Raw genomic sequence first — 288,358 nt, 5'->3', positions numbered from 1 at the left:
GCCAAAGACTTTGAAGTTGCTAAATTCAGTAGTGAGGATGGAATTGATTGTGTGGAGAGACCTACTAGAATTAGGGTGGGTCAATTTGCTCGACCTAGATCTTAGTTGAAGCTAAAGTATAAGATGGAGGTTTCTAATTTCTCAGGCACTTTGAATCCTAAAGATCTGATTGATTGGATTGGATTGGTGAATTGAAAGACTACATTGATCTTGAGGATATTGAGGATCTACTCAGAGTAAGGTTGGCACAAGAAAATTTGAAGTGACATTCTACTCTATGGTGGAAAGAACTATAAAGTGGTAGAGAAGAGGAAGGTGAAATGAAGATCACTAGATGGAGATTGATGGCGACTAAGTTGAAAGCTAAGTTCATTCCTACTAATTATGAACTTGAGTTATTTAAGAAGTTGCAGAATCTAAAATACAGGGATGTGACAATGAAGGACTATACCAAGGAGTTCTACAAGTTGACTATTTGGTCTAGGCATAGAGAATTATCAAAAGAGAAGGTAGCTTGGTATATTAATGGTTTGAGATTCAATATTCAGGATGAGCTTGGTATGCTAAATATTTCTTTAGTTGAGGATGCTTATCAGTATGCTTTGAGAGAAGAGGAGAATCTAAAGAGAAAGAACCAAGGTAGTTCCCGAGGGAAGGAGAAGCAAGATAGTTCAGTACAAGATAAACCAAAAGTAGAAGGTGAAACAAAACCTATTGAATAGAAATGAAGGATAATTGGAGGTGGGTTTAGAGATAATTTTTTTAGCCATGGTCAAGAATGGCATATATCTTTTGAATGTTTGATTGGTAGGACAACTACTATTGTGAATGAGGTTGAATTCCAAGACAACCATCCTAAGCAAGGAGAGAGTTTTCTAGCTTAGCTAGTACTGGTTAGTGATAGGACATTAGATTCTTGTCAAAGGACTAGTTTGTTCAACACTTGTTGAAAGTCTAGTGGCAAAATCTACAAGGTGATTGTGGATGTTGGTAGTACTAATAACCATGTTGCTAAAGGGATAGCTTAGAAAATTTATTTGAAGAGACTAAGACATCCTTATCCTTATCAGATTGGTTAGTAGTAAGGTGAGCATGCTTTGAAAGTGAGGGATAAATGCCTTGTTGATTTTTAGATTAGGTTGTATAGGGATCAAGTGTTGTGTGATATTGTGGACATAAACTATTGTCATGTGTTTCTTGGTAGACCTTGGCAATATGATTGTAGGGTTGTACATGATTGTGTTAGGAATGTGTTTATTGTTGAGAAAGGTGGAAGGAAGTTTTCCCTGATTCCTTTGTAGAACGAAGATCTCAGTAGGAGGAACCTAAGTATTGGTAGCCAAGTTGAGTTGGTAGATTAGCACAGAAAGCAAACCTATGGAACACCTGTGGTGGATGTGATGAAGAAGAAGAAAAATAAGGGAAAGAGTGTGCAAGTTGAAGACTTGGATGACATGTATGTGAAGAACTAGTTAGGGATATATGTGCTAAATCCTAGAAGATGTACTTATAGTTACAATAACATCTTTTTAAACATGGGGTGTCTGATGCAGGAACATCTGATGCTTGCCTGCAATTCTACATGTTTGGAGGGATTTTGGTTAAGTGTTTAGGAGCATCGAGCTTAGATTTTGGTGGAGCTATGCTTTATGGTTATGGATGTGATGGATACACATTGGAAAAAATTTCCTCCTAATTTCATAGAGTTTGGATGGATTGAGTTGAAGTCTGAGCCATATTTACCTTGTTGTTGGAATTGCATTTTCTAGTTTTTGGGTGCCTATTGCAAGACTTATAACAAATTTTCTGAATTTAGTTAGAGGATAAAACATTCAAATATTGTAGAGGACCTAGATTACTATCTTTGGTTAAGGTTTCTAGTCCTAAATCATTATAGGTTGGGAGATCTAGCAATTCTCCTCGAGTATTGATTTCTAGCAATTTTACATGATGGGTTTCTATGATTGACTTCCAAGAATAATCTAAAGTTATCCTTAATGAATAAACCTTAGTGAGCTTAAGGGGTTGTATAGGACCTAAACTAATACCTTTGGTTTGAAGCATGAATTCTGATTTAATTTGAGCTATGAGATATCGCCATTTTTCTCAAATATCAATTTTTGGACATTTAATTTTTGTTGGAGGCCAACTTGTGGCTCCTCAAGTATTTAATGTTATTTTTTGGCATTCTGGGTTCACTTTTGGATTATATTGGTATAATAAGGGGTCTTGTGGAGTCTTTTAGTCATTCATTTGGAGATGGAAGGAAGCATAGATGTGAATTTAAAGAGCTAGAGCTACGACTTAAGAACTAGAGGATCTCTTGGTGGACCTGAGTATACAAGTGTGGATTCTTCATGTTGTTCTTATCTAGCTCTCTATCTAGACTACCTAAGATTGGTTTGTAAGTTGGATCTTGTTGGATCTTTTACAATTGATTTTGTAATTACTATTTGTATTTGGCCCTAGCCTAGAAGGCTTTACAGTCAGGCATATTGCATGTAATTAGTTATATTTTATGAACAAATTATTATAATTTGGTATTAGATCTTGCATTGTTGCTTCTTGTTGTTGTGTTTCTACTATGGGGTTATATTTTTGGTGGCTAGGAAATCTCCTTTGGGGATTCTCCCACCTTGCACTATGTTAGGACTATCGCCATTGGTCCATTCGATGTCAAGTACAAGGAGGATATCATGACTTTTGATTTAGAATGGGATCAGTATCCCTCGGAGGGCTATAACTCCCATTGTCAATATTTTGATAATATTGATAGAGTTCAATACTTGTCAATAAAATGATTTAAACATGAAGGTACCATAGAGGATCATATGATCAATATAGTAGATGACTACAATATCTGGATAAGGCATTATTGTAAGATGCCTCTTTATTGGTTTGGAAGTGCTTGGAAAATGAAGGTCCCATGGAAGGTTGTTCAACAAGACACTATAGAGGTCTTAGATCCCCTACATAATCAAGATAAGATATATAATTGGCTGGTCATGAATGTAGAAATTGGTAGAGAAGAAAATGTGGATATCAATCACAGGGTGAGGCATATCGTCTAGTTGACCAAGAAATGGATTAAGAAGCCATTCAAGTTAGATCTAGTTCCTAAAATAGTAGTCTTCAAGGCAAAAACATGTCAAGTAAGGGGAAGAGGGGAGAAAGTTATAGTAACAACAGTCACGGCCTAATCTCCAATTAGGCCAAAAATGGCACATCAGCATGATAGGGAAGTTGGATACTTCAAAGTATAGAAAGGTAAGAATAAAAGGAAAAGAGTTTCAACTCAACATGTTGAGCTTGAAGTAGAGAGGACTCAAGCCTAGGAGGAAATTTGAGCACCTAAGGTCCAAGAGCCAGGAAATGTAGAAGCTACTCAAACCTAGGATAATTCACAAGTACCACTACTAGAATAGGGACAAGGGCATAAAAGGGGAAGAACAAGAAGTATCCCTACATGTTCAAGAGGAAGAAGTCTCTCCATCAGCTCCTAAGAATGCTCAGATTAAAACTCCTATCAAAAGGACTAGAATACAGAAAGCACAAAGAAAGGTTATTCCTATTCCTTTAGTCCCAAAAACTATTCTTGAAGAAGATGATGAAGAATATGAAGAGGATAACCTTCCCTTGAGTTAGAGGACTCATTTGTCTAGGGACAATGAGGTAGAATAGGGAAGGAATACCATAGTAAGGCTTCCATCTATTTCCACACAACCTATTCAGTTTGCAATTTTGACGGATGAGCAACATCAGTCAATTGATGAAGGAGAGGGTCAAGAGACTGATGTCTTTAAAATGTTAGATTTTGATCTCATTCCTATAGGACTAAACTCAAAGGTCAAAAGATAAGGGATACACCAACCAATTAGCCTTTAAGAGAAGATTAGTGTCAATTTCCACTCTTTCCACAAGGACCTCTAAGTGCTCCACCATCACCAAGTCAAGATTTATCTTTCTTGCATAAAGCTTCAGCCACTTCTCTCACTCTTATTAATGAAGAGAAAGTACAAGCTAGGTAGGAAGAGACACAACAAAGACCCACCAATGAAGTATCAGAAGAAGGGGAAATATATGAAGAACCTTAGCAAACTTCTCAAGATATAAAGGTGAGGATTTTGGACTCAGAAAACATAGGAATGCTTGATGTAGATCTCTCATAGAAAGAGATAACTAAGGAGAGGAGCGATAAGGGAAAGGGTCTAGTAGTAAAAACCCCCTCTTCATCTAAGTATACGTCTTAGGTGAAAAATCATCCAAGAAGGTTGAAAAAAGAGGTGATGGTTAGGCATAAAAGGTAACTATATTGTAGTGTGAATGAGGGAACAAAATAATTAGTTGAGGCCCTCAAGCAACTTGAGCTACCTATAGGTGATGCATGAAAATTGGACTTTATTATGAAGGACCAAAATTAGGACTTGTTTTCTCATATTTCCATTCCTCCTCTACATGCAGATACTAAATATCTAACCCTGACAGATTACCAGATTAAAGAGGTATTGCTAGGAAAGCCCATTGTGGACACTACTAAATTGTTGGTTACTATAGGGATTAAATAAGTGTTTAACCACTTTGAACAAGATGAGTCTTAATTGTTGAGGCTCCCAAAATAATATGAGCTTCTAAGAGGCTATTTTCATGAAGTGGTTGGTCCTTTGGACCCTAAGAATCCTAAGGAAACTCTAGGTATGGTAGTTGATAGGAAGGAGAACATAGGTATACAATTGGATCCACTTTTGAAGGTATGTAAGCTATGGCAAGAAATTTTTGAGGAGAAAGGTGTGTAGATAATACAAGGAAATCTTATATTATTGCACCATATGAAAACTAGTGAAAATCTTATATTATTATTGAACCAATATTTTGGATTAAGGGATGAAGTACATACCTAGGGTAAAGACCTCCAAGCATTAAAATCAATAAAGGGCCAGAGGTATCGTATCCTCATGGATGTATATACAAGGAATGAATTGGATAAGATAGATGATTGGATCGAGAATATTTCTACTAGTAATAAAGTAATGGAGACATTACATGCAGATATTCATAAGCTCAAGGATCAAACCCAAGAGCATATATTAGAAGCTAACACTTGTAGTATAGTGATGCTTGCCTTGACATTTTTGAAGATGAGTCAAGGGATAAAATCATGCATATGCAAGAACATGTTGAATAGTTTCATAAGACCTTTGAAGAAGCTTTGATTAGTGAATACATTATACAAGCATTTAAGATAGAAGAGGAATTGCTAGAGTTGGATGTAAAGCTAGAAGACTTTGTAGAGACTTGGATAGAAGTGGGAAACTACCAAAAAATAGTAAAGGATAAGTATGATGCTTTAGATTTTTTAGATGCATCTCAAGTGATGGAGATCATAGAGAAATTAAAGAGCAAACATCCATACATAGCTCTAGTATAAAGGGAAAGAAAACCTAGAAGCTAGAAATTTAGTTTTGACATTTCGAGAAATTTTGCATTTTTTGGACCTGTCACTAAGGTGCACAAGGTGCACTTCTCCAAAGGTGTGCTTCTCCAAAGGTGCACTAAAATTTTTTGAATAATTCAAAAGTGCACCAATAGTTAACTAGCCATTCCAAATTTAGAGCTTTCCACACACCAGAAATGCATGCTGACAATAGTTTAACTCCAACAAACTTCTAGAGAAGGTTGAGCTTCTATTTTTGGCATCTCTAGAGACTCCTACATCATCTAACAACTTCTTCTTATCTACTTCTTCTTTCATTTTTTTAAAGTCATATAAAGGCTCATGCCCCCATTAATTAATATAGACACAAGTGGAGTCCTACTTAGCACCATTTAGAGAGTCACTTTGTACATAATTAGACTTGTTTTATTAGTTTTAAGCATATATTTCCATGAAGGAATCTCTCACTCTCAACACAAATTGAGGAGATGATTGCCTATAAATTGAGGAATTAAATATGTATTCTAGGTCATTATTTTGATGCAATAATATATGCTATTGGTGCTCTCATTTTGAGTGTAGTTATTCTTGCCAGAGTGAGTTATATTTTATGGATGTATGTTCATGGAGCGTAATGGATCTAGTGGATTTGTTGTGTTATTTTGATTGAGTGATCTTTTAATTTTGGTGGTTTTTGCGTGTTTATGAATTTTGCTGACATACATGATTGGAGAAGAGATCACCTACTATTTATATATAGCATTTTGTCTCGCATGAGCACACTTTTCGTGGCCTTGTGATCTAATGAGAAGTGAAACATCTTATAGTTTCTAAATTTGCATCAACAATTGCATTAGTGGAATTAATGAATTGTTGCTCCTATTTTCATTGGTTACCTACTAATCTTTTCAAAGGCTTAACTTGTAGACATGTTGTTTCTATGGCTTATGTCCATTTAGGATTTATTTTTCAAGTCATTTGCATAAGCTTCTTGTTACCTTATCTTTTTTATTTTCTTTTCCAAAGACTTGGTTAATTTAGGAATTCATATAGTTGCATGGTTAAAACTACATCCATTATATATAGAAAAATACAAAAATATATTTCTTTTTGTGTGGATACTTTTTTTGAGATAGAAAGAAGATTCAACATCTTATCTAAAATTGGTCAAGCCAAAAAAGGCATCCTCATGAACATTCACATTTATCTTCTACTAAGAAAATTCTAGTAGGTCACAAGATCGCCCAGAACCTTGGAGTTGATTGTAGATTATCTTTTCAAGAGAGGAGTTTGAAAGGATTCTTTTCATTAAACATAGTGCAAAATGACAGCTCAACATAGCTCACTCAGAACAAGATATGTCATCAAATGAGATAGATAGAGCTCTTAATTTGGTCTTATGATTGATTGAGGAAATGTCCAATTATGGGTATTGTACACATAAATTGGATCATGCAATAATAGATTCATGCAAAGTTCATCCCTTTGGGTTCCACTTAGAAGTAAGTTATCATAATTTATTATTATCTTGGGAGATTTCCATGGAAGGTAAATATGATTCTAAACATGTTTCCTTCAGATATGAGGGAGAAAACACCTTGATTGATGATATTAATGAATCCTAAAATTCACAAGGAAGGCTTATGATTGATATTTCTAGTTGAAATGAATCTAAATGTGATAATTCATGGCTTAGGGCTAATTATGGATCATGGTGATAATAAAGACCCTAAATGTAACATTCTATCTTTTGGGTCTTCTTTTGATAACTATATTTCATCATTGTTGGATATATTTCCATATGTAGATATAGTTATGTACCATGATGTAAGACCACTAGAAGGACAAACTATAATGTGTGAGTGTACCCCTATTGTTGGGGACTCATTAAATCTGGTGATACAAATCCATTATCCCTCTTAGTTCGATGATTTTTTAGTTTGAATATGGTACAAAAGGAAAGAAAACTTGTTTGTGGATTAGTCATGACATGGAGAGCTACCACAACTTTTGATTTGTGACATTTCTACCAAAAATTTGTACCAATATTGCCCAATTTTTATTTTTTGAGTGCAAAAACAAGTCAACATTTTTTAGAACTCTACAAGGTGGGTTATTACAACTACACATAATTAAAAATCTCCTGATAACCAATATGTGTTCTTATTGTTCAAGTTTTTTGTATATAAGGCTTTTTTCCTTTTATTTTGAATTGAATTAGGTAGGTGTTATTTTTCTTTGAGTCATTTTTGGCTAGGTCTTGATGTTACTATGTTTACACTAGAGACTGAGCTATAGTATGATAAGTAAGATGCAAAAGTGTTTAAATATTTGATTGTTCAATTGGTACTTATGGACCTTGATGTTAGGATAAACCACAGACAGAAATAAAAACTACATGCAAATATGACCAATAACAGAAAAAATAATAGATCACACAGAAATGAACACAAGGTACCAAGATTTAACATGGTTCACCCAATCCCTGGGCTATGTCCACCAAATAGCAAGTCTGATCTTATTACAATCTAGTGATTACAGCCTAATTACAGTCTGTAATCCCTTACAGCTCAATACCACTGCAAGAAGCAATTTCACATCACAACATAATGAAAATACCTAACCATCAACCCTTTTATACAAGTATTTTATCCATTTTAGGGTTACAACATGTCAGCCATATGTCCGCCATAATATGTCAGCAACAACGTCGGCCACAGCCCAAAAAATTTTCCCACTAATTATGAAGTATGTACAGTACTTTCTTGATCAATCACCACAATCTAACAATCTCCCACTTGGGGACTGATCAGGCTGCACACTAAACAACAATCTCCCACTTGGAGACTGATCTTGTAGCAATACCACTACCACATGGGGCTCCCACTAGATCAAACCACACTGGACTCTATTGTTCTTTGATTCATGTTCAGTCTAAAAGACCAACTGAAGTTGAAGAGGAGTTCAGCTTCTCCCTTGCTACAACATTTGTCAACATATCTACTAGATTGGCATTTTTATGGATCTTTTCTAGCTTTAGTTGTCCATCCTCAAAAATAACTGAATGAAATGGTACCACAACTATATGTGTTTGGTTTTAGAATGCAAAGCTGAATTCTTTGCAAGATGAATGGCACTCTGACTATCTATGAACAAATAATTATCCTTCTGAGGATGTCCCAATTCTTCCAAGAAGAACTAAAGCCATAACATCTCTTTGGCTACCTCTATAGTAGCAACATACTATGCCTCTGTAGCAGATAGAGCATTAATCTTCTGTAACCTAGAAACCCAGCTCACGGCTGCCCCACCAACACTAAAGACATTACCTATAGTACTCCACCTGGTATCAATATCCCCTGCCAAATCTGAGTCAACATAGCCCTATAAATTAGTAGTAGAGCCCCCAAAGTGTAAACACTTATTGGATGTGTCTCTCAAATATTTGAGAATCCATTTGACTTCATTCCAATGCTCAAATCTTGGATGACTCATATACCTACTAACGACTCCCACTGCATGTGCAATATCTGGCCTAGTACATACCATAGCATACATCAAGCTTCGTATAGCTAAAGCATAGGATAACTTGGACATATTATCCTCCTCTTGCTGTGTCTTAGGAAACATCTCCTTAGTCAACTTCAAATGACTAGGTAAAGGTGTGCTAACAACTTTAGCATTCTCCATAGATAAATGTTGCAACACCTTCTCAACATAATTAGCCTGAGATAGCGTTAATGTTGTATTCTTCCTATCTCTATAAATCTTCATACCAAGGATTTGTTTTGCTACCCCCAAATCCTTCATAGAAAATGCATGTGCTAATTGAGGTTTTAGCCCCTTAATATGATCCATGTTAGACCTAGCTACAAACATATCATCAACATATAAACATAAAATAATGTAGCTATCATCCTCCAACCTCTTAAAATAAACATAGTAATCTGAATGACACCTATTATATTCATACTCATGCATAAAACTATCAAATTTCAGATACCATTGCCGAGGTGCTTGCTTCAAGCCATATAAACTTTTCTTCAATTTGCACACTAAGTTCTCCTTACCTTGACTTCAAAACCCTGTGGCTGAGCCATATATATTTCTTCATCCAAATCACCATGAAGAAAGGTTGTTTTAACATCCAACTGATCTAAATGAAAATCTTCAATAGCCACAAGACTTAAAATAGTACAAATAGAAGTCATTTTAACAATAGGAGAAAATTCTCATCAAAATCAATTCCCTTTTTCTGTGCAAATCCTTTTACAACTAACCTGGCCTTAAATCTTTTCTGACCTCCTTCCTCTTCTTTCAACTTGTAAACCCACTTATTCTGTAAAGCCTTTTTACCTCCAGGTAACTTGCATAGATCCCATGTCTTATTCTTTAGCAAAGAGTCCATTTCATCTTTCATTGCAGACTCCCACTGAATCTTAGTATCCACCTGCATAGCTTCATCATAACTTTCTGGTTCACCAGCATCAGTAAGTAAAATAGAATACAAAGAGGGAGAAAATCTTTGTGGAGATCTAATTTGCCTCGTTGACCATCTAACATTTTCTGGTGTGTGTGGTATTTGTTGTTGCAATTGTTGAACATCATGAGGAATGGCTGGAACATCACCTTTTGGAGTATCATCCAGCACTACATAATCATCTTCTTTCTTCTCATGTTGTTGCAACAGATCTTTGTACAACACTTTCTCATCGAATACGACATCTCAGCTTCGTATAATTTTATGATTTTCAAATCCCAAAGCCTATAACCAAATTCATTAATGCCATATCCAACAAAGATACATTTCTTTGATTTAGCTTCTAGCTTGGTTCTGTTTTTAGAGTCTATATGAGCAAAAGCTTCACAACCGAAGGTCTTGAGAAAAGAATAACTCACCTTCTTACCAGTCCATACTTCCTCTAGAATACCATAGCCCAAAGGAGTAGAGGGACCTCTATTAATCAAATATACTACAGTATTGACAACCTCCACCCACATGTGTAAGGGCAACCCAGCATGCAACCTCATGCTCCTTGTGTGCTCCATTATAGTCCTGTTCATGCATTCAGCCACTCAATTTTCCTACAGAGTCCTTGGAATAGTTTTCTATCTATGAATACCATTAGTGGAACAATAATCTTCAAATTCATGACTGTAATACTCACCACCATTATCAGATCTAAGACATTTTAATTTCTTACCAGTCTCATTTTCAACCAAGCATTTCCATTTCTTAAAAGTTTGAAATACATCAGATTTATGTCTAAAGAAATAAACCCATACTTTTCTAGTTGTTTCATCAATAAAAGTAACATAATAATGATAGCCACCAAGTGAAGATACCTAAGCTAGTCCCCATACATCTGTATGCACAAGCTCTAATTTCTCCTTTTTATTTTCCTGCCTAGTCTTTACAAAACTCACTCTCTTTTGTTTTCCATACACACAACTTTCATAGAAATCCATATTAATACATTTCAAACCTAGTAAAAATTTCTTTGAATGAATTACTTTCATACCTTTCTCACTCATGTGCCCAAGTCTATTGTGCCATAATGTTGTATCATAATCTACAGTAGTTATCTGTTCTCCTTGCTCAAGTGCAGGAATTGTTCCTGAACATTCATTTTTCTCTGAAACAATCAAAGTAGAAGGAATAATATGACCTATACAAAGATATAAGGTGCCTACTTTCACACCTTTTTCTACTACAAGGGAACCTTTTGAAACCTTCCAATTTTTATCATTAAAAGTAGCTACACAACCCTCATCACCGAGTTGCCCTGCTGAAATTAAATTCCTACTCAGCCTTGGAACATGTCTTACCTCATGTAGTAGCCAATGATTCCCATTCTGCAACTTAATCTTAATTTTTCCCTTTCCAACAATCTTACAGGGTTCATTATCCCCAAATAAACAAGCCCAAAATCCCCTTGGACATAATCAATTAAATAACCTCTATGAGGTGTAGCATGAAATGAAGCACCTAAATCTAAAACCCATGAATCATCAACACTTTTTAAATCCAGAAGAAAAACATCCTCTTCGGATTTGTTACTTACCACATTTGCTTCCTTGTCTCCATCTAAATTATCTCCTTCATTTTTCTTTCGATTCCAACAACCTTTCTTTTTGTGCCCTAGTTTCCCACAGTACCTGCAGTCGTTCGGTCATCTTGATTGAGACCTCTTCCCTTTTGAATTTCCTCTTGATTTCCCATGATTAGATCCACTTCCTCACTCAAAAAAATACTGATCACATCATCATATTTTAGGGTACTAGATCTAGGAACAGAATTACTCACAGCCATTACCAATCCATTCCAACTTTCAGGCAATGAACACAAAATCAAGAGAGCCCTAATTTCTTCATCAAAATTGATACCCACAGAAGATAACTAACTAGTAATTATATTAAACTCATTTAAATGATCTAAAATAGATCCACCTTCTAGCATTTTCATATTAAATAAATGCTTCATGAGAAATACCTTGTTTGAAGCGGAGGGCTTTTCATATAATGTCGCTAGGGTTTTCATCAACTCTTCTATCATCTTTGCTTTTGTAATATTAAATTCCACTGATGGTGCCAAGCATAACTGAATGCTTCTAAGTGCCTTTCTATCCAAAAGATCCCATTCAACATCTGAGATAGTTCCCTGATTCTTGGCTTTTCCTTCCAACGGCTTCCATAAATCCTTCTGATACATATAGTCTTCCATTTGCATCTACCATAACTGGAAGTTCTGCCCATTAAACCTATCAACCCTTAGCTTACCCTCATCTGCCATTGCTCTCACTCAACTGTGAGACTCCCACTCAACCATGAAACTTTTTTGCAGAGGATAACTAAGAAAAAAACAACTAGGCTTTGATACCACTTGTTAGGATAAACCATGGATAGAAATAAAAATTACATGCAATTATAACCAATAACAAAAAAAATAATAGATCACATAGAAATGAACACAAGGCACCAAGATTTAACGTGGTTCACCCAATCCTTGGGCTACGTCCACCAAACAACAAGTCCAATCTTATTACAATCCAATGATTACAACTTGATTATAGTCTGTAATCCCTTACAACTCAATATCACCGCAAGAAGCAATTTCGCATCACAAAATAATGAAAATACCTAACCCTAAACCCTTTTATACAAGTGTTTTATCTATTTTAGGGTTACAACATGTCAGCCATATGTCATCCATAATATGTCAGCTACAACGTCAGCCACGACCCAAAAAAATTTTCCCACTAATTATGAAGTATGTACAGTACTTTCTTGATCAGTCACCATAATCTAACACTTGAGTAACTTATTCACCCCCCTCCCCCCCAGTTATTCTAAATATTATAACAATTAGTATTAGAGAAAAGGTGTTTATAAAGAGAAGTTTGGAGGTACCAAAGCTAAACAAGGAGAACTTATCTCCATGGAAATTATTGATGAGGCTACATATAGCCAATATTGGTGATGCTACAATAAGATTTGTAGACAATAAATATGTAAAGATAAAAAGTATTCATCTAATTGAAAAACAACTGAAAGAAAAACAAGAACACAATTAGGCAATGTTTGAAAATTGCTTCAGCCCTAGGTTATGTCAATTTTGATGATATTTAAAGGAATGTGATTGTGAAAAATAGATGTGGGACAAACTAAAAACCATATATGGAGGAGATGACAATGTCTTAAGAGAAAAATTAGAAATCCCAAGAGAAAAAATTCATGAAATGAGAATGATGGAAGGTGAGAATATTTTTTAGTATTGCACAATAATTAAGGAATTTTTAAATGTTATTTCTGGTGTAAATGGAGATATTAAATATGAAAAACTAATAAACAAGATATTGAGAAATTTTCTTCCTACATATGTCATTATGATTTCTATAATACAATAGCTAAGATGTACTCTAGGTAATGATTTAACTTTGGAAGGTGTAATTGGTAGACTTACTACTTTTGAGATGTCTAATTTTGATAACTACACATCTGCTACTATTGTATATTTGTTTAAGTCACAATTGGTTCTTAGGAAAAGAAAAGGAAAACATGTGAAGAGTGACAGTGACACTTTTGATGATGAGCTTGATGAAATTGAAGCACTTATTGCAAAAATATTTGGAAGAGGTAGAGGTAAATACAAAGGTAAATTACCTATAAATTTGTTTCATGCAAGAAGGTGTTTCATATTAATGTAAGGTATCATGATAGAGAAGACAAGGATGAGAGAAAAGAAAGAAAGTACAAATGAACAAGAGATGACCGAGAGTACAAGAATAGGATGAAAAATGTAAGAAATCTTGTCACATTTCTGAAGAAGAAACATAGACTGAATATGAAAGTAATGATGACAAAGTTGTCTATGTTTCTATGAAAGAAGATTATGATGAAGATAAGAAAACTACTTTAATTTCATATGTGAACAAAAGTGACAGATGGATAATTAATAGTGAATACTCTAATTATATGACTGCTGATAGAAATGAACTTAAGGACATTGGACCATAAAAGGGTGGCTATGTTAAATTTGGTAATGATATTCCATGTGTTGTGAAAGGTAAAGGTACAATTCAATTGACTAACAAAATCAAGTGTGACAATGTTTACCAGGTGGAAGGACTTAACTATAGTTTGTTGAGTGTTTTATAGTTAAAAAAAGGAGGTTATATCATTGAATTCCATAATAGAAAGGCCAAGATATATCATATTGATGGTAAGATGATTGGAAGTGGTTAGTAGACAAGAAGTAACTTTTTCTATGTATATTTATCTAATGAGACATGTTTGTTTATACAACAAGAAAATTTTTGGTTATGGCACAAGAGGTTATGTGATGCAAAATTTGACAATTTGGTGAATAGTAGTAAAATTAAGAAAGTAAGAAGTTTTACAAAACTAAAAAATCCTAACAATGCTATGTGTAAACAATGTCGATTGGGAAAAATGACAATGTCTAGTTTCAAGAGAAAAAATACACATCTATTAATATTTTGGAATTGGTTCATACTAACCTATGTGTACCTATTTATGTTCAAAGTTATTGTAGAGACATTTCAATCTATATGTTAATGATTACTCTAGGATGATGACAGTGACTTTTTTCAAAGCTAAAACTGATGATTTTTAGTAATTTAAGTAGTATTTGGCAAAAGTTGAAAAATAAATAGGGAAGAGTATGAAGTGTTTGATATCTAACAGAGGTGATGAATTACTTTCCAATGAGTTCAACAAATTTTGCAATGATAGAGGAATTAAAAGACAAATTTCAACACCAAGGACCCCTCCTCAGATGGGATAGCTAAAAGGAGAAATAGATCAATAATGGACTATCATGATCATTGACAGTGGAGAAGAATGTATCATAGAAATATTAGAGAGAAGCTATTAGTACTATTATATGTACCTTAAACATAGTACAAGTTAGTAAATGTACAAATGCTACACCTTTTAAACTATGGTATGGATATGCTCCTAATGTGAATATTTCAAAATATTTGGAAGAAAATGGTATATATTTAGAGATAATAGGAATGGAAAAATTGATGCTAAGAGTGGTGAAGTTGTATTCCTAGGATATTCCACAAAGAGTAAATCATGAAAGTATATAAACTCTAACACTAACAAAGTTGTGGAAAGTGCAAATGGGAAAGTTAATACATTTGTAGAAATAAAATAATGTTGACTATAAGGAAGAACCCAAAGGTTATAGTACATTCATATATCTAGATGATGGTGCTCCCAACACTTCCACTGAGAAAGTAAACAATGTTGTAGTTTCCCCATAGATAGGGAATGAAAAGGTGCAATAATGGGTTGCTAAGTAGAAGATAGTGGGTATCAAGAAATAGGTAGAAGATGTTGAGTCTTAGATAGACAATGTTGACCATCGGGTAGATAATGTTGATCATGAAGAACTTGAACAAGAGAGAGTTAATGATCTTGAGATTATTTTTCAAGTTGAAACTATTGAAGAACATAGAAGGAACCCACCTATTCTAGTCAAGTATGTAAGAAGACATTGTAAACCTAAAAAACTCATTAGAGATGTAGAATCTGGTATCCTAATAAGAAATAAACTCAAAAATTATACATGCTTACTTTGAGAATTTGAGCCCAAATCAGTGAAAGGTTCTCTATACAATAAAGATTGGATTCGGTCAATGTATGAAGAAATTGAACCAATGGAGAATAATAATACTTGGACTCTAGTACCTAGACCAAAAGACAAAAATGTAATTAGAAGAAAGTTGGTTTTAAAAAATAAGCTAAACAAAAAATGGTTAAATTACAAGGAACAAGACTAGATTGGTATGCAAAGGATATGCTCAAGGAGAATGAGTTAACTATGTGGAAACTTTTTCTCATGTAGCAAGACTAGAATGAGTTAGTACTCTGCTTGCATATTTAGCCTAGATGGATGCCAAATTTGCATTTTTGAATGGTATACTTGAGGAAGAAGTGTACATAGAATAACCTGAAGGATTTGTGGATCCAAACAAGAAGAATATGGTATGCAAACTAAAAAAAGCTCTATATGGATTGAAAAAAGCTCCAAGAGCATGGTATCAAAGACTACACAATTAGTTGGTGAAGATGGTTTTGAAATTACAAATGATAACAACAATCTATAATTGAAGACTGGTAAGAACAATGAAGTACTACAATCTAAAAATTTTGTTGATGGAATTATATTTGGAGGAAAATGAGTATTATTAAAATCATTTGCCAATGAAATGAAGAAGGAATTTGAAATGTCATTGTTTGGTGAAACCAAATTCTTTGTTGGCTTGCAAGTATGCCAAATGAAGTTTGGTATTTTCATTACTCAGTTCAAATATATCAAGGAGATACTCAAAATTTTCTAAATGGAAGAATCAATACCAGTAAGCACACCTATGTCTATAGAACATAAGTTATCTAAAAGTGATGGGTATATGCAAGATCATGGTGTGCCAAAAAGTGGCGATGTGAAAAAAATAGAGTTTGAAAATTTCTAAAAGTGTTCCAAAATCGACTTTAACTTTTTTCCACCCATCCAAACACCAAACCAAAAAAGTAAGGCCCAACCCTTATTGGGTATTTGATTTGATATCAGATACCTGATATTATCAGATACATGATATTATATTGGATACCTGATATCTATTAGTGTTATTATAAAAAAAAAAGTACAACCTGTAGGTTTTTTCACAATCATATTTTAGGTTTTGTGGCATTGATATTGGGTTTTCAATCGAATACACAATATAAGTTTTTTTAAATTTTTTATTATCAATTTTAGTATAAATTTTTAAAAAAATTATCATAAATTTGTTATTTTTAGTTGAATTTCTTAGAATTTAGGGTTTTTTTTATAGAAATTGCTGAAATTAAAGTTTTTTTAATATAAATTATGTTTTGCAAATTAATAGGAATGGCTGATCAAAATGATGACACTAAGGCAAGGAATACTATTCCTCATAACCCCCCACCAAATGATCCAGTGCCCCCACAAAACCATCCACCAAATGGTCTTTTACCCCCTCAAAACCCTCCTCAAATCAAGGATTTGATAATTGAAAATCTCACTGAATTGAGGGCCTTGTGAAAAACATATAATAATGTACCTGCATTGGCTCCTATGTTATCCATGTTAAACACCATAGTGGATAACATTAAAACCCTTACCAATGAACAAAATGCCTCTCTTCATTGGTGATACCAAATGCATGAGATGGTTGATGCTGGCTTGCACTATGGTGAGGTTGCAGCCCTCAATATAACTAAAGATGATTTGGCTAGCCTTTTTGTGAACCCAAAAACTAGTTTACCAATCGACTGCAAAAAAACCCCAAACTATCAATTAAATGGTGCACAAATGATGCCATACATGCAAACTTTTAAGATCATTGGTGGATGGTTTTTGATATCCCTCCACATAGCAATTTAGAGGTACCATTTTATTTCCTTAAAAAATTATATGTAGAATTTTTGTTGAAACTCAAAGTGGACTATTGGAGTATGAAGCCCAACATGGGTGTACGACTAGGAGTTCCTTAGGATAGACCCTTTTACCAGTAGAAGAAAGCTAGCACTTCCCCCCCGTGCTGATGTCTCCCCTCTCCCTGAGTGTAGAATCCTAATATTATAGTAGAGGCTAGCTCTCAAACCATTAGATCCATTCATAGATTGAGTAGCATGTTGATATCTAAGACTAGGTCAGTCCTGCCTCCTCATGTTGATGATGTTGGCACCAGTTCATCATCGGCTAGCTCATCACATGTTTGTGTGCCTCACACTTACATTATGTGCAAGAATATTTTCTTGGGTCCCATAGGTGATCTTCCTAATTATCATTTTGTATTAGATAGGGATACACCAAACAACCATGCAGAGACTAAAGACCTTGATGCAAGAGAGGAGGGGAATGCAGAGGCATGGACTCCTTCTGTGTTGGTACATGTATACATTTTCATGTTATGAGATATGCGATTTAAAGGTAATTTTTATAATAGAGCAATTTTAAATTTTAAGCCATATTGAATTATACATGTATGTGATCTTCATTCATGTTTAGTTGATGATCGAGGAGGAGCTGAGATAGGTTGATGATGCCACACTCTTGGCCATTTCATTTGGCCTTGAGACATCTATGGTACATTATGTTGTGTTCTAATTTTTTTTTCTATTTGATATTGTATCGTATATGGTTTCTAATCTTTCTTTTATCTTGTAGATACAACCTATCCCTGGGGGACAAAGTATGGGGGATGAGCGAACACCCAGTGACAAAGGAAAGGTAATTAGGTGCTTTCTATTTGATTAAATATCAATGCATTCTTGAAAAATGTTTGTGGTAATGAAATTTAATTACATTCTTTATTCTATATAGGGTGTGGCTACTGGTAATGAACCCATATAGATTTTGCGTCATAGATGCTCAGGCATTTCTATTCGCACTGAGAATCCCATTGTATGTATAAATATCATTTATTTTTCATTTTCCTTATCTTCATAAATAAATTCAAAACTGATTTCTATGATATTAAAAACTACTATTTTGTATCTCATAGGAAACTCCTTGTGCACATGAGGTTCAATGAGAGTTTGGTATCTTTGATGATGCAGACACTATATCTTGAGGAGGAGCCTACACTAGTAAGTTGTAGTTTGAATTCTTGATTAAATATTTATAAATTTAGCATGCTATGAATTATAATGTTATAGTTTAATTTTTAGATTCATCTAACAAATATATTTCAACATAAACAAGCCACAATCAACAAGGTACAAGCATTGCCGAGGGCATACAAGAGGACTCTTGACTAGTGCAGGAGGTAAATGAGAGGTATTTATTATGAAAGATTAATAGTATAAATCTTCTTTAAAAAAAAGATCATTATGCATTTGAGTAATTCAATGTTAGATAAAAAGAATCATATAAATTTAGTAGTCAAACTTTGGGTTTTCCTTTTTTGTTTATGTAGGAGGCATCTGATCCACCTAGTGCAGCATAGAGACTACGTTTTGATCATCCACCAGTACCCTCGGATAGTATAGTTGTCGTCGGATGCATCATGAGACATTTTGAGATGGCATATGCCACATTTTTTATAGAAATATTGATATTATACACATTCCGATGGTATGATCAACCACATTTTGTATATGGATCTATGTATTTTGATATATATTTGTGTACTTTGTCTATGGATGCATGATCTTTGATATATATTTGTGTAATTTTTCTATGGATACATGTATTTTGATATGTATTTTTTTCATTTATGTGCACAATGATATACATATTAATTTAGTATCTAGTATTGTTCAATTTATCGTGGATCATGTGTATCATTCATGTTTATGGAATATCATTAATTTTGATCATGTTTGTTATATTTTATTTAAATGTAATAATTTTTTAATAACATTTTAAAAACTTTTATTATCAAATTTGGATGCAATGTTTAATTTGAAGTGCTATCATGACATAAACACACTTGTTAACCTCCTACACAAGGTTCACATAACCCATACTGATTTACTTAACAAAACTAGCTTCATTAATGCATGCTATCATTTCACACCTTATATAGGTGTTTCCAACCTTGTATGGTTATGCTCAAACCCTTAACTGACTCTTTGCACTCATTTTCACTTTGCAAGAAAAAGTCACAAAAGTTGTGAAAGTTGCAAAATTGCAATTTTGTAACTTTTGCAATTTTGAACATTTTTTGTTATAACTTTAAATTCTTAATTAGAGAAGTTCACCAAACTTGGTAAGGGGTTATCAATAGCCCTCATGAGCTCCAAGTTATGACCCTTGGAAGATCGACCTCGAAACACACTTAGAGCACCTTGGAGACTCCTCTGTATGGGGTGGCCATAGACAATAGATGGTCTCTATGGCTGGAACAAGGGTGTCACTAGGGTTCACCCACCCATCCAAAGCTAATAGAACTAATGGTTCAATGCCAAGATCAGTGGTTTCAAAGTTACGCTGTGGTGCACCTATGAAATGAGGCACACTACAACTGTTGGCATTGAGTGATATTGTTGTGTTGAATCCAAATAGAATGTCAAAAATGAGATAGGTTATTTTAGGCCTCATCATCACTGTCCTATAGAATTCAATGTTTCATCGATAGCCCTCATGATCTCTAAGTTATGACCCTTGAAAGATCAACCTCAAAATGCACTTAGAGCACCTTGGAGACTCCTTGGTATGGGGTGCCCGTGGATGATGGATGGTCTCTATGGCTGAAACAAGGGTGTCACTAGGGTTCAACCACCTATCTTGAGCTAATGGAACCGATGATTCAATGCCAAGATCAGCAATTTCAAAGTTACATTGTGGTGCACCTATGAACTGAGGCACACTGCAAGTTTTGGCATCGAGCGAGATCACTATGTCGAATCCAAATAGAATATGATCTTTTAAAAGTGAGATAGGTTATCTTAGACCTTGGCATCATGGTCTTAGATGATTTGACATTTCATCAATAGCCCTCATGAGCTCTGAGTTATGACCCTCAAAAGATCGACCTCAAAATGCACTTAGAGCACCTTGGAGACTACTTGGTATGGGGTGGTCATGGATGATGGATGGTCTCTGTGGCTAGAACAAGGGTGTCACTATGGTTCACCTACCCATCTAGAGCTAATGGCACTAATGATTCGATGCCAAGATCAGTAGTTTTAGAGTTACATTGTGGTGCACCTATTAACTAAGGCACACTGCAAGTTTTGGCATCGAGCAAGATCTTTGTGCTGAATCCAAATGGAATGTGATCTCTTGAAAATGAGATAGCTTATTTTAGGCCTTAGCATCATCGTTCTATAAAATTTGACATTTCATTGATAGCCCTCACGAGCTGCATGTTATGACCCTCAAAAGATCGACCTCAAAATGCACTTACAACACCTTGGAGACTACTTGGTACGGGGTGACCATAGATGATGGAGGGTATTCATGGCTAGAACAAGTGTGTCACTAGTGTTCACCTACCCATCTGAAGCTAATGGTGCTTACTATTTGATGCCAAGATCAATAGTTTCAAAGTTATGTTTTGGTGCACCTATGAACTAAGGCACATTGTGAGTTTTGGGATCGAGTGAGATCATTGCGCCAAATCCAAATAGAAAGTGATCTCTAAAAAATGAGATAGGTTATTTTAGACCTCAGCATCATCATCATATAAAATTTGATGTTTCATCGATAGACCTGATGAGCTTCAAGTTATGACCCTTAGAAGATCGACCTTGCAACACACTTAGAGCACCTTGGAGACTCCTCGATATGGGGTGGTCGCGGACGATGGATGGTCTCCATGGCTAGAACAAGGGTCTCACTAGGGTTCACCTACCCATCTAGAGCTAATAGCACTGATGATTCTATGCCAAGATTAGTAGTTTCAAAGTTACATTGTGGTGCACTTATGAACTGAGGCACACTATGAGTTTTGACATCGAGCAAGATCATTGTGCTAAATCCAAAAAGAATGTGATCTTTTAAAAATGAGATAACTTATTTTAGGCCTTAGCATCATCATCTTGTAGAATTCAAAATTTCATCGATAGCCCTCACAATCTTCGAGCTACAACCTTCAAAAGATTGACCTTGAAATGCACTTAGAGCACCTTGGAGACTACTTAGTATGAGGTGACCACGGATGATGGATTGTCTCTATGGCTAGAACAAGGTTTTCACTAGGGTTCACCTACCCATCTAGAGGTAAAGGCACTAACAATTTTATTCCAAGATTAGTAGTTTCAAATTTATGTTGTGGCGCACCTATGAACTGAGGCACACTGTGAGTTTTGGCATCGAGCGAGATTGTTGTGCTGAATCCAAATAGAATGTGATCTCTTGAAAATAAGATAGGTTATTTTAGGCCTCAACATCATCTTCCTATAGAATTTGACATTTCACCAATAACCCTCACGAGCTCCGAGTTATGACCCTCAAAAGATTGACCCTGAAATGCACTTAGAGCACCTTGGAGACTACTTGGTACAAAGTGGCCATGGATGATGGAGGGTCTCTATGGCTAGAAAAAGTGTCTCACTAGGGTTCACCCACCCATCTATAGCTAATGGCACTAATGATTCGATGCCAAGATTAGGGGTTTCAAAGTTACATTGTGGTGCACCTATGAATTGAGGCACACTACAAATTTTGGCATTGAGCAAGACCAATGTGCCGAATCCAAATGGAATGTGATCTCTCAAAAATGAGATAGATTATTTTAAGCCTCATCATCACTATTTTATAGAATTTTACGTTTCATCGGTAGCCCTCACGAGCTCCAATTATGACCCTCATAAGATCAACCTTGAAATGCACTTAGAGCACCTTGCAGACTACTTCGTATAGGGTGGCCGCAAATGATTGAGGGCCTCTATGGCTAGAACAAGGGTGTCACTACGGTTCACCCACCCATCTAGAGCTAATGGTGTTGATGATTTGATGCCAGGATCAGTACTTTCAAAGCTACATTGTGTTGCACCTGTGAACTGAGGCACATTATGAGTTTTGGCATCGAGTGAGATTGATGTGTCAAATCTAAATAGAACGTGATCTCTCAAAAATGAGATAGGTCATTTTAGGCCTCAACATCACTGTCCTATTGAATTTGTAATTTCATTGATAGCCCTCACGAGCTCCAAGTTATGACCCTCAGAAGATCAACTTCAAAATGCACTTAGAGAACCTTGGAGACTACTCGGTATGGGGTGGCTATGGATGATGAAGGGCCTCTATGGCTAGAAAAAGGGTGTCACTAGGGTTCACCCACCCATCTAGAGATAATGGAACTAATGATTTGATGCCAAGACCAATGGTTTCCAATTTACACTATGGTGCACCTATGAACTAAGGCACACTACGAGTTTTGACATCGAGCAAGATCATTGTGTTGAATCCAAATAGAATGTGATCTCTCAAAAAAAAGATAGGTTATTTCAGACCTTGGCATCACTATCCTATAGAATTCAACATTTCATCAATAGCCCTCATGAGCTCTGACTTACAACCCTCAGAAGATCAACTTCGAAATGCACTTAGAGCACGTTCGAGACTACTTAGTATGGGGTGGATGCAGATGATGGATGGTATCTGTGGTCAGAACAAGGGTATCACTAGGGTTCACCCACCCATTTAGAGCTAATGGCACTAATGATTCGATGCCAAGATCAACGGTTTCAAAGTTACGCTGTGGTGCACATATGAACTGAGGCACATTACGAGTTTTGGCATCGAGCGAGATCGATGTGCCAAATCTAAATGAAATGTGATCTCTCAAAAATTAGATAGTTTATTTTAGGCCTTAGCATCACCATGCTGTAGAATTTTACATTTCATTGTTAGCCCTCATGAGCTTCGAGTTACGACCCTCGAAAGATCGACGTCAAAATATACTTAGACCACCTTGGAGACTACTCAGTATGGGGTAGCCACAGATGATGGAGGGTCTTCGTAGCTATCAAAAGGGTGTCACTAGGGTTCACCTACCCATTCGAAGCTAATCATGATGACAATTTGATGCCAAGATCAATGGTTTCAAAGTTACACTGTAAATTAGATAAATCTATTTTTAAGCCTCCTTACCAATTCCATCACCAAGCTCCATATGTTTATAACCCATCCATCCCTTCTCAAGCTTTATCTCATCCTACCAATATGTATCAACAACCCCATGAGAGCTAGTTTATTTCCAACTAACATGATGATTTCAAGATCATCCCCAACATGTTGATAACATAAGAGGAGATGAGGAGTATTGATAGAAAACAAGAGTATTACATGCATAATGATGAGTGTTCTTACCAAGATCAACAGAAAATGGATTGGCAACAAAGAAAGTATGATGAATATCTTGCAAGAGAGATAACTATAAAAGAAGAGTAGATGAGATTGCAATTTTCTCAATTTCAAGAGGTAAAGACCCAACCACCTTGTGTTCTTAGTCAATGAACCAACCCATTAAAGTAGAGGCCCTCAAAAATGAATTTCCAAGCTCTAGGCATGTTGATCCTCTACAATATCCAAGTATACCTCCTATTTTTGAGATTCCAAGTTTTAGGGGTCATAGCCTTGCAAAAGAAATAAAACAACCCCTATATGAGTTCCTACATGGTCAAATTATCAAACTGACATGGAGGCCTTCTTGGACCAACTATCCTGATTTTAAAATGCCATACCTTGTGAAAGTTGTCCCATATGAATTGGTACAAGATCAAATAGTTGAAGGAAAAGATGATCTTGTTGGTTCTAAATTGGTAGAACCATTTGAGGAGGCTCATGCAAGATCATAGACATAATCACAATAAAAGGTATGAATGAGATGGTAGCTAACACAAGCTTAGAAGATTAATTTTATAGTATTGTAAAAGTTTTTTGTGAGAACCTTTCTATTGAAAATTCAAAGTATATGCATCTTACAGAAGCTCCAATTTTGGAAAGCATTTTTCCTAATGATTCTAAGAATGAATTCAAAATGGATCCATTTCTCAAGAGCATTTAGTAGGTTGATAGTTGTTATGAACTTTGAGCTACCTTAACAAAAGGAGGGGACTCCTTGAACATGGAGGAAGAGTTGGCATGGTTGTAATAATGTATGGTAACCACAATGAACCAACAAAAATAAGAAACACTATAGGAACCAAAAGATCAAGATTAAAGTTTGTGCTTTCAAGAGGTTGTGCGATTAGGTATTTTTCCTAGCTCAAGTCAAGGGAGGAGTCACCATTCAAACTAGCATTTAAACAGGAAGATGATTATGGAGAGGATCAAATGCAACATGTTGATTCAGTCCTAAATGTTGATACTTTCAATCAACAATGTGAATTAAGTCACACCATTTTCATTCCTCAATAGATGTTGCATCAAATGATTCAATATTGTTCATTTATCCATATTTTGGTATTTTCCTTTAAGCATGTTAATCATGGCACTTTTAAGAATAAAGTCAACTATTTTAGCCAACCAGTGAATGAATTTATTTAGCATTTATCTTGTTGCTGGTTAGGCTAGAGTAGGTTAGTTTTCTAGCTTGCTACAAGTGTTACCTTTGAATAATACTTTTCAATTGAATGTTACAATCAATGACCTTATTTATAATAGATAAAAAACTAAGTCCCATGTTTAGTTCTTGATGAATTGAATTTATCTATTGATTTAGAACAATTATATATTTTCATTCTTTATTGCTTAATCAAAAGTGCTTGGTTTATGACTACTTAGAATGCTTGACATTAATGCATAATTAACCTCATAATCTTACAATATATTAGGTGTTATCTTATCCATTATAATATTCATATAGGAACATTCAATTGTGGAGTGTACATTAAGCCTAAATTTGGCTCATTAATATCTTTCCTTTCTTGTACATAGATTCAATAGGAATTTTGAATTCTAGCTCAACATAAATTCATGAAACCATGAAGAACACATGTATGCTTGCTTTGATTTTTTCCATTGTAGAATTTGAGCAATATAAATTCATGAAACCCTAAAGAACACATGTATGCAAGAACTTGTCATAGAAAGGTAAAGAGAAAAAAAGACAAGGGTTTAACTTTGACAATATAAAAGATCACATTATTTGAATAAAATAATGAGTAAAATATACAATGGATATATATGCACAACAATACTTTGAGTTTATACAAATAGATTAGATAAATGTAGCAAAGCACACAACTGTTTCAATAATTTTATGTGATTGTTGTCACACAATTAGAGCCTATATAATATATAGAGCCCAAAATTTGACTTGAACTATAACAACCAACTTTAATAGTTATCTATATTTTTGGACTTGCATGCCCAAATCTTCACCTTTCACACCTGTGTTTGTGGTCTTCTATGTTAATTCTAATTATTCATCTATATTTTCTAGATTTGTCTTATTTGATTAGTTTGATAAAAATGATTTTATAATCATAATGTCAGCTCTAAGTCAAATAAGAAAAAAGCCAAACTTGTAATAAGATATCCACAAGCAATTATCTTTCATTGTCTCCTTGCTTCAATACTCATATAGCTATAAATGCTCTTAAAATTGTCCTCTTATAATTCCTTACAAAGAACTTACCAAAATACAAATTAGGATATGTAATTAATTTAACCTGTCTTTTTCATTATTACAAAAACCACATATAAAAAAACTTCACATTTTACATCATAATACATCATAAATCTTTGGAATTCTCCCCAACACCCCAACCCCCTACTCTTCATGATGTACCTACATTCCAATATCATAAAAAATATTAGTAACTTATTATATTAAACAAGATAATCATTAGTTCACTAAATCATTATGAAGAAAATAACATAAGAAGTAAATATAAATAGTCAAGTGTTCCAGTAGGGTCCTCTCTATGTTTTAGGGTCTCCAATAGGGCTTCATGATCAGCATTAGTAATAGTAAAAAGTTCTTTTACTTTTGGTCTTCCTTGATGCTTCAACAACTTTACATTTGTTTCTATAATAAGATGCAAATATATGAGAGTTATTGTGTGCTTCTGATAGTCTTCAAATATAGGAATTCAATTCCTTCTAAACATGTATGTCTATAGCCATGTTCTAGTGACAACCACTGAACTAGTAGGATATGTGAATCCATCATCATTTGTGATTGGTTTTGCAAGCTTTTGTTTACCTGTTATACAATGTGCTTACCAATAATCTAATTTTTCATCATTCTCTTGTGGTGCAACCAATGCAAAGACATGTCCTGACTGAAGAAGATCTGATAGATGGTTATGCTCAAGTGAACTTTCAATGTCATCATTTCTGATAAAGGGTATGATAGACAATGGAGTAAGATAATGTGGAGCCCATGTTTCCACCCACTCACTCGAGTCACAGTGATCCCAATCACACTGAAAACAACTAGGACAAAAGCAAGCTAGTTGTTGTGTCCAAATGGTCCATGTACTAGAATCAGAGCTCCGAAATGAATGCATTTTTTATGAGTCTCTCACTATAGCACAATTTGGTCTATCACCTATGGACCCTTCCTCAACCAACCAAAAAAAACCTCCGTACCACTAAATCAAGAGTCTCCCCCTATGATAATGCTAAACTACACCAATCAAAAATGCTATAAGCATCAAGAAGCTTTGCTGCTGAAATCTTTAATTGCTCCTTAACTAGAGCTCTCTTTACACATGCCCCTACTCCATCATATTCCCCTTTCCCATGGCCAGACTCAAAAAAAACTCCAAATATGAGGCACCCCCCTCTCGACGTGCATCCTAAACAACCAATAAAACATGGGAGCATTCTTGATTTGACCTATACAATTATCTGACTAAATGATATGTCTATCCATAGCAATTGCCTGCTCCTGTAAGAAATCAAAATAATTTTTAAAACAATGTTTCACAAACTCATGAGTGTGAGATCTATCACCACTCATATAAAAATGATACTCTATAATAATCTTCTGATTATCTTTCCCACTATCAAGGCATGTCTATATGTTATGTGGATGAAAATAGAAATCTGAATGGAGTTGTAATTTTGAGATTGTGTCTAATTTTGAGGTTGCAATGTGTAGTTTCTAGAAAAATCAACAACTGATATAATAGTGCCAATGGGAAAAGTCTCCTTACACATTCTAAATTTTTGATCCAACCACTAAGACCTGTGACTATGTCTTGCATAATTGTAGAAAATATTTGCCTTAAAATCTGAAATAAAACTAGCCACACTAATTTATTTTGCAATCAATTCACATCTAGAGCCCTCACCCCCACTCTTTAATGTGTATTTCACCATTTCATATACCTTTTTTTTTTACTATTGTCTTTCCAAGATCTTGTTTGCATCCCTCATGGAAACATGTATCAAACTTGGATAAGCCACCACATTCCAAACACTTCTCATTTAAGCAAGCATTTCTATAAAAGAAACAACCATCAACTCTACGACATAAAAATTTATCTAGCAAGTCTCTTGATGATTTTTTAAGCCAACTAGAACCACAATTCTCCAACAATTCTTTACTATGAAAAGTAGAATGGATGGAGAATAATAGTTCATGGTACATAAAAAACTCGACATGATATTTGCAACAACATGTATTTCAAATTTTAAGTGGCACACAATAAAATGGCTTCAAAGATTCAAAAGCCCTTTGTGATATATGAAGACTTGGATAGCTCTCTCTAATTTGTTTGAACAACATAGTTTGCCTTACCTCCAAATAGTATTTAGGATGTGGCATGCGATCTCTGATGCCAATTCTCAACTTTAACACATCTTTAGCATTGGGTGATACTCGTGAGCTAGAGTGCCAAAATTGTGTAATTTCTTCCTTCACATCATCGGATAGCTTCTTATCAAAACATGGAAGTCCCCCACTAGAAGCCAATGTTTTATTTTGAAAAGGAACATCAATTCTCTCTCGTCTACTAAGTGCTCTTCTCAAAGTAGTACAATTTAGGTTCAAGTCAATACAAGTTTGTTTCATATATCTACCCTTTCTCAAATGATGACTTACTAAAGAGGTTGTAATAACCCTTTGAGTAGCTCTCTTATCCTTCTCCTTTCTATTTTTCCCAATGCTATTGAGAGCACTAAAAAGATTCTTCACAATAATGACATTTCTTTCCAATTTTTTATTGACATGAATCTTCAATTTGGAAAGCATAGGTCTCATCTTTTGCATCTTTAATAAGTGCATAAAAAGTTGACATTTCTCCACCACTATCTTGTTACTAAAAAACATCTTATATAGTCTTGAAGCTCATAACCAAATGGTTCTTTCTGATTTTTTCCCTTCCAAATTGGTAATAATCATTTCATCAATTTCAATTATCCATTTTGGTATTCTAGAACCTTCATGTCAATTATAATTAGGAGATATGTAAGGTTCCTGTGCATTCTCATGTTCGGCATGATCAATCATGCAATTTACATTATGACCTAGTAGCATTTCATCCTCCAAATTTTCATTCTCTAAATTTTCAATCCTAGCATTATCATTTTCACTTGGTAGATTTTCATTCCTCAATTGCACATATTCATTATCTGACTCTATTATTTCACCTTTGACTAATTCATCGTCAACTTGACTCACATTTAACATACCTTGTCTTTTCCTTCAATGATTTACTTTGTCCCTTTCCCTATATGCCATAATGTCATCATTAGATACCTTCCTTTTGTGTTTGGCCTTTCGACAACTATTGCTCACCATTCAAATGACAATATCAGACACCTAGGTATATATTATCAAACTTTTTTCAATCGTTTGGGCCCCAAAACGTGACTTTTTCCAAAACACATGAAAATGGCCCACAAAAAGTGATGTTGTCAGGTCTGCAGTCATAGGGAATATTTTGGGAAAATCATGCCAATAAAATTGGGTATCCGATCTGAGATTGGATACGCGATATTAAATCGGGTATCCGATATCAAATTGGATATCCGATATTGAGGTCAAAATATTGGAGGGAAATAACAATTAAGATTAAGATTATAATGTATTACTATATTATATTATTATTAAATATAATAATATAAGTTATTATTATTATAACCTATAAATATATTATATATCAATATATATATGATTATTAAATTATATTATTATTATTACTATATTATTATTAAATATTATTAACGTAATATATTATATATGTTATTAATATATAATGAGTTAAATGTATAATGAGTCATGAGTATATTATATTATATTATGTATAATGAGTTATGAGTTATATATTAGATTATAATGTATTACTATATTATATTATTATTATTATCTATAAATATATAATATATATTAATATATTTATGAAATTATTATATTATATTATTATTAAATTATTAAATATAATAACGTAATATATGTTATTATTATTATAATCTATAAATATAATATATATTAATATATATGATTATTATATTATATTATTATTAAATATAATAATATATGTCATTATTATTAGAATCTATAAACATATAATATATATATATATATATATATATATATATATATAGGTTATAGGTTAATATATATCCAAAATGTGTGGAGAGGGGTCATAGTGTAACGCCCCATCAAGAGATCCAAAAGAATTAACCTAAATTTTCACTAAGTTTTCGAAACATTTTTTTTTTAATCATGAAAGATAAACCATTCATATCAAACACATAGTAGTGGAAGTAATAACATACATACAACTAAAGACATACATAACAGGTTACATTCCTTCAGGATCCCAAGATGTTGAGTCACATTTAATCTAACTAGTACTAAGTCTAACCACTACCACATCCACATGAAAGAATAATTAGAAATTCCAATGTCCATATTATACATTTGTTTCGAATGCCTCTTGGCAATTATATTCAGAATGCTCAAACATCCACTATACATGACACAGCGTATGAAAGGCTTAAAAGGATATACATGTGTCAAAATGAAGTACATCATCCTATTCTAATCCATGATGGAAGTGCAATAAAGTAAATGAAACCAAATTTCATACATTATACATCATCATAGAATATATAAATATTCCTTGTAAAAGATAGGCATAAAACTTAAACACAACATAATTAACTAAGTGCACGGTTCCTCCCAACTGTAAATAAAATCATTAGACCATCGTGGGTCCTAGCCATCCCTCCATACATAACATTCCAAATCACCGAAGAGATCATCAGTATTAACATAATAGGAATGTCACTCCTAAATCTTACTACATCATATACAAAAAGTAATCTAACATGCAAAATAAAGCATAAGATAAGATCATCTAACATATGCAAATCATCAATATAAGGATATGTGTCCACCATCATAATCCATAAACAGAATGAAGATAGCTGCCAGCAAGAGAATGCATTAGCCACAGTGTCTCAGACAGATCTCAAATGGTAAGAGTGAAAAAGCACTACCACCTGATCGCATGGAACATAAATGGCCAACTCCCACCGTGCTGAGGAGATAGTTTCAAGTCCAAAATAGGATATAAAATCACATAACACAAGATAAAAAATCACATAACATAAGTACTCTCTAAGTTTAGGAATCCTAAAAGTATACTAACTCAAAGGTTCTAATCACAAAACAACATCTAATCCCAGAGGCACACAATGACATGTAGGAAACCTACTATGCAAGTAGGAAAGTGTCATCACATGGTTCATGCTAGAGTTACCCTGGTAGTCTCTCAATAGACCCTGGCCCCCTAGTGATCCCTATGTGGCCACTAGTATCCTCTCATACTAACGAGACCTACTATGGAATGCAAGGTCACAACCAAGCGTTCTCTCTACTCTAATCCTAGTCGGTACTAGTAGTTGAGGCATGGGCGAGAACATACAATCATATTATTAGGTTCATTTAATCCCCATTTAGTGTAAATGTTTTCACTTATTTAATAACTTACAATGAGTTACCCTGGTAGCCACTTAGGGCCTCAACCCCCATTGCAAGCCACTTCCTGACACTATGAGTAAATAACCTACCCTAAGCTCATGGAATCATAAATCACAAAAATCACCACAGTCCTATACAAGCGACTAGAAAATATTGAAATATAATCCATAATAAAAGCATCAAATCTCCATGAGCAAAATAAAACCATCCATAGATAATCATGACCACAACAGTTCTCTATTGGCAACTGAAGGTATCCTTGATAATCACATTAGTCATTGGTTCTTAACAAGTAACCAAAAAGTATCTCAAAGTAATACTGATTGAGGACTCCAAAATGGTTGAGTCAAAACATGTCACAACATGACATCATCAAGAAATAAATCAACACTTCAATCCCATCATGGTGACTGGAAAGTAACCCAAAGATAATTGATTGATGACTCAAAAATGGTTAAGTCAAGTGTCTCAGATACATATAACATAGCTTCACTCAAGAAGATTGAAAAGTAATAACAATTAGTAAATGCAAACATGTCATAGAGCATACCATCACATTACCATCGTTGGGTTTATAAAGAATCGAGATCAAAAGACATCATCATGACATCAAAATCATAACCCCCAAGCCCCTGGTAGACGTCCTATAATTGGTCAACACTACTCAACCCAAAAACCCAAAACAAGACACATAGAGAAAATACAAAATGCAAACACATGTTTTGGTTTGCTAAAATTACATAGTTGAATAAAGTGTGGAGGTCTCAGTTTTCATTTTCAAATTTAGATATCGAGTAGAGAAGTTTATACATTATACCTAACCAATGTATTTGTTTGATAGATAAAAGTATTCTCCCCATAACCAATTAAATCAATATTCCAAGATGTTTCTAAGAGTATATAATATTTGAAAAAGACACCCATCGTGTTCCATTAAGACATGTCAAAAATTCAATGTAAACAAATACAGTTCATCCACATTTATCTATTCTTCATTTCAATCCGATTAAATTAGATTTATATTATTAAATAGAAATATTATAAAAAGATTAATTATTAAAAAGGATAATCTATTATTAAATATTATATAATAATTAATATTTTATAATACATAATAAAAAAGATTAATTATTAAAGAAACAATCTATTAATAAAATTATTAACATTTAATAATGTAATATTAAAAGTCAAAATTCATACACATATATTAAAAAAAAAACAAAATATAATTTTTAACACCTTTTCGTGGTACGCAATACCTACAGTCGTAGGCACTGCGCCAATAGCAGGTACAGAGTACTTGTGTCATCGTAGTCCTAGGATGGCAAGCTTCTGCCACCAGCAAGGGTATGGGGTACAATTCATGCCCCCCCCCCCCCATCAATGCAATTTTATTATTATTCCAAATCACATTTTTCTAAAATTATTTCATTTAAGCGCGTTCTTTTTTTTTAACTGCAATTTAACAAATAGCATTTTACTATATATATAAGTGTGTGTGTGTGTGTGTGTGTGTGTGAATGTATGCAAATTTGTAACATCTAAGTGTATATATATATATATATTAAACAAGAAGGGCTTTCCAATTTAAGAATTTCTTTTTTAAAATAATTGTTTTCTAAATTTATCCATTAATCCTTCTAATAGGTTTGTCCATACGCATCTGAAAACCCTAGCCCCATAGTTTCCTCAGATCTACGCATATAAGATTTTCTCATATAGAATTTAACTACCCATAACAAGAATGCATACAACCAAGATATGAAAATCCTTAGAAAGCATTTAGAAGACACAAAGAAGACAAGAAGTGCAAGAAGCGAGATATCATAAGCCAAAATCACAAGTGTCTACCTGGACATTGATGTTAAATCACTTCTCCTCAGAATTTTGCAGAGCAAGCTCCTTCCTTCTCCAACATTCCTGAGTCCTCCAAACATGCTCCAAACGCTCTCCTCAAGCTTCTAGGAGTGCCTAAATATAAAGAACTCTCAGGAAGCACCTAGAATGTCTCTAGAAACAACCAGAAGGTGTTGACAACTAAGCATGAGTCTTTTCCAACCTTCTAGATGAGTCACAAGGTTGTAGACACCATGTGCTTAATTTGTGCACTAACTCCTGTGTTGTTGACATATGTGCAATTAAGAGGTGCGTTTACTCCTAGGCGAGCTTATAAGTTTTATTTTAATTCTTTTATTACTTCTATTATTATTTATTTATTATTTTATTATTATTATAATTATTATTATTAATTTAAATTTATTTTTCTCAATTAATTCCCCATTTAACTAATTAAAATCAAAATATCAAAAGATCATGATACTATATTTTTTTCCCATATAATTAAATTATTAATTAAATCTTTTAAATTTTAGACTTAATTAATAGAGAATTCACCATAGACCTCCAAGATAAAATATGAAAACCCATCACAGAATAATCCACACAAAATCAATCTAAAGGGTTAAAAATCACAAATTATGTCATCCGACACATTTGGAAGGTAGAATATCTTAGATACTTGTCCTACCTCTCTAGGACAAAAGGTTTAAGGGTTTAGGATTTGGACTTGAGAATTTATCTCCCCTCTCTTACCATTGAGACAATGCGATAGGGTATGCTCATCCTAGCAATTTAGGGAAGTCGATACTCGATACCTACAACCTGCATAAAAACTATGCATGTACATACTATATATATATATATATGCTAAGCTAAATAGGCAATGGTGGGACATGGTGCATCATGTAGATCCTGACTAGCAGGTGACTACGACTCTTTTCCTTAACCACATCAGAAACGCCATCCAATAAGAGAACAAACACACACACCATACACATGCAAGTATAGGGTAAGTATCCATAAGAAAACACATGTGATAATAAACCATCTAACTAATCAATAACTTAAAATAATGTAATAATCATCATGCATACATGAAATGTAGAGTCTAAGTAATCACATCATATATTAACTAAGTCTGAAATGATATCTGATAATCTCAAAATAATGTTACCAACTATCATCATCATTAAATTGTCCTAAAAGAGTTTGGCAAAAACAGTAAAATGCGAACTAGGGAAGGCACTACATCCACCCCCCCTAGAATTAGGCTTACTCCTGGAAGCTTGCAAGAATGACAAAACTAAGATACTTACTATGAGGGTCCCATTGAACCCTTTCCCCTTCGTAAGAGGATATGACTCCACTGAAAACACTACAATACACTTAGAGAAATATGATTCTGTTTTAGTAATAAACTGAAAACCACATTGATCCTACATCCATTCTTTTAACAACTATTGAAACAGATTCCCTAAACACTCTAAAAAAGAGCAAAATAATGCTTGCAAAGATGATCAAAGGCATACTACCTTAAATCATAGATGAAAGATACATGTTTTGAAGACAAAATAAGTTTCAATTTTCAGTTTTGCCCATGTTTAGGTTTTAGTATAATTTTAGGTTTGAAACCTAAGTGTTGAAGTATGAAAAATATGCAAGTAACAGTTTAAGTCATGTTTCAACTCACCTAGTTTCAAGTTTTAGTTTGAAAGAGATACACATGATAGTTCAAAGTTTTTGTTTTGTTCAACTAGTTAACACTACTGGTGTTCCAATATACCGAGAGCTCCCAATGTTGAAACTCGGGCTCGTATACTAGATGTAATGCCCTACCAAGGGATCCAAAAGAATTATCTTAAATTTTCACTAATTTTTCCAAACATTTTTTTTTAAATCATGAAAGATAAACCATTCATATCAAACACATAGTAGCAGAAGTAATAACATACATACAACTAAAAACATACATAACAAGTTACATTCCTTAAGGATTCCAAGACATTGAATCACATTTAATCTAACTAGTACTAAGTCTAACCACTACCACATCCACATGAAAGAATAATTAGAAACTCCAATTTCCATATTATACATTTGTTCTGAATGCCTCTTGGCAATTAAATTCGGAATGCTCTATCATCCACTATACATGACACAAAGTATGAAAGGCTTAAAAGAATATACATTTTTGAAAATGAAGTACATCATCCTATTCTAATCCATGATGCAAATGCAATAAAGTAAATGAAACCAAATTTCATACATGATACATCATCATAGAATATATAAACATCTCTTGTAAAAGATAGCCATAAATCTTAAACACAACACAATTAACTAAGTGCATGGTTCCTCCCAACTATAAATAACATCATTAGACCATTGTGGGTCCTAGCCATCCCTCCATGCATAACATTACAAATCACTGAAGAGATCATTGGTATTAACATAGTAGGAATTTCACTCCTAAATCTTACTACATCATATGCAAAAAGTAATTTAACATGGAAAATAAAGCATAAGATAACATAATCTAACAAATGCAAATCATCAATATAAGGATATGTGTCCACCATCATAATCCATGAACCGAATGAACATAGATGCCAACAAGAGAATGCATCATCCATGGTGTCTCAGATAGATCTCAAATGGTAAGAGTGAAAAGGCACTACCACCTAACTGCACGGAACCTAAATGGCCCACTCCCACCATGTTGAGGAGATAGTCTCAAGTCTCAAATAGGATATCAAATCACATAACACAAGTACTCTCTAAGTCTAGGAATCCTAAAAGTATACTAACTCAAAGGTTCCAATAAAAAAATAACATCTAATCCCAGAGGCACACAACGACATGTAGGAAACCTACTATGCAAGCAGGAAAGTGTCATCGAACGGATAATGCTAGAGTTACCCTGGTAGTCTCTCAATAGACCTCAACCCCCTAGTGATCCCTATGTAGCCATTAGTATCCTCTAGTACTGATGAGGCCTACTACAAAATGCAAAGTCGCAACCAAGCATTCTCTCTACTCCCATCCTAGTCTATACTAGCACTCGAGGCATGGGTGAGAACATACAATTATCTTATTAAGTTCATTTAATTCCCATTTAGTGTAAATGTTTGCACTTATTAAATAACTTTAAATGAGTTACCCTAGTAGCCACTTAGGGCCCTGACCCCCATTGCAAGCCACTTCCTGACACTACAAGTAGATAACCTACCCTAAGTCCTATACATCACAAAAATCACCACAGTCCTATACAAGCAACTGGAAAATATTGAAAGATAATCCATAAAAAAAGCACCAAATCTCTATGAGCAAAAGAAAAGAATCCATAGATAATCATGACTACAATAGTTCTCTATTGGAAACTAAAGGTATCCCTGATAATCACAATAGTAATTGGTTCTTAACAATCAACCAAAAAGAATCTCAAAGTAATACTGATCAAAAACTCCAAAATGGTTGAGTCAAAACATGTCACAACATGACATCATCAAGAAATAAATTAACACTTTAGTCCCATCATGACGACTGAAAAGTAACCCAAGGATAACTGATCGATGACTCAAAAATGGTTAAGTCAAGTGTCTCAGATACATATAACTCAGCTTCACTCAAGAAGACTGAAAAGCAATAACAATCAGTAAATGCAAACATCTCATAGAGCATACCATCACATTACCATGGTTGGGTTTATAAAGAATTGAGATCAAAAGACATCATCATGACATCACAATCATAACCCTCAAGTCTCTAGTAGACGTCCTATTACTGGTCAACACTAGTCAACCCAAAAACCCAAAACAAGATGCATAGAAAAAATACAAAATGCAAGCACATGTTTTGGTTTGCTAAAATTACATAGTTGAATAAAGTGTGAAGGTCTCAATTTTCATTTTCAAATTTCGATATCGAGTGGAGAAGTTTATACATTTTACCTAACCCATGTATTTTTTTAATAGATAGAAGTATTATCCCCATAACCCATTAAATAAATATTTCAAGATGTTTCTAAGAGTATATAATATTTGAAAAAGACGCCCATCATGTTCCATTAAGACCTATAGAAAATTCAATGTAAACAAATACAATTCATCCACATTTATCTATTCTTCATTTCAATCCAATTAAATTAGATTTATATTATTAAATAGAAATATTATAAAAAGATTAATTATTAAAAAAGATAATCTATTAATAAAATATTATATAATAATTAATATTTTAAAATACATAATAAAAAAGATTAATTATTAAAGAAACAATCTATTAACAAAATTCTATTTATAATAATAAATAAATTAATATTATATAATAATTAATATTTTATAATATATAATAATTAATCTTTAAAAAAATTTAATATTTAATAATGTAATATTAAAAGTCAAAATTCATACACGTATACATATAAAAAAATAAAATATTAATTTTAACCCCCCTACTGTGGTACGTAGTACCTGCGGTCGCAGGTACTACACTGACAGCTAGTATAGAGTACCCCTATCATCACAGTCCTACGATGGCAAGCCTCTGCCACACCAAGGGATATGGGGTACAATTCATGTCTCCCCTCAATGCAATTTTATTATTATCATTTTATTATAACGCTTTTCAAAACATTATTCCAAATCGTGTTTTTCTAAAATGATTTCATTTAAGTGTGTTCTTTTTTTTTACTGCGATTTAACAAGCAGCATTTTACTATATATATATATATATATATATTTATATATATAAAACAAGAAGGGCTTTCCAATTTAAGAATTTCTTTTTAAAACCCTAGCCCCATAGTTTCCTCAGATCTATGGATATAAGATTTTGACATATAGAATTTAACTACCCATAACAAAAATGCATACAACCAAGATATGAAAATTCTCAGAAAGCATTCAGAAGACACGAAGAAGACATGAAGTGCAAGAAGCGAGATATCATAAGCCAAAATCACAAGCGTCTACCTGGAGACTGATGCTGAATCACTTCTCCTCAGAATTTTGTAGAGCAAGCTCCTTCCTTCTCCAACATTCCCAAGTCCTCCAAACACACTCCAAACATTCTCCCCGAGCTTCTAGGAGTGCCTGAATATAAAGAACTCTCAGAAAGCACCTAGAATGTCTCTAGAAACAACCAAAAGGTGTTGACAACTAAGCATGAGTCTTTTCCAACCTTCTAGACAAGTCACAAGGTTGTAGACACCATGTGCTTAACTTGTGCACTAACTCCTGTGTTGTTGACATATGTGCAATCAAGAGGTGCGTTTACTCCTAGGCAAGCTTATAACTTTTATTTTAATTCTTTTATTACTTATATTATTATTATTTATTTATTATTTTTATTATTATTATTAATTTTAATTTATTTTTCTAAATTAATTCCCCATTTAATTAATTAAAATCAAAATATCAAAAGATCATGATATTATATTAATTTTTTCCAAATAATTAAATTATTAATTAAATATTTTAAATTTTAGACTTAATTAATAGAGAATTCACCATAGACCTCCAAGATAAAATATGAAAACCCATCACAGAACAATCCATACAAAATCAATCTAAAGGGTTAAAAATCACTAATTATGTCATCCAACACATTCAGAAGGTAGAATATCTCATATACTTGTCCTACCTCTATAGGGAAAAAAGTTTAAGGGTTTAGGATTTGGACTTGAGAATTTATCTCCCCTCTCTTACCATTGAGACAATGCGATAGGGTACGCTCATCCTAAAAATTCAGGGAGGTTGATACCCGGTACCTGCAACTTGCATAAAAACTATGCATATATATATATATATATATATATATATATATATATATATATATATATGCTATGCTATGCTATGCTATGCTAAACAATCAATGGTAGGAAGTGGTGAATCATGTAGATCTTGAGTAGCAAGTGACTACGACTCCCTTCCTTAACCACATCAAAAATGCCATCCAATAAGAGAACAAAAACACACACTATACACATGCAAATATGGGGTGAGTATCCATAAGAAAACACATGTGATAATAAACCATCTAACTAATCAATAACTAAAAATAATGTAATAATCATCATGCATACATTAAACGTAGAGTCTAAGTAATCACATCATATATTAATTGAATCTTAAATGATATTTGATAATCTCAAAATAATGTTACCAATAATCATCATCATTAAATTGTCCTAAAAGAGTTTGGCAACAACATCAAAATGCTAACTCGGGTAGGCACTACATCCAACCCCCCTAGAATTAGGCTTACTCCTAGAAGCCTGCAAGAAAGAAAAAACTAAGATACTAACTACGAGGGTCCCATTGAACCCTTTCCCCCCCGTAAGAGGATATAACTCCACTGAGAACACTACAATACACTTAGAGCAATATGATTCTAGTTTAATAATAAATCAAAAACCACATTGATCCTACATCCGTTCTTTTAACAACTACTGAAATAGATTCCCTAAACACTCTAAATAAGAGCAACATAATACTTGCAAAGACGATCAAAGGCATACTACCTTAAAGCATAGATGAAAGATACATGTTTTGAAGACAGAATAAGTTTCAATTTTTAGTTTTTCCCATATTTAGGTTTCAGTATAATTTTAGGTTTGAAACCTAAGTGTTGAAGTATGAAAAATATGAAAGTAACAGTTTAAGTTGTGTTTCAACTCACCTAGTTTCAAGTTTCAGTTTGAAAGAGATACACATGATAGTTCAAAGTTTTTGTTTTGTTCAACTAGTTAACATTAGTGGCATTCCAATATATCCAAAGCTCCCAATGTTGAAACTCAAGCTCTGATACCAGATGTAACGCCCTATGAAGGGATCCAAAAGAATTAACCTAAATTTTCACTAAGTTTTCCAAACTTTTTTTTTAAATCATGAAAGATAAAAAATTTACATCAAACACATAGTAGTGGAAGTAATAACATACATACAACTAAAAACATACATAACAGATTACATTCCTTAAGGATCTCAAGACGTTGAGTCATATTTAGTCTAACCACTACCACATCCACATGAAAGAATAATTAGAAAGTCCAATGTCGATATTATACATTTGTTCTGAATGCCTCTTGGCAATTAAATTCGGAATGCTCAATCATCCACTGTACATGACACAGGGTATGAAAGGCTTAAAAAAATATACATGTGTGAAAATGAAGTACATCATCCTATTCTAATCCATGATGCAAGTGCAATAAAGTAAATGAAACCAAATTCCATACATGATACTTTATCATAGAATATATAAACATCCATTGTAAAAGATAGCCATAAATCTTAAACACAACAAAATTAACTAAGTGCACAGTTCCTTCCAACCATAAATAACATCATTAGAGCATCGTGGGTCCTAGCCATCCCTCTATGCATAACATTCCAAATCACCAAAGAGATCATCAGTATTAACATAGTAGTAATGTCACTACTAAATATTACTACATCATATGCAAAAAGTATTCTAACATGCAAAATAAAGCATAAGATAACATTATCTAACATATGCAAATCATTAATATAAGGATATGTGTCGACCATCAAAATCCATGAACAGAATGAAGATAGATGCCAACAAGAGAATGCATCAGCCATGGTGTCTCAGATGGATCTCAAATGGTAAGAGTGAAAAAACACTACCACCCAACTGCGTGGAACCTAAATGGCCCACTCCCACCATGTTGAGTAGATAGTCTCATATTCCAAATAAGATATCAAATCACATAACACAAGTACTTTGTAAGTCTAGGAATCCTAAAAGTATACTAACTCAAAGTTTTCAATCACAAAACAACATCTAATCCCAGAGGCACACAACAACATGTAGGAAACCTACTATGCAAGTGGGAAAGTGTCATCGCACAAATCATGCTAGAGTTACCCTGGTAGTCTCTCAATAGACCCTAGCCCCCTAGTGATCCCTATGTGGCCCCTTGTATCCTCTCATACTAATGAGGTATACTATGAAATGCAAGGTAACAACCAAGAATTCTCTCTACTCCCATTCTAGTCTATACTAGCACTCGAGGCATGGGCGAGAACATACAATTATCTTATTAGGTTCAATTAATCCCCATTTAGTGTAAATGTTTTCACTTATTAAATAAATTACAATGAGTTACCCTAGTAGCCACTTAGGGCCCTGGCCCCCATTGCAAGCCACTTCTTGACACTACAAGTAGATAAGCTACCCTAAGCTCATAGAATCATAAATCACAAAAATCACCACAAACCTATACAAGCGACTAAGAAATACCAAAAGATAATCCATAATAAAAGCATCAAATCTCCATGAGCAAAATAAAAGCATCCATAGATAATCATGACCACAATAGTTCTCTATTGGCAACTGAAGGTATCCTTGATAATCACAATAGTCATTGGTTCTTAACAAGCAACCAAAAAGCATCTCAAAGTAATACTGATCGAAGACTCCAAAATGGTTGAGTCAAAACATGTCACAACATGACATCATCAAGAAATAAGTCAACACTTTAGTCCCATCATGGCAACTAGAAAGTAACCCAAGGACAACTGATCGATGACTCAAAAATGGTTAAGTCAAGTGTCTCAGAGACATATAACTCAGCTTCACTCAAGAAGACCGAAAAGAAATAACAATCTATAAATGCAAAAATCTCATAGAGCATACCATCACATTACCATGGTTGGGTTTATAAAGAATCGAGTCAAAAGACATCATCAAGACATCACAATCATAACTCCCAAGCCTCTAGTAGACGTCTTATAATTGGTCAACACTGGTCAACCCAAAAACCCAAAACAAGACGCATAGAGAAAACACAAAATGCAAGCACATGTTTTGGTTTGCTAAAATTACATAGTTGAATAAAGTCTGGAGGTCTCAGTTTTCATTTTCAAATTTAGATATCAAGTGGAAAAATTTATACATTTTACCTAACCCATGTATTTTTTTGATAGATAAAAGTATTCTCCCCATACCCATTAAATCAATATTCCAAGATGTTTCTAAGAGTATATAATATTTGAAAAAGATGCCCATCATGTTCCATTAAGACATGTGGAAAATTCAATGTAAACAAATACAATTCATCCACATTTATCTATTCTTCATTTCAATCTGATTAAATTAGATTTATATTATTAAATAGAAATATTATAAAAAGATTAATTATTAAAGAAACAATCTATTAATAAAATTTTATTTATAATAATAAATTAATTAATGTTATATAATAATTAATATTTTATAATATATAATAATTAATCTGTAAAAATTATTAACATTTGATAATGTAATATTAAAAGCCAAAATTCATACACATATATATTAAAAAATATATATATAAATTTTAACTCCTTGTTACGGTACGCAATACCTTCAGTCATAGGCACTGTGCTGACAATGGGTACAGAGTACCCCTGTCGTCGTAGTCCTATGACGGCAGGCCTTTGCCACCCGCAAGGGTATGGGGTACAATTCGTGCCCCCCCCCCCTCAATGCAATTTTATTATTATTATTTTTTTATAACATTTTTCAAAACATAAATTCTCATTGTTCTGTGATGGGTTTTCATATTTTATCTAGGATAAATTCTCTAGGAAAAAAGGTTTAAGGGTATAGGATTTGGACTTGAGAATTTATCTCCCCTCTCTTATCATTGAGACAATGAGATAGGGTATGCTCATCCTAGCAATTCAGGGAAGTTGATGCCCGGTACCTACAACCTACATAAAAATAATACATGTGCATACAATATGTATATATGCTAAGCTAAACAAGCAATGGCAGGAAGTGGTGCATCATGCAGATCCTGAGTAGCAGGTAACTACGCCTCCCTTCCTTAACCACATCAAAAATGTCATCCAATAAAAAAACAAACACACACACCATACAAATGCAAGTATGGGGTAAGTATCCATAAGAAAACACATGTGATAATAAATCATCTAACTAATCAATAACTTAAAATAATGTAATAATCATCATGCATACATTAAATGTAGAGTCTAAGTACTCACATCATATATTAACTGAATCCGAAATGATATCTAATAATCTCAAAATAATTTTACCAACAATCATCATCATTAAACTATCCTAAAAGAGTTTGGCAACAACAACAAAATGCGAACTACGGCAGACACTACAAATAGGTTAACCTATGACCACTCTCGATGCATTTCCTGACAACCTATGTCCCTAGGGGCCTTAGGGCCCCTAGGGACACATTTTCTTGGTTCCAATGCATTGAGAGGGGTCTTAGGTTAACATATGACCCCTCTCAATGGATTTTATGACAACCTATGTCCCTAGGGGCCATAGGACCCCTACGGATGGATGTGGTTAGTTACAATGCATCGAGAGGGGTGATAGGTTAACCTATCACCCCTCTCAACGTATTTCATGACAACATATGTCCCTAGGGGCCCTAGGACCCCTAGGGATGCATGTGATTGGTTCTAATGCATCAAGAGGCATCATAGGTTAACCTATGACCCCTCTCGATGTGTTTCATGACAACCCATGTCCCTAGGGGCCCTAGGATACCTAGGGAGACATTTGATTATTTCCAATGACAACCTATGTGCCTATGGGCCCCAGGACCCCTAGAGATGCATGTGGTTGGTTCTAATGCATCGAAAGGCATCATAGATTAACCTATGACCCCTCTTGACACATTTCATGATAACGTGTCCCTAGGAGCCCTAGGACCCCTAGGGAATCATGTGGTTGGTTCCAATGCATCGAGAGGGGTCATAGGTTAACCTATGACTCCTCTCGATGCATTTCATGACAACATATGTCCCTAAGGGCCCTAGGACACCTAGGGATGCATGTGGTTTGTTCTAATGCATCAAGAGGCATCATAGTTTAACCTATGACCCCTCTTAATGTATTTCATGACAACTTATGTCCCTAGGTGCCCTAGGACCCCTAGGGACACATGTGGTTGGTTCCAACACATCAAGAGGGGTCATAGGTTAACCTATGTTCCCTCTTGATACATTTCATGACAAAATATGTCCCTAGGGGCCCTAAGACCCCTAGGCATGCATGTGGTTGGTTCTAATGCATCAAGAGGCATCATAGGTTAACTTATGACCCCTCTTAATGCATTTCATGACAAGCTATGTCCCTATGCGCCCTAGGACCCCTAGGGATGCATGTGGTTGGTTGCAATACATTGAGAGGGGTCATATGTTAACCTATGACCCTGGCCGATGCATTTCATGACAATGTATGTCCCTAAGGGCCCTAGGACCCCTAGGGATGCTTTTGGTTGGTTCTATTGTGTCGAGAGGTGTCATAAGTTAATCTATGACCCCTCTCGATGCATTTCATGAAAACCTATGTCCCTAGGGGTCCTAGGGCCCCTAGGGATGCATTTGGTTGGTTCCAATGCATGTAGAGGGGTCATAGGTTAACTTATGACCCTGATCGACATATTTCATGACAATGTATGTCACTAGGGCCTCTAGGACCCCTAGGGATTCTTTTGTTTGGTTATAATGCATCAAGAGGTGTCATAGGTTAACCTATGACCCCTCTTGATGTGTCTCATGACAACGTATGTCCCTAGGGGCCCTAGGACCCCTAGGGAGGCATTTGGTTGGTTCTAATGCATGGTTAACCTATGACCCCTCTCGACACATTTCATGACAACCTATGTCCCTAGGGGCCCTAGGACCCATAGGGATACATGTGTTTGGTTCTAATACATCGAGAGGCATCATAGGTTAACCTATGACCCTAAGTTCTAGTGTGATGATGAGAGGATAAGCCTACAAGGGTGTAACACACAAATTTATGTTTTAGACAACTTGTGCTAAAAAGGGAGCATGAATAATTGTGGTCTACATGACAACTCAGTGAATTATGAAAAATCCAGTGTTGTAGACACCATGTGCAAAATTAGAGTTGTGTACTTCTATATTGTCAACATGACAACTCAAAAAGGTACATAAAATCCTAACTATCTCACAAAATAAATAATAAAATAATGCATTAACCAAAGTAAACTTAAGTAAGTTTGAATATTAAATACATATTTATACCAACAATAAGGAGTGCATATGGGGTGATACCCCAAGACCTCAAAGAGGCACTACCCCTTGACCCCATCTTGGGGGTGATGCACACAAATCCTGATAGAAATTATGTGGGGAGAAACCACACCAAATAAGCCTTCCAATTTGATTAGGCTTCACATCACAACACATGTTTCTATCAACTATCCCTACTTGAGAGATCTAGCTCAAGATAAAGAAGTGAAGTTAGAATATGTGCACACCAAAGAACAAATTATTGACATATTCACTAAAGCCTTACCTAAAGATACTCATTAATATATTAGAGGTAAATTAGGGGTGATTCCCCTAACAAAAGAAACTTAAAGAGAAATAATGCATTGCATAAAATTTTCTAATCAGAATATCTTACACATTGATGAAGATGGTTCTACTTTAAGAGGTTCCTAATGTAGTCATGAAGATGAATAATAAATCTATCATAGAGAGATGACAGATAAAAAAATTCAGCAGACATGCAAATATCTAAATAATCAAGATGTATGAAGTATAAACATAGCGTCTTTGTCATTATTGTCAAAGAAGGAGAAGATACATAAGTAGAGAGATACATAATGTAAGAGGGAGAGATTTAAATAAAGATAGAGAGTATGTATACAAGATACAAGAGAAATTTTGATCTCAAAACATAGAGGGAGTTTCTAAGATTGAATGAATGGTCACAATTAGAACAAAACTAAGGATATTGGAACTAAGATCTTTTGGATTGCATGGTAACAAGGAGATTGTGTAAAATATTTGAGGTGTTTCCATCAATGCCAAAGAGGGAGATTATTGGAAACTACAATTAGAACAATTGTTGTATTGTCATTGATGTCAAGTCTATAGATGAGACATGTTGCTATCTAATCTAAATGTCATATCCATTTTATTGATGAAGAGGATTTGAGAAGTTTCTCATAACAAAAGCACATAGAGGAATGGTTGAGTTATGAAAGAGAAGCTACAATGGACATTTGATTAGTTGGACTTTGAAAAAAAAAGTAATTATTAATTCATGTTGATCTTTAAGCCTTAACAATAAAATCCAAGACATATCACTTATGTAAGACTTAACTGAGCAACAAAGTAAAAGACTAAGGAACTCTGAAGTCTATGTCAAGTGATGCTAGTGTCAACCGAGCCAAAGTAAGCGCCGAGAAAATTAAATGTTGATCAAGCATCAATATTGACCAAGAAAATAATGCTGATGATGAACTCCTTAAAAATTGGGGCACTAATTGTGCGTTGACCTAGGAGTACTTCGTGCTCACCCGACTTCAAATCCTATTAACTTTTCTTAATGTTTTCTTAATCTTTTCCATGCATGTTAAATTGAATTATTAAATAACCTTATTTAATTTTCATTTGACTTATGTTTTAATTAATTCATTAATTTTCAATCTGAAGTGCACTTTATGCAATTAAAATATCTTTGTTAAATTCATTTATTTTATCTTTTTAATTCATTTTTTTAAAATTTCTATTAAATTAATCATTAATTTAATCTTTTAATTAGACTTAATTAATAGAAAATTTACCAAAGACTCACAAAACAACATATGAAAACCCATCAAAGAAAAAGACATACAAAATCACACTAAAGGTTTATAATCACGAATTAACATCATTCGATGCATTCGAAGGGTAATCAACTCAGATACTTGTCCTAATTATCTAGGAAAAATGGCTTAAAGGTTTAGGATTTGGACTTAAGAATTTATTTTCCCCCTCTTACCATTGAGATAATCTGATAGGGTATGCTCATCCTGGCAATTTAGGGAAGTCGATACCTGGTACCTACAACCTGCATAAAATCCATGCATGTACAAACACAATATTCTAAGCTAAATAGGCAATGGTAGGAAGTGGTGCATCATGTAGATCCCGACTAGCAGGTGACTATGACTCCCTTCCTTAACCACATCAAAAATACCATACATAAAGAAAAAAAACATGCACACCATACACATGAAATATGGGGTAAGTATCCATAAGAAGACACAATAATCCATCTAACTAATCGTCATCAATAACTAAAATCATTGAATAATCATTATGCATACATAAAGTATAGAGTAACAAGTAATCTCATCATAAATCATCTAAACCTGAGACAATATATGACAATCTCAGAACAATCCTAATAATCATCAAACTTAAAACTAGCCTAAAAGAATTTGGCAATGATAATAGAAATGTGAACTAGGGGCAAACACTACATCCACCCCCCTAGACTTAGGCTTACTCCTAGAAGCCTATAAGAATGTTAAAAACTAAAGAACTCACTTTGTGGATCCCATTGGACCCTTTCCCCCTGTAGGAGGATATGACTCCATTAAAAAAACTACAGCAATAATATTTGAGATAATGAGGTATTATGATAACCATAAAACATACTACTTTCCTTCACTTAGGGCAATATGATTCTAGTTTAATAGTAAACCAAAAACCATATTGATCCAACACTCATTCTTTTAACAAATACTGAGATAGATCCCCTAAACATTCTAAACAAGAACAACATAATGCTCGCAAAGACAAACAAGGGCATACTACCTTAAAGCATAGATAAAAGTTTAAGTTATGTTTTAGTTCAACTAGTTCAAGTTTTAATTTGAAAAGGATATACATAACAGTTTAAAGTTTTTATTTTTGTTCAACTAGTTAACACTAGTGGCATTCTAATATACCCAGAGTTCCCAATGTAGAAACTCAAGCTCGGATACCATATGTAGCACCCCACCAAGGGATCCAAAAGAATTAACCTAAAGTTTTACTAAGTTTTCTAATTTTTTTTTTTGAAAGAAGAAAGATAAATCATTCACATCAAACACATAGTAATGAAAGCAATAACATACAATCAACTAGAAGCATACATAATAGGCTGCATTTCTTAAGGATCCCATGGCATTGAATTAAATTTAAATTTACATTAATGTGAAGTCTAATAAATAACAGATTGACATGAGAGAATAATTAAAAAATTCAAAGTCCATAATATACATTTGTTTTGGGATTGTCTCTTAATATGAGGCATCTCAATTTAGAAGTAAAATACCTATCAAATTTGACAAAACTGGCGTTATTTGCATCCCAAGTCATATCTAGACTCGACAACTAGACTAGTAGTGCTTCCCCATTCTCTTCTCTATTCAATTCCATCTCATTACCAAAATATGTCACCCCCTTGAACAAGAACATATGCATCAATAGAGAATAGTGGCCAAAGGTTTTCTCCACTTTGCCCTTCACAATTCCAACTAAACTAGTATGAATTTCCTCAACCAAAATGGAGGCAAAATCAAAGATAACATCTACACCGAAAGAAGCAATCTGAGCCATCATTTACATAAGGCCAATGGGCATAAAATCCTGCTCATCCTCACCAAAAACACAACATAGGGTTCTGTATATTTCTATAACCTGAGAAGTGAAAAGATTCTTCTTAAAAGGTTCCCTAGAGGTTGTGGTAATTATTGACAGAGTTCCTATTGTACCAATGTGTGCCCTTAGTACACCTCCCCTAATCACATCCTTCTTTGCTTTGTATTCATTTTCTAGTTCTAGCAAATTTATTGGCACATGGTAATCTGACAATGGTTCGAGGTGAAAAACCTCTCTAATTTTTGTAGGACTAACCGAGATCAGAGGTACACCATCATTTCTTCTTACCACCCTAACAGCTTGGTCATAATTCCTAGCAATGGCTTCAAGAAAATCATAATCCATGAAAACACTTGGGACTACTAGCTTTCCCAAATCAAAATTCAAAATGTTAGCATGTGAGGCAAACAAATTCCTTTTTGAAAACCACTTTTTAAACAAAATAAGACCATTTTGCATAGTTTTTGCATCCCTAACCCAGTTCCCCTTGTCATATAGGCCATTAGCAATCTTAAGCCTAGGGTTTAAGGAAATTAACCTTTTGACTTGTGTAGGCTCAGTGGTGGATTCTAGGAGTAATTCTAGCAAATAATCATGGACATTTCTATCCATATAATTAATTTTCCCTGAAAATGCTTTCTTAGGAAGCATATTGATTGTAATAATAGAAACTGGAATGCTATAGAGGTTGTATGTGAATACTTACTTGACTTTCCAAACTTGTTCTTCTCTGAACCTCTATAATTGCTCTCAAACAAATGAGGAATCACTTCATGTCTTTACCAGGTTTAACACAATACAATCAATAGGCTCTTGTGCTCAGGAAACACGAAATCTTTTTTTGAGTGAGACTTGAAGTGATGAAATCTCCTCTATTATACTCTATTTTTCTCACACGCGAAGATTTCATTCATCATAAATGCACAAAATAGAGAAATAGAGTGGCACCATACTTCCTTTTAAATTTGTGCCATCGATCTTCAAAAACTCTTATGATCAAAAAATGAAAACTAGGCTAACTCACATTTCCTCTTAATATGTTGGCAGTAAACCCAATAAAATAACTCCATTTGTTCCTTTCCTCTAATGTTGGCATTTCAAACTAGGCCCAGGATGACTAAGGACACATGTCATCAAATCGCTACTTCGCTATACATAGCTTTGACACATCTTTCCATAGCAAGTTAGCGAGTATTGTCAATTTATGCTTGATCTGAAAATTTAGAATCATTTACATGTTCTATGCATGGGTCCAATATACTATTGTTGTTGAGCTGGCTTAACATGCTGGCACACATATATATTATTTAATTTCTAATGAGATCATTTTTCCTTGACTTTTCCATGTTTGTCATTTTCAGGCATGTCACTACCTCACTACTGGAAAAAAACACAAACTTCCCAGTAGCGACATAACGAGCTCTAGCGGAGTCAAAACTTTCAGCCTATAAATGCTAAGTAGGATGCCACTATGTGATTTAATCTGCACAATTCATTTATGATGAATCACTTTTTTGGAGCCCATATCTTTTAAAATTTCCACTACATCACAACCCTTCGACTAGTCACTACCTCGCTACCAGTGAAACCCCAACTTACTAGCTAGTGAGATAGCAACTTCTGGCAGAGCCAAAACTCTAATGACAAAGAAAAAAAACACATTGATTGAAAATTCGTCAATTAATACTGGTGTCAGAGAAGATGGTCATTCATATTTATGAACTTGCATGGGAATTTCCATGATCACATTAGTTTTTAAAAAAATTGCTGCTTCCTTTAAAATTTGAGCACTCGCTATGTTGCTACCAGTAGGTCACATAGATTTTGTGATAGCGACTTAGTGAGTCACCAGAGAAACTTCAATTCTAGTGACACCATTTGTGAATTCCTCCTCATGCGTCTTTTCTAACACTGACAATCTTGGGAGATAGCATGTGACCATAATGCCTTCATATTAATATAGTTTTATCAGTGCCTGACTTCACTTTCAGCACTAGGACATAGTTCTCTGATGGTCACTACATCGTTATAGGAAACAACCTCACAAATTTTTATAGCAAGTATGTCACATCCTTTGATTCTAATAAGATCCAATGGCAGGATAAGATTTTTCAAAAGGACTCAACAATGACTTCGATGTAGGCAGGAAAGAATATTCAGCTGCTATTAAGACTTTCGCACCAAAATAAGATTTAAAAGGCAAGACCTAGGGTTTTACACAAATTTTAAAAGATATCAAAATATAAGACCAAAACCTAAAACCCTAAGACCTAAAAAAAGAACTCACATCTAATTTTTTCACCATGATTCTAAGAAAAATTAATATGTAAAAAATCAAACCAACACATTTCATGCCTTCATCTATACACAATGTCTTTCTAGTTTCTTTCTACTCACACACCCATTTCATCTCATATGATCATCTAAAAATTGTGTCACTCTAAGCTCTCAACGGTTTCCTCTTTATTGATCATCTCATAACTGTTGAATGAGAGCTTTGGGATAAGCTATAGGCATCCATCAAAGGATAAAGGATTTTTTTAGATAGTGTAGATGAAGTAGTAGCATTTGCCTTGGGAGACATGCTTGCAAAATGGAAGCATAGATAAGTCATGTGAACTGTTTGATAGGATGCCTAAACATAATGTGGTCATCAAAAGCCATGGTTGCTGGATATGCACAAAATAGATATATTGAGAGAATATATGTGTTTAAGTTGCAACTGCCCTGGTAGACATGCATGCAAAATGTGGAATCCTAGATGAATAGTTCGATTGAATCCTCCTCCTAGAGGAAGGCTACAAAAAATACATAGTTCAATTGAATGGTTTATAGATACAATTAGGATAAATGACAACTATGGATAAATCATCATATTAGAGAATCACAACTATGGATAAATCATCATTTAGAACTATTTTCTTTAGTACCTAAGATATCAATTTGCATCATACATGGAAGAAGTTGAAGAGAAGTCAATACACATCAACATCATGAGAAGAAGTGATTTGGTTAATGAACCGATTACTAAATCAATATGGAGTGATACAAAATAAAAAATGAGGAATCTGTAATGGGTATTCTAGTTCCCAAGTGTTGATAAGTATGATAGCTACTATGAAGACCAAAAACCAAGTGATAATTGATCAATGATCATATGTATATCCAATGATGGTCCATGATTACTATGTAACAGGATGATACACAAATCAGGAGAAGTTGTATCAATAAACATAAATAATCAAGAGGACATCAATCAACATATGACTGAGAGATAATAAGCATACAACACTCATAACTGATACTGATATGGAGGAACAACAATATGTTATGATAATGATTAAGTGAAAAAATGAAAAACTTTGAGATTTATTGAACCAATGAACCATATTATTATACTAGCTCATGCACACTGACTAGTGAGATTATTACTTTTGGCATCCAATAAGGAGAATATTATAATCAATAACTAAAAGTTGATTAATTATTGAATGAAAGGATGCAAATCTAACAAGGAAAAGGTGGATCTAGAAATGATCATGAAGGGATACAATCTTCATTATTAAAAAATATTATACTAACTGATCTTATTGTTAGAAAAATTGTAATGGAAAGGTGCGATTAGCAAAGGAAATGAAGGGACACGAGACATGTCCCATACAATGGCACTCCTCACTCAAGGATGCAGATATAAGAAAGCTTTTCCATTGATCATTCAAAAATACAATACAAATTATTCAAAACACAAAACAATTTAACTCAAATGTCTTATATTCATTTAAAGAGGTTCTTCAAAATCTATTTCTTCTTTCAATCATTTTATCTTTATTATTCCTAGCTAAAAGAAATGAATATTTCTAAGATTTGAATCTACATGAATAGTGCACAAATTTTATTCAACAGACATATGAAGAATACTCATGATAGATAGTCATTGTTAGTATGCTCTAGAATACTGTCAACTGGCTTGTTCTCATATGTTTTTATTGTCTCCAAGTAATGAGCACACTCTTCCACACTGCAATCTCCAAACAACAATCCTAATTAAAGACAAAAAAAATTTCCCATTTAAAAGAACAGAAAATAGTTTTTCATGCATGTTTGACCCTGTGTTCTGAGTGTTCCTTGGTGGGGTAGTTCAAAGAATCCGTGGTGTCTTCCTAGGCAAGTCTGCAAGAGGTTGGAACATAGTAAATTAGAAGCAAATCCCAGTAAAAAATGTATAATGTATAGTAATATTAAAACTTGGAAGGATTGCTACCAAAGAGGCAAAACTGATGCTAAAGATAACAATCTAATTTTGGAAGGTTAAGCAAAAGCGATTGCAATAGATGATCTAGTACTCAATTATGAAGTATTTTCCAAGACTTCAAAAATTGTGGCAAAACATTCATGTGAGCCAGTATTTTAAGAAAGAAGCCCCATTTTATACATTTGTGAAGTTGTATATTAAAAGTGTTACTTAGCATTTTGACTTTTACTAGCTTTGAGGATGAGTCTCTTTAAGGAAAAGGGCATGTTGTGTGCCTAGACACAAAATAACATTATACTTTTTTTCTAGCCTATAGCCCTAGTTCCCAAAAATGCATCTCTTCTTTTCAAAATGCAATAGACAGAACCACCATTGATTGAGTACTCTTTCTTTATAGTTAGAAATTTGTAGCTACAGTTTATCTTAGGAGAGCATGTACTTCCCATATTTTGCAAATATGGTTTTGTTTGATATTTTTCTGCAATTCATTCTATGAATTTTTAAGGAACTCCTTAGAATTTGCACTATGAAGGAAAGAAAATAATATTCAAAACTAAAATGAAAACCATTTATTTCATTGGTAAACAGTAGGGAACACAGTCCTCTAATGGTAGAAATGATAGCTCAAGGTGAAAAAGGCTTCTAAGGAGATGCAAGAAAGATGATTAAATAATTTTTTCATTCTTGATAGATAGAATCATACCTCAAAAATCCATCCATAGGTTCAATGAGAGGTTTCCAAAATTCATGCTTTTCATTGTATGACCTTGTCACTAATGAAAGATTTACTATTGAATTTAAGTTATCGAGTCTTCCATGTAAACTAGACATGATGCCAATGAAACAAATGTTCAACAATGGAACCATCTGTATGGACAAATGAAAAGTGAAAACCAATGTCAAACCACTAGTGGATTCCATGATTTAAACATCATCATATAGATCAAAACTATTGAGATATAAGATTTACATAGCCATTTTCATCACTAAATTGTGAGAGTAGATGCAAATGAAGTGTCATATCGCAACATTCCTGCCCATGAAATGCTTACCTAGCCCCCAAAATCATTAAAAAGTGTTGTTGAAATCCTTTGTACTTGGCCATCAATCACTAAGTCATCTAGTTCATGGGAATTGGTCTGATCAGCTAGTCTTAGGGAAAACCTTCTTGGTGGACTTTTTATTCCAATTCTTACAAGCAATCTACCAACCTGTAAATTGCCTCACATGGTTAGATTCCAAAAAAAATTAAAAAAGAATCTCAATTATCCTTCTACAAAAGTGATCAACAGGTTATACCTCACTATCTAGCATCCATATGCTAAAGTATTCTCTTGACTATTTAATTTCAGTTGCATCCCAAATATTGTTATCAAGGAACTGAGCTCCAATTACTAAATCATTGTGATAACATTGCAATGAGTTGAATTCACCTAGTTTTGGGGGATATTTTCTTGCAATTCATCCTAGAGAAACATATCCAAGAGGAGCCTAAGGCAACTAGAAGGAGATACTTTCCATGCCTCTATGTTTATATATTTGTCCCATTTTTATGAAGTATAATGGTGGTTTAAAAAGAAACCCATCATTTCAGTCATGAAGAATCAAACTTTTATTTGGAGGCTCAAATCTACATTCCAGAACATTTTAACAATAGGAGAAATGTTAATAATAGTAGTCGCTTGAAGTACAAAATAAAGAAAAGCATTATAGCAATTGACTTGTACAATGAAGAATTGAACATGTAAGGAAGATAATTAAGAACCAAGATTGATGTACAACGATTAAAAAATATAGATAAAGTGTGCTTTGCATGTTGAGGTATAAGTGGCATATGCTGCTACTACTATTTTTGTTGAATGGGTCTAGCTCCAGACCAACTAACATTAGATCGATGTCCTTGTTGTGGCTGAACTAAAGAAAGATAGAAATTTGGAATAGGTGTATTTCCTAGCCTAATACTAGGGACAAGCTGCTATTGATAACCAAATCCACTAGCCTGTGACAAAATTGGCATCAAATCATAAACTACCAATGAAAACAATGCTAAATGAAGAACTTGCAAAAATTTGGAATGGTTTTCCAAGAATGACATGCTAAAAAGGGAAATTTGTTCTTATATAAGAACATAACAAATAAAAGCTAATGAACATTGAGCTTTTCATTTTAGATCAGTCACCAAACAAAAGTTGACACATCCGTTTCTTCAAGATGAGCATAGAGTCATTTGAAAGGTATCAAAATTAACTTTGAATTGATTAGCATAGATTAACAACATCAGTAGCAAATATATCAAAAAATATGAATATATATCATATTTACTTGAGGTGGCATGAGTGTGGGTTGTCCCTATCCATAGAACATTGGTTGGCTTAGACCTGGACCTCCAAGAGGGTATATAGGAAGACGAGTTGGCATAGCTTGTGCCATGCCAACCAGATTTCACATTAGTGAGAATTAGGCCTACATAAAAAATTCAAGATATGCCAAATTGGTATGGCATTTCCGCTAACAAAATACTAATAATTTCAACCAACCAAATAGACATTGTGAATCAATAATTCCTAGAGTCATACTAGTTATAGCAATATTTTGAGTAAGCAAATACATTCTAGTAATAAACACACATTTAGGAACCCAACAATTCCTAAATTTCTACCTAGACTTAACTATCTAACCTACTGACTATATTATTAATACCCTTCCACCCCCTATAACCTCATGACCATTCTTTCCTACTCTTATTAGAAATAGTTCCATCAAGATAGCTCAAGTCCATACTAAATGTCTTAATGATTGAGTTTCTATATATAGTTATCTTATTTAGACTACTTGACTTTGACTTTCAGTAAATTTGCTAAATCTTAGAGATAAATTGTAAGATAAGCACAAGAATTGAATATGGATCCATCTTGTTGAATTGGTTTCAAAATAAATAGCATGTAATCAAGTTTGTAAATCTACTCCTCAAAATAAGAATGAAAAGAAGTACCTATAACCTTGCTCTTCTCTCTTCTTTACGTTGAGCCAACGCAACATAGAGTGGCTTGCTGACTACTATTTTCCCATTCATTTTTACAAGCTACATATAGAAACTTACAATCTTAAGACAAGAGATATTAGAAAACAAGTTTCAAGAGTTCACAATATTTAATAAACATTTACATCTTCTCAAAACAAGCCATACTTATAGCTCGAGATGTTTCATTAGGAGTTGAGAAGGCCACAAAATTGGAGCCCCAATAACATTCAATGAATACAATCAGATAACATTCATTAATATGATATAAAATTCATTAATACACAATAATCAACATTGGTTTCCATTCATTAATGATTTGGAGGGAAGGTAGTGGTCTTCAAGACACAATGAGAATTTAGAAATTTTAGAGGTTTAGGCACTCTAGCCTATCAACTACTTTAAATGCTTAAGAGATCAAACTTGTCAAAGCATTATACTACACTCCTAAATAATAATTTTGGTGTTATAGGCTATTAATGACTTTCATTCAATGGATTCTAAGGTTGTATATCAATCCCATACTCCACATTTGGTAAAATGCTCACAATATGTCACAAAGACCTACTTTAGCAACCAACTGGCCCTACAACAGAGCAAAAAATGGAAATAACTTTTTTTTACTGAAAACACCTAGCAAGACATTTGCATTTACAAATACCTTTTTGGGAGTACTACAACATATCAAAAACTTCTTGTTGACTATTTTGGACCATTACACCTATTCTTAACAGTTACCCTATTTCAATGCATGAAAATTGTCCAAATTAACAAAGGAAGTATGTGGTAGATTACACCTGGAGCTTCCAACTCTTGGATAGTGACTTATTCTATCCCAATTTCCCAAATCCAAAGGAAATTTGTCTCACGGACCCTGCAACACCCATATCCCCAATTGGTGTCTTCCAACCCTATCAACTAAGGCTTCCTCAACCCACTATCTCCACATGACCTTACAATGAATTGGTGATAGATTCACCATCATTGAACATTGTATAATGTTCCCAAACATAAAATTTACTTGTTTTTTGGCTAGGTTAGCCACTACAATACTTTGTACCCAATTTCAACACTTGTTCTCACTGTTCAACTTGTGATCACAGTGTATCAGAACTACTCTTCCTTTAGGTGAGGCTTAATTTTTCTTGAGATAGTGTACTCCTATTTTCCTTATTTGAAATATGTGTTATCTAAAGCCATTCAAGCATGGGAGATTTTTCCTAGTTGAATCTGGTGTAACTTTTCTAACCCTTCTAAGCCATATATAATCTACCCTTTCTCATTTTATATAGTTTGTTTTCTAGTTCGGACACTGATATTTAAGCAATCATACTTGACAAGATGTGGAACTTTTTTACTATGCTCAAAAGATAGTTCTTCATCCCACAACACCATTATTTGACCAAGAAAATCAATTGCTAAAATCTAGTTGTGTAAGGGCATTGAAGAGAGTGTTCATGATGTGTGATCATGAAAAAGATGGCAATCTTAGTGATGCCGAGCTTAATGAATTTCAAGTATGGCATGGTTTCAGAATATTTTTAAAATATCAAATTCTTTTGGTTTGCTCTTGAGGGATGCATCAATTTTTAAAAGTTATTTTTTGCACTGTAACTTGAAATCGATCCATCTTGTTCATTGGACAAGATGTTAATCTTCAAATATGTTTTGTTAAAAATTTTTTTGCATATACAAACTATTGGACATTGTGTATCATCTAAGAAATTTCCATAATAATGGAGACTCATCACTAGTACATTTGACCCCATTTTTAGACTAAAATTTTTGACCATCTAATAAAATGGGGTCAAATTGGTCGAAATATGGAAGGCAACATATATATATTTTCTAAATACAAGTCCATGTTGGTGAAAATTTTGACCAACATGGGCTCACACTATAAATACAAGCCTATTTTGGTCAAAATTTTGACCAACATGAGCTTACACTATAGATACAAGCCCATGTTGGTCAAAATTTTGACCAACACAGGCTTACACTATGTCAAATAAACTTAAAAGATATTTGGTGCCCTTATTTCATTCTTACATGACTAGAAGACAACTTGTGTGGTTAATTTTTTCCTCATTACATTTTGTGGTGCCATGATTACATGTAGAGGTAGGGTTTGAGGATTACATGCCAACAACGTTCTACAGCTTCAGTGCAAACAGGGGTTTGAGAGCTTCACTGATGTAACCTCTAGAATAGTAAGGGTTCTTACCCTTCTTTTGTTAATTAGAAACACAAACAATTTAGTTTAATCCAATGGCTTTTCTCAATCATTTAATGCTTAATCGTTATATGTTTAATGTCGATCATATGAGCCCTACCCTACTATCTATCATGGCCCTAGTCAAGGCTTTCATCAAAATTTTGCATCACTCACACTATAGTAAAATTTACCCAACCATAGCCTATAGTTCTAGTGGGGGTGACACTGGGGTTAATAATGGTTGGGCCCCATAGAATTTTAGGTGCCCCTAACTTGATCATTATGCAGAGTCGCTGATATAACTCGTGAACTGACCCTGCTAGAAAACTGTTGCTGCTAAATTTCCCTTCCAGAGTTAAAAGAAAAAAGTTTGGCTCATATGAAACAATTTTTTTTAGAAACTGGATGGGATGCTTAGACCAAATTAGTTACTAGGATGAGAGCATGCTCGAACCATTTCTCGAATAGCTATCATTGGTCACATAAACTTCTAGATAGTTGTCTTCCCCCTCTGGGCAATTGAGGTCCCTAATAAGATGCTCAAAATCTAATGTCATAGAATTTTAGGGCCGCTAGCCGGCATCCCCACATTCCATATGAGATCATTTGAACATAGAGAGATCTCCAAAAAATAAATGATTTTAGAGATAACTAAAATAAATGTGAGTACTTCAAACTTATCATAAGAAGGAAATCACTTATTATTTTCTTTTTTACATTATAGATGATTTCAACTTTCAACTTAACCAAAAGACCAAGGATCCACTGAAATATTTCACTATTTTGAATGTAACTGGAGTTAGTATATTCTAGGTTTAAATGTGTCAAATTATAGCAATAAGATTTTTGTAGATACACTACTAGATATTTTTGGTGTAGATATTTTTTATTCAATAGTTTGATTTTTTTGATAAGTTATCCTTGTCTAATTTATTTGGGTAGAATTATGTGTTTTTCATTCAATTTTCATTTGCATTGGAGGTATATTAGAATTATAGAGCACATTCTAAATATCTAATCTACTATTATGTAGACTTCAAACCCCTATATTTTATAGTTGTATGTCCCTAAACTTTTGAAGCACATTGTATTCTATCTCAAAACTTCAATATCGCTACATCTATAGGAAATAATGAAGTCCAACCTTGAAAATAAAACTTCAATTGAAGTCCAAAATATAAAGCTAATGCCAAATTTGGCTATACAACTAGTTATTAGAATCATTATTATTTAGCACAGATTTCTTATCTAGATATTTTGATTTTAGTGTTTCTATGTGTATCAGGTAATATTAGTGGCAGAGGAATCATAATAAATCAATTGCTTAGTAATTAACACACATCTTTACATGGAAGTCAAGATGGATTTATGGTTAGGTCAAACAAATTTTAGTAAGCTGAATTTCATCCATTATATAGATTCCTTATCAAATATTTGCAAATCACATAGCACATCTTGTTAAAATGGCATTTTATGAATCCAAACAAAAAATTCCCTTCAAAATCTATGCTCTCTATTTTATTTTGAGATGAGGAATGTTGATCATTTCCTTAACAAGAGGAGCTTGACTATGAATAATTTTACATACCAATAACTTATTTTCTCTGGGGATCCTTTTATCTCTATGGTAAGTTTACACCTTTGATCCCTGCTTCACTAGATTGAAATTGCAAGCAACACATTCTAGGGTCACTGTATGGAAGCTAATATACTGCAATAAACTCAGTTTCCAAGACTTCTAGCCATTAATGTGGAAGCCTAATTTCTTGTCACTTCTAAGATCAGAATAACAACAAATTTAGTATTGAGCATAGCACTTTACATGTTACAAATTCTTTTTTATCCATTGATACTTGTAACTAGTCTCCTTAGGGGAAGTGGCTATATACACATCATTTAAAACATATAAACCATTGGCATGATAACCATTTGCAATTAGTTTGTATTTAAAAGCTATTTAGTTTTAATAAACTAGGGCAATGCATTAGCAATGAGTAAGAGTTTTGATAGTTATCTTCATTTTACACCATAGGTTTAATGTTCAAGCATGTAGCAATTCACAATTTTTATACTATTTTTTTTTTAAAAACTACTATTAATAGAACTAAAATTGAGTTGTTTATTCATAAATATACATTCTAGAACTATTTAAAATAGTTTATTTTTATTCAGAGGGTTCCCAAGCTACTATGCAATATCATATTTGTAAGCTGCAATAAAGATTTATTTGTCAATATTTTTTGAGTTATTTGTCAATAACAACCAATTGGTTAACTCAATATCATTCTTGAGTTGAAAGCCACCTTCATAGTATAAAAAATAATTTGGATGCATGTTTACCTTTTTCCTCTCTTATAGATCATGAATAATTTGGGTTTTTATTATTTTTTGTTCCTTGGATGGGAATTTATTCTTTCTTTTTCTACCGCAAATAATGAAGAGGATGAGTATTTTACTCTTTTTTCTTCCTTGCAAATAATGACTATGAATACTAGTTTACTCAACTCTAGAAACCTCTATAAAACAAAACTGCAAGAAGACAGATCGGGAGCAAAGCCTAATTTGGTTGATATGCATTGAAGAAGGATTTTGGAGTAAGGGACTATAAAATATTGCTTTCTTAAAGGTGTGGTTTTAGAAATTGTGGTTTGAAATGTGTTTCTTTGGATTCCCTTAAAATGTCTAATAATTTATCATTATAGAAATGAGAATCTTAGAAAAAGAGTTCCAAAGAACTTGAATTGTTTTCTCCTATTAGGGATCTTGAGACTTGAGGTTTGAGGTCACTAACATGAGCTTACCCTTAAAGGGTTGCATGTTTAGTAAAAATTTGATGGGGATTCCTAGCTCAAACCTTGAAATACCAAGAAGCTTTGCTACTTAGCTTTAAGAGGGTATGGGAACATGGGTTTTTTTGATAAAATTTTAAAGTATTCATTTTTTTCCATGTTGTAAATTGGCTGCTACAGGGGACTTTAGGACATCTCTAAGATAGCACATGGATGTTGGGGATGGGCTTGCATCCCCTTGGGATTTCCCAATGAGGAGGATTCCCAAGAGACATCCCCTAGGGGCAGGAAAGAGGATGTCCTATCCTTATCCCTAGAACATCCCCTTTCACTAGACAATACAAAACATTGGAAGGATCAACCTTAAGAAAAATTTCAAAATAGTTCATGGGATACTCAAAGAAAAGTGTATCAGAAGATTCCTAACAATATGGCAACAACACAAAGTGGTTAAAGATTTCTTTCAATATTTGGGTCCAATCTGTCTCTTCACCAATGATTTAGATTAAATCATTCTACAACTTTGTACCAGAGTCCAGATGACTTACCTATAGTTATGAATATATGAATACACCATATCTCCATTGGTCCAGTCAAGGATTAATGTCTTGATTCAGCTAGCATATTGAATGTGGTAGAATTATGAACATGATAGTCAACCAATCAGAACTATTAGCCTAGGGCTATTAGAAAAGGTCAAAATTAAAACACTCTAACTATTGCATCAATACATAATTTGGAATCAATAATGAATGATACCAAACATCTTCCATGAAGTTTCAATAAAGTTGCAGCGTACTTATCACCTAGCTAATTTGATAGTAGTGTGTGCTAAATGCTTCAATAGTGTTTCAAACTTCCTATTTGTACATGCAGCCAAAAGCATGATAGTCTTACATCTCCAGAGGATATATAAATAATAGTTTCAATTGACGACAATATTAACAAGACACTAGACAGTATATAAATGTACCAAATTCCTTCTTGTGAATTGTCCATCAAGATAAACTTCCAAATTTACGATACTCTTGTTATCCAACATACACATTTTTCTTAGAATCAAAACAAATATTATTACAAAAGTCCTAGAACTAGGGTCTAAAAACCAAAAAATTCACTTAATTAGAGGATATAGAGACTTACTGACGTATGTTCTGTACAACCTAGCTTTTCAATAGGGGACCTAGGTCCCTACCTAAACAACTAGTATGATCAGGTTCCCATCACAAGATATTGGCTATATCAACTAGGCTGTAGACTCTTGTTTAGTAGCAATATTGACCAGGTTAGTTTGCAGGCACTCTAACATTATATAGGTTTCTAGAGTTCAGATTCCATTCTTCTGTTATCTTGGCTTTCTTTATGTATGTTTTACAGTTGTAGTGACACCATATATGCACACACATATCACAAACATGGTTGTTACCACAAAGATAAACACTCGTGTTGATGACAAAATGTCATGGGGATCACTTGGATTCATATTGCATGACACATTTAGGCATAACACCATTATTGATTAACCACATTCATGGGTTCCTTGAGAGGGGTATTGTCCATGGGGGCTAACTTGTAGGCTCCATACCTATAAGAAAAAGGTGAAAACATATGGCCCCAACCAGTTGGGCTGAATTTCCTTCTTTGACTAGGTGACACATTTACATTCATTTGGATTTGCAAAGAATGAGATTACCTACCTTAAAGTTATGAGAGTACTTTCTAATAAGCTCAAAGGCATAGAGTGTGTTCATCCAACATTTTTAACTCATGCAAATAATTCAAACTATTAGTGTCATCACTGATCACTCCTTTAAGGGAGATAGATAATGATGGTATCTCTAGTTTAGGGGCATGATAGCATTGGCTCTATATACTAGGCTATAAGGAGTAGATCATGCATCTATAGAGACACTAGTGCAATAAGCCCAAAAAGCATGGGTTAATTGGGTATGCCAATCTCTCCCATTCTTAGTGACAAATGTTTGCAATATTTTCTCAATGGTCTTGTAAGAGGCTTCTGCCTAACTGTTGGATTGAAAATAATAAGGTATAGAGAAGTGATGTAGGACACAAAATATTTCTGTAACTATTTTACCTCATTTTAAAAATATGTCCCATTATTTGAGATAATAGTGGAAGATAAACCAAAATGAAATTAGATATTATCTAGTACAAATTGACAGATAATTTTAGTGATGGTAGACCTTAATGGGCCCCCTTCCACCCACTTACTAAAATACTATGAAGTCATGATGATAAAAATATGGCCTTTGAACAGTGGAGAGATATTTTTCCAATTATATCTAAACCCCATGTCTAGAAGGGCCATGAAGAGTTTTGAGCTTAGTGAGTCTGTCCAAGAGCTTAAATCAAATTTCTATGTTGTTGGCATTGTGAGTACTCTTGATAAATGAAAAGGAGTCTTTCTCCATCATTTTCTAATAGTATTAAACATGAATTACCTTTTGAACTAGGGCCTTACCACCTATATGTCCTCTAGTGGGGCCTGAATGAGCCTATCAAAAAATGAGCGGTATCCCACCCTTGGTTAAGTATCATTGGAGGAGACCATTATAGGATCTCTGATGCAAGACATTTGACAAGACAAGATAGAAACAAAAGAATTTTCTTATCCTAATATAAGAATTTTCATCAACTCTACCAGGGAATTTTTTTCTCTTCAGATACCCATAGATGCAAACAAACCTTTCTTCTGAGTCTACATGTACACAAATGGGATTACCAAGGCTTGGCAATTTCTGATACTACATGAGATCTCAACACTTGTACCACAAATTGATATGCATTGGTGATGATTTCAGGTCAGACCAAAGAGGCTACACTAGCCTTTGCATCTGCATACCAATTTCTCTCTTTGAAATACTATCTATGGTGTAGTAATAGAATTGATTAAGATCAATGGTAATTCTATATACTGAGACAACCTAGATTGGTTCCCCTTAAGTTGTTATTGGATTCACTATCAACATATAATTTCTATGTATATGAAGGATTTTAATCTCTATAGGAATCAAAACATGTACCCACATGATTAGGGCTTTGTACTCAATGATATAATTTGTCTAGTGGAATTCTAGGTAAAAGGAATGAGGAATTAATTTTCCTTCAAGGGATATCAAAATATCAAAATAACTAGATTAAAACAAGTTTATTCATTAAACAATGATATGATTTTTCTATTAGATCATATTTTTGTTCCGGATTGGGCTATTATCTCTATAAAAAGAATCTTGGACCTATTTGAAATTGACAAGCAGTTTTTGCTACATTTTGAATGATCAAATATGAATAGTGTAAAACTTTTAAGAGTTTGTTTTTAATTCATCTGCCACACACAAGAGATGGTTGATGTCAATCAATGGATAATGTTGAAGCAACTTCAAATTTGATTTAAAATCACCAACCAACAAGTGGCTTATTACGCACATTAGCATAGCATAGCATATGCAGAGTAATATGTCTTGCAGTAATAGAGTAGGCAATGCCTAGTCACCAAATACCCTAAATATTTATCCAAAAATGTGATACACCTTAGAAGCATTGACTCAGGCTCTCCAATATGCCAGTATCTTTTATTTCATTATCAAGAAAACTAATAGAGCACACATTTACTTTATTTAGTTTTTTGGGTATTTGACAACTTATAACTTTTGTAAAACTCTAATTGAAACTTTGTGCAAATGATTAATAGAAGATTCTCTCTTTCAGATGGAAGACAAAAACCTACCATAGGCCGATAGGGATTGCTTAGAAGTGACTCCCAAATCCTTAGAATATTAGGGAATCTAAACTCTTGTGTGAAAAGTAGAGTAATCCACCTGAATGCATAAAACTGAGGGTTAACCAGCACAATACAAGCAAGAGGAAGCATGCTCCATTATATCTTTTCTATAAAGTAGTATTTGATAAATGTCTAATGATTTTCCATCTAAAGGATATCTTAACATAGATGAAAGGTTAGGTTTTTGCCATGGGATAAAAGATCACTCTCTCCAAGACACCACCTTTAGCCTCTCTCATATGACTGGTTGGAAATGAAGAATGTAGATCTGTAAAAGTCCTAGTCTATGGTGATCTGGGACAATTATGGATAGTCTCTAGAAATAGAATTTAAAGAACAAATACAATGAAAACAACAAAAAACTGTAATGTGAATCAAAATTAGACTCGTTTTCCTATGACAAAACATTATTGTGTTGTAATGGTAAAAATCAAGCAAAGGATCTTCTCCTTCATGTTCAAAGTTTATGCTCATCTATATTTTAGTCTTGAGGGACCCTTAACTACTAAATCTTGGATAATCATATTTGATTGTAGGAACATGTATTCATTTTCTTATATTTTTCAGCTTAACTTACTTAATGTTCTTAGGATTATTTTTTGTTAAATCTTATTCATAAACAATCATTTGGATTGGAATGATTAGGACTCTGGCTACAATTCTAAATAGGAATTATTGGAGCTTGCTTTCCTACCTTGAAATCATTCCACCTTTAGCTCTTGACATCTTTAAACTACAAGAAAACACCACTTGTAAAATATTTGGGTTTCATATTTCATCTAAAATCAAAATGCTAAGAAGCAAAGACCAAAGAAGACATCCTACTTAGATGATTTCTATAAGTATATAATCTATTCTTTAAATAATATTTGCATTCTATGGTTTCTAGAAAAAATAAGAATTTCAATTAGAACATTTAATCACCAAATTCATCTAGTCTATTTTCTCCTTAAAGAAGATATCTAATAGCTCCTTTTCCATTTATGGATTCCCACAACATATTTATCAACACTTACCTTGTTTCTTGTAAAAAAATGTTGCATTTCTAAGCTCATATCTACAAGCATTTGAACCCTCCAAATATAATATTCCTTTAAAAACTCTAAGGTTAACACTAAATCCATTTGAGTTTAGATATCTTGATCTCTAATTTCTTGTCCAAAATCATCCTCCAAGGTGAAACTCACTAATCTACTCTTCTTATATGCTTATGGAATTGTTTTGGATGTTCCAAAGAATTTCAACATCCAACCTTTATAGACATTTGAGTCCTAAATTCATGTCCCTTGATGTTAGGCCCAAATGGTCTAAGGATTAAGTTTTTAAAAATTGTACAACCACCATGAGGCCAAACTTGAATAAGCTAATTGATTTGTAATTAAGTGAAATCTGAATTCTTCATTTGACCCTTAGGCCAACCCACTCAGGCCTATTTTTCAACAAATTTAAATTGCAATTATTTGATGGCTGAAATTGTAATGATCTTAGGCTCGCGAGTTTTTGAAATTTACCAATGTTTTGAGCTCACATGTTCTTGACTAAACATTGCATTAGTATGTTTAGATCTTTTAGTCATCTTCATTAGTTGATATATTAATCACATTAGTCATTGCTATCAGGATTAGTCATGGCATGCTACTGTTAGCACCTAAGTAACTTTCACCTTGTGAAATCTCTTTGAGGCATTTTGAAAATAACTAAGATACATTGTCTATAAATTGACATTTTGCAAACATCTAGGCCTACTAGAAATTATAGGATCATTTTAGTTACATTTGAAAACATTAATCAACAATTTCCATATGTCTAGATATAAACATTAACTACTAAATGTCCAATTTATTTGCAGATATATTTTCCTGTGAAGAAAGACCATGCCTGACAATATGAACCTAGAACAAAATAATGAGACAATGGTTGTATTGTGGGCTCAGTTCTGAAGAAAACTTGATAAATGTTATTGTCCTTGCAAAAAGTGTAAGGGCTTAAAGAATCAAAGAATTCTAATCACAACATCCCAAAGTCATTGTAGGCAACATGGTCATGTTGAAGGGGGCCACAATTTTGTTCCATTACTGAATGTGTATTTCCTACTGGAGGAACATGGAGGTGTGAATATTGAAGCTGAGGATAACGCTCCCATGGAAGAAGACGATAATGTGCCAGAGGACATGATTGAAGAAGATGGTATTGGGGAAAGTGATGAAGAGGCTCACAATGATGGTATTAGTGAATCTGATAATGTTGATGAAGATGGTCTTGATATACCTTTACTTGAGAAGGCACGCGAGCCCTTATATGAAGGCTCCCAAACAACTCTACTCTCGGCTATAGTGTTGTTGGTGAACTTAAAGGTTATGAATGGTATATCCAATGTAGCAATGTCACGTATGCTAAGGTATGTCATTTTTTTCATCTTCAATGTTAGCATACAATTACTATTCATTATATTAACAATGCATATTTGTTGCTGTAGGTTGATTAGTGAGTTTTTCTTACCACCATCAAAATTTTTGCCTCGTTCGTACTAAGAATTATCTAACATTATGGATTAAATTGGAATGAAGTATCAGACAATACATGCATGTCTCAATGATCACATTCTATATCATAAACAACATGAATTTGCAATAGAATGCCCTAATTATCATATTAGTAGATATCAATCAGATCAAATAACAAAAAAAGTGCCTCACAAGGTTCTTCGATACATTCCCATTATTTCACGTCTTAAACAATTATTTAGGTGTGGTAGCTTGGCACAATTTATGGATTACCATGCATGCAATAGAAGTCAAGATGACATTATGCAAATGCCTACTGAAGGTTTTGCATTTAAAGAGATAAAAGAAACATGGTCACACTTTAAAGAAGAACCTCGTAATCTAAAGCTTTCATTATTGGCAGATGGTGTCAATCCATCTGGAGATATGAGATCTATTTACTCAGTGTGGCCTATTTTTGTTATTAACAATAACATTCCTCCTTTGATGTCCATAAAGAGGGAGCACATAATGTTTTCAATGATTGTGTCAAGTATTTTTTCATTTTATAGTTATCTAAATTAATTTATAAAGAGTGCATGAAAATGGTCATAATAATTATGTAATCTTTATCTTCATTCAATTGCTAGGTAAGTACCAAGTTAAAGATATGAACGTGTATATTGAGCCCCTAATTGATGAGTTGTTGAAGTTATGGAATGGTATCACTATGTATGACATTTCTAGACCGATAGGACATCGACAATTTCAAGTCCATGCAATGCTTGTATGGACAATACATGATGCCCCTGGGCTAACTCATTTGTGCAGTATGTTATATTTTTAAGATCACATATTTTTGGTTTTTTATAGTGCTTACACATTACTATTGAATGCTGAAGTTGTGCATGATAATTGTACATGATCCAATTATACATGATTTTTTAGGTCTTCAGACAAAGGGAAAATTCGCATGTCCAATTTGTGGTCGAAAGATGAAATGTCATCATTCGAAAAGTTTAGGAAAGTAGGTGTTTGATGAGTTTAGACACTTTCTCCACAATAATCATAGGTATCAAATTGCCGAAAAACATATTTTCAATGGGAAAGAAGATACATTATCAAGGCCATGAATAATGACACCTCATTTATGAAAGTTAGAATACAATCGACTATATCGTCGAGGTAATGTCCAATTTTTCTTCCGAAGTTTAAAATTTGTATTTTGATATTGTCTTATATTTACTTATGTTGTAATTAATGCTCGTGAAGGTCGTCAAGGAATCAATGACCAACGTCTTAGAGGAATGAAAATTTGTCCTACTTAATTTAGTAGGTTACCATACTACAAGGATCTTTCAATCGTGCATTTGTTTGATACTATGCATATTGGAAAGAATGTAACTTAGACACTATGGAAAATGTTGGATGGAATGCATGATAGAGAAAAAATTGCAAAAATTTGTACTAACATTCATGAATCCAATCATGCACTAAAATCTTTCATTGAATCAAATAGTAATTTAGACCACATAAATACAAGTGCCCTTCCTTGGTTATTAATGGAGCAACAAAGTGATGCATTAAAAGAAGTCATAAAAAAAACAAAATTTCCAATAGGATTTGTTGTAAATATAAGCACTCTTCTATCAAAGAAAGGTGATTTTAGGCTAGGGCTGAAAACACATGATTGGCATACTTTCGTCAAGGTAAGTCATGTTCTCTATTTACATTATATTTGTAAGATTGAATGTACTAAAAATTGCATTATTTAATAATATATTGAAATGATCATTTTTTAATGATTGTAGTTCATCCTACCTCTATCGCTTCCACAACAGTTTAACAATAATATTAAACAAGTTATATATGATCTTGAAAAATACATGAGGTTAGAAGTGTTTTTCTTAGATTTGTAGCTTTTTATCTAAAATATACTGTATAATTTTATTTGAAATCTTGTTTACATGTTTTTGCGTGTTGAATCTCTTTTAGGTGGTTATCATCTAAAGAAATTGATAAAAAATAAGTAAAATATTGGAAGAGAAAAATTCTATAGCTTATGTGTGAAATGTAAAAGTGTTTACCTCCAACGTTTTTCAATGCTCAAGAACACTACCTCATACATCAAGTTGAGGAGATTAAATTGAGTGGACTTGTACAAGCTAGATCAATGTGGATGGTTGAGAGGCACTTGAAATTTATGATGGGTTTGGTTCAACAAAGAGTACATCCTGAGGGTTCTATGATAGAGGGATATATGATATATTAGACCATGGTGTACATTAGTGAATATCTTCTAAAGTTTGTAGTAGATACCCATGTAGATCACATTTGGGATCCCAACTTTAATGACAAATTAAAAGGGGAGTACCTGACAGGGAAAGGTAGATTGAGGAGGGTGAGAGGTAATTATAAGTTTTTTTTTGTAATTTAATAATTCTTATCTATCATCAATATATATAAGTTGTTTTTAACTAGTGTAATTTTTTTCTTTATAGTTGGTCGTGAGTGAGATGCACTACACTTGTATATTGCAAACAATTTTGATTGGATGATAGTATGGATTGAACAGTCTCAAGAAAATGGTCACTCATTAACATGGGATGGTTTTGCATCATTGGTTAAAGAAGCTCATCATAATGGAGATCCCAATGTTACACTAATGGTACTTGATCTAATATATGGCTTAAGAGATATAAAGGTATGCATAGGATTACTAATCATGAGCCATAAGTTTAATATCAACTCACAGATCAATGGGAACATTCTTGACATGTTTGAATAATTGTAGGTCAAAAACTACAAAGCTATGTACTATCACAATTATAAATTTCGCACAAAAAAGATGGATGAAATGAAGAAAACATGTGATTCTAGGATAAGTGTTGTCTTTGCAGTGACCAATATTTCACCTAGAACTGACGTACATCCTCAACAATCTGAAAATTGATACAATGTCATTTTGGATGATATACTTGAGTGTGACTTTAATTCATTCAAAATAGTTCTATTTGTCGTCAAATGGTTTAGTTTATGATTGAATCAAAATGATCCTAATAGAACTATTATTGAACACAATAGTGGATTTACTATAATTAATACAAGGTTATTTGAGCTAGTCGGAGATGAGCCCTATGTTCTTCCAAGCCAATGCAAGCAAGTGTTTTACTTTGGTGTTCCACACAAACTAGGTTGGTCATTTTTTGTTAGACATGACCCAAGAGGAAGGCCGGTAAAGTATAATGTGATCGAAGAAGAAGATATTGAAGAAGCACAAGAGGAAGTAAATGATTATCAGGAACGACAATTACCTAGTGATGAAAAAGAAGAAGATGGTGATGATTTTGGTCATGTTGATGATACTGGTGATAATGATGATGATGATGCTGATGACGATCATGATCATGGTGATGAAGATGGTGATGATCATGGCGATGATGGTCATGATGATGATGGTGATGAAGATGATTATGATGGCGATGAAGATGGTCGTGGTGACAATGAAAATCAAAGTGACAAGTATGATGATGGTGATGATGATGATGATGATAATGATGATAATGACATGGATGAAGATCATGATGATCAATGAAATGTCCAGGTAGGATCAATGTCAGTTTTTCTTTCCAAACCATATGTGCACATATAAACATTAAGTAGAACATGTCAAATATTTTTTTAAATATAAATATTAGTTACACTAAATTTTTAACTTAAGAAAAATGATTTACATATACAATCTACTTTATTATTAATATTTTTTTTGTTAAGTCTATAACTTTAATTTCGCTGCTGATTTCTAAGACTTACTAATTTTTTTCACATAGCGATATGGATGCACCATCTCAGACACCTTCAATAGAGGTAAACATTAATTATTGTAAATTTTAATGTTAATATAGAAACAAATGTAGTATTATTATGTTCTTTTCTTTATGGCTTTGGAGTTATTTTGATGAAATTTTACTGATATTTGATGTCACAAATGATAGGAAAAATCTAGAATGATCGTTGATCAAATGCGATTTGAAATAGGTGATATCTACCCTAAGAGAATTTGGGCTTGAGTAATCAAACTTGATTCTTGGAATTGATTTTACAAAGAGTAATTAGCGGACTAGTCTCAAAATCCTCTCACATAGAAAGTTTCAGATTTGTTTAGTTTAATAGAGCTTCTATTGAAACCTTACATGACCATGAGACTCTTCAACTGCTAATTGTTGGAATTTGAAGATAATCAATGGTTGTCCATTCATATTTTGTTGAGAACTATTGGTTTTGACTTCAACATAAAATACATCATGTGGTAAACACATTGTGTTTTCAACACCATTGACAACCATCTAGTGATCCTGTCTTTCCATCACAATGTCACCATATTGCCATGAACAATATTGAAACACACTTTTCACATTGTCTCCATAGTGTCATGAACAAATTTGAAACACACAATCACTGGCCAAGAGTTGTCATCCTCATAAGGTGGTATAGCTAGTGAAGGCATTTTGAACATCTCACAAACAACACTCTGAGATAGCACCTTTTGGCATTAATGACAAACATACCTAATCTAACAACATCAACATTATATCCAACATTGTTATTTGTTTTGATAAATTGAAAGCCATTGATGCTGCCAAGCATAGCCATATTGTGCCAAGTGCCTTTTTATCAAGGACCCTTCATCTATCATATTTGTCAACTTTTTTAATTTTCCACCAAATGATAAGAAAAGATCATTCTAATATAGATACTCTTCAGGGTACACATCAACATCAATGAAAAACATACCTAATCTAACAACATCAACATTATATGCAACATTGTTATTTGTTTTGATAAATTGAAAGCTATTGATGCTACCAAGCACAACCATATTGTGCCAAGTGCCTTTTTATCAAGGACCCTTCATCTATCATATTTGTCAGCTTTTTTTATTGTCCACAGAATGATAAGAAAAGACCATTCTAATATAGATACTCTTCAGGATACACATCAGCATGGCTTTCTATTCTTCACTTTGACCTCTGGTAGGTCATGCATCATCTTCAAGGCATCTTCTGTTGACAGATTACCAAGGGCTAGAAGCATAGGAGTATGTTTTGAAATTCCATACTCTTCCAATTTCTTGACCTAGCACAGTTAAGGTCTCATTCTCTATTCCTTGCCTCATAGCCAACTTCTTTGCCATCTTTACAATATTGAGTGTTAAATCTACTGATTTGACCACAGTCGTGTCTGATGATCTCCTTATTCACAATTTTCCATACAATTATTCTTTCTCCTGAATCATGGGTAGCTTTTACTCAATCAAGTAATACTTAGTGGAAACTAAGGCATCCTAAAACATTAAGTATAATGATATCATATAGTGTTGATAATGGAAATTTAAGTACATCCATCAAGGACATGTTTGTTTAACCATCTAGTAATTTTATTGACAATATTTGTTTTAGATCTAAAAATGTGGAATTTTGTGGTTATATAATCTACATGCAGAGACTCGGGAAATGTAACCAATGCTTGGGAGTTGGTAAGAATGTAAATCTTATTGTAAATGCCAATGAATTCATTATTATTTTCTATGCATAATTTTAGAGTTGAACAAAATGAAAGGTCTTCTTTCCTTTCAATCTGTTCACAATAGAATAATTTTGGCTCAGGTACACTATTACTTTGTATCTTTGAGTACATAAAATCTAGGGCAAGACAAATTTTTTTTTAGCTATGACTATTGAAAGATTCAATATGTATGAAGAGTTTTTTACTTAAAAACAAAAAAATTATTCTATTTCAATGATTCTCTATATATTACAACATGAAATATTTTGTATTTGACTATGAGCTTGTTTCATAAATAGTCAGGGTTAACTCCATTAACTACCATAACAAATTGATAGCAAAGAAGATAATTTCTCTTAATATCTTTAAAATGGATCATCAAAAATGATTCAACATTAATTCTCCAACATGATGTTATAGAATGATGCACTGGAAAAGCACAAGAATGCAAAATCTTTAGTAATGTTTTATGTTTCTGTCATTTCCTTTGACACTTGACGAATTATATATTTGCAGTGCTTCTAACAACAACAGGCAATGAATGATGATAACAATAGCAGGCAACTTTTGATGATAATGGAAATTTAAGTGCATCCATCAAGGACATGCTCATTTAACATGCTCGTTTAGCCATCTTTGTAAAAATTTAAGTGCATCCATGGGTATTAATTTTTTTGTTAGAACTATTTAAGGAAAAATATCATTTAAGAGTACTATGAGAGTTGACATATCCTATGGTTTTATATGACAGGTTGCAGATCATCATAGTTTTGATACCAAAACTTTATATCAAAGTATTTGCAACTTGGTAGATGAAAAGGCTCTAGATGTAAAGGCACTTAACCAATGATTATTGACCATACCTTCTTAATTATATGTTTTAGTGCACTACATTTTTCTAGTATGATTTCTTTATTGTTAGATCTTGATAGAGTTTCATGGGTTCAGAAGGGAGCATTTATAAATATCAATGAATGGTACAAGTGAGTGTTGAAATTTTTCAAAGGAATCACAAGGATGAATTACTAGATGTTCTAGAGATTGATGTAGATCTTGTATATAAAGACTTATTTTATGATGAAAAAGTAAAAGCAGCAAGGACAGTCAGAGTTATTTTGGAGTACTATCTAAATATCTAGGAGCTTATAGTGCCTTGAATGTATACTTTGTTGGATCTTTTTTGAATTTTATGTAGACAGTAGATTTAAGAAAATAAAGAACCTCTTCTAGGGCATACACCGAAGGTAGTAGTAAAGACATCATTGCACAAGGAGAATGTAAGCATAAGGCTAAGGATAGTAATGATTTCTTGCAGTCCATAACATTTAACTAGACCTTGGTGAATCTGTGGTAGCTCAAAAAGAACCACTTATCCTTCTTTAAAAAAAAATTATGCCTAACGAAGAATAGAATTCATCAAGAACAAGAAAGAACTCTTTGAATGCATTGTCATCAACTTTAAGCCAATGCATTCTAGCTTTATCATGAGAACCTCTTGCAACAAAACTATCCATCACAACTCATAGCTTGGAGCTCGAGTTGCAAAGAATATATTTGAAATTGATCCAGAAGACCATGTATCACACATGATACTGGCTAATATCTATGCTGCAGTAGGGAAATGGGATGAAGTAGAAAAAGTGAGGAAACTGATGAGAGATAATGGGGTCATAAAGGAAGTAGTATGTAGCTAGATTGAAGTAAAAAAGAAGGTTCATTTCTTCATGGTTGGCAACCCCTCGAACCCACAGATGGGGGAAATATGTGCTGATTTGGCAAAATTGACAGAAGAAATGAAGAAGGCAAGGTACTTGCCTGATACAAACTATGTGCTCCATAAAGTTGAGATGGGTGAAAAGGAACAATATATTTCCTATAACCACAGTGAAAAGCTAGCAATTTCTTTTGGGTTCATAAACACCCTGGCTGGTACACCCCTTAAAATAATGAAAAACGTTCACGTGTGGAGTGATTGCCATACTGCTATCAATTTTATGTGCAAGATTTTTTAGCAAGAAATTGTATTGAGGGACAGTAACCAGTTTCATCACTTCAAGGATGGGATCTATTCTTGTGGTGATTATTGGTGATGCTAGTGGAGAAGCAACTATAGGTAGGCTCTTCATGTTTAGGTAGGCTCTTCATGTTTTGGTAGGAAGCGAGCTATTTTAGTACATGTTATGTGATCATACCATGAAGACATTAACTATGAAAATACATGCACTACCATCCAATACTATCAACATTCTTAGAGTTCAAGGGCTAAAATGGGGCTACTAACAAATTTTAATTTGATTGCGAGTCTATTGAAGAGTTTGAATTTTTTGAACTGTGTGAGGCTCGCTGCCAATGACAAATGTATATGAGTTATAGCCATTTGAACTAGTTCACATATCAGAGTGCACGTATAACTTCTTGTTCCACCATAGGCTCTACATCTTAGAAATCATCCCCAAGTCCCCCAAATGGATTCACCCAAGCAATCTTTTCCATTAATTATAAAATGCCTACAATGCCTCAATAGGCTCCAAACTTGTCTTCTCTTTAACTAGGTGTTTCCTCCACCTTCACACACTTCAAAAAACTTTAACTAACATGTTCCCAAGGTTCCCAAACCCTCAACTCATCATCTGATACAAAAAATCAATTCTATCCCTTCATTAGGCCTATTTCCCAATTAGCCATGCCTATTTAGTTTTCCAAGGTTTTCTTCCACTTTTTCCCAAAACACTTAGAAATCTAAGACCATATCTAAATACCATTTCCCTAGTTACACAACATACTTTAAAGTTTCATATTGTTCCTTTGGACCAAATGCCCAAACCATTATTGCTGCTCCACAATTAGCCCTCTATTAGCCCTCCTATTACAAAATAACCACTAATAGATCTCATCCCAAAAACCTTCTAACTTCAAAAAAAGTTTTAATACCATCCCAAACAAATGATTTTCCCATTCACAGGAGATTCCATCAAGTTTTTCTTGCCCAATCATCAAACCCTCCTTCCTAGGTGCCTAAGCCTAGGGTTTTTCCAAACTCACCTCTCCAATCACTTCTAGATCATACCAATGGATCTAACACCATCTAATGACCATAGCTTGACCTTCTATAAAATAAAATGTAGCCCTTATGTAGATGGAATCTCCTGACCTTGACTAGTCCAATCACCACACCATGTAACCCCAAGACAACACTTTGTCTCAATTAGAGACCTCCTTATTCAATATCTTGCATATCCTACATACAACCTCATTACATAAGTTCATTAGACATTATATCACCCTCTCCCACAAGTTACATATCTATCATAGTAGTGGTAGAGGTGAAAATCTTAAATTATTTCAGACAGTTAACTTCTTTGTCAGGTGACAGTGACAGTCACTTATTTGCTGTACAAAATCCTTTAACAAATGGCCTGTTTCAAATGAAAGGAATCTTTAAAATCTTCTAAATCATTTGAAAATTCAAGATAAAGCTTTGAAAAAAAAAACTTTGCTCCAATCCAAAAAACAATGAAAGGAATAGTCATTGTTTTACAACAATCTGAACATAATAGTGAAACAGAGGTTGTTTTTATTGATTCTTTCAATCCTCTACATGAGATCTTCGATGATAATATCTCTTGAAAAAAAAAAAATTATATTTATTGACTTCTTTTCGTCCTTCTAACTGCCCAAACCTCAAAGAACTGACCAAAAACTCCCTAACTATCTCATAACAGTCACTTGACAGTTTATCACCTTTTATTAACAACATTTTACTAATTTGCTCTTGTTTTAACATTTGATAATATGAAAATTTTTAAAACTTCCCCAAATGAATAACTATGCTTAAAAGGACCTAAGGACTTCACTTATCCTCTTAATTCCACTTGGATTGCCATATGTGGCCTATTGTTACCATTTTGACAATTTGACATATTTTGCAATTACATTAAATTGACTACATTTTATATGCACATTATAACTCTTTGACCTCATGTATGCTTCCTCATACATGCTAGGACTCCCATCCCCTTGACATATAATAAATGACCCCTAGGTACATTCTAACCCTCGTAATGCCATTAAGGATTAGATAATTGATCTTAATATAAAATGATCATAAAACATATTTGAAGGATCATTTCATGGTCTTATTACAGCCAATGACCCATCATGGTCATGTTGACATCTTATTGCCTCTAGGGTCTTCTTATGCCTTCATCCTTGGCCTTCATGCTGCTGCATCACCTTCCTCTAAGAGGATTCAGTTGAACTATTCATCTAGGATTCCACATTTTGCATGCATTTCTACCAGGGCAATTGCAACTTAAACAAATATATTCTCTCAATATATCAATTTTGTGCATATCCAACAACCATGACTTTTGATGACCACATTACATTTAGGCATCTTGTCAAATAGTTCACATGACTTATCTATGCTTCCATTTTACAAGCATGTCTCCCAAGGAAAATGCTACTACTTCATCTACACCGTCTAACAAAATCCTTTATACTTTGATGGATGCCTATAGCTTATCCCAAAGCTCTCATTCAACAGTTGAGAGCTTAGAGTGACACAATTTTTAGATGATCATATGAAATGAAATAGGCGTGCAAGTAGAAAGAAACTAGAAAGACATTGTGTATAGATGAAGGCATCATAGGTTGTTATTTGCAACATTTGGGCTTGGAAAACAAGTTCTAGCTAGATCATTTGGGATGTAGCCCTCAAAACCGTGTTGGTTGCAATTGAGATGTTCAATTCATTAAATGCATTGTCAGAAGATGGAAGCCTTCTTGCCATGCTGATGTACTATATTTTTTTAATAGGTGAGACATGTGATTCTACAGTCACATTTTAAAACCAAGCATGTAATGAGGAAGACACGCAGGCTCCCAATGATAGAGGTACAACATCTTCCTCAACATCTTAATATGGCAGTTTGCTTTAGCTCTAACTGGTTTATTACATAGCTTCCACCTGGTTGGAGATAGATCTGCAAAACTTTGAGGTAAACTTTCTAATCAATTTAGATTGGAATAATATATAATCCTTGACATTTATTTATATGGAACCTATTGGTAGAACATAAATTGTTCTCTAGATTACATTTTTTCCACATAGAATAGTTAAAATAAAACTTGATGGTGCAAAAAAAAATGGGAAAAATAGTAAAGAGTTTTTCTTTCTAAACAGATGATTTTAGCTAGAAGATGGCCAATTTTAACATTAATCTTATGCAATTTTAATATGATCAGTATCCTTCTATAAGATTATTGTTGTTCTGATCACTGGCTTTGAGTGAATGTGCTACACCATATAACAAATTTTTGCTTGATGGTGCATATAAACTTCACCAATAAGTAAATGTGTTAAGTATTTTTCAAGACTCTTGGATTGATGGATTATGATGAGAAATTAACTCATTCATTCACTGCACACCCAAAGATTGATCCAAATATAGGTAGCAGAACAAGTTTTGTTTTGATAGTTAAAACTTAATGTAGTTAAGAATGTTCAAGTAAGCTATATGCTATTTTAGAACAAAAAAGAAGAATCAAATAATTTTAATGCATAGCCAAAGTTTGATTTGATCGCAATAGTAGAACATGTTTGGATTATATAGTTAATGTAATTACTCATAAAGGATGTTTGAGAAAGCTATAGACTACTTTAAAATATAGATTTATGTGCTTGATCACTTTTTCCATTATGTATAGGAGAAATGTTTACATTTGGCTACCAACATACTCCTCCCTATGCTACTTATTGAGTTGTCACAAAGGAGGGAATAAGGCTTGATCTAGTTCCCATAATGCTTTCAAAGCTTGTCATGATGCATGACTTTGCAATAACTGATAACTATGCAATTTTCATCGATCTTCCTCTCTATTTTGCCCCAAAGGTATTTTTATTTTAGAGTAGTCCTATATCATTGCCTTGTTGTTTGAAGAGTATGAAGAAGTTATTGGAAACTATTTGAACTCAAATAATTCAGTTGTATGAATACTGTATTTAAAGCCTTAGAACTTTAGATCCATTTTGTTCTTCATAAAGAAAATATAGGATAGAGGTTGTCTATAAATCTCTCCAGAATAAATTAGATTGCTCAATTTTACTTGTTGCTATCTCAAGATATGGTGAAGGATGGAAAATTCATTATTTCTTACAATGCTACAGTGAAAGCACATTTTGGTATACTACCTCAATATGCCGAAAATGATCTTTAGATGAGATGGTTTGAGCTACCAAACTGCTACATCTTTCATAATGGTAATGTTAAGACACAAGCATAATATTTTAGTATTGTCTTGATAACTTATAGACCATTTTTCCTTAAGTTTCCTTCAAGACTCATTTTTCCTCACATTTTTTAATGTTATATTTAATAAACTTATATTTTTATCTTTTACAACTAGTAGTGAATTATTTCGTATTACTATTGTCAGTTTTATGATTATCCTACATAGGCTAGTCAATCACTCTGAAAAGAAGTTAAGATATCTCTTAGGAGTCTTATATATCTTTGATTTTGTCTCTATTTCTAGTCAATCTTATTTCCTTCGATACAAGGTTGATTGGGAAATATCTAATTCTACTTTATGATTGAAAATGCATGTAGAAAATAGTGTTATGTGTATGGTACTACGCTAGATTCAGTAGCTAAGGTCAAGGGACTCATAAAGTTTGATCTTCAAGTAGAACCTGAGGCGAGAAAGTTTTAGATTGAAGTTGGGGGAAATGTGCTAGGGGATTTTAACTTTGGACTTGGAAGATTTGGTTTTGAGCCAATATTTATACCTAGGGATTCTACGTTAGATTTGGAGGAGGACGATGGTTACTTGATCTATTTTGTTCATGATGAAAACACTAGCTATGGTTCTAGCTTACACTTTTTGAGTCCCAAGTTGTCTTATATTTTTCTCTAGAGATGATAAGAAGAAAATTATATTTATGTGAAGGCTATTGTCTCTCAAATACATGATGAATATTTCATCTAGTACATGCCACTATTTCAAGAGATATATTCTTTAACAAAATGGCTTAGAATAATAACAATACCATAACCAATACTGAAACTAGGATTAGGATAAATCATAGTATTTACTATTAATCACTATATTAGTAGGTGACATGTCAAGAAAAATTGATTAAGTTAGAGAAATCAGCAGTTATGAGATGATTGATCAAGAGGAAATAGTTGAGATGTTAGAGTGACACAATTTTCAAATGATCATATGAAATGAAATGGGCGTGCGAGTAGAAAAAAACTAGAAAGACATTGTGTACATATGAAGGAATGAAATGGATGGTTTTGGAGCACTTAGAACAAATAGTCCGCATTTAGTACATATCATCATTTGAGATCAAATGGGTGTGTGGGATTATACACACAGTGAACAATAAAGGAGGGAATTGAACTGCTCACACAGGAAAGGTTCAATTCCCTCCTTTATTGTTCATTGTGCATATAATCCCACACACCCATTTGATCTCAAATGATGATATGTATTGAATGTTGAGTGTCTATGCTAAGAGCTCTAAAACCATCCATTTCATGCCTTCATCTGTACATAATGTCTTTCTAATTTCCTTCTACTTGCACGCCCATTTCATTTCATATGATCATTTAAAAATTGTGTCACTCTAACCTCTCAACTATTTCATCTTGATTGATCATCTCATAAATACTGATTTCTCTATAAAAAAATTGACCAAGCATTGGTCAAAATTTTGATCAATGCTCTGCAAAGCAATGGTCAAAATTTTGACCAATGATGGACAAAAATGGATAGGTGTTGGTCAAAATTTCAACAAACATCTAGGTGTAAATTGCACCATGGCAACACATAGTTTTTGACCAACCAAGTTTTGGTCAAAATTTCTACAAGAAAATTTTGACCAATGGGTTGGTCAAATTTTAGTCGAAAACTAGGTCAAAATTTTGACCAATAAAGCTCAAAAAATGAGCTCTAATGTACTAGCGCATGATAGCTTATTCTCCTATTTATGAGTAGGTTAGATGCTTTAATGCTCCTTTACAACCCTTTGAGCTTGTTGATGTGAAAAGGGTTGTCTCAGAGAGACTTCCACAAGTTGTCAATGAAAATGGCTGGACACTAATAGGATTTCTCCATGCTATTTTTATTGAGAAAGGACGATTGGAAACTACTTGGACAGTTTTGTGAAGTTTTGGTTATGATGATGAGATTAAGCTAAGAGATGAACTCCTTCCAACTACACAGTTCAAGCGAGCACCTAACCAAGTTTTTTTTAAGATTATATAATTTTTGAGGGTCCTCATTCATGTTTGACTATTACCTCATATAAATCAATAATCCACTTGGATATAGAAACTGAGTGACTATTACCTGCCAAATGAGGGTTCGACAATAATAGCAATTGAGAGTATAAGTGCAGCATAAAAAAGATATGGCTAGAAGTAAACATTCATGTAGTCACCATGTGAATGAAGCCACAAGGTCCAAAGTCAAGGAACATGCCATAAAAACAGAGCAGGAGGAAGGAAGCCAATATCCCACATTGGCTAGGAAATGAAATGTTGAGGTCTTTAAATACAAATCATTGCAAATGTAATGTCTCTCAAAGAAAGAAGCTTTTTGTAAAGGCAAAGCCATGTGAAGGTGGGGCCCACCCATTCAGCCAGCTCGAAGTAAGGGATAAAATTTTGATCGAAAAAATGCACAAAGAACAATGATGTTAGTAGATTTAAGCTACTAGAAAAGTTAGAAATCTGGCTAGTCACTACCTCGCTAGCCAAAAAATCCTAGGTTTTCTAGTTAATGACATAGCAAATCATCAAAAAACTTCAAAATTTGGCAAGATAGTATGGCTCTCGTGTGGGAGTGATGTGGCAATGTCAGTGAGTAGTTGAATGACAAGTGGCAGCTAGACAGTGAATGTAGTAACAAGGTATGATGATGTCAGCAATTTGCAAGAGACCGAAAAAGTTAGAAATCTAACGAGTCGCTACTTCGCTAGTTAAAAAATCCAAGGTTTTCTGATTAGCAACATAGCGAATCATCTGAAAACCTAGAATGTAATAGGACAATCGTGGGCCCATGTGGTAGTGATGTGGCACCATCAACAAATTAGAAATTGTAAAGTGGCAAAAGAGTGATGTGGTGGTGACATGTCATGGTGAGATGGAAAAATCTGAAGGAGTACATGGTTATAGAGGAGCCACGTGGAATTGAAGCATGAGAGCACAAAGCAAAGTAGGAATACCTAATGCTTTTACACATAACATGAGCTTGTAAAGCCAATCTCAAAGGCTTACATTCCTACGTGAATGGAAGACCATGTGGACACAAGAAAGAAATTTTAGAACTCTCTAGTGATACACATAAAGTAAGCATATAAACGTAAGTTTAAAAGAAGAGGTCCTGATGCTACGGGAAAAGGCTTGTGAAAGTGTAAACAGAATTAAAGCCCATGTGCATGTAAAGAAACTTTAAAAGGCTTTCAGTTGTTCAAGAATTGATATCCCCATATGAGTGTAAAGGTAAGATAGAAGGGTCACGGTGCTACGAGAAATGGATTAATCAATATGTTAATTAATTAATTCAAATGCGGTGACCACATGGTGTCACAAGATTGGAGAGTATAAAGGGAGAGAATGAAGTGAATATAAAATGAAATTCAGAGGTAATTTGAATGTGTATTTATTCAAATATAGAATTTGAACAAATTTAAATGATTTATATAGTTTATACTATATAATTTTTAAAAATTTTTAATTTTAATGCAAAGACATAGGCTAGCTCTAAAATTTTCAAACTGCTATTAGGGGGGCATGTTTTGTCCAAAATAGAGCTTATAATATACTGTTGGAACTAGGAGAAGCTGAATTTTCTAGATATGAAGTCATATTGTGCATAGGTATTCACTAGTTTGCACTGTAAGTCAATTTGTGATTCCTGGGGCATTGGCAGCAGAACAGGTAGATTTGATCATGGAGCATCATAATTGGTTAGAGGGTAGTTTTAAAGGCTTGTTGGGATATGGATGTGAAGAAAATCAACTTTAAATAGTTTTCTTTCATTATGGAGGTTACATTGAGCTGATTTTTACTTTTACTTTGAATTCACTTTGACACTAAAAATCAGTTACTTTCTTTCATGATCAAATTTCTAAGATTTTTTGTGCTTTTGGAGGCAAAACTAATTGAAGATTTGATATGCAAGTTGAAAGAAAAGATTTGAAGGATGTTTTTAACTTGTTGAGAAGGTTTTCCAAGTGCACAGATGTCATGTTTAGATCAAATCTAGGAGTGAACTCTTCTCCTATATCTTTCTTTCTTTCATCTTTTGTAAGGGTTCTAGTTTTGTCACTGAGAAACTAGTTGGTTCCAATCTTTCGAGAAAATTTGCTCATTGATGAGATACCAAGGTTTTGGATCCAGTTCTTGATGCATTCCAATACTGAGACACCATTTCTTTCAACATATTCTCTCTTGTATGAATAGCATTAGGAAGGATAATACAGATAGTTCAGATCTATTAGGTGTTTTCATGTTTTTATTTCATGCATTTGGTTGTATTGTTTCAAGGAAATGAATACAAATGAACAAGAATTTTATTAGTTTCATTGTGATTCTCCTCTCCTATCTCAATGAATTTCCAATGTTTTATGTTCTTTGAACAAAGAGTCTAGGTCATAGTTGTAGTCCGTTAAAGTTGTATGTTGTTTCATTGTTGGTTATAACCCAATGGGTTATGTAAATGCTTTAGAGAATTCAACAGGGTTGCAAGTTTACTGAGGGGGATATCATGTAAGAATAAGGTTCAGATTGAGTATAATTGTTTATTTACAAGGTAAATAGATAGATCATATATTTGAATATATAAATAAGTATCAGATATCCATATGTATGCATTTGATTCATGGATTTGCCCAATGGTTAAGGCACTGATCAGTTACAGGATCATTAAGTCTTATTGTTGCATATGAGGGGTTTATTGAATTCAACATTATTAATCAAATGTTTCCCCTTTCATGTTGAAATTTATTCAAAGTTTAACCCACACTTAGCTTACCAGTTTCATGAGTTAGGTCATTAGCTATTTCATGCTTATGAAGTATTGGTTAAGTATAGAAGATTTAGGGGTTTTCATCTATTATTCTAGATTTTGATTATGCTCATTGCACTAGTCACATAATTGGATCCTAAGAGGTTCACCCAACTAGGTCTTGCAGAGCCTGAAGTAGAAGAAGGGTCCAGCCTTATAGTTGGCCTGATGCCTGAAATGACATGTTGAAAATGGGAGTTAGCTGCCCCTAGATATGTCATATTCTCATTGGGATAATTGAAAACCCTCCAGCATTTTCAAACACCAACATTATCCATATTAAAAGCTCTGATCATTTGGAGGACAAGAAGCAGAGCTTCAACACCTATTTTTCTGGGATGAAGTACCAATGGTGGTCAAGTCTTAATTTCATAATTAAGAGAATGTTAAACAAAAAGACATAACTGATATATATATATATATATATATATAAAGTTATATAATAATAAGCTAATACAACTATTATGAAAAGACTAGATAAAATTTTGTATTAAGAGAAATTACAAAAAGTTTACCCATAGACTGGTTTGCATAAAATGTCGCATGGCCTAGTTTCCTTGATCTCTTGTGGGCTCCATTTTGGGAGGAATCTGATTTTCCTTTGTCTGTTGCGGCCGCACTACTGTCTCATGAACTAGTCAAGGATCTTTTAGAACTAGTTTGAGCACATGTCAACCTAATTGAAAAGAAACAACACATATAATATTAGCTTACACATAAAATTTGGTAATTCCCCAAAAAGGCACAAGAGGATGTAAAAGGCACTAAAAGTGCAATATTGCAAGTTTCTTCTTACATATCTATTTGAAGTTCTCTACTGTCACAGGAAACGTGATAGCCTGCCATTATTTTGAAGAAATTTAAGGAAATATGCCTCTCCCACTTTTTCTAATTAAAATGTAACTTGTGGGAGAGGTACTTAAGCCTATAAATATGATGTTTTTACTATGATTTAGATGTAGGTGATAGTGAATAGAGAAAGGAATAGTGGGTGAGTGATGAACAAAAAGTGAGGGTGCACGTAGAAAGCACCACATGGTGAATATAGTGATCTAAGAGTTGGAGTGGATAAATGAGTGTTGGAAAAAATTGAGGAAGTGTATTGTAAGGTGTCTAAACCATTAGAAAGGTTTTGTGAAACTATTAAGGGTCTTTTCTAGAGAGCCCTAGGCTAGAAACCCTTAAAATGAGGGTTTGATGAAAGAATGCTTAGATGTGAGTGGAAGTTCAAACAAATTTAGGAATCCTTCTATTTAATATATTCCTTGAGACTATGTCAAGGTTTGGAATGTTGAAAGTAAGAGAAAAAAGGGGTTGTTTTGTAAATGGAGGGCTAATTAGGCCTAGTTGCATGTAGGATCAGTTATAGAAAGGTTCATCACTGAGATTCATAGGGTTTGAAGAACTGAATAAAGGGTATTTGAAAAGATGAAGAGGTTACTAGGTTTTTTGAGAAGTTTGGAAGTAAAGTGCAGATTACTTGTAGGACAGGGCTAATAAGACAGGCATATTGAAGGCAGTTTTAAGTTTGAGACAAAACTAATGTTTGGTAGGAGTTGGAACTCCTTAGTTATGTTATTTGAAGGGTATTGAAGCATTGTAAGGATCAAGGGAGTCTTTCAGTACAGAGATCAAGAGTTGGTATTGAAGCATTGTGATCCTTAAGATTTCTAAAATTACAAGAAAAGGTGTTAAACAAGACTTTTTGGAATATGGAAACATTTGTTTTTAGGGCATTGTATTGAAAGCTTGAGCTAACTGCTTGTGATGTCAGTCATCATAAGTATGATGCTCAAATGGCTTCAGGTATTGAGTGTTCTAGCATTGGTCATTAACCTCATTTTCTTTGAAATTGTTTGGTGAAAATTTGCACATGAAATTGAATTTAACCCTAGCTTACCTAGATGCTAGGGTTCTAATTTTTGTAAACTTGGCAGAAGTTTTATTCTTCCAATTAGACATAGGGTTATTCAACATAAATTAATTCAGTTGGGAAATACCTTTTTCCTTTGTAAAAAGAATGACCATCAAAGAAAAAATTGTCCTATTTCAAAGTAAAAATTTAATGGCCTAACCCTAGAATTCTTATACATTCTAAAGTCTTAGTTTTTTTGTCAAGAACAGGATAAAATGCAGGCAAGGTAAGCACATACTTTAGAGAACTATAGCTTCTGTTGACAAACCTGAACAAAATCATATTATATTAATGGGGAGTCTAAAAGGAAAACACCTACCTTAGAAAAACATACTTTTAAGAGGAATCCAAGAATAAAACAAGCTGCATGAACTGTGATGATAATGAAGACAATTAGAAGAATAATAAACTCATAGAGATAAAAGATGAAACCCTCTAAATCTAACATCATAACCTAGAATATGGTCAAATAGTTAGAGGGAAAAATAGAGAGTTACTTTGAAACAATACATATGGATGCCAAATCCTCTCCTCTTCTACCCCATAAATGAAGATAAATTTTTCTTGTTGAAATGTTGAAGGCCTTGGTCGATTGCTACTCATTTAAACATTTTTTAACTCAAAAGACAATTTGGGTTTAATATGCTTTAGCAAGTAAAACTTTATAGCTTTTCTGTGGAGTGTACTCTGGAATTTATTTTGAAAAATGTCATCTATTATACAAATAAAAGGGGGTATGCTATTTTTTTGTCTTGGTTTGTTGACATTGGCTGCTCCCCATGTAACAGAGCCATGTGGGTCATTATTGAGTGTCAAGGTTATAAATTTGGGATCTGTTCTTTGTATTTTTCCATTTTGGTAATGGCTATTATGGAGAATGGATAGAGGAGAGGAGTCAATTAGCCTCTAGCCTTCCTAAATTTCCTTGGATTCTTGATGGGCTAGAGATGTGGAATTTGTTAACCTATAAACTTCCTAAAGTTCCTTGGATTCTTGATGGGCTAGAGACATGGAATTTGTTAACGTATAAACTTCCTAAAGTTCCTTGGATTCTGGTGAGGACATCAATATGATAGGAAAATAAAGATACATCTTTTTGTAATAGAATACACTTACTTTTTAGACTAAAATGAAAAGGTTCCTTAGCTTGTCTAACCCTCTTGAACATAATGAAAAAGGGTCCTTAGTTTGAGCTTCACTTGGTTTTAGGAATACTATAATATTATCTACTTAACAAGGCCAACCACGTGAAGGTGGAAGCTCATCTAGCCTCATCCCTCTCCCCCTAACATCAATCTAAAGTACCCATTATCATCTAATTACATACTTCATTCATTCATTCATCCATTTATGAGCTATAACATTCAATCAATACAATCACATAACATTCATTAATATGATATAAAATTCATTAATACATAATACTAATCAAGACTTCATTAACACATAACAATATTCATTAACATAAAATAAAAATCTATATTAATACGTATCATTCATACATAATTACTCAAAACAAAGTTCTTTCATTATCCAACAACGTTTATCAAAGAAGATTTTTAAAACATTATTTATTTATTTTTGTTTTTCTGAGCTCTCTTAAGAAAAGTGCTCATAGGAGAATCCATATCTACTCCATTCTCCTCCTCTTCTAGCATGAGTAATGTCAAATTATGATGGCTCCTTCTATTTAAAGAAGCAGGAGGCTACTGCACTAAACGAGGCTCTATTACAAGAACAAGTGAATGGGATAAATTGGCATACTCTTTTTCTTTTTCTAACTATTACAAGTTTGTAATTAAGTACAAATACAACATAACATGCATTTTTCTTACCTGACAATGCCACATCATGTGCATTAACATTTTGATTTTCCACCATGCCAACATGTTGAACACTTGGAACATGGTCCACTCCTTTAGCATGATGTTCAACATGCTCTGACATATTCAAAAAAAGGATACATGTCAAATTGCAATTGAAGATGTTAAATTGTATTCATAATTGCATAATTAATTTTCAATAGCAAATTAATACCTCCACCACTATAATACACATCATGGCCTTCGTCATGATTAGGTTCTGTGGTAGGATATGAAGGCTACAGTAAAATGTTATACACATTGTTATGTAGTCAATTTATATTTAAAACTAATACCAAAAAGAAATCTTCTCAATCAATTTCATTTACTTTTCATCTGAACAATTTACTTGTGAGATATCATTTGGTGCACTAGATTCTTGGGCAAGGCTTATAGATTCTTCGTATAGGTGTGCAGCCACAACTTTAGAGCCTTCCTTCAAGGAAATTTTTCTATCTTCATCTGTGACCTCTACATTGAATTATGTGCCCTGCATTTTTTGCTTGATAAAATCAATTTTCCATGTATGGTTTCATTAAACAAAACTATTTGTAACATTATATTTAAAAAAAAAAAAAATTGCATTGCTCTACTTACAAGTCGAGACTAGAGATTCATATAGCCACCAAAGCCAAGTTTGTGTTGGCCAACCTTTTCTACTCTCACTTTTATAGCCACAGATGTTTCCTACAATCTGTGAACAATTTCAAACACCTTAGATTATATATTTACAAATATCAATAATTAGTGCATGATTACAATGTACTCAATACTATAATGACATACCTCTTTTTGCCCTGTGTTGTTTCATTATCTCTATCTTCACATAGCCTTTTCTCCTTTGCATCTTCTATTATTTCATTCCACTCCATCAGTGGAATCATAGGAGGATGGTCATACTTTGGGTTATCCTTAAGAGCACTTCTATATTGATCCCTCACAATCTTTATATTCTTTGTTTCTCTTTCAGAAGTAGGCCAATGTCAAAAATGTTTTTCCCAAATTTCTCCTCAAAAGATGTAATCAGCTGATTTTTTAATTCCATGGCTTTCACATTCCACCTTTTTAAAAACAAATAGATTGTTAGATCAATAAATTTAATATATTACAATAAATGGAATAAAAGAAAAATTATGTAGCAATGATATGAAACTACGTACCTTTTATGTATGGTGGTTCCAAATAGTCTCAATGTCATATGAAAAAGATGTTCAAAGAAAGCATTATTACCTACAAAAACATTAAGGATTTATCTGTCCAAAATGAGTAATGTAAAAGTAAACTAAAATTACATTTTAAATAATAACAATTTTAAAGCACCTGGAAGCTTTCATTCTTTTAACGAAAATATAATTTTCTTATTAAGCAACAATGTCCCTTCATACGAACCAGTACTAATAACATGAACTACTCCAAGAAATGGATCAACTTCAATAGTATTGCTCTCTGTTCGTCTACCAACTAAAACATCATGACAATTAAATGACAATTCTAGTACTACTCTCTTTTGGTCTACCTCCCTGCCTATCTCCATGTCTCTCTATGTGTGTGTGTGTGTGTGTGTGTGTGTGTGTGTGTCTATTTATATATATATATATATATATATATATATATATATGTATGTATGTATGTATGTATGTATGTATGTATGTATGTATGTATGTATGTATGTATGTATGTATGTATGTATGTATGTATGTATGTATGTATTTATGCGTGGTGTGTGTATGCAGGCTTCTGTAGACATCATTTAAGCACTAATATGCTACCTCGTTGTTCATCAACTTGTAGAAATACATTACAAATAGCACATTAAAAATATAGAAAAAAATGGTTTTACCAGTTCTAGTGGGCATAGATGAGGATGTTTGCATGGTCCTTGTTGCCAACAATGCACCGGGCAATACTGGACCGCCAATCGAAGGAGTTTGTACTTCATCATGAACTGAAGATCAAATGGGATACTAGCAAGAAACGTCCACAAAAAAAAGAGGCAAGTGTTATAATGTTGATCAAAACAAAAAAAGTGTTACTCACACGAAGGTTGTACACAACGACCCTCACCATGTTCACCATGTGATGTTGCAACTAGCACATATGTCTATACAAGAACACATAAAATTAGAGATCATGATCCATAAGATAGTATAAAATATTAATATCTATTGAACTTCTATTACTGCTTTAGTCAAATTACTACTTACCTTCAAAGATTGGATTCTACAGTCCAATTCTACTCTTAGTGTCTCTTTCTCCTCACTTCTGTCACCCTTGATGATAATGTTAACAAATTCATCAGTGTATCTTTGCTTAATTTTCTTGGTGATAAATACAGGGTCAATACTAAGGGTAATGTCATGTAGATATGATGCTCGTATTTCAGATCACATTTGATCAGGGATCATTCTAGCTTTTTCCTATCATTTGTGACATCAAATATTGGTATAATTTCATTAAAATAAATCCAAAGTCATAAAGAAAAGAACATAATAATACAACATTTATTTCTATATTAACATTAAAATTTACAATAATTAATGTTTACCTCTATTGAAGGTGTCTGATATGGTGCATCCATATCACCCTGTGAAAAAAATTAGTAAATCTTAGAAATCAGCAGCAAAATTAAAGTAATAGACTTCCCAAAAAAAATATTAATAATAAAGTAGATTGTATATGTAAATCATTTTTCTTAAATTAAAAATTTATTGTAACTTATGTTTATATCTAAAAAAATATTTGACATGTTCTACTTAATGTTTATATGTGCACATATGGTTTGGAAAGAAAAATTTGGTCATACAAGACCCCATCATAGTTAACATTGATCCTACCTGGACATTTCATTGATCATCATGATCTTCATCCATGCCATCATCATCATCATCATCATCACCATCATCGTACTTGTCATGTTGATCGTCATCTTCACCACCACCATCTTCATCGCCATCATCATCATCTTCATCACCATCATCATCATGACCATCATTGCCATGATCATCACCATTTTCATCACCATGATCATGATTGCCATCAACATCATCATTATCATTATTACTAATATCATCAACATGACCAAAATCATCACCATCTTCTTCATGTTCATCACTGGGTAACTGTCATTCCTGATAATCATTTACTTCCTCTTGTGCTTCTTCAATATCTTCTACTTCGATCACATTATAATTTACCGGCCTTCCTCTTGGGTAATGTCTAATAACAAATGACCAACCTGGTTTGTGTGGAACACCAAAGTAAAATACTTGCTCACATTGGCTTGGAAGAACATAAGGCTCATGTCCGACTGGTTCAAATGACCTTGTATTAATCATAGTAAATCCACTATCGTGTTCATTAACAATCCTATCAAGATCATTTTGATTTAGTTGTAACCTAAACCATTTGATGACAAATAGAACTATTTTGGATGAATTAAAGTTACACTCAAGTATATCATCCAAAATGTCATAGTATCAATTTTTAGATTGTTGAGGATGTATGTCAGTTCTAGATGAAATATTGGTGACTACAAAGACAACACTTATCTCGTAATCACACGCTTTTTTCGTTTCATCTATATTTTTTGTGCAAAATTTATAGCCATGGTAGTACATAGCCTTGTGGTGTTTGACCTACAATTATTCAAACATTTTAAGAATATTTCCATCGATTTGTGAGTTGATATTAAACTTATGTCTCATGATTAGTAATCTTATGCGTACATTTGTATCTCTTAAATCATATATTAGATCAAGTACCATTGGTGTAACATTGGGATCTCCATTACGATGAGCTTCTTTAACCAACAATGCAAAACCATCCCATGTTAATGAGCGATCATTTTCTTGAGACTATTCAATCCATACTGTCATCCAATCAAGATTGTTTGCAATATACAAGTGTAGTGCATCCCACTCATGACCAACTATAAAGAAGACAATTACACTAGTTAAAAACAACTCATATCTATTGATGATGGATATGAATTATTAAATTACAAAAAAATCTTATAATTACTTCTCACCCTCCTCAATCTACCTTTCCCCGTCAGGTACTCCCCTTTGAATTTTTCATTAGAGTTGGGATCCCAAATGCAATCTACATGGATATCTATTGCAAACTTTGGAAGATATTCACTAATGTACACCATGGTCTGATATATCATATATCCCTCTATCATAGAACCCTCAAGATGTGCTTTTTGTCGAGCCAAACCCTTCATAAATTTCAAGTGCCTCTCAACCATCCACCTTGATCTAGCTTGTACAGGTCCACATAATTCAATCTCCTCAACTTGATGTATGAGGTAGTGTTCTTGAGCATTGAAAAATGTTAGAGATAAGCACTTTTGGATTTCACACATAAGTTGTGGAATTTTTCTCTTCTAATATTTTACATCTTTTTTATCAATTTCTTTAGATGATAACCACCTAAAAGAGATTCAACACGCAAAAACATGTAAATGAGTTTTCAATTAAAATTATACAATAGATTTTAGATAAAAAGCTACAAATCTCAGAAAAAACACTTCTAACCTCATGTATTTTTCAAGATCATATATAACTTGTTTAATATTTTTGTCAAACTGTTGTGGAAGGGATAGAGGTCAGGCAAACTGCAATCATTAAAAAATGATCATTTCAATATATTATTAAATAATGCAATTGGCAGTACATTCAATATTACAAATATATTATAAATAGAGAACATGACTTACCTTGAGGAAGGTATGTCAATCATGTGTTTTCAACCCTAGCCCAAAATCACCTTTCTTTGATAGAAGAGTGCTTATATTTGTAGCAAATCTTATTAGAAATTTTTCTTTTTTTATGACTTCTTTTAATGCATCACTTTGTTGCTCCATTAATAACCATGGAAGGGCACTTGTATTTATGTGATCTCCATTGCTATTTGATTCAATAAAAATTTTAGTGCATGATTGGATTCATGAATGTTAGTAGAAATTTGGCAATTTGTTCTCTATCACGCCTTCCATCCAACATTTTCCATAGTATCTCTATTACATTCTTTTCAATATGCATAACATCAAACAAATGTGTGATTGGGAGATCCTTGTAGTATGGTAACCTACTAAATTGAGTAGGATAACTTTTCATTCCTCTAGGAAGTTGGTCATTGATGCCTTGACGACCTTCACGAGCATCAATTACAATATTAGTAAATATAATATAATATCAAAATATAAATTTTAAACTTTGAACGATAAATTGGACATTACCTCGACGATTTAGTCAATTGTATTCCAACTTCCATAAATGAGGTGTCATTCCTTGTGGCCTTGATGATGTCTCTTCTTTCCCATTGAAAAGATGTTTTTCAATAATTCGATACCTATGATTATTGTGGAGAAAGTGTCTAAACTCATCAAACACATGCTTTCCTAAACTTCTTGAATGATGACATTTCATCTTCAGACCACAAACTAGACATGCAACCTTTTCCTTTGTCTAAAGACCTAAAAGATCATGTATAATTGGTTCATGTACAATTATCATGTACAACTTAAGAATTCAATAGTAATGTGTAAGCACTATAATAGACTAAAAATATGTGATCTTAACAATATAACATATCGCAAAAATGAGTTAGCCTAGGGGCATCATGTATTGTCCATACAAGCATTGCATGGAATTGAAATTGTCGATGTCCTTTCGATCTAGAGATGTTATACATAGTGATTTCATTCCATAACTTCAACAACTCGTCAATTAGGGGCTCAATATACATGTTTATATCTTTAACTTGGTATTTACCTAGCAATTGAATGAACATAAACATTAGATAATTATTATAACCATTTTCATGCACTATTTATAAATTAATTTAGATAACTATAAAATAAAATAAAATACCTAGTACAATCATTGACAACATTATGCGCTCCCTCTTTATGGACATCCAAGGAGGAATGTTATTGTTAATAACAAAAATAGGCCACAGTAAGTAAATAGATCTCATATCTCCATATGAATTGACACTGTCCACCACCAATGAAAGCTTCAGATTACACTTGGTTCTTCTTTAAAATGTGACCATGTTTCTTCTATCTCTTTAAATTCAGGACCATCGGCAGGAATTCGCATAATGTCATCTTGACTTCTATTACGTGCATGGTAATCCATAAATTGTGCCAAGCTAGCACACTTGAATAACTATTGAAGATTTGGAATAATCAAAATGTATCGAAGAACCTTGTGAGGCACTTTTTTTGTTATTTGATCTGACCGATATCTACTAACATGACAATTAGGGTATTCTGTTGCAAATTCATGTTGTTTATGATATAGAATGTAATAATTGGGACATGCATGTATTGTCTGGTACTTCATTCCAATCAGATCCATAATGTTAGATAATTCTCAGTATGAACGAGAAAAAATGTTTGATGGTGGTAACAAAAACTCACTAATCAACCTACAACAACAAATATGCATTGTTAATATAATGAATAGTAATTGTATGCTAACACCGAAGATGACAAAAATGACATACCTTAGCATACGTGACATTGCTACATTGGATACACCATTCATAACCTTTAAGTTCACCAACAACACTATAGCCAAGAGTAGAGTTGTTTGGGAGCCTTCATATAAGGGCTTGTGTGCCTTCTCAAGTAAAGGTATATCAAGACTATCTTCATCATCATTATCAAATTCACTAGTACCATCATTGTGAGCCTCTTCATCACCTACCCCAATACCATCTTCTTCAATCGTGTCCTCTGGCACATTATTATCTTCTTCAATGGGAGTGTCATCCTCAACTTGGATATTCACACCTCCATGTTCCTCTAGTAGGAAATCAACATTTAGCAATGGATGAAAATCGTGGCCCCCTTCAACATGACTATATTGCCTACAATGACTCTAGGTTGTTGTGATTAGAATTCTTCAATTTTTTAAGCCCTTATACAATTAGCAAGGACAATAACATATATTAGGTTTTCTTCAGAACTAATCCCACAATGTAGTCATTGTCTCATTATTTTGTTATGGGTTCATATTGTCAGGCGTGGTCTTTCTTCACAGGAAAATATACCTGCAAATAAATTGGACATGTTGTAGTTAATTTTTATATTTGCACATATGGAAATTGTCTATTAATGTTTTCAAATGTAACTAAAATGATCCTATAATTTTTAGAAGGCCTAGATGTTTGCAAAATGTGGATTTATAGACAATGTATCTTAGTTATTTGCAAAATGTCTCAAAGAGATGTCACAAGGTGAAAGTTACTTAGTTGCTAACAATAGCATGCCATGACTAATTCTGATAGCAATGACTAATGTGATTAATACATCAACTAATGAAGATGAATAAAAGATTGAAACATACTAATGCAATCTTTAATCAAGAACATGTGAGCTCAAAAGATGTGTAAATCTCAAAAACTCGTGAGCCTAAGATCATTTCAATTTCAGCCATGAAATAATTGCAATTGAAATTTGTTGAAAAATAGGCTTGATTGGGTTGGCCTAAGGGTCAAAAGAAGAAATCAAATTTCACTTAATTACAAATCAATTAGCTTATGCAAGTTTGGCCTCATGGTGGTTGTACAATTTTAAAAAACTTAATCCTTAGACCATTTGGGCCTAACATCAAGGGACATGAATTTAGGAATCAAACTTCTATAAAGGTTAGATGTTAAAATTCTTTGGAACATCCAAAACAATTCCATAAGCATATAAGAAGAGTAGATTGGCGAGTTCTACCTTGGAGGATGATTTTGGAAAAGAAATTAGAGATCAAGATATCTAAACTCAAATGGATTTTGTGTTTTACTTAGAGTTTATAAAGGAATATTATATTTGGAGGGTTTAAATGCTTGTAGATCTGAGTTTATAAATGCAACATTTTGTTACAAGCAACAAGGTAAGTGTTGATAAATATTTTTTGGGAATCATAGGTCTAGAGGTGTTACTAGGTGTTGGGATAGTCATTGGTCTGGAGGTTCCATATGAAGGAGGATTATATTTTATGAAAAAGAAGTTCATGTTAGGGCTATATGAAGGTGTTGGATCCATTGGAAGGATCAGGAAATGTTTAGAAATGTGATTTTGGTAAAACCCTTGGTTTAGGCACCTAGGAAGGAGGGTTTGTTGGTTGGGTGTGTGAAAATTGATGGAATCTCCTATGAATTTGAAATCCTTTATTTTGGAACATGTTAGATAGACTATAACAACACTATTGAGACCCTAAAACATCCTAGAGTTGACTTGTTGTGGAACTTTCCTATCAGGACCTAGAAGGGTCACTAGGAACACTCCTACAATTTTGCTCATTTTGTCTTTTTACTTGGGTCCATCACCCTATCCTCTGCATCACAAGGGTGCATGAGTTGTCAAAAATTCATGTGCTTCTCAATCAATTTCTATGGATAATAGGAAAAGTCTTCACATACCCTCATACATTTTAATATTGAAACACAATGAATATTTTGTTGATAGGGAATGTTTAGTAGAATGAAGCAGAGAAAAAGAAACACAATTGCAGTAGAAAAATAAGGTTAATTGTAGAAGTGATCATTGCAAAAATGCCAACAAGATCACCATGAACCATCTAAGAATCAAAAAGATCAAACATAGAGGCAGCCTAGTGTGCCATCATGCTCTTACAATCTTATCCCGATTTTCTTCCTATATCCAAATAACCACATTTTCTCATTGCGATGCTGATATTCTGATCTGATACAAGCCACAAGAAATTGGAATTTTTTTACTATTTTCATTTTGGAATATTGTTAAGAAAAATATATGGTAAAGGTGATGATGAAGCTAGAATGATGAGAATTCCATTAGTTTCCTAATTTCCTTTCTTATTCATGTGCACTATGTTGTAATGTTATTATATTATCTAATCTACTATCCCCCAGTTCTTTATTGTATTCATCTCTAGCTAGTCAAATCTCTTGGACTGTTATATTTATTACATATTTCCCTCTTTAAATTTCAATAAACCTTCATCCTATATATAAATGCAAGTATATTTTCTAGGTTTTTGTCACAAAACATCCAACTGCTTTGTGGTGATTTGCTAGTTTACAAAAATTGGTTTTGCCAATATTGCAAAACAATCCCAAAATTAGTCTGGTTGGGTTCAATGTACAATATAATATATAATTTGATATTCCTATATATATTCATATAACAATTTATATGTAAATACAATAATGAATAAACTAATAGGAAGATATATATTTCACATCACTCCTATATATCTTTATAGGATTACAAGAATATTATATTAATTAATCAGTTTACTGATTTATATATAAATTTGTTATATAACATGATTTTGGGTTGCACATATTACACACATGTCATTGGTTGTCCAATAGGGAGTGTAGATTATCCAAAACATCCAATGCTATTGATGTCAACTCCATGACAAATTTTTCTACTTCAGGTCTATCCTACCCAACTCTAGCCCACTTGAAGCATTCAAACATGGTTGTTAAGCCTTGGAGAACCTTCCATAAAATTTTAAACAATGGGCACCTAAAATTTTTTTATTAACAACATTTTGAGCTCCTAGACCTATAACATTTTCTCCTTCACACTCTCCATGCTTTCTTTACTATAGATGCAAATAAATTTGTACTAGTCTTGCAACAACAACACCAAATAAATCTCAAATGCTTTGAATGTATGAGGATCACATTGATGCAATGAGTGCTAGGTGGACTATTTGTAATCACAAGAGATGAGCTCTTGTAAACCACTACTCTTGCAATTGTTTCAAGATCGGTACTAATTAAACATCACATAATTTGACATGATGAAAAATACCACCTAGTTGTTAATGAAGGAACTAAGCAGATCTATGACCAATGGTTCATAGGGTACATAACTTGCTGAAGGTTTTGCAAATGGCATGGGCAGCTAAGAAGGCTTAATCTGTGTCAAATGTCAATGCCCTTTTTATGCCCAAAATATGGCTTTCTGTAGTCTATAATTATTATCAAAAAACAATATATTTTTTTTTCCATATTTCACGATGATGTATGTACTTGCTCCATGTGATCAATAAATGTACAGATTTGATATGAAGGCTTTAAAAGGATTAAAATAGTTTTAAGATAGCAAAACCAACAAAATAGATGTTTCCTTCTTTGTTGTTTGCAATGTAGGTAAGGAGTAAATTATGTCCACAAAAGATGTTCTACAAAACTGCCAAAAAATGGAATTGATGCTTCTAGGAATGAAGTGCAAACTTGATATATAAAAGAGATTAATTTTAACTTTTGACATTGAGAAACTAGGATAGAAGAGAACATTGTTCTAAGTCATGCAAAGTCCATTAAGGATTGTTTGGAGGGAGGCATATTCTCAAGTATGAAATATCATAGAATTAGTTGAGGAGAGGGCATCACCAACCAAGTAATGTCATGCGAGGAAAGTGGAGAATGGGTTCCTTGCACTTGCTACCAAGTTCAAAAGATAAGAAAGAACAAGGGAAAAAAATACCCATCAAAGAAAGAAAAAGGAAAAAATGCCCATCAAACCGATGGAAGAGAATTGCATGTAATGATTCCTTGGATTGAAAAGAAGCAACCATGTACAAGTTATACAATTGCATTGAATACAATTATGGAACAAATGATAATGAAGAGATGAAAGAATAAGAAATCACTTTTGGTAGATGTAAAGGCAAGGAATCTAAAGAGAAAACAATTGAAACTCTACCTTATGCATTCGGCCTTGCTGTTTCCAAATCTAAACTTCCAAAAGATCAATCACCTCCTTTTCAAAATATCAAGTTTCCAACTCCAACCATGAGCAAGCTAGGGTAGAACCAGGGCATCCAGTTTTTTGTCTGGTGATGGCACATCAAGTATCCAACTCCAAAAAAACATCCCATGCGCGTGAAAAACAACAAACATGAAATGTTTTTATTTTTTACATCTAAGCCCCATTTTGACCAACATGTGTTGGTCAAAATTATGACAAACACGGGGCTTAGTTTTAAAAAAAAATTTAAAAAATTGCCTTCTATATTTTGACCAAACTAAACTTTTTTAGTTGATGGTCAAAAATTTTGGTAGAAAAATTATGTGAAATGTAGTAGTGAGTAAGGTTTTAGTTCTTGTTTCAATGTATTTTTCAAGTAAGAGAGATTCTCAATTTTACCCTACAAGTTATTCCCCTCATTTATTCGAATCAAAAGTAGAATTCACCCCATTATATTTAAGTTAATTTCCCTAAAATATTCCAAGGATAATCATTTATCTAAAATAATATTTATTGATTTAGATAAATTAACTGTCAATTTCATCAAAATCATTAATAATTCAATAATTCTTTAACTCCATTAACTAATTAATCTTAATTAAAATTATATTTAATTAATTTAATTATTAATTATATAACTAATCTTATTTTTAAATATTTTTATTTAACCATATTCATCATTAATTAAATTTAATCAAACTAATTTTTACTTAAATTAATTAATGATTATCAACTAAATACTTATATTAATATCTCTTTTTTTAATATTAATTAATAATTTATAATTAAATTTGTTAATATTTTATTAAATAATAGTAATAAATTATACTTCATTAACACTAAAACTTATTAATATTTAATATATATTAAATAACATTTAATACATCTTAAATAACATACAATAAATTTAATATTAATTAATAAATATTTTAATACTTAAATCTACTAACATATATATTTCAAAACTTAATAAAATATTTTTATTTTATTTTAAAGTATAAATTACTCACTTATGGCCTTTAAAGCAAAGGGTTGTGTGGCCCCTGCCTGCCATCACAAGCCTTGTCGTAGTACCTGTGATAGCAGGTATGGCTGTCACCAATGCCAACCACGGGTTGGGAGGTGGGGGGTGGTGGCCCCGCCTCCCCCCAATAATTTTTTTTTTTAATTTTAAATTTATTAAAATTTATAAATCAATTTCAAACAATGTATATATATTTTTTAAATACATTTTTTTAATTTAATTTTGTATAACAATAACCCCCCATAATAATAATATTTACAATTTTAGTCTTATAGGAAAATACGTTTATCCATTCATATTTCTAATTTCTAATTTTCTTTCTATTTCAAACCCTTCCCAAATAAAAAAAATTAAAGTCTTTAATCTACAAAATAAAGGTTTGTTGATTACTTTTCTAATCCCCAAGTATACAGAAGATATTGAAAGGCGTCTAGTAATTTACAACATTGAAATGTTCAAGGGTTTATCAGAGAGAATTTTTGATTTTACAATCCACAAGCACAAAGAAGATAGGAAAGGAAATTATGTAATTAAATTGTGCAAATAATCACAAGCATCTACCTAGACAATGATGCTAATCGCCATGCCCAAGAAGGTTGAAGAGAAATCCCTCATCACAGAACCTTCCCTTTTCGAAAATTCTTTCCTCTTCCAAAATTTCACTCTCCAAATTCCCATCCCCCCAAAATGAACCCTCCAATTGTAATAAAGAGTTATGTCCTTAAATCAGGGCACTAATTGTGCATTTACCTAGGAGAACTCCATGCTCACCAAACATCAACTCCTATTAACTTTTCTTAATCTTTTCCATGCACGTTAAATTGAATTATTGAATAACTTTATTTAATTTTCACTTGACTTCTCTTTTAATTAATTCTTTAATTTTCAATCTCATGCGCACTTTATGCAATTAAAATATCTTTGTTAAATTCACTTATTTTATCTTTTTAACTAATTTTTTATATTTTCCATTAAATTAATCATTAATTTAATATTTTAATTAGACTTAATTAATAGAAACTTTAACAAAGACTTGTAAAACAACATATAAAAACCCATTAAAGAAAAAGACATACAAAATCAAACTAAAGGGTTATAGTCATGAATTAATGTCATTCAACGCATTTGGAGGGTACTCAACTTAGATACTTGTCCTAATTATCTAGGACAAATGGCTTAAAGCTTTAGGATTTGGACTTAAGAATTTATCTCCCCCCTCTTACCATTGAGATAATGTGATAGGGTACACTTATCTTGGTAATCTAGGGAAGTTGATACCTAGTACCTACAACCTGCATAAAATCCACACATGTGCAAACACAATATTCTAGGCTAAACATGCAATGTTAGGAAGTGGTGCATCGTGTAGATCCTGACTAGCAGGTGACTACGACTCCCTTCCTTAACCACACCAAAAATGCCATACATAAAGAAAACAAACATGGACACCATACACATGCAGTATGGGGTAAGTATCCATAAGAAGATACATAATAATCCATCTTGTTAGAATAATCAAATGGGAAGAATACTTCTGAGAAGCCCGGGCGAGGGGGGGGGGGGGGGGGGGGGGTGAATTAGAAGTAACACATTTTATCCATTAAAACATTTAATTGAAAGTAAACTACATGCATGTAAACCTATCAAATAAACATGAAGTAAACACATGCATCACAACACATAACACCAAATTTGGTAACTCAGAAGCCCTCCAAATTGAGAAGGTAAAACTGGGGTGGGGATGATACCCACAAAATCACTGCACCAATAATGTTTGACCACTTCTGATGGTCTGCCCTATTAAAGGCTTTACACTATATCAATAGTGACTTATTTAAAGGATTTACAAACACTTTACATGAAGTGTCACCCTATTAAAGGATTTTATCACCTCTTCAAATGATCTACAACCTAGTTGTTAAGCTAACCTATGAACATAGGATATTCCTTCTAATACAATTGCTATAGAGTATTAGATGAAATAAACCTGATAGCTTACAATCCTTGATTATTGGATTTAGGCATTTGATCTGCTCATTCTAATCTTGATCCTTTTAGATCTAATATCTATTTGATGCTCTTGCTTTGTTCTGATCAACAATATATTGCAATGTTGCTCTATTCCTCTAAGTCTTCTCACTCTTCCCACTGAATTTCGCTATAGTTTAGCCATATACTTCATTCATCCACACATACAATAGGGTTTCATCCTCCTTTTAAAGATTTTGAAGACATAAGGTTAGGTATGGATCTACGATCCGTATTGAATCTTTATTTCTTGCTCATTCCTTGCACTTGTCTTATTGGTTGCATACCTTCTCCATTTTTCTTATTGGCTACATGTTCATTGCATAGGAAATATAAAATATTTGTTCTTATCTTTAATAACCTTTGAGATCCTTCCATGTCAACTCAAAAAACAATTTACATTTGAGTTTGTGAAGGCACAAACTCATATGCTGATTCTTTGTTACTTGGCACATACTGGATTACTAGTGCCTGACACATATATGATTCTGGTTTTCTTAGCACCTATTTCATTCTGGCTTGCTCGGCATCAATTGTGACTTGGCACCTATATATCACTCAGCTCATATGGTTCAGTCGACACTTGATCTTTACTTGGTACTTGATCTTCACTCGACACTTGATCTTCACTTTGCACCTGAACATCACTCGGCACCTATAGAAATTTTGGCTTGGCACATATAGTGTACTTGGCTTCTATATGAGAATTGGTTAAGTGTGTTGATACTTAGTTGTCAAAACCATTCTGAGACCAACAATTTCCCCCTTTGACATGAGTGTCAAAAACACTTAACCAAGCATTATTTATTTGACCTTATGAGTACATTATCTAATTTTTTTGGCATATATACCAAATTTTAAAAAATCTTGTTCAAAATTTTGTAAGTAACAATATAGCTTAAAATTCTTATAACTCCCCTTGTGTTGATTGTGCCATTTCATTCCTGTAACCAAAATTCTTGTGCTGATGTAGCTGATACTCTTTTCCTTTTCCCTATTTTTGTGCTTTGTACCTGTGTTATCTTCCATATAATTCCCAAAACATTGTGTCTCCCCCACACTATGTCTTATCTCTTATCTCCTATTTTTGGATATCTACAATCTTTCCCCTTTATTCTCCAAAAGAATGAAATACTTAGTATTCTCCCCCTTTTTGACACTTATGTCAAAGGGTGCTAAGGAGTAATACCATATTTTGCCAAAAATGTACTATTGACCTCCATTATCATCTTAAGAGTTACACCCCAATTCTCCAAAGCAATTTCTAGTGACTTATGTTGGATGGCAATGTCTGCAGCAAGATGTACAAGTCCATCTAATGTAGAAAGATTGGGATCTTTCTTTAAAATAGTTTCAGCATAGACTTTCTCTTTATGGAGTACTTCCAAATGTAGGGTTATGGAAGATTGAATCTGCATTAATTTCCCTTTATATTGGCCTCTTCACTTGTGAGTGTAGCTAACTCCTTTTTGGTGTGAAGCGATTGGGAAAAATGCTTCTCACTCTGAGCTGGGTCTCTTGGTAGATGCATGCTAGAAATCTGTAGATTTCTTTCCAAGCTCAAGATTCTCTGACTTGTCTCCTATGTGAAATTGGAAAAATCACAATACTTGTTGTATAATGAGAAGATATTCTCAAGTATACTTATGACCTTTTCAATCTTCTTGGACAATTCAACTTGTTGAAGTGCTATGCCACTAGATATTTTCGTGTTTACTTTTCCTTGAAACTTCCTTCTAGACCATTCCATGAGTTTCACATTTCTCTCATGGTCTTCACTTGTCACCTGGTCAACAATATCTGAAAATTGTTCCATTATAGGCTTTGTCTCATCTACTGACTACAAGCTTAAGGCATCCATAAAGATGTCCTCAATCTCATGCAATGCTTGCTTATGTTTATACTCCTTCCTAGGTATTTCTTGCATCTTTCTCCTATTCAATGCATCCTACATCTTTCTGATCTGCTCAATGCTGATTTTCTTGGAGTCATAGGTAGGTATGACAATTTCTTCATCTAACTCAGGGTCTCCATAATGAAGTACCCTAGTCACTTTGGTTAAGCTCGAGCCTGGTATATATACTTACAATGGCATGTCATTAGTGCTTGGCTTCTGAATTTTTTTGTAGGAGTGACTATTTTTGGTAACTCTACCAATGTTTGTATTGGAGCCTACTCCTCTTCCTCATATGTTCTCCCCTAATTAATCATAATAATATGAGGTGTACCTATTGACTATACTATAGAATCAGATGTAACAATCTATCCTGTTTGCTTTGCTATTTCTTTCTCTGCATCAGTTGGCTTCTATTGCATGGTATCACCTGTTCTAGATGTGTCAACTATTGGAAATGGTGGTGGAAGAATTAAAATTTGAGAACTAGTAGTTATAGACATGGAAGGTGGTTCTTGTGGATTCACCTTGTCTCTAATTGGTTTTGCTACTGCCTTTTTCAACTCATCCATAGTCACCAATATAGGATCTGTGCATAATTGTGCCTGTAGAGTTGATTGGTGAAGGATCTTCTTCATATCCTCTATAGTTAGTGGATTAATATTCTGAGTAGAAGTGTTAGGAACATCCTTTATAGTTATAGTATTTTCAGGTGTGATGGTTACATGAGGAGGGCTAGGAAGTGGCAATTGTGTGTCTTGCACACTCTGGTCTTGTTGCTACTCCTACTTAGCTATTGCCATCTGATCTTCTTTTTGTGTCTCTTCCTCCTCATCTTTTTCTTTCTCCTCTTCATCTTTCTTCTCTTCTTCTCTCTTCTCTTCTTCTCCTTTTCTTGTTTCCTCTAATTCTATTTTTTCTTCTTTCTCCTTCTCCTTCTCACTGGTCTTAGCCTTATTTGTTTTTGCATCTTTCTCTTTTTCTCTATCCTTGTCATCTATCAGGTTATATATTGATTTTTGTAGTCTTATTCTTTTCTGAACAACTTCTTTAAATTTTTTTTTGTAGGATGCTAAAGGCTCTATACATTGGTGCAAATTTTCCACCATGTTTCTTGTTAGCCTTAGTTATTTCACCTCTAGTCAAATCAGGCATCACTTGTGCCAGTGTTGATTCTCTTATTTCCTTCTCCATTTTTAAACAATAATGCAATTTATTTTCAATGATTTCATATAACTCCCTAGGCATAGTATTGTCTAACTCAAGAGATGTATTCTTAAATTCTGCCATCATGGCATACACTAACTCTTCTATCTTGTTTTGATCCTCTCTACTTAACTTATTGAAATCAATATTTTTCAAATCAATAAAATCCACATTCTTAATATTTTCATAGATTTTATCTATGTGTGACTTAGGAGGATGGCTTACCACTTTATATTGGTTGACCTCCTTTGATTCAATCTTCTCCTCATTATCAAAATCTATTTGTGCTACATACTTTCTTCTTTTCTTTTGCACTTCACCAGTCTACTCAACGGCCTTCTTCTTTTCTTTCACTTGCTCCTTGGCCTTTTGAGTAGAGACCCTTGTTGTGGCTGTTGTCACTAGTGCTAACTTGGCTTGAGTTGGCTCTATAGCCTTCTTAGCTTTGGGCTAGGTTGTAGGTTGAGCTTTGGATTTTCTCTTTTTGGGCTCAGCTTGAGCTGGTGCTTCCTCAGCTTCTTCTTCCTCTACACCTTCCTCCTCATCTTCACCTAAGCACAAAGTTAATTCTATTGGGCCTTGCCCTTGTTCTTCTTCTTCTTCATCATCTTCTTCCTCATCTACATCCTTTGAACCTGCTGCCCCTTCAATTTATGCACCAAATTTCTTCTTTATCTTCTTCACCAATTTATCTTTCCTCTTAACTAAAGAGGTTTTCTTCAACTTTGTTTCAACTTTAGGCTTTACAACATCATATGTGCCAAAAGGTTTGGCAGTCTTATCTATTTCTTCTACACGCAATGTAGTTATTATTATTGATGCTTCATCCACATCTAGTTCATAACCCAATGGCCTTAGCCATCTCACCCTTCAAACTGCTACTTGGATGTAGGTGTAATCAATATCAACTAAGAAGCAAATGTCATTGACATGTTGCTCCACTAGAGAAATTAGCATTCTTAATCTTTGTTCCATGGATTTCTTAAAATCCTCAAAGTAGCTTGTCATTTGTGCTTCAAAGTTGTCACCCATTAGTTCAATATACTCATTGATTTGAGTAATTGCAGATTTGTTTGAATTCCAATTAACTTTTCCAATTGAAGGAAATTCTTCCAAAACATAGGAAAATATGCAAACAAGGACTAAACCAAACTTACATTGATCACCTTTGGATCTTCTTATTGCTCCAAGATTCTCCATGATTTGCTGCAACATCAATTCTGACAGATCATATGTATGATCTTTCTTGACAAGTTTATATGCCACATCCATAGCAATACATGGAACACTATTCAATCTGCTAGATTGATAGAACTTGAGAGAAATCACTCTCACTACAAAATCTAGAAGGGGATTTGTGATTGTGTTGATGGTCATGCCCCTCTTGTTCCACTTAGCCCTAGTGTTCTTTTTAATGGCTTCTTTTGAGTCACTTTGTAGGGTCTTATGCTGATCTAGGGTTGTAAAGCACCTATGCACTATCCTCTTCATTATTTTTATTGGTCCTTCTTCTAACCAAAAAAAACCATTATGTGTTTTGCTAAGAACAATTCTTATCCATTTTGTTTTAAAACCCGTGGGATAAACTAGGGCATGGATTAAACCCTTTTTCTTGACTATTTGAAATTCTTCCTTCAATATTTTGTTATTACACAATTTTTCATATGTTTGAAAAGTTTCTGAGTCTCCTACTACACCTATGTTGCAATTGTAACACTTCCTGACATCTTGTACCATAAAAAATTTGGGCGAAATAATGGAAAATGCACTGGTAGGGTCATTTTTATAAGCGACTTCTAGGATTGGCCTAAACTCGGGTTGTTTGACCTCATTACTAAAAAATTGGATCTTGTGACCATCCTTATCCTTTGGGTTCTTAGAACTAGAAACCATTTCATTGATCTAGGGTTTTCAAATATTTAAACTTTAACACTGTGCAACTCGACACTTGAAGAGTACCTTAGATTGATGAAATCTATGTTTGATTGTTGTTGAAATCCATGCAAATGGCTTCAATTTTGTTCTTTGATCTCTTCTATGCTCTTCTCATCTTTGTTCTAAGTTTGAATGATGAGAAATGATCAAAAATTGACCTTATACCTTTCAAAAAATAGCATCAAATGCTTAGTGCATATAGTTGTACACTCAGCTCTTGAAGATTTCAACATGACTTGGCTTCCATTAGTTTTCCATTACTCGACACTAACTATCAACTAAGTTGCTACTAGCAATTCAACATTCATTGACATTTACTTGGCATCTAAGGATAGCTCAGCAACAGTTGCAGAAATTTTAAGTCTCAACTTGGCATCTTTTCTCATGTTGTTTTCTTCTTTGCAGTGCTTGTTTGTCTTGGGACTAATGCATGATACCACTATGTATATCAATCCCATACAGCTATTCATGCTAAGTTGGATGAGGTGTGATCACTTGACCTCTTATGTAAAGTGATCCCTCCATTTGATGTGTTGGCTCCATCCCTTCTCTTCCATGTTTTATTCATTTCTCCTCTGATTTGTTCAACATCTGCCTTTGCCTTCACTTTTTTGAACTCAGAACTTGGTGCCTTTGACTTGTTTTGGCTGTTCCTACTAATATGAATAATCATCAAGTAACTGAAACATGTGGTTTGACTTAACCATTTGTTGTAGTTCCCTCTGAAATGTGTCCATATTCCTGATAGTAATGATAGCTATACCTACTTTTTTAGTCCCAATTGTGATGATGACCATGGTTGTCTTCTCTTGTTGCCTAATTTGGTGTCCACATAGGCATTGACCTACACTCAAAGGCTCTATGTCCATACTTCTTGCAATTGTAGCAGTGACCTTCAAATTTTGGTGTCCTGATAGTCTTAGTCCTGCATTCATGTGCTTGATGTCCTTTTTTTTGCACTTGTGAAAATAGTTTGCATTCTTAGGCTTATCATGCTAATTGTTCTTGTTACTCCTACATAAATTAGTAGTGTGTCCCTTTTTACCACAAAAATGACAAGTTGGTTTAGTGTTCTTATCTTTGTTACTCCTTTCTTCTGTAGTCTTGGATGATTCTCCTTGTTCAGTGCCGGTGTAACCAAGTCCTTAAGTATCATTACTGGACCTTGGTGATTTTAGTAGCTACTCAAAGTACTTAATAGCTTCATTGGGTTTTTTGAAGCTTTCTGCAACTTCCTTCTCTCTTTTTAGGTCATTTTGTAGTTGTTCATTCTACATCTTCAGTGTAGAACTCTCAATGTCTTTCATAGTTAGCTCATGATGTGCATTCATCATTTGACTTAAGGTATCTAACTACATGTTTGAGATTCTTTCAAACTTAATTTTCTTCTCCTCCAGTCTATTAGTAAGATTTCTCTTTTCATCTTCTAGCATAGCCTTGTCTTCAATGGCTTTCTTCTTCTATTCAGTTACCTCACAAAGCATTATGGCTCTTGATTCTTGTTCAAGCTTGAGTATTATAATTTCTTCTACTTGAGCTCTATTCTTCTCCATCAACTCTGCTATTGCTACATCAAACTCTTTGGAATCTCCATTGGCAAACACTTTTGTGGCATCAATCTCCTTGTAGTGTGTGTCATTTTCAGCAATGGCTATATCCTTCCTTCTTTCCAGGATTTTCTCAATTCTTCTCTAGCTTCCTCCAAGTTGTGTAGAGTGAGGTGCACATCAATCACTTGATTCTCTATGATCTTCCCAAATTTGAAGACTTACATCTTCAGATCTTTTCTCTAACCTATTAGGCTTCTTCTTGTGAGAACCTTGCTCTGATACCAATTGTTGGAATAATCAAATGGGAAGAATACTTCTGAGACGGGGGGTGAATCAAAAGTAATGCATTTTATCCATTAAATTTTTTAACTGAAAGTAAACTGTGCATGCATGTAAACATATAAAATAAACATGAAGTAAAAACATGTATCACAACATGTAACACCAAATTTGGTAACCTAGAAACCCTCCAAAATGAGAAGGTAAAACTGGGGTGGGGATGATACCCACAAAATCACTGCACCAATAATTCTTGACCACTTCTGATGGTCTGCCCTATGAAAGGCTTTCCATGTTAAAGGCTCTACACTGTATCAATAGTGACCTATTTAAAGGATTTACAAACACTTTACATGAAGTGTCACCCTATTAAATAATTTTATCACCTCTTTAAAGGATCTACAACCTAGCTATTAAGATAACCTATCAACATAGGATTTTCCTTCCAATACAATTACTACAGAGTATTAGACTAAATAAACCTAATAGATTTTAATCCTTGATTGCTAGATTCAAGTACTTGATCTACGCATTCTAATCTTGATCCTCCAAGATCTAATATCTATTTGATGCTCTTGCTTTGTTCTAATCAACTGGATACTGCAATGCTACTCTATTCCTCTAAGTCTTCTCACTCTTCCCACTGAATTTCGCTATAATTTACCCATATACTTCATTCATCCACACATACAATGGGGTTTCATCCTCCGTTTAAAGATTTCAAAGAGTTAGGGTTCAGTAGGGATCTACAATCCATATTGTATCTTTATTTCTTGCTCATTCCTTGCACTTTTCTTATTGATTGCATGCCTTCTACATTTTTCTTATTGGCTACATGCTAATTGCATAATAAATATAAAAGATTTGTTCTTATCTTTAATATCCTTCAAGATCCTTCTATGTTGGCTCAAAAAATGGTTTACATCTGAGTTTGTGAAGGCACAAACTCATATGTTGATTTTGTGTTACTTGGCACATATTGGATTACTGGTGCTCGACACATATATGATTCTAGTTTGCTTGACACCTATTTCATTTTGGCTTGCTCAGCATCAACTGTGACTTGGCACCTATATATCACTTGGCTCATATGGTTCACTTGACACTTGAAGTCACTTGACACTTGATCTTCACTTGACACTTCATTTTCACTCGACACCTAAAGATCACTCGGCACCTATAGAAATTCTAGCTTAGCATATATAGTGTACTCAGCTTCTATATGAGAATTGGTTAAGTGTGTTGACACTCAGTTGTCAAAACCATTACGAGACCAACACATCTAACTAATCATCATCAATAACTAAAATCACTGAATAATCATCATGCATACATAAAGTATAGAGTATCAAGTAATCTCATCATAAATCATCTAAACCTAAAATAATATCTGACAATCTTAAAACAATCCTACTAATCATCAAACATAAAAATAGCCTAAAAGAGTTTGGCAATGTTAATAGAAATGTGAACTAGGGGTGGGCACTACATCCACCCCCGCTAGACTTAGGCTTATTCCCGGAAGCCTACAAGAATGATAAAAACTAAAGAACTCACTTTGCAAGTCCCATTGGACCCTTTCCCCTTGTAGGAGGATATGATTCCACTAAAAAGACTACAACAATAATAGCTAAGATAACAAGGTACTATGATAACCATAAAACATACTACTTTTAGTCACTTAGAACAATATGATTATGGTTTAATAGTAAACTGAAAACCATATTGATCCAACATTCATTCTTTTAACAAATACTAAAATAGATCCCCTAAAGATTCTAAACAAGAACAACATAATGCTCACAAAGACAAACAAGGGCATACTACCTTAAAGCATAGATAAAAGACACATGTTTTGAAAATAGAATAAGTTTCAATTTTCAGTTTGCCTATATTTAGGTTTATGTATAATTTTTAGTTTTTAAGTATTAAGTGATGAAGTATGAAAAATATACAACTAAAAGTTTAAGTTTTTTTTTCAATTCAACTAATTCAAGTTTCAGTTTGAAAAGGATATACATAACATTTTGAAGTTTTCATTTTTGCTCAACTAGTTAACACTAATGGCATTCCAATATATCCAGAGCTCCCAATGTAGAAACTCGAGCTCTGATACCAGATGTAATGCCCAACCAAGGGATCCAAAAGAATTAACCAATATTTTACTAAGTTTTCCAAAAAAAAAAATTGAAACAAGAAAGATAAATCATTTACATCAAACACATAGTAGCAGAAGCAATAACATACAAGCAACTAGAAGCATACATAATAGGTTGCATTTCTTAAGGATCCCATGACATTGAATTAAATTTAAATTTAAAGTAATGCCAAGTATAATAAATAACACATCCACATAAAAGAATAATTAAAAATTCCAAAGTCCATAATATACATATGTTCTAAATGCCTCTTGGCAAATGAAATTCGGAATGCTCAATCATCCACTGTACATGGCATAGGGTATGAAAGGCTAAAATAATATACATATGTAAAAATAGAAATACATCATCCTCTTCGGATACATGATACAAGTACAATAAAATAAATGAAACCATCCACCTTACATGATACATCCATCCATCATAAAATATAACCATCCATCATAATCATACATAGATAGAATGAAAGGAAATGCAGACAAGAAGCTCCAACCATGGTGACTATAGATAGATCTCAATAGTAAGAGTGAAAAGCACTACCACTCAACTACATGGAACCAAAATGGACCACTCCCACCATGCTAAGGAGTTAGTCTAAACTCCCAAACAAGATATCAAACCAAATATCAAAATTACTCTCTAAGTCCAGGAAATCCTAAAGTAATCTAACTCAAGGGTTCCAACATAGATCGAAGAGGCACACAAGACTCGTAGGAAACCTACTATGTAAGCAGGCAAGTGTCATCGCATGAATCACGCTGGAGTTACCTTGGAAATCTCTTAGGATCCCAAGGTCCCCAGTGATCCCTATGTGGCCACTAGTATCCTCTCATACTGACAAGGCATACTATGGAATGCAAGGTCGCAAGCAAGTGTTTTCTCTACTCCCATCCTAGTTTATGCTAGCACTTGAGGCATGGGAGAGAACATACAAAGACTCTTATTAGGTTCATTTTATTCCCATTTAGGGTAATGTTTTCACTTATTAAAAAACTTACAATGACTTACCTTAGGAACCACTTAGGGCCTCAGCCCCCATTGCAGGCCAATTCCCAACACTACATGTAGATAACCTACCCTAGGCTCATAAAAGTACAAATCAATAATCATATAAATTTTACCTTAGTCATACACAAGTGACTAGAAATCACCAAAATACAATTCACAATAATCACATCAGTTCTCTATGAGCAACTGAAAAGCATCCCAAGATAAATCACAATACCCATCGGTTCTCATCAAGCAACCAAAAAGTATCCCAATAATACTGATCAATGACTCAAAGTGGTTAAGTCAAACATGGCACATCATGACATCATCAAGAACATAGAAAACACTTTAGTCCTATCAAAGCGACTAGAAAGCAACCCAAATATAACTGATCAAGGACTAAAAAATAGTCAAGTCAAATATCTCATAGCATAAATCTTGCCATCCCACAAGGCACTAAAAACAGTAATCAACAATATAAGCACACTTAACATAGAGCATACCATCACATGCCATGGTTAAGAAAAGGTAATCAAGATCGAGTCAACATGATACAACACTCACAAAACCCCGAGCCTCTGGTAACAACCTAAGACTGGTCAACACTCTAATCAACCCAAACCCCAAAACACAATCAATATACAATAACAGAGTTATTCATAGTTGGTTTAGTCTTGAAAATACAGTTTTAGTTTATAGTAAGGTTCTAGTTCTTGTTTCAATGTATTTTTCAAGTAAGAGAGATTCTCAATTTTACCCTACGAGTTAGTCCCCTCATTTATTCGAATCAAAAGTAGAATTCACCCCATTATATTTAAGTTAATTTCCCTAAAATATTCCAAGGATAATCATTTATTTAAAATAATCTTTATTGATTTAGATAAATTAACTATCATTTTCATCAAAATCATTAATAATTCAACAATTCTATAACTCCATTAACTAATTAATCCTAATTAAAATTATATTTAATTAAGTTAATTATTAATCATATAACTAATCTTATTAAAAAAATATACAATTTTTATTTAGCCATATTCATCATTAATTAAATTTAATCAAACTAATTTTTAATTAAATTAATTAATAATTATCAACTAAATACTTAGATTGATTTTTTTAATATTAATTAAAAAATTTATTATTAAATAATAATAAAAAATTATAATTCATTAACACTAAAACTTATTAATATTTAATATATATTAAATAACATTTAATACATATTAAATAACATAAATAAATTTAATATTAATTAATAATTATATTAATACTTAAATCTCATAACATATATATTTCAAAACTTAATAAAGATTGATTTTTTTTTTAAGTATAAATTAAACTCACTTGTGGCCTTTAAAGCAAAGGGTTGTGTGGCCCCTACCTACCATCATAGGGCCTACAACAGTTGTCATTGTACCTACAATAGTAGGTATGACTGCTGCTGGTGCCAACCACAGGTTGGGAGGTGGGGGGTGGTGGCCCCGCCTCCCCCCAATAAATTATTATTTTTTAATTTTAAATTTATTTAAATTTATAAATCAATTTCAAACAATGTATATATATATATATATATATATATATATATATTTATTTATTTATTTAAATATATTTTTTATATATTTAATTTTGTATAACAATAACCCACCCATAACAATAATATTTACAATTTTAGTCTGATAGGAAAAATACATTAACCATTCAAATTTCTAATTAAAAAATTTCTTTTTAATTCAAACCCTTCCCGAATAAAAATACTAAATTCTTTAATCTACAAAACAGAGGTTTTTTTATTACTTTTCTAATCCCCAAGTATACAAAAGATATTGACATGCATCCAATAATTTACAACATTGAAATGTTCAAGGGTTTATCATAGAGAATTTTGGATTTTACAATCCACAGGCACAAAGAAGACAGGAAAGGAAACTGAATAATTAAATTGTGCAAATAATCATAAGTGTCTACCTGGACACTAATGTTAATTGCCATGCCCAAGAAGGTTGAAGAGAAATCCCTCCTCACAGAACCTTCCCTTTTCAAAAATTCCTTCCTCTTCCAAAATTTTGCTTTGCAAATTCATGTCCCACAAAAATGAACCCTCCAATTGTGATAAAGAGTTCTCTCCTTAAATTGAGGCACTAATTGTACGTTCACCTGGGAGAACTTCGTGCTCACTAGACTTCAACTCCTATTAACTTTTCTTTATCTTTTCTTAATCTTTTCTATGCATGTTAAATTGAATTATTAAATAACTTTATTTAATTTTCACTTGAACTCTCTTTTAATTAATTCATTAATTTTCAATCTCATGCACACTTTATGCAATTAAAATATCTTTGTTAAATTCACTTATTTTATCTTTTTAATTCATTTTTTATATTTTCCATTAAATGAATCATTAATTTAATCTTTTAATTAGAGTTAATTAATAGAAAATTTAAGAAAGACTCATAAAACAACATACAAAAACCCATCAAAGAAAAAGACATACAAAATCAAACTAAAGGGTTATAATCACAAATCAACATCATTCGACACATTTGAAGGGTACTCAACTTAGATACTTGCTAATTATCTAGGACAAATGGCTTAAAGGTTTAGGATTTGGACTTGAGAATTTATCTCCCCCCTCTTACCATTGAGATAATGTGATAGGGTACACTCATCCTGGAAATTTAGGGAAGTCATTACCCAATACCTGCGACCTACATAAAATCCACACATGTACTAACACATAATTCTAAGCTAAATAGGCAATGGTCGAAAGTGGTGCATCATGTAGATCCTGACTAGTAGGTGACTACAACTTCCTTTCTTAACCATATCAGAAACACCATACATAAAGAAAACAAACACACACACCATACACATGTAGTATGGGGTAAGTATCCATAAGAAGACACAAAATAATCCATCTAACTAATCATCATCAATAACTGAATTCACTGAATAATCATCATGTATACATAGATTATAGAGTATCAAGTAATCTCATCATAAATCATCTAAACCTGAAACAATATCTGACAATCTCAAAACAATCCTACTAATCATCAAACATAAAACTGGCCTAAAAGAGTTTAGCAATGATAACAGAAATGCAAATTAGGGACACACAATACAATGACTTTGAGAAAGTAAGGCAAGAAGTTCATGATTTTCATATGGAAGTGAGGATAAAGTATGAGGCTTTAGACTTGCCAAATCTCTAAGAATTGAATTTTTTCACCCAAGAATTCAAAGAAGATCATCTAAACATTATTTTTGCCAAAGATCCATAAGACATCAATTTTTTTGCTAGTTTTGGTCCAGTCACCTCCAAAGGTAAGCATATGCACAAGTATGAAGGTGTACTAGGTGCACAGGTGCGCATTTGTGCTGGCAATTTTGGATTAGTTATGGTGGCCCACCAACACTTAACTAGAAGTTGTACTTTTTGAGCGTCTCATGCACTAAAAATATATTTTCATGGTAGTTTAACTAATAGAGACATATAGTGGAGCCTAAGTCTACATCTAAAGAAGCACCAAAGACTCTTTGATCATCTACATAATTCTCTCTTCTTATCTTCTCATTCTTATGAGGTTTTCAGTCATGTAAAGGTCCATGCACCATGTAATTATTAAATAAAGAGTGGTTACCAATTTAGCACCTAGTTAGGAGTGTTTTTGGACCTAATTTGCTTAAAATTAGTGATTTTAGCATGTATTTGTAGGAAAAAGCCTTAGATCCTAAAATTTCATTAAGGATGGGGTTTCTTATAAATGCAAAGATGTAATATGTATTCAAGCCCAATATTTTGATGCAATAAACTATACTATTGGTGCTCTCATTATGTATGTAGTGTTTCTTGCTAGAATTTTCCTTTATGAGTTTTACATTCATGAATAATGGTGGAGCCAATGGTTTTATTGTATGTTAATGCTTGAGCAATCAATTAGTTCTAGTGTTTCTCATATTTTCTAACAAATTCATTTATTATGATGAATTAGTGAAAGGATAAGCTTTGAGTTCTTGCATATAAATTTGTCTCGTGTGTGCACACTTTTCATGGATACATGAGTTGATGAGTTGTAAAACATCCTATGGTTTGTATTGTTCCCTTTTAAAAATTGCACTAGTGGAGTTAAGGACATGTTGCTCCTAACGTCAATGGTTATTTTACTTGATCTCTTTCAAAAAATTAATTTGTAGATATGTTTTTGCTTTGACTTATGTCCATTGAGAATTTCATTTTTAGTAATTTTCTTTAAAAAAACTTTTATCCTAACTTTGTCATTTCTTTTGAACATGTGGTTAGAATAGGAATCCATATAGTTGCATTGTTAGAATTTGAATTCACCATAAAAATCTGAAAATATAGCAAACTACATTGGTCTATTAATTGTATATCTTCTGAAGTTTCATAGATTAAAGTACCAAGAAAGGCCTCCTTGTAAATGTTCAAAATTGTCTACAATCGAGCTATGTAGTAGTTGAAAAACAACCATCTGAAATCATGGAGTTGGCCAATTTGATCCTCTTTTTAGGAGAGAAATTTATAATGATTTCTATTGTTTGCATCATGCAAAATGACTGCTCAATAATACACACACACATAAAAACATATGTATGTATGTATGTATAGATTATATGTGTGTGTATGTGTATATGTGTGTGTGTGTGTATATATGTATGTATGTATGTAACTATATATGCAACCATGCATGTAAGTAAGTAAGTAAGTGTGCATGTATGTGTGTGTGCATGTGTGTGCACACGCGTATGTGTGTGTGTACATCTCTCTCTCTCTCTCTCTCTCTCTCTATATATATATATATATATATATATATATATATATATATATATATATATATATATATATATATATATATATATATATATATATATATATATATATATATATATATATATATATATATATATATATATATATATATATATATATATATATATATATATAATTATTATATTAATTTTGAAAAGTGCACACTAATGATGTTTCCAATTTATGGAAATCATCCATTACAAGGGCATATTAATCATGACATTGACATAAACTACTAAAGTGTAATTTATAACAAGGATTCAATGGTTTTGATATTTAAAAGGATTAAGCTTCAAATTATGTGTCATTTCTTGATGTTTAAATACAACACATTGTTACATGTTATTTATATCTTTATACATGTTGATTTATTTTGCAAAGATATCACTACACATTCTAAGATATCATTCCTTAATAATAAAATATCAAATAAGTCTATCTCTACTAGAAATATTTATGTAGAGTGCCAAATTATTATCTACCATACATGTTTCATCTTCTCATTTTTTATTTTTTTATTTTTAAAAGAAAATATAAATCAAGACATGACCCACCTCATATTCCATATCATTAAGATATAGTAAATAAAAAATTAATTCTTAACTTTTTCAACTATGAAATTCCATATGCTAGTCCATTCATTGATTTTGGCAAATAATCAATACTTCTAACTTGGTAAAGGGTGCCCATTAGTTTTAAACTCCACATTAATTGCCCCACATAATATTGATACATGAAAACACATTGATATGTGATTATTGATATGTGATTTCTTGATGGAGAACACATTGTTTTAATCTTTAGAATGATGAGTCATGTAGATTAGATTCACTTTGGACCTTATATGAAAAGTTAGAATTTAGATATAACATGAGCTTCCATAATTAAATGAAACTTACGACTCAACAATAAGACCATAAGGTTCAACACTATGACCCTTGAGACAATAAAGAAAATGAATGTTTCCAGTCAAGGTGAAGGTATTTTTAACCTTTTAATTTTTTGTAACTTTCATTAACAAGGCATTATTTAATGATTTTATTATTCAATTATCTAAATCTGTTAAAAGTCTTTATTTCTTTAATTACTAAATATATTAGGAATACAAATATTAGACAAAAATTATGAACTAATGAATCAAAATCATATGAATTCATATCTAACATCAATGTTAACCAATGATACCAACATATAAGTTAAAAAATTTATTGTAAAATCTAGAATTCAAAAACTTTACAATCACACTATCATAATTAATAATTTTATTTATTTAAAAATTAACTATTATTTCTATTCCAATTCACTATTAAATGTTGATAATTTTTAATTGTCATATAAAACAAATAATAACACTTTTAATATCTAAGGATTTAAATATGTAAAAAAATAAAACAAGAAAATACATTCCTAGGGGTCCTAAATATATGTTCGAATGAGTCAAAAGGGGTAATAGAGTATCATATGACCCATCATCAAATGGGTCAAAAGGGGTCATACTATTACAAAAGAAATTGCAAAAAAAAATAAAATTAAATTAATAATAATAAAAAAAGGGTATCCGATTTGAGAATGGGTATTCGATTTGGGAATGGGTACCTGATCTGGGAATGGGTACCTAATACTATCAGGTACCTGATTAGGCTTAGTTTTTCTTAGGATGGAAACCCTCCATGGTCAACACCAAAAATGTCTCAAAAATGTGCTCTTGGCTTGTTGTTGGGTGTTTCTAACTTCAACCATGTAGCTAATGAAATTTTTTTCATCCAAATTTGATGAAATGAAAAGGGTTTCTTGATAATGTTCTTATCTTTCCATCGATATAATTTCTATCAAATTATGAGTTTAGTAAGTAATTATTACTTATTCTCTAATGGAGCTAGCTACAAAGTGTTGATTGACATACTATTTGAAAAATAACTATAGCTTTTAACCTGTATAAGATTTTTGAAATCCAAAAGATGTGTCACATTCTATGCTTTGAATACTATAAGGAAAAAGAAAAAGAAAAATGTAATTTTGATTTTTTTTGAATTAGTTAAGGTGGTTAGACACAAGAGTTTTAAAATTATGAAAATAATATAGTAAAAAATTCATAATTAATTAGTTATTTGGAATAAAAATACCCAATAATATGTGTCACATCTAGGCATGAGTCTTTATATCTATAATTATATTAAAAAATATTATCATTTTATTTTGATTAAGGTGGTCAAACATACACCTACTTTTTATTTTTGCCCTAAAATTTTTGTAGTACTACATTAAAATCCAAAATTTTGACCAATCAAATAATTTTTTCTCCAAATAAGGCTTAGTAGTTTAGAAACTGCATTCATTTTCCTACAGATTCTTTTCTTACAACTTTTTGATATATAGTCTATAACTACTTTTAAAATATGTGTCAAGTTGACAGAACCTTGATTTGCTGGTTATTCAATGCCACTTCAGGTCATAATTTGCATGACCATGATCCTGTACATACCCGTGTGTGTGTGTGTGTGTGTGTGTGTGTGTGTAAATATACATATACATACGCGCGCGCGTGCGCGCGCACACACACACACACACACACACACACAATTAAGTATATGCATGTAATTAAGTAGATGTGTGTGCATGCACGCATGCATCTCTCTCTCTCTCTCTCTGTGTTAATTTTGAAAAAGTGCACACTAATGATGTTTCCAATTTATGGAAATCATCCATTACAAGGGCATATTAATGAGGCCATTGACAAAAACTACTAAAGTGTAACTTCTAACAATGATTCAATGGTTTGAATATTTAAGAAGATCAAGCTTCAAATTATGTGTCATTTCTTGATGTATAAATATAAAACATTGTTACATGGTATTTAGATATCTTTATACATGTTGATTTAATTTGTAGAGAGATCACTACACAGTCTAAGATATCATTCCTAAATAATAAAATAACAAATAAGTCTATCTCTACTAGAAATATTTATGTAGAATGCCAAATTATTATCTACCATACATGTTTCATCTTTTCATTTTATTTTTATTCTGTTTTAAAAGAAAATAGAAATTAAGACATGACCAACCTCATATTCCATATCATTAAGGTATAGTAAATTAAAAATCAATTCTTAACTTTTCAACTATGAAATTCCATATGCTAGTCCATTCATTGATTTTGGAAAATAATCAATACTTCTACCTTGGTAAAGGCTCTGCATTAGTTTTGAATTGTAGCATTACTTGCCCCACATAATATTGATATGGGAACAACTAGGAGGATTTATTAGGTTGTGATTTCTTGAAGGAAAACACATTGTTTTAATCTTTAGAATGATGAGTCATGTAGATTAGATTCACTTTGGACCTTATGTGAAAAGTTAGAATTTAGATATAACATGAGCTTCCATAATTAAATGAAACTTACAACACTCAACAATAAGACCATAAGGTTCAACATTATGAGCCTTGAGAGAATAAAGAAAATGAATATTGTCACTGGTATTTTTAACCTTTCTATTTTTCGTAACTTTCATTAACATGACATTATTTAATGATTCTATTATTCAATTATCTAAATCTATTAAAAATCTTTATTTCTTTAATTGTTAAATATATTAGAAAAATTTCCTTACACATAAAAATTACAACAAATAAAAATAATTAATCTAAGCTTCGACTATATATATATATATATATATATATATATATATATATATATATATATATATATATATATATATATATGGCTAAAAGTATGAACTAATGAATTAACATCATAGGAATTCATATCTAACATCAATGTTAACCAATGATACTAAGATATAAGTTAAAAAATTAATTGTAAAATCTAGAATTCAAAAACTTTACCATCACACTATAATACTAAATAATTTTATTTATTTAAAAATTAACTATTATTTTTATTCTAATTTATAAATAAATGTTGATAATTTTTAATTGTCATATAAAACAAACAAAATGCCACTTTTAATATCTAAAGATTTAAATATCTCAAAAAAAATAAAACAAAACAATAATATCTAAAGATTTAAATAATCAATTTTAATATTTTTTAACATACTTCATCATCTTATTTTCATTATACTTTATCAAAAGATACCATCCTCAACTTTTCTTTAAAAAATGAGCATACATCTTTTTAGAGACTCTCAATGATCAAAAACATAATTAGTTTTCTAAAGTTAATATACCGGCAAAAATGCACAAGTCCTTTCATACATTTTTCAAGGCAACTATTGTTGTTCACTATGAATGCATGAACACATATATTTAGATCCAGTAAGTGTGGTCCAAAATTTTGTAAAACTTGCATATCAATTTCATCTAACAAGTTTAAACAATGTTGTAGTACTCCCAAAATCTAAGCAATCTCAACTCAAATCACATTGGGCCAAAACCAATAATCATGCATTATAACAATTGAAGTAGTGACAACTAGAATCACTTTACAATCACCTTTATATACTACAAATGTCACATTTGCTTATGGATTGGTTTCCTTCCAATTGTGGTTTAATTATAGGAGCTGCATGATTTTATTATTGCAAGACCATACCTGATAGAATATTAGATATTCTCCTTTCTAGTTGTGATGAAGGCCATTCATCTTCCAAAGGGTGCAATGTCAAATATAAAATCATTTTTAATTATTAAAAAAAAATCCCATTTCATTATAAAAGTGAGATGCTTTCCACACCTCATATTGATGGGATGTTTTACTATATTTTAAGTGCCAATAATTGTGATCAAGAAACTATATATCTTTTCTTAATCTGTCTTCCAATAGCATCTTCATTGGGAAGCCCACTAACCATCTAAAATATTTTTCTCTGACCATATATATTCTTAGAAACATAAACAAATAATATATTAACATTTCAGTACTTTTGCTTTTCCATATGTTTGCCATGTAACTCATTGTTTCTTCATTATTCTACACATGAATATGCATATAAAACATCTTGTTGTATTCTCCAATTGATAAGATATTGTTTCCCACTAAAAGCCCATCATAAAAATCATTGCTGGCGTAAGGATAACCTAAACTGATGATCTGAAGTGACACAATGTGATAGCGATACAACACTAAGGTCCAAAACAGCACACTCAGCTGTTATCTATTTAATTATTTTAACTTTTGTTATCTTAGTTTTATAAGTTGCAGCTTGTTCTATATAATTGTTGTGGGTTTGTTTTTGGCCGCGTTTTGTTGTTGCTTTAGTTTGATATACTATTGTTCTATTTAATTTTTATCTATTATATCTATATTAATAATAATAATAAGGTTATCTTTTTATTATGGGAATATTAGTATTGGCTTCAACTTTAGCAGGGTAGGGTCATATTTTATACATAATATGGGTGGGTAAGGGGAGACATTTGATAGTTGGAGGTGGGCATGTTACTATAATAAACTAAGATGTATGGTGTTTTGTTATATTTTGTAGTAGATTAAGAGTGTGATTCTTAGATTGAAATTTCTTTGATGGAGAGTTATGAAATACAAGATTAAAAACACAGAAACAAATATCTACAAAAACTTAAAAGCCAGCCGAAAGCTATAAGAAAGCCATCTAAAAGTCTCACGATACAAAAGATCTAAATAATTTCAATTTAAAACTTATTCTCCCATTAAAATATCAAAAGAGATCACAAAATCTTCAGCTTCATTCTTTATACTTTTATATTACTGTAGATATAATATTATACCATTTTAAAGAATAGAATCTATTCTTGTACATAGATTGTAATAACTGATGTTTGTAAATATATGGACTATTGCACCTGATTATTGCAAACTTAAACTACTATTTCCAACTATCATGCTGTATGAAATATTGATTTCCAGGTCAAGTCTTTAACGGTTTATTCTTTGTCCAATATATAAGAATCTAATTGATTATCTGATTCAAAGACTTTTTTGGAAGGCATATGAAGCAAGAAAAAAATGGCGACTCGTACAAATAGAGGAGGACAAATTTGACGATATAAAGAAACAACGAAAAGAGAAAAGTTAGGGCGAGAAAGGGTTTGAAAATGGAGTCCCACTGAGAGAAATAGTTATTCATATGAGTTGATGGTGATAATGAATGATAGAAAATAAGCACTCAAGGTATATTCTTGGATTATATAAATGTGGCATGTCAATTCCACAGCACATGGCATCTTAATATCATATGTTTATGATATAATCATTACTCAATCTTTCCAATATGAACGCTTAAAAAACCCACTTGATTGCTCAATGCTTCCAATATGAATGCTTAAAAAGCCACTCAGGGTAACGTCTTGGCATAGAAATGCATTTAAAATACTCCATTTTTTATTTCTTGAGCTAATTTTCCGGTATTTTGTTGATAGATTGAACATTAATATAAGGGTCAGCTTTCATGTTTGTTTTTACTTATTGATCACAGTTCTCATGGGTTTTGGCTAGGACATCATAATCAACAGATTTTCTTTTCATTCTAAAGAGATTTTATAGATATTTAATTTGTTGCAAACTTTTGTGTATATGTCAAGTAAACAATTATTATTATAAAATTGTATTATATATAAATAATTTTGAGTTTTCTATTGAAATAAAATTTTATTTCTTATTGCGTTACGTGTTATGCTATTTCACATTCTTTATAAATTATGGTAGTACACATATTAAAATATTTGGAAATTTATAAAGTTATGAAAACAACAAAAACATTTATAATTGCATTAAAAGAAAATGGGATTAGAGACAAAGGAAAATTGGAGCACCAAGGAAGCTCAGGAAAGGTAGGTATAAGTTTGCAACGAGCAACAATTAGGTAATTGTCATTGTATTTTCATTACAAGTAGTAGTGACTCGTAAATGAATATGTTTTTAATCATTTGTGAGAGCCTACTTAAAGATGGGCACTACAATATTTTATACAACAAAAATTCTAATAAGAAAAAGGTTATCCTATTCTTAGAAAATAAAAGATGTCTATTTAAACTATGCTAGATTATTTTGGAAAATAGGGTGAAGGAAGTTGTTGGAGGATAGAGAGATAAAAAGAGAGTGATGTTTTAGTCACTTTTACTTGAAAGTATTCACTTGCAACAAATACCAATAGTTATGTAACTATTAAATATTAACTTTTTTTGTACAAGACAAAGATTTTGTTTTGGCTGCCCATCTTGCTTCATATTTTTTCTTCTTCTTTGGATTCCCATTTTGATTCTAGTTTTTATTTTGCATTGAATTCTCATTTGGCTTCTTGTTACTTCTATTTTGGACTCTCATTTTGCTTCTACTTTGGCTTCCTACTTTCCTTCTTCTTTGACTTCCCATTTTGCTTCTATATTTTCTTCTATGTGAACTTCCCATTCTTCATCAAGTTTTCAATCTAGTTTGTCTTCCATGTTTCCTTCTTGTTTAGTTGCCAATTTTATTTTTTATTTAATTTATTTTTACTTCTTATCTTTCTTTTGCTTTGGGTTTCCATCTTATCTCTATTTTTGTTTCTTCTTTGGCTTCTAATTTTTCATTTTCTTCTTATGTTGTTTCTATTGTGACAAATTTCTTTCTTCTAGTATAACTTCTAGTATTGTTTCTTTTGTTGCTTCTAAAATTTCTTCCATTATTAATCTTTTTTTTTCTACCTATATTGGTGCTATTTTGGCTTCCTAAATAAAACCATGTTTTGCTTCTAAGTTGGCTTCTATTGTTGCTTCCTTTTTAACATCTAAAATTACTTCTTATTTAATTTCATTTCTTATTAGTAAATAATATATTTTAAATTCCTATCATGAAATCCATGCCAATACCAACGAGGTGCACACCAAAATCTATAATTTAATAAAATCCAACATCCATCTATCCTTAGCAGCAAGTTAAAATCATCATAAGATCATCATATATTGATAGAATAGTTGAAAATTCAATATTCCCATAGAAAAAAATAATGTCTAAATGATAAATGACCAATATGTGAGTAGACCAAAAACATGTCTTAATAATGCATGTCCAATATACTAGTAGACTAAAATTATGTCTACATGATTGATGTCGAATATTGGACATAGGTCAAAATGATACATGGGAAACAAACTGATATATGTGAGTAGACCAAAAAAATGTCTAAATAATCTAATTTCATATCTTTTATGTAGATCAAATACCTCATGATCATCATTATCAACCTTAGTATCTACATTAGCATCATCCTCTTCCCTGTGATCTGGATAAGGGAAAAAAAAAAAAGATTTGTATCTTGAGGATCATCTTCTTTGATTGAAGATGTGATTCCCCCCCTCCATCCTCCACCCAAAAAAATGATTATTATAAAGTTATTTTTTATCTAAAGCAATAAAGTATTTTTGTATTTGATATCTAATATTTGAACATATAAATATAATCATAATCTTATTAGATGAATCAAAAACTAAAGTGGAATGAAATAGATAGGAAAAAATGTAGTTCTTATCAAACAAATGGGAAGTTACTTTTCTCTACATTGGCAACAAGATTAGTAATATAATAGAGGTTTGATGGCTACAAGTATAGTCACATAACACAGTCCCAATAGTTGTAGTAGCATTCATAGAGAAAATTTCTTGTTGAACCATGAAATTGGTTCATTTTTTTTTATATCTCGTGTCATGTCTCAATTTTGACTTGTCTCTCAAGAGTAGTCAACAAACAAATAATCTTACCCCAAATTTCTTGGACTGCAATGACAAGGGACAACAGGATAAATTTCTTGGACAAAAAATTATTTTTCCATTTTTGGCAGTAGCAAGGGGACAATTATATAAAGACAAGGAAAATTATAAATATAAAGGAAAATTTTCATATATACATTTACATTAATATACAAAATATGGATAAACCATGTCATTTAAACAAGACAAATGTTGGGATTAATAACAAACAAAAATAATAATTACATGCAAATATAAGCAATATCTAAAAATAATAAATCCCACAAAAGAGAACACAAGACACAAAGATTGAACATGGTTCACCCAATCCTTGGGCTACTTCCACCAACAAAAAGTCCAATATTATTATTATCCAATGATAATAATTAGCAATCCCTTACAACTCAATGCTGCTATAAGAAGCTACAATCTCATCATAATTATGAAATTCCTAACCCTAAGCCATCTTATACAAGATTTTTCCCACTTACAAAAATAGGGCCAGAATAAGTCATCCAATCGAAAAATAAAAGTCAATGCAGGTTTTACAATAGTAAATCCATTTTTGGCTTTGAGTGTGGTACCCACAAAAACCCATGTGGGGGTGTTGCCCCTTGAGTCCACCCTATATTGCAACAAGGAGTGCACCTTGAGAAAAGCCCCAAGACCCCACAAGGGGCACTTCTCCTTGATCCCATCTTTAGGGTGTTGTCCCCAAACCCCCATAGTAATAATTTGGGGGAAATTGCACCAAACAAAGTGAGAGAAATTAACCTTTGAGCCTTATTAGGCTCCACATCACAACAAAGAAATCCTTAACATGCAACATTTCAATAGTCAATCTGAATGCTCAATCTATAGAATTATTATCAATATGAATATAGTATTTAAATAATAACATAAAATTTTGAAATACATCCAAGTGTATAGTTCAGAATTTGTTATCAATTAAAAAAAGAACAATAATCCACCTTCCAAATTTAAATGCACTACTATCATTTAATTTTGAAACTACAACTCCAACTCATTATAGGTGGACTAATATTAATACAAAATGGTTGTCTATACAATTTTGATGATGATATAGGTATGTGTTAGCTATTTTTTCCCTCCCACCAAAATTGAAAGATTTGAATTCAAACAAAGCATAATGTTCATATATTTGAAATATTCAAATATTAGGGCACACAAAAAATACATTTTAAAACCTTGGTTATACACATTACATCCTAAGTCCCAAGGTTAAGTTTTGACTTAATACTTTTATGGGCCCACATCTTCTCATCCGTTAGATCAAAGAGAATGAACAAACATCACTTTGTCACTATCAAAAACTTCAAGACCCTTTATCATAGTGACAAAGTGACAACTTTCCATGTAGCACTAAGGGCCCCTTTTCTTTTCAGTCAATGCAGTCATTAGCTAAGGTTATTTATCTCCCAAATCTATGGTTGTCACTTTGTCACTTTGCAAAAAAGTACAAACTTTATGTTATGCAACAAACTGAAAGCATGTTGTGTGTACATGGTGGACCCTCCTTCCTTGGCGGCTAGTAAAATTGTCAAAACTAAGTATAGCTAGTAGATTCTAATTTTTCCTCTCTTGTGGGCCATAGGCAAGATGTAAAATTATTTCAAGAACTATCAAAGGGTAGTTTTCTTTGTCAAACCACTGATAGATTTGGCATATCTTCAGGCCATTAGATGAAATGAGATCTATGGTTGTCACTTTGTCACCTTATAAAGATGCAAGGTAGTTAACTCATGTGACAAAGTGACAAACAAACACATGTACACAGTGGGCCTAGTTTAGAGGATAGCAGTCACAACAACATCATGGTTAAGTTAATGCTTCATGAGGTGCTAGCAGTTAAGTTTTAAAAAGTGGCAAAGGTTAGATGACAAGGTAGTCAAACTCACGAAGACCTTGCGAGCTAACGGAAGGAAATAACCCCATTGGTCCATGTGGTGTTTTTTGGTTGCTGGACCCATTTGACTAATGATTTCAATGTTTTGTTGAGCCAAGAGGGAAAGAAGTTAGTCTTTTCTATGGAATATAATCTTCATGATTGACGTCAACAACCTTCAGTGAATGCAGTACTAGTAACAATGCAAAGGACATCCCTCCACCAACTAGTTATTCATCTACCTAGTCAGAGCATTAATGGCATCATTTCTATCACTTTAAGGTTTCTTCAAAGTTAGGGTTTTGATGATTTTCTCACCTCCAAAGATGCACCAAATCAAATCTATTATCTAGACTACATTGAATCATCCTTTGATAGTCTTGAATGCATTGGCTAAGTTGTGAAGCAACCCAGAGGTTATGCTTGAGCTATAAAGATACATTTGACTCTTCTCTATTTCTTTGACATCACTCTAGCAAGCTTATTGAAAATTTCCTTTGCCTCTAAACTTCATGATATTCTACCTTATCCATTTCATCCATTGATGTACTATGTAAGAGTCATTTTTCTCTCATCAATATATTGTGGATATCTATAATTTGCATGACTGTATCTCACTTGGCCTATGAATGATATATAGTAAAACTCTCTTGATTGTGTTACTCATTTAGTCATTTGATAAACATGTGGTTATTGGATTAGAATAAGTTTTATATCATTATGTTTTAATTTTGCATGTATGCACAAAGATTGATTTGAACACTCTATTTTGATGCATCACCTCCTTAAGATACGTTAAGTAGATGTTTCATGCATGGTTTCTCCCCTTTTCCTCTCCAATTGTAGTTAGGTACATCCTGATAGCAAAGGAAGTCGGCCTTCTCCAGAGACTCAACCTGATTGTTCAAGTCCTACAACTTGGAGCTTGTTTCCATGTCTCACAAGGTTGCCTTTAGGTAAAAACTTCAAGAAATGGTGCAAACTTTTGTGACAATAGTTTTTGGTACACTTGGTGGGACCAACTTGTTATCTCTAAAGTTGCACCCTGAATGGATTTCTCAATTCAATCACTTCGAGTAACATGGAAATACTCCTAGGTAGTGGGTGTACTAAGATTAGGAATGAATCTTCAAGTTCTAGGCTAGTTCCTTATGGTGCTTCACCTATTTTCTCCTTAAATGTAAAATTAAACTTAGGAGGGAAAGAGATAGAAGGATTGCTTGCATGAAAGTAAATGTTGAAAAAGTAAAAGGAGGTGATACATCAAATGGTAGGATGAAGATATTGCTGGCCTAACTCAATGAAATAAATTTGGATAGTTAACAAGAACACAATATAACCAAGAATCGTTCACATATAAATATTTCACAAGAAGGATGTACTTCAGACAAGGAGTTGAAGGGAATGCTAGCATTCACAAATTCACAACTTGAAAAGAGTAGAAAATATCTACTAGCAACCTACATGAGCAATCCAATCTCACCTATAGTTAAAACTAACACAAAATCTAGGGATTTGATGAGTAAATATCAAGAATTTCTATCAAATCAAAAGTTTAAGAAATAAGAAGACACAATAAGGGTTCTAAGACTTTTCCTCCATTTAGACTTAAAAGGGCATTGAACAACATTCATCCAAAGTGGTTACAAGTAAGATACAAAAAATTATGAAGGACTCCTAAGAGATCACAACAAAACTAATTCTTTGCAAAAGTAATAAATAAATATCATAACTAGAATCTAATCTTGAAATCAACTTGTTGTAGTGAAGTGACAAGAAGGAAAAAACCAACACATCCAATCATGAGAGATCAAATATAAAAGATCTAATCATTATATGTAATACAGAGGCATGGAGATGCATTAATGCCATTGAAAAAGCCCCAAAATGTTAGTTTTCCTTGAAGAAATTATCCTTGCAATGTACCATGATTGCGACAAATAAATCCACACTACTATCAAAAAATGTGGGATGGGATAACACACAAGCTAACCTACCACAAAAAATTTAGAGTTGACCTATGTGGAATAGATATAATTTTCCCCAAAGAGGTGAGTTTTTGTTGTAGATCCTCTTTTAAGTATGAATGACTCAAGTGCTACAAAAATCTTCCCAATTGATGAATAAAACCAAACTGTAGATCAAGATCTTTCTTCAAAAGAATGGACAACCCAGATGCATCCAAAAAAATCCCAAAAAAATTATAGCCTAGCACAAGAAAGATCAGCCACATGGCATGAAACTACTGGTTGGCACATTTCTTGAATGTTTGTTTGAAGAGGTAGTAGTGATTTTGTGATTTCAGAAAGAGTAGTAAAGTCATTCTCCAAAATGGCAAAAATGGTTCATGTAGAATGTTAACCTAGCATGAAAATGTGCGTTAACCTGCAACTCAACATATGAAGACAAAATGAGCCAACTCAGCACATGAACAAGTTGAAATAGCTCAACACTGTATATGAGAAATATGTTAGCAAGTAATACTAATCTATCAAGAAACCAAAGCATTAACTAGCATAAAAGACATAACATATATGAGAGACAAAGTGAAACCCTCAAATGAGAATATGAGCCATGGAATGGCTCTCCCAATGAGGATAGTCACGTGATTTAGGGATGAATCTAATGGATTAGTTTGGGATGTATGCTCAAGCTTCAAACTAGCTTCAATGGAGATTTTTGGGATTTTTGGTGTGGATGCATGCAAAAGTATGGATTTGGCTTCAAAATGGCATTATAACTTTACTTGATGGATTGTGATTGAAATGGCTTGGGAGGGGATTCAATTTATAGGCTAAGGGCTTGAGGGATGGAGGGCTAAGATGGAAGGAAAGATGAAAGCTTAAGGAGGGCTAGGATGCACTAAAAAGGGAGCACATGGATTGTGCTTGTTTAGCACCAATCAGGGAGTGACACATGTCACAAGGTGAGTGGATGGAGGAAAGGGGAAGGATGAGTCAACAAAGGAGGCTCTAAGGATAATATCTTCATAAAGACCCTTCATTATGGCTTGTAAGAGTCTTTATGGCTTTTGTAAGAGCATTCATTGTTGGGTGGTTGGGATATTTTGGAGGGAGTTGAGATTGTTGACTTTCCTTGGCTTAAGAAAGTCTTAAGCTTGTTTAGGGAATGTGACAACATTAGGGGGTGGATTAGGCTTGGGTTTAGGATTAGATTAGGGATGTTAGAGATTTGCAAGTGGATGGCATTCATGAGGGTGGGTGAGTTAGTGACTAAGCTTAGTTAGTATGGGTGGATGGGGTGGATTAGGCTAAATGGAGGTTTAGGGATAGGTTAGGGGTTTTTAGATTTGAGGATTTTATTTATCAAATAGATTTATTTAATAAATGGGGATTTTTGGAATTAGATAGAAGAATAGGATTTAATTGATAAATAATAGGTTATTTGATTTATCAATTAGGACTATAGATGATTAATTAAATTAATCAGCTAGGGAATGGAAAATGATTAATTAAATAGAAATTTAATTAATGATGCCTTTAGAGATGGCTAAATTAGATTATCAAAGTAGTGTAATCAAATTTAGGTGTCTACAAACACATGAAGAAAATTAACTAGCTCGGCATGAAGAGACTACATTAACACAAGATGTTAACTCGACCGAAAATCATGTTAACCCACATCAAATAATTCAACCCATTGAAGATCTCTCAGATCAATTATCAATGATGGGATAAATGGAAGCCAAAATTGGTTAACATCTTGGTGACTTAGAGGGGATACTTTCTTGCTAAGCATAGATCAATGGCCTTAAGCAATCCATTGGGCATAGCATTACAATAAGAAAAAATGTGCATTAACCTACAACTTAGCATATGAAGACAAAATGAGCCAACTCGGCACATGAACAAGTTGAACTAGCTCAACACATGAAGAAAATGAACTAGCTCGGTAAATGGAGAGACTACTTTAACACAAGATGTTAACCTATCTGAAAAGCATGTTAACCCACACAAAATAATTCAACCCATTGGAGATCTCTCAGATCATTTATCAGTGATGGAATGAATGGAAGCCAAAATTGGTTAACATCTCGGTGACTTAGAGGGGATACTTTACTACTAAGCATAGATTAGTGGCCTTAAGAAATCCATTGGGAATAGTGTCTCAATAAGAAAAGACACGTTGTGCCACCTACAACTTCAATCTACAACCAGCAAAAACTAAACACTAGAGAGCTCTAGAAAAGGGAGAAAAAATACTCGTGCACTTCTTGGAAAGCAAAAAACTCTTACTCTACTATGTACAAGTATTTACAATGCAAAAAAACTAAACAAAGCCATTAACTAGCTTGTTGAAGTAGCTTCCCTTCCTCACTAGTTGATTTCTTTTCTCATGGATAAGGGCAACTAAAAACAGTAGCAAGCATGACAAACATTTTGTTGCATTAAAAATCTTCCTCCCAATGCTGAAAAAAATGAAGCTTTCCAACACTAGGACATCCTCAACTTGAGAAAAATATGTTTGCTCATATTTGTGAAAACTTTCCTTATGCTCTAGAATGAGCATGATTAGGGGCAACTTGGTGTTTTTTTGTAGAGCTAGATGCCTTATAGTGCATCCTCTTGATGGTATAGGGTCAAAGGAATCATCCTTAACCACTTGGTTATGCTTAGAAACCATTGAATCCTCTTGGCTAGTAGGGGCTAGCTCTGATGGTATAGCTAGTAGTATGTTTGTGTGTTCATGTTAAAGTTGCAACATATGTTCCTCCTCAAGCCCATGTGAATCCTTGCAGATAAGAGGTTGTACCTTCTGCACTTGTGCAAGCCCTTGTGGTGTGGAAGAAATAACTAGAAGTACCTCCTTTGATGTTTTTTATGTAGCACTCATCATGCTCATCAACCTCTCTTGTAGTTCCTTCTCACACCGTTCCTTTTGTGTAGCCAACTCCTTTGCAAGAATTGCCTCATGCTCTTGTTACTGGGCCTCTAGCCTCCTTGCAAATTCTACCTCAAAATTCCTTGAAAGCTTTGCCTCTAGTTGCTGCAACCTTATTTCTCCCTTTGGAGTGTGTGATGATTCATGAGCGACACTTGATGCCTTTTGAGCTTGGGGTAGGTTAGGAAATGCTCCCCCCTTCCTCATGTCATGGGAGACCTCCTACTACAAGACATGGTCTATATTTTCTCCTCCTTGTAGTATGCCTAATCCTTCTTCCCCATCAAATATTGGCTCTCTTTTAGCCAGTGTTGATTGCTCAACATCCTATTCAAAAAGTATAGGCAGCTCAGCCATAAAGTTTGGCATCTCTTGTACCACTTGGCTCTTCTCTTAAAAATCCTCTATTTTTTCTTTAGGCTCTGAACCAAAAACATTAACTTCATTGTCATCCCTCTGGTATTGACTAGGTAAACATGGAATAATCTTGACAAGGTTGGGCATTTCATAACCAAGATATTTGGTCCAAGCAGGCTCATGCCATGATTTCTTGATTCTTTGATTATCAGTTTTAGGCTTAGCTTGAGGACTAAAGAAGTGACTTGGCTGACCTTTCTCATTTAGAGGCTCATGAAGGGGTTGTCCCATCTCTTTTGTAACACTATGACCCTTAAATCTTGGAATCTCAGCAAAATGAGGCCTACTTGGAAGTTGTAGAGGCTCTGTATGCTTGAAGCTTGGAATAAGATTCTAAGGAAAATGAGTTTTCCTAAAACTAGGAAACCTTCTCTCAAAATGCTCTACCATTATAGTTTCTTGCAAGGGTTTTTCTACTTCTTTAGGAGCCTCCATCTTCATGGGTTGGTTAATAGGCTCATGACATTCTGGTTTGAAACTAGGGACACTAGGGGATTGGGTCTTTATATCTTGAAGCCAAGTAGATAACCATCTCATTTGCTCCTCCTTTACAATTATCTCACTTTCAAAATATTCATCATGATGCCTTTGTTGTAAATCTATCACTTGTTGATTTTGGTCATCTTGGTGGGCCCACTCCTCCTACCACATAATATGCTCTTGATGCATGTCAATGCTCCTCATCTCATTTTGCAAGTTAAAAAAAAAATTATCTAGGCGTGTGTTAGCAATATGTTGAGGTTGATTTAAAAAATCATCAAGATAACTAGAAATAGACATAATCTCATAGGGTTTTTGATGCATATTGGTAGACTGCCACAAGGTTTGACAAGGGATAAGTGGTTGGTAAACATAGGAAAGTTTTTGGGTATCTGTCGATAAAGGATTTCCAATATTTTGTTGGGTATAACTGATAGAACATACTTCTTGACAGGGTTGGTAGGATGTGATAGGAGGATTTTCATGGAAATGAGGATGATAAGGTGAATTTTCATGATAGAAAGACATGCTAAAACATTTATATGATATGCAAAATTACTAGAATCATTGAAAACTAGAAAAACTAGGTCTGATTTTACACATACCAGCACTTAATCTACTTAAAACCAGTTGATATTCTTTTAGAGTCACTAGATGTGTTAGAATATTTCCTCCATAGGTAGAAAATACTACTATCCACACCAAAAAATAGTCATATAAAGCTTGAAAAGAGCTAAAACATCAGCTCTATCCCACTGGGCATGCCAAAACTATTATCTTTAAAAGTTGCACCCTAGTTGGATTTTTCAATTCAATCACTTTGAGTAACATGGAAACAATCCTGGGTAGTGGGTGCACCAAGATTAGGAGTGTATCTCTAGTTTCTAGGCTATTTCCTTATGGGGCTTCACCTATTTTCTCCTTAAACATAAAATTAAACTTGGGGGAGAAAGAGATCAAAGGATTACTTGCATGAAAGTAAATTTTGGAAAAGTAAAAGGAGGTGATACATCGGATGGTAGGATGAAGATATTGCTAGCCTAACTTGATAAAATAAATTTGGATAGCTAACAAGAATACAATATTGCCAAGAATCATTCAAATATAAAGATTTCACAAGAAGGATGTACTTTAGACAAGGAGTTGAAGGGAATGCTAGCATTCACAATTTGACAACTTGAAAAGAGTAGAAAATCTTAACAAGCAACCTACACGAGCAATCCAGTCTCACCTACAGTTAAAATTGAGACAAAATCTAGGGATTCAAAGAGTAAATCTCAAGAAATTATATCAAATTAGAAGTTTAAGCAACAATAAGACACAATAAAGGTTCTAAGACTCTTCCTTCATTTAGACTTCAAAGGGCATTGAACAACATTCAACTAGAGTGGTTACAAGTAAGATACAAAAAGGTATGAAGGACTCCTAAGAGATCACGACATAACCACTTCTTTACAAAAAACTAGAACCCTTGAAACATATTTACAACTGCTTTTTATAGAGTTCAGGCATAACTGATATCTAAACTAGAAGTTCAAACCCAAACCAAAAGTGGAGTCAAGTTATAGACATAAGCAATAAATAAATATTAGAACTAAAATATGATCTTGAAATCAACTTGCTATAGTGAAGTGATAAGAAGGGAAAAACCAACACATCTAGCCATAAGAGATCAAATATAAAAGATCTGAGCCAATAGTGGCATGTTATGATGATTAAGTTGTTGAGTTGTTATCCTTACCATCAAGGTTCAAATCTAATGGGGATGAGGTCCCCTCTTTGTGGTCTCACTGGTTCATAGCTCCAGGTCAAAGCATTTACCCCTCTTAAAAAATATATAAAAGATCTGATCATTATATGTAATAAAGAGGCATGGAGATGCATTAATGCCATCAAAAAAGCCCCAAAATTCTAGTTTTCCTTGAGGAAATGATCCTTGCAATGTGCCATGACTGCCACAAATAAATCTACACTACTATCAAAAAATGCAAGATGAGAGATAGCACACAAGTTAACCTACCGCAAAAAATTTAGAGTTGACCTGTGTGGAATAGATCTAATTTTCTCCAATGAGGTGAGTTGTTGTTGTAGATCCTTTTTTAAATATGAATGGCTCAAGTGCTACAAAAATCTCCCCAACCAATGAATAAGACCAAACCATAGATCAAGATCTTTCTTCAAAAGAATCGATAGCCTAGATGCATCTAAAAAATAGCCAAAAAAATGTAGCCTTGCATAAGAAAGATCTAATAGGTGGCATGAAACTACTAGTTGACACATTTCTTAAATGTTTGGTTGAAGAGGTAGTGGCAATTCCATGATTCTAGAAAGAGTAACAAGGTCATTCTTCAAAATGGAAAAAATGGTTCGCACATAATGTTAACCTAGCATGAAAACATGCATTAACCTACAACTCAGCATATAAAGAAAAAATGAGCCAACTCGACACACGAACATGTTGGACTAGCTCAGTAAATGAAGGAAATGAACTAGCTCAGCACATGAATATAATGCATTAGCATGAGATGTTAACCTGACCAAAAAATGTGTTAACCCACATCAAAGGATTCAACGCATTGAAGATCTCTCAGATTGGTTATCAGTGATGGGATGAATGGGGACAAAAATTGGGTAGCACAATTCTTGAAGCTTTATAAGTTCACTGGTGTCAAAAAAGAAAAGTTTCAATATGTGTTGATAAGATAATGCTGCTCTTAGTATTTTCAAGCCTTCAAGAGGTTCATTTTCAAGTATTTGGAAACTCTATCCTACAATATATCTAGTTTCTAGACCAATTTGATGTGATTCATGCCAAAAGCTTAGACAAGGGCATCTTCTAGAGGTAATTTTCAATACATTGAGCTTTCATTTCCAAACCCTAGAAAAAAGAGAATTAGATTGTCTCTATCACTAGTTAGGAGTACAACAGTAGCACATGCACCTAAAAGATCTCTTTCCACTCCCCCTATTGATAGATCATAACCTAGGTTGTCATCCTTTCATATAAATAAGTCATTATTCCATATGGCTCAACCTAGAGAACATGCATTTACCACCTTTAATGGTGGGATTCCTCTCCTTTTGGTTCAAAGACATGATATTCCAGTGTTAGCTCTCTGAAGTATACCCAATTTCACTGGTGAAACTTCTATCTCCCATGTGGAACATATTCAAGAGATTTCAAATGTCTATAATATACATGGTATTATAGAGGATGATGTTTCTATTAGGCTTATAGCTTCATCATTAAAAGGAAAATCACTACAATGGTATAGAGGTTTGTCTCATAAATCAATTACTAATTAGGATGGGTTAGGAGTAGGAATTTGTAAGAATTCTGAGGAAAAAATTGATCACCTATCACTTTTAGAGAAGCTAACAACCATCAAGAGATAACCCCATGAATATATGATAGATTTTAATTATAGATTTTAGAAGACATGGTATATAATACCCATTACAATAAAGCCTTCTCCTATTAATGCATTCATGTATTGTCTTAGAGCCTTTATCAGTGATATTGCTACTATTCTACAATTTATGTGAGGAGACACTTTACCAAATGCTTATGAGATTTCCAGAAGAGTGGAAAATATCTTAATACAAGAAGGGAAGTTAGCTCCAAGGCCTCCAATTCCCTTCTTTACTAACATGCCTAATCATCAGCCTATCATAGCCCCTATTCTTAATTCCTCTGCAAATAAAACCCTTTTTGTGGTCCCAATAGCCTCCACATCTTCTAATGGAGTTGATAAGATTGAGGCCACGATGCAAACATTGGTGCAAAATATGGAGAAGAGGATGGAGGATCAAGAAAGGAAGATGGAGGACAATAGTGTAGTAATGCAAAAAATGAGTAATGATTTGGTGACTATGAAGAGGCAACAAGCTCAAAACAATAATCCTCCCCAACTTCAATATCAAGGTCCCATACATAGTAGACCCACAAACCAAATTCATGTTCCATGCAATTAGAATAGACCTATCGACAACACCTAGACCATGAGTACCAACCTAAATAGGGCTTTAGTCCCTCAAAATTGAAGGGAAATGAGAGCATCCCAAAAATTCATCTGAGATCAGTATGCACATCATGTATACAATAGTCCCTTGTACAACTTCTAATCAGAAAATACAAGTGCATACTACTATGCCATAAAAGCAAAAAAAAGACATAGTTGATTTCCCACAATTAAAACCTTAAAGGAAAGTGATTGTAATTTACCAATCTAAACAAAATTCAGTAGCATTACGACATATAGATTATTACTCTACAATCATAGAACTAGACGAATTAGACAGAATAGAGAACACAGATATACGTGGGGAAAACCTTTCCAGGTAAAAACCCCCACCCTCCAAACCATCAAGCTAATGTATTAATTAGTAACAAGTTACAATACATTTTCAGCCTTCACATGGAGATTTACATCTTGCTCCATTCTAGAGAAAATCTGACAGCATAACCCTGTGCAAATATCTTCTCATCTCACTCTTTCACTCTGTTGCATTACAACATGCAATACTCGTTTTATGAACATCTTAAGACCCAACAACATGCCCACAAAGGAGTTGGGAATTTTTCATGGCTCAACCATCAAGAAACATGCACAATACCACATGTACATCCAATACCAAGAAAAGGGCATCCATCCCTTGAATAGGCAATGACAGCTTGTCATAGAATCTGCCAAAAATAGTGGTCACAAGAGAAGTGTAAGGGAATCCATCATACCAACCTATTTTTGGCATATTGTCTTACACACACCAACCACTCATTCTTGGGTGCCCAAATAGGCCTCATGTCATAAGATTCTCTTACACCTATCATAGCTCATTCCTTAAATAGCTCTTATGCGTCATACGAATCCGTCATAACCATTTCAGCCATGATCTCCTTCACACACTTCAAGATGTCGACACATGTAAGTGATCAACATGCCAACTAGACATGTACACTCACATTTACATATTATTTGCAAAAATACATTTTATAGAACAAATAATAATAAGAATAGGAATTATACAAGGTTGAGATACCCTATTCCTAACAAAAATAATCTTGCTCAAGATCAAGACTTCTACCCTTCTTGTAACTACTCCTACAAATATTGTATATTCCAAAGGGAAGATTCTTATTTTTCATTAACTACTCAAGAAAAAGTAGTAGATTAGGAAAAAAATGCTAATCAACCTGTTGAGGCTTCTCACCCACAATAGCAAGGTGATTATTCCTTGATGAATCATCAAGTAGAAGAGAATTTTCATGTGAATCAAGTCCCCATTGCTAAAAACACTAGGAGAAAAAGATTCATTGATGATGCTATTCCCCCCATTCCCAATTAGGCCTCAACATCAAGTGGAATACCTCATATACAAGCATAAAACAATCAATCAAATGCTACTCGGTAGCAAAGGCAAAATAATAGAAGAAGAGATGTGAATGGCCCTTAACTTGTTCCATCTCAACTTCCTACACATGAAGCCCTCAAGGTTTATACCAAAGCACATAATGCATCATTTAGTGTGGTAGAAAACATAAAGAAAAAAAAATATAAACATTTCCATGTGGACATTGTTGGTACTATACCTATGCAAAAGAAGCTACTGCAATAGGAATTGGAGACCATTGAACCAAAGGATCAACCACCCAACATGGGGAGTGCCACAAGTTTTGTACAACCATCAAAGGAGGCAGAAACAAGTAAAAAGGTAAGACTTCCTCCATTTTATGTTTCTATAGTTATAGGGGTTAAGATAGTCCACAATTGCATGACTGGTTTAGGGGCTAGAAATTCAATAATGCCTAAGTGTATTGTTGATGTCTTGGAAATGAAATATAAGCCAATTATTAGGAATGTGTTGTAGTTGGATGGTAGTATTATCAAGACTATAGGAATCCTTAGGAATGTTGAAATTTCCCTATATGCATGCCTTGGTTTTACTGTAGTTCAAAATATATCAGTTGCTGAAGTTAAGCCACACATTGGCATCTATCTTTCAAGAGATTTCACTACCCAAATAAGTGGCTACATATCCTTTGATTGGCCATACATGTTTTATAAAATAAGATATGAAACTAAACCTTCAATTAGAGTAGAGCCCTTAGCCATCAACCATGTAGAGCCCTACACTTCTGATCTCATCAACATGATTTGCACTATCCTAGAGATAGATGAGTATGATACAGTGCAAGAGTCTATCACTTCTTTGGTAGGGATGCCTAATATCCTTCTAGATGAGTGGGCTAATGCATATTAGTTTGATCTTATATCAAAAACCCTAGAGATGGGCCTTGTTATTTATTGTATATCAAAGAAGGATACTCTTGTTGCTAACCTTATAAAGAATGGAGAGGATAGAAGTGGGACATGGAGCATGTACTTTGATGGATCAATAAATAAAAATGGATCAAGGGCTAGGGTGATGTTGGTTTCTCCTACACTAGAAATGTACTACTTCTCATTTAGGCTTCAATTCTATTGTACTAATAACATAATCGAGTATGAGGCATTAATTCAAGGTCTTCTATTTGCTCAAAAAAGATGAATTCAAGCCTTAAGTGTATATGTGGATAGTGAGTTGAATGTTTTTCAGGTGAGAAACTAGAATGTCACCAAGAATGGTTTGCTCAAGTCTTATAAACATAGAGTATGGGATTTGCTTGAAGGTTTCAATACATTTAATATTCAAAGCATCCTTAGGAGAGAAAATAGACTTGCAATAGTAGGTGTATCTTATGGTGTACCAAGGAGCCTTGAAGATGAAATGAAGTAACATATTAGAGTAGTGTTTAAGCCTACTATTTCTAATAATAATGTCAATTGGCAATTGTTTGAATATGATGCAAAAATTGTGAGTTTCTTGTAGAATGAAGAAGAGTTCTCAAATAGAAATAAATCAAGTTTACATGACTATTATGGGGATCAGATCATCAATCTCAGTTCCAACAAGTTTCCTAAGGGTCTTATTACCTTAGAAAGTGCTTTCACTCCTAATGATCAAGAAAGAGATAGAGGCATGAACCTTGATACAAGAAAAGATGATAAGATACTAGTCATATTTGCTGATGGAAAGACTCTAAACATGGGAAAGATATACATTGAAATTGAAAAAGGAAATTTCATTCATGTATGTCAAGAATTTAGTGATGTGTTTGTGTGGACATATGATGATCTAAGGAATTTTGACCAAAGTCTATTTCAGCATACCATAGATTTAAATAATAATGTCAAACTAGTAAGACAAAAGAAAAGGCCAATAAATCCTAAGATTGAACCCTTGATGAGAAAGGAGTTATCTAAGTTAATTGAGGCTAATATTATCTTTCCTATCAAACATTCCTCATGGGTAGCCAAGCTTGTCCCTATGAGGAAGAAGATTGGAGAAATTAGACTATGTGTAGACTTTAGGACCTGAACCAAGCCTACCTTAAGGATCATCATCCCTTCCTCCCATGGAACAAATCCTATCTAGGGTTAGTGGTTCAGAAAGGTTCTTATTCCTAGATGGAATTTTAGGCTACAATCAAGTGTTGGTCAAGGAAGTTGATAGATACAAGATTACATTTACCACAAAGTGGGGCACCTATGCTTGTACTAAGATGTCATTTGGGCTAACAAATGAAGGTGTCACTTTCCAAAAGGCAATAGAGATGTCCTTCAAGAACATGATAGAAAACATTGTATTGGTCTATCTTGATGATATTATAGTATACTGAAATGATGTGATAGATCATTTTGGCTACCTCAAGCAGGTTTTTTCAAGCTATAGAGAGTATTAAGTATCTCTGAACCCAAGTAAGTATGTCTTTGCCACTAATCAAGGAAAGCTTTTGGGACACATTGTATCCAAGGATGGTTTGACTATTGATCTAGAAAGAACCAAAGAAATACTTGCTCTCTCTCTTCCTAATCACAAGAAAGGGCTACAAAGTTTCCTTGGTAAGATTGGTTTTGTGAGGAGATTCATTCCTAATTTAGCTACCATGGTAAAACCTCTTATAGCTATTCTTAAGAAGAATATGGTCTTTTCATGGACCAAGGAAGGGAAAGAAAGTTTTGAAAAGACCAAAATAGGCACAGCCTTAACCCTACTCTCATCAATCAAAATTTTGAGAGAGATTTCATCCTTTACACCTTAGGAGGTGAGTCAAATATTGATGTTTTTTTGACTCAATCAAATAATAAGAATGAAGGACAACCGATTGACTTCTTTAGTGAAGGGCTTAAGGAGTATGAAGATAAGTATAGTTATGTGGAGAAGCAAGTTCTTATAGTCATAAGATCTTTGAAGAAATTTAGATATCTTCTATCCTACAATAAGATCCATTTGCTAGTGCCTCATACAAGTGTGAAGGAATTCCTTTTGACCAAGGATATTAATGAGAAAAGGACAGGTTGGATCATCAAAGTGATAGAGTATGATGTGGACATCCAAATCACCAAGTTGGTAAGAGGGAAAGGATTGTGCAAGAAGATGATCTTATCTTAAGAATTATATGAAGAAGTTGCCTTGGTATTGATAGATCAACAAGAAGTAAGAGATGACAATCCAAGGAATTCAATAAATGACATGATGGCCTTCTTATTAGGAAATGCATTGTTAGGATCTGATTGAAAAGATCATTATTCAAGAAGGGAGAATTGTTGCAAAGAGGGAGTTTATTGATAAAGAATTTTTTCAATCATTGTTTTGTTATTGATGTCAAACCTATTATTTGTTGGAATAACAATTGCTTATAAGATCCAAGTACTATCACTTAGTTGATTGATGAAGAAGATTTAAGAAAAGCACCTAAGGGAAATGTTGAGTTATGCTTTTGTAATGAAGTACAAGGATCAGTTAAGAAAATGATAAAATGATGTATTGATAATCTACATGAAGATACAAATGTTGCCTACACTTAGTAACTCTGGAAGAATAAGTTGTAAGAAAGTTGTCTGCAAAGCTTGACTAAGTTCATTAGTGGGTGTCGAGAAAGCTAGTTCATGCTGAGAAAATTTTCAGTAAGTATCAAGCAAATGAAAACTCTAGTGTGTGTTGAGTGAAATAAAAGGAATTGAGCAAGTTTAGGTGCTAAGCAAGTAATAGGTTCCAAGCATCAATAAAAACTTAGTTGATGCCGAATGAATCCATAGTAAGTGCTAAGCATTAGTAAAACATTGTAGGTACTATGTAACATAGTATGTGGTGAGCATCAAAATTTCAATAGTGTTGAGCTGCTACATTATTTGAAAAGTCAAAGAATCACCAAATTTGAGCTAAAAAGTTTGTTACCTTGAATTTTGTGAATCAGATGGAGGATAAGGATGATGAGCTAGTGGCACAGAATTTTAGGTAAACCATTTTTGGGTGAAGATAGGAGGATTATTCATGATGTTTCTAGAAGAAATAAGATAAAGGGTAGAATCATTGAATCTTATCTAATCCATTCAAACTAAAATTAAAAGCAGGAAGACTATGAGCGAGAAAAGTATTCCATACTTCTATTTAAAGAGTTACAAGTCTAGAAGCAAGAGTGGTTGTTGAGTGGTTGGTTGGATGTCAAGGTGAAGGCATCAAGAAGGAAGAATAGAGTACAGAGACTCTACTTCAATTAGTGGCCATATAGGTGATTTTACGAGTAAATTGAGCATGAAGACTCAAGTAGATAAAGCTTGAAAGGAGGACAAGTTGTCAAAGCTAAAATGATAGAAAGCCAAGCAAATTTGAGAGCTGAATTATGGTCTAAAATTTGTAAGTTAAGTTGTGAGTTGTGTCAGGTCAAAAGCCCTTATTGTTACTCTCTTACAATTGTATTAGTTAGGGTAAAATCCTATGGGCTTAGGTTGGTTTAATAACCATTTGTAAATGCTTTAATAGGGTGGCATTCCAAGTGAATGTTCTAAAGTCCTCTAACTAGGACCACTTCTAATAGGGTCATTGAAATCCTTTAACTAGGTCACATTTAACAATGTTTTGTAGCCTTTAACAAGCTAGGCCTTTTACAAGGCATCACTTCAAAAGTGTGAGAATTGAATAGCATGTTACTAGTAGTTTTTCCCAAATTGGGTTTCCACGTAAATTACTATGTTATGTGTTGATCTTTCATGTCTTATTCTTGCATTTTGATTTTTTATTAACTTGTTAGGATGAATGTATAGCTTGGATGCGTGAACAGTTTAATGGGTTCACTTTACTTGGTGAAAAAGTTTTATTAGGACATTTGGACCTTGAATAACTCATTCAACTGATTCACCCACCCCCCCCCCCGCCCCCCCCCCCCGCCCCCACCTTTTAGTTATTCTAAAGCATTTCTAACAATGTATATTCTCAGGAATTGGATAGAGCTAAAAGAAAATAGTTCAGATTGCAGTCAATTCCTTATGCCATAGTTGATGGTATTCTCTTTAGGAAGGACTTCAATGGAGCTTTCCTAAGATGTATTGATGTAGATTGACCTTCATAGTAGTCCCAATGGTGGTCACTTTTCAACAAGAATCACTTCCATGAAGATAATAAGGGTAGGTTACTACTGGCCATCCTTATTCCTTGATTTCCATAAGCATGTTAGGAAGTGTAAAAAGTGTGCCTTCTTTTTAGCTAAACAAAGTCTTGCAGCTCTTCCACTTCATCATATTCAAGTGGATCAACCTTTTTCTCAATGGGGATTAGATTTCATAGGTCCTATTAACTCTCCCTCTAGCTCTATTCATAAATGGATTTTAGCCGATAAAGATTACTTTACTTCATGGATAGAGGAAATCGCATTAAAGGATGCTACTAAGAATTTACTTATTGAGTTCTTAGATGGAATCATCACAAGGTTTGGTACTCCTTGCACCATCATTTCAAATAATGCAAAATCATTTGTTGGAGCTCTGATTTTTGCATGGGTAGTAGATCATGGTATTTATTTGAGTACCTCTTCTAACTACAATTCTCAAGGTAATGGATTAGCTGAGTCATCCAATAAAAATCTAATTAGGATAATGAAAAGAATCATAGAGAATAATCAGAGGTGTTGGCATTAGAAATAAAAAAACAACTCTATGGGCTGATAGGATAAAACCTAAGAGAGCCATAGGAAGTTCTCCTTTCATTTTTTTTTATGGTAGAGAAGCTAGGCTTCCTATATCATTAGAATTTCCTACTCTTGAACTATCCCATCAATTGGAACTAATTGAAAATGATGCTATGATAGTAAGAATAATAGAGCTGATGGAGTTGGAAGAAAAGAGACACAAAGCCATTCAAACCTTGGAAACACATCAGCAATAGATGAAAAGGATCTTTGATAAGAAAGCTAAGGCTATAATTTTCAAGGAAGGTGATCTTGTGCTGAAATGGAATGTGGATAGAGAAAAACCAGGGAGTCATTCAAATTTTGATACATTATGGAGTGGTATCTATGTGATAATCAGTTGCAAGCAATCAAATGCTTTCTAGTTAAGCAAAACTAATGGTAAAATTTTTCCTATTCTAGTAAATGGAATATATCTTAAGGCTTGCCTCTGATAGGGATGAATTTTCATGTATATAGTTAGAGTAGTTTTCCCTTCAAGTTCTTTCATATTTTCAAAGAAGTGTAAGGTGCACATAGTGTTGTTCCTCTAGAATGACCAATTTTGAAGAGTTTTGTAGAGAGTGCAGACACATAATTTCTTGACTTTTTAAAATATTAGAGAGTGGATCTCCATATTTTTTGACTCCATAGCCCAATGGATGTTGAGGGTCACTGGTCATATGCATAGCAGGCGTGCACCCCTCAAGTCACCAGAATTATTAGCTATATTTTCTTCCTACAAAAATTGAAGGATTTGAATTCAAACACAAAATAACATTCATATATTTGAAATATTCAAATATTAAGGCATGTGGAAAATACATTTTAAAACCTTGGTTATACACATTATATCCTAAGTCCCAAGGTTAAGTTCGTGACCTAATACTTCTATGATCCTGCATCTTCTCATCACTTAGATCAAAGAGAATTGATGAACATCACTTTGTCCCTATCAAAAACTATAGGACCCTATGTCATAGTGACAAAGTGACAACTCACCATGTAACACCATGGGCCCCCTTTTCTTTTCAATTAGCATAGTCATCAACTAAGGTTATTTATCCATCATCTGATCTCCCCAGATCTACAATCATCTCTTTGTCACTTTGCAGAAAAGCATGAACTTTATTTTATGTAGTGTGTTGTGTGTTCATGGTGGACCCTCCTTCCTTTGGGGCTGGTAAAGTTGTCAAAACTAAGTATAGTTGGCAAGTTTTGATTTGTCCTCTCTTGTGGGCCATAGGTGAGATGAAAAGTTATTAGATGAACTAGCAAAGGGTAGCATTCTCACTTGTCAAAGCACTAATAGATTTAACTTATCTTTGCGCCATCAGATGAAATTAGATCTATGGTTGTCACTTTATCTCTTTGTAAAGAGCAAGGTGGTTAACTCATGTGACAAAGAGACAAACAAGTAGGTGTATATGACAAGCCTAGTTTAGAGGGTAGCAGTCATAGCCACATCACGGTTAAGTCATGGTTTCATGAGGTTCTCACAATTAAGTTTTAAATGGAAGCAAAGGTTGGATGATGAGGTAGTCAAACTCATGAAGACCTTGTGAGCTAGCAGAAGGAAATAACCTCACTGGTCCATGTGGTACTTTCTAGTTGCTAGACCCGTTTGACTATTGAGTTCAATGTTTTATTGAGCCAAGAGAGAAAGAAGTTAATATTTTCTACATGATCCCATCTTCATGATCAATCTCAACCACTCCAAGTGAATGCAAAACTAGTAACAATGCAAAGGATATTCCTCCACCAATCAAATATCCATCTACTTGGTCAGAGCATTAATGGTGTCATTTTTATCACTTCAAGGTTTCTTCCAAGTCAAGGTTTTGATGATTTTCTTACCTCCAAAGATGTACCAAATCAAATCTATTGGCTAGATCATATCCAATCATCCTCTAAAAATCTTGAATACATTGGTTAAGTTGTGAAGTAATCTAGAGGTTATGCCTAAGCTATAAAGACACATTTCAAAACCCTTGTAATGGTTGACTCTTCTCTATTTCTTTGACATCACTTTGGCATGCTTATTGTAAATTCCCTTTGCCTTTGAACTTCATGATATTATATCTTATCTCTTTCAGCCATTGATGTACTGGGTAAGAGTCATTTGCCTCTCATCAATGTATTATGGATATTTTTAATTTGCATGGTTGTATCTCCCTTGGCCTATGAATGATATATAGTGAAACACTCTTCCTTTTGTCACTCATTTGGTTATTTGATCTGCATGTGGTTATTGGATTAGAACAAGTTTGAATATGTATATTTTTGATATCATGAGAGATTAATTGTGCATGTAAGGGTAGAGATTGGTTTGGACATTCTATTTTGGTGCATCACCTCCTTAGGATAGATTTAGTTGGATTTATTTTGGTTATTTATGGAAGATATGATGAATATTCAACTTTCTAACAAGTAACCATCTTACTATTACATATTGTTGTAACAAAATTTTGCACCCTTGCCTAAATTTTTTACCTAAAGGAAACCTTGTGAAACATGGAAAAAAACCTCCAAGTTGTGGGACTTGAATAATGAGGTTGAGTCTCCAGAGAAGGTTGGCTTCCTTTAGATTGGTTTGGACACTCTATTTTGGTGCATCACCTCCTTAGGATAGATTAAGTAGATATTTCATACATAATTTCTCCCCTTTTCTTCTCCAAGTGCAATTAGGTGCATCCTGATAGCAAAGGAAGCTGACCTTCTCTAAAGACTCAACCTCATTGTTCAAGTCCCACAACTTGGAGGTATTTTTCCATGTTTCACAAGGTTTCCTTTAGGTAAAAACTTTAGGCAAGGGTGCAAAATTTTTTTACAACAATATGTAATACTAAGATGGTACCTTGTTAGAAAGTTGAATATTCATCATATCTTCCATAAATAACCAAAATAAACCCAAACCCAACCAAACAATGATATCATGCCACAAAATGCCATAAAAATGCATCTACTATGTATTTAATGGTCTTTTCAAACATTCACAATGCCTTACAAATAATTTTATATATGTTTATGAGCATGCAATATGACTATAAGGCCTCATTTGGTTGCATGAATTAGGCAGGAATAGGAAAATCTAAATACTCACATTTGCTAATTTGAAATTTGTTTGCAAAATACAAATTTGGGACTATAATTTGCCTATGCTAACTTGACCTCACAATGAGCATAACAAAATTCCTAAAAAAAATAGAATAAGAATGGCTTATTCTTATTCTAGTTTTGAATAAACCCAATTTGATGGGTTGTTGGGTTTGTGGGTTTGTGGTTTGATTATATTTTGTGACTCAAATACATTTTTGGACTATTTTCTCCATTCATCATAAGAAATAAACTAGGTCAACATTATTTAACACTTAATATGTAGGCTTTTATATCACAAAAAAAATTAATATCAGATTTGATATATTTTCTTAACTTTCATAAATTTATCTTTACAAATAAATCTTGAGTTTAGTCTTATAATTAAAACTATATTGAAAGATCATTTAAATATCATATTAATGATCTTGACTTATTTGTATTTTTTATTTTCTCTAATATATTTAAAAATAAAATGATTTAGTTTTGATTTTATATTCATTAAAATAATTTGATTTAATTTAAAATTAAATTTATAATATACAAAGTAATATGTCCTTTGAATTTTGATGGATTTCAAAGGTTGTAGTATATCTTTCACTTATAAAATCATTTTTTTAATAAAAAAGGCTAATTAAAATAATTTGGATTTTAAAAAAATTAACCAAAAAGCCAATTTTTATAAATAAAAAATCTTGTTTATTTAGAATATTACCAAACTAAAAATAATATATTATAATTAAAATTTAAAAAAAAAAAAAAAAAACTTATTCTAATTTCTATTTCAATTGTTGCAACCAAACATAGAATATGCATATTCTAGGTCAACCTAACAGGTCCAAATGATATTCCAAAACTTATTATAAGAATGCACAAATGCCAAAATAGAGATTATTCTAGCATAGATCAATGTGACATTGGACAATTTTGCAAGAAAAATGGGCCTTAAGAATATTTTTAATTTCATGATTCTCAAAATTATTTTTTCAAATGCCAATTGGAGGACCCAAAATAGTAATAAGTCATGTTACAACGCATAGTTTTAACTAAAAGAACTTATAACCCTAAAACCCTATTAACTCATTGTAAATGAATTGCCAAATTCAACAATGGATGAATTTTGAGCATATGATAATTTTAAAGATTTATTTTTCTTGTATTTCCCCTGAGTTATTTTAAATCAAAAATTTCCCCCTCTGATTGTATTTTTGAGATTTTTCAATGATAGAAGGATTGGACAAAATAGTTTTGTTTTATTTTACTAAACATATGACTTTCACCTAAGAAATACTCTCAACTAGATTTAGTGATGACTGGAATGGTAATTTATATGATTTTTTTTTATCAAAACCCATTTTTGGCCCTCATAATTACAATATTACCTACAAAAGTCAATCTCTAAAGAAGTATTGCCTACAGTACCTAAGTCTTGGGTCAAACTACTTATATTGTCACTAGGGCTCTCCATTCTTCACTTCTAAAAACTTTATTCAGTGGCTAGTATTTACAAGCTCTTCTAATGGATTTCCAGGATTCATACACATGTGACACTCATCCTTCAACTCATGTTAATTGGTAGACAAAGCAATTGATGCCTCTAACATTAATTCCATGAAATATATCCACTAAACCCTATATCTCCTACATTACTCTACCATTATTCAGCATAAAATTCAAACGATTTTTTTTTGACTTCAAATGAAAACATCTATAAGATATACCAGTGCCAAAAGGAAAGTAATAGAATAAAATAGAGATAATTCCTCCCTATAAAATCTCAAGCATGTCTTGAAGATTTTCAATTCTCTTCTCTATATTTATTACTTGTCCTATTTCTATTTCTATTTTATTTTTATTATGATATCAAAATATTTTCATGTTTAAAAAAATATTCAGTATGTGCTTAAGAACATCATTTTATGTTTCTAGCATAATTTAAAGAGTAATTTATCAAGGAGATGAGGCCAGGACAAGAATATCTGCAGACATCTATCACCACCTCACACAATTGCAAGATTAAATAATTGTCTTAAATTCTTTTGCAAGGCTACTATCTCATAATGAGTTACCTTTTTCATTGAATGTTCATGACCCACACACCTTAACTATAGTTTAAAATTGAAAAACCACAACATCTAACCATACCCTTTTGTTTACTATTATAATATAGGCCACACATAACATTCTCATTGCCCCAAAATCCAAAATAGGGTCCAAAAAAAGAAGTTCAAAGGTTGCAACAAGGCATCACCATACTATCTCATTCTTCATCATAGGCTTACACTCAAGAAAAAATTATCTTACTAACGATTGAAAAGATGTGAGACACCATCATAAATATCAATAAACGGGAGAGGGCTATTAATTTTAGAGTCGATGATTGCAACTTGTAATTTTTGTGTGTTTTGGAGATGCATAAAAAATAAAGAAATTCGCACAGTAATAAAAATTAGACTAATTTTCATTTAATAATATTCAAAACAATACAATATATTTGCATTCAGCAATATTCATAAAAATTGACTCTTTGAAAATAAATCTTCTTCATAAAAATTTAAAGAACAAAGAATGGTAGTCCTATAATGCCCACTATGGAGGAAACCATGAACAAAATTTCAAAACCTTTTGAAAAATAGATAATATCATTATTAGGTTAATATTAATAGTTTTAATTAATCAATATATTAGTGACCTACAATCAAGTAGATTCCTAGATTTTGATGTGTTGTACAACAGCCATACCATTGCTATCTGCAAAAATAACTTCAAAACAAGATTTACAAAGTATAACCCTAACTCTATACCACCTTTTCTCTAGCAATTATATAGTTTACAATATATTATCACCAAAGAAAATTTTATGGTTTATAACCACTACCCTCCTAAACCATAATCATTATATATAATTTAGCATAATTATATAGTAAAACTAAAAAAACCTTAACAAAAAAATTCACCAAAAAAGTTGAAGATCGCCTTATTTGTGGCTTGTTGTTTCATTCACCTTGAACTCTCTTGGATTACCTTGTCTCTTACTTTGAAAAGTATCTCCTTAAGGGGGGCTCAACTACCTTATATCACCTTGCCTCCAACTTTGATGTGGATTTTCTTAGGGGGATGTTTGTGATCCTAGCATGATGCTCCAATTATTTAGTCCTTTCATCTAATTTACATATTCCTAAGATAAATTTAAGAACCATCCACCCCATAAAAGTTTTTGATTAAGGAATATAGGCTTTAAAAGGGCCCTGAAACCCTAGACATAGATAAAATAGTCAACAGTAAAATGCTAAAGGCTACCAAGAGCCAAAAAGAAAAAGAAAATACATCTCCCTAAAAGAGAAATACACAGCAAAAAGCCAAGGAGAGACACCAAAAATCTAGGGCAGCCCACAAAAGGCTAGGGGACTTCAAACAATGTCTCTAAGTATCTTAGCAACGTTGATCTTGAGCTTAGATAACTTGCCAGCCACTTCTTTCATCTTTGAAAGCTCCTGATCAGGGGTTGGAGTATCTTTTTTCCTAGTGCATGATCTAGTTCATTTCTTGGATCCTTAATCAAAAGTCCTATCCTTAAGGCTAATGTCTAGATCCTTCTCCCTACATGTATTCTGGTCATCCACATAGTGAATGAACTTCTTAATATTCTCATTGTCCTTGAGAATGTAAAGGTTCTTCTTAGTTATGCCTTGCATAGTCTTGTCCATCTCAAGGGCTCTGGTATTCACTATATCCACTCTTTTGTCCATGCTTTGATCATCCTCACTGACCCTATTCTTAAGTCTATATATCTCTCTTTCCAAATTTCTTGGTCTATGTTTAAGGTCAAGGATCCCATGGTATATCCACTTAGTGGTTCTGCAATTGTTGACTGCACTATTTTGTTAGAACATCCATATCTAGATTCTCCCTGGCTATGTCACTAAGAATAACTAGGGCCAGATCAATAACCTCCTCTAACTAGATTCAATCCTCTTTATTTTCTCTAACTTAGGTTCTAATAAGTTCCCTTTTGATACCCAAATTGGCCGAGGCATGGTTAAAGTTCCTCCATAACACATTCCTATCCTTCCCTATAACCAAGCATCTATAGGTGGTAGTGCCCACATCATCGTAGCCCTATTCAAGTTCTAGTTCTAACCTATTAATGGGATCCTCCTACACCTTCTCGCTTTCCTCCCACTTTCTATCCTTGTTGTCATTTGAGCTTTTCCTTTTGCACTTTCTAGTCCCCTTAGCCTCCTTCTCTCTGTTGGCCAACACTTTGATAGTTATTTTTCTTTTGCTCTTCCTTCACTCCTTGCCTTCCACCTCCCTAATATTCTCCTCTACCTCTGTGCTTTCACCTCCCATGTCCATCCCTTCATCCCATTGATTGTAACCCCTATCCGAAGAGGTGTCAATATCCTTTGTGGGCTTAGGGAGCATATTCTTCTCCTTGCTATCAGTAGTGAGGGTTTTTTTCCCTAAGCTTCACTGCAAGATATCAGAGTCCTTAGAGTCCATGTATATTTTCATACTTTCCTTTGTATCTAAAGGTGATTAAATCTCCTCAAAATCATTAGAGTCCCCTTTAATTTTTTTTCCCTCTTTTCTATCTTTGACATGTTTACTGATAGTCCTAGCTTTGAAATATTCATAGATTAATAGCAGCATCCCCTCATGGAAGTTAATCTATGATTATTTCCTAGGTAGGACTTCAAATATCTTTGTACACTTCTTGTTGTCAAGATAAAGGAGTGATTAATTTGGTTCATTCTACCATCTCAACATTTGGCAGGTCATCACTGACATTCATTCCCTATCTAGGAATAACTCTTTTAAGAATGGAATCCAAACCTCCAAGAAATTATATAGTAATTGTTGTCACAAAATTTTGAACCCTTGCCTAAAGTTTTTACCTAAAGGAAACCCTATGAAACATAGTAACAACCTCCAAGTTGTGGGACTTGAAAAATGAGCTTGAGACTCTAGAGAAGGTAGACTTCCTTTTCTAATAGGGTGCACCTAAACTACACTAGGAGAGGAAAAGGAGAGAAAGCATGCATGCAAATTTTACTTTACATATCTTAAGGAGGTGATGCACCAAAATAGAGTGCTCAACCTAGTCCTTGCCCATAAATGCATAGTTAAACTATCATGACATCAAAAATATATAGATTCAAACATTTTTTAATCTAGGAATCACATGTAGATCAGATAACCAAATGAGTGACACAAGGAAGAAGAGTTTTTCTATATATCATTCATAGCACAAAGAGATACAATCATGCAAACTAAAAATAACCATAATACACTGATGAGAGGCAAATGAATCTTACACAATACATCGATGGCTAAAAGAGATAAGACAAAATGTCATGAAACTGAAAGGAAAAGGGAATTTGTAATAAGCATGCCAGAGAAATGCCAAAGAAAATAGATAATGATTGATCATTACAAATGATTTAAAACATGTCTTTATAGTTTAGTGTGGCCTCTGGATAACTTCACAATCTCAGCTATGAATTGAAGACTATTAGAAGATTATTGGATATAATCTAGACAGTAGATTTGACTTGGTACACATTAAAAGGCATGAAAATCATCAAAACCTTGACTGGAAGAAACCCTGAAGGTGACAAGAATGGTGTCATCAATCACTCTATCCAAGTAGATAGATAACTAGGAGGTGGAATGAATTTCCTTTGCATCATTATTACCCTTTCATTCATTTAGGAGTGGTTGGGATTGATCATGAAGATCATATTGCGCAAAAAAACCACTTTCATTTCCTCACTAGCTCGACAAATCATCAATAATGAATAATCAACTAGGTCAAGAAACCAAGATGAGCCATGTGGACCAATAATGTTATTTCCTTTTTCTAGCTTGCAAAGTCTTCATGAGTTTGACCATCTTATTACCCTAACTATACCACCCTTTCAAACTTAACCATTATCTACTCATGAAACTACAATTTAACCCCAACTTAACTAGTATTGTCACCTTCTAACTGGGCCCATCGGAACATGTGTTTATTCACCATTACATTGCATGAAGTAAAGTCCATGCATCTTTGCAAAGAGATAAAGAGACAACCATCGATGATCTTCAATATAACAGTGGACAAAATACACTAAAGAAACTAGCACATAATAACAAGCACGAATCAAAACCCTCTACCTGTACCTCATTTTATAACTTTACCTACCACAAAGAAAGGAGGCCCACCATGGATATGTGGCACACTGTCACTTTGTCATGTGAAATAAAATCCTTTCTTTTATTGATAACAAAAAAGTGACATTCTTTGATCCTAGAAGATTAGTCAAACAAGAAGATGCAAGCCTGTTAAAATATTAAATTGTGAAATACCTTGGAGACTTAAGATATAATGTGTGTAACCAAGGTTTTTAAAATGTATTTTTTGCATGCCCTAATATTTGAATGTCAACTATGTTTGAATTCAAGTCTTTCACTTTTGGTAGGAGGGAAAATATAGTTAATAGTAACAATGGTTGGAATTACCTTCCAAGCCTTCGCCACTAGCTCTCCTAGTTCTAGACCCCATGCCATGATCATGGAGTACTATCTTGGCCCTATAGATATTTCTTGGTGGAATAATCTAAGGGCATAATTTTTAGGTACCTCAACTAAAGAGAAGAGCCCTACTCCTCAATTGGGAACCTTTCTCGTACAAAGGAATAGGTTCAATTGAGATGCCACAAAGAAGGGTAGGATTAGCTAATCACCTTATATGTATCTTAGTTACAATTTTTTACCCAAATTTCCCTCATTTTCTTTGTTTTATGGGAGATTCTAGACACATCCATGTCCATCATATGCATCTTTTAAATCTAGTTAATTAAACATACATCCTAGACTCAGTGGTCAACAAAGTCAACCGATATTCAAACAATACATATGAACACGCCTTTTAAAATTCTTTTTTACACCATTTGAATATTTTCTTTTTATTTTTTACTGTTAAGGTTAATGGGGTTTTCATCTTCAAAAAAAAAAAACTAGACTACTTTGTTGATGACTATGAGCAACTTTAGAGAGATTTATCATTTATTGGGATATTTGCCACAGTAAATGCCATGTCCTTTTGTGAAACTTGCTATCATTTTTCTCATCCCACACACTCATACAACATCTCCATCTAGAATGCCACTACTTATAAATTTACTTTCTTTTTAAAATATTTATAGTGTCAAAAGTTTTCAATTTGAATTTCCCTTTAGTAGAAAAGGTAGATACATCCTAGTTAAATTGACTACGTTCTTTATTTTATGTGCAAAATTATAAGCTTAGGAAACAAAATAGACAAAAAAAATATATATATTCTCCATAATAATGATAATGTCAAGCTTCAATGAACCTTTAATAATAATTAGAATTTTTTTTGGAAATATCTTTCAAGATGTAGTTTTGTTTCCCCTTAGTTTCTTGGCACTTTAAGTGTCATTGGTGCTTCGATTTCTTCTACCACATTGTTAGTTTCATCTTCTAGTCTATTATTGGACCTAAATCTATAGTGTTACCTATCCAGCTACAAATAATAAATCATCTACCTAATGAGATAGATTTCCCTTTCGAGGCCCATAAAACTTCACTTTCCACTATTCACCCTCTTGTTTTGTTCACATAATTTACATTGTTACATTCAACACCATATACATTTGATTAACCCAACCAAGTATTGGAATTAATTATCCAACATAAATGAATATATCATTGAATAGGATTAGGTTAACAATTTGTCTAAGTTAGTTGTCTATAATTCTTAATTAATTGGGTGAATGGTTACAATTAGCACCTATTTAATGTGAGATTGATCTCCTTGTACATTTCCTTCTTTCTTGCCGTTTATGTCCCTTATCTAAGACATAATTGGGATAAGAAATAATAGATCCTTTTTTAAGCTCCTATTTTCATGGCATTAAGCTTGAGATAGGATCTATTCCCCTAGGTCCTCCATTCTCTTCATCTATCCAGTTGGAATTTTATCTCTACATTGGAACATTTTATATCTTAGACTCTATTCTTAGTTTATAGGATTTAAGATATATTTTGGGATCCTAGAGGGATTCAAAGGTTTCAACCCCTAGTTGTCAGGAGTCTAGCATGCTCTAACCAATTAAAGGCATAGTGCGCCCCTAATGGACAAATCATAGTCATAGTGCACCCCTAATTATTCCCTATTTTGGATCCTCAATTCGAGTCCTGCATCTAAATACCTCTAGTGTGTTCATTCCTAGGCAAGTCAGTTCAATAGAGTTAGTTAATTCCAATCTCTATATAAACCCTTTCATTTTCTCCATTTCTCATCCAAACATCTCACCATCAATTTTTGAAGCATTCCCAAACTCAAGATTTCAAGTTTTCAAGCATTCAAGGAATTTAATCTATTTCTCCTTTCAAGGCCAAGGATTTAGGTTTTCAAGCCATTAAATAAATCTATGTTAGATCCTCTATTTCATTATCAAAATTCATGATCTCCTTTCATACATTTAAGATCCTTTGTTGCATATTTTACACCCATCCTTTCAAGATCTATATTATCCTACATAAATTCATAAGTTGGATTTCAAGCATGTACATTCATGGAGGTTTTGGTTTCACTTCAATGTCCTTTCTTGGGTTTTGATGTTTATTCAAAGCTATTGTATCTACATACCTAATTAATTTCCAAATTCAATAACATATTTATTTGTTCACATTACTTCATGTTAGATCTATCACTACTAGTTTCTAGATTTCAATTCAAAGTTAAATCCTAAATTGAGTTTTGGCCACAACAACAACACCCCCCCCCCCCCCCACCCCACTGAACAAAAAAAAAGTACATGTCTTTGTTTTCAAGGCTTCAAATCTCTTATTGACAATTAGGTTATGGATTTGGATACTCTTTTTGGCTATCCACAAAAATGCAAGATCAAAATTAACATTGTACATAGTTTATCAGGGCTTCAATTTTCCTCTAATCATCTAGTATGCCCCTAATGGATATCTGATCAATTTTAAGTTTTCATCCATCTTTAAGGTTTTAGCCTTTTTTCTTGTATGTATTCCACAAGATATATATCATCTTCTCCTTCTATTTCCATACTTTACATTATTTCATCATTTATTTATCTTAAATCCTCTTAAGGTGGATGTGAGAGGGAAATAAATCTCAGATATTGATTCCTCTTTGTATTATGTTTAGATTTTTATTCCCCCTTATATCAATCTACTCTAACAAAAATGGGTGGATCTAGGTCTTCCCACTCCATTAATGTGTGTTTGGTCAACTTTCATTTTCCATCCCTACACTTTCTAATCATTTCTAGCAGAAAATATCTTAATTGAGTTGACCTAACAAGTCTTATTTGTAAATCCATTTGTATGGAAATATTTAGTTGAATTTTTTGTGAGTCCTTTAGAGAAGAACACTCTAAATTTTTAGGATTGATATGTTCTAGATGATTTTTTTTGTAAATAATCTAACAATGTCACATGTGACAATGGGTGTGTAACATTTTACAAGGTTGGCTCCTAATAGAAAACACTTTATAAGAGTGGCATTTTTTGGTTGCATGTCTATGGTGGTTTTTCCCTTAATAAGGTTTTTGCATTAAGTACATGTGTGAAATTATGTGAATACTTATTATGTTTCATGTTATTTTCATGTTTACTATTTATCGCTACAACTTGGTATACATACAAAGTTTACTGTAATACTTGGTATATGAAGTTAACAATTTAATGGTAAAAGCTTGATTTGGTATTGTTGGGAAGTTTAGATTTTTTTCTAAGATAAAAAAATTAATTGTTAAGAAGTGAAAAGTGTCTAAGAAATTGTAGAACTCAATATGACTAAGTTAACTCACCCCTAGTTATCTAATAATTGGTATTAGAGTTGAGTGGTTAAAATGAAATAATTTAAAGGGACTTGATCTAAAGATATGATGATGTATAAGAGGGTGGTTTATAAGATGAACAAGGGGAACATCACTCTATGCCAATGAAATGTTAGATTGTACATATTAGGAATTGAAGACAATGTACTATATTATATGAAATATTGATATGTACCTCCTACCCTGCCTATGACTTCTTATTAGATGAGGGACTAATATGAACATAATAACTTGATGGTAGTGATTTCTCATTATCTTACTTACATTGATATTTATGATATCTTGGTCTGTGACACTACAAAAAAGATGTGGGATAAGATAATACTTGTTTATGGTGGAGATAAGAATGTGTCAAGAGAAAAAAATTGAAAGCCTAAGAGAAAATATGATGACATGAGGATGAAAGAAGGAGAAAGCATTTCCCACTACTATATCTAAATCAAGGAAGTTGTTAGTTCCATCAAAGCTATTGGAGAAGTTATAAGAGATGAATAATTTGTAACTAAAGTGTTCAGAACCTTACGACCTATTTATTCTATTAGAGTATCTACTATTCAAAAATTTAGAGTCATGAACTGTAATGTCCTTACTCTGGATGGTTTAGTTAGTAGATTGACTTCTTTTGAGTTAAGTCAATTTGATAATAGTGTTCCTATGATGAAAAATTCTTTCAATTCATCAATACCTATTTCAAGTTTAAGGAAAGATATTTTTAGCAAAGATGGGAGTGATTGTCATTCAATTGATAAATATGATCAAGATCTTGAAGCACTTCTGGCTAGGATGCTACATAGAGAAAAAAGGAAAATACAAATGTAAACTACCTCTACTATGTTTTTTATATGTAATGAAGTTGATCATTTTTCATCTAGATGTCCTAACAAGAGAAGGAGTGACGTAATAATGACAAGAAAGAGAATAAATACTAAAGGAACAAAGACTATAAAAGACAAGGAAAAGAAGTCATGTTACATTGTTGAGAGAAAATACATTGAGTTACATTATGATGTTGAAAATGAAGGTAAGGAAGTTGTTTATGTTATTTTGAAATAAGAATCTAAGGACCTGATAGGTATGAAGAAGAAAAATCCCTTATATACCACATTAGAAAAATAATACTTTGATTATAGATAGTGGTTATTCACATCATATGAATAGTGATATTTATAACTTTGATAAGTTGAAATAATATGATGGTGGATTTATAAAGATTTGAAATAATGTTCTATATCTTGTGAAAGGTAGGGGTTCAATAATGTTCAATGAAAGGATTATATGTAATGATGCTTATTGGGTTCAAGCTATGAAGTAAACATTGTTGAGCTTTGCACAACTCAATGACATAGGACACAAAGTGGAGTCTCAAAATAGAAAGGTAAAGATGTTCAATGAAGAAGGGAAGCTAATTTGAATTGGAGAATAAACAAGAGGTAGCTTATTTTACCTAGATGCCACTATAAATACATGCATATTTACTAAGATTGAGGAAATTTGGTTATGGAATAAGAGATTTTGTCATGTGAATTTTGATAATATGGTTAAAGCGAGTATAAAGAAGAAAGAAAGACATTTATCAAGTTTGCATAAGCCTAAAAATGTTATGTGTTAATACTGTCAACTTGGTAAAATGACTAAGTCTATTTTTTTTAGTAAGTCACATTCATGTAATGATATATTAGATTTGGTTAATACTAACCTTTGTGGTTCTATAACAATTTAGAGTTACTATGGTGATAGATACTTTATTCCATTTTTTTATGATTATTCATGAATGATGACTGTAATGTGTCTAAAGGTTAAATATGATGCATTTCAAATGTTCAAATGGTATAAAAAAAGTGATGAGAAAGAAATTAGAAAGAAATTGAAATGTTTGAGAATTAATAGAGGTGGGTAGTTTAACTCTAATGAGTTTGTCAACTTTTCACTAATATATTTAAGGTCAATTTTTGACCTTTAATTTCAACCAAGGCCCTTTTTGGCTTGTTAAATTTAATTTCTTTTGTTTATGGCCCTAATTTGGTTGAAATTTTGACCAAATTAATCTTTTTATGTTTATGATCCTGATATGGTCAAAATTTTGACCAAATTGGGCTCATAAACAAAGCCAAAAAAAGGTACATGATCAATTCACTATTTGAGTATTATGGACGAGAGCTTTGGAAGTCTGCGTACACAGGAGCTAGTTAAGGTGATTGTGTTTTTGAATACATCAATTCCATATTTACTTTACATTTACCTTGATATTTTCCTTGAATAATTTTCCTACAGGTTCTTAAATTCATATTTTGACACGTTCATCCATTGTATTTTACCCCTAAATGGGGATGCACTCCATATATCATGTCTACATTTTTGTCTTTCATTGCTCAATTTGGCATTTGATAGCTCAATTTTAGGAAAAATTATTATTTATATGTTCCTCTTTTTCTTTATTATTATTTACCATTCATGTGGCTAGGGTTTCAATACATCCTAAGAGATAATCTAAAACTAATTAGAAGACAAGTTATGCCTCAATTCAATGGTTTGGGTGACTTTTACATGTTGCATCTAAAATAGAGCTAGTAACTTTTGTAGGGGTGGCAATTGTAACTATTTTCAATCACCTACAAATATCTAAACAATTGTAACTATTTTCAATCACCTACACAAATCTAAACTAAGGTTTCTTTTCTATCACAGATTAGACATTGTATGAAACATAACATGTACAATATGATTGAGTGTCTTGAAATACTATGATATCCTTTAATGGATTTGAGCCAATATTTCAACTTTGTGCTATTGTAATTTTATTGAAAAGTTTAGATGAATGCATATTTACATATTTGTCTTCAAGTGCTAAACATCTAATCATTTATCAAATATTCTAAAACCCCTTAATGGAGTTGATATATTCTTACCTTTTCACTCTTGAAATTTCATTAAAAAGTTCGTATGAATGTATATTTATAGATTTGTGTTCAAATCCATCAACACCTAATCATTTACTAATTTAGTTTCTACTATTTTGACCTAGACATTATTGTTTTGGTTTCGTAATGCATGCCACATTTCTCCTAGAAATAATGATGCCATAATAAAAAAATTTATCTCCTAGACCCCTAGTCTAGGCCCTAGGTCAGTTTGGAACTCCCCTTGGAATATGGGTCTATCCTTTTTCTCTAACTAAGAATCTCCGTGGTGTTAGAACTAGGAAAATTTGGGAGAAAAAGAGTGTTTTTCTTGCAAAAAGTGTACTAGCACACTTAATGCACATGCTTACCTATCCTAAGTGTACATGTGCACTAAATACACATGTGTACACCATTTTTCCTTTAAAGATGCACATTTTCATATGTGTTCATGTGCACACCTCCAAAGGATTTCACATTAGGCCTAAACCTATATAAGCTTGAGACTCCTTCCCCTCTCCTAATTGTTCTCACACCTACATCATCGACCACACCTCCAAACCTCTAAAGGTGTTTTTGACCCTTCTTGAAAAATAACAAAAAAAAAGTGTTAGGACACCAAAGGTGCTGATGTGTGCACCTTTGTTCATGCTCAAAACCTAAGAATATAAAAACCTAACACTAAGTCTAGAAAAGGTGCACACATGTGCACCTATCCAAGGTGTTCATGTGCTCACCTTTCAATACTAAACCTAAAGCTAAGAAAACCTAAGGAAGGTTTTGCATGTGCACACCTCCCTAAGGTGTACACATGAACACTTTTCTTCATGAGAAACTAAAATCATATAGTGTTTGCATGTGGTTTGCACATGTGCGCCCTTTGTGCACTCCAAAGCACAAAGAACTTGAATTCCCCCTCACATTTGCCAAGTGCATGTGCTCAGTTGTGTACATGTGCATGTTCACAACTCACCAGGGTACACAAGTGTACATGTGTGAAACTATGCCAAAAGGGTCTTGAAATGCCTTTCTATTGCACCTAGTGCACCAATCAAGGTGTACTAGGTGCACTATTTTTCATTCTAGGGCTTGTAGGGGGGAAATTGACCCTCGTGATTATTTTCAAGTGTTATGGGATAGGGTTTGTTTTGGGTTAGATTTTTAGATCTATGGACTAATGTCTAGGCTTTGGTATAGATATAATTGTTTCATCATCATCCTTAATGGAAAAAAGGATTTATCTTAGGCCTATTGTCTTCAAATACTGAGGTACACCAAAGAAATCTTATTTCCAAGAAGGGCATGTAGAAATAAGAGACACCGAGCTAAGACATATCAACTGGAATGTATTCCTCACCATTTGAAACAAGCCTAAAGAGAGATCTACAATGGTATCAGCTATGATTAGGTCAGGTCTGGTAAATGCAACATCACATCCAAGTTTTGTACAATCCTCTAAGTTAATTATGACCTTGGTAGAACATTATGTGCCTGAAGAAAAGGTTATCAATTGTGTCATAGGGGAGATAGTCCTAGATCTTAGAACAAGGTGTTTCATCTCCCAAAGACCAATCAATATGTGAAGATGACCTATGACTTGGTAGAAATATGGTATAGGGAGAAGGAAAAGAAAGCCAAAGAAATAGTTCAATCTTCCTTCCTAATAGATAGAACACCTGTAGGTTGCAAGGTTGCAAAAGTAGATATGACATAAGGGTACATGAAGGATAATATTGGCTACACAATTGTACTTTTGAGTAGAGCCATGGGACCCCCTATAGTGGGACACCTTAATATTTGGATGGTGTACTTCATAGAAACCATCAAAATGGAAAAAATGCAAATGGATTGGCCCACTATCTTCAATGATGATCTACATGAGCAACCGGTAGATGTAAAAGCCAATCCAAGATTTTACATGACATCGTACATGGTGTACTTACTAGTGGTTAGAACAAAAAACTACACAAGACTTTACAAAAGGGATAACATACAAGATGCAAATGCATGGCCCTATGTGGTATGCCCTTAGTTGGTAAAGAATAAGATTTTGGATTATAGAAAATATTACAAGATAGTGAATGACAGCTTTATATTCATAATCATTTGATTCATAGAGGGTGATTATGCTAAAAGGATGTTTGTAGAGGCAAAAAATAGAATCATAGAGATTGATGCCTATTACATCTAGTTCAAAACATTTGCATGCCTAAGGCTGGATAACACATAAGTAAACCCAATGAAGCTCCCAATATATCCTTCTGATAGGCTCATTTTGTTGGGGTTTTCTAGGTAACTCACATCTGCATATGATAGATTGAGGAAACAACACAAGAAGACATGGGTGTGGCCAATCACCATAGATTATTTCAAGGTCAAGTATAAGAAAGACATTATGACCTTTGATTTAGAATGGAATTAGTATATCTTGGAAGAGTACAATTCCCCTCACCCATACTTTGATAATATTGGAAGGGTGCAGCATCTAGCAGGGAAGCAATTCATACATGAGGATGCACTAGAAGACCATTGATGAATGAAATAGATGACTATGATATCTAAATAAGGGATTATTGTAGTATAACTCTATATCTGGCAGAAAAGGCCCTCAAAATGGATATCACATTAAAGGTTGTCAAGAAAGACACAAAAGATGTCTTAGATCCACTATATAATAGGAATAAAATTTATGACAGGAAAATAATGAATGTAGACATTGGTGGAGATGAGAATGCAAACATTAATAAAAAATTCAAGAACATAGTCCAACTAACAAGGGAATGGATCAAGAAACCCTTCAAACTTGATCTAGTTCCCTAAGCTATTCCTCTTCAAGGCACAACAAGCCCAGCTAGGGGCAATTGTGCAAAAGTCATAATAGCAATGTTCCCTACTCAAACCCTAGTGAGGCCAAAAATAATATATCAACGTGAGAGGGAGGTTGAGTACTTTAGGGTGGACAAGGAAAAGAGTGTCTAAGCAGGATGAACCTAAAGCTCCAGAGCCCCAAGCTGACCAAGAAGCTCAAATCCAAGAGATTGAGCAAGCACCTCCACCAAGAGACAAAAAAGGGCGAGAAGAGGAAAAATAGAGTGTGCCACTATTAGGTCAAGAGGAAGAAGCCTCCCCCTCAATTCTCAAGAAGGAAAGGGTTGAGTCCACTATGGGAGGGTCACATAGGAGACAATTAAATAAAAATAATACTCCTCTCCCACAAGTGCTCAAAACTATCATTAAAAAAGAAGTAGAAGAAAAAGAAGGGGAGAAAATTTAATATGTCCCTTTGAGTTAAAGGACTTGCTTGGCTAGGGCTACAAAAGAGGAAAGAAGGAGAGGCTCCACAATAATGAAACCATCCATTTAGAAAGAACCTATTCAAGTTATTACATCAGAGGATGAACAACAACAAGGGATTGCAAATATGGAAGGTTAAGAGATAGATGTCTTTGACCTCTCAAAATTTTATTTCATGCCTTTTGACACTGAGATGGTGAGGGATAAGATAAGGTATACTAAAAAAAATCAATCCCTAAGAGAGGACTATAACCAATTACCACCTCTACCTCAAGGACCTTTGGGCCTATCCCCACTACCATCTTAGGATTTTTTGCTCTTGGATAAAGGTTCAACAATGTCACTTCCTCCTGTAATAGACTTTGAAGAATAGTTAGTAGAGGAAGAAGAATCATAGTAGATAAAATTTGATGAAGTATCAAAGGAGGGGAAAATACACGAGGAACCTCAAGAAACTCCTCACGATATAGAGGCTAGGACCTTAACTCAAGCACAAATAAAAACTCAAACTAGTAATCTCACTCAACAAGAAAGGACTCTAGAGAGGATTGATAAGGGAAAGGGACCTAGAGTACAAACCCACTCTTTAGTCAAATATATTTCTCCAATGGGCACTAGGCCCACTTGGCTAAAGAGGGTGGTAACGGCTTGATAATACAGGCAGCTAAATGTAACTAGTGAGGAGGGAATGGATGAGCTAGCAAAAGCCATCAAGAAGCCTAAGCTACCTATAGGTGATGCATGACCATTGGAATTCATCATGAAGAATCAAGATTAGGACTTGCTTGTACATATAGCCATCCCTCCTCCACATGTTGACACTAAGGATTTGACTCCTAGTGATTACCAAATCAAGGAGGTCCTTTTAGGAAAGCTCATGGTAGACATTGCCAAAGTACTAATTACTACAAGTGTGAACGAGGTGTTCAAGAATTTGGATAGAAATGCATTAGAATTGGTGATGCTATAGAAACTAATCAAGATTATGAGAGGCTATCTACATGGAATGGTGGGCTCAATAGACTAGGAACATCTAGAGATTATTCTTTCTATGGTATTAGAGAGGAAGGAAAAGGGGATGATTTAGATAGATCCATTTTTGGGAGCATGTTAGCAATGGTGTGAAAATTTTGAATAGAAGGGCGTATTGATAATATGGGGAAATTTGAACTTGTTACATTACATTTAGTCAAGTGTAGATAAATGGGTGTCCATAGTGAACCAGGATTTTGGATTAATGGATGAGGTACATACCTAGACAAAAGACCAGCAAATTTAGACATTAATAAATGGTTAAAGGTATCATACACTCATGTAGGTGTATGCAACAAGAGAGATTGATAAGAATGAAGATTAGATTGAGAAGAAATCTATTGGTAATAAGGTCATGGAAGGACTACATGAAGATATTTAGAGCTTAAAAGACTAGACTCAAGAGCAGATTTTTGAAGAAGAAAAATGCTATGATGCTATTTCCGTTGAGATTTTTTGGGATGAGTCAAAAATAAATATCAATTTAGTACAATAAGTTGTCCAATAATTTTGAAGAACTTTCAAGGATGCTTCATCTGATGAAGATATCAGGCAAGCAATTAAGACTAAAGAGGTATTGTTGGAAGTGGAGGATTTTGTGAATACATGTATAGAGGTTCGTAACTACTAGTAGATAGTTAAAGATAAGTATGTATCTTTTGATTTTATGGAAGCATCCAAAGTAGTGGAGATTATAGACAAATTCAATAGCAAACATCCATATATTTCTTTGGGATAAGGAAGGAAAAAATCGAGATGGTGGAAATTCATTTTTAACGATTGGGAAAATTTTGGATTTTTGGAACCTATCTTCAAGCTACATAGGTGAATAGGTGTGCATAGTGTTCAAGGTGCACAAGGTGTGCAAGTGCATAAGATGTGAAAGATTCATAGGTGTGCTATTCAAATAAGTGCACTAACAATTTTGAAGTAGTAATAGTGCACCGATAGTTAACTGCTAGTTCCTAATTTAGAGCATTTTATGCACGGGAAACACATTTTGATGGTAGTTTAACTCCTAGAACAGCTTAGAGAAGGTCAAGCTTCCATTTTTAGATCTTATAGTGACTCTCAAATCCTCTTGTAGCTTCCTTCTTCTTATCTACTCCTCCTTTCTTTTCTTTAAATTCATGTAAAGGCTCATGCACCCATTAATTGATATAAAAAAAGGTAGAGACCTACTTAGCACCTTTTAGAGATTCAATTTATATATAATTAGATTTTTTAAATTAGTTTTTAACATGTTTTTGTATTTTAAGAGATCTCACTCTCGACATAAAAGGAGGAGATGTTTTCTTATAAATACATGGATGTTATATGTACTCCAAACCATTAATTTGATGCAATAATATATGTTATTGGTGCTCTTATTCTAAGTGTATTTATTCTTATTAGAGTGTGTTATTCTTGTGAATGCATGTTCATGAATAATAATGGATCCAATGCTTTTGTTATATTGATTTGATTATGTAATCTTTTAGGTCTGGTGTTTTCCATGTGTTAACAAATTCTACTGATGTACCAAGTTAGAGAAAAGATCACCCATTGTTCTTGCATATCTCCTTGTCTCACATGAGCACACTTTCCATGGCCTTGAGATTCAATGAGAAGTGAAATGTCTTTTTGTTATTATTGATTTCCTATTGGTGATTGCATTAGTGCAATTGAAGAAGCATTGCTCCTATTTTCCTACCTAATCTTTTCAACAATTTAACTTACAGATGTGTTGTTACCATGGCTTATGTTCATTAGGAATTTCCCTTTCAAGTTATTTTCTTCAATCTCTCATTTCCTTATCTTTTTTATTTTCTTTTGTAACACTTGGTTAAATTAGGAATTTATATAGTTGCATTGATAGATTGCATTCATCATAAAATAGAAAATACCAAAAATATATCTTTTGTGGTTACTTGTCAAAATAGCAGATCAAACATCTTATCCAAAATTGGTTGGAACCAAAAAAGGCCTCCCTATGAAAAAATACATTTATCTTCAATTGAGAAGATTCTAGTAGGCCACAAGATCACCCAAAACCTTGGAGCTGATCACAAATTAGCTTTTCAATAGAAGAATTTAAAAGGATTCTTGTTGTTAAGCATCGTGCAGAATGACAACTCAATAATTATCAACTCAAAATAGAAGATATAATAGATCCATGCACTATGAATTTTGGAATTCTTAGAACCAGATTTATAAAATGCAAGACATTCCAATAATGAAGAAGATATTTCTCAATTCTATTCCTATCAATAATATAATAAAACAATTTTCAACATGTTGCAATTGAAAATCACACCAGAATATTCACAAATATATAAGATAGTTGAAACAATAAAAGCCCTTTCTTCCTTGTTTTTGTTTAGGAGAGAATAAGTCTCTTTTAAATATAAGGTTAGATTAGTCCTTAATACTTCCAACTTTGTCCAAAATCTCTTTTAAGTGGATTTCCTACCCCTAGTCTTCCCAACTCCTATGTTGGGCTTCTTGATTTTTGATTTTTTCTTGCAAATTGTCCACTTCCTTAAAATCCTAGTCCCTTCACTTAGTCCAAGAATATCCACCTCATTTTTAGATGGACTTTTTCAAACATCCCTCACCTACCTTCTTCCACCTCTCTTCCTTACCTTAATGATAGTTAAGATATCCTTGAAAATAAAAAAGGATGTTAGATCCTTTTCTGACTCCAACGGACAGCCATTCCCTACCATCATGACCTTGTTTTACCTTTCCTAATATCTTTCCTCCATCAAAAATTTCACCTCTTCCAAACCAAAAATAGCAACTTCAAACCCTAGGCTTAAATCTTTATTCTCCTCCATTATATTTTGGCTCTTCTTCTTTAGTGAATCCACAATTATCACTTCCTCTTAACTTGCCTTATTCCTCCTTTCAAACTCATTGGAATGTGTAGGACTTCCCCTACCCTTTCCCCATAGATCTTGATGGTCTCTCACCATTCTCTTCTATCCTATCTGTACTTTAAGTCTAATGCACATCATCTGCTCCTAATATTGGGCCATTCTGATTTATTGTGGAGACTGGCATCTCCTCCCCTAATGATTCCTTAATGATACCATGTAGACCTTTCCCAATTTTCTTTTTATGGTTATTCATTTCTAACATTGGGTTTTCTCTCTATTTAGCCAAGAGACACAATATCCTCTTCTCCAAATCATTTTATTCCAAGCTTTTCCCCTTCTTGTCACTTAAAAATTCCTCTTATCAGTGTCCCCATGCACTACACTATTTACAGTTCTCTAAAATATCTTCCATCTAAATCTCCTCCCACCAAAACAAAACACTCACACATATCTCAATAACATGTGGAAAAGGAAGATAAGATAAGTAGTTTTAAAAACTTAGCATATCTTCCCAATTACTTCATTTTCTTTATTGAATTTCCTTAGCTTGTCTCTAATTATCCTAAGAGTATCCTGACTCCAATCATTATGAGGTAGGTTTTAAACCCTAATAAATATAAACAATTCCTCCAATGATTCTTAATTTTGGTTAAGATTAGGCATCCAAACTCTAATGAAAACCCTATTCCTCCTATCATAAAATACCCCATTATTTTTCTTACAAACAACCTTTTATAGCTAAATAGAAGCCACTTGATAATGAATTCAACATATAAAGACTACTCCAATGATCATGAAGCCACTTTTATATCTATATAAAGACTACTCCAATGATCATGAAGCCACTTTTATATCTATGCAAACACCAACTAGTCCGCTCCCATTTCATAAAAAAATTCCTTTCTCTATACATATCTTCATTATTATCATCTAGGCTTCAGAGTCTTATACACTATTATTGCACTATTATCTATTATTTCTAATTTATATTTTGGTGTTCAATTTAGGGTTATAGGGTTTTTGGGTTTCTATGCCTTCTTCTCTACTTGTTGGAAATCACCACTTTTCCAATCCACCAAGTTGGGATACCCTTTCCACCTAGGATTTCTCTCACTCATTTTTCAGCTACTTTGATTGGTACTCAAGGCTTTCTCCTCTTGAGGTTTGTCCAAAAATACCAAAGCCTTACTAGGTGGTCTCCATGGTGATGCATGTAGGCGGGTGTTAAACAAGTTCTTCTCGCAAAATCTTCAACTTGACTTCTTCTAAGACTTACCAAAAATATCACAATTAGTCCCTCGGGACTCCCACAAGGCTATAGACTAGGTGGTTGGCCTTTTCCTTACGTTACACTCACCTCTTCCTAATATCTCTACCTATCTCTTCACAAACACCAAACAACTAACCCTCTTACCACAAAACACCCCCATTCCCTTACACCCTCTAGGATCTTTTACAAACTTCACACCCCAAATGCTTCTAAGAGGCTTAATAGATCACAAACAATGTGATTTCAAATATTCATAAGGTTTCATGTAGTTTAGTGGGCTTGATACGCCAACCTAATAAACTGGCCTAATAAGGGGCTCTTCCATGTAGTCCTATTTTGGGGTTTTAGACCAAAACTCAAAAATCTTTAAAAACAAAATCTTGAACTGATAGAGACTTAAGAAACCTATTATTGAACCCTATTAAACTTCAAATACCATGCCCTAGTTAAGGGCTAATATGTCTAATTGGCACAAAAAAAAATTATAGCTCACAAAAACTTCAAAGAACTTGAACAAATGAACTTGGTAGCATATTTACCTTATCAAATTCTATCAAACATCCAAATTTTGGGCTCCTAGGCACTATAGAGATAGATGATTCTTCAAACCCTTGCTCCCATGAGGGTTTCATTTCCATTTATATAAAATTTCACTAAATCTTCATTATCTCACCCACCCAACTCTTCCAATGGGTTCTTCAACCTTGTATGAGTGTATGTAAGGTCTCTAACACACAAGTAGACTATAAACAAACCATTGTCACATTTTCCTTAATACCGGTTCATTTTATTCTTCATGCAACAACAAATATCTTATAGGTTCTTGGCCAAATCCTTTATCAAGATTAGGTTTATGGTGTGAATCTATGAGAGGGAAATCTCAAAAAATAAGTAATTCCTTTAAAACTTCCCTAATTCAACACAACGAGATCATACAATCACTGAGGTACTTCAATTTGAAAATATACATAATTTATTGTCTAACAAGTGAGTAATGAGATGTTGACAATAAAACAATGATGTTAGGTACACCTTTAACATTAACATTAATTCTAGACTTCATTCAACTATATAGAAAGATTAAGAACCATCACATCCATGAGGTCAGGGAGAAAGTACCAAAATTGTAGTCAAATACAAGTACCTAGTATAATTTCACCATAACCAAAAATTGATTAACTTATTCAAAATCCACACCATACCATTCTAACCCTCTTCATTACAATGGATTTCATAATATATTCCATAGAAAATGACTTTCAACATCCTAAAGACTCCTATCCAAGCATCCAATATTGATGAATCTTCACATTGCAAAGCTATCATTTTGCAAGAAAATGTTGTCAACAACATTTTTGACAACTTTGCAATATTTTATGATTTTTTGCATTGTTAAAATTTATACTACCACATACCTACTTGGCATTTCAAATAGTTCCAAAGGATTACAATGAGAATTTTAACATTCCATTTTAATACATCTATGGCCTTGCATGGCATTTTAAACCTTTAGGAAATTTGACTCACTTTGACCAACATTAACTAAAACATAACCTTGGTCTACATGAGCTTAATTGAACACACAATTACATGAAATGGAAATAAATATTTCACTAATCATATCATGACTTAAAATATACTAAAATGACTCAAAATTCAATGGAGATGGTCAAGGTGATCCTACACCACATGGCTCCTACACCTTGTGAATATATCTAAAGACATTCCCAAAATAACCTTGTGCTAGTTGTATCACCCTTACCATTTCATTCCTCTTTCTTTGCCCTCTTACTTATTAATTTTTGTAATTATTTTAATAAAGACACCTTTATAATAGGACAAAAAAAAATAGATAGAATTTTTATCATCGTTCCTCAATGAAATTATTTTAGTATGTAGGTGGTGTTGATGTGGACAAGACCAAACTTAATTGAAAGTGGGTACACTATTTTAGATGTAGCTACTAGTAACTAGTAATCATGCATGAATAGGCCAATATAGTGAAAGTAGAGCAGCTAGGTTTGGGCCAAGATGTTAGGTGTTAAGAGTAAAGGAAAATGTTAGCAAACTCTTCCAAGAAGTCATTGCTAGAGCAAGCCCGAAGTTAATGAATGGGAGTAAATGAGTATGGGGGATTCCATGTGCTTAGAATATATAAACTATCCACTAGATGATAACACTGGTATTGTAATTTCAATAATAATGATTTTGCTAGTAGAAATATCTGGAGTACTCATTCTAAGGGATACATACAGTCACATGGTTGATCAATGAGAGCTTAAAGAGGATAGCTCAAGAGACTACATAAATACTAGAACAAATTAATATAACAAGTTTGTTGAAACTAGATGTACAAATGTGAAAGCTTTGGAAATTGTGGAAAAGGCATTTTCAAAAATAATGGCCAAATGAAGATGATTTGGGAATATGCAAATTGGTTGGCCTATGCTAGTGAGAAAAATTTGTGTGTGTATTTGTAAATCTTGTATAATATTGTAATATTTATTATTTTTTATTATATACAAGATACTACTAATGCTTGTATGTTTACATTTTGTATATTTATATCCCAAATATTTTCTTGTGAAGAAAGACCACGCTTGCATATATGAATCTAGGAAAAAATAATGAGATAATTTCTAGATTGTAGTCTTAGTTTCGAAGAAAATTTTATAAATGTAATTTCCCTGCAAAAAGTGTAAGGTCTTTAATAATTAAATTATTATAATCACAACAACATAGATTCATTATAGGCAAAATGGTCACATTGAAGGGGGGTATGATTTTTGTTGATTGGTGAATTTGGATTTCTAACTAGAGGAACATGGAGGTGTGAATATCCAAGCCAAGGATAACACTCCCATGGAAGAAGATGATCCTATGGTAGAGAACACAATTGAAGAGGATGGTATTGGTGCAATTGATGATGTGCCAGAGGACATGGCTAGAGATGTTATTGGTGTAGCTGATCAAGATGATCATGATAATGATGGAACTAGTGCATTTGGTAATGATGACGAAGATGTCTTGATATACCTATAGTTGAGAAGGCATACAAGCTAGTATACTAAGGCTACCAAAAAAATTTCTCACTACTATAGTGTTGTTGGTGAACTTGAAGGTTATGAATGGTTTATCCAATGTAGCAATGTCATATATGCTATAGTATGCCATTTTTTATCATCTTTGATGTTAGCATACCATCATTATTTATTATATTAAAAAAAGATATTTGTTGTTGTAGGTTGATAGGTGAGTTTTTGTTACTACCATCAAACATTACTCCTTGTTCCCAGGGTGGGTGACAATATTTTTGGGTGGGAAGCAATAGGGTGGGTGGTGGGAGATAGAAGTTGCGGGACCTTCCCCTATATATAAGTGCCACCCACTACTATAGTAACTCAATTTAAACTCCAACAATTGTTTAGTGGCACTCAATTTGAGCAGTTGCTAGGATGGGTGGGGGGAGATAGAAGTTTCTCCCACCTGCCCCCTGGGAACTACCTACTCTACTAAATAGTTGGGTGGTGGGAACTCAATTTGAGAACTACCTTAAAATAGTAGGGGCCTAGGTTGGGGGGGGGGGGGGGGGCAAGCCCCCCCATCTATTTAGTTGAGTTTAGCTTTCTCAATTTCATGAGCTGGTTATTCGGTTGCCCATAAAATTGTAGGGTGTAGAAAATAGGCATGACTCCTTAATCTCCCTCCCACCTGATTGCTTGGATGGTAAGACCATTAATCGATGCCCCTTAGAATAGTAGGGCCCTCCCCCTAGCTTGCTTCTTTATTCATGAGATTGGCCCGATCACTCAAATCTCATCCCCATCCTTTGTCAAGCTTGGTCGAATCCCTTTGTTTGTTGATTGGTTGATGGTTATTGGTTCTCCATCTCCATTTGCATCTCCCCCATCTCCACCAGCTCCCCCATCAAATCAATAGCTACCTCCCCCAACCTTGATGCATCATGTCTTCTCCCCTACCTGGTAAGGGATGGCTACTATGGAGTGGGTCACTGGCCCATCATGTATTCTCCTCAATCCCAACCATGATTAAGCCATGGGCTCTATCCATATGCACACATGTGACTTCACCATCTATGGGGTATCTCATCCCTTGGGGCCCTATAATTCCCCTCTAAAAACCCATGTTACATAAATAAGAGGGCCCTACCCCTTGCCAACTATAGAAATTTGGACAGTTACATTAAAATAGTAGGGGGGAATCTATATAATTGATCACTTCACTCCTGTAATAGCTTAACTTAGAGTAGCTCTTTAGGAGCTACTCCAAGCATTGAACAATGGAAAGGGGGAGGTCTTCTGCATCTCTCGCTATCACAGTGTCTAACTATAGGTGGAGAGGGTAGCGGAGAGGATTATAATATGCCAAGAGCAGCTGGTCTCCAAGTGGAGCTATCCATTATTCCCCTACTTCTTGTTGGGATAGAGAGGAGGATATTTGCCTGATGGTTGAATTATTCAGTTGTAAGTTCTACTATATCATTGATCACTTCCCTAAGCAATAGCTTAGCGAAGGCTCTTACTATTACCAAACTTTAATATTACGGACTATAATGTCAAAATTGGGGAGCACACACACAAACATCTATGGTGGGGGAGAACCACTTTTGAGGGGGATGAGGAGTCCTACCCAATTCATTCAAAAGAGTTTTTCCCTTTAGGAAATTATCATGTTATCTCTAGATAATGCAACTTGAAGGAGCACTGATTGGCCATGATTCTGGCCCCCCACATCTGAAAGTAGGGATGTAAGTCTGGGGTGACTAGAGGTAACTTGCCCCTACTATTTGAGAGGTGTCAGAATTAGGTAGGACCATGACCATGATATAGAAAGTTGGGCGGGCAAGTCGAATGGTCTCCCCTCTCCTTATGGCCTATAAAATAGTATGGGAAGTGCCTAAGCCTTCAATTATCTATCTCAGTTCAAAACTACAATAGTAGGGGGTATGCATGCAGGGGGTCCCTTTCATATTATTCCTATGTGGATGAAATGGAGATACCTACAATGATAGATCTAGATTGATGTGGATAGTGATAATGGATCAACCATAGAGATGGTCCTCGACATCACTAACACAAGCTACTGTGGATCGAGTTATTATTGTGCATGTGAGCATATGTTGATGATCACTTGATGATTACACATAAAGGGCCCCATTTAAGATAGATAATTCAAGGGAAGGGTCATTATTCATGACCAAGTTCGGTAGGGAACAAGTTTCTATATTCCCATAGCTTGGCCCACTTTGCACAATCACCCTTATCTCACTTGGCACCTAGAAAGGAACCATCGAATTCATGCATATAGAGCTGCCCTCATTCCAGTCCAATAGGTTGGTTAGGAGACCTCTACATGTGCTTCAACAAGCATTATTTGAGTAGGCATGCTTGCAAGACAAGATGAATAGAACCAAGCAAGAATGTGGTGGGAGCGATTGGTGTTAGTTACTCATTCAGGACATATGAGGGGAGAAAGGAAGCACCTAATCATTTACCATCATTTCCTTTGGTTCCATAGGGGCAATCTTCAGTATAACCCAATTATTGGGGCCTAATAGCTTTTAGAGTAGATAGTAATGATGTAGCCAATTCCTTTATGAGTTTTTACCACTTTCTTTTCCAGACAAATAGCATCACCTGGGAAAACTGATGGAGTTGAGTGCCCAGAGACTCCTTGAATAAGTAGGTGGTCCCACCCAAACTTAGATGGTGGGAGGTTGATGCTTGATTCGCAGTGATCCCTGATTCATTGTTTTCTTTTATTCAAGACCATGTTCTCAAGAATCAAGAAACTATGTCCTAATGTCCCCGCCCGAGAACTATGATGGGCATACTACTTAATAAAGATGCCCCCTAACTCACTATTGGGGTTGAGGGGGTTGGTATCTTAATAAAAAACCTTCTGAGCATTTTTGGTTCCCGAAAAAATCTCTAGTTTGCATTATACAAATAGTAGGTCGCTTTCGAATAGGATTAAATAGTCCCATTGTCTACTTTTTCTGATTTCGATCTAACCAATCTACCCAGTCACCACATATCCAAACACATTATGGTAATCTATAACTTCTATTTTGTGACTCACTTTATTCACCTCATCTGATTCTTCCTCCATAGAATGAGTAGAGTATTTATGCCCCCTACTATTTTAAGGGCTCCAACCCATGGGCTGGGAGCTATCTTTTCTCTGTGACCGAACCCCCATCCCATAGAATTATAGGGCAATCAATCCTACAACCATTTTGTCTATTTTTAGCCAAAGAAGGGGCAGGGCCATAGAGCCATGTACGATGCCAGTAAGTGTGACTTGATGCCTTCACAACCTTTGCCATCCTACCTATGTATTCGAAAAGTGTCTCAGCCAAGGATTGGTTTGTATAGCTTGAATTAGTAGAGAAATCTGCCTATAGACTAGTAGGGGCTAGGTAGATAAAATGAAATGAATGTTACATATAGATGGCTAATGTTCTATGGGCCTGTAGCGGCCCCGATAGGCCTAAAATTCCCTCAACAATAGATTCTTTTATGGACCTCGTCGGACCCTACCCTACCTTACCCTTGTAATAGTAGGGGTAGGCCCCCCTGCATAAATATATTATTCTATGGCTATGGCTATGGCTATGGTGCACCTATAGAATGGTAGGGTTGAATTCCCTAGGCAAGATTACAGGCTAACCTATTTCCATGGTAGGCTAAACCCCCTACTATTTATAGGCAGATGAGGGATAACAAAAGCTACAAAGATTCTGAGATACTTGGTTTCAATAATCTTCTGGTAGATAACTATTTTGCATGGGGGGGCATAGAATTATGCATGTTGAGGGCTAGTAGGCTTATTAATTATAGTAGAAGGGGATTATAGCCAATTCTAATGAATGCTCCTTTTCTCCATGTAGGGACCAGACCAGCGATGCATGGACTGGACTAGCAATGCATGAACTCAAACAGGGGAGTTTGTAGGGTTGCGTGGGTGGCATGATAGATCAAAACTTCTATCAGTTCCCTCCATCATCCCTTGCTTTAGAATAGTAGGGACTAGGTTCCTAAGGGCTCTATTAATCCCCACCCAGGTTAGGCTCATCTCCTTCCAACTCCTCAATGAATGCCTCTGCAAGCTTACAAAAGTCTAGATTCCTCAATGCCTAGATCTCCCAATGAATAATGGGAGTGGATAGATAAGAAACCTACTTAATATTTATGTTAATGGATAGATAGGACAACCCTCCCACCCTGCATGCATGCAGGGGAATTCTTAATGGATGGCCTAAAAAGGAAGGGGATAATTATTGGATGGATGGGCAGGATAGGATAGGATTAATTTAGGATGGACAAGATAAGGTTCCCCCACCAGGCTAGATGGACAGCATAACACTCCCCCACCTACTAGGACATTAATTCCAGAAAAAATTGGCCAGAACGGAATGGATGTATAGAAAATGGTAGTGCCTATATAGATAGACGGGGTGCCCCTACTATTCTAAGGGATTAGCTGGTTACCCCTACTATTATAAAGGCTAGCAGGCTAATTCCATAAATATGGGTAGGGATATTGATTGTGGAGTGTGGGTTCCCTACTATTCTAAGGGCCATTAGCATTGCCTCTGGTGAATAGTAGGGAATAATTTGTTTAGGGGGAATAGTAGGGGCCCTCTATATGCACCAATCTATAGCTGGTTTCCCACCCAACCTTGCAAAATCATAGTGTTCCTAGGGGGGCTAAAGTTTCCATAGGACACCCCCCCTATGGTGTTCACCCTATGGCCTGGGTTCTCTATTGGTTTGTGACCCACACCCAGAAGGATAGGATTTGATAGATCCTAACCCCATAGCAACCAGCGAATTCTAGTTGATGGGTGGGAGAAACTATAGTGGTGGGAGGCATAGGCCTTATTGGTGGGATTTCTATTAGTAGGAGGCATCTAAAAGAAGCATATCTCGAATTATATACTACATATACTTATCAGATAATTCATTACTCGATATCTGTAGGGTCCCCTAGTGAGTAGTAGGCACAGTCATGTCTGCAAGACACCATCCATTCTTTATCTTCGGCTAGACAACTAACAACTAGATATTCTTGCTTTAGACTTACCCCCTCCCCATGGGCATTCATGTTATGACTATGGGGCAAGGGAACCTTCTAGTCCCACCCAAACCTGGCCCGTAGGGGGGGCCGGGGTAACTATAGTTTCCCACCCACTAGTTCCTTACTGGTGCAAGGGTATAGTTATCGTGCATCAAAACTAACAACGATGCAAAGGACCATATTGTTTCCATGGTTCTCTGTGCCTAGTGGAGGGAGTTACAGTTGCATTTTTCTGAGTCCCCTATTCAAAAAAATTGAAAGGTGGGACACCTGGCTTCTTCAATCCATAATTAACGAAGGGCAGGTCCAGTTCATCCCCCATCCCCCAGTATCGGGTAAGGTGGGCCCCAAGGGAATTTGTAGATGTGTAAAGTGGTAGTGATCCATTGTTCAGTAGTGCAAGAGAAAAAGCCATTGATCCAAGCTAATCCAATCTCCTCCCACCTCGAGTGGCCAGCTGGTAGGAAACAGATCCAATCGAGAGGGGAACACCTCTCCCAACGAAGGTCAAAATAGGTTTGATAGCAAGTCAATCTCTTTCGTGCTTCAATACCACTCCCTACCCTACTATTCTTGGTCATTTCTTTATTCAAATGAGGGGTAGTGGGATTGAATGCATTCTTACCTCCTACCGGTGGGAGTGACCAGAAGGGAGCTATCTGCTATAATTCGACATCAATCCCCTACTCTTCAAAGTGCTTATGGGTAGGGGTAATTGAGACCTTAGGGTAGTGTGGATTAGAAATGCTAAGTCCAGCAAGGGTGGGTTAAAGGAAGGGTATATGGTCTTGGCCATGCATTGATCCCCATATTTATTTCCTATTGGCTTATCTGATCATTCATAGAGCGGGGTGGGAGCAATAGCCAAAAGAAACTATAGGCATGAACCTTGCATGCATAATTATTTTTTTGTAGGGGCCCTTTGCATGCATACTGGTTGACTATAAAGGTAGAGCATCATTGCCAGATTCTATACTACACATGGGTGGGCATGTTAGCATGCAAAATTGACCCCCTCAAATTCTATGGGTTGCACTGCTAGGGATAGTTTCCCATATAATTTTAGGAGTCGAGAACCCTATGATTCAACATGGCATCAACTTGCTAGAATAAGGCCCCCGCTTGACCCCCTCTATGATAAGTTTCCCCCTCCCCCCTACCCTCCTGGGCATATTAGCTAGGAGGGCCCTTTACTAAACGGGTGGGGGGGGGTGCACTTTTAATCTCTCTATAATATCTAAGCTATATAACTAGGTTGGTTATGAAATGCAGTGAGAGAGAATGAATAGGCAAGCCTCATTTCTATCAGTCGGTATGATTAGAGGAGGCTACCTCACTTAGCCCTCCCTCCTCCTAGCATATGCTTATGGTATCATTGGACAAATTCATGTCATGAACTCAGCTAATCAATGACCAAAGATGATGCTATGTTCTTTCTTTATGCGTGCGTGCCCTGCCTCGAGCTTCCTTGCCTAAATAATTTGAGAATTTCATGGCCATAGAATTGTAGGGGGGGGCACTCACTTTTAGCCTAAATAGTGTGCTACTCTTTGAAGAGGCATCTCTGACCTTCCCTTTCTTAGTGAGTTAGATCGAAGTAGTTTTAGTCGACCATGATAGAATCTCAAGGCTTGCCAAAGGGATCCCACCCACAATAATCATTTTTAGGGCATTTGTTTTCTAAGTTAGGTCAAGGGACCCCTCCCTATTCAATCAATAAAGAGAGGCCACCTTCTCTCTTGCTTGTAATAGCAGCATTCTTGTGCCTATAGTTCCCTTTAGAATAGTAGGGGCCCACCCCGCATCTCGCTTGAGTTCAAGAAACTCAGCTCTCTAGCTTGGCAAATAAGTTAGTTTTTAGGTAGAGTGGAGTCATTCCTATACCTACCCGAAACATCTCTCATTTTTGGCTTGCTCACATTCCTATTCCTTCCCACCCATCTTTTCACTATCTCGATATTTATTAGGGATGATAGCTTTATCTATATGAATGTGATAGATTTGAGAATGCATGCATGCTAAGTGAAGAATGAGCTCAGTCTCTGTTCTCATCCTTTGGATTAGATCAGTGACCCACCTTTCTTCATTCATTTCCTCGAGGCCCTCCTTGGTCAGCTGCCCTCAGGCTATATTTTTAGTAACGTAAACTTACTTTAGATAATTGAAAATGAGGTTCAATAGAAAAAGTATCATGGTTGAAGATGGCATTGGAGGGGATAGGTTGCGAGTAGACAATATCCTTCTCCTCTTATTCATTCCATTGTCCTTGTGTCCCTATGCCTAGTGGGGAGGTCTACAACAGGCAGGCAACCTATCCTTCTATCAATAGAGAAGTAATTAATAGGGGGGATTTCTTAAAGATCAAAATCATTGATCAAGGCCAATCAATTCAAATCCCTTCTAGGGAGGGAGTAGAGAATGAAGATCCCTGACTGACCTAGATACAACTATGAAGGGCTTCGCTAGATAGGCTAGTAAAACTAGGTATCTATATTAGGGTAGGCTCTAATCATTTAGAATAGAAGCAAGGCTCTCCATAGTAGATATTAGAGTAGTCTCCTATGGTGATCCCCTCCAGCTTCACAGAAGAGTAGAGACTGGCAACAAGGTAGGGACCAACTGGTGATAGAGGGATCATGCAAGCACGAGAAACTCACCATATTTAGAGCAATTACACAACAAACACCCCACACACTTTTATTGGATTGATTCCATTATTGATCGCACTGATCAGGTAGGAAGGATAGACACACCCTTTCCTAAATTACTAAAGCAAAATTGACCCAACACGAAGTCCATTCATGAAGCTATCTGAGAGAATCTCATTAGGTGGTTTTCCTATTCTTCTATAATGGACCTTTCCCATTTTTTCTATAGTACATACTGGCTAGGATCGGAGTAGCCCTTCTTCATAGATATGAGGAAGTGGGATTAGCATTTAAAAGAAGGAGAAGCAATCACCTTTTCTTTTGGTCAATTTTAAAGAATCAGACTCTTGGAACTATATCGCCCCCATAAAATTATAGTACACTATAAATAGGGTAGGGGTTGTATCATGAGTATTAGTTTATGGGAGGGTTGGGTTGAATAATAGAAACCTCTACATGCACATTATATAGAGGGGGGGGGGTGCGGGGGCATTCATATGAGCCAACCAAACTAATCTACCACCCACCCTTGCTCTCACTGTGTTCACCCCCCTTTATAATAGTAGGGAAAAGGTTGGGCTAACCTTTGAAGCCGAATAGTAGGGGCCCTTTCCCTTCCCCTTAAAATAGTTGGATAGGGGTAGGGGTGGGGGAATGGGCGGTCGAGGAATTCTACAATAATAGAATAATAGGGGCCACCCACCCAACTAAGAAGTGCCTCATTGAATGCCCTACTATTCTCAAAAAGTGGGCCAGGCAACAATAGTACTATCTATAACGGAGAAAAAAAGTACTATTCATAAGAGGCCCCTTAACGATTATTAGGGGTGACATGTTACATATAGAAAGGATTGGGTGGGAGGGTCAATGTTGGCATGTTATGTCTAGAATCCCCTTTATAATATAGGGCCCTACAACTCTATGGGGCCTCTAGATGCACCAGTGCATTTGGGGGTGGCAACAAGGGAAGAGGTTTGGTCTTGCTCATATGACTAGTTTAGTGACCAAACTCAATTCCACTACTCAACCATCCCATAAAATTGTAGGGCGTCACCCACCCTATTCGCCAAGCATCTGGGTCATATGACTACAAAAGTTACCCCACCTAACCCCCCACCCCCAAAATAATAATTGGACTCTCACTGCATATGGCTCATGCAAACCCCCCTACCCCTCATTATTGGCAACATCTAGAGCTCTAGACTCAACCCAATACTATTGCTGGTCCCCTAGGGCTCCAAGCGGCTGGCCTACTCGAAAATAATTTACAGCAATTAGGAGAGCACATGAATGCCCTGAAGCCAGTTGCACCCTTGATAATCTGTTTAGGGGGATTATTTGACCTGCTGGTCAAGGGGTGGTTCTTACCACACTAATTATGTTCACCCTCCACCTTCTTTAACTTGGAATAGACCAAATCCACTAACTGCATGAGGAGATAACATAACATGAATCTAGAGTCGATTCCACTTGTGCCTCTACCACTCATGGAAATCACTCTACACCACTCTTCATAGCCATCGCGGGTCTCTTTCTTTCTATAGTAGTGAATCCACTCTCACTCTATATTGATTATTGATAACTGCTAGCTGGGTCATGTTCCGCAACTACAGATGAGATGGTAATAACTCTAGATTATGATAACCCTACTTGGCTCAGATCCATGTGACTATAACATAGACTGCACTAGCCTGATCTACTGTGACTGTGAGTTCTCACCCTCCCAAAAAAATAAACACACACACACACACACACACACACACACACACACACACACACACAGATATATATATATATATATATATATATATCATTTCCTACTATTCTAAATGTGGCAAATATCTGCAATCAAGTAACTACCAACGGAGGGCAATAACTTTATGGCACCAACAAAGATCTGCCCCTACTATTCTAAAGGGCATTGGCTACCCTCATATGGCCATGCTTTCATGATCTGGTCAAGATCGCTCGCTAGAATTCACTACCCCTATAAGGGTGGGGGCCCCTTAGCCTCCCACCCAAACCTACAGTAGCATCCCACCCAATCCTATAGTTAGTTCCCAAGTGGGAGGGAATGGGGATTCCCCTTTACCACAATAAAAGAATAGGTTGGGATGCAATATAATAGTTTATCCCTTACCATTTATAATATTAGGGTAGAGGTAGGGCCTCTCTACTAATCTAGGGCAAGGGTGGTTTATCTTGATCTAGTCTATGAACCAGTTTTTGTAAACTCCTTTTGTTGGCCTTTAATCTATTCCCATTCTATCACATTTCTAGTTCCAGATTCCCTACTATTTCTAAGGGCATAGCGTGCATTCCTTCTAGTCTCCTACTCTTCTATAGGCCCCTACTATTCTATGCTGAGAATTTAATCCTGATGCAGACCATCCACCTACATCATTTATGACCCAGTTTATTTAGCCCCAACTGCCTATAGAAGAGTGGGGCTTCTAAAATTGGGCGGGCAGATAGAGCCCCTTAGAATAGTAGGGCCCCACCACCCTTCAGGTCAAAAGGCCTTAACCCCAAAGAGTGAGTGGACCTCCCCCTTGAATTGATAGGGCAATCGATTCATGTGTCTACCTGCAATTCCCTAGTAAAAGATGCCAACCCTGATGCCTTAGAATAGTAGGGTGCAGTTGAATCGATTGAGAGAAGAATAGAGCCAGCCATTTTAGCAAGGCCACCCCATTGTTTCTATAGGTTATAGGCCTGCCCATAGCAATAATCTGGAATAATTTTTGCTAGAGGGCCCCCCATAAAATTCTAGGCCATACCTACCTAAAATTATAGGCCCCCTCTAAATTAAGGAAGGGAAAATCGATCTCATCAATTCAGCGATTCCCCCACCCTATATTTTAGTGGGTCTAGGGCCTAGCCTATCCTATAAATTTTAGGGAAGGGGGCAGGGGGCCCACTCCCCACTCAATATAGGGTAGGGTAAGATGGAAGGATATAAATTGGGGTGGGGCCTAGGAGGATAGTTGATTGGGGTGGGGGAGCCCCAACTACTATTGTTGCAGTCGAGTATTCCAAATAAAGAGCCTACCGCTTAAGAGTGCCTGGTGCAGAGGGTGGGAGTTGAGCCGACATTAGCCCATGAACACCTGAGATTTATCTTGCTGACCCCCACCTGTATATCTTATAAAGGGGTGGCCCTACTATTCTATGGCTAACACCCCCCTCCTAACTATATGGGTTGGGTGGCCCCTACTATTCTAAGGGAAGGTTCTATTGGGTTAGGGGGGAATAAGATATTATGGCCTACATTTCCCTACTATTCACCATGGTGACACTCATCCTCCAATTTTTGGAAGGTTATAGGGTGCCATAGCCCTACTATGGAATAAGGGAGGGGAAATCAGTAGGAATATTCTTTTTTTGTGAGAATACCTGCCTACCTTAAAGGCGTTAATGATTGGCCAGTACCCAGTTGGCTTCAAGAAAACATTATTGGTTGGTGATTGATGTTAATGGCCTATAGAATAGTAGGGTGAAAGGAAAGTTTTCTTTGCTCGATAGGGAGGGAATCAACACTGCTCTGCTAACCAGTCACTCTAGTAGATGACTATCAATTAGACATGTTTCATACTCTAGGCATCCCATTACTCTTAATAGATATGCTTGCCTTCAATAGCATGCATTGAATGATCCCCCCTAGGCAGCCTTTAGATAGTAGGGCATTCATACATTAGGAGAGTAGAGCAGTAGAGTTCCATTAGCCATTGTTTAATAGAGGAGAGGTTCGTGTGGTGTGCTTCACACATAGATCATTCAAGAACATCTTCACACACAACAATGGAATATTTAGGATGGGGAATATTCAGTCAAGGTGGCAAGTTAGAGGTATGTTGCTATTGGGAAAGCCAGTTCATTGCTATCTCCTCCCACCCACCCCATATGATGATGAGCCCTACTATCTATAAGGGAAAAAGCTGGTTCACCCCTACTATTCTATAGGTCAATTCACATTTCAGCCAGGGTTCATAGGAAACTATGGAGGTCATTTATGCACTCAACCTAATGCCCCAGTATCTACACCAACCCAATAGATAGTAGGGGTATCGATCAAATTATCTACGTAACACGATGGAGATACTGTATCCAGTGGATACAACTTGTATCTAGAATGTTACGTCTATCAATAGGGCTTCCTAGACCTACAGCTTATACCATCTCCCCCTGCCCATATTGCCCGTAGAATTTTAGGCGGTCTCCCATAGAATTTTAGGGAAGGTTATTTGTTATCTTGATATGACCAAATATCAAAATTAGAACTACCCAAGATAGTTTTCTATTGCTTCCCACCCCTACTTTTTAGAATTCAGGTGTTCATGCCCTGGGCTCTACCACCACTATATGGCCTCAGGGTGGGTGTGAAGCGCAAGGTCAAAAACTATAGTTCTAGATTAGGACTTGTTTATTCATCAGCTATATATGTTTGAGGATCAAGAAAATTGCTGGGATGTCAACTGATTATCTAAACCATTGGTATCTATCCACCCTTGAGTTGATGTGATCAATACTGGAAGTGGTTAGTTGAGTGCATCTGTTATATCTATTGTTCCTTCGTAAGTCCATTCAGATGGCAATGAATCACCTTTCTCACATTTATAACTACCCAATGTGATAGCTAATAAAGGTAGCTTATACAAGAATATTTCCATCGTATCATATCATACCCTGATGCTTCTATTGCTCTTCATTGATAGAGCCAGCCCAGGCCACCTATAGTTCTAGTGGGAAAAAATAAGCCCCAGACCACCCATTAGAATAGTAGGGGATTTGGCTATGATTGAAATATCTCACTTGGTGAGAGGGGAGAGAGAAAATTATTTATGTTGTCGTAACTTGGATGAGAGCTTTGATAGGCTTGTCTAGAATGGAGATGTGTCACCCTACCATTCTATAGGCAATATATGCCCATATAGATATAGTGGGATTATTCTAGTTCAAGCCGGTGTGCAGTGGCATAAGCGCCCAATCGGCAGGTCATCAATCAACCCATCTTATAGAATTGAAGGGAATTTGGTTGAGATTGACCCCAACTTAACTTATTTTATTATTTGCACCCACCAATAATCTATTTCCCTAAAAATTAAAGGTGGGGACCTGCTAGCCCTTTAGATAGTAGGGGTTGATTTGTTCTATTTATTACTAGTCCTTATGCTTCAGTGATGGTTACTCATGATATTCGCCCATCTATGGTTAGAAAAGGGAGCAATAATCTATGGCCAAGGGCCCTAGCCCTAGCACAATAGCCAATGGTTTTCTTGGGCAGGATTGCATTTACCATTCTATAGTGATTGATTTGATGGCAGGGGGAGGGATTTAGATTTGGGGGCTAAAGTGATCCCTTTCCCCTACCCCTATCTACCTATTTTTTGGGGGGATTATTATAGGAAATGGGTGGATTATTATAGGAAATGGGTAGATTATCACGGGATAGATTATTGTCTAGCTCTTATGACTAGAAAACCCAATAGGCTAAGAATAGTAGGCCAGGTTAGCCCTTTTATTATATTATTGCCCTACAGGGAAAATAAAAATTGGGCTCATATAACTGCCGCTCCGATGCAGAGTTAGATTATTGTGACCCAAGATAGGGAGATGGCGATTCTATATGTAACATGCCAAAACTCTATTAGGAAGAAAGGTTGTTGGATGGATCAATAATCTCTATTCCCACTTTCTACAATAACATGTTACATATAGAATCTGGTCTCACCCCAATAGTAGGGCCCGTAGAATAGTAGGGCTCTGAGGAGAATTCTCCTCATTGAACCTATAGAAATAAGGGGCAGGAACGAGGGAGTATACAACTATCCCTACTATTCCCCCTAAATAGATTATTGTGGGTGCTTTGAAACAGGCATTGGGTTATGTTCAATGCGCTACTTTCACTCATCCTTCACTGAACACCTTCTAGAGAAATCAGCTGCCCATAAAATTGATGGGCATGTGCCCCCTAATGAATAGTTATCTTCAACATCATAACACATAAACACCTTCACACAGGATAGAAACAAAGGATCAATAGGAACTATATAATGTTAGGGCACCCCCAAAGTAGGTGGATTAGTTCTCCAGAGATAGGAGGACAAGACCGAGGAGGTGTGGACCCTTCCCTATTCAAGCATGCTTCTAGCACATGGCCCTATCAATTATATGGTGGTTGGGTGGGAGGGAGATTAATTTTTATCGGGTGAGGGTGGCCCTATTCTTATATTCTATTATTCTGGCTTGGGTTCGAGGAATCAGCAGGATTAGGTAGTGAAAAATTAGCAACTAGATCTGGGAAGGGATTGAACCAAGCTTTCATCATCCCCCATCCATACATCTCTCTCAATCGGTTGACTAATCACCTATAAACACTCTACTGAACCTGGGGATGGCCCTTCTTTCCTATTATTCTAATGGATCGAATCTTTCTTCTTCAGTAGCGAAGGGAGTATTAGAGGCCCTATTCATAACTTCTTCATCAGCAAGATCAGTAGGATCAGTTGGGTCATCAAGTGATGGATGGGTTCTTCATTCTCCCAATTCATCTCTTTCTATTCCAACATTAAAGGGTCAAGCTAAATGACCATAATTTATCCTTCTTTATGCATGCAGAGATTGATTCTCTGAGCAACTAAACTCTATTTCTTGGGGGGGGGCCTGCACCACCCCCTTACCCCCCTAAAATTATGCATGCCATATGTGCATGAAGAGGTTGGGGTGGGAGGAGACGGGGGGCAATGAGTAGGCTTTTGCATCTTTCGGCAAAAGGCCCAGGTAGTCAATCTTATCTATACGTCATAAACCTAACTCCACCTCCCCCTCTCCTGCATAACTCCTTATCCTACTAGATCTCCCTCTCTCACTTATTGGTAGTGGTAGGGTTTGAACCTACAAAGAAGGAGGGGGCAATCGGTGGGGATGTAGTCTTTTGGCATAGGGCTTAGGGCCAGATTGACTTAAGGTGGGGTGTTGTTTTGGGTTAATAATAGTTGGGCCCACCCAACTTACCAACTATAGTTGTTAATCGACTTGCTATAGTCACTATGCTATTAGATGGAGATGGCAGTTGAGGCGGGATATAATAGATGGGTTTAGGTTTGAGGTTTAATGAAGTGGTTGGAGTCACTATCTATGCTATGATACTGAGTGAGTCTCTATGAGCTTCTTAAGTCACTATCATCCGAACTTGCTTCTTCAAAACACTGCTCGGGGGCCCTAGCTACTATGGATAGGGTGCTTGCTCATATTCCATTCTATACATGACATCATCTATGTCAGGAATAGGCAGGAGGGGTGCCACCTACTTGCTAACCCAAGAAGCCTAGATGATATGACCCCCTACACTCAAATGAGATTTGAACCAAATGAGGAATGATTCCCTATATTGAGTGGGGCAACGACAAACCTATTCATTTAATTCTAAATGAAAAAAATGAGATATATATACGCCTTATCTCTTATGAATGACCTCGACTGATATGACATGTGAACTATAGTTTAGTTGACTAGAATAAACTAAATCCCCTACCCCTACAATAATCTAGAAAGGGCCCCTACTATTTTAAGGCAAGGCAAGGTAGATTCCAGTTAGCATCCCAGTTGGTGAAGTTTACATTCCTTCTAACTGCATCACGACTTGATCGACAGGAAGGATAGAACCAATCTGGCCAACCCCTATAGATAGTAGGGGCATGAGAATTATCTACTATTATGAATTAAATTAGAATGTAGTATTAGAAAATACATACATGTTCCAAATATCACATTCTATATCATAAACAACATGAATTTACAATAGAATTCCCTAAATGTCATATTAATTGATATCAATTAGATCAAATAACAAAAAGGGTACCTCACAAGGTTCTTCAATATATTCCCATTGTTCCACATCTTGAAACATTATTAAGGTACACTAGCTTGGTACAATTTATATATTACCATGCACATAATAGAAGTCAAGATGACATTATGTGAATTCCTACAAATGGTTCTACCTTTAAGGACCTAGAAGATAGGTGGATAGCATTTAAAGAAGAACCTTGTAATCTGAAGTTTTCATTGGTAGCAGACAATGTCAATCCATATGAACATATGAGATCTGTTTACTTAGTGTGGCAATTTTTTAATTAAAAATGGCATTCCTCCTTGGATGTCCATAAAGAGGGACCATATAATATTTTCAATGATCATACCAAGTATATTTTCATTTAATAGTTATCCAAATGAATTTACAAACACCACAACAAAATGGTCATAATAATTATGTAATGTTTATGTTCATTCAACGAGGTAAGTACCAAGTTAAAGATATGAACATGTATATTGAGCCTCTTATTGGTGATTTATCAAAGTTATGGAATGGGATCACTATGTATGAAATCTCTAGACCAATAAGACAAAGACAATTTCAATTCCATGCAATGCTTGTATGGATAATACATGATTCCCTTGGACTAACCCATGTTTGTGATATGTTATAGTACTTACATATTACTGTTGTATGTTTAAGTTTTAGATTACGATAAAAGAAAGTTTTGAAGGGGCCCCAAAACCCTTTAACAACAAGAGAAAAGATATAGCAATAATAAACACTAGGAAAAATGGTCCTAAAACCTACTAAAAAACAACATCAAAATCAGGTTTTACAGGGACCTGAAACCACAAACATAGTCCAATAAAAGTACCCAGGTTTTACAAGGACCTAGAACCTCAAATATAGTTTAGACTAAAAACCAAAAAATAGTACCAAAAACAAGAACCACTTACTAAAACCAACAAATAGGACCAAAATAGGAACAAAACCAAAGAACAAGACCCAAAGCTACTATTGTAGCTCCATAATAATCTTGACAGCCTTCTTACCAATCGCAACAGTATCCTGGATGGAGTTAGCAGCCGAAGCAGCAGTAGCTTTCAAGGCTATCTTCCTTGAGCTCTGCCTTGTTCTCTTGCTTGGACCCTCAGAAGATATAATTTTTTCATTAGCTCTTTTTCCAAAGCTTGCAATGGTAGCACAGATACTATATGTAACCTATTCCATCTTTGTTCCACTATCCTTGATAAGCATTCTGAGATTTTTCTCATAGTATTTAAGTTTATTTGGGATATCTCCCATTTGCACCTCCAATTGGCTTATTTTGGCATGATCAATATCTTGGTTGTGTTGCAAAGTTTCCAGTTTCTTCTTCAGCCCCATCAATTCATTATAAATCCATGAATCAACTTGTAGAATGGTGTCAAATTTGAGCTTGGCAGAATGTAGGAAGGAAAGCTTGATTTCCCTTTGTAGAGAGTCACTGGTGTCTTCTATAATCTAATGAGGAGGCGAACCAACCTTGTTGATATGTTCCTCCCTTTCCATCTATTCCTCCTCCCTAGTCTCAAATGGGTCCTCATTGTGAACAAGGTCCTCCTTATCTTGTCCCTTAATCTCCCTAGCAGGTGAAGTAGGTTTAACCATATGATCCTCCTTTCTCATATCAATAGGATTCTCAACTAATTTTTCTTTGTCTTTATCACCTCCACCAGAAAAAATCTAATTACCCTCATTATCAAAGTTACTCTATTCTGAGTTTCCTTCACTTTTGTCTTCCTCATTCCCTTTCTCATTTTTTCCTTTGGTCTTTGAATACCCTTCCAAATTGTAACTTAAATCTCCAACATCCATACCTTCCTCTTCCTCAAGGATATCATTCAGTATTCTTAGACTCAGAATCCTATTCCACAAGTTCTTTTTGAGAATCAAAGGGTTTAGGTTTAAGAACCTTCTCTTTTCCTTTGACATTATCCTCCTTCTTACTCATTTTAGAGTGAGAACCCTTATGTTTGTTAATAGAAGGAGTGGAGGCTATGGATTTACTTTTATAGTAACCCTCTATGAGAAGTATCAAACCTTCATGCAAAATAGGATGAGACTCCTTCTTTCTATGACCATGCAAACTTTGAAGCAAAGAAAACTATAGATAGAAAGGGAAAGAAAGTCTATCCTTATGCCTAAAATGGTTGAGAAAAAAAAAATGAAATTTATGGACTCTTTTATTTCTACCATCGAGGATGAAATACTCACAGATACAACATAGCACATCCTACCAAATTTCTTTTATCTCTTCAACATCAAAGAAATCTCCATTCTTTTCCAATTGTTTCTCCTCAGCATCTATCTTTGAGAATTTTTTGTAAGCAGCATTAGAGGTACTAGTTTTTTTGGGTAACTTAATACCAACCATGGGGAGCCCCATGATCTCAGCTATGATGTCCTTCATTAATTTCATAGTGACTCCATGAAGAATGACCCTATCATCGGACCAATTTTAAAGAAAGGCAGTCGTGACATGAGGTTTAAAACCATGCAGATGCTCTAGGTAATTGATCACCTTCCCTTTCTGTAAAATCTTCCAAACATCCTTCTGAACCTTCCAATCATCACACTTTTTAGGTTCTTGCTTCCATGGTTCACCCCCCATTTGCAGAGACAGAAACAACCTAAAACCATAAACAACCAACTGTAGAGAGCAAATAGGCTAAAATGAAACCAAGTTTCTGTCACTCAAATGAAGCTCACTTTTTTGATGATACATGCAAAAGTCACATTACATTCACATGAATGTACTTTCTTGAGGAAAGTAATCTAATAGCCATAAGGCCACTCCATAAAATCATTAAATTTCTAATCCTGGCAAATCTTTCCCACTTTTGAATGAATGGCATCATAATTAATAATAGCTTTAAGATCAATGTGCTTATTTAATTCATCAAGCCACCTCACCTTATACCCTGCCTAAACAACATGGTTAGCTATCTAGTCAACAATTCCATTGGCCTCTTGATATGTATGGGATATGATGACTTTTTCAAATTTATGAATTGGGGATTTGATCTCCTTAACCGTAGCCTCTATCAAGCATGAAATTGAGTTTTTATTATTTAGAGTATTAATAATATTCAATGAGTCACCTTCTAACCATAATCTAGGATACCTCAAGTCAACAGCTAACTTTATAGTATAGAGGGTAGTTGTAGCTTCAGCAATATGGCTATAAGAATGACCTATAGGAAGTGCGATAGCATCTATAACATTTCCCACATGATCTCTTAAGACACCTCCACATCCCACTCTTCTCAAATTGCTCTTCGTAGCTACATCAACATTCGCTTTAATCCATCCATTAGGAGGAATGTTGCATTTTATCATCAATCTTGGATTATCAATTTTCAAGTTAGAACCTTCAGATTGCAAAGGATTATCAATTTGAAAGGTTTGATTAGTTTTCCTCTAAGTTTTAAAATTCTCCTTAATGGCTCTAATAATATTCTAACTAAGCACCCATCTTGGTAATTCTTTATTTCTAAATATTCTATTATTTCTTTCTTTCCAAATGCCCCACCAAAGATGAGGAAGAGTTGATTTCCAAAGAAATTGAACATTAAGATCCTTAGAAGGGCATTTCCAACTTCTAAAAGAGAATTCAACATTGTTTTGATGGACCCAGGTCATACCCCAGAAATTAAGAATCTTAGTCCAAACTTGTTGGGTATAAGAGCAGTTCAAAAAAAAATGATCTCTATCTTCAAATTCATTTTTTCATAAAGTACACCTATTAACAAAATTAATACCTCTTTTTTTCAAATTGTCTAGGGTCAAAATTTTATTTTGAAGCAGAATCCAATAGAAGATATTAATTTTTGGAATGAGACCCTTAATCCAAGCATAAGACCAAAAAGGTTGGTTACCCTTTTCCTTAGAGATGAAGATAGTGGAGACTTTAAAATGGCCACTGGGATCAGCATGCCAAATAATCTCATCCTCAAGAGAAGGATAAAGAGAGACAACATTGAAAGATAATTGGATGTTATTGAAACCTTGATCAAGTTCGCCCAAGAATCATTCTGCCAATAATGACTAACTAATATGCCAAATCTCTACTTGCATAAGTCAACTTGAGTCTTGTATTGAAAATCTTCAATCAAGGGATGATCCTTTAACTAAAAATCTTCCCAAAATCTCACCTTAATCCCATTTCCAATTTTCTATAAACACCCTTTTCCAAGAGTTTTCTTAGTCCCCTGAAAAACTTCCCATATGGAAGAAGGATGAATAACATTAAGAGAAGAGAGGAAATTAGGAAGAGATTTAGCATTGAAGAGGTACTTATGTTTCCTTATAGTACTCCACTCTTTGTTATCATGGTAAACTCTCCATCCTTGTTTGGCTAAGAGAGCTTTATTCATACTTCTGATTTTCTTGATTCTCAATCCACCTTCGTTGATAGGTTTACAAACTTGATCCCAAGAAATTAAAGGCACTCTCTTTTTTTTCTCAATGCCAATCCATAAAAAATTCTTTTGAATTTTATCAATAGACTCAACAAATTTTATTGGAATTCTAAAAAGACTTAAAGAATAAGTTGGTATGCTTTGAAGATAGGCTTTGAGGAGAATTAATTTACCTATCGACTTAAAAGATTCCCTTTCCATCCTACCAACTTCTTTCTGTATTTATTCATAAGATCTTCCCAAAAGGAATCAAGAACCTTCAAGCCTAGAGGAAGATCCAAATAAGATGAAGGGAAAGATCCTATAGAACATCCAAGGATATTAGCAATTTTATTTTGTCTAGGATAGAGGTGTTGATAAAGAACACAACACTTTTATTCCAATGTTGTATGTTTAAGTTGCACGTGATAATTATACATGATCTTTTAGGTTTTTAGAAAAAATAAAAGTTTGCATGTCCAGTTTCTAGTCTAAAGATGAAATCTTGTCATTTAAGAAGTTTAGGAAAGAAGGTGTTCAATTATTTTAGGCACTCTCTCCACAATAATCATAAGTATTGAATTACTAAAAACATATTTTTAATGGGAAAGAAGAGACAACATCAAGGAAATGAAGAATGACACCTTGTCTATGGAAGTTGGAATACAATAGACTAAATCACCGAGGTAATGTCATTCCATCTAATAATTTTTTTATGAAATTTATATTTTAATATTATCTTTTATTTTGCAATGATTTAATTGATGCTTGCAACATCTTCAAGGTATCAATGACCAACTTCCTAGAGGAATAAAAATTTATCTTAGTCAATTTAGTAGGTTGACATATTACATGGATCTCCCAATCATGTATTTTTTTGATGTTAAACATGTTGGGAAAAATGTAACAGAGACACTATGGAAAATATTGGATGGAAGGCATGACAAAAAAAAAATTCAAAATTGGTAATAGTATTCGTGAATCCAATCATACACTAAAAAAATTTATTAAATTAAATGGCAATGGAGATACTTAGTTAGTAATAGAGCAGTAAAGTGATGCATTAAAAGAAGTCATAAAAAAAATCTCTCATGGGATTTGCTACAAATATAAGTAGTCTTATATGAAAGAAAGGTGATTTTGGGTCAAGGTTGAAAATACATGATTGGCATACCTTTGTCAAGCTAAGTCATGTTTTCTATTTAAAATATATTTGTAAAATTTCATGTTCTTTTTATTATATTATCTTATAATATATTGAAAAGATCATTTTTTAATTATTGTAGTACATCCTATGTCTATCCCTCCCACCAGTTTGACAATAGCGTTAAACAAGTTATATATGATCGTGGAAAATACATAATGTTAGAAGTGTTATTTCTTAGATTTTTTATACAAATCCTATTATATTTAAGAATTTCTTTTCTTTTTATGTGATTTATTGTATATTTATTTCTAAAATCTTGTTTATATGTTCTTGTCTATTGAATCTCTTTTAGGTGGTTATCATCTAAAGAAATCGATAAAAAAGATATTAAATATTGCAATCTAGAAAAATTGTATACCTTATGTGTGAAATACAAAAGTTTCCACCTTCAACTTTTTTAAATGCCCAAGAATACTACCTCATACATCAAGTTGAGAAGATTGAATTTGTGTGGGCCTATACAAACTAGGTCCATGTGGATGGTTGAGAGGCACCTGAAATTTATGAAGAGCTTGGTTTGACAAAGAGCATGTTGTGAGGGTTCTATGGTGGAGGGACATATGGTGTACTATACCATAGTATACACTAGTAAACATCTTCCCAAGTTTGTAGAAAATATCCATGTAGATTGTATTTGGGATCCCAACTCTATTAACAAATTTCAAAGGGATTATTTGATGGGGAAAGGTAGATTGAGCAATGTGAGAGGTAATTATAAGATCTTATTGTAGTTTACTAATTCTTCTAAATCTTCAATATAAATTATTTCCAAGTGGTTTATTTTTTTTTTTATAGTTGGTCATGAGTGAGATGCACTACATTTGTATATTGCAAACAATCTTGATTGAATGATGGCATGGATTCAATAATCTCAAGAAAATGGTTGCTCATTAACATGGGATGGTGTTACATTATTAGTTAAAGAAGCTCATCGTAATGGAGATCTCAATGTTACCTCAATGGTACTTGATCTATTATATGGTTTAAGATGGATAAAGGTATGTATAAGATTACTAATCATGACTGATAAGTTTAATATCAACTCACAGATTAATGCAAATAATATTGACATGCTTGAATCATTGCAGATCAAACACCAAAAAACTATGTAATACCATGGTCATATTTTTTGCATAAAGAAGTTAGATGAAATGAAGAAAACTTGTGATTCTAGGATAAGTGTAGTCTTCAAAAATCTCAAAATCAATACAATGGAATTTTGGATGATATATTTGAGTGCAAATTTAACTCATTCAAATTAGTTCTATTTTTTATCAAATGGTATATGTTATGGCTAAATCAAAATAATCTTGATAGGACTATTATTGAACATGATAGTGGATTTACAATGATTAATATAAGGTCATTTGAGCCAATTGGAGATGAGTCCTATGTTCTCCCAAGCTAATGTGAGCAAGTGTTTTACTTTGGTATTTCACATAAACTGGGTTGGTCATTTGTCATTAAACATGATCCAAGAAGAAGGTCAGTAAAGTAGAATGTGATGGAAGAAGATACTAAAGAATCAAAAGATGAAGTAAATGATGATCATGAACAATTATTACACAATGATAATGAAGAAGAAGAAGATGATTCCAGTGATGCTAAAAATGATGTTGATGTTGATGATCAAGTTGATGATGATAATGATAATGATGGTCATGATAATGGTGATAACAATGATGATGATGTTGATGAAAATGGTGTTGGTGCTAGTGGTGAGGATGATGATGATGATGAAGGGGAAAAGTATAATGATAGTGGTGGTGCTAATGATGATAGTGAGATTGATGACATGGATGAAGAGGATGATCAATGACATGATTAATGAAATGCATGTCAAGGTATAATCAATATCATGTATGACGTATTGATTTATTCATAGAAATTTATTTGAATTGTATGTTTTTATAATTAATTTATTATGCATTGACCTTTAATATAATGGAGTAAATAAAAAGATTTTGAATAGGTTCCACACATAAACTAGAGGTAAGGAATTAAAAAAATATGCAATGATTTCATGTAATGCCCTGCTAAGGGATCCAAAGAAATAACCTAGAATTTCACTAAGTTTGGTAGCATTTTTTTTTTTAAACATGAAAGTAAATACCACATATAGCTCATGCACCATAACGGAAGCAATAGCAATGTCCATCTAAAAAATAAACATAACATACACAATTGATTACATTCTTTAAGATCTCTTAACGTTGAATTACATCTAAACAATTAACATTAATGAATCCATCTAGTACAACATCCACATGAAATAATAATGAAATTCCAATGTTTATACATTACATTTTAAATGCTCAATCATCCACTGTACATGTCATAGGGTATGAAAAGCTCAAAAGAATATACATATGTAGAATAAGGTACATCATCCTATTCTAATCCATGATACATCAAGTAGAGATAGTCACATGATATACATGATACATCATCATAGAAGATATACATCCATCATAAAGATCAAACCTAATAAACTAAGTGCATAGTTCCTTCCAACCATTAATAGCATCATTGGACCATCGTGGTCCCTAACCAACCCTCCATGCGTAAAATTCCAAATCACCAAAGAGATCATCGGTATTAACATAGTAGGAATGTCACTCCTAACATATACTATATCATGTGCAGAAAGTAATCTAACATGCAAATAAAAGCATAAGATAACATCATCTAACATATGCTAATCATCAATGAAAGGTTACATATCCACCATCATTAAGGATGCATCAGCTACGATGTCTCAATGAATCTCAAATGATAAGAGTTGAAAATACACTACCACCCAACCGCGTGGTACCTAAGTGGTTCACTCCCACCGTGTTGAGGAGATAATCTCAAGTCCCAAACAGGCTATCCAAAACACATAACATAAATCTTTGCAAGTCCAGGAATCCTAAAAGTATACTAACTCAAAGGTTCCAAGCACAAAAATCGACATCTAATCCCAGAGGCACACAAAGACATGTAGCAACCTACTATGCAAGCGGGAAAGTGTCATCACATTTATCACGTACAAGTTACCCTAGCAATTAGTTAAAATCAATGGGTCCATACTAATCTCATGCGGCCACTAGTATCCTCTCATATGGATGAGGCATACTATGGAATGCAAGGTCGCAACTATGCATTCTCACTACTCCCATCCTAGCCTGTACAAGCACTCAAGGCATGGGAAAGAATCAAAACACTTATCCTTTTAGGTTCATTCAGTTAGTATTAGGTGTGAATGTTATCACTTATTAATCCAACTTACAATGAGTTACCCTAGCAGCATCTTAGGGCCCCAACCCCCATTGCAAGCCACTTCCTGACACTACATGCAGATATCCTACACTAAGCTCATGGAATCATAAATCACAAAATCACAAAAGATAATCCATAATAAAATCATCAAATATGCATAAAAGCATCAAATCTCCATGAGCAAGCATCCATAGAAAATCATGAACACAATAGCTCTCTATTGGCAATTGAAGTTTCACTGATAATCAAAAGTATCCAATGGTTCTCAATAATCAAAATATATCTGAATCATACTGATCAAAGACTCCAAAATGGTTGAGTCAAGCATGTCACAACATGACATCATCAAGAATAAATCCACATTTCAGTCCCATCATAGCGACTAGAAAATAACCAAGGATAACTGATCGATGACCAAAAATGGTTAAGTCAAGTGTCTCATACATAAGAATCTCAACTATAACAATCAGTAATTACAACCAATACATAGAGCATTGCATCACATAACCATGGTTGGGTTTATAAAGATCGAGATTAAAACATCATCATGACATCACAATCACATAACCACCAAGCCTCTGGTAGACATCCTATACTGGTCAATACTAGTCAACCCAAAACCCAAAACAATAGCATAAAGAATACCCAATGCAAACACATGTTTTGGTTTTTCTAAATTTAAAAACTTGAATTTAAATGTAGAGGTCTCAGTTTCTGTTTCCAAGTTTAGGGAATAAATGGAGGAACATTTTATACATGTATTATTTTACATGAATAAATTTTTCCCTTAAAATCCATCTTTCAATTATAATCTTTGTTTGAAAACGTCCCCCACCAAATTATTAATTAAATTGCATATTCTTTCTTTAATAATTTAGAACAATTAATTAAATCTTATAATTAAATTATAATATTATAAAATAACTAATTGTTATAAAAGATGCACCTTTAATATATATATATATATATCTTTATCAAATAATAATAATTTAAATTTATTAATTAACACATTTACATACTTACATATATACATATATATATTTATTTATTTATATTTAAATATATATATATATATATACATATATAAATATATATAATTGTTGCATTTTATATATTAAAAATGAAATATAAAATTGAATTCCAAAATTTTGATTGATGTCATATCAAAACTTTAATCTCATACTACTGTTTAATAATAGTCACCACCGGCTATAATAGCCATGCGGCCACCATGCCTACCGTCGTAGGCCTGCAACAACAGTCACAATACCTACGACCGTTGGTATGATGTCGCTACCCAATGTATAGGGTACGGGTCATATACTCACCCAAAGACATGTTTAATATTGTTTTTTTCAATAGCATTTTTAAAACGTTTTTCTCAGAGATGAATCACGATGCGATTTTTAAAACATTTGTTCACTGCGAAATATATGTCATTTGACTTTTAATTAAATATATATGTATATATACATATGTATGTATATATATATAAGTATGTATATATATATATATGTGTGTATATATATATAAGTATGTATATATATATATATATATATATATATATATATATATATATATATATATATATATATATATATATATATATATATATATATATATATATATATATATATATATATATATATATATATATATATATATGTATGCAGATTTAACAATATAAACATTTATATACACAAAATATGAATTCCAATTCTCAAAATTTTCCTATAATCCTTGATCTCAAACTTTTTCCATTAATTAATCTAATGGGTTTGACTATGAATCTAAACCCTAGCCCCGTGTTCTTTTCAGATCTATGCATATAAAATTCTCAAATAAATTTAATTACCCATATTGAGAATGCATACAATTAAAATAGGAAAATCCTCAGAAGACATATGGAAGACACGAAGAAGACAAGGAATGCAAGATGCGGAAATAGCTTAAGTAAAATCAAAAGAATCTACCCAGATTTTGATGCTAATTCGCTCTTCCTCAGAAAACCTGTAGAGCAAGCTCCTCCTTTCTTTAGAGTTCTCGAGTCCTCCAATACTCCAATTGCTCCCTAACGCTATGTCTAAGCTTCTACGAATGCCTAAATATAAAGAGCTCTCAGGAAACCTCTAGAGTGCTTCTACAAATAGCTAGAAGGTGTCACCAACTAAGCATGGGTCTTTTCCTACCTTCTAGATGAGCCATAGGGTTGTAGACACCATGTGCTTAATTGCTGCACTAACCCCCGTGTTGTTGACATATGAGAAATGAAAAAGTGCGTTAATTCCCATGCAAGCTTATAACTCCAATTTAATTTTTTATTTAATTTCTATTTAAATATTTATAACTTTCATTTTAATTTTTTATAACTTTAATTATTATTATTTATTTATTACTTTATTATTATTTTATTATTATTATTAATTTTAATTTCTAATTTTCTTTTATTTAATTCTTTTTTTCCTCAATTAATTCACATTTAATTAATCAAAATATCAAAGATCATGATAGTTTATATTAATTTTCTCAAATAATTAATTTATTAATTAAATTTATTTATTAAGACTTAATTAATAGAAAATTCACCATAGACCTCCAAGATAAAATATGAAAACTCATCATAGAGAAATTCACACAAAATCAGTCTAAAGGGTTAAAAATCACGAATTATGTCATCCGACACATTTGGTGGGTAAAATATCCATATACTTGTCCTACCTTACTGGGGCAATTGGTTTAATGGTTTGGGATTTGGACTTGAGAATTTATCTCCCTTCTCTTATCATTGAGATAGTATAATAGGGTAAACTCATACTGGCAAATTCAGGAAAGTCGATACCCGATACCTGCAACCTGCAGAAAAACCATGCATGTACATACAATATATATAATGCTAAGCTAAATAGACAATGGTAGGAAGTGGTGCATTGTGTAGATCCTGATTAAGCAAGTGACTATGACTCCCTTAAAAATGCCATATAATAAGAAAACACGCACACCATACACATGCAAGTATGGTGTAAGTATCCATATAAAGCACATGAAATAATAAACCATCTGACTAGTCATCAACAATAACTAAAAGCAATGTAATGGTTATCATGCATACATGAAATGTAAAGTCTAAATGATCTCATCATATATCCACTGAATCCATAACATAATGTCTGATAGTCTCAAAACAATACCACTAATCCATCAACATGAAACTAGTCTATCATAGTCTAATAATAACAACAACAATGTCTAGAAAAGATGTGAATGAGGGTAGGCACAACATCCACCCCACCTTGGATTAGACTTACTCCTGGAAGCCTACAAAAAAGTAGGGATATAACTCCTATAATCTAGCTACATCCTCCCAAGTAGCTGAAGAATCATTAGTAGGGTCCTATTGGACCCTTACCTGCTCGATGGTTCAACCCCTGAGGGTCAACTCTTGCTGCTCCAGAATATGAATCGGCTCCAAAGACAGCTACCCATCCTCTACCTGCAATGCATTCCAATCAAGAACATGTATGATATCAAGAATATACTATCGAAGCACTGAAACATGGAAACCATAATGAATGTGAGCTAGGTTGGGTGATAGAGCAAGGCGGTAAGCAATCGGGCCAATCCTCTCTAGAATCTTGAATGGTCCCACAAAGAGAGGTGCTAGCTTAGAACCCTTTCCATATCGAATCGAACTCTTTCGTGGACGCACTCTCAAGAAAACCTTATCACCCACAGCAAACTACTTATCAGTCCTATGAGCATCAGCATACTTCTTTTGTCTATCTTGTGCTGTAGTTAGGTGCTCACGGATACACACTACCTATTACTCCATATCACGAAGAATCTTAGGACCCAACAGGATGTGATCCTCAAGGCTATCCCAACTCAATGGTGTATGACAAGGACGTCCATATAATGCCTGAAACAGTGCCATGCCAATAGAACTATGATACCCATTGTTGTAAGTAAACTCCACTAGGTAGAGATAGTCCTCCCAATGTGTCTGCCTATCTATCACATACATCCATAACATATCTTCCAATACCTGATTCACCCTCTCTGTCTGATCATCAGTCTCCGGATGATATGCCAAACTAAAGTTTAACTGCGCTCCAAGCTCATACTCTAGTGATGTCCAGAATGTGGACGTGAATACAGGATCCTTGTCAGAAATAATCTTTCTAGGAATACCATATAATCTCACAATGTCACGTATGAAGACATTAGCTACAGAAGCTACTGTGTAGGAAGACCTAATCGGTGAGAAATGCACCACCTTAGTCAATCGATCAACGGTGACCATGATAGCATCATGACGATGAACAGTCATAAGTAATCCTACAATGAAATCCATGGAGATGATATCCCACTTCCAAGAAGGAATGAGATTTGGCTGCAAAAGTCCAGTTGGGTGCTGATGTTCTACCTTGACTCTCTGACACTCAAGGCACCTAGCCACAAAATCAGCAATGTCTCGCTTCATTCCCAACCAAATGAACAAATGTCTCAAATCAGCATGCATCTTTGTGACACCTGGATGTGCTGAGTAAGGTGTACAATGGGCTTCTGCTAGAATCAAGGTGTGAAGCTCATCCAATAATGGCACATAAATCCTCCCCATATGTCTTAAAATACCATCTGATTCTCGAACATAACCTGTAAACTTACCTTCCAAAAGTCTTCTTGAATCAATCTCTATGCACACTTCTTGATACCAAGAATTCGTAGGAAGTGCCTGAAGAATCTGACTCCTCAAATCCACACTGAGAGTCATAGATAATACCACATGTCTCCTGCGACTCAAAGCATCTACCACCACATTCTCCTTCCCCTAAATGTACTTAACCTCAAAATCATACTTGAAAAGAAATTCCATCCATCGCCTCTGGCAAGCATTCAAATTAGGTTGCGTGAAAATGTACTGAAGACTATGATGATCGCTATGTACCTCAAATCTCTACCCCAACAAAAAATGTCTCTACCTTGTCAAAGCATGAACTACTATTGCTAACTCAAGATCCTTGAGCTTGCATGATTCATAGGCAATCACTCATCCATTCTGCATCAACACTGCCCCAATCCCTTCAAGAGAAGCATCTATACACACCACAAAATCACCTTTTGGATCAGGTACGGCTAAAATTGGTGCACTGGTCAAAAGCTCCTTGAGCTTCTGGAAAGCTTCCTCACATTTCTCTGTCCATACGAACTTCTTTCCTTTCCTCTGAAGAGAAGTGATAGGATATGCTATCCTAGAGAAGTTCTAGACAAATCTGCGATAATAACTAGCTAGACCCATGAAACTACGAATCTCTGACACATTAGTCGATGTCGACCAATCCATTATCGCCTGAATCTTTGTAGGATCCATTGAAATACCATTGCCTGAACTAACATGTCCTAAATATTGAATCTTTGACTTGAAGAATTCACACTTAGCTGCATTGGCATAAAGCTTATTGTCTCTCAAACACTATAATACCAACTGCAGGTGTTCCTCATGCTCCTTCTAACTGTTAGAATATATCAATATGTCATCAAGAAACATAGGTACAAACCTGTCTACATAAGATCGAAACACACCATTCATCAAACTTATGAAAATTGATGGAGCATTAGTCAACCCAAAAGGTACCACTGTGAACTCATAATGCCCATAGCGTGTTCAAAAAGCAGTCTTGTGAATATCAGCCTCCTTGATGTGAAGCTGGTGGTATCCTGACTTAAGGTCAATCTTGGAGAATACTGTAGCTCCCTTGATCTGATCAAATAATTCATCAATCCTAGGCAGAGGATACCTGTTCTTAATCGTCACCTTATTCAACTATCTGTAGTCGATACAAAGGCGTAAACAAGCATCTTTCTTCTTCACAAAGAGCACTAGAGCTACCCATGGTGATATGCTAGGTTGAATGCTCCCTTTGGCCAGAAGTTCCTCGAGCTGAAGATGTAGCTCAGCCAATTCCTATGTAGTCATGCGATAAGGAGCTTTAGAGATAGGCTCCGTTCCAAGAATCAGATCAATGCTAAAATCAATGTCCCTCTTCGGAGGCATGCTTGGAACCTCCCTTGGAAAGACATCTGCATACTCCTATAAAATTGGCTTATCTAAAGTCTTCCTCTCAAGATCTTCCTCATCAAGATCATTTTTTTACATCACTTATAGAAACTTTGCTTCAATTGCATAGCAGAAATCATCCGTAGAGATATAGGCCTTGGTATCCAAACTATCTTCACTTCATTCCCTTGGTCATCTTGGCACATAATAGTCTTCTTCCTGCAATCTATACTGGCTCTATGAGATCCAAGCCAGTCCATGCCTAAAACCACATCATAGGAACCAAGGGGTATGACTCGAAGATCCAGTGCAGTATCAAAGCTTCCCAAGCCAAGCCCGCACTTATGAAATACAAAATTTGTGGAGACCTTAATGCTTGAGGCTAGTTCCACTTGCCAATAGGCTCTGAAACTGTAGGTCTAGGTACTGAAAACTGAGGTGCTCATTGTGGACACTGAGCTGCATAATGTCCAATCTGACCACATGAAAAAAATTCTGTATTCCTACTAGATCCTTTGCCCATAGGTGGTACATTTGATTGCTGACGACTGTTCCTGCTAACAAAAGACTGGCTACTCTGAGCTGGTTGATTGGGCTGATTTTGTTTATTGCATTGAGCATTGCAGTTGCTCTTGGAATTAGAACCTTTGGCACCACCTTGAGCCTGATAATTTGATCCCTTCTGTTGTTGTGTCTACTGAGACTGTTGCTAGGGAAAGAAGGCTTCTTGTTACCACCTAAATTGTAATTTCCTTTAGATCTTGATGCTATTGGTGCTCCTACAAAACCTCCTTGACCAAGGTTGACACTTTGCTCAACAAGGATTGCTTGATGTACCGCATCCTTGAGAGTTTTTTGCTCAAATACCTTGACACCCCCAATTATACGATTATTCAAACCCCTAATAAAACGTTGTGTTAACTGAGCTGAATTTTCACTAAACCCTGAAAAAGACATGAGCTCTTAAAACTTATGCTCATACTTGATCACTGATATAGTGTACTGTCTAAGGTTATGAAATTCATCTGCCCTTTGCTGTTTCCATTCCTCTGGTAGGAATTGTTCATGAAAACTTTCCAAGAATAGTTCCCATGTAACATTTCTCATATCGATTCCTAGCTTCTTCTCCTCAATTGTCCACCAAGTGGCCCCAAAATTCTCCAAATTAGTGATCGCAAATCTTGCCTTAACATTGATGTCGAAATCTTGCATGGCAAAAATTTTGTCTAGCGAAATAAGCCACTGCTCGGCCACATAACCAGAACCTTGCCCATTGAAAGGCTTGACCTTGGATCTTGAATGATCCTTCATCCGAGTGGACACAATGGACCTCTGATGATCCTTCCGAGGACTCCTAGACCTGGGTCTATGCTTTTGTTTAGTCTAATGCACTTTGGGATATTCTTGAACAAGAGGTAGACATTCTAGAATAGTCAGCATCATTTGTCTCAAAACAACCTCTTCAGACTCAGCTTGGTCCTTCTGTGGCTCTCTTCCTGCTGCCTACTAGTGTGCTCTTCCCTGTTCTCTACATGAGTCAATCCCTCATGGGCAGACTCATGGACACTGATAGCTCAGCCATGACCATGGCCTCTACCATAGCCTCTAATAGAAGACCTAGTCCTAGATACCATCCTACAGCAGTACAAAGTACTATTATAATCAAACGCACATGTTTGCAACAGACTAAGTTCAATTCTATGTTTAGGTTTAAGTAAAATTTTCAGTTTTGAAACAAGTGTTGAAGTATGAAAAATATTCAGGTAATAGTTCAAGTTCTATTTTAATTCACCTGGTTTAAGGTTTGAAAAGATACACTTAATAGCTCAAAGTTTTCTAGTTGTTCCAAAATACCCAGAGCTCCCAATGTAGAAACTCGGGCTCTAATACCAAATGTAATGCCCAACCAAGGGATCCAAAGAATTAACCTAGAATTTCACTAAGTTTGGTAGCATTTTTTTCTTTTTTAACAAGAAATTAAATACCACATATAGCTCATGCACCATAACGGAAGCAATAGCAATGCCCATCTAAAAAATAAACATAACATACACAATTGATTACATTCTTTAAGATCTCTTAACGTTGAATTACATCTAAACAACTAACATTAATGAATCCATATAGTACAACATCCACATGAAATAATAATGAAAGTCCAATGTTTATACATTACATTTTAAATGCTCAATCATCCACTGTACATGTCATAGGGTATGAAAAGCTCAAAAGAATATACATATGTAGAATAAGGTACATCATCCTATTCTAATCCATGATACATCAAGTAGAGATAGTCACATGATATACATGATACATCATCATAGAAGATATACATCCATCATAAAGATCAAACATAATAAACTAAGTGCACGGTTCCTTCCAACCGTTAATAGCATCATTGGACCATCGTGGACCCTAACCAACCCTCCATGCGTAACATTCCAAATCACCAAAGAGATCATCGGTATTAACATAGTAGGAATGTTACTCCTAACATATACTATATCATATGCAGAAAGTAATCTAACATGTAAATAAAAGCATAAGATAACATCATCTAACATATGCTAATCATCAATGAAAGGTTACATATCCACCATCATTAAGGACGCATCAGCTTCGATGTCTCAATGAATCTCAAATGATAAGAGTCAAAAATACACTACCACCCGACCGCGTGGTACCTAAGTGGTCCACTCCAACCGTGTTGAGGAGATAATCTCAAGTCCCAAACAGGCTATCCAAAACACATAACATAAATCTCTGCAAGTCCAGGAATCCTAAAAGTATACTAACTCAAAGGTTCTAAGCACAAAAACAGACATCTAATCCCAGAGGCACACAAAGACATGTAGAAACCTACTATGCAAGCGAGAAAGTGTCATCACATTTATCACGTACAAGTTACCTTGGCAATTAGCTAAACTCCACAGGTCCATACTAAACTCATGCGGCCACTAGTATCCTCTCATACGAACGAGGCATACTATGGAATGCAAGGTCGCAACCATGCATTCTCACTACACCCATCCTAGCCTATACAAGCACTCTAGGCATGGGCGAGAACCAAAACACTTATCTTTTTAGGTTCATTCAGTTAGTATTAGGTGTGAATGTTATCACTTATTAATCCAACTTACAATGAGTTACCCTGGCAGCCTCTTAGGGCCCCGGCCCCCATTGCAAGCCACTTCCTGACACTACATGCAGATATCCTACCCTAAGCTCATGGAATCATAAATCTCAAAATCAGAAAAGATAATCCATAATGAAAACATCAAATATGCATAAAAGCATCAAATCTCCATGAGCAAGCATCCATAGAAAATCATGAACTCAACAGCTCTCTATTGGCAACTGAAGTTTCACTGATAATCAAAAGTATCCAATGGTTCTCAATAACCAAAATATATCTCAATCATATTGATTGAAGACTCCAAAATGGTTGAGCCAAGCATGTCAAAACATGACATCATCAAGAATAAATCCACATTTCAGTCCTATCATAGCAACTAAAAAATAACCAAGGATAATTGATCGATAACCAAAAATGGTTAAGTCAAGTGTCTCATACATAAGAATCTCAACTGTAACAATCAGTAATTACAACCAATACATAGAGCATTCCATCACATAACCATGGTTGGGTTTATAAAGATCAAGATTAAAACATCATCATGGCATCACAATCACATAACCCCCAAGCCTGTAGTAGACATCTTATACTGGTCAACACTAGTCAACCCAAAACCCAAAACAATAGCATAAAGAATACCCAATGCAAACACATGTTTTGGTTTTGCTAAATTTACAAACTTGAATTTAAATGTAAAGGTCTCAGTTTATGTTTCCAAGTTTAGAGAATAAATGGAGGAACATTTTATACGTGTATTAATTTAGATGAATAAAAGTTTCCCTTAAAATCCATCTTTCAATTATAATCTTTGTTTGAAAAGGTCCCCCACCAAATTATTAATTAAATTGCATATTCTTTCTTTAATAATTTAGAACAATTAATTAAATCTTATAATTGAATTATAATATTATAAAATAACTCATCGTTATAAAAGATGAACCTTTAATATATATATCTTTATCAAATAATAATAATTTAAATTTATTAATTAACATATTTACATACTTACATATATACATAGATACATATATATATATATTTAAATATATATATATATACATATATAAATATATATAATTGTTTCATTTTATATTAAAAATGAAATATAAAATCGAATTCCAAAATTTTGATTGATGTCATATCAAAACTTTAATCTTATACTACTGTTTAATAACAGTCACCACCGCCTATAATAGCCGTGCGGCCATCATGCCTGTCATCGCAGCCCTGCGACAACAATCACAGTACCTACGACCATAGGTATGATGTCGCTGCCCGACGTACAGGGTACAGGTCATATACCTACCCAAAGACATGTTTAATATTGTTTTTTTCAATAGTGTTTTTAAAATGCTTTTCTCAGAGATGAATCACGATGCAATTTTTAAAACATTGGCTCGCTGCGAAATATATGTCATTCGACTTTTAATTAAATATATATGTATATATACATATGTATGTATATATATAGAAGTATATATATGTATATATATGTGTGTGTGTGTGTGTATATATATACATACATACAGAGTTTAATCAAATATCACAACATATAAACACATATATATAATTGTATATATATATATATATATATATATATATATGCATATATGTATGCAGGTTTAAAAATCTAAACATTTATATACACAAAATATAAATTCCAATTCTCATAATTTTCCTATAATCCTTGATCTCAAACTTTTTCCATTAATTAATCTAATGCGTTTGACTATGAATCTAAACCATAGCCCCGTGTTCTTTTCAGATCTATGCATATAAAATTCTCAAATAAATTTAACTACCCATATTGAGAATGCATACAATTAAAATAGAAAAATCCTCAGAAGACATATGGAAGACACGAAGAAGACGGGGAATGCAAGATGCGAAATTAGCATAAGTAAAATCACAAGAATCTGCCCGAATTCTAATACTAATTCGCTCTTCCTCAGAAAACCTACAAAGCAAGCTCCTCCCTTCTTCAGAGTTCTCGAGTCCTCCAATGCTCCAATTGCTCTCCAACACTATGTCTAAGCTTCTAGGAATGTCTAAATATAAAGAGCTCTCAGGAAACCTCTAGAATGCTTCTAGAAACAGCTAGAAGGTGTCACCAACTAAGCATGGGTCTTTTCCAACCTTCTAGATGAGCCATAGGATTATAAACACTATGTGCTTAATTGATGCACTAACTCTCGTGTTGTTGACATATGAGAAATGAAAAGGTGCGTTAATTCCCATGCAAGCTTATAACTCCAATTTATTTTTTTATTTAATTTCTATTTAAATATTTATAACTTTCGTTTTAATTTTTTATAACTTTAATTATTATTATTTATTTATTACTTTATTATTATTTTATTATTATTATTAATTTTAATTTCTAATTTTCTTTTATTTAATTCTTTTTTTCCTCAATTAATTCACATTTAATTAATTATAATCAAAATATCAAAGATCATGATATTTTATATTAATTTTCTCAAATAATTAATTTATTAATTAAATCTATTTATTAAGACTTAATTAATAGAAAATTCACCATAGACCTCCAAGATAAAATATGAAAACTCATCATAGAGCAATTCACACAAAATTAGTCTAAAGGGTTAAAAATCATGAATTATGTCATTCGACACATTCGATGGGTAAAATATCCAGATACTTGTCCTACCTTACTAGGACAATTGGTTTAAGGGTTTGAGATTTGGACTTGAGAATTTATCTCCCTTCTCTTATCATTGAGATAGTATAATAGGGTATGCTCATCTTGGCAAATTCAGGGAAGTCGATACCCGGTACCTACAACCTGCAAAAAAACCATGCTTGTACATACAATATATATAATGCTAAGCTAAACAAAAAATGGTAGGAAGTGGTGCATCGTGTAGATTCGGACTAAGCAGGTGACTACGACTCCCTTCCTTAACCATATCAAAAATGCCATACAATAAGAAAAGACACACATCATACACATGCAAGTATGAGGTAAGTATCCATAATAAAGCACATGAAATAATAAACCATCTAACTAATCATCAACAGTAACTAAAAGCAATGTAATGGTCATCATGCATACATGAAATCTAAATTTTAAATGATCTCATCATATATCCACTGAATCCATAACATAATGTCTGATAGTCTCAAAACAATACCACTAATCCATCAACATAAAACTAGTCTATCATAGTCTAATAATAACAACAACAATGTCCAGAAAAGATGTGAACGAAGGTAGGCACTACATTTTAATGAATTAATCTGTTGGTGTTTTTCAACTATTGATTAACAAAAGCTCAATACCAAGATAATAATACTCACATAACCTAAGGATTAGCTAATCCCTATTAATAGTTACATGTGCAAACCATTTGGACCCAACTTCAACAAAACCAAAGATGGTTTTCTACTCTTTAGGCTCTACAAAACTAGGTTGGGTATACTCAAAGGATGATTCAAAATGAATGCTACTATATGAAAATTATATTAGTTTCATTTTTATTCTCATCTTTATCTTTAGATACATGCATGACTTTGAAATTTTAGATAAACTACATCTCATATAGCAGATTTGGTCACAATTCTTCTATAGATTTGCAAGTATTCCCAGTAATAGTGGCTAACTAAGGCTAAAATATTCCATGCAAACAAGTGTTGACCACCTTTGAAAATCTTCAAGAAAATTAAAATAAAGTTAATTGTGATTTAGATTTGATGATTATTCATGATTAACCTATCTGTAGACTAAACTAATTTGATTAGTGCCTATTCCATTGGGACTTGAAGTCTACTGCAATTTATAGATCTAATTTGTTGCATTAAAACAAACATTATCAGTTATTCTTATTGGAACTAATTCTTACTGGCATCCTTTCTATTACCATAGCAATCCCATCAAATTCATCAAAGCCTTTACTTAATTCATTGAATTAATAGTAATAAAAAATTGACATACAACCTAAATGAATTGCATTCAACTGAGCAAGCTTTACTTAGACAATCTCAAAATAACTAGGTAATATCAAAGGAGACAAAATTCAACAAGAATTGATATGCGGATTGTTGGAATATTCAAATATGGAAAGAGTACTTATGAGAGGTTGGTGGGGGGGTGTGAATCAGAAGTATCCCACTTTAACCAATAAAACTTTTGGGTGAAAGTAAATTGCATGCATGTAAATACATCTAGTAAACATGAAACTAAGACATGCATCAACAATTCATAACAGTGGGATTTGGTAACCCAGAAACCCTCCAGGAATAAGAAGGTAAAACTGGGGTGGGGATGATACCCACAAAAATTACTACAGCAATATTGTTCAACCACTTCTGATGGTCTGTCCTGTTAAAGGCTTTACATTGTATTAATAGTGACCTAGTTAGAGGCTTTACAAACACTTTACATGAAGTGTCACCCTGTTAAAGGATTTAATCACCTAATTAAAGGATCTACGAAATAGTTGTTAAGCTAACCTATCACCATAGGATTTTCTTTCTAATACAATTGCTAGAAAGTATTAGGTATAATGAACCTGATAGATTACAATCCTTGATTGCTGAATGCAAGCACCTATTTCACTTTCTCTGATCTTGATCCTTTTGTGATCTGATAACCATCGCTTCTGAAAATAGATTTCCTTGTGCACCCTTGTATGTCCACTCATATGTTTTACAATGAAATTTCATCTTCCTTATAAATACATTTGAGGATTTAGAGTTAGGTATGGATCTATAATCCATATTCAATCTCCATTTTCCACTTATTATTTGCATTTCTTCTATTGGTTGCATGCCTTTATCATTTTTCTTATTGGCTGCATGTAGATTGCAAAGGAAAGATAAAAGATTCGATCTCATCATTAAATCCTTTGAGATTTACCTTATGTCAGCTACAAAAATTGTTTGCATCATAGTTTGTGCAATTAAAAACTCTTATGCTGATATTCTGAGTTACTCAGCTCCTAAAGTATTGCTAATACTTGGCACATGTTGTTTCCTAGATAGCTCAGCACCTAAACAAAATTGTATCACTCGGCACCTTATGTTACTCGGCACTTGTTAGCACTCGGCACCTTATGTTGCTCGACACTTGTTAACACTTGGCACCTTATGTTGCTCGGCACTTGTTAACACTCGGCACCTTATGTTACTCAGCACTTACACTTCACTCGATATCTGATCTTCACTTGGCATCTAAAAACTGCTCAGCATGTGAAGATCACTCGGCACCTGAAGTCTTTCCTAACTTGGCATCTGTTGTGGCTCAACATGCATGGTGTACTCGGCTCCAATATAGAGTAGGTAAGTGTTATTGGCATTCAAGTGTCAAAAACCATTATGAGGTTAACAACGGATATCTCAAATTTGTATTAATTTTCTTTGAAAATTGTATACAATTGTAATAAACTTAGAATGACTAGAGAAAGAAACATAGATATCACTCAACATTAATGTATTCTTAGTAAATTTATAGAGAAGATACATCATAAAATTCACTCAAAGATTGGATTGAAAACATCCTAAGTATAAAACTAAAAATGCACTAGAAATTAGACCCCTCTCTAGCCCTAGAATCTCACTTATATAATGTGAGATGCAAAAAGCTTCAAGCATAGAGAATTGATAGGTGTCCTTTTACAAAGAATATTTACATTTGATGTTGTCACAAAAGAAAATAAAATTGTATAAAAAAAAAGATTTTTCATCATGATATTCCTTTAATGGGGCTATTTTTTTATTTTACATCTTTTGGGATATTACAAACTCTATGATAGGCTCCTTTATCATTCTGATTCATTAGAGTATGTAGACATCAAGCTTTCCAATGATGAATTATGCTTTAACTTTTGCAACTTTACTTCAATTCATGGCTCTTTGCTATCACCATCATGAACTATCAAAACAACCATTATCTATGAATCCTCTTCTATCATATCATCAGTTGGGACCATGATGCTTTCTTCTTGAATTGGTTGTTATTATTTGTCCTGCCTTGCATGTTCTAATGTGTCATCCATTTGGCTTTCTTCTTGATTAGCAGTCTTGGTTGATCTGTTTCCATTGTTGAGAGTGACTACTCTATTTTGTCTTCTTTATTTCCAGGTGTTAGCAAAAGTGAATTTATAATTTGTAATTCATCTTCAAGTACTTCTTCATCATAACTTTCAACTTCCTCTAACTATTCACCAAAAGCAATATCTACCATCCACTTGTCATAAAGTGTATCATCTGGCCAACCAAAATGCACAATGTCTTGTTACTTTCTGATAACATATTCAGCTTCTTTGTCAATATCAACAAATTCTTGTTTCAAAGAATCAAAGAATAATTGGGCTTTCACCATTTCTTCTATTGTGGTAGAACGCCATCCATGCCTCTTTTCATTGATGATTTTATTCATTCGTAAACAAAATAAATCATCTAATTCCTTAGCCCACTCATCTTTGTTCTTTAACTTACTCTTTCTATCTAGGGCATGAGGGAATAAATCAAATTTCTAGCTCTTATATTTATTCAAGTAACCTACTATTCTTCTCTGTAGGTGAATTCTCTTATTATCAAACTTTCAAAGATTAGTAATGATATCATAAGTCTTCTCAATTTTATCATGTGAAAATTTTATGATAGAATAACACAAAAATGTCATTTCTTTTCTTCTTTTTACCCATTTATTCACAACAAGCTTTAGATCCTCATCATGGGCTTTCAATTCATCCCATATATTTATTATCCTTGTTAGCTGGTCATAAAATAATGGCCATTCAATTTTATCCCCCAAATATGTGAGAGCCTTTCTCAATTTATCTTCATACTGTACATTTAGTTCTACATGTAATGCCCACAGTTTTCTCTTTTCTTCTTCAAAATCTTTAGCAATGTAATACTATGGCCTTTGTGGGGTATTTGGAAATTCTATGAGAGGATTGGATTTGAAAGGTTCCACTAGACAATGAGGATATGTTATTCTTGGTCTTGTAGAACTCCCCATTACTTTATTTTCAAGTTCAATCCTCTTTTGAACTTCTTTATTATAGGCTTCCAAAACACTTTCATATTTTCTCTGTAGTTCAAACTTTTTTTTTTCTTCTTTCTCTATAGTGGCCAAGACAAACTGAGAGGTTCCTACACCCATATGAGCTGTCTATACATGGGATGTCTTTGCTACTCTTCTAAAAATGATATTCCCCATTAATCCCAAGTCATTTGACTGTGATAAAACAACCCTAGATCCCTTTCTTAATGACCAAATGACTAAGGTAGCCTGGTCTTCACTGAATGCAGTACCTAGGAACTCCTTCTTATTTGGATCTTGCAAATCTAATTTATTGGAAATAGAATTAAAAATCAAAGCATTAGCTATATCCCAATTCGGTAATAATAAAATATTTGAGGCCTTTATCATTTGTCTCCCCTCTTCGGGTGTTATGTTTTGAAATTTTTGCATCATCTTTTCTTTTATTTGATTTTGCAAGGCTACCTCCTCCAACTCAGGATGCTCTATTATTAGTTTATTGCATCTTTCCTCAAATTTTCCTATATTGGTTCTCCATGCAAACTAGCAAAAGGCTCTAGATTTAACAAAATTATCATTTGACAAAAATCGTTGACTTGCTTGCTCTAAAATGGCTCTAATTCCCTTCCTTTATAATCTGCAACTATCAACTCAAAACTTGGCACAGGAGGCTCCTAGGGGTTTCATTCATCTATTTTAGATTGGGTGATAAAAACTCCCCCTTGGGATCCCAATTGTTCAATTTTCTTCCCAATGAGTTGTTCTTCCTCAATCCTTAGAGGGGTTTTTGAGGGTGAATACTCGTTAATGTGAGGATCTTCTTCCCTTATTATTTTCCACCTCTTAGGAGAGGGCTCAAGAGGCCTTTTTTCCTAGATTGCACTAGTGGACCCAATTATTTTTTTACCTTTTTCCACAATGGCCTTTTTATTTTGAATGATAGTATAACTTGGTCTCTTCTGGACAATCAATTGACCTACCCCTATGTTGGGAGTCAATCCCATTTTTCTCATTACTTCCATGGCCTTATTTGGGAAAGAATTAATAAGAATTTGCTTCTTCTCATTCATGGTTTCCATTGTTTTAGGAAAAGTGAGCATAAGCTTATTTATTCTATCTGCTACTATAACAACATTACCAAGAGGACTATAATCTGCATCAAAACAATGAATGAAATCCAAAAATTTTGAAAAATATCCCCACTTTTTCTTCTTAGTCTCCTAATCTTGCAGGGAGTACTCATTCCTTATTATATCTTCTAGAAAATAGAATTCATGATTGATGCAGGAGCATCTAGAGGTATAAGGGCAATCCTGTGTCACCCAAAAAAAGTACTTAGACTTAGTTTCTATTTCATGTGTTTTCATTTTTGGATACCCATTTGGGTCAAATAAAGGTCCCAACTCTCATAGTTCCATTATCAGTGTTCTAGGATAAAGTATTTGAACACCTTGGGATACGTGTAAATGCCAAAAAAATAAGAGTATATAATTGAGCCATCATTTTGGTGAACTAGGAGGTTCAAATTGGCCAGATGAATGTAATTGCAATTTAGAGCATTCCAGAAAAAGAATCAGTTCAAAAGGCCCCACGGTTTGAAAGTTATCGTAGTTTTTCAGTTTTTGGAGACCTCCTAAGAATGCTTCAAAGTCAGGTTAGGGGCATTAAATGACCTCAAAAAGGGCCAAAAAATGGGGGACAAGCAAAGCTGGTCCATAGGGCTATAGAGCACTTTGAGAGATTTTCAAAAATGTAAACAGTTCGTCAATCAGAGCTATGGTTCAAAAGTTATGTCTCCCGAAAGTTTGATTACCATTTTTGGATTCTTCTAGATTTGTACCAACTTCTAACGCAGCTTTTGGAGCCTTCTACTTGGTCGATGGATGCCTACTAGCACTTTCTAGAATGTACTCTTAGTCCTTAACCCTCTAGGATCTATTTAAGGACATTTTTGGCATTGTAAAAGGAAGTTCGGAGTGGAATTTGAGAGGAGGTACCAAAAGGAGAAATTATCTCCAGTTTTGTGCTATTGTAAGCCTTTAGGGCATGTTTTGAAGTCTATTTTCTCTGTACTGAATGTACTAGCTTATTTTCACAGTTAATACAATTTCCCTTTTCCTGTTGTGTCCATTTTGTGCTTGGGTTGTGTCCTCATCAATGATTAATTTTACCAAGCTTAATTCTATGTCTAAAAGCCAAATGATAAAATCCCTCAATATCACAAAAATGAGGGTGAGAAACAACCATGTTATATAGATCCAAAATCTTGTGTAGAGAAAGCAAACCCCCTTTTGTAATTACAAATTGACGGGCCACTGTGCAAGTGGGGAAGATTGAACCTCTTGATCTTTTCAACAAATAAGTTTCCTCTAGTCCTCCCAATTGCCACAAAAATTCTGCTACTCTTACTTTTAAAGGAACTTGGTAAGGTAACACATGGAGAGTGCCTCTAAAACCATAAATTCTAGTGACAGTTGAAACTGAATATGGGATGATATCTCCCCAATTGTATGAAACCTTCAAACCAATAGGATTGTCCACGGGCCTAATAAGACCTACCAATGCCTTGGGTATTCTAGGATTGTCACTCAATAATAAGTATCTCAATTTTGAGGCAAAAAATCTATCAAACCTAACAAAACTAGCCTTGTCTGCTTTCCATGTCATATCTACACTCCACGATTGGATTGGTAGTACTTCCCCATCCTGTTCCCTATTCAATTTCATCTCCTCTCCAAAATATATTACTCCTTTGAAGAGAAACATGTGCATTATCAAAGAATAGTGACCAAAAATCTTTTCCACCTTTCCCTTCATAATCCTGACTAGGCCATTATGAATTTCTTTAGCTAAATAAGAAGCAAAATCAAAAATTATGTCCACACCAAAAGAGGAAATCTGAATAATCATGTACATAAAATCCATAGGCATAAACTCCTCTTTATCTTTTCCAAAAACTCTGTATAGAGTCTTGTATGCCTCTACAACCTTGGCATTGAAGTATACCCTTTTGAAGGGTTCCTTGGAGGTAGCTATTATTATTGGTAGAGTTCCAATTTTACCTATATGTGCCCTCAATCCACCTTGTCTAATAACATCCTTCTTTGACATGTATTCTTTTTCTAATCCTTATAAATCAATTGGCACATGGTAGTCAGTGAGAGGGCCTAAACCAGTTACTTTCCTAATTTCCTCTAGGCTAATTGCAATTAGAATTTCACCATCAACTCTCCTCACTACTGATCTAACTTCTTGGTCATAGTTTTTTGTCATAGCCTCAAGCAGGTCATAATCCATAAAGAACTACTAATTTTCCTAAATCAAAGTTCTAAATATTTGCATGCGGGGAAAACAAATTCCTCTAAAAACCATTTCTTAAATAAATCTAGACCAGTCTGAGAAGTGTTAGCATCCTAGACCCAATTCCCTTTATCATATAATCTATCACCAACTCTCAACCTAGGGTTTAATGAAATATATTTTGTTTCTTGTATAGTCTCAATGGTGGATTCGAGAAGCTATTCGAGAAGGTCATCATGAATGTTTCTATCCAAATAATTCTCTTGCCCAGAAAACACCTTTGGAGGCATTTTGGCTATAATTTGTAGAAACTAAAATGCTACAGAGGTTATAGTGTATAATTACTTGCTTGTATGTTGGCTCTTCTCTGTAATTCTATAATAGCTTGCAAACAATAGGAAATTGTTTCATGCTCTTGTTAGGCTCAAGACAATATTCTCAATAATCTCTTGTGTTCATAAAACTTTGAAATCTTTGTTCACATGAGATAGGAATGGTGAGATCTCCTATAATATACTTTTTTTTTTCTCACACGTAAAGCTTTCAATCCTCATAAATGAACTATAATGGAAAAAAGAATGGCACCACCTTCTACATTCAAATTTACACCATTGATCTTTGAAAAATCCTATGATCCAGGGATTCTAGTAGGGATGACTCACGTTCTACTTGACATGTTGGTAGTCACTCCAATGATTTTTCACCATGTGTACCTTTCCCTCATTGTTGGCACTTCAAACTAGACCCACTGACTTCTGAGGACATGTGTCATTGAGTCACTACCTCACTATACATAAAGAGTGAGCATGTCGCCATATCAAGGAAGTGACAACCCTTGATCTAATCTTAATATGATGGCAAGCATTTTATTGCATTTTCATTACTATAATGGTGGGTCCCTCCTGTATTTTCCTTGTTCGCTATGTTGCTACACATAAAAAGTGAACAACTTTCAATAGTGATAAAGTGATGATCATTGATTCCCTTTCGATCGAGTGGAGGATATTTGATACATCATGCAATACAAATATGGTGGGCCTCCTCTTTATCTACTTTACTCAATATGTTGCTATACATAATACTTGAGCAACTCACCATGGCGATAAAGCAACAACCATAGATCTAAGCTTGATCTGAGGGCTAGGAAACTACATGACATGCATACACTATGGTGGGTCCCTAGTCACTATGTTTCATAAGATAAATAGTGCACATATTTGCATAGCGAGGTAGCGACTATCATTGATCTCATCTGGTTTCTGACTCGAGTGTGCGTTCAAGTTACTACTGACGTGAGAATGTACTAGCCAACTAGCTCATAATTAATACTTTAATCCTTGCTATATCATGTCATGGCTTACATCCCACCACATGTCCACTTTCTAGCTATGTGCTATGTCACTAACGATGAGGCACAAAGTTTTCCTGATCTCAACATAGCGACCTTTAGTATTCTCAATTTTTCCAATGCATGACATGTATCCAATTGGATGCCACTGTGTCCACAGGTTGCATGACTCATATCTAACGAAGCAAACATCTAGGAGCCACCTTTCAAATTTCTTTATTGCACTATCATTTTCCATCAAGGGGAAAAGATCATAATTTTTTGATCATGACATAGCAACCTCTAATATCTTGTTAAAATCTGGTGTTAGAAAGATAGGTACCTATCAAATCATAATTATCCTAATTAGTGCTTCTGATAGAACAATAAAATCACACATCCACTATGCCACTAGGAAATTTTATGGCACCCAAAAATTTAAAAGTAACTGTCATATGTCTTTCTCATTAAGGCACCATGTTCCTACCTGCATGGCGTAGACTTTTTTTGATAGTGAGATGGTGACCACTTGAAAAAATTGAATTATGTTAATGCCTTTTTTACTTCATTATTTTGGTTCCTATTTTGGTTCTAACAACTCTAACATAAAAAATTTGACTGAACACTTCTGATGCAATGCACTTTTTGATCAGTTCTCCTCTATTTCATGACATCGCCCTTCAATTTTGTGACAATCGCTATGTTGCATAGGATAAAACACTTGCATCTTTTGATATTGATGATACAACTTCCATAGATCTTATAAGGATCAGACAGTGTGAAACAAAGGGGAAAAAGGTCACTTGGGGGCGCGAAAGATTTGAACAGGACAAGAAATATTTTTATTTTAAAAGGTTTTGTGCCCACATAAATTCAAAAGGAACAAGACATAGGGTTTAACCAAGGGTTTCAAAGGTTAACAAATTTGCAGGACCAAAGACTAGAAACCATATTCTCCATAATAGACTCAATTCTATTTTTTTGTACCTAGATTGGGGAAATTTTATCTTGCAAAAAATAAGACTAGTAGAATCATGTAATTTTTATCTTCTATGTAATTTTTAGCATACATATCATGTAATATTTGGCTAACTTAAGATAAATGATTTATACATGTAGGAAATTTAATGCCTTTGACTAGGATCATGCATAGTGACATAGATCGACATGTATAATTCAATAGACCCTACAGATACAATTTATTATTTGTTTGTCAACTCTTTACCATCCAAATCAACTTTATTCCTACTATGTGTCTCATTTGATGGATTTTAGGTATCACCAAATAGGTTTTTGTCTAATATGTCTTCGTCGAGTGAGGAAAATGTGGGAATAAAAGACAAAGGTGAGACATCTAGTAGCTCTAAAATAGGGAGATAAACTAGAGGTCAAAAGATTAGAAGAAAATTCAATAAGGGTTCATATTTTTATGATAATGAGACCAAAGGTGAAAAGAAGGTTCCCCTAAGGTACACACATCTTCAAAAAGAATGGATACCCAAGGAACTACTTCCAGCTAACATTTGTTTTTTATTAACAAAAGGATATATTGGATAGGTCCATCTTCATTACATTGTTAGGACTTATTTTCCATGGATGGCATAAAGGTCAATTATAATAAATTGATTGAATTGATGGAGTATGTAGGCCCTTCTTATACTTAAAAAAATTGGATGCAAATTGTGCATATAAAATAAGTATGCATAGGTATGCATTGTTAGAAAGTTATATACAATGAAAAAAAGTGATCAAAGTAAAAGGCTCACTATGTATATTAAATAGTTCTTGACGTGTGTCAACTAATAAGAAGTTGAAATGTATATATTCCAAGCACACAAGGAGAATCGTGTTTTTGTATGTACAATAAAATCAATAAGTATAGGGGAAGAGCTTCTAACAGATTACAATTTGAATTGTGTAGATACAAAAAAAATTGCTATCTTTGGAGTGGTAATTATAACATATTTTAAACCAATTGCCTCCAATTAATATTGAATCTAATATGAAATCTACTATTTTATTAATTAATTTTTTTGGTAAGTCTATTACTTTCATTTCATTGCTGATTTCTAAGAATTGCTAATCTTTGTCATAGGAAGCCATGGATCCACCACAAGGCATAGGTGGGGATGTTCCTTAAACACCTTCTTTAGCAAAGCTAATCCTTAATTATTGTAATTGTAAAAATTATATAGAAATAAATTTCATATTATTATATTATTTTCTTTATGGCTTTGGAGTTATTTTGATAGAATTTTACTCATATTAATGTCACAACTTGATACTTATTGATAGGGAAAAGCAAAAATGATAGCAGATCAACTGCAATCTAAAATTGAGGTGACATTTTTAGATGGCATCACATGTAGCACTAACCTCAATGTCATGGCTACTCTAATGATAAAAAAATATAGTAAATAAATTCTTACCCTTGTCCTAGAAAAAAATAAAACTAAGAAGACAGAGACACTCAAAGATGAATTGATATGTAGATTCAATTGTATGAAGGTTAGCAGCAATCAATCTTAAGAAAAAATAAAAGAACCTTCAATAGATTTTTATATTTTATACTATCTTATGGATCATGATATAAAATATAATGTGTTCTTCTTACAAGAATTTTTTACACCTGTGAAAGGTGGTCAACATGGTGAGGGTTGTAGCAAATAGGCTTCATGTAAATAATCCTTATACCATTAACCATTCATTTAACTTTTGCATGCATTATAGACTCAACTTATGTTTGGGATGCTTCTAGTACCCCATTTGATCTTTTTCCATTGTAAATTTCTTTGCTAACAATGTATTCTTTAGCTCATGATTAAGTGCAGACACCTCCTTCGATCACCATAGGTAAAACCTTGTTTTTCTATATTTTGTTATGTGCTAATGTTGCAATTTTTTTCTTGGGTGCATTTTATACTCATGGACCTATTTTGTGCACTAATGTATAAACTTACAACTAATACAAGAATAGAGACTAGTACTACTAAAGTTGAACCATTTCCTAGATCAACCTGTATTACTAGTACTAGGTTATTTGTGGGGTCATTGTTGTTGAACAAGAAAACTATGTTTTCATTAAAAGTAACAAAGATTCTAGGTTCTTTAAAAAAAGGATTATTTACATTGCAATTGTAGTTTACTTATACATAACTCAATTTGAACTAATAATAACATGATATTTTGTAGGAGATGAAATTTTTTATGACACTCTTTTTGAAATGACATTGAAGCTATTTGGGTCCACCATATGTAAAAGGTATGTAGCCTCATATCATTTGTACAATATTTTTCTTTTCTTCCATTTACTATACTATATTAAAGTTATTGATCTAACAATTTTGTTTTTTTTTTTTAAAAGGTGGAATGAATAGGGTCATGAATTAAAAAATCAACTCATTACATCTTTAGAGGACCTATTTGGAAAAAAAAAATTTGACAGTTCCCTACTTCTTAAGTAGATTATCAATGTATTATAATACCATTTTCTTAACTAATCCTTGTACTCCTTTTAGATATCATAAGTCAACCTTTCCTCTAGGTGCTATTGTTACCTCATTCAATCAAATATTCTTCATCAATCAAAAAAATGATGGTACTTAAATCATATAATCAATTGTCTTATTAGCAAGTAGTAGGTTTGACATCAGTGACAAAATAATGATTGAAACACATTTGTCATACTTGTATCAATCTGTTTTCATAAACAAACATTGAAGGATATCAGAATTGAGTTTATAGAACATGTTATCATTTATTGTGATAGCATAGGTATAGTAATTATGTCTAATAATCTCGTATTGAATTCTAAGATTAAGCATATATCTATTATATATCATGTGTTGAGAGAGAAAGCAATAGAAAAGGATATCATATTAGATTGCAAATTTCTTTACGAAGCCTTTACCTAAAGATACATTTGAGTACTTGAAAGATATGCTTAGGGTTATGCCCCTACCTACTTTTGAATAGATGATGTAGTAAGTGCATTGGTCAAGTGGTACAAAGCATTATTATTAGACTGGACTAAATGGCGATGCTCCCCATATGGGGGAGTATCTATGATGGGATGAGTCGTAGAGGACTCTTGGTATTTTGTCTTCAATAGTGTCTTTGGACACTTGAGCTTGTTTAAGACTTGGAGCAATAAATTTATATAATGAGGAATTTTTTATTGATGTCCATGGGGGAGAAGAAAACATCTCCTAAGTATGAATAAGGGAGATATGTACATGAATGGAGGAGATATACTTATCAGCAAGATTTAGAAAGATTCATGTAAAGAAGGAGAAATATCTCTATGAGAGGAATATGTATTGTGAGTTGCTTACTGTGAACAATTGTTTCCAATTCTAAAGAAGATGAAGAATAGAATAGGGTTTTAGAGGATTTCAAATTTGATTGATGAAGAGGATTTGAGAAGACTAGTACAACAAAAGTAGCAACAAAGTATTGTTTTGGAATTTTTGGAGCTTAGATATCTTTCATCTATGTTTCCATCAATGCCATAGGGGGATATTTTTAGCATAAATGTTGATGATATTACATTGAGGGAGTATCCTAAGCATTGGATAATATTGACATGTTGCATCCATGGATATGCTTTTCATTGATGTCAACATAGCAATAAGTCTACGAAGACTGATAGAGTAACAAAGAGAGATCTTAGTTGTACAGACAAGGTTTTCCTTGTCTAGTGATGCACAATCATGGACATTCTTAGTACTATGTCCTAATGATGTGGTCTAATGCACAACACATAATTTGAAAATTTATAGAAGTTGTATTTTATTTATTGAGAGTTGCTCAAAGATAAAGTTCTTAGAAAGCAATTTTTGATGTTTGTATTATATCTTTCATCTAAGATGTAATAAGGAGATGTGTGGTCAGACATTGAGAGAGGATAGTTAGATGATGATGTCAATAGATATGCAAGCCCTAGTATCACACATGGGGAGTTTTTTATAGACTATGAGCCAATAGTGCTATTGTAATTATAATTAACTCATTATCTTGTTATAATTAATTAGGAAAGCCTCAAGACTTACTCAAGGAATTATTTTGAGTATATGGTATACAAGAAAAGATATTTTCCTTTTTTTAAGAGATGAGTGTGTTGTGATCATTGTATGAAGTGAAAAGTGAAAAAAGGAACTAAATGCAAGTAAGAAATCCAAGCGATTATTGGCTGTGAGTTTCATGATCTAGTTACAAGATTAGAAGACACAGAGGTCTAGTTGATAAGACAAAGGAATGAATTACTATTCATTTATATTATTCTACAAGTAATAATACAGATATCATTTGGATAGTGGTTTCATTGGTCTTAATCTTGAAGTTGTTTGGGCAGGGGGTCCAACTGTCTTCCACAACTCTTAACAGGGTTGGTACAACTCCTAAAAATGTTGAAATCTCCTAACAGGGATTCAAAGTCTCCTAATAGGGACTAATATGTATTTAATGTTGTTATAGTCTAATAAGATCCATCCTCTAACAAGTAATATTTATAGTAGTACATCATCTTGTGGGTACCATCCTCGCTAGGGTTTTCCCTCTGATCAAGGGTTTCCCTAGTTAACATATCTATTGTTATTGTGTATGAGTATCTTGTGTTGTGGTTTCTGAATATATTTATCTTATGGTTAAGTTTTTTTAAAGTAAATAATTATGATAATAATTGGATAACTTATTCACCCTCCCCCCTCTTAGTTATATTGGTGGACTATACATTCTAACATGGGTTGTCCTTAAACATGCGGATAGAGGCTCCTTTGGATTGTGATATTCCAAAGGAAGCATGGCTTGGTAAGAAGATGAGTTATTATTCTCTCAAAATCTTCAGTTGTAAAGAATTTGCACATATAGATTCTGAAAATAGAACAAAGTTGGAAGCTAAGTCAATTAAATGTATATTTGGTAGATATGGCATTGATGAATTTAGTTATAGGCTTTGGGATTTTGAAAAGCATAAAATTTAAAGAAGAGATGTCATATTCAATGAGAAAGTATTGTACAAAGATCTATTGCAGCAACATGAGAAGAAAGAAAATGATTATGTAGTGTTGGATGATACTCAAAATCAAGATGTTCTAAAACTCCCTCATGCTCTACAACAACTGCAAAAACAAATACAACACACTCTAGCGAATGTTAGATGATCAACAAGGCTAAGTAGACTTCCAAAAAGATTGTCTCCCTCTTTGTACTCTATTTTACTAATTGATACTGGTCAACTTGAATGTTATGATGAAGCTTTCTATGTGGATACAATTATTCAATGGGAGTCTGCAATGAAAAATGAAATGGACTCTATCCTAACAAATAAGACTTGAGATTTATGTCGGTTGCTTTTACATGGAAGGGCTTTATAGAATAAATGGGTTTACAAGTTAAAATAAAAGGATGCAGGTAAGAAAATATTTAAAGACAAGTTAGTCGTAAAAGTATTTGCATAGAAAAAGGGCATTTATTATGATGATATATTTTCTCATGTTGTTAAAATGATTTCTATTCATATTGTTTTAAATTTTGTGGCTACTAAATATTTTAATTTGGAGTAGCTTGATGTTAAAATAGTCTTTCTTCATAGTGATTTGGATGAAGAGATATGTATCTTGTAGCAATAGAGCTTTAAGGTCAAAGGTAAGGAGAACTTAGTGTGTAAATTGCAATAAAGTTTAAATGGCTTCAAGAAAGAACCTCGAGAATGGTATCTAAAATTTGATAGCTTTATGCATGAACATGGATACAATAAGTATCATTTAGATCATTGTGTTTATTTGAAGAGGTTGGATCATGAAAACTACATGATTTTATGTTTATATGTTATGATATGCTTGTAGTTGGGCCTAACATGAATCACATTAAGGGATTAAAAGAATAGTTAGCACATTCATTTTCTATGAATGATTTGGGGGTAGCAAAACAAATCCTTTCTATGAAAATTTTTTAAGATAGGAAGAAAATAAAATTAACATTATCTTAGGCTAATTATATTGAGAAGGTATTGTACAGTTTCTCTATGTAGAATGCTAAAGTTGTTAGCACCTCTTTACCTGGTCATTTAAAATTGACTAAGGAGATGTATCCAAAGACACTAGAAGAATAGGCTAAAATGTCCAAGGTACCTTATCCTTCAACTTTATGTAGATTAATGTATGCCATGTTATGTACTAAGCTAGATATTGCACATGCAACAAGAGTTATTAGTAAGTATATGAGTCATCCATGGATTGAGCATTGGAATGCAATCAAATAGATTCTCTTAAATTTGAGAGGAACATCCAATAAGTATTTGTATTTTGGGGAATCTACTACTAATTTAAAGGAATATGTTGACTCAGACTTCATAAGGGATATTGATACTAAGTAGAGTACTACAAGTTATATATTTACTATTGGTGGGGTAGTAGTGAGTTGACTTTCTCAGTTACAGAAGGTGAATGATTTATCCACTATAGAGGCATGATATGTTTCTTCTATAGAGGCATCCAAGGAGATGATATGGCTTCAATTCTTTTTAAAAGAACTAGGACACCCATAGAGGGATAATTATTTATTCACAAATAGCTAGAGTGCCATTCATCTTGCAAAGAATTATGCTCTACATTCAAAGACAAAAGACATACCCTTGTGGTACCATTTTATTCAGTTAATTTTTTATGATGGAAAGTTAAATATAGAGAAGTTACATATAGATGGTAATCTAGTAGATATGTTTACTAAAGAAGTAACAAGGGATAAGATGAACTCCTCTTCAGCTTCCATTGGTCTTTTGCATCAAGCATAATAAAAGAACAACAAACTCCAGATTGGTTTGATATTCTAGTGGGAGCTACAAGTTTAGTGGTGCTATGATCACTCTTTAAGTGGGAGGTTATTTTTGTGGAGTATGATCAGTCTCCAAGTGGGGGATTTTGATGATGTGGAGCCTAGTCAAATTTTAAGGTTTATTCAACACAATTTCTCCCCCAAAGTCAAAAATGACTCACTATTGTAAAAGGTATCAGTTATTATTTTTCTATTGGATGACTTATTCTACCCCTAATTTTGTAAATGATAAAAGCTTGTATAAAATGGCTTAGGGTTAGGGCTTTGATAATGTATGATGATATTGTAGCTTCTTAAGGCACTATTGAGTTGTAAAGGATTGTGGATTGTTATCACTAGATAATAATAATATTGGACTTGTTGTTGGTGGATGTAGCCCAAGGATTGGGTGAACCACATTAAATCCTTGTGCCTTGTGTTCCCTTCTATGTGATTTATTATCTTTTGATATTGGTGATATTTGTATGTAACTATTTATTTTTTTTGTGGTTAGTCCTAATAAGTGGTATTAGAGCTAGATTATCATCATTTTTTTAGCCAGATAGTCATTGTTGTTTTTTGGTTATCCTTTGTAGGAAGGTCTCAAAATTGAGTGGGAGTATCACGGTTAAGTTGGAGCGATGGTCGACAAGGGTAAGGTAAAGGTTGAGAATTTTAATGGTTATAACTTTTAGTTATGGAAAATAAAAATGGAGGACTATCTTTATGAGAAGGATTTATGGAAACCATATAACATACCAAAAATATGTGACCTTAACAATATAACATACTACAAAAATGAGTTAGCTAAGGGGCATCATGTATTGTTCATCCAAGCATTGCATGGAATTGAAATTGTCTTTTTCATATTAATCTAGAGATTTCATACATAGTGATCCCATTCCATAACTTCAACAACTTATCAATAAGTGGCTCAATATACATGTTCACATCTTTAACTTGGTACTTACCTAGTTGAATAAACAAAAATATTGCATAATTATTATGACCATTTTGATATAGTTTTTATAAATTAATTTAGATAAATATTAAATGAAAAAATACCTAGTAAAAGTATTAACAACATTATGTGCTCTCTCTTTATGGATATCCAAGAAGGAATGTTACTATTAATAACAAAAATAGGCCATACTAAGTAAACAGATCTCATATCTTTAGATGGATTGACATTGTTTGCTGTCAATGAAAGCTTAAGATTATGAGGTTCTTCTTTAAAGTGTGGCCAAGTTATTTATATTTATTTAAATGTAGAACCATCCATAGGCATTCACATAATGTAATCTTGGCTTCCATTGTGTGCATTGTAATCGATAAATTGTGCCAAGCTAGTACACCTAAATAATCATTCAAGATGTGAAATAATGGGAATGTACTTAAGAGCCTTGTGAGGGGCTATTTTTTCTATTTGAGATAACTAATATCTATTAATGTGACAATCAAGGAATTCTACTGCAAATTCATATTTTTTATGATATAGAATGTGATCATTGGGATATGCATGTATTATCTGATACTTCATTCCAATTTGATTCATAATAGTAGATAATTCTTGATAAAAATGAGGTAGAATGTTTAATGGTGGTAAAAAAAAATCACCTATCAACCTAAAACAAAAATAATGATTTTTTAATATAATGAATAATAATGGTATGCTAATATTGAAAATGACAAAAATGAAATACCTTAGCATATGTAACATTGCTACATTGGATAAACAATTCATAACCTTCAAATTCACCAACAACACTATAGAAAAGAGAAGAGTTGTTTGGGAGACTTGGTATATGGGCTTGTATGCCTTCTCAAGTATAGGTATATCAAGATCATCTCCATCATCATTATCAAATGTGCTAGTACCATCATCCTAATCATCTTGATCAACTACACCAATACCATCTTCTTCAATCATGTCCTCTAGCACATTATTAGTTTTCCTAATACCATCATCTTCAATGGTGTTCTCTACCACAAGATCATCTTCTTCCATGGGAGAATTATCCTTGGCTTGGATATTCACACATCAATGTTCCTTTAGTTGGAAATCAATAATCAACAATCGACAAAAATCGTGTCCCCTTTAATGTCACAATATTGCCTACAATGACTCTAGGTTTTTGTGATTATAATTCATTGATTCTTTAACCCCATATATTTTTTTCAAGGACAATTATATTTATCAACTTTTCTTTGGCACTGAGACCACAATCCAGCAATTATCTTAGTTTTTTTCTTGGGTTCATATTTCTAGGCATGGTCTTTCTTGACAGGAAAATATTCAGGCTATAAATATACAAAATATAAACATAAAAGCATTGGAATTATCTTGTATATAATTAAAATTAATAAAATATTATATTATTTACAAATACACGTAGAAATCATGCTCACAAGATTAGGCCAACCAGTTTGTAAATTCCTTCCCAAATCATCTTTCCTAAAAAATTCCTCCACCATAATTTGGACTTAGTATTTTAATGTGATTAAGGTTTTTAAGTTCATAATTTTTCACAACGCAAAGTTGCAAAAAATTTCTCAACCAACTTTGCATTTTTCAAAAGTTGCATTTGACAACTTTGACAACTTTTTGCAAAATTGAACCACCTTGCATTTTTCAATTATTAGGGTTGTAGAGAAGATTGCCTTTTGGAAATAGGAAGATAACTATGTATATTATGTACACATGCATTTTGGGGTACTTAAGATTGATTTTATATTTTTCCAATATAAATTTGATGTTTGGTGAAGTGGGTTTCTAAGACAAATTCCAATATTGCTAGAGAATTAAGATCCCGATTCAGGTTTGATATTCAAGTTCAAAATTTTTTCAATTTTTTGGGGTTGGGTTTTAGTTTTTTGGGTCCATCCATTGAAGAATATATATTTTTTAAATATATGTATATCTATGTACATAAATGCAACAACAAATAAGCTCATACACCACTATGTTAATATTAAGGCAACATAGTAAAATACACCACCACACCGATGTTTTAGTTTAAAAGCAATAACGCCAACATTAATAATCAGCCACCATTGATCAAATGTCATCAAAAACCATGAATTTTTTTATCATAATATTGTTACAAAATCAAAGCCCAAAAATTAACACTATAAGCCTATTTAAGGCCAAGGTTTTGATTAATTCCATATTGTAAGTTTCCCACATTAACTATTATACTATATGATTTAAAGAAAGGAAATTTGCATTAAACTAGATGAAGCCAAGGAAGAATGCTTTGAATCCATAATTTTCTCTAGTAAAGATCTCCTTAGATTTTGTTCAATCCATATTTTTATATACATGTTACATTGTTTGATACCTTAAAGTGCAAGACGATCTCCACATTCAAAACTATTTTCTAATGTTGCCAAACTTGTATAACCAATGATAACATGATCCAAAAGTATAACCAATGATGATTTTGATTAAGGAATAAGTAGGTTTTGAAGTGAACTAAAACTCCTTTTTAGAAAATAATGTTTACAAAGATAGAAATTTTAAAGCCAACAACCAAAAGCTAGCAAAAAGATAACAAGAAACTAGTAACAAGATAACAAACCAAATAAAAACTAGTTAAGATTTTTGAGAGCCTTCACTACCTATACCTTCAACTAAGTTACATTGAGAGCTATCTTCTTCAAAAACCTAAATGCTAGAAACAATCATAAACTCCATCATTTCATTATTTATGTTATATGTTGGCAATATCCTATGCGATGTAAGTTCTTGAGAATGAGCCACCTCAAGTACATCCTTCTTGAATGCCTTATTATTTTTTCTATTCATTTTTTGTGGTTTCTTGAAAATATGTTACTAAATCATTGAATTAAATTTTGATTTTGTTGATGCAATACAATGTTTGAAAGGAGAAAGGGCACTTGCAAAATTATACTTGTCTCCACAAAATCCTAAGGTTGTAATAATTGCATTTTGAGGATTAATAATGGCATCACCCCTTCCTAATCTTGGTCCACTACCACTAACCAATGGAGGTTTGGGGTGTTCTAAAGGTTTTTTCCTAAGGGAGTTGTGACTAGAAGTGTATCAATATGAGTATTTGAAACCTTTTGTTCTTTGCATAGTGATATTCAACTATAGTATTATAGTCATATGTTAGTTGCATCATATTTTTTGAAGATGAAACAACATGTGAGGTTAGAATTCCATTATCTTTAAAAAATATGATGTGACTGAAATATATGAGTTTCAAAGAAGTAGATTGGACCACATATAGAGCAATGATTGGAAAATTATAGTATGTAGTGCATACAAGGTCTGGTATTGCATTAGCAGTCAGTATGGTGGCAATATTCTTAGAAAATCCCAAAGAAAATCACATGATGGAAATTAAGGGAATCATGAGGTATCTAAAAGGTACTAAAGAATATGGATTATGCTACAAAAAAGGAGGCAATTTTGATTTGAAGGCATTTACAGATGTTGATTGGGTAGGAAGTGTTGATGACAAAAAGAGCACAAGTGGTGGAGCATTATTTCTTGATAAAAGACTAGTGTATTGGACAAGCAAGAAGTAGAATTATATTTCTCAATCCATAATAGAGGATGAATATGTGGCAGCATTAGTTAATTGTTCAAATATTGTTTGGTTCAAGCAACTATTGGTAGGTATGAAGATAGAGATCAAGGATCTAGTGGTTATATTCAATGATAACACCAATGCAATTAATATATCAAAGAATCTTGTGATGCATACCAAAACCAAGCACATTGCTATTAAATATCTTTTTTTGAGAGAAATGGTACAAGATAAAGAGGTAAGATTGGTATATGTGAATACTAAAGAATAAATTGCGAACATATTCACTAAGCCATTACCTAAGAATGAAACTTTGTATCTAAGAAGTAAGTTCAGCACCATTCCCCTATCTAAAGCTCATTAAATGTAGTTTATTAATACATCAGCTAGAACATGTTGAAGATCAATCAAGTGTTGTAGTATTGATGAAGGCACATTGCAAATGAATCAGTACATTAGGTACATTGATATTCACTGAACATTTTCTTTAGCATGAGATGTCAAAGAGGGAGAAGTTTGTTATCATATCTCACAAAAAATTTATCACTTCAAAAGTTGAAAAAGAGAGAGATGTCAAGAAGGAGAATGTGGTCTAATATCAAAGAAAGAAGTTTTCTATTAGAAGAAGATGTTGAAGATAGATTTTTGCTAATAGAGGGAGTAACTAAAGGCAAAGGGAGTTCACACTGATAGTGGGAGTTTTCAAGGATGAGAATCAAAATGAAACTAAGGATATGTTCCTTACTTTATTCTTGCTCTAAATTTTCATTGTATTATGACATGTTATGTTGGAATCTATACCAAAGAGGGAGATTGTCGAATACAATTGATTAATTGTTTATTTTCTTTGATGTTACACAAAATTTCATATCATTACCAATCAATGTTTGTTGAGTTCACTCAGGTGATGAAGATAGTTTTCTATGTTTGTTAACCATTCCAAAGTTCACCTAGTCAAGAAGATAGTGTCTACCAAGCTCACTCAGGTGATAAAGGAAAGTTTGTAAAAGTTGAGTGTTAATCAAGCTCACTTGGTTAATGAAGGAAATTTTGGATGGAACCAATGTTAACCAAGCTCACTTGGTTACAAAAAAAACTTTATGAATATGTAGTGTTAACTAAGTTCGCTAGGTTAACAAAAGAAAATTGCTTCTAAGTTAGTGTCTACCAAGAAGGGTCAGCTAACAAAGGACTTTCATGTTTTGGCATATTGAGTTCACTAGATTTTTTTGTTGTTTCTAGCCAACTAAGAAGATGAATATTAATTATTCTAAGTTGTATTCAAGTTGACTTGATAGTATTTAAGATATAAATATAAGGTCAAGTTGATGATGGAATGTGTGAAAAATAAGAAAATATTTGATGAAGTTTAGAGGAAGTGAATTGGACGGATAAGAAAAATATCCTCATTGAGTTGCAAAGGTACATTCGATCGAGAAGGATCAAGTATACTTGCTAGAATTGAGATCTATAATTAAAAATTTAGTTCCATCAAAAATTAGTTCTTATCGGTGTTACTCTCTAATCATTGTAACAATGATCTAAATCTCTTAACTGATTTAGCTTAACAACTATTTATAAATCCTCTAACAAGGTGGCATTTCTATTTGATGTATGTTAAGACCTCTAACAAGGCCACTCCTAACTGGGTGATCAAATCCTCTAATAGATTCACACCTAAAAGTGTGTTTTGTAACCTTTGACAGGGTTGCTCCTAACAGGGCTCACTTTAGAAGAGTGAAAATCAGTAACTAGATGCAATTAGTGGTTTTCCTAAATTGGGTTTCCACATTAAATCTTGATGTCAATTGTGTTCATACCATTTCTTTCATGTTTATGCAATTAAGTTAAGTAAGTTTAATCACAAATAATATCTTAAATATCTTCATGTTTAGCAGTTACCAAGTTATTTTAGTATTTACCAAGTTACAGGATTTGCTAGGGTATACCAAGTGAATGTGTTTTGTCGAGTTACAATAGATTATAATTTAATCAGAGTTTTTATTTTGAATTGACATTTAAGGGAGCTAGGATTTATGTTAGTAGTTACTAATTCACCCCTCCCCTTTTAGTAACTCCTCTTATATTTCCAACATGTTCCCCTTGGTTAATAGTACACCCAATAATGACTGAGTACCATGCACCCAGTAATGACCAAGCACCACCCCTTTGGTAACTGAGTCAAAAACTCCAAAGCTAAAATCCCTCCATCATGCAAGATTTCTAGCTAATGTAGGATGCTCCTACATCATTAAAAAATACCTATAAATTTGTCAACTACACATTTCCCCGCATACTCAGTGCATTTAAGATTGTTAGGGAGTGGAGTGTTCTTATCAATCTATGTGCACCTCAAGGAGATAATTAATAGAGATGTAACATAAAAGGCTTGCAAAGATCAATATTTATAGAGTGGAGTTTGTTTATAAAATCTCTTCCCTCATTCCATGCTTCTTTTTGTCCTCCTTTCATGCCTTTTCAAGTTTAATTTCCTCTTCTGCAAGATATTTTTTGCATGAAGATGGCAATAGATTTAATAAATATTGAAAATAAAGGAGGTAGGTGAATTAGTTAGCACAAGAAGTTAGTTTCCCACCTAGAATCATAGATAGTATTCTATAAATAAGAAGATCACTAACTATTTCTTAGGTTGGTAAAATTGATGGATTTATCTTTCATTTCATTATAATACCATTTTTTTTAATGAACCAATACTACCCTTTTCTTTTGAAATTTGGCTTCCTTGGATCTTTTTTTAGCCTAACGCTTGCTAGTTTTTTTAGTTTTTGTTAGCATAGAGGAATCAAGGAGTTCTTGTTATGGGATTTATTTATCTCTGAACATAGTGACATGTTTTTATTTTGTCACTATTATCATTCTTGGCTTGGATAAAACTATATCATCATATTTAATTCAGTACTATTTAATTTGTAGTACTTAGTAATGTTATCTTGATTGATTAGGAATTTATTTAAGTTGTCCTTCCATTCACACATGTATTGTTGATAAGGTGAAAATGTAGACTATAGGTAGATTAAATCTCTAACTCTGTAGACTCTTTATTTTGTATCATCTTCTTTCAGTGTCCCCACCCCCAAATGGTTTCATCCTATGATATTTTCTTAGCCTAGTTCACATGATTCCCCACTAAAATCCTATGCACACAAAGACTCATTGAAGACTTCATCTGTGTTATTATAAATATATTCACCCCCTCATCCAACTTTTCCTACCTCTTGCACAATTCAAGCCTAATTTACATGATCTTGGGAGTTGAGAGTTCCTCTCTCTACTCTTTCAAGTGATATTGGTTGAACATTCCAATCTAGTGATAATTTGTACTCTATTGGGGGTGTGTGAGATAATGTTCTATCAACAAAGATGTTGTAGGATATTGGAGTTGAGCTTATAGAACTTGTTACCATACATTGTGATAACACAAGTATAGTGAGTATGTCTAAGAATCCTATGATACATTCTAAAATAGAGCAGATATCTATTAAGTATCATGTTTTGAGAGAGAAAGTTGCAAAGAAAGAGATAATATTAGAGTACATCAATAAAAATAAGAAGATAGAAAAAATATTTACAAATGATAAGTAGGAGATAATTTCCATAGCAAGTCAAATTGTAATATTTCTATCAGGATTTAACTATGTGAATTTGAGTCAAACTCATTAACACATGTTTCATGAGTAGTGATTCAACATGAATCCATCTCTCATGAGAATAAATGGAACACTTAGAACTCATTAGATCTAGGTGATTCTCATAGGGGTGAAGCACAAGGACTTCTTAGGAAGTCACCTATCCTAGTACTACTCTAGCCTAAGTGCACCTACCTATGGAGTATCCTCCATGATTAAACTAAAGGCTTGCAACCCCATTTGTAAAACCTTAACCAAGTGTTGTTTCTTATGAACCATTCATTAGAAATCTCCTTAATCTCATCAAGCCTTTGTCAAAGGATACATTTGATTATTTGAGAGGTATTTTTAGGGTTATGCCTAAACCTACTTGATGCAATGCAACTAGTAGTGGATTTGAACAAGGTTCCTAGATTCCTCTTCATTGGTTATGAAATAATAAGTGTCTTTACAAAGACAATCTACCCCAAACACCTATCATGTGTGTTTAACAAGATGGTAATGGTTATCACAACCCAAACCACTCCAAGGAATGCCCAATCACAAGGAAAACCTATCAAAAAGAAAACTAATCCCTAGTTTCTCTTAAGGGCATCACAAGGCATATTTTGAAACAATACTCCCCAAATACATATAAGGACCAAGTTTGGCCCTAAAGCCTAGGCATTGTCTACTTAGGTCCAAAAAAAATTAATCTAACATTTGATTCAAACTATGCAACATTTATTGAGTAGTTACTTCACAAACTCAAGGAATGACTTGTATCCCTTAAAAACTAAAAACTTGATTTCGAATCAGCAATATCCACATAACCCAAGGAATGAATCATAGATTCAAATAACATTTTAGGGTTTACATAACATGACAAGGCACTGCAATCTCAAGATGATAATGCATCAAGCAAAACATAAAATCTCACTTGGTAGGATTAGGAGATTAGGATTCCATTTAGAAAGGAAGTATGCTAATCCCTGAAAAAAATATCAATTCAAAAATTTTAAAATGATGGGGTTCACATGAAATGATCAAAAACCAAATCCCAAGCCTTGAAACCATCTTAGTATCGAGTTATGGGAGATGATGCTACAAATTCCTAGCATGCACAAGGATCTTGCATGCCTAGGGCACCAAGTTTCTCTCTCTTTTCTACCTATTTTGACATGAAACTAAAATAATCTTAAAATAAATTGTTCACACTTGGATTCCACCCAAGGTTGTTAAATTCCCATGGTGGAATCTCAAGATATGAGAGGAAATTGATGAAACCCTAAGTATTTACACAAAACTATGATAGCAATTAGTAAAAAGGGAATATTTGGAGTTGTATGATGAGTTAGGATCTCATTTCATAGTCCATTTAAAATTTAATTCACTAGGATATCCAAATATGATATAATTTCATACCTATGTGTTAGAGAGTGTTCATATAACTTGTAACAACATCAGAATTGGGAGAAAACTTGGTATTTTTTTATTGATTTAGAGAAAAATTACACATTGTCCATCTACCACCTACCTGAAAGGTTTATGTAGACCTTCACAATGGTTATAACAACCATTTGAAAAAAATATGGCCATTGGGAGTTCAAAATACAACTTTTACAAAAAGTTGGTAAAAGTTGCTTGACAACTTTTTAGCAACTTTGCAATTTTAGTGCAACTATTCTCTATAACATCTAAAGTTGGTTTTAACAAATCCAACATGGATAATAACATGTTAAAACATGAAAAAATAAAATATTCTAATATTCTAGGATATTTGACATCTTTGATCATAGTTGACCAAGGGCATATAGGGTACCAATCTTGGAACTAGGTCTCACAAATGGGTCAATATGAATAGCCAACATTCCTAATCAATCCTAATGATTCAAAAGACTTCAAAAGATTCTTAACATTGCATTTTATTAGGGTTCCCCTGTACCATACTCCCTATGAACTTTAGAGCTCAAGTTCCCACTTCAGTCAAGTTAAGCAATTGTAGTGCCATGTTGAAGGATTTGTTATCTAGTCATCCATGTAGAATCTATATCATGTAGTCCTTTCCATTTAACAAGGTACTCCAAATATGTTTTGGTCCTGGTCTTCTTAAAGACTTTTGATTCCAATATCTTTTTTAATTGCACTAGTTTTCTAGGAGGGATATTTGTAACAAAATCTAATGTATCAACATTATCTGAACTTGTAGAGGTACCTACAACATCATAACCTACATCACCTTTGTAGAGAGTTAGTTCAACAATATTAAAGATTGGGAAAATAGATAATATGGGGGGCAAGGTTATTTCATAAGAATTTTCTCCCATTTTATGCAACACTATGCATGTGCCAACTTTCTTCATGTGAAGCTTACAATATCTAGCCTTTTGTAATCTTTCCTTTTTAAGGTATGCCCAAATTTTATCTCCAATTTGAAAGTGAACTTCTCTCCTTCCTTTATCTCCATGTTCCTTATACTTTTGACTGTTTTGTTTTTGTTTATTATTTAACTCTTCTTGGACTTGGTTGATGAGTTTTGTCAAGTCTTCACCCTAAGCATTGACTTTAAAGTTTGATGGTAGGTCTATCAAATCCAATGGATCCGTAGGATGTAGATCATAGAATGTTTGGAATGTTGTCTTGCCAGTAGACCTATTCAAGGAATCATTAAAAGAAAATTATGCTTGAGGGAGTATGATATCCCAACTTTGATTATATTTTTTGTTCAACACCTATGAAGATTCCCAAGTGGCCTATTCACCACTTTTGATTGGCCATTAGTTAACGGAGATAAGAAGAGCTATATATGAGATTTGTGCCCCATTTCTTGTGAAGTGTAAGCCAAAAATAACCTTGGAACTTCACATCCTTATCTAAAAAAATTATTTTCGGTAATCCATGAATTCTTACAATTTTTTTAAAGAAAAGATGAGCAATGTGTGAGGCATCATTTATACTCTTGTATGGCACAAAATGCACTAGTTTATTGAACTTGTCAACAACAACAAATACAATGTCAAAACCTTGTTTCTTTCTAGGTAGTCCCATTAAAAAATCCATTGAAATGGACTCCCAAGATTTAGTAGGTATTGGTAGAGGTTGGTACAACACCTAATTTGTGGATACACCCTTATCTTGCTAACATATAGTACAACTTTCTACTGAGCTATCATTTTACATGATGCTTAATGGTAGGAATCCTTTCAAACTCCTCTCTTGAAAAGTTAATCTGGGATCAACTCCAAGGATCTAGGTGATCTTGTGACCTACTTAAATCCACTCAATAGAAGATAAATGTGATTGTTTACAAGGAGGCCTTTTCTAGTTCAAACAATTTCAGATAAGATGTTGAATCTACTTGCTATCTCAGAAGAAAAACCACACAAAAAGAAAAATATTTTTCTATTTATAATGAATGTAGTTTTAACTATGCAACTATATGAATTTCTAAATTAACCAAGTGTTTGTAGAAGAAAATAATGAAGATAAGGTAACAAGAAGTTTAAGCAAATGACTTAAAAATTAAATCCCCAATGGACATAAGCCCCAGAAACAACAGGTCTGCGAGTTAAGCCTTTGAAAATATTAGTAGATAACCAATGCAAATAGGAGCAAGGCTTCCTTAGTTCCACTAATACAATTCATCAATAGGAATTTAGTAACTGTAAGATGTTTCACTTTTCATCAAATTGCAAGGCCACAATAATTGTGCTCATATGAGATGAAAAGTTATGCAAGAATAATAGGTGATCTCTTCTCCAACTAAGTACATTAGTAGAATTTGTAAACATGTGGCAAATACTAGAACTAAAAGATAGCTAAATGAAAATAACACAATAAAACAATTGGCTCCATTACACTCCATGAACATCCATTCACAAAATATAACTCATTTAGGTAAGAATAACTACACTCTTATTGAGAGCACCAAAAGCATATATCATTGCATCAAAATAACAACCTGGAATACATATTTAATTCCTCAATCTATAGGAAATATTCTCCTCAATTTGTGTTGAGAGTGAGAGATTCCTTCATTCAAATATATGCTTAAAACTAATAAAACAAATCTAAATATATACAAACTAACTCTATAAAATGGCGCTAAGTAGGACTCCACCCTTGTTTATATCATTTAATGAGTGCATGATCCTTTACATGTCTTAAAAAAAAAGCATGAGAAAATAAGAAGAAGAAAGATATTAGATGATGTAGGAGTCTCCAGATGCCAAAAATAGAAGCTCAACCTTCTGTGGAGGTTTCTAAAAGTTGACCAATCGTCAGAATGCATTTCCAGTGCATGGAAAGTTCTAAATTTGGAACTAATAGTTAACTGTCAGTGCACCTTTGAATTGGTGCACCTTTGGAGAAGCACACTTTGCACACCTTGGGAGAAATACACCTTGGAAGGTAGGGTTCAAAAAATTCAAAACTCTCCCAAGTGTCAAAACTGAAATTCTAGCTTCTGGGTTTTGTTACCCTTCATACCAAAGCTATGTCTAGATGTTTTCTCTTGAATTTTTTTATGATCTCCATTATTTGGGTTGCATCTATTAAATCCAAAGCACAATACTTATCCTTCACTATCTATTAGTAATTGCTCACTTCTACGTGAGTCTTTGCAAAATCTTCTAGTTCTAGATCTAATTCCAATAATGTCTTCTCCATCTAGAATGCTTGTCTAATGTCTTCATCAATTGAAGCTTCATCAAAGATCTCTTGAAACTATTCAATGATTATTTGCACTGATAGGATTTTGTCTTTTGATTCATCTTCAAAAAATTCAAAGCATGCACTACTATAATACTTCTGTCCTTCCAAAATTTGCTCTTGGGTTTGATCCTTGAGCTTACAAATATCTATGTGTGATGTATCCATTACTTTATTACCATTCGCAATCTTCTCAATCCAATCATTTATCTTATCTAACTCATCTTCCATATATACATCCATCAGCATATGATGCCTCTAAGCTTTTATTGACTACAACACTTGATGCTCATTTCCTCAGGTATGTACCTCATCCATCAATCCAAAATCTTGGTTTAAAATAGCAACCAATTTCTCTATAGCATTTTGTATATGGTGCAATAATCTAAGGTTCTCCTATATTATCTACACACCCTTTTCCTTAAAACTTTCTTGCCATAACTAAGAAGCCTTCAAAAATGGATCCCATTGTATAGATGCCCTCTCTTTATCTCTCTTTTCTAAAGCTGCTTTAAGGGTGGCCTCCAAATTATCTTGGTCAATAGGACTAACTAACTCATGCAAAAATCTTGTCATGATTTCATTCTACTTTCTCAATTTGACCAATTCAGCCTCATCTTTGTCAAAGTGGTTAAACACTTCCTTAATTCCTATGGTAACCATCAGTTTAGCCATGTCTATAGTTGGCTTACCAAGCAAGACTTCTTTGATCTAATAATCATTTATGGTCAAATCTTTAGTATCTACATGTAGAGGAGGAATAGAAATGTGAGCAAACAAGTCCTAATTTTGGTTCTTCATAATGGAGGCAAATGTATGCACTGTTAGAAACAATAGTCCACCAAGATAATTTAGGGGGGTGGGGGGGGTGGGGGGGTGAATTAGTTATCCAGTAGTAACAATATTTATCTTCATTAAAAAAAACTTAACCATTCAACCAAAGTAAACAACAACCATACAAAGATGCACATAGACAATTACACCAGATATGTTGACTAGGGAAACCCTTGATCAGAGGAAAAAACCCAGTGGCAATGATATCCACAAGATGATGTACTAAAATAAATATTCCTTGTTAGAGGATGGACCCTATTAGGATCCTATTACAATATTTAGTACAATGAGTCCTTTTTAGGAGATTCCAACCCAATTAGGAGTTGTTGTATAATGTATGCAAGAAGAGCCCACTACCCAAACATGCAATTTCAACTAAAAGAAGAGCTCACTACTCAAATAAGTAATTTACTATTATAGTCTTCTTTCCTTTGTTCTTTACTATGTCCTATCAATTGGACCAATCACTATTAGACCTTGCAAACAAGGTCATGAACGTCACATCACTTAGCAAAACCTCGACAATGAAGTTTCCTTCACTTCTGTACTGCTTTGCTCAACTTCGCATTCTACACACTCTACTACTTTTCAAACATTCACAATTTGCATTCATCCATATCATCACACACCATCCACACCATGATAAAATAAAATGTCCTCCATTTATATTGAGTCCATAAAATAATTCCCTAAGTCGAATGTTAGTCCTTCTCAATTAATTATTATAGGACCACATTAAGAACACATTACACTTAGCAATAACCTTAATATTCCTCCTTTCAACTGGAATAACTTTTTGGTACACACAATATTATGATGAGTGATCTTAGCCACATCATCCCCAACATGTCTTCTTTATTTCCTTAACATTGATACTCAAGATATCAACTCTGTTAAGAGATATAACAAGTTTACTAGAACATGCCTTCTATCTTAGAACAGACGTCACCAAAACTTACATAACTTCTTGTAGAGTTATCCTTTCTACTTCTAACATTAATTGGATATATCATATACTCAAAAGTATCTCCCATAACCTTGGATGGTTATGATGCTCAACTTATCATCCATACCAACTTAATCTTTCCAATGTTCTTCTATTAAATACCACAAAAGACATCAAAAATGTTATGTTGACATCAATGACAAACTCAGTCATGAACGTAACATATCATTAGCATTCATGCTTCCAACCAATCTTCCAACAAACCCCCCCTTTGGAATTTATGGAAACATAGATGAAAAACATCAAGTTCCAAGAATACCAACAAAAGATTGTTAGTCTTCAAACCCTCTTCATCAATCATACTCCCCCATTGATATACTTCAATGTGCTTTGTAGCAAATTTTCATTCCACATACCATGTTTATGCCCAACTTTTCCCTTTGCATAGTGACAAACTTCTCCCTTAGTATACTATTTTTCATGTCAAACTTTTCCCATTGACATCAATGTCAAAGGTTTCTGTAACCAACATTTTTGCATCAAAATCTACAACAACTGATATTTACTAACTCAAGTGTCAAAAGACACTATTCAAAAAAATATCAAGAGTCCGAGATGACTTTTTCAATCATGGATACTCCCTCATACAAGAAGCATCAGCATCTAGTCCAAACAAACAGTGGTGCTTTGTTACCCTAGATTGATGTGCTCTTGTATCTTCTACTCTAATTTAGGAAGGGGCATAACCCCAATCATACCTTGCAAATACTCAAAAATCTCTTTGGGAAGAGGCTTAGTGATTATATCTATAGTCTTCTATTTAATGCTTGCATAAGCCAATCTAATTTCCTTCTCTACAAACTTTTCTCTGAGCATATGATACTTAATAGAAATGTGCCTAGTACTCGAATGCAATATTGGATTCTTAGACATATTTACCATTCTTGTGTTGTCATGATGTATAACAATAGGTTCACTGATTTCTATCTTTATATCCTTCAACAACTACTTCATCCAAATGACTTGATTGTAATTATTTGTTGTTGCAACATGCTCTTCTTTTTTTGTACTTTGAGATGTACAATCCTTCTTCTTTCTTAATCAAGAAATCAATCTTCTTCCAAGAAAGAAAGCTCCTCCACTAGTGCTCTTTCTATCATCCATACTATATGCCCAATCTACATCAATATAAGCACTTAGAGTAAAATCATTAGATTTGTCATACCATAACCTAAAATTAGATGTGCCCTTAAGATATCTAAATATTCTTTTCACTGTTGTATAATGTGCTTCTCTGGGATCAGCCTAGAATCTTGCAACAATTCCAACAACATTTTCTATATCTGGCCTTGTGTGAGTCAGATATTGCAAACCTCTAATCATAGATCTGTACTTATTTTTCTCAATAGTAGGTTTCTCATCCTTCACAAATAACTTGTGTCCAGTTAACATAGATTTTCTAACAATTTTACATGTTTCCAAACCAAAACTTTTTAGTAAATCCTTTAAGTACTTAGTCTAAGAAATAAAGATTCCTTCTTTATTCTATACAATCTTCAATCCTAGGTAATATTTCATCTCTCCTATCATACTCATTTCAAATTCTTTCTGCATCTCTTCTGCAAATTTCTTACTTTCTTCATCATTACCTCCAAATATAATATCATCAACAAATATTACCAAAATCATCAAACCATCACCAATTTCTTTCCAATAGAGAATACTATCTGCCATACTTTTTCCATTTCCAAGCTTTGTCAAATGATTGTCCAATTTTGCATACTAGGTTCTGTGGGTGTTTACTTCAATCCATACATTACTTTCCTTAGTCTGCAAACTATGTCCTTGTCATATGTCAAAGCACATCCTTCAAGCCACTCAATGTATACCTCTTCTTCATGTTCTCCATTTAGAAATGTTGACTTGACATCCATCTGATATACTTTGAATTTCTTATGTGTTACACAAGCTCAGAATAATCTTACTAATTCTATTCTAGCCACTGGAGCATAAGTCTCCTCATAATCTATTACTTCTTTCTAAGAGTAACCTTTACATACCAATCTTTCTTTGTTTCTTACAACCTCTCCTTGCTCATTCATATTTTTCTTGAATACCCATTTGGTTCCTATCACATTCTTGTCTGCTGGTCTAGGGACCAATTTCCATGTCTGATTCTTTTCTATCTGATTCAATTCCACTTTCATAGCTTGCTTACTATAGTCATCTTTACATGCTTCATTTGCATTATTAGGATCAACTTGAGATATCAAGCATAATTCTTCATTAACATTGCTTCTTTTCATCACACCTTTGTCTTTTCTTACGATGATCTATTCGGATGGGTGATTCTTTATCATATTCTTTCTTGAAGTAGGAGTTGTTATCTCAATAAAGTTTCCAAGCTTTGTTCCTACCTTTTCTCACCTTCATGTTTCACATCATTATTAGTCTCAAGAAATACCTCATCATTCCTTGGCTTACTAAGAACATCATCATCTAAATTATAATTAACTATTCTCTCTTGAATTCTAAATCTCTCATCAATTCTCACCTTTGCACTTTCCATAATATTCTTAGTTCTCTACTTATAACATCTATAAGCCTTTCTTTTCAATGAATAACCAAGAGACATACCTTCATCACTTATGGCATCAAACTTACCAATGTCATCATCTCTCTTTATGTAACACTTACTTTTGAATATTCTAAAATACTTAACTATAGGTGAGTGACCAAACCACAATTCATAAGGTGTCTTGTTTGTGTCCTTCCTAACTTGTACCATGTTCATAGTGTAGACTATTGTATTCACAGCTTCTCTCCAAAATGTTTGGGATGCAATAATTTTTGCTAACATAGCTCTTCTAGCTTCTGTAATAGACTTATTCCTTCTCTCTATAATACTATTATGTTCAGGGGTTCTTGGAGCTAATAGTTGTTTTGTAATTCCATTTTCTTCACAAAACATGTTAAACTCATTTAAAGTAAATTCTCCTCCTCTATCTAATATTAAACATTTAATATTTATACTAGATTCATTCTCAACTCTATTCTTGAATATCTTAAACTTGTCAAATGCCTCAGATTTCTCTTTAAGAAATCCAACAAACATCATTCTAGAAAAATCATCAACTAGAATCATAAAATACCTTTTACTATGGAATCATTTAGTCCTTATAGGACTACTAAGATCTATGTATACAATTTCCAACTTCATTGTAGTCATAAACTTCTTGCTGGGAAAGAAATTTTTGTTATGCTTTGCCAAGACACATTCCTTGCAAATTGTGTTAGTAGGCTTTACAATCTTCGGCAAATCCCTAATAGCAAAAATTCTATTGGTTCTCACAAAACTATCAAAGTTAATATGACAAAAGCTCTGATACCATAACCAACTATCATCTACCTTTACAACCAAACATGTCATTTTAGTAGGATTCAATTGAAATACATTACCTCTAGATCTAGTTCTTGTTCCAATTATCTTTCCATCTTTCTATGAACTGCAACTAATAAGCTATGTCTACTAGTTTTCCGACACTTAAAATATTGTGCCTTAAACCATCAACAAAGTATACATCCTCAATATTAGTTTTACCATCAAGAGTTATAGATCTAATAACTTTTACTTGGCATGATGTATTATTTCCAACTCTAACAATTCCTCCATCCTAACTTTTGAAGTCAACAAACTTGTTCATATCACAAGTCATATGATATGAACAACAACTATTAATTATCCAATTAGATTTCTATTAGAAATCTGATTGAAAAGATCATTGTAAGAAGAAGATTGATTGCAAAGAGGGAGATTGTTGATAAAGAATGTTTTCAATCATTTTTTTGTCACTGATGTCAAACTTACTATTTGATGGAATGAAAATTGCTTATAAGATCCAAGTACAATCACTTGATTGATGAAGTGGATGTAATCAACAAGATGTAACAAGAGTACCTAAGGGAAAGGTTGAGTTATGATTTTGTAATGTAGTGCAAGGATTAGTTAAGACAATGGTAAAATGATGTATTGATAATATACTTGAAGATACAAAGGTTGGCCGCACTTAGAAACATTATCTTCAAAGAATAAGTTGCAACAAGGTTATTTGCACATGTTAACTAAGTTTATTAGTGAGTGCTAAGAAACCTAGCTTGAGCCAAGCAAATTTTTAGTTAGTGTCAAGCAAATGAAAAATCTAGTGTGTGTTGAGTGATACAGAAGAAGTCAAGTATTTTTAGATGCTGAGCAAAGTAATAGGTGTCAAGCATCAATAAAACTTAGTGGATGCCAAGTGAATCCATAATAGGTGTCAAGCATTAGTAAAACATAGTTGATGCCGAGTAACACAATAGTGTTGAGCTGCTACACTATTGGAAAAGTCAAAGATCTACCAGATCTGAGCTAACAAGTGTGTTACCTTGAAGTTGGTGAACTAGATGGAGGATAAGAATGATGTGCTCAAGGTTTGAAATTTTAGATAAACCATTTTTAGGCAAATTCAAAAGGACTCTTCATGATGTTTCTATAAAGAGCAAGATATGGTTCAGATTCAATGAATCCTACCTAATCTATTCAAACTAAAATTAAAGGAGGGAAGAATCAAGTAGGAAAAGCTTTTCCAAACTTCTATTTAAGAAGTCATAGACATAGAAGCAAAAAAAAGTGAGGGTGCCACAATGCAAAGTTGTTGAAGGATGTCAAGGAGAAAGTGAAGGAAGAATAGAACATAGATACTCTACTTTAATTAGTGGTCATAAAGTAGCTTGCATTGGTATATCAAGCATGAAGGCTCAAGGAGATGAAGCTTGAAAAGAGAACAAGATGTCAGAGATGTAGGGACTGAAAGCTAGGAAAATTGTCAAGAGCTAAACTATGATCTAAAATTTGAAAGTTAATTTCTAAGTTGTATCAGGTCAAAAGCCCTTGTTGTCACTCTCTAACAATTGTACAAGATAGGGAAAAATCCTATGGAATTAGATTGGTTTAATAGAAATTTTTAAATCTTTTAATAGGGTGGCATTCCAAGTGAATGTTGTAAAGTCCTCTAACCAAGCCAACTTCTAACAGGGTGGTTAAAACCTTTAACTAGGTCACATTTAACAGTGTGTTGTATCTTTTAACAGGGCAGGCCTTGTTAGAGTAATTAGTTGTTTTCACTTATTAATTAAATCACTTTGATTTAATTAAATAAGTTTCCTATTACTCTAGTTTTCTTAAGCTATCTCGTAGGTGCATATAATTAATATTTTATTAATTATAATGTGCAACCTACCTTTTTTAGGCTTTAGGTTACCATTTTTGGGTTTTGATCTCCTTTTATAAGGATTGATCTCTTTGTAATTCATTAAGAATCTGTTGAATAATATTTTTCTTCATCTAAATACAATTTTGCAAGTTTTTTAGATCAAACCCTTCCCTCTTCTTATCTTTCTCTTCTCTATGATAGGTTTTGTACATGTAGGTAGTCTTCAGCTTCGTGAATTTGATTGGCATATTTTCTTAAATCCTATATGGTATCAGATTTACACATTCAATGATGTTTTATATTTTCCATCTTTATCTGTAAACCTTCTCTCATTTTATCAAATTTCTCATAGTGGATCCAGGAAAATAGTTGAGTTCACTCTAGATTTAGTTTTCATTCGGGATAGTATGATAGGAGTTATTGTTGCTATAGGGATAGTTGATCTTTCCACCCGTCTCTACTCCTTTTCACACTTTGGCCCACCTTTTCTAGAGCATGACTCTCCTCCTTTGAGAGAGCATCATGTGGTATAGTCAGGTTGCTTGAACCTCTGTGTGGTTCCTAAGACTACTATTGTGACTATCTTGCCACCTCCTCTTGAGCTCTTTTCTATTCAGTAGGGTTCTTCTTCAACACTTCCTGATCCTCCAACTCCATTCATCGAGTCACTAGGTGTATTTATTGAGGATTCTATAGAGTACATTCATCTCCTCTCTGATGACAATGCCAACACACCTATCATACCACTTACATTGGGGATTCCCTTTCAAGATCCTTGTGTCTACTCCTTTGAGCATCACCTTGGCCTTCTAGTGACACCTTAGCTTTCAAGGTTCCCTCTATAGTGTCCACTAACTTTCACTCCTTTGCATTAGATTCATAGCTAAAATATTCATTGCAATAAGGCCCATTGCCTCATCCATCTTATTGTGCTACATAAGAAGCTCATAAGGCCTCTATAGAACTGGCTAAGCTACATCGAGACATGACCATAACCCCTTTGCCATTAGCAGTTTGGTCATCTATCCTTTCTAAGTATGGTATTTTTGTGGTGTAAGTTAGGTGACACAAGAGTCCACAATTGAGAGAAGAAGATGGAAGTAGAAGGGTCTTATATGGGTTTTGATGTAGTTTCATTTCATGTTTTGGTAGTCAAAGCTAGATGTTCTGTTTTGCACTCCAGGAGGCATATCTTGAGTATCTAATCTCTAATTTGGGACTTCTTTATATTGTTGGAAAGTTGTTTCTGTGCTCTTTTTAGTGATGCTAGTTGTTGTTCCAAATTTTACACCAAGAACATTCTATTTAGTCTTCTACATTTTTGCATTTTGGTGGATATCCTAACTGTTTCAGGTCTGGGGATTGATTTTTTTTTTTTAGATACTTTGTCTTGGCTATACTATCTTTTGTATCAATCTCTTGTCTTTTATGATCATTGTTGATATCATTTGTAATCATATTTTTACAAATGCACTGAGATAAAGTGTTACTCCCTACATTTCAGGATCCTTTTCATCATTGTGATTTGTTGTACTGACACTATTTTATAAAGTGTCATGGGGGGATAGTTGATTGCTATTTAGGACCTCTTCCTTTGTCAAGTGAGTATCCCTTCCATGACATTAGCCCCATTATATGTCAGTGACACATGCCTTTATAGGTGTCTGTACCTCACTCTTGATGTGCCTAGTTCCTATGTTGTAGGACTTTTTTGGCCCACCTTTTCAATTTCCTATCACCTCACCCTTCTCTAAATTAAGGGGGGGTTATTTTGTTGGTTTTAATGCTTCCTTGGTTTGCTGGTTTGTTAGTGTGAGCTATGTATTTAGTACTTGATCCTATATACAAGGTGATTGTAGTGGATAGTTACCTATGCATTTTGGTGAGATGGATTATCTACCATATAGACACTCTTAGTTCATGCCTTCTATTTCCATGGAAGTTCTACAGATCAGTAGTTTCTTTTTTACAGAATTTGTGGCTTCTTCATGCTTCAATGGTTCTCTTCACGATCTCTCTTTGTTCCTATCTTCTGGAACATTCTTTGCTATCTCTTTTTGGAGTAGGGTTCTTCCCATGTGGTTTTCTCTATTTCTCCATTTCATAGAGATTTTTTTGTGATTGGGTACCTGATCAGGCCTTGTCATCAGGACCCATTTTTCTGCTTTCATAGTTGTGCTAGGTTATCTTATCTCCTAAGCTTCACTTAATGGGGGGGGTGTGTGTGTTAGAGTAATTAGTTGTTTTCACTTATTAATTAAATCACTTTGATTTAATTAAATAAGTTGCCTATTACTCTAGTTTTCTTAAGCTATCTCATAGGTGCATATAATTAATATTTTATTAATTATAATGTGGAACCTAACTTTTTAGGCTTTAGGTTACCATTTTTAGGTTTTGATCTCCTTTTATAAGGATTGATCTCTTTTTAATTTATTAAGAATATGTTGAATAATATTTTTCTTCATTTGAATACAAGTTTGCATATTTTTCAGATCAAACCCTTCCCTCTTCTTGTCTTTTTCTTCTTCATGATAGGTTTTGTACATGTAGGTATTCTTGGGCTTCGTGGATTTGATTGGCATATTTGCTCAAATCCTATAGGCCTTTCATAGGGCATCACTTTAGAAGAGTGAGAATTGAGTAGGATGTTACTAGTGGTTTTTTCCAAATTGGGTTTCCAAGTAAATCAATGTATTTTGTGTTGATCTTTCATGTGTTATGCTTGCACGTTGATTTATAGTAACTTGCTAAGTAGGAAAGTTTAAGCTTGGATGCATGAACAAGTCTAATAGTCTCACTTTACTTAATGGAAAAGTTTTAATTGGTCATTTGGACCTTGAATAACTAATTCACCCTCGTTCTCAATTATTCTAAACCATTTCTAACAATTGGTATCAGAGCCATATGTTGATTTAGTTTAAAGGTACTAGAAGTAGGAAGATCAAGATGTCCAAGAGAGAAGTTCCCAAGCTCAACAAAGATAACTTCACTGCATGGAAAATCCTAATAAAACTACACCTTGGATCAATAATGATTATGAAAAAACCTCAATTGAAGTGGAACATGTAGATCTAGCTAGAGTCCTTACTATAGATGATTTGAACAAAAGGAAGGAGCATAATCAGGCAATGCTAAAGATTGTCTTTACCCTCAACTATGTTGAATTTGATGACATCAAGAGATGTGACTCTACATTCAAGATGTGAAGAGCCTTGACTAATATATATGGAGGAGATTAGAATGTTTAAAAAGGAAAAAGAGAAAGCCTTAGAGTAAAGTTTGATGACATGAAAATGGAGGAAGGTGAGAATGTTGCTCAATATGTCTCTAAAATGAAAGAAGTCATAAGTGCAATAAGAAGTTTGGGTGGTCATTTGGAAGATGACACTATCAATAGAAAATACTTAACAACCTTGCTCCCCATTTATGGTATTAGAGTTTCATCCATCCAAGAGTTAAGATGTGTCCCAAGAAATCAGTTAACCTTTGATGGTATAGTGGTAAGACTTACTAGATTTGAATTGTCAAATTTTGACAACAAAAAACTTGAGAACCTTGAATATATTTTCAAAGCTGGGCTAACATTAAAAGACACTAAGGAGGTGAAATCAAAGAACAAGAGTAGAAATGGAAGACATGCATCCAGTGACCACAACACAGATGAAGAAGATGTAGAACAATTGGAAGCACTATTGGCTAGAAGATTTCATAGAGGCAAGTAAATTTAAAGGTAAGCTACCTATCATTTTTTTTAATTGCAATGAAGTAGGACATATTTTTGCAAGGTGTACACAAAATAATAACTACAAAGATGAAAACAAGTACAAGAACGAAAGAGAAGATGATAGCAGAGATTACAAGGACAAAGGCAAAAGATGCTATATTGTTGAAGAGGATTCTAATGAGAATGATGATGAGGTTGTCTTTGTAGCCATGAAGGATGAGTCAGATGAAGATGAGGCAACAACACTACTAACCTGTGTGAACAAAAATAACAAGTGGATCATAGACAATGGATGCTCACATCACATGACAGGAGACAAAAGTAAGTTTATCACCTTTACCTAGTATAATGAAAATAGTGTTAGATTTGGAAATGATGCTCCATCTCAAATCAAAGGAAAAGGTTCTATTAAACTTATAGAGAAAATTTCATGTGATAATGCATACTATGTTGAAGGATTGAACTACAATTTGCTGATTGTATCGCAGTTAGGCAATATACGTTGCAAAGTAGAATTTGAAAAAAAAACTACCAAAATCTATCATACCAATGGAAATATGATAGGAAAAGGTGAACAAACTAGGAATAATCTATTTTACCTAGATATGGAAGATGCAACCTATCATATTATTAGACTTGATGATGTTTGGTTATGGCATTAAAGGTTTTGTCATGTTAACTTTGATAATCTGATTATCATCAGAAAAAAGAAGAAAGTGAGAGGTTTGCCTAAGTTAAAGAAGCCTGAAAACACAATGTGCAAACAATGTCAATTAGGAAAGATGACCAAGTCATGTTTCAAAAGAAAAATTGACACATCCAAAGAAGTATTAGAACTAGTCCATACTAACTTACGTGGCCTAATAGAAGTACAAAGCTACCAAAGAGATAGATACATAATGCTATTTGTAGATGACTATTCTAGGATGATAACTATCATGTTCTTAAAGAAAATAATTTATGCATTTCAAATCTTTAACTGGTATTTGGACAAGGTTAAGAAAGAAACAAGAAAAAGCATGAAGTTCCTAAGATCAGACAAAGGAGGAGAGTTCACATTAAAAGAATTTGAGATATTTTGCAATGATAAGGGAATCAAAAAGAAAACATCAGCACAAAGAACTCCCCCATAGAATGGCATTGCAAAAAGGAGGAATAGATCAGTAATAGACTATGCCAGAACCTTGATGATGGAGAAAAATGTTGCTCTGAAGTACTGGACAAAAGTTGTAAGTACTATTGTTTACACCTTGAAATGAGTACAAGTCAAGAAAGGAACAAATGCAACACCTTTTGAATTATGATATGGTCACTCAACTAATATAAAACATTTCAAAGTATTTGGTTGTAAATGTTATATTCTTATGGATATTAGGAATGGCAAGTTTGATGCAAAGAGTTATGAAGGCATATTCCTTGGATACTCCACTAGAAGCAAAGCATATAAGTGTTTGAATACTAACACTAACAAGATTGTGGAGAGTGCAAATGTAAATTTTGATGAGCATACGGAAGTTCAAGTTGATGAATTCAAGAAACCAAAAGATTATAGATCTTTTGTATATTTCTATGAAGGAATGCCTATTGAAGATGAAGCTATCAATCAAGTTGGGAATTAGCAACAAATCTTAGTATCAGTCGAGTCACAGCCAGTGAATGTCGAGCTACATTGAAGAAAATGCACACTCTAATTCTGAAATAAGTACACATGGAAGAGATAATGAAATAATAGACAATGAAGTGCATAATGACTCAAGCTAAAATCCCAAGTATGGAATCAAGGAAAGAACCAAGACTATCTAGGTATGTGAGAAGATATCACCCTGAAGAACAAATCATTAGAGACAAGGAAGCAAGACCAATGACAAGGAATAGACTAAGCAATGAATCATGTCTTCTGAGAATGATTGAGCCCAAAATAGTGAAAAATGCACTACAAGATGATAATTGGCATAAAGCTATGAAAGAGGAGATAGATCAGATTGAGAAGAATAAAACCTAGACCCTAGTTCCTAGAATAACTAGTAAAAATGTAATTGGAACCAAATGGGTCTTTAGGAAAAAACCTGATGAGAATAGTGAGATAACAAGAAATAAGGCCAGACTAATCTACAAAGATTATGCACAAGAAGAAGGACTAGATTATGGGGAAACATTTTCCCATATTGCAATAATGGAAGGAGTAAGAACACTACTTGCATATGCCACTTACAAAGGTTTCAAAGGCTACCAAATGGATGTAAAGTCTGCTTTTCTTGATGGAATACTAGAAGAGGAAGTCTACATAGAACAACTAGATGGATTTTTTGATCACAACAACAAGGATATGCTTTGCAAATTGCATAAAGCACTTTATGGTTTGAAGAAAGCACCTTGAGCATGGTATGAGAGACTAAATAAATACCTTGTGAAGAGAGGATTTGAGAGAATAAATGAAAACAACAACCTATACATCAAGCCAAAAAAAGGTAATGACATTTTGATATCTAAAATCTTTGTTGATGATATAATAATTGGAGGAAAAGATGCTCTATGCAAAGATTTTGCTCACCAAATGAAACATTAGTTTGAGATGTCAATGTTTGGAGAAATCAAATTCTTTGTTGGATTGCAAGTACATCAACTGAAGCATGGAATATTTGTGACTTAATCAAAATACATCAAGGAGATACTCAAAAAATTTAGATTAGAAGATTTAAAACTAGTTAGTACACCAATAGTAAAGGACATAAGTTATCCAAGAATGATGAGTCAGCTGAAGTGAATCAAATAATGTACATATCAATGATTGGAAAGTTGCAATATGTTGTACATACTAGACTAGAAATTGCATTAAAAATTGGAATAGTGGCAAGATTTTTTGCTAACTTAAGAGAAAATCATCTAATGGCAGTAAAAAGAATATTGAGGTACCTAAAAGGAACTGGTGACTTTGGTTTATACTACAAGAGGAGTGAAAGGTATGCGTTGAAAGCCTATATTGATGTAGATTGGGGAGGTAATATTGATGATAGAAAGAGAACTAGTGGAGGAGCACTTTTCTTAGGAAAAAGATTGATTACAAGGACTAGAAAAAAGAAAAGCTACACCTCACAGTTCACAGTAGAAGCTAAGTATTTTGTTGCTACTATCAATTGCACCATTATTGTATGGATCAAAATCTATTGCAAGGTATCAAGGAAGAGGTAACTGAACCTATGATACTCTACTGTGATAACACAAGTGCCATAAACATATCAAAGAATCATGTGATGCATGCCAAAACATAGTATATTGCAATTAAGTATCACTATATAAGAGAATTAGGGGAAGACAAGCAAGGATGGAATATGTTAGCTCAAAGGAATAGATCATTGACATCTTTACAAAAGCACTACCTAAAGACACTTTTGAGTATCTTAGAGTTAAATTAGGGGTGATACCCCTAGCCAAGGCTACTTGAGAAAAAGAAAGATTGTCATGCATCAAATGAGTTATTGACATATTACAAATTGATGCAAAAGATATTTACTTTAGGATCATGCCTAAAGTAATCAAAGTGCTGAAGTCCCAAACAAGTCACAAGCAAGGTGACAGAGGGAGAAATTAGACTACTTGCAAATGATACACTTGCATGTTAAGATGCTGAAACAGTACATCTTTGGCATTGTTTTCAAAGATAGAGAAGTAACAAGAAACTGATCAACAACATTCATTTGGATAGAGGGAGAAGTAGCAAGAAACTGATCAAATCTACAAGATCAAATGGACTGAGGGAGAAGTAGCTAATACTAGAACATGATCAATGCACACAAAAGGAGAAATAATGTAAGAGGGAGTCAGGAGCAATATAAGATCAAAGTGAATAGTGGTAAACCACGAAAAAGAAGGAAAAAATGAATGATCAAAAAAATAGCAAAAACTAATCACCACAGACAAAGGGAGAAATAGTAGAGCAGAACTAATTAATTCATCCAGAGAAGGAAAGAAAAGGGAAATAACAGCTCAAAGGGAGAAAATTGTGTAGACAAGAATCAATTAGAGGAATAGCAAAACAAAAAGGGAGAAGATAGTTTATCAACACAAGATTTCTAAGGGAGTCATAAGCTACTTGTTGATAAAATGAATTATTTTGAATAAAGTTTTCTTTTTGGCATTTGATTTATTGTTTTAACCTAGTTAGCATTTTGATAACTTGGTTGATTAGTTTGGTTTTCCATTAATGCCAAAGAGGGAGATTGTTTGAAATCAGATTGAAAAGATCATTGTAAGAAGAAGATTGATTGCAAAGAGGGAGATTGTTGATAAAGAATGTTTTCAATCATTATTTTGTCACTGATCTCAAACCTACTATTTGTTGGAATGACAATTTATTATAAGATCTAGGTATAATCACTTAGTTTTTTGATGAAGAGGATTTAATCAACAAGATGTAACAAGAGTACCTAAGGGAATGGTTGAGTTATGGTTTTGTAATAAAGTGCAAGGATCAGTTAAGACAATGGTAAAATGATGTATTGATAATATACTTGAAGATACAAAGGTTGGCCACACTTAGAAACATTGAAAGAATAAGTTGCAACAAGGTTGTTTGTAAAGCTTAACTAAGTTCATTAGTGAGTGTCAAGCAAGTTAGTTCAAGCTAAGTAGATTTTCTGTTAGTGCCAAGAAAATGAAAAATCTAGGGTGTGCTAAGTGATATAGAAGGGGTTGAGTGTGTTCAAATACCGAGCATGTTCAGATACCAAGAAAAGTAATAGGTGTCAAGCATTAGTGAAACTTAGTGGATGCCGAGTGAATCCACAATAGGTTATGAGCATCAGTAAAATGTAGTTGATGCTGAGTAACACAATATGTGTTGAGCACTAGAATTTCAATAGTCTAAGGCTACTACATTATTGAAAAAGTCAAAGATTCACCAGATCTGAGTTGACAAGTTTGTTACCTTGAATTTTGTGAACCAGATGGAGGATAAGAATGATGTGATGGAGGCATAGAATTTTAGATAAACCATTTTTTTAAAAATTCAAGAGGGCTCTTCATGATCTTTCTAGAAGGAGCAAGATATGGGTCAGATTCAATGAATCCTACCCAATCCATTCAGACTAAAATTAAGGAGGGAAGAATCGAGCAGGAAAAGCAATTCTAGACTTCTATTTAAGGACTCACAGGCTAAGAAACAAAAAAAAAAGCTAGGGTGCCAAAATGCAAAGTTGTTGAAGGATGTCAAGGAGAAGGTGAAGGAAGAATGGAGCACAAAGACTTTGCTTCAATTAGTGGTCATAAAGAAGTTTGTACTGGTACATCAAGCATGAAGAATCAAGGAGATGAAGCTTGAAAAGAAAACAAGTTGTCAAAGCTATAGAAACTCAAAGGTACAAAAATTGTGAAGAGCTGAGATGTGATCTAAAATCAGCAAGTTGTAAATTATATCAGCTCAAAAGCCCTTGTTGTCACTCTCTAACAATTGTACAAGATAGGGTAAAATCCAATGGACTTAGGTTGGTTTAACAACCATTTCTAAATCCTTTAATAGGGTGGCATTCCAAGTGAATGTTGTAAACTCCTCTAACCAAGCCCACTTCTAATAGGGTGGTTAAATCCTTTAACCAATTCTCATTTAATAGTGTGTTGTTGCCTTTAACAGGGTAGGCCTTTCACAAGGCATCGCTTCATAAGAGTGAGAATTGAGTAGCATGTTACTGGTTATTTTTCCAAATTGGGTTTCCATGTAAATCACTATGTTATGTGTTGATGTTTCATGTGTTATGCTTGCATGTTCATTTACAGAAACTTGTTAAGTAGGAAAGTTTAAGCTTGGATGCATGAACAAGTTTAATAGTCTCACTTTACTTAATGGAAAAGTTTTAATTAGACATTTGGACCTTGAATAACTAATTCACACCCCCCCCCCCCCCCACGCCAGTTATTGTAAAGAATTTCTAACAATTTATTTTTAACCTATGATACAAAAGCTACATTCTCTTGAAGTTCTTCTTTAATTGCCACAAATCCAATTTCATCATCACTAGCACTTAATGCTTATGATTTCCCTTATACTTTTTCTCCTTTTTAGGACAATTAGATGCATAATGACCATATTCATCACAAGTCCAAAATTTAAAGATTTTCTTACCTCCCTTTTCTATTCTTACCAAAAGGGCTATTACTTCGTCAATCTTTCGATCTTCCTCAGATTCGTTGTTGCTAGCAAAATCACCTCTAGCACTTGTGCTCCTTCATAGGTTAGATCGATTATTCAAGCCACTGAAAGATGTCTTTGTTTTGGTCAATTTTCCAAACTGTTTGTGTTCATTCTCAATTTCTTTAAGTCTTCCAGCAATGTCTCCTTTGTGAAAACTTTGGTACATGATATCAACAATTGTATCATCTGAATAGCTGATTTAAATGATGGTGATAGAGTCTTCAATATCTTACATATAACCTCATCATCTTTTTTGGTTCCTCCTTGAACTTTAATACCTACAATAATTTTTGATATCTTGCCTATATATGTTCATATAGATTCATCTTCCATCATTTTAGCATCTTGAAATGAGAAAATCCAACATTGTAGCCTCAACATCTTAGAGTATTCATCACCTTCAAAACTATTTTACAAATCTTTTCGAATCAAATGTGAAATAGCAAGTGATTTTATCAGATTATACTCAATTTCAAGAAGCGGTCCATAGTGCTTCTCTAGCTCTCATGTCACACATGAAAAGATCTCTTTCTGCCTTAGTGTAAATTTCCAAATCCTTTTCCTCAACAATTATCTTCACTGATTTTGTCAAGATCTGATATCCTAGACCCATACACAATAAATGTGTCTTCATCTTTTCTTTCCAACTATCATAGTTTGTTCCATCAAACTTTAGACTGTATTTCATGAACATATTCATCATTGATCTTCTAAAGTTAGTAAACTTTTTCTTCAAGGACTTGATGCTATGATACCAATTGTTAGAAAGTTTACCAAGATAACTAAGAGGGAGGGGGTGAATCAGTTATCCAACAACTAAAACATTTATATTCATTAAAAAAACTTAACCATTCAACCAAAGTTAAAAAAAACCATACAAAGATGCACATACACAATTGCACCAGATATGTTGACTAGGGAAACCCTTCATTAGAGGGAAAACCCCAATGAAAAATGATGTCCCCAAGACCATGTACTAATATAAATATTCCTTGTTAGAGGATGAACCCTATTAGGAGTCTATTACAACATTTAGTGTAATGAGTCCCTATTAGGAGACTTTGAATCTTTGTCAGGAGTTGTGCCAACCCTATTAGAAGTCATTGTTTAATGTATGCAAGAAGAGCCCACTTCCCAGACATGCAATTTCAACTACAAGAAGAACTCACTTCTCAAACAAGTAATTTACTATTATCTTCTTCTTTCCTTTGTTCTTTCCTCTATCCTTTCAACTAAACCAATCACTATTAGACCTTGTAGACTAGGTCACAAACTTTAGATCCAAATATCAGACCTTAGATCACTCAACAAAACATTAGCATTTCCTTCACTTCTGTATTGCTCTACTCAATTTCAAATTTTGCACTCTCTGTTGCTTTCCAAACATTTATAATTTTCATTTATCCATATCATCATACATCATCCATACCATGATAAAAGAAAATGTCCTCCCTTTATATCAAGTCCATAAAAAAATTCCCTAAGTTAGTTGTTAGTCCTTCTCAATTAATTATTATAGGACCACATTAAGAACATGTTATACTTAGCAATAACCTTAATCTTATGCCTTGCAACTTGAATAAATTTTTGTACATGCAATAGTATGATAAGAAAGCTTAGCCATGTCATGCTCAACATGTCTTATTTGTGTCCTTAACCTTGATCCGAGAGATATCAACTCTGCTAAGAGGTATAACAAGTTTACTAGAACATGCCTCTGTAAACTTTATCTCAAACAGACATCACAAAAACTTACATAACTTCTTCTAGACTTATCCTTTCTACTTCCAATATTAATTTCATATACCAGATACTCAAAAGTATGTCCCATAACCTTGGGTGGTTATGATGCTCAACATGTTGTCCATACCAACTTGATCTTTTTGTTGTTCTTCTATCAGATACCATAGAAGATATCAAACATGCTATGTTGACATCAATGACAAACTCAATCATGAATATAACATATCATCAGTATTCATGCTTCAAACCAATCTTCCAAAATGCACATCAACCTTACCTAACTCAGGCTTCTTGAAAGCTTCAACTAATTCTCTCATTCCCTCTTCCTTAGTATAATATAGTTTCCTTTTGTACCTAACCATAACCTCTTTTCTCAACCATCTTGGAGTAGTTTCCAATGGAGACTTATTCTTAGATTAAGAGGGGATTTTTTTTCTATACCCTTTCCTTTATCACTCCTCTCTAGAGTCCTTTCATCCTATGAGGGTTCTATATTAGGCATCCCTATATATGTTGAGTCCATAGTCCTTACCTCTATATCTTGAGAAGTTTACTAGGGTTATTCATATATTTTCCCCTCCTCTAATACTTCAGCAGTGGGTCTTTTTTGTGGATCTTCTTCTTGCATTGGTTGCACTTCTTCTTCATTTACCAGAGGGAGAGGAGTGGATTAACCTTTATCCACTAAAGATAAATCTTGAGCTTGAGATGGTGGAGCACTTAGAGGTCCTTCTGGAGAAGATGGAAATTGACTCCAATTTTCTCCCAAAGGCTAATTTTTTGGTGTATCTCTTATCTTTTCACCTATGAGTTTAGTACCTACATGCATGAAGTCAAAATTTGACATTTTAGCAACATCAGTCCCTTAGTCTTCTTGTTCATCAATGCACTATTGTAACTAATTCTTCAAAGTTGTAACCTGAATAGGTTGTGTAGGAATGGATGGTGGCATTACAATGGAACTTCTTCTTTGTTCTACTTTAGTAGCCCTAGCTAGATGATTCCTTTGACATAAGGGAAGGTTTTCCTCTTCATCTTCTTCATCCTCTTTAGCTCCTTTAGGAATGGGTTCCAAGATCAAAGGAATATGAATAACCTTACTTTGCACATTTTGTCTTCTAGTGCTTTTAATTGGAGTGTTGTCCTTTTTTCTCTTAGGATCTAACAAAGAGGCTTATTCTTCTTGAATCTATGGGGACACCTCTTGTTCATCCTCTTCAAATCCCTATCCTTATTTTGATGGTGGCAGTTGTGGATTATCCTAATCTTGAGTGAGTTCTTGGGCTTGAGTCCCTTCAACCTTAGGCTCAACTCACTACAAAGAAACTCTTTTAATTTTATTCTTTCCTATCTATGCCCCGAAGTACCCAACTTCCCTATCCTATTGATACATTTTGTCTGGCGTAATTGGAGATTGGGCTATGAACATTGGTACTATAACCTTCACCCCTCTACCTTTCACCTAGTGGGCTATAGCTTGGAAAACTACTACTTGTGGAACTAGATTCAGCTTGAATAGTCTCTTAATTCATTCCTTGGTCAACTAGATGATATGCCTCACCCTATGATTGATATCTACATTTATTCTCTATTATTTTTTGCATTCATGATTAGTTGATCACATATCTTATCTCGATTATATAGGGGATCCAGGACATATGAAGTTTCTTGTTGAACAACCTTCAATGGGACCTTTATTTTCAAAGCCTTGTTTGCCAAATAAAAAGTCATCCGACAATAATCCCTTATCCAAATATCACAATCATCTACTACATTCATCCAATGATCTTCTATAGCATCTTCATCTTTAAATTGTTTTCCTACCAAGTATTGGACTTTTCCAATATTATCAAAACATGGACAAGGGTAGTTATAATCCTTTAAGGTATATTGATCCCATTCTGACTCAAAAGTCATGATATCTTCTGTTTCCTTGACACCAAATGGACCTATGGTGATGGGCCATACCTAGGTCTTCTTATGTTGTTTCCTTACTTTGTCATATGTAGATAAGATTAATTGTGTAATCTCTAGAAAAATAGTCTATCACATGGATATCTAGGGAGCTTCTTAGCATTTACAATTGTACCTACTACCCTTAAATAGGTGAATGCCTTGAATTGGATGTAGTAGGTGCCTATTCCTATAATTCTTGTTGTTGCCTCTTCTAACATCCTTTTTGCATAGTCTCCCTTAATGAATTAAATGATTGCAAAAATGTAAGCATCATTCACTATTTTGTATTCCTTTCTATGATCTAAGAGATTTTTCTTTACCAATTACAAGTATACCACATAAGGCCATGCATCAACATCTTGCAAGTTGTCCTCTTAAACTACCCTGATAGTTTTTAGTTCTTGCTGCTAACAAATTTACCAAATAAGATGTCATATTAAACCTTAGATCATTTTTAACTACCACCAACTATTCATCTAAATTCTCACTAAGAATTGTGGCCCAGTCAATTGCATCTTTGTTGTTCTGATGGTTTCAATGAAGTGTACCATCCATATGTTTAAGTTTCCTTCTAGTGATAATCTTATGATCCTGCTCAGGAGCACTATAAAATTTCCTATATCATCCTTTACGTAATTTCTTATCACATCTACTTTCCCCACTCTTCACCCAAGAGGTGTTCTATCAATGAGATATGAAGATTGAATAATTTATATAGCTTCTTGTTAATGATCTCTATACCACCTTTCTACTTGATGGTATGTTAGTCTTATATATAGATCTGCTCTCGAAAGATGGAATAATTTCTCTATATTCTTGGTTCTTATATTGACAAAAATCTCTCCAATTATGCTTTTGACCACTCTCTTCTCCAAAACATAATTCTCGTGCAAAGCAATGATCAACTTAGAAGATTGCACTAAAATTGGGTGCAAAGTTGTGTTTATTAACCATGATCTTATAAGTGTAAACACCATTGGGGACCTCTCATTTGGTTTATGTCATATAACTAAGAATTCATTCTAATCAATATGACCCATTTCTATATCTCTAATTTCTGAATGAGCATCCTGAAAATGTGATTTGGACGATATACCTTGGAACTTGAAAACTACTCAGGAGAAATCTTTGTTGAGAAGGAGGATAAAGAAGAAGCCATTATATCTACAAAAATAAAAAACCATATTAGTCAAGGAGGTGGTAAAATCAATTTCAAACAAAGAATATGACTCAGAACCCTAAAAAAATGTTAAAACACCTAAAAACTATATTTTAGCTATAAAAGATAGTTTTTTGGTACACCTTGCACACCTTGTGGGTGCACAAGGTGTGCCTTGTACTTACCAATATCTTCATACTTAATAATTCACACATGTGCACCTTATGAGGTGTGCATGTGCACACCCTAACTCTTTGCAAAGGTTCTTAAGTGTCAAAAAATGATGCATAGTTGTGCACCTTGGTAAGGTGTGCAACTACACACCATTTTCATTATGTCTTAGCTTTAGGTTTTGTAAGGTGTGCATATGTTCACTTTACATAATTTTAAATTTTTAGGTTCCTTTGCTTAGTAAAATAAAGGTGTGCACCTTTATACTTAGATTTGTGTGTGTGTGTGTGTGTGTGTGTGTGTGTGTGTGTGTGTGTGTGTGTGTGTGTGTGTGTAGAGACTAGAGAAAAGGTGCACCTCAACAAGTGCAGAGGTGCACTTGATGTTTTAGTAGAGGAGATAATGAATAAGTGAATGGGGTATCTTGGGCTTTTATAGGTCTAAGATAAGCGCACCCTTTCGGGGTGTACACCTGTGCATGTGCACTCATGCAACTAGCACACTAGCACACCTTAAAGGATGCACTAGGTGCACTAGCCCACCCCATTCACTAAAAAAAATCACACTACATCCAAATTCTTTAATTTTTGGCCACTGGGTTTCTTTGGCAAAGGGCCAGGGTTCACTCAAACCCTAGACCAAGGGTTTGGAAAAAACAAAATATTTACTAAGCGGTCACCATTTCTTAAGAGAAATGGGGCATACATTTTGAAACCACAATACTTTCCACAAATTTCTTGATATCATTAGAAATTTTAGAAAAATATAAACTCCTCTTGATCTTTTTAGATGTTTTGCCAATGCTAAAATGGGTCTCATTGAACACCTTGGAATATAGAGTTGACAACCTTTGAACAAAAGATCATTTTGAATGACAAATTAAGAGAATTCACTATGATATTTCTCTATAAGATTAGAACAAATCTTAAATGCTTCTCCAAAATATGGATCTCCTACATAGAGATGTTTGAGTGCATCAATGTCAATGCTCTTTAATTGGACTTCTTCAATTAGGAAACCCTTCTACTAAGGGCATCGATCACTTTATTTGCTTGAACCTTCTTTTGCTTCAATTCAAATGTGTATGCTTGCAGCCACTCCATCCATTTGATATGTTTGACACTTCACTTTTCCTAAAAATTCAAAAAACTTAAAGCATGGTTGTCAATGTAAATAAAAAATTCCTATGGACAAAGGTAATGTCTCCACTTTTTAAGAGCTTGCATTACTGCTTACAATTCAAGCTCATAAGTTGAGTATCTTTTCTTTGCATCATTTAATTTTTCAAAGAAGAAAGCAATAGGTTTTCCCTCTTGACTTATGAAAGCACCGATGGCTAAGTTACTAGCATCAATTTAAATTGTAAACACCTTCCTAAAATTGGGCAAGGCTAGAATAGGATATTGAGTTACTCTATTCTTCAAGTACTCAAAAGAATTGTTTTCCTCATTAGTCCAAAAAATATTAGTTTTCTTACCAACTTTGATTCTATTAAGCATGGGAGCACATATGTGACTGAAGTTCTTTATGAATTTCCTATAAAATGTGGCTAAACCATGAAAACTATTAACATCACCTTGGGTTTTAGGAGGTGGCTAATGAGAGTCAATTATGACCCATTTAATACCATATTTTAATCCATTTTATATACCTTCATACTCATTCCCATACCTTATTTTACTTCTATTTTACCACCTTATGTTGCATACAGTTAAATATATATAAGTACTATTTAATATAGTTTTGGGATTAAATTATGGAAATTATTTATGTCATGGCATTTATAGTTTGCAACATTTTGATTCATGGGTACAGATCTTCCTATCGTAGTCTAGAATTCTACAGAACCTCCTATCGCCTATTTTTTAGGAACTTCCTGTCACAACTTGAACAAGAGTTGGTTCGTGTGAAATCACCTATTTATGAGGTTGCACAACCCATTCTTATATTTCTACCTTTGGATCCTACATTTCTAGCTAAGTGGAAGGAAAATCATAATCTCATTTAATAGTTATTTGAAATATTCCTATTTTATTTGTTATTATAATGGGTTATCTCCAAATTTATGGAGAATCACCACATAAGGAGGAGGATTAGTAACTGCACATTACCTATTTTGGTTGTTGTTATAACATAGAAATTTTTAATCTATAGTAATCCATATAAAACAAATAAAAATACTTTCTCATTAGAAGGTATAACAAAGTTTTTTTTTAATATGTGATTTGTGGTTGCATGTATTTGTTGGTTGTATATCTCAAAAAATATATCTATTATTGATAATATTGTTATTACTTGAGATTGTATATATACAACACTTTTTATGTAAGGAAGAGATATATAAAAATTAAAAATATAAGCTTTTGTAAATTGATTTTCATATAGCAGAATTCTCTGTAAAATTTATATTATATATGCATGAATAAAGCACCATTATTCTGATTGCAACAAAGTCGAAAGTAATTTGTGCTCCATCACCAAGCATACTGAGGAGGTAGGATCCACTTCTCGGGATGGTTCGTGATTTGTTTTAGATTAGAGTGTGTTTTATTTTATATATGTTGTGACTTGATTTCTTATATAAAATTCTTATATTAGCTTGTTTTAATTCATGTTATTGCAATTAATTATTGATTCATGTATTTTGTAAGATATAAGTGTAAATTCATATTTCTACGGTTTCTTATCTATTTTATGCACTATTAAATTCTACATTAAGTTTTATATTTTATAATATTTCCTAGTTTTTAGAATAGTTTTCCTTTATATTTAAATGTTCAATTCCTGCCATAGGAAGTGACAGTTCCTATCGCTAGTTATGTTTTGATTTATTGTAGGTTTTAGCTTAGCTTCTATCACCAAGAAGTGGCAGTTCTTGTCACCATTTTTTTTTTGGTTTGCTGTAGGTTTCCTTCCACATGTTCTTAGTTGCATCCATCCTCACTTGGCATGCTATCTTCATCCCTTGAGCATATAGCCACTATACCTTTCACGAGTTTATGACCCCAGATTGATATTTAAATGTGACATGAACTAGCTCCTAATCTTATCAATTATCCTCAATATTTGTACCACAGTTTTACCCTATAGCGGCCAATTCAGAATTGCTTCCACTTTGCTTGGATCCATCTTCAGAGTCCCTTGAGATATGAAAAATCCTAAAAGGGTGAGCTCTTTTTGCATGAATGTGCATTTCCCCAAATTGATGATAAGCTTGTACTCATCAAGTCTTCTCAATACCTACTCCAAATGGTTCAAATGTTCTTCCTTGGTGCTACTAAAGTTGAGAATGTCATCAAGATACACAACAACAAATTTACCAATAAAGTCAATAAATATTTCATTCATGAGTCTCATGAATTTACTTGGGGCTTTCCTTAGCCCAAATGACATTACAAGCCACTCAAATAGTCCTTCAATTGTTTTAAAGGTTATCTTTCTGTCATCTCCAAGTCTGATACTTATTTGGTGATATCTTGATTTCAAGTCTATTTTAGAAAAATAGTAAGAATTTCTAAGTTGATGAAGTAGGTCTTCAATCCTAGGCATAGGAAATGTATACCTAATGGTGATTTTATTTATATATCTACTATCAGTGCATATCCTCCAAGTTCCATCCTTTTTAGGTACTAGGACAAAGAGTATTGCACAAGGGCTTAAAATTTTCTAAATTTGACCTTTGGCAAGCATTTCCTTGATTTATTTTGCAATCTCTACATTCCAATGTGGAGTCATCTTGTAGGGTACCTTTTTTGGCAATGAGGATCCAAGTATGATATCAATTTGATGAGTAATATCTATGAGGGAAGAAAGGGAAGAGGGTATGTCACTTGCCATGACATCACTTTATTTTCCTAGCAATCCTTTGATTTTTGATGGTATAGGTTATTTCTTATCATATTTATCACTATCCTTAGGCTTCATAATCAGTATGAAACCTCCCTTCTCTAATTCATCTATGGTTTTTATCATTTCTTTCTCCCCTATTACAATCCTTGTGGTTTCCTTCTCTTTTTCTTAATTTTAATCAAGTAAAGGTTTCATTGTGAAGGACCTTCCATCTCTAATGATGGTTTATGTTTTTTTCCCACCACTAATAGGTGGCATCCATGTCATACTACCATGATCTCCCTAGGAGGAGATGGAAAGCATCTATTGCAACTATGTCACACAATGATTTATCCTTGAAGTCCCTGAGAGAAAACTCTACTATAGTTCATTCAATAACTAATGTTTTTTGTGCTTTACTAAGCCATGATATATTATAAGGAAGAAGATGTGGTGTTTAATCTAATCCTAATTTCTACACCATTTCTTTAGAAACTAAATTCTCTATAGAATCATAATATATAAGAAAGTTATATACCTTTGCTTGTCACTTTACCCTTGTTCTAAACAAGTTCTTTCTTTGGGGTGGCCCTTGAGTATGAGGGACTTGTAAGAAGGTTTGCCTCATCATTAGGACTATTCCTTCTTCAACCTCAATTTATGAATAGTATTCTTGGACCAATTGTGCTCTCCTTTTACCTTGGTTACTGTTGTTTATTTTCTTAAGGCATCTTCTTTCATGATATCCCAATAGGTTACAGTTATAGAATTTTATAGGGCCATTGCCTCTACCACCTCTACCTCTATTAAAGGTTTTGCCTCCTCTATAGTTCCCTTTGGAGTTTAACTCATTTTTATCCTTGTCCTTTGGATTCTGATTAGTATCCTTTTTATTTCTATACTACACCTTGTTCCATGAATTATTCTTTACTTTGACGAATTTATTGTCAGTACCTTTGGCTTAATTCTAATCTTGTTTCCTCTTGTACATTTCCTCCACTTTTATTTCCAATTGGTAGCATTTATTTATAGAAATAGGAGTATGCAAACTCAACTCTTTTTGAAAGGGTAACTTCAAGCCATTCATATAGGTAACAAGTTTCTCCTCTTAATCTTCTACTACATTTGTCTTCATCCATAGTTTCAAAAATTATTCAGTGTAAGAATTTACATCTAACTCCTTCTACTTCAAGATTTTCTTTCTCCTATGGAGTTGAACCCCATAGTCATTAGGTACATAAGTCTCTCTAACTAATGCCACCATTCTATCCCATGATGAGATCATATTTATTCCTTTCTTCACCCTCTTTGTCTAGATGAAGTTACACCAAGTTAGGGTTTCTCCCTTCAACTTGGATTTAGCCATCTTTACCCTCTTCTTCTATAGAATTTCTTCACATTTAAAGAAACTAGTCAGGGCCTCTATCTAATTTAATGTTATGTAAGCATTCATTTTCCCATCAAAATTTGGTAATTCCAACTTCCCCGCCATGGTTCTTTTCTCCATGGATTTGAGAGAATTTAAGATTCATCTTTATTCAATAGGTACTTCACCTTCCTCTTTAAATTCATTAGCCTCAACATCCTAATCTTCATCATTAGATTGTGCACCCTTTTGCCTGTCTGCTCTATCTTCCAGTTCTCTCAACCTCTTTGCAAGAGCAATATTGGTTTCTCTTTTCTCTCTCATTAACTTTTCTAATTCAAGATTTTTCACCCTTGTAGGGATCTCTTCATCTTTTTTGGTAAGAGCCTTGCTTTTATTCCACTTGATGCAATGGAACCAATGGTAGGTTTAAACAAGGTTCCTAGAATCCTCTTCACTAAAGGTTATGAAACAATAAGTGTCTTTACAAAGCTAATTTGCCCCAAACACCTATCACAAGTTTTTAACAAGATGGTAATGGTTATCACAACCCTAACCACTCCTAAGAATCCCCAATCACAAGGAAAACCTATCACAAAGACAACTAATCCCTAGTTGTTCTTAAGGGCATCACTAGGCATATTTTGACACAATACTCCCTAAAAACACATAAGGACCAAGGGTGACCCTAAAGCCTAGGCATGATCTACTTAGGTCCAAAAAAACATGAATCAAATATTAAATTCAAACTATGCAACATTTATTGAGTACTTACTTCACAAACTCAAGGAATGGCTTATAGCCCTTAAAAATTAAAAACTTGATTTAGAATCAGAAATCTCCACATAACACAAGGAATGAATTATATATTCATATACCCTTTTGGGGTTTACATAACATGCCAAGGCACTAGAATCTCAAGATGAGAATCCAACAAGTAAAACATAAAATCTCGCTTGGTAGGATTAGGAAATCAGGCCTCCATTTACAAAGGAAGTTCTCTAATCCCTTAAAAAAAAATTAAATTAAACAATTGAAACACGAGGGGGTTCACATTTTATGATCACAAACCAAATCCCAAGCTTGGCAACCATCTCAATATCGAGTTATGGGAAATGCTGCTACAGATTCCTAACATGAACATGGATCTTGCATTCGTAGGGCATCAAATTTCTCTCTCCTATCTACCTTTTTTGACATGAAACCAAAAGAATCCTAAAATACATTATCTACACTTGGATTCAACCAAGGGCCATTAAATTCCCATTGTGGAATCTCAAGATATGAGACGAAATTGATGAAACCCTAGATGTTTACACAAAACTGTGACAGTAATTAGTAAAATGGGAACATCTGGACTTGTCATATGAGTTAGGATCTCATTCCAAGTGCATTTAAAATTTTATTCACTACGATATCAAACTATGACATAATTCCACACCTATGTGTTAGAGGGTGTCTGTACAACTTGTAACAGCATCAGAATTGGCAGAAAACTTGGTATTTTTTATTGATTCAGAGAAAAATTACACATTTTTCATATACCACCTACCTAAAAGGGCTATGTAGACCTTCCCAATAGTTATAACAACCATTTGAACGAAATATGGCCTTTGGGAGTTCAAAATACAACTTTTAGCAACTTTGCAATTTTAGTGCAACTTTTTCCTATAACATCTAAACTTACTTTTAATTGTTCTAGCATGGATAATAACATGTTAAAACATGAAAAACTAACATATCCTAATATTCTATGCTATTTGAAACCTTTGAACATAGTTGACCAAAGGCTTATAGGGCACCAATCTTGGAACTAGGTCTCACATATGGGTCAATATGAATAGCCAACATTCCTAATCAATCCCAAGGATTTAAAAGACTTCAAAAGAGTCTTAAAATTGCATTTTATTAAGGTGTCCCTGCACCACTACTTTCTAAGTAGCTGATTATAGAGTGCATCAATATAGTGGCACAGACCATTCTTATTTATCTAGACTAGATGTTGGATGGTTCCTCTATGGGGGAGCATCTATGTTTGAGCTAAGTCATGGAGGACTCTTGGTAGCTGGTGCTCTCTAGTGTATTTGGACACTTGAACTTGTTGAGCTTGTTGAGGATATTTTTGCAGCATAATTGACATAATGATGTCTTTTTTATTGATGTCAATGGGGGAGAGATATACATGAAGACATTCAATGGAGAGTATTGGTGTTAATGGGGAAAGTATATCAATTGGGGAGCAACACTAATAGAGAGTTTCTCTTGAGATTCAAATTTTCTTGACGAAGAGGATTACAAAAAAGAAGGAGTACAATAGTAGAGATATACATTTTCTATTCATGGAACCTAGATATTTTTCATCTATGTTTCCATCAATGCTAAAGGTATTGAAAGGAGATTGTTGAAATGAAGAAGATTGATGAAAACCTATCATGAAACAATCATTATTTTGTCACTAATGTCAAAAATGCTACTTTTTTGTGAGACAATTGCTTACTTTGGTCTGAATGCATCATTTTATTGATTGATAAAGAGGACTTGAAAAGAAAGAATAACAAGTGAATCTAGAGAAAGGTTGAGTTAAATGATGTATAAAAGCAGCACTAAGACAAGCATGACTTTGATGATATAGTTTATCATTTATCTACTTAAGGCTATAATGAAAGGATACCTGAGAAAATACTAGAAGAATACTAAGTAAAAAAATGTGTCTACCAAGCCTGACCAAGTAAATAGTGGAAGTTGAGCAAGTCAGTGCAGGCCAAATAGAAAGTTAGTTGAAGTCGAGCAAAGTAAGCTCAATATGTGTCGAGTAAAGTAAGCTCAATATGTGTCGAGTAAAGAGAAATCTAGTAGGTTTCGAGTGAAGAAATCTTAGTATGTGTCAAATATTAGAAGATGGTAGTAGTAACCAAGAGAAATTGAGTATATGTCTAGCAACCTAGTGCTAACTAAGCATAAAAAGACAATGTTTTTCAAGAAAACATGTTATTGTCAAGTTTTAGTAACATGTGTTTGATCAAAGATCTTATGAATTTGAGATGAAAAAGTTGATTTCTTGAATTGAGTGAAGTGTTTGGAAGATAACTATGATGAGCTTGTGGCATAAAATTCAAGATAAATTATTTTGAGATGAATTCAAATGGGATTGTAAGGGAAGTTTCTAGAAGGGAATAAAATAGAAAAGAGGGTAGATTCAATGAATCTAACCTAACCCTAAGATGGGAATTTTTTTAAGAGGTAAAAGATATAAATTCTCTATATAAGGAAATAATAGGCCAAAAGTAATCTATCATAGCGTGAAGTTGAGAAAGAAAAGAAGTCTAGGGTGTTGCTTCATATGGTGGCCAAATGAAAGAGTCTCTAGTTGGCATACTAAGCAAGAAGGCTTAAGGAGATGAAGGCTTGAAGGGTGAACAAGCTATTAGAGATGAAGAGGATGAATTTTTTAATTAGTATGGAGGACTAAACAAGTTGTTTGTAATTTGAAAGTGAGATGTTTTATTATTAGATCAAGTCCTAATGTTACTTTCTAACAATTGTATCAGTTTGGCTAAATCCTTTGGACTAAGGTTGACCTAATAGTCATGACTAAATCCTTTAATAGGGTGACATTCTAATGAAATGTTCTAAATTCATCTAATAAGGCTCACTCTTAACAAGGTGATTGAAATCCTTTAATCAAGGTCACATTTAATAGTGTGCATTATAGCCTTTAACAAGGTTACTCCTCATAGAGCTCACTTTAGAAGAGTGAAAATTGGTAGCATGTCATTGGTGATTTTTTCCAAATTGAGTTTGCACATTATATCCTTTGTTAAAATGTGTGATTGATTTTGCAGTATTTGATGTTTACATTTCTACAAAGTTATTTTGACCTAGGATAAAAAAAGGCAAAAGTTTAAGATATTGTATGATCAATGAATTCATAAGTATAAGTTGAAGTACTAAAAAAATTTATTTATACGTTTGGACCTTGGATTATGGATTCAACCTCCCCTTCCCCTTAGTTATTCTAAACATTCCATAAATTGGTATTAGAGCACCAAGTACTTGTGAAGCAAAAAGTTTGAAGGTACTTAAAGATAAAGATCAAGATGTATAGAAAGGAGGTGCCTAGATTAAAAAAGGAAAACTTTCCCTCATGAAAAAGTTTGATGAAACTACATCTAGGAGGACTTGGAGATTGTTCACAGTCAACTATCACTACTAAACATGTTGATGCAGTTGAAACCCAAACTGTTGAACAATTGAAACAAAAGAAGGAACATAATCAAGCAATGTTGGAGATTACATCTACCCTAAGATATTCAAAGTTTGATGATAGAAAAGTATGTATTCTACTAAGATGATGTGGTATGCCCTAAAGAAGATCTATGGAGGAGATAAGAATGTGCTTCGAGCCAAAGCTAAAAGTCTTAGGGGAAAATTTGATGAAATGAAAATGCTAGAAGGTGAGACTATAGTCCAGTATTTTGCAAGAATCAAATATTTTGTTAGACTATGAAAAAGTATATATTTAGATAGATAGACCTAGAGTGGAATGGGCTAAGCCTCTAGAGTATGAGGCTAACATTGATGAAACTAAAGATATCATAGAGGCTCTACTAAATGAGCCTATGGATCCTAAAGCCACATATTTTGGAACATATGATGAGGCAAAGGAAAGAATTGAGCTTGAAATCAAGCTACCTCAAGTAGTGAATAAAGGAAGGAAAAGAGTGGAGATGATACTAAAAAGCACAAAGCAAAAAATTTCTACTCTTATGCTTACCGATGGAAAAGGTGATGTGTCCCTAGATGATGATGATATAAAGGATGAAGAAGAAGAAGCCAAATCTGAGGAAGAGCAACCTCTCAAGAAGAAAGGTAAGGTTATCATAACCAAACCTACCACATCATCCCTTGTTGTATTCACTAGAAGGGCAGATAAGTCAAGGAATAAATTGAAGTTAGGTGAAGATGAAGCCAAGTAGAAAATCTTCAAAAGAGATGCACCTACACTTTAGGAAAGATTAAAGAAAATGGAAGAAGGAGTTGGCATGTAAAATTTCAAATCTCTTAAGTATGAGACCAGTAATCCAAATGAGAAAAAGAAGATTGAGGATATGCTTATGTCAAAATTAGGCAAACGAAAGTACTCATTGGATCAACTTGCACAAAAAAATCCTAATGAACTTCTACGTGTAATCAAACCTAGATGGGAAAGTGCAACAAAGACTGTCAAGGACATCTTTGAGTAGACCTTGAAGAAACTCATGCCAAATCTCAGTAAAAAGGAGGTAAAGAAATCCTTGAATAAAAATGAAGATAAGTTCACTCTTAAATTCAAAACATGTATGATATTCTTGAAAGACATTGAACATGTGGTCAAGGAAACTTGAACTACATGGAAAAACATCAATCAGTTGCATCAACCCAGTGACTTTGTTATTCATTTTGATGACAAAGATTATGATGATGAGGAAGGAAATGTAGAAATAAAATATGATGAGTTAGATGATGTCAATATAGATGATGAGGATAAAGATACTGAAGCTACTAGAGGAAACCTCCCAGGGATTCAAAGCATTGAGGAAACTGATGCAGGGAAAATTACAATAGCAGTCATGGCCTCATTTCCTCACTCTTTGAGTACAACCTTTGTGAAATCTAGCTTAGAGATAGCTTCTACCAATTTGGTTTTGGATACCACTGCTATACCAAGAACCCAACCAAGCTTTGAATCTATTTATCTAAACACTTTATTGACTAAAATGCCCAACACTTCATCTGAGAGTAACACAGTCCTCCATCATCAAGCTTGACCAAGAAACAACAAGGTATTTCTATCATTAGTGTTGTTTCAACATTTGCTGCTAGTCCATCATTTTCTACAATTATTTCTATTCCAAATGTATCCATAGCTAGTATAATGGTAGTTGAGAGCTAGTCTCAATTGAGTACTAAAGTCTTCGACAAGGGGGAAAAAAATTGTTTCCACCATTCTGAAAGAATAGCGTAAAGAAGTAGAAGCTATTGATCTAGATGAGGATATAGTTATTCCAAATTGAGATGAATTAATGAGGAAGAAGAGAAGAAGAAAGAGAATCAATTTTTTGAAGACATCAAGAGCATATTTGTTGCTGCTCTAAGTATTGAGGTTCATAGTACTCAACCTATTGTTGATCACTTAGCAAAAATTATTCACAAAGTCAGTGAAGAATTGAATGGATAAGAGAAGCTACTTCAAAGAGCTGAAAGAAAGTTTGAAAATAGAGTGTTAAAACAAGTTTCACAAAGAATTGCAATAGATCAAGTAGAGTTAGCTACTATTCTTGGTTCGCTAGAAAGATATGTTTATAGTGTTGTTTCGTTATTTGTCAAGTGACAGATCTATCTTTACAAAAGATATCAAGGAGAAATTGTCCAAGATAGATAAATACATGAAGGCAAGTGCACACTAGTTGTCACTTGACCCAACACATAATTCTGCACATTACACAGATCAAATATCTGACAAACTTGCAAGCATAATTATTGAAGGAAGAAGCCAGGATTAGGGCCACACTTACAGAAATCCAAGGCATGATTCTTCCAAACATGGATGCATTGTAGAAATAAATTGCACATGCAAAGACACTCATTCATGATACAACTTCTCCATAGCTAATAACATGATGGAGTTATCAGTAAAAGTTCAGATTGCATTGCATGCAAGAAAGGTACTACAGGAGAATTCAGACAACACAATGGTACTTATTCTAAAGGTACACTCCAATTTCTTGTGACATTTTGGTATTATCATATAGATATTATACACCTTTTGTATTTATGTCAAAAAGGGGGTGAAGTATATATAAGATATTGTAAAGAAGAAGAAATATAGTATACCCCATTTGTATGTATATAGGACAGATATATGTATGGGGGAGTAGTATAATATCATGGAAATATTATATAGATAAGTAGAAAATATCTTTAAAAAAGAAATTTTTTTTAAAATAGAGTATGTTAGCAAGTCATAGCTTCAATAAGTCAAATCGAGTTGAAGACACTGAATGATGATAAAGTTTTGACTTATAATTTTATAGTTCAGATTTTTTTGGTTTGAAATTTTTTTTGTCACTAATGCTAAAGGGGGAGATTGTTGACATTAAGGTCAATTTTTCTATTAGTGGCTCAACACTTAGTCAATTGGTAACATTGCAACCAAGTTGTACAATTACTATCAAGCCTATCATAATGTTTGCAGTGTTAGCCAAGTGATTCAGTTTCTCCTGCGCCAAGAAGTCAAAATATAGTGTCTACCAACCACCTGAGTCAATTTGTAGTGTTTTCCAAGCTACACAGTGTTTACTAAGCTTCAAAAACTATATATAGTGCAAACTAAGTCTAGTAGAGACTACCAAGCTATTCAGTGGAAGTGAAGAAGATCGTAGTGTTAACCAAGCTCTGTAGTGTTAACCAAGTTCACTAGTATCTATCAAGCTCATAGGGTTAATAAAGTGGATCTAGTATTAACCAAGTCATGTAGTGTCAACAAATTTATCCAGTTCTTATCGAGTTTTCTTAAAGTTCACTGAGTCACACAATGTTGACTGACTTCAAGCTACTTGTTAGTGATTATTATAGATGAAGCTTCAAGTTGAACTAAGTGCCAAAGATTTACAAGTGATGGCATTATTTTCTATGTATCAGAACATCATTGAGTTTGTCTTCAAAAGCCAAGTTCTAGTAGTGAGGATGACTTTGTAAATTATGTTGAAATTGGTATTGTAGCTGACTCCAATAAGTTGTAATTTTGGATTGGTATATATGTAATGCATTGTATCATATCCAAATAAGATATCTATGAAGATAATATGATGAGAAGAAGTGAAAATTAAGAAGGTTACAATAAATATAAGTGACAAAAAATATTTATCTGTCACACTCAGGTGATCATTATAGTACAAGGAATATCAACTAGAAAATCATAGTTATAGATCAGAGATCAGCCACTATTTCATCCTAATAGGTGCATTAGTCAAATCCTTTAACAAGGTAAACTTAATAGTCTTTGCTAAATCTCCTAACTAAGTGCATACTTAATTGTATGTTCATAAATCTTTAAACAAGGTGGACCTCATAGTCCCTATTGCTCCTAACAAGGAAAATCACCAAAAGTGGTCAATTGTAAGCCTTAACGTGTTAACTTTATACTAAAATACTAAAGCATGTGGGTATCATTCTCGCCCCAGTTTTACTTTCTATTTGGAAGGTTTCTGGGTCACCATATCTTGTGTCCAAATGTTATTAATGTTTATTTTCTTTCATTCTTTCATGCATACAATTAGATCAAAATATTATATGAAGGATTAATTAGTGAAGTAAGATATAGTTTTATTGGTTCCTGATTCACCCCTCCCCTATCAGTAACCGTGCCTGCCTTATATTTTCAACAAAGGTATACACAAGGTTTAGATTAATTGTGTGCACCTTACTCAACTATTAGGGTTATTTTTATATTCATTTACAATACCTTGACAAGTGTTCTAGCTCCTAAGAATCCCCCTCCAAACACATTAGTCCAACACAAGAAAGAAAAGTGAAATAAATCTTTAAAATAACTCATGAGTTGATGAAAAATTTAAAAGGGATAATAATACATGTTAATTTTGAATGTTACAGAAATCTTGATAAGGATTTTTTAGTTATATATTAATCATAAGATTTACCTTTTGTTACCTCAACCCTAATTTTTTACCTTGAATCCAACTATGTGTCACCACTTTCAACCCAAATTGGAGTTAAGCCCCTTATTTTTGCATGTTGTACTTTCCCCATCTAAATTTTTATGCTAAACCTTGACTACGTAAAATGAAAAAAAAAAAAAATTAAACCTCTTGATATAGTTCATTTAGTTTAATAAGTTCAACTGCTTCAAGATTCTTGAGCAACACTTAAGCTTTCTATCTTTTTCATGTGATTTGGTCATCATAAAATGTTGAACCAATTGAACCTTTTTCTAAGCTCAATGGGTTCCATGATTTCTAGTTAAATCTCATCAGTCATGTCAAGATGTCACATCTATCCCTGACTTATGCATTTGTCCTTATTTGTTTCATGTCCAATAAAACAATAGAATGACCTTGAACCTCTTGAACTAGTTTATTCAGTTCAAAGGGTAGAAAGGGTTCACTACTAGTAGAAAATATTTTTTTAGCATATTGCGAAATATGAATTCATAATTCTCCAAAAAGGAATAGTAATGATCACTAAATAAGCTTGCATATTGAGATGACAAGCTCAAATAATATTCATTCAAGTAAAAAATCTAGTGCATTGAATTGACACAAATGAAAAGATTGAGACATTATTATAGAAAAAAAAAAATTCATTTTGGAGAAATTATTTAGAGCTAGCTTTGTGCCTTAAGAAACACAAAATTGGACATGAAGAAAGTGGCACACAAGGCAATTGAGGTTTTCTCAAATTTGAGGGTGTAGAGTATTCTAATTTAAAGAGGCAAGTTTCAACATTATTCATTCGTACTATCAGTTCATAGTGATAAATTTTCTAAAACTTTCATTGTGTATTGGGTATGTGTAAGATCGTGGTATGCCAAAAAGTGGTGAAGTAAAAAAAACCCTCTTTTCACTCATCAAAAAATGCAGTAAAAAGGATGTTGACTTTTTAGTAGTCACGGGTGTCAGTACACCTAGCCAAAGCAAAAACCATACCATAAGGCTAATCAGATATTTGATATTATCAAATATCTAATTTTTTCCAATAATTCTTTTATAAACCCGTGGGCCTGCATTCTTAGTTTTCAATGTGAATACTTGAGGACATGAGCAACACTATCAAATATCAAATTATATATTAGATATCAAAAACCTTGACACAAAATTTCTTCAAATATTGAATAGGTATGTTAGAAATTATTTTTTTATTTGACGTTTCTTAAATGAAATTTATAGGTTTTTTTGATAAAAACTAGGGTTTATATAATTTTATTTTTTATTTTTTAATATACTTATAATTGCATATTAATATATTGTAATTGGGCATGGAATCAAGCCAAGCACAAAACCCTCCCAATGATCATGCAAACAATACACATCACCTCCAAAAAACCCACAACCACCACCAAACAACCCCCAAACCACCTAAAATAATCCCCCACCTCAAGGAAACCAACCAATCCTAAATCATTAACCTTTAGAGGATTTTCTAAGTGAAAATATAAACCATCTTAGATGCTTTCATATTACCTATGCCAATATCCCCACAATGTGTCCTAGTTTTTCACCTTGAACTCTATTATTAAAAATATGGACGCACTCATTGAGCAACATAATGCAAAACTTATTTTGCATGATTCCATGCTTGTCGACTTTAATGATGGGCTTGATTATGACTAGGTTGTGAACCTAAATATAAATAAACATGACATATGTAGCCTTTTTTTGATCCCAATCTAGGATTAAAACCTTACCCAAAAAATCCCAAGTTGACAATTAAGTGGTGTACAAATGATGAAATCAATTAGAACTTTTGGAACTGCTAGTAGATGGTTTTTGATAGAGCACCCCACAATAATCTAGATGTCCCAATATACTTTTTAAAGAAAATTGTATGTTAAATTTATGCTAGGTCATAAGGTAAATTGTTGGAGCATGAGACCAAACCATTACATAGGCTAAGATGCTCCTCAAGACAATCCATTTTCATAATGGGTGAAATCCTACACATATGTCCCCCTTGATGTTTCTATTAGAAAGTAGAGTGTGTTGATATAATTGAGAGGGAGGGAGAGGGAGTAGGGTGAAATAGTTATGCACTTTAAACAACATTATACCCAACTATGGATATCATTTACAAATCTTAAACTTGCATAAATCAATAAAATAAAAATTAAACCCATGCACAACATAAAGAAACTCATAAAACCATAATTTCTTAACTAGGGAAACCCTAGCCAAGGGAAAACCCCAGTGGGGATGGTACCCACAAAATGATCTACTAATCAAAAGTATTGTGTAAAAGATATTGACCCTGTTAGCAGTCTATTACATTTGTATAGTGTATCTATCTTTGTTAGAGGATCAGGCCTTGTTAGAAGCCTCAACCTTGTTAGGAATTGTAATTACAACATAAAATATAAGTTAAGCCCACTGCCCAAATATGCATATACAAGTTTATAAGCTAGATACAAAAACCTTTGACTATGTCAATATCTTCTATATCTGATTAGTCCTTGTAGTTCCTCTTCACAAAAATATTCATACACTATTATACTATTCTCTAGCACACAATTTTGCATCAATAAAATATATACAAAGCTCACACATATCAATCATTCCATTACAACATCATTGGCCACTTTGCTAAACAAAAGAATTTTCCTTTATACTCAAAAATTTGATTTGTTGGCCTTGTCCTATCTTGCACATTACCAAATCTTCAATTTAGATATTTTCACATGAGTGTTAACATCTAGGATTCCATCCCTACCTTGCTAAGTAATTTTTTTGAGAAGCCAAAGTAATTCCATGACCAAAAAATGATACTCTATCGGTTGCCCTATTCTGCGTTGTCATACCTATCTCTAGAAATCCTTCCAAAACTTATGCAAATCATAACATAATCCTTAGCATCCTTTCACGTGTCATCTAAAATGTCTTGATTATATCTCTTTGAGCCCATATTACTTGATATGCTTCCTATGAAGGTCATGAAACAAAACTATTTGCATGTTCTCTATTTTTTATTAGTAAAAGGCTAATGCCAAATTTGATTAATATTACATATAATTACATGATTTTTTTCCTATTCAAAGCGTGGACACTAGCAAGAATAAAACCCCTAGTCTAGCTTGGAACTGAAGTCCTATATATAGAAGGAGGGGAAAGTTCCTCCATTACAAAAAAGAGACGACATACCCTCCATTTATATTGGACAAAAATAGATGGCAAAGGTGGTACCTATTCTCTATTAATGAGTATTATACTTAGACAATTTTCTAAGTATACTTACTCCAAACTTAACATTGACTTCTGCTATCTCAAATTCAATGATATTTTTTCATTAAAAAAAGCCTAACAACCACCCTTAACAAAATTTCTAACAATCTCCCCCTTTGGTATTGATGGAAACACATGGGAAAAATTGGCTAAGTATAACAAGGAATTCAAAATTTACAAAATTGTTTCCATGTGAAATTTTTTTTAAATGTAGATCATCTTATATTCATTCCATCATCCATATACACTATACTTCCTCTTTGATCATACTTGTATACCTATCTTGTTGCTAAACTCCCGCTTACAATATGCATAATAAACTATATATAATACTTTAAAAAAAAATTGCCCTACTACTCTCCCTTTTACATCAATGACAATGTTGAGTCAAGAATTGTTAACTTGTCAAAGTTTGGTGTCTTCTTCTACTTCCTTAGGATGGATGAGTTCTTAAAAGTTCCATGTAGTCATATAAGTTTCTCTTCAAAAATATAAATTATTCATACCATGAAGTCTTGATTGTTTCTGCAATGTTGATAACTCCACACAATCCATAAGCTACTAACTCATATACATTGAGACTAGTGTAGAAAATATTTTCATAAGATTTCTTGGCTTCTAAAAGTGTATCCAATTTCCTTTGCAACAAGTCCATCTTAGGAGTCAAGTGATCTCTTAGTAAACCAAATCTCTTTAGGGTTCTTTATTTTTTATGGCCCAACATTATTATTTGGTTACTTGGTTTTCCAATCATCTGATCTATCTCAATGATTTGCATATCAATGTTCTTCATTTCTTCAACCATTTTCTCAATCTCATCTTCTTTTTGCTTAATTGTTTTGGTGATGGATACGGTATGTTTGTGTTCCTTAGCACATACAACATAAAGTTCCTTACCCTTTCAAATAAACTTTCTCATTTTCTTGATGCACACATCAAGTACTATCAGGTCACCTTTTATGTTGTTACATACTTGGTTGAATACTTTGGCATCATGTTCAACATGGACTTTAATTTTGGTCATTTCCTCAAGAATTGAAAAGTAACTATCAAAATATTCTATTTCCTTTTCTACCTTCTTCTCTATATCATGATCAATTAACTATGATGGAAATGAAAGTGCACTCTATATCTTTTCAATAGTTTAACACATTTTGAGTATTCTTACTCAATTTTCCTAACTTTTCTGTTGTTTTGGTGATTGAAAAATATGATAATCAAATATACTTTTCTAATTCCATGTCCTTTGTTATCAAACTTGTAATATCCCTTGTCACATTTGAAATCAAAGCTTCAAATGAATATTTATAAGTAGTTGTTGTTTCCTTACTAGTCTTTATTGCCTTACTAGGTATCTATGAGATTTTAATTTGGGTCTTGACTAGACTACTCTATTCCTTGCTCTGTTTCTTGCCTTTGCTCTATGACTTCTTCTTCCTTCTATTCTACATGAATTTGTGCTTTTGATATCTTTATATCTTCCTCAACCTATGGTGGATGCTTTATTTATACTATCCTTTTATTCTAGTCTTGGCCTCTATTTTTCAACTTCAATTGTTATAACCTTTTTCTCATTGTCTTCCCTCTTTTCTATCAAACTAGTTTTTGTAGTTTAAAAACTTGGTGGTAAAGTGAATTTACTTGGTTTTGGACAAGTTAATAAGGGTATTGTAGGTATTTTCTCAACCCATAAAACATCTTGGCGTTGATGACCATCTTTGTCATGCTTTTCACTATTGTAGTCTTCAACATTATCTATGACCAAATTGCCAACATCATAAATTGATTGATATTAGAATGGATCATTTGTAGTGTCAATAGTTATTAGAAACCCAACAATGTACAAATTTTGTTGTGTCGTAATGTTGACATATTTTTGTATACCAATGTCCTCACTATTCAAAATAGTAGGACCCTAACTTTGTGTTCCTTATGTTGTACCTCCTACAAAATATTGGGATCACTGAGTACATTGTGAATTGATTCTTTAACCTCTACTTTAATTTCCTCATATTGTATGACCATGATATGAATTGGACTTAGTTTCCTTCTCAAATATAGCTCTAACTTTTTTTATAATTTTCTTCAATTGTTATTCACTTTCAACTACGCATAACTTATGTATTATTACCTCTCTTAATTTCTTGTCTTCCTCCAATGCTCTTTTCCTTTTAGTTTCTAACTTATTATAGAGCTTCTCTAGTAAAATTACATGAGATTAATAAGGTATTGCTTGAATCTTAACATGTATTTAGTGACTACATTTTTTTATTCTCTTTGTTGACAAGGATCATAATTGTAATAGTATTTATTTAGTTGATAAATATTACCAACATCTATGATCATGTTGTTCATCATTTCTAATTATGTTTTTCATCCCTTCCTCTTCTTTCTAGAACTTACTACTGGTTAATCTTGTGGTGTGGCTATTTGTTCTCTCATAATTTTCTTCTCCATTGATACATCTTTATTCTTTGTTTGGGTCTTTCTAACATTGTATACAATTTTAAGTTGATGTCTTGTACCTTGAGCTATCTCCTTAGCTCTTTTAGTCTTCTTTGGTGTCTCTTCTATCTTTTCTTGCTTGATCTTTGTTACTAGACTCATTGTAGGCTTGTTTATTGTTAGTGATGATAAAGTTCTAGTTGATCTCCTTATGGCTATAGAGTGCAGTGTAGTCTATACATGTGTTATCTTTACTTCCTCTTTTGATGGTGATTATTTTGTTGTTGTTGTTGTGGTGGTTGCTCCTACTGGTTTACTTATGGTTACCTCAATTGCAAGTGGCTTAAGAAAATGTATATTTTATTGACCACTAATTTTCTTTACTACTATTTTCTTAGCTTCATCCCATTCTTCTTTAGTAATTCCAAAAAATTTGACCATTTTTTTAATCTTCCTAACAACTTTTCTTATTTATTGCCCCACTATATTATTGGTCTTTAAATTCACTATAATTCTCCTCACAAGTTACCCATATAGGGAACTCTTCATTCCTCTTTGAATTAAGTATTTCCTATGCATAATTTTCTGACATTTATTTAGTCACCTCATATCCTATAGGTTCAATGTAAAGTTATCTAGGCTCTACAACCTCCATGTAGGTATGGTCAATTTCTAACTTAAAACAAATTTCATCTTTGTATTTCTCCACTATTGATTCAAGAATTATGAATCTTTTCTTCACCTCATTCTAAAAAGATAACATTACTCTAGATATATTCTTTGTTATCCTTTTGGTTGGCTTCTTTCTAAAGTAATAATAATAAGTTCCATTGTGTGTTTATCAGTAGTCCATTTATAATCAACCATACTAGGGAATATGCTTATAAATTGGAAGAATAAGTGAATTAACAGAGACTCAAATATAAAAGGTGTGTATTTTTTTAATTTAAACATCTAAATGTTTTTGAAATAAAAAGTGACCAAAAACAAGGGGGTTGGCCCTAACAACCAAAAAGCTGGTAACCAAAACATTACCAGTAGAGACCAATAGAGGATATTAACGAAATAAACTAAAGTTCCACTTTACCATAGTAATACTTATGCATGTTACTATCCAACATAATACTATGAACAAAACCATCTAAACTATAGTAGAAATCTATTATGTCTATCATACTATGAAAGTTCATCATAAAAATTGTTGGCATAACCAGGCCAATCCAAGTCCGAGCAACAGCTGGATACCAGCAAATCCAGAAACAATATATTAACATAAAAAAACTTGGATCCATGGATCCCCTTAAACTAAAAAACTTAATTCTTAGTTTTCTCCTTCCCCTTTGCAGCCAGTAGAATCTGAGCCTAGTCCTTAGCAAGGAATTTAAAGAGGAGCTTGTGATCCTCCATATCCATTCTAGTATCTTCCTTCTTCTATGCTAGTAGTTGGAGGGTGGTGGCAGCAACATGGGTGACTTTTAGGAAAAATTTAGAGAAGGGGAAGAACCCTTCTTCTAAGATTTTAACCCTCTTTTCCAATTTGGCATACACCTCCAATCCCTCCTCAGTCTCTTCCTCATTATCTATTTCCACCTTTTTAGCTTCCTCTTTAGCATTCTACACCTAGTTATCATCCTACAAAACCCTTGGGCTAGTAAAAACCTTAAATTTTTCCTTGGCCAAGGAGGAAATAGTGATGGGGAAGTGTCCACTTTTTGGCTATCCTCACAGAAGGTAATGGGTTGAAGGGTGAAGCTAGCAGAAACATGGATAGTCTTCGTAGTAGCAACATTTCGAGTTGACACCTGAGTATTATCAACATACAACTATGCATTGTCAATAGAATTGTCTGTTGAGTTAACACTTTTTTCTACCTCCTCCTTTCCTTCTTCTCTTTTGGAATCCTCCTCCTCCCCTTCTTCTTCATTATTTTCTATGCTCTCTTCTTCCACTTCCTCAACCCTAAATCTATTGGATTTTTGTTTGTGCCTTGTCTAGGATTGGGCAATTCTCCCAAATCTTCTCATAGCCTTTCCCTTGGCCTCCTCCTCTAAGTTCTCCTCTTCCACCTCCATAGGAATTTCCATTTTAATCTTTTTACTACCCATTTTTTCTCCAACTATATTAGGTTTTATATTTTTCTTATTTTCATGGCTAGGGGAGGGTGGCAAGGTATGAATTTTAGTTCTAGTACTGGTGCTTGGGGGTGAATTCTGATGGTGGTGCTAGTTGTCAACCACCACCACCCTAGGGAGCAAAGGGAGAGATGGAATTGGTACAAGAAAAAGATAAGGCCTTGGTGGATAATGGTAATGTTTTGTCCTTTATTTCTCTTCTCCCTAACATCACTGACCATATCCTCAAGTGAATGTAGCAGAAAAAATGGGATAGAAATGAAACCCCTAATCCTAAAATGATTCAACAAAGGGAAATGGTAGTAGTAGTAAATATCGAACCTACCCTCCATAATTAGATATTTCATGAGTACCAGGCAGACATCGTCCCATGGAGCTGCCAGCTTGTCCCTCTTAAATCCTCCTCTATGGCACACTGGTTCCTCACCATCCACAAAAAAACTACTCATACTAGCCTCATCCACAGTTTTAGTGACCTTTTCCCTTTTTTTTTCCCTCTCTTTGAAAGACCAATAGCCATGGAAATCACTTCCTCATTCACTTGAAAAGTGATTCCATTAATGGTGACCTTGTGGTGGTTCCAGCCATTAACAAACTAGAGGGCACAATTCTTGTCATACCCTACCATTGACTACATGTAGGGAAGAAAATCCCCTTCCTTTAACATAAACTAGGTGGTCATCCTATCTTTGAAGTTCTCCATTTTTGTGGGCTTTAGCTTATTCAAACCCCCACACATATCTATCCTGCCAATTTCCCATTCCCTCACTTTAGTGATGTGCATCTAAACCTCCTTGTCTATGAAAGCACTACACCTACTATCCAATCTGATTCTTTCAACAATGATCAAAAAGGTTTTACAGTCTCATTATTGACAAGCTTCAAAATCCCATGCGAATTCATTATGGGAATCGTGATTGTATAGCATCATAATTTTAACACCTGTAAAATCTCTGACAATATGATAAATGATATCATTCATACTTTTAAATGGGGAGAAATTTGAATTCTATAATGGGTTACCATAATGATGAAATGACATTCCTCTTAATGATGAAATGACCTTTCTTAAATTTAGCGCACTTCAACTCAAACTTGCAAAATTTGGCCCCAACATTAAATTTTATAGACATTATTAAATGATACTCCCTCCTCTTTCCTTGTTTATCAAGGACTTAATATCTTCATTAAGATTTTCCATATTCCTCCAGGACATATCTGCCATAGATTTAGACCCCATGGCAGGAGCCACATTGGCCACCTTATTTCCTTCCCTATAGATGTGTTATAGGTGGACTCTTTCCATCCCATCTAAAATATGCCTGATATCCATAATGATAGTTTGAATATTACATCCTAGTTGGGACACCCCATCAACCAGATCAATGATTAATTTGGAGTCCCCTGCTATTGTTATTTCCTTAAGTTTCATTTCACTAATCAGCTGAAGCCCCCAAAATAGAGCCATTTCCTCAACTAGATTATTATTTCCATTTCCCATCTTGCCAACATAGACTAATAGTGCATCATCATTCCTATCCCACAACACTCCACCCACCACTCCAATACCTCTTCTAGTAGCACCATCAAAATTTAGTTTAAATTGTGTAAGGGTAGGTGGTTTCCATCTCATTTTTTGTCTCCTCAACATTTTTGAGTTGTCAAAAAAGTAAAAATCCTCATGACATCCCTATTTTTCTACAATTTTTCCTTCTTTCCTACTTGGTTCTTCCTTTAGATTTTTACATTTGGCAACCCCTATATTTTCCTTCAGCAATTTCTCCATTATTTTAAAAACCACCTCCACTAATTTTTCCTCCTCCCTAAATTTTTTGTTATTTCTTTCTTTCCATATATACCAAAAAATATATGGTGGAGCAATTTTCCATAAGAAAATCAATCTTGGGTGATAGAATGGACAACACCATTTCTCCACGAATTGACCTATATTGTCTTTCATAACCCAATCCAAACCAAATTTGTCCCAGACCCTAGCCCATATCCATAAGGCATACTGGCATTCAAGGAATAGGTGAGAAATGCTCTCCTCCCTTTCCTTGCAAAGATAACAAAGGTTTATTATATAAAAGCCCCTTCTTTTTAGATTGTTTAAGGTTAAAAAATTTCCATGTTGCACTGTTCACCAAAAAAAGTTGATTTTAGGAAGAAGGTTACTAATCCAAATCTTACTCCACAATGGTGGACAAGGGTCCTTGCTAAAAGGTGTTTGTAAGCTGATTTGACTGTGAAGCTACCAATTGAAGTTAAGTCCCAAATAGTAGTGTCCTCCGAGAATAGAATTGGGGGTCTCTATGCTCCTAAGACCTCTTCCAACTCCTTTAGTGGTTGAATATCCTCCTAGGAGTAAGTATCATTATAAATTTTCTTCCACTTCCTCCCCTTATCAATATAGTCTTCTACCTTCCTTCCCATGTCTTCTTCAAGTAACTCCATTAATCTTTTGAATCTACTAAAGACCAATGGTTTCCCTCCCATCCAATTGTCTTCCCAAAATCTGATGCTATGACCATTCCCCACCATCCACCTTGTCCCTTCCCTCAATAATCCTCTACTCCTAACAATATTCATCCAAATTTTAAAGCCTCCTGGGAGGTCATTATTGAATAGATTCCAATTGAAAGGGGAATTTGATAGATATTTAACTTTCATTATATTACCCCAATTAGTGTTGTCTTCTCCCAATCTTTGTAAGAAGAGCCTTGTTAAGGTCACAAAGTCTTCTTACTCCCAACCCCCCCTTTTCCTTTGGATTGCACACCTCTTCCCAATTGGCCAGACTCAATTTATTTTTCTCTTTTGTTCCTAACCAGAGGAAATTCCTTTGTATTCTCTCAATCCTATCTACCATATTTTTGTTAATTTTGAAAAGGGATAGGAAGTAAATGGGAATGCCATGGAGAGCTACAAAGAGAAATTGCAATTTTCCAACATTGCTTAAGATCTTCCCATTCCATCCTGCTAGTTTCCTTTGAATTCTATCCACTATCATATTCCAAAATTCATTAGTCACTTCTTTAGTGGTTAATGGTAATCCAAGATAAGTATCTTGGAGGTTTGCAAACTGAAAACCCAAAATGTTCATTGTCCTCCTTTGTAATGGGGCATTAATATTAAAGAAATCAATCTTACTCTTGTGGTAGTTCACTTGCTTCCCTAAACTTTCTTCATAATTGTACAAAATAGTCTTCGAAGCTTCAACCTCCATTACCAAGGATTCTCCAAATAGGAATATTTCATCTACAAATTGCTGAAGAACTTCAGTTTACCCTATCTTTCATCTTTCTCTGCTCCAAAATTTCCATGGGGAAAACCATTTAGGAGAACATAATATTGAACTAAGCCTACCATCATCTTGATCAAATTTATAACCCTATTATTAAACCCCACTCTTACAAGCACATCATAGAGAAAATCCCACTTGACCTTATCATAGGCTTTGGAGATATCCAATTTGAAGGCTATACCCAGTTGTTTGTTTTTCTCCATTGAGTGAATAACCTCATGTGTAGTTATCATCACATCTAGAATTTGTCACCCAGGGACAAATCCTTTCTATGGACTACCAACATAAACTTATAGACCTAAAATCTAGTAGGCTCAACGATGTGGGAATTTTAGGAACTAGAGCAATAAAAGTCTTATTGATCCTCTTTAGCATCTTCCTAATTCTTAAAAAATATCTAGTAGCCCAAACCAATTCAGATTTAACTACCTCCTAGAAATGCTAGAAAAATATAGGGGGGAACCCATCTAGACTTGGAGCTTTATAAGCTTTCATAGAAAACACAACACATTTCACCTCCTCCTCTGTGATGTTTCCTAGATGTGATTATTTTCCTCCATACCCAACACCTATGGTATCATATTAATCAAGCTTCTTCTGATCACCAGATTTCCAACTTTATTATCTTTAACATAAGCCTTGCAAAAGTATTCCACTACATGTCTTCCCATTTCTTTAGGATCCTTATAAATCCTTCACCCTTCACCATCCAGCCTATTGATTTTATTTCTTCTTTTATAGTTAGAAGTATACTTGTGAAAGAAAGTAGTTTTTTTATCCTCCTTTGTAAGCCATTGTACTTGTGATCCTTGTTTCCAAAAAAATTCCTCCCTCAAAAGAATATCCTTCCACTTTTTTCTATATACCTCTTCCTCCTGAGTTGCACTTTCTAGGTCAATACCTTTAGAAATTTCCCCATGGATTTTTTTAAGTTTTTCCTTGACCTCACCTTTGATTTTAAACAAATATCCAAATGAGTCCTTAGCCTAGCCCTTAACATTTCTCCTTATGTTATCAAGTTTTTGGGTCAGTCTCTACATTGTAGTAACTCTTATCCTTATATTCCACCATGCTTGAACTCTCTCTTTGAATTCTGGGTGAGACTGCCACATTATTATATATCTCAAAGGTTTTGGCCCACTTTTAAAACCATCCTCTCACTAAAATATTAAGGAGGAATGATCCAAAGCAGTTCTAGTGAGGTTCTCCAGATGGGAACTACCAAGTCAATTCTAGTTCCCTGTCACCAATAACTTATCCACTCTAACCTAGATAAGGTCCTTCCCCTTTCTATTATTAGTTCAAGTATATGGGTTCCCTCTTAGTTCCACATCAATAAATTCCATTTGGCTCATAAATTCATTAAGATCTTGCAAGCTTTCTAGGCAATCACTATTACCACCCAATTTCTCCAAGTGGTGCAGTGGAGTATTAAAGTCTCTCATACACATCAATTTCTTATCCTTTATTGTTTCTATAATCCTAGCCAATTCATCATATGTTTCCTTCCTCCCTAGCTTGCTATTAGAAGCATAGATATTTATCAACCCCCAACATTGAATACTAGATTAGAAATCGGTTATTATGAAATTTCTATCCTTCCAAACCTCAACTCCCATCATAGGGTTCAGGTTCTACATAGTAGCAATACCCCTCGATGCTCCATCAACATCCATATGCATGTATGTAGCACCAAGCCAAACATGACTAACAATTTTATCAAAATTGGCACTAGACATTTTAGTTTCTTGTATTAAAACACAGTCTCCTTTTTCCTAAAAACTACATTGTTTTAGAGCGTATTTCTTCTGGTGGTTATTCAACCCCCTTAAATTCCAAGAGAGGAATTTCATTTCTTACCTCTAGTAATGGTCTCTTGTGTAAGTTTCTTACGACTGACCACATCCCTTGCTACTTGTTTTTCCCTAGTTGCTATGTTAGACAACTTTCCAGTAGTCACACTATTGGCATTAAGTTATTATTGCCATTAGTGACAACACTTATCTACATCAATATAGCCATCGAGCATTCTAGTGTTAATCGAGCTTTGCAATTCACACTAAGCATTTTAGTGTTAACTAAGCTTCAAGTTTACACTGAGTCTCTACAGTGTATACCGAACATTCAGTGGTTACCTTGTAGGTTCATCACTTACTGAGCACTCATGAAGCTACTGAGTGAATGTGCAATCCAACAGTGTCTACCAAGTTTATATTGTTCACCGAGCTTCACAATGTTTACCGAGTGATCAAAGTGCAGTGTTTACTAAGTAATGTAATTATAGTGTTTATCGAGTGAAATCAAGGTAAACGAAGGATCCAATTTTTACCAAGTGACACTATATCTACAGAGTCTCCAATGGTTATCAAGTTCTAAGCTACATTGTGTGGTTAGTATGGACCAAGCCTCTACTTCTACTGAGTGCATGATGATGCTGAGTAATGCAGTGGATGCCGAGTATCAGAAGGTCACCAAGTTATCTTGAAGAACCTAAGTTTTATACTATTTGGCCGACTCAATAATATTTTGTTCATTTATGTTTTGGCCAAACTTGCAATATAATCATTAGAATGGTATATATGCAATGTAATTTATCATTTACAAATGAAAGAGCTTTTTTTGAATGTATGGATATGAAAAGCTTTGAATGAAAGTGAATCAGTAGTAGAATAGAGTATTCATCAAGATCTACAAAGAGCAGTGAATATTCATCAATCACAAGAAGTGATCTATATTTTAAGGATCTAATCAAGTTGTAAGTAGATCCACTATTTCATCCTAACAGGTGAATCAACTTTGTAAATCCTTTAATAGGGTAGACTTAATAGTCTTTTGCATAAATCTCCTAACAGAGTGCATACTTCAGTGTATGTTTGTAAAATCCTCTAACAAGGTGGACCTAGAAATCCTTTGTGCTCCTAATAGGGAAGATCACCAGAAGTGATCAATGTAAGACTTAACAGGCCAACTTCATACTGCAATAATGAAGTTTTGTGGGTATCATCCCCACCCTAGTTTTACTTTCTATTTGGAAGGTTTTTGGGTCACCAAATCACTGTGTACATGTGTTATAACTATTTGTTCTCTCATATATGCAGTAGATTAGATGAATGAATGGTGAATAGTATATATGGTTAAAGTGTTGAATTGTTTTACAATTTTGACGTTACTAATTCACCCCTCCCCTCTCAGTAACCTATCATATCTTGAATATTTCCAACAATTGGTATCAGAGTAGTTTGGTTCTTAGGACAAAGCTTGATAGCTTGAGCAAAGATCAAGGACAATGGAGATATTTAGACTTGACAAAGTTATTGAAAATGAAAAGCTAGATCTAGAAATGGCCATGGCTCAACTCAAAGAAGCTAAAGAGCATCTTTTCCAATCCTTGAAAAGAAGGAAGGAACTTGCAAGACAAATGAATGACCATCAATATGTTGAAGAGAAGATTGAAGACCTTTTACCATCAAGTAGCTCAAATGAAGAAAATGAGGCTATCAAGGAACTCCTAGCAAAGAATGGCTCTCTGCAGGAAGAGGTAAGAAAGCTTAAAAGAGAACAAGAAATGCAATCAATCAAGAGAACCAAGGAAAATGAAGACTTAGAGGCAAGAAATAATAAATCATTTCAGCATGAAGATCTTGTAGATCAACTATCTAATGAAAATAAAGAAATTATAAATTTGAGATCTGAGAATGAAAGCCTACGGAATGATTTAATCACTAAAAGACAAACCAATGAAAGCTTACAAAGTGACTTAAGATTTGAAAGACAAATCAATGAAAGTTTGGAAAATGACCTAGGTGCTGAAAAAAAATCAATGAGAGAATGGTGAAATCCCAAGCAAACATGACTCAATTAAATCATCAAAGTGAGCAGAATCTTCATAGACAAAAAGGTAAAGCTAGACTTGGTTATAAGGAAGAAGGTGAAACCTCCAAACAAGGTGCCCAAAGGCATCAAAGACCTACTTGCAATCATTGTGGTAAGTTAGGTCATACATCAAACAAATGTTGGAGTAATGGAAAAGCTAAATTCAATGGTAAATGCTACAATTGCAGTCAGCATGGTCATAAAGCTAATAGATGCAAGGAGAAACCAAAATTTGAAGGCAATTGTCACAAATGCAAGAATCATGGTCACAAGGCATTCCAATGCAGATCCAAATCATTCAATCTAGCTAAATAACTTGTTAAAGTAATATTTGGATGGGACTACAATACCCAGTGTAGATGTAATTATTGTGGAGAATATGGACATATTGGTATAAACTGTGCAAGATATCACCTAAGG

This window comes from Cupressus sempervirens, chromosome 11 (genome assembly GCF_028749045.1).
Source record: "Cupressus sempervirens isolate cs-2001-9-10 chromosome 11, ASM2874904v1, whole genome shotgun sequence".
NCBI lineage: Eukaryota > Viridiplantae > Streptophyta > Pinopsida > Cupressales > Cupressaceae > Cupressus > Cupressus sempervirens.
The sequence above is the reverse complement of the archived record's forward strand: the minus strand, read 5'-3'. Positions refer to the sequence as shown.